At 49.9% G+C, this 284508-nt stretch overlaps 4 protein-coding genes, 1 long non-coding RNA gene and 1 other non-coding gene across 15 annotated transcripts; 5 read left to right on the forward strand and 1 right to left on the reverse strand.

The window, feature by feature from the left end:
• Positions 1-54387: 54387 nt before the first annotated feature.
• On the forward strand, positions 54388-60497 carry SRSF1 (serine and arginine rich splicing factor 1). Of its 4 annotated transcripts, XR_008794239.1 has the most exons (6): positions 54388-54898; positions 55339-55523; positions 55929-56101; positions 56310-56496; positions 56872-56990; positions 57920-60497. XR_008794239.1 is itself a non-coding variant. In XM_056127284.1 (5 exons), exons 1-5 carry the CDS (start codon positions 54705-54707, stop codon positions 56892-56894), a joined length of 762 nt encoding a protein of 253 aa, XP_055983259.1. In that variant the 5' UTR covers positions 54388-54704; the 3' UTR covers positions 56895-60497. The 4 variants fall into 4 exon arrangements, 2 of the variants coding, with proteins under 2 accessions (XP_055983259.1, XP_055983260.1); XM_056127284.1 differs by having other exon boundaries at positions 56872-60497; XR_008794240.1 differs by having other exon boundaries at positions 54397-54898; positions 56310-56990.
• A 9644-nt stretch (positions 60498-70141) lies between these two features.
• LOC130035531 (uncharacterized) lies at positions 70142-76841 on the forward strand. Its single transcript, XR_008794241.1, has 3 exons — positions 70142-71459; positions 71909-72086; positions 76577-76841. It is a non-coding gene; the product is annotated as an uncharacterized LOC130035531 (long non-coding RNA).
• A 338-nt stretch (positions 76842-77179) lies between these two features.
• On the forward strand, positions 77180-96520 carry VEZF1 (vascular endothelial zinc finger 1). 6 transcript variants are annotated; one of them, XM_056127282.1, is made up of 7 exons: positions 77656-77777; positions 80248-80446; positions 82491-83185; positions 83926-83989; positions 85882-86083; positions 87306-87446; positions 93198-96520. In XM_056127282.1, the coding sequence occupies exons 2-7, from the start codon at positions 80441-80443 to the stop codon at positions 93623-93625; spliced, it is 1536 nt and encodes a 511-aa protein (XP_055983257.1). In that variant the 5' UTR covers positions 77656-77777; positions 80248-80440; the 3' UTR covers positions 93626-96520. The 6 variants fall into 6 exon arrangements, with proteins under 6 accessions (XP_055983252.1, XP_055983253.1, XP_055983254.1 ...); XM_056127281.1 differs by having other exon boundaries at positions 77734-77777; positions 80244-80446; XM_056127277.1 differs by lacking the exon at positions 80248-80446 and having other exon boundaries at positions 77180-77777.
• MRPS23 (mitochondrial ribosomal protein S23) lies at positions 77651-222378 on the forward strand. Of its 2 annotated transcripts, none has more exons than XM_056127286.1 (6): positions 77651-77668; positions 213531-213578; positions 214304-214474; positions 219234-219311; positions 219717-219843; positions 221983-222378. In XM_056127286.1, exons 2-6 carry the CDS (start codon positions 213535-213537, stop codon positions 222127-222129), a joined length of 567 nt encoding a protein of 188 aa, XP_055983261.1. In that variant the 5' UTR covers positions 77651-77668; positions 213531-213534; the 3' UTR covers positions 222130-222378. The 2 variants fall into 2 exon arrangements, with proteins under 2 accessions (XP_055983261.1, XP_055983262.1); XM_056127287.1 differs by lacking the exon at positions 77651-77668 and adding an exon at positions 112569-112575.
• On the forward strand, positions 181940-203833 carry CUEDC1 (CUE domain containing 1). Its single transcript, XM_056127283.1, has 10 exons — positions 181940-182317; positions 188210-188337; positions 193473-193599; positions 194253-194427; positions 195356-195439; positions 197225-197296; positions 198059-198152; positions 199219-199277; positions 200107-200177; positions 202682-203833. Exons 1-9 carry the CDS (start codon positions 181955-181957, stop codon positions 200172-200174), a joined length of 1170 nt encoding a protein of 389 aa, XP_055983258.1. The 5' UTR covers positions 181940-181954; the 3' UTR covers positions 200175-200177; positions 202682-203833.
• A 42299-nt stretch (positions 222379-264677) lies between the features above and the next one.
• On the reverse strand, positions 264678-264784 carry LOC130036236 (U6 spliceosomal RNA). The gene has a single exon (XR_008794289.1). It is a non-coding gene; the product is annotated as a U6 spliceosomal RNA (small nuclear RNA).
• Between the last annotated feature and the right edge of the window lie 19724 nt (positions 264785-284508).

Genomic DNA, 284508 nt, shown 5'->3' on the forward strand with positions numbered 1-284508 from the left:
TATCAGAGAAATAGTCAAGGAGGAGGTATTCTGACACCTCTTGGGTATTCTGATGTCAGTATCCCTATGAGAGAATAGGGGGGTGGGGCCCCTATGGAAACAGAGGGAGGGGAATATGAGGAAAGGTTAGCCACTAGGCCCAAGGGCCTTGAGTTTCTAGCACCTTCTAACACCCAAAAGACAGGGACCAGAGCGAGTGAGTAGGACGTTTGCCTTGTATGCAACCCACTCTGGTTTGATTCCCGGCATCCCATATGGTTTGCCCTCCCCCCCCCCCCCAGCTAAATGCAGAGTAGGGAGTAACCCCTGAGCATTACTGGGTGTGGCACAAATATATATATATGTATATATATATATAAAACTTTCAGTATATAGGGTTTTAGGGTGTGTGTGAGTGAGAGCCAAGATTATCAGAGATACTTGGTAATGACAGTGGTGTATAGATGATAGTGTTCATGGAGACATCACTCTTCTAACTATGCAAATGTTATTACTGCATTTAATCCCAGGAACAAGCAGAGGGTATTACTATATCCCTGCACAGATGAGAAAACTACCTCTGAGGGATAACTTGCCCAAAACTCTCCTGCTTGTCAGTGGCAGATTCAACCCCAAGCTGCCTGTTCCCAGAGCCTCTGTGCCTGGCCATCCCACTGTCCAACTCCTGACAGAAAAGTGTAATCCAGGGTTTGGTTCTATCTAAATTATACTGGCACTTCCTGACTCCAAAGCTGCTTTTTTATCCAAACATTTACTAAACATCTCCAGGAACTACTATTCCACAGGACTCAGTTTGGGAAACTTGTGCTATACTAATTACTGCTATTTATGTAAAATGCTTACTGTTTAGGATAATTACTATGCAACATAGTAACTGTTATAATTAATATGTCAACTTAACTGGGTGGACGCTTTTCCTTGAAGCTGCTACACTGCTCATGATGGCCCAGTTCTCTGGTGCCAGGTTAGCAGTCACGACTTCAGACTTGAAAATCAGAGGTGACTTTGATATTTGTCTCACTGGATAAGAGGGTGGCCTCTTACCCTTTAACCAGCCCTTTTTGTTAACGTAATTGTTCCCTGGGGTATTCTAAACCGAAGTAGTCTTATTCACATTGATAGTTCAGCATGGTCTAAGCCTGATAGCACCCCTTAAAACCCAGACCTCTGTCATGTGTGGGTCCCACAGACTCTTTAGAATCTACATACACACACTTGCAGGTGCTCATTAAGAGCATTGGCCTGGAGCCAGTGTGCCTGGATTCGTATCTCTTTACCACTCTGCCAGCCATGCAGATCGAGCTAAACTATTTCATATCTCAAAGTTTAATTTTCCTTGGCTATAAATTGAAACTAGTAGTATCTACGTCACAGAATTATAAGAAAACAGAAGAGTCAAATGGGGTTGGAGAGAGAGAGAGAGAGAGATAGAGAGAGAGAGAGAGAGAGAGAGAGAACTCAATGGACCAGAGTGCATGCTTTGTATGTAGGAGGCGGCTCATGTTTGATCCTCAGCACCACGCGGTCCTCCAATATCTCCAGAAGTGACCCCCAAAGCACAAAAGCACAGAGCTTGGATTAGCCCCTTAGAATGGCTATGTGTGACTCCAAAACAAACAGTGCATGCCAACTCTTAGCACAATGTCTGACACATCTAACTGATTAATGTTAGCCATCACCAACATCTCCCAGGTTTGTTCCCTTTCCCTTTATTTTGTATCTCAGTACACAGTGCCCTTCATCCAATGTGTCAGAGACCTACAACACCCTATACTTGCCTCTGTCCCTCTCAAGTCTCCATCATTACCATCTGGCTCTTTCTACAGTCCATCCCTTATTTTATTATGAAATCGTCAATCTCATAATAAATGAGAATCAGGGGCTGGAGAGCGAGTATGACAGGTAAGGTTCTTGTCTTGCATGTGTTTGACTCAGTTTGATCCCTGGCACACCTGTGTGTTCCCCCGATCTCCTTCAGGAGTGATCCCTGAGCACAAGCCAGGTGTAAGCCCTGAGCACAACCAGGTGTTGCCCCCCTAAAAAATAAGAGAGAATCTCACACTCCTCATCTATTCCAATTAGTTCCCTGCCCTCATTTCTTAATTTTTTCCCCCATAAATCCATACTGCAGTATTCTTCATAGTGCATTGTCACTGCCACTGTCCTCCTGTTGTTCATCGATTTGCTCGAGCGGGCCCACGGTCCCGCATCTCTGCTCAGAAAAAAAACTGACTTCTCAGCCTTACTTCCCCACACTCCCCTTGCACTTTTCATGCTCTAGTAACACCATCAACTGCCTGGGGTTTTCCCTACACCCAGATTCCACACCTTTGCTCATGTGGTTCTCTGACGTGTGAGGTTTTAGCTTTCTTTCTTGCTGATTCTTGGATTTGAGTGTCCCTTTTGAAGTCTTCTCTGAGCCCATGGAAAGCATACTCCTTTTCCATACTTTGATAATATCCAGGACCCAATTCTATTAAAGCTACTACTAATCTTATGCTTGTCTATAGTTTTTGCAAACAAGTATCATCTCTTATGTGGGGGGTCCTGGACCTGGTATAGTTCCTATAGCTTGGAAAATACTAGGTATTGATTAAGCACAGAGTCTCCTGCCCCCGCACCTGGCTGTCCTAGCCGGGGCCTCTTGGAGGGGGGTGTGTTGAGTTTCCCTCCCCGCCCCGAGCAGAGCTCCGGCAGCCGAAGATCTCCAGAACCAGCCACAATCATGCTGAGACCACTCTCCACACGCATGAAGGTACCAGCAGAGGAACAAAGGCATGCGGGTCCCGGGGCTGAGATCTCCAAGCCTGCTTGGATCGGGGCTGAACATCTTCCACCCAGATCCTCCATCCTCCAGTAGGCAGGGGTCACACCTACCAACTGACCCCCAGCGCTGTGTAATCCCATCAACGGCCAAGACCCAGAGACTATAAAACCTAGCTCCCGGAAGCACGTGGCCGCATTTGCGACGGCACAACATCTTATCATCTCATTCTTACTTTGGACAACCTAGCAGGCTACCAAATGTAACCTGCCCACACGGCAGAGTCTGGCAAACTCCTCATGGTGTACCCAATATACCAAATTCCAGTAACAATGAAGGGTCTCATTCTACTAACCCTAAAGAGACTTGAATATGGCACTTTTTAAAATCTCAGGGCTAGGATGAAGGAGACGTTACTGGGGCCTGCTTGAGGCAATCGATGAACAACAGGATGATCATGATGGTGATTGATTAAGCTGATTGTGCCCATTAATGACAGCAAGATGTAGCTTGAAAGGATACACCATAGCTTCCTCTACTCAAAGGATTCTGTCAAACTTGCTCTTCTCTCTCTCTCTCTCTCTCTCTCTCTCTCTCTCTCTCTCTCTCTCTCTTTCTCCTCAGAAAAAGCAATACTTACTATTTACACTGGGTCCTTCCTATCCAGAGCAAGTTGCTATTTAAAATAAATAATTTCCAGTCCTTTGAGTCCCACAATTTTGATCTTCTTTTCCAAGATTCTTTGTCTAATCTGGAGTCCTTGTATTTGCATTTGACTTTCAGGATCAGTTTATCAATTTTCAGTTTTTTTGAAAAATCCATGAGTGAGAGAAATAATAGAGCAAGCTAAGACGCTTGCCTTACATGCGGCTGACCTGGGTTCAGGTGCAATTGCCAGCACTGCATATGGTCCCCCAAGCACTGCCAGGAATGGTTCCTTAGTACAGAGCCAAGGGTAAAACCTGAGCACACCCAGGTGTAGCCCAAAAGCAAACAAAAAAAGCCAGCTGGGATTTTAACAGGATTTATGTCGAATCATAGCTGAATTTTGGGGTTATATTGCTCTCATAGCAATATTAAGTTTTCTCACCTGTGATACCTGTAATTATTTGGGTGTTCTCTACTTTTAATAATATGCTGTAATTTGGGGCCAGAAAGATAGTATAGCAGATAGGATACTTGCCTTGTGTACGTCTGATCCAGATTTGCTAGCCAACACTCCATAAGATCCCCCTGAGCCTGCCAAAAGTAATTCTTCAGAGCCAGGAGTAAACTCTGAGCACTGCCAGATGTGTCCCAAAATCCTCTGTGTGTGTGTGTGTGTGTGTGTGTGTGTGCATGTGTGTGTGTAATATTTTTTTTCAGAATATGTGTCTTGAATTTCTTTTGGCAAATATGTTTTTAATGTTATTTTAAATTAAATTGTTTTGAGTTCAGAGAGATCTTCATATTTGGAAATACAAAAATTTCATTTCTTTCTTTCCAATCTTAGTCCTTTTTATTCCATTTTCTTGCCTTACTGTCTTCGCTAAAACCTTCATTAGCGTGTTGAGTAGAATTAGTGAGAGTACTCTACCATTGAGCTACATACTGGGAAGTGTCTTGTCCTCAACTTGTGATGCAAAATAATATTAGAGGTGAAGGAAAGGGGGAGGGGGGCTTGCAGGTACTCTTTATGAAGTTGTAGAAGTTCGTGTCTATTCCATTGGTTAGCGAGTTTAATGGTTAGAGAGTTTTTTCTTTTGTTTTAAGAAAAATAGTTGGTTATTAGGGTGAGGGATATTCTTAGACCACACTGGTATTCCCAAGGCTTACTTCTTACCCTGTGCTCAGGAATCACTCCTAGCAGTGCTCAGAAGAACATATGTTGTATCGGGGTTCAAACTGGGGTCAGATACATGCAAAGCCAGTGCCTTAATGAGGGGAGAGAAAGAGAACCCAAGAAAGTAAAATGAAGGAATTATATTACCCCAAGTTGGGATTCAGGCAACTCCCATAGAGGGCATACAGTAATAGAAAGGGAAAGGCTGGCACACACAGAGGAGAGAGGTGTGGGTAACTTCCAGGATGGGGGATTGGTTGGTTGGTTGGTTGGTTGGTTGGTTGGTTGGTTGGTTTTTATCATGAAAGAGTATTGACTTATTTTTCCAACTTTGGGAGGAGGGGCACATCCAGCAGTACTCAGGAGCTGTTCCTGACTTGGTCCTGGGAGTCAACCCTGATGATGCTAGTGAGATATGGGGTGGGAGGGACTATGTAATGCCTGAGATCAAACTCACCCAGGCCTCCTGTATGCAAAGCAGGCCCTCCAACCTATTGAGCTCTCTCTCCAACCTCTAGGATACTGAATTTTTTCAGATGCTCATTCTGCATCTATTGAGGTGGTCATGTGATTTTTATATACTCTATCAATATGAGGTATTACAATGATTTTGGGCTGGAGTGATAGCACAGCAGATAGGACATTTGCCTTGCACGTGGTTGACCCGGGTTCGATTCCTCTGTCTTTTTCGGAGAGTCTGGCAAGCTACCAAGAATATCCTGCCTGTCTCCTCTCTGGAAAGAAAGATGGCGGCCGCATGGGAGCCTTGTGGACAGCAGGTATGAGCCGGGGGTGTGGGGGCGACTAAAACCTCATGGGAAGGGGGGCGTTTCGGTCCGCCCTTCACGCCCTACCGAGGCCAACAGTTGCCCCCCACGAGCGGCTCTCCAGCACGGCCACGACTCCAGAACACAGAAACCAATTTCTTAACTATCTGACTTTCAGTAGAAATACTTCCAGGGTCAATAGGTAAAATAGCCTAAATCCAAAACCAACATTTAATTCTTGAACCCAGCTGTAGAAAGCAAATCACTTCACAATGCTTTTTCAGCATGTCTGATTTGGGGGGGGTAAACTCTAAATAATAGTGGTGAATCTTTTATTGAAACAATGAATCTAATCAAAGCAGATAGAGTGTTAACTAGAATTCATCTGCCTCACAGGGACTGGGAGGGGTGGGGGGTGGGGTTCTATTGGGGTTCTTCATGGTGAAAAATAAGTATTGGTAAAGGGAAATGTGTTTGATATTTGCATGACTGATACCTAAACCTGAGAGCTTTGTAACCTTTCCCACAGTGATTCAATAAATAAATAAATAAATTTTAAAAAAATAAATAAATAAAATAAAGTGCAAAAAAAAAAAAGAATATCCTGCCTGCATGGCAGAGCCTGGCAAGCTCCCCATTACGTATTCGATATGTGAAAAACAGTAACAACAAGTCTCACAATGGAGACGTTACTGGTGCCCACTCGAGCAAATTGATGAACAACAGAAGGATAGTGTTACAGTGCTATATTACATTGATTTACAAATATTGAATTAATTTTGCAATCCTGGTATAAATCCCATTTAGTGAGGACACATAACTCTTTTTATATATACCTGGTTTGTTTTGCTAGTATTTTGTTTAGGATTTTTACATCTATATTCATCTCTCGGAAGAGAGCAACATGAGCAACATGCTGCAGTCGATGCCTCTGGACCCCAAATTCACATCCAGTTAAAAAAAATTTAATTAACTTCAGCTGTATCACTGTATTTAAAATTTTAGAATTCCCGGAGCATTTGAGGTCACATGACATCTCATACTCTGCACACTGATGGACCAAGACAAGGACTTTATGGCTCCAAACGTGAAATACAATGATCTTCACACACTTATCTCTAAGGAAACCTTTTGGGTCATTTTTAGCAGATTATTTATAACAAACAGTACAAAATAAATTATTTATGTCCTGCTTTGGGGGTAAGCTTTGGGAAGTAGGATAGAAACATTTGAAATATAGCGGTGGGAAGGTGTAATGGTGGTGGAATTGGTATTGGAATATTGAATGTAATAAATTATTATAAACAAGTTTATTTCTGAGTCTCTGGATCATGGCCAGTTTGAGCTTCTGTGACACCAGAAGCAGTTTGTGGGCTTAACTGCCAGGCTACCAGAAGTACAGGGAAATGGGGAAAGGTCGCCCTCCATGTGAGCCTGGAGATTTTGGTCACAAGTCCCTCATACCTGGGGTTTTCTTCCCCTTTTTTTATTAACCTTACATAAAGTATCTATTTATCAATTTTATTTGGTTCATCAAAAAACCCACTTCTAAGTTTATTGTTTTTTCTATTTAGTAATGTGTTTCTTGAGCACTTCGATGATACAAGATGCTTGGGTTAGTGGAAATTCAGGCATTGGAACTATTTCCTTGAATAATAGGACTCAAACTCCATTCCTTATCTGTAGCACTGTAGCACTGTCCTTTGTTGTTCATCTATTTGCTCGAGCGGGCACCAGTAATGTCTCCATTGTGAAACTTGTTGTTACTGTTTTTGGCACATCGAATATGTCACAGGGAGCTTGCCAGGCTCTGCTGTGGGGATGGGATACTCTCAGTAGCTTGCCAAGCTCTCCGGAAGGGACAGAGGAATCGAACCCGGGTAAGCCACGTGCAAGGCAAACGCCCTACCCGCTGTGCTATCACTCCAGTCCATTCCTTATCTACTTCCCTCTAAATCAGGTTCTTAATTTTATCTCCCTCATTCCTCTACCCTTGGAGTGAGATGACAAAAAAAGACAGAAACTGAACTCTCATTTGGGGGTTCCACAAAATCTCAAACAATGTTTAAACATATATAAAGGAACAGGAATTAGTAGCTATACCCACAGCCTCACAATTCTCACACTCAAGCTTACAGTTCCGTTGAGGATACACACGTACACACAGGTGATGTGCTATGACTGAGAGTGAGCAAACTACTCTGACCACATGAGGCGAGGAGGCGACAATCTGGCAGAACAAGAGAAAAAAAGAGCATTTGAAGTAAGTCTTAAATTATAGGCAAGATTTTGGGGAGGAAGGGTGATAAAGAAGAGAGGGAGGGCAGGCTTATCAGTCGAAGAGGAGTACACAAGACTAGGCAGGGAAGGGAAGGAAGCTGGCCTGCGAGAGACCACACGAACTGGAGAGGCAACAGACAGAGAAGCCAATGCCAGACTTTGGCAGGATCTGAAGGACCTGCTAAGAGCTAGAACTTTATCCTGAATAAATTAGGAACTCTCAGGAGGTGGGGTGATAGTACAAAGGGTGAGGTGCTTGCCTTGCACACAGTTGACCGGCGTTTAATCCCTGTCACCAAGTATGATCCCTAGAGTCTGCCCACCAGGAATGATCCCTAAGTATAGAGCCAGGAGTAAGTCTGAGCGCTAGGGGTATGGTCGAAAAGAAAGTAAGAAAGAGCGAGAGAGAGAGAGAGAGAGAGAGAGAGAGAGAGAGAGAGAGAGAAAGAAAGAGAGACAGAGAGAGAAGGAAGGAAGGAAGGAAGGAGAAAGAAAGAAAGAAAGAAAGAAAGAAAGAAAGAAAGAAAGAAAGAAAGAAAGAAAGAAAGAAAGAAAGAAAGAAAAGAGAAAGAAAGGGAAAAATGGGAATTCTCTCTCATGGAGCAAGAGCGTGATGACCTGACTTTGTTGGAATTTGGGGCCACAGCAGACACCTAAGTGGTGCCATTTTCGCTCATGATAGCCAGAGAAGGCTGTTGTTACCACTGTAGAAGTCCCCTCCGCCCACTCTTCTCCTTACTTTCACTGGGTCAAACTTCCTTGATTTCTTTCTTACCCAGTGGCTTCCCCCTCTAGTCTCCTCAGCAGGCTTCTCTTTCTTTGTCCATCCTTAAATGTTGGTGTTCCTTGGATTATTATTCCTACTAGAACATTCTTCCTTAGTGATCTCATATGTTGCCATGGATTCAATAACCAACTATAGGTCAGAACTCCCAAGTGTATTTATGACTTTCTTAGACCTCTCTCCTTATTTGGATCCATCAGCTCTAACTGACCATGAGACATCTCCGTTTAGGTACTATTTTCATTAGAAATAAATCCAACTGTGGGTAGAAGGGGGCAGAATCCAGCAAAATAGTCCAGACTAAATAAAAGTTTATTTCTTTTTCAGATAAAAGAAGCTCAGAGATACTAAACCCAAACCTGGTATGACAACCTGGGAGTCATATCTGGAACACCATCCTCAAGCCAACATCACTGAAACCGCTTCACCATTCTTGCCCTTCTCAAATACTTTCCTTACATGGGCCCTGTCTAGCGTGGAAGACACTAAACTAGTGGCAAGTGAACACTCAAAAGGGTGCTAATGCAAATTAAGATGTGCTAAAAGTATAAAATGCAAATTGGATTTGAGGGGTTGATATAAAGATAATGTGAAATATAATAGTCCTTTACTGATAATATGTTAATTAAATTTTTTGCATTTAAAATGAACTCTTGTTTCTTCTGATTTTTTTTTCATGTGGCTACTAGGAAACTTTAAACATGACACTCTCTTATCAAATATCTATTAAATAGCACTACTTCACACAAAAGTGAAAAGGATCTTCCTAAAACAAACATCTGGACTTAAAAAAGTATACATCTTTAAAACTTTGATCATTTTGTCATTGTCCTTGGGACAAAGTTCATTGATCTCTGTATACTGTTCAGACCCTTCATAATTCAGCACCAGCCTTATTTTCTGTTTTGTTTTGGTTGGTTTTGTTTGGGAAACCATACCTGGCGATGTTCAGAGCTTAAGTCTAGCTCTCCACTCAGGAATCACTCTTGGTGGGCATGGTGAACGATATGGAATGCCTGAGATTGAACGTGGGTCAGCCAGGTGCAAGACAAATGCCCTACTTGCTGTATTATCTCTCCCAACCTCATTTCCTAGCATTTGCTCCCTCTGCCTTCCCACCTCATGTGACACTGGAGCCTGTGTACATCTCACAGTTCAGTGAATGTACTGTATGATCTCTAGCCTCTGGACCATCATGCATGCTAGTTCCCAGGCCCAGACACTCTCTCCTCTCTTGGCTACCTTAATTCTAATCTCAATTCTCTAACGTCAGCTGAGCTATGTCTCCTCCCTGAGAGACCTTCCCAGCTTCTTCCCTGAACTCTTCTGACCTCCCTATTCAGTCCTATTTCATTCTACCCCCAAATAACAGCATGTCAACAACGGTGTCCTTTTCTGATGAGAAACATGCTTATTGGGGTCAGAGCAATAATATGGCAGGTAGGGTGTTTGCCTTGCATGCAGCTGACCTGGGTTCAATCCCCAGTATCACATATGGTCCTCCAAGCACTGCCAGGAGTAATTCCTGAGTGCAGAGCCAGTAGAAATATCAGGTATGGCCCAAAAAGCCACAAAAGAAGAAAAGAAAAGAAACTTGCTCACTCTGCTATCTCCAGCATCTAGAGCAAAGAGGGGCATGTGGTCAGTTGTTAAGAAGTATTGGCTGACTAGACCAGGGATGACTCATCCCCAAGTCAGATAAGATAAATTGCAGATAAAAGATAGGACCAGATGAATGACTTCTGAGTCTCAAAGAAACAGCCACCCCAGTTTCCTGACCCACTGTCCCTCCCAGGAAGACCAAAAATCACTGACTCTCCTCCTAGGAAAGCTCCCCCTCACCCCCCATACACTCCAACAATGGCTGCAGGAGCTCTATTGAGGATTCTCACTTGAGGTGACCTTCTCTGGAATAAGGGGAGAATGAGAGAAGTCAGATGGATCCTGGGGTCCTAGTGACCACTAGGAACTGCTGTTGACCCAGAGCCGGAAGTGAGGATACGAACGTTCTAAAGCAGTTGGAGCCTCTCTCAGTGATTTCCTTTCAGGAGGTATGAAGGGAAGGAGAGGAAGGGATGGGGACCCAGAACCGAAGATAGGAAGGTTCTGAGAGTTAGAAGTCTGAGGGGAGTTTCTGGCATGCTATTGCCAACCTCTCTGTTACACAGGTCACAAAGTTTAGCTCAGCCTCAATTCCTCAAAAGAATCTGCTTCCTGCCCTCCGCTTTCTGGCTGTTTTAAGAGTAGAAGGAAATAATGGATGTACATGGCTTTGTAGTATAGGTATCAGAGTAGAAGGGCCATGTAAATATGAGGTTTTTAGAACATCTTGTTCAGGGGCTGGAGCAATAGCACAGCAGGTAGGGCGTTTGCCTTGCACGCGGCTGACCCGGGTTCGATTCCCAGCATCCCATATGGTCCCCTGAGCACCGCCAGGAGTAACTCCTGAGTGCAGAGCCAGGAGTAACCCCTGTGCATCGCCAGGTGTGACCCAAAAAGCAAAATAATAATAAGAAGAAGAAGAAGAAGAAGAAGTAGAACATCTTGTTCAGGCAGAAGGGGAACGTAGAGAGGGGAACAAAGGGTTGTGAGGACAAGATGGGGAAGTAACAAGTGGGAGCCCAACTTCTCTCAACCAAAGTGAGTTCACTTAAAGACAGAGCTTCCCGGCCAGGGCTTGTTCTGACCATTATAACTCGACCCAGGGAATGCTGAGTTCTTGAGCCAATCTTTGGCAAAAGTAGGCTCGCTCGGGAACCACAGTCCCCCGCTGGGGGCCCCTCGCTGCCTCTCACATCTCCATGAACCCCCCTTTGTAGATGCTGCTCACTTTCTGGGTTCTCTTTCTTCCCAGTGCTATAAATCTCAGCGTCGCCTGTCAGCCTTAGCTGGAATGGGTGCAGGTCCTTACCCATGTGGTAGACACGGTCCTTAAGCCAGCCAGAGTCCTCCCTGCTGGGGGCTGCTCCATGTACAGTGCCTGATCCCTAAAGAACTGAACGTAGAAAAAGCAGCTAGGTTCCCTCTGCCTTGGCCAAAGGGGTCCCCATGCTGAAAAGCTGTCAAGGCAGGCCCAGTAACTGGTGAAGCCACTGGCCAGAGGTTTTATTAGCCCCATCTTCTTTTTATCCCTTCACAGCCACGTCAGATCCACAAAGCCACCAGGAGTACCTGCAGTTCCCAGCCCAGAGAACTGAAAACATGCAACCCAGGATACTATCAGTAGCACCTTCACAGGAGACTCAGTAATTACCGACAGGCAGGAAATGTGGTCTATGCTCATTCATCTGTGGAACTCTTCCTCTCCCTTCCTTTCCCCTGGTGCCCTTAAAAAGGTACTGTGACACCAGGACCCTTCACAAGGCATGTTCCAAGTCCCTACCCCACTGGGGCAGGCAGTAGACCTTGCTACGATTCAGTTTATTCTGCTGTGTATTCATCCCTTTGTTCAAAACACACTTAATGAACCCCTGCCCTATGCCGGCACTGGGCCTGGTGCTGGAGTCACGCCAAATGTCACCTCCATCTCTACTTTTGAAGAGCTTACAGTCTAGTAAGGAAATCAAGCTACCGATAGCAGTAGCTACAATGAAAAAAATTCAAAAGTGTAGATAAAATACTAGGTAAGAAAAAAATTTTTTTTTTCTGGAAGGGCAATACACAGGCAAACCTTGTTTTATTGGGCACTTTAGATAGTGTATTTTTATAAATGGACATGTGTAGCAACCCTGCCTTGAACAAGTCTCTCATGCCTGTTTTCCCAACAGTATGTGCTCACTTTGCATCTGTGTCACCTCTAATTAAGATATGTACATTATTATTCAGATGATGTTACTGTGCAGTTAGCAGAGCTTTTCTATGTACTGGGAAACCAGGAATTCTTGCAACTCACTTTTTGTTGATATTTGCTGTGTGACAGTGTCCTAGAAGCAAACCACAATCCCTCTGAGGTGAACCTGGAGTGTAGTGGCTGCAAGTACAGACTCTGCAGGCCACATGTCTGGGTTCCAACTTCTCTTTGCCACTTTGGATGAGCTTCCGGAGAAATGGGAAGAATGCTGACGCGACTGTAAAGTCACAGCACCGTGTCGCTCAAATAGGAAACACTCAGCGAATGCAGCTGCTATATTCAGGGCAAGAGGCATGGAACGTGGATTTTCTGTTTGTGTGGAGTTGGACAGCAGGCCATTCTAGAACAGCAGGAGCACAGGATGGTGCGTGTATGGAATTCTCTTTGAATTCCCTGCAGCAAGGCCTGAGCACAGGCGCAAGAGGCAGCAAAGCCAGCAAGTGGGCTGGGATTTAACCTTAAAACACTGAATGAGTATCTGTGTTGCAGAACATAGTGCCCAGAAAAACAGAGAGAGAGAGAGAGAGAGAGAGAGAGAGAGAGAGAGAGAGAGAGAAGTACCTGCCATAGAGGAAGGCTGGTTCGGGGGGAGGGGTGAAGGAAAACTGGGCTCATTCGTGGGAAATGGTCACTGGTGGTGGGATGGGTGTTATAATAGCATTGTATGACTAAAACGTGATCATGACCAGCTTTGAAACTATGTATCTCATGGTGACTCAATTAAAAAAAATTAAAATTTGAAAAAAAAAACCTCACTGAATGGCAAAATAACTTGACAGTGACACCCAGCCCCAAGCAATGGTGCAATTCCGTATCCCATACTCAGCTGGGTCAATCTGCAGGGTCTCCAAAGATAGGGAGCCAGGCCATAGGAGGAGGGTACAGAGTGGTGTCTATCTTCTGCATTCAGCCTGTTGGGCAAGGCCAGTCCTTTCTCTCCAGCAGACCGAACCCCGGAACCAGAGTCAAGGGAGAAGAGGAAGAGTTGTCTTATTTCACCGGAAGAGCAGGCATCTCTGTCTCCCAGAAGGCTGGTGGAGGCTCAGGAAAGATGGTCCATGAGGAAGGAGTGCTAGGCAGCCAGGCTGGTCAGACTCAGAGCCACCATCGTGAGCCTTATTTTCTCAGGGGTGGACAGAGCTGTCTCACTCCTATTTTGGAGTGGGGCAGCCAAGAACAAAGAGTCCATCAATCCCAAAATAAACTGAGAGATTCTTCTGGGCAACTACAGGGAAAGTGGGGGGAAGGGCAGGAACCCCAGAGAGAAAGGGAGAGAGTGAAAGCTCAGGGTTATCCCCAGCCTGGACTCAGAGGAAAAGGAGGCACTAAGCAGACAGGGTTAAAACACTCAGAGGATCAAGCACACAGGGGTTTAAAGACACAGGATTCAAGCACGCCGGGGTTCAGGCATGCAGGGGTTCAAGGTTAGATTGGGCACAGTTCGGGCCGTCCTACCCTGGGGGAGTCAGGAGCTCCCGTCTTGCCTAGCTTGTGCCTCTCCTTTTGTACAGCGCTGGAGAAATCACTTATCCTTGGCCTTGGTCCCTTCTCAGTAGAACAGGAGGATTTTTCTGGAAGCATTTCAGAGGATTTTTAGAGCTCAGGGGAAAAAAAAAACTGCTCTCAGGGTGTTGGGTGCAGGAGTATATCCTAGAGATTGAGAGGAACCAGAACAGCTAGAACCTGAGAAAGGGAAACAGAGGACCAGGCAGAAGCCCCTAATCCTCGAGGGTGAGGGGTGGAAGAGGGTGGAGGTAGGAGGTACAAGAGGCCACTGAGCTAAGCCAGCCCCTGGCTGCCCAGGGCTAGAGCAGGTAAGTCCTCCTTGCCACTCCAGCTACTTCGGGAGCCTGTGGAGAAGCTGCATTATAATCGATAGCCTTATAAATAAATAAAGAGTCAACACATTCCATCTTTAGCGCAGACCTTCTTGGGGGAAATGGAACCTCGACCCACTTCTACTGGCCATTCTGGATTTCTGCAGAGGCCTGCAGATGAAAGGAATTCTTACAGGTCTTAGCATGAGAACATGCTTCCAGTTAGGCCTGCATGTCCTGCATTTGAGGAGGTCCAGAACTGGGCACATGCCCCCTTCTTGCCACCCCCACACCCCTGGGAATGTTGTCCCTCGGTCCCGTCTCCTGGGGCTCTTGCCAAAGCCGCTGGTGCCCACGCCTGTCAGCTCTTGCTCTCGCCCTCATGCTCTGAACCCTGGAACTTCCGCCTCCTTTCAGCTGGGGTCCTTGGCTTCTCCCCCTCCTGGTGCCTTTCTTCCGGCTGCTGCTAGGCAACCAGCAGTGTCAGCAGTGGAAGGAGGGAGCTGCTCCCCCTCCAGAGTCTCCCCTCTGTCCCCACCCTTTGGATTCCTCCTCATCCATCTTCACCGAGCCCCACAGGGCCTGACAGAGGAAATGCATTTCTGGAAGCTGTTAACAAAGACCTCGGTGACTAACCGCAGAGCCCCAGTGGCCAACCGGTGGACTGCGGGGCCAGCCTTCCACTCTGCTGAGAGGACACTTCTTGAACCTCTCTGGCAAAGAAAGTTCAATATTTGGGACCCCAAAGACCAAAAGGGTGGTCAGCCCTCTGGGGTGTAAGGCAACCACACTACAGATATCTAGAAACACCTCAGGACCTCTCCTCTGGTTTGGTGCTCCTCAGTCTCCCCACCATCTCGCTGGCCCAGGCAGAGAAGGTCCCCAGGGCCAAGGCTCCAGAGGGGTTTCCCAGGGTGTTTGCACAGACTGGAGCTATGGAGGCCAGACTGAGTTTGTCCCTGAGAACTGACCCCCTGCTCCTGCAGGTCCCTGCGGGCTGAGGATTCCTTTGAGATTTTTGACCAGAAGATGCCATTCTCTAAGTATAAAACTGAATATTTTTTTAAATTGCATTTAAAAAAAAAATGACAGCATTCCTTTTCCTTCTGCCTTCTGCAAGGGCAGTTTGAGCCTCAGCGTCCCAAGCCTCTTGGCTCCCTCCTCTCATCAGTCCTTGCCTGCAGGGAATTATTGGAGGGTAAATTTGAAGCGGGGAGGTCCACTATGCTTTCTGCATATATCCACTGACTGTCACTTTGAGGCCTCTACACTGGCCTCTACACTGGGCATCGGCACTGAATGTCCCAGGAGGAATCCAGGCCTGGGAGGCAGCCTGCAAGGGCTTCTGGGCCTAGCTGGACATCTCAGAGCTGAGAGGAGGTAGCAATGGTTTGGTCCCCTGGTTCCTTCTAAGAGGCAAGCATGGCCAGAAACAGCTGGGTGGGGTTGCAGAGCTGGTTACTGATTTGCGGAGCTTCTCTAACGAACCCACTCCCCAGGTCTGGCCCCTGAAACCGGGACTGAATGTCCTTTGCCTGGGATGAGAATGCGGATGCAGCTGGACCGACTGTCACTCACAGTCCTCACAGCTGTGAGCCGCCACTCCCCCGCCCATCTCCGCAGCCTCCAGCCTCGGTCTCCTTCATGCCCTGGAGGTCCAGGGCACTGGAGTCCCGCACTGGGCTCCGCGCTGGATCTGCAGTACAGGCTGGGGCTGGCGCTGAGCAAACAGGCTGGGACTGGCACGGAGAGGCACTGGCAGCAGACGCAGCAGACTATGTTTTCTTTGCAGGCTGAGGATAACTAGAGGAAGCTGAGAATTCCTCGGCTCTGCTGGCTCTGCCTGGCTCAGCCTGGAGGAGGGGACGGAGGAGGGCGGGAGCAGCTCGCTCCAGGGGAGGAAGAAGCCGCGCCGAGAGCACGAGCCAGGCAGTGAGACCCAAGCAGAAGGGAGGACAGACAAACAGAGGCCACGCAGAGCTCCCAGGGAGGACGTTAGGAGTCCCCTACCCCTCTCTGAAATGGCTCCAAGGGGTGTCACGGTGAGAGCTGGCATGCTTCGATACTTGCAATGTGTCAGGCACTGTGCTAAGACCTCAGTCACATGAGGAGGGCGGCATGTGAAAGGGCTGGGGACGTGGCCTTGGTGACACACAGCTGCATTCCAATCCAGTTTAGCTACTCACAAGCTCTGTGACCTCAGGCAAGTTACTTAACCTCTCTGAGCCTCGGTGACTGTTTTTATGTGGTGGGGGCAGGTTTTGGAATATGCCCACTGGAGGGATCACTCCTCATTGTCCTTGGGGATTATTCCTGGCACTGTTTAGGGGTGAGGGGGCTGGGACCATATGTGGTGCGGAGAATCAAACCAGGGCAGCTTCCTGCAAGGCAAGAAGGGCCTCCCCTCCCCCACCTCACCCCTGATTTTCCCACTTAATCTCTCTGGCCCCCTCAGTATAAAATGGTAATAATAGCAGTATCCAACTACTAACGTTTAAAGATCAAGCGCATTCACATACTTAAAGTTCCTAGGACAGGGTCCTGTGGTATGGGGATGATAAGTTTTGCTGCTGCCACAAGCTCTGACTAGATGTGATTCATCCCCGAGGCTCAAGACGTGGGGTCCTGGATCTGGGTCCTCTTTGGAAGGAGGCAGCCGCAGAACCCAGCAGTCCCTCCACCCCCCACCCCTCCCTGGCCTCCCTGCCCCCACCCCCACCTTTGCTGTTCCACACCAGCTGGAACACAGGTGCCTCTATGCTGCCTTTGAGGCCTAGAGTCCTCTCACCTTTCGCCTCTCGGGACCAGGCCAGCCGGTGGCTCTGAGCCCAGCCCCCGGGGCCCTCCCCGCTGTGGCAGCCCTGGGAGCCTCCCAGGTGCCTCACCCCCACTCTACCACCCTCGGACACCCCGGGGTGGGGGCTTTCTCTTTGTCCAGTTACCCCACCTCCTAAAAGATGCTTGCTACCAGGGCTGGAGGTTGGACCTCTGGGTCTTGGGATAAACAAACTGTGGCTCTGCCCTAGCCCTCCGCCACTGGCTTGCTGCTCCCAGCCCCCCTCGTTCCGCAGTGCACAGTCTCCCTGTTCTCCTGCCAACTTGGCAGCTCGTCTCTGCTGTTACTATCAACACCTCTGAGGGAAGAGAGAGGAGTCAGCGCTGGTCGCCTGGTGCTCCGAGCAGCAGATTTGTGTCAGAGCCAGCCCTGGAACGTCTCCTGAGTGCCCAGGGTCCTGGCGGGAAGGAGAAGGTGGGCCTGGGCTGAGATTCCTGGACCACTCACCAGCGTCCCAGCAGAGCTGTGCCCCCTCCAGGCTGCAGGAAGGCCCCGGGAAACAGGCACCCCCCTCGGGCAAGAGCTGCAGGGGGAGGCTTGTAGTCAGGCAGGCACAGAGAACAGGCCAGGGGGCCCGGCTCAGCCTAGCTTCTGCCACAGGCCAGGCTGGGTCCCGGCTTCGATTCCTGAGAGGCTTGGTCTGGTCTGGCAGTGGTCTGTGTCCAGTGCTGAAATGGGTCCTTCTCCTGGGTTCTGTGCCCCGAAGTGTACGGGCCGGGCCTTCTCTCTGCTCTTTCTCGGACCCCTCTTGTTCAGAGCACTCTCCCACCTTGCTGCACGGACTGGAGAGTTTCAGGGAACTGGCCGTGCTGCGCCAAATGGAAACTTCCCACAGACGGGGGAAAAAAAAAATGCTCCTTTTCCCTAACCCTCTCCCGCCAGCCTCCCCAGATGCCCTGTGAGCTTCATAACCAAGGGGCTTCTTGGGGGTCCTGTTGGGAAGGAGAGAGAGCCTAAATCTCCAGGGAACCATGACTAGCGCAGAGCCTTTCCCTTGATAGGGAAGGGCCTTTGGGCCCTGCTTGGGGACTTGGGGGGAGGGTCCTACACGTCTGAAAATAAGCTGGATGGAAGCTTCCCATCCCCACACTGCCCAGCCACCTCGCCCACCACGGATAAACTGTGGGCTGCTACTTCCTTCTCTAGAACAGAGACCTGACCTTTATGACTCACTGGGTCAGCCAACAGCAACAAAGATAAAGCTTAGATGCTTCTACGGTTCTGTGGACACCTGCGATCCCTTCCCTTCCTTTCTTCCTCCTTTCCACCTTTTCTCTGCTCCCTCCGGAGCTGTTCCCTAGAGTGAAATGGGCACCAACACCCCCTGCTCCTTGTCCAGAAGTCTGAAGACCACCACCAAAAGGACACAGCCCCCATCTGGGTAAGGACACGCCCCCACACACACACATCCCTTAAAGGCCACCTGCCTTGCTGGGGGTGGGGGACAGGAAACAAGAGAATTCGTTTGGGGGCATGGGGGGGCAGGGCAGCAGTGAGCCACCTGCAAGCCGTGCTGAAGCCCTGTCAGCGTTTCCATGACAAACACAGTTTCCAAAGCCTCCCTGCCAGCCTCTCTAGCTGCCTCATGGTGAGACCCAGCACGGAAAACGGGAGCACTGAAATCACTCTCCCTGGAAAACAAAGGCTGCAAGCTCTAAACAGGACCTGTGTGTCACATGTATCCATTCCACATGCTGAGCATGTTGTGGGCTTTATACGGAGGGGAACTGAGATGGGGGACCTAAGCTGGGGGAAGGGGCATGGGTAGAACTGTGGAGGCACAAATACAATCACACACAGTAATATTAGACTTCTCCCTCCCCGAAAAAGCCCCCACATCCAATTGCCTATCCTGAAGTCTGCAATTCAACTCTGAGACATTTACTACTTGGTTTTGGTTGGGTTGGATTCGGGTTTGGGGGCAACACCCAGTGGTGCTAGGGGCCACTCCTGGCTCTGTGCTAGGGGTTGCTCCCATGGTACTAGGGGACCATGCAGTACTAGAACTGGGTCTTCTCCTCAGCCTGCCATTGGTCCGCATTGAGGAAGTGTGTGTGTGTGTGTGTGTGTGTGTGTGTGTGTGTGTGTGTACGTACGTGCATTTGGGCACACCTAGCAATGTCAGGGATCACTCCTGGGGATGTTTGGGGGCATATATAGGATGCTAGGGATCAATCCCAGGTTGCTCATGTGCAAGGCAAGTGCCCTCCCCAGTGTTCTACTGCTCCAGTCCTCGCCCCTACTGAATACTTTTGAATCTGAAAAATTAATCCCTAAGAGTTCACAACACACCGAAGCTTCAGAGGGACTAAGCTACCATCTGCTGAGGGGTCAGAAAAACCATGGGATGTCAGGAAGGTAGAAGAACCCTAAGCGAAGCATAAGAGCATCTGAGATGTAGTAACTAGTCCACAGGTTTGTTGGGCCTGCCTGGAGGAAGTGACTTACCCACGTGTATATGCATATGCACTTGTGTGTACATACACACACACACACACACACACACACACACACTCCAAAAGTTGCTGCCCAGGCTTTAGACCAAAGACCAGGTACATTGGTCTTTGGGCTAAAAACTCTGGGGCCTTCTTGGAGTGGGTCAGGCAGCTTCCTACCATCTCCCATCTTGACAGAAGCCACAGTACCCATACCCACATGCCATAGCCTCTGACATTAAACAGACTAGCTTCACAGCTTCATGTCTAAGCTCAGAAGAGATGCCAAGCTGATAAAACTCACAGGTACACCTGTCTTGGGGTTGAAAACTCTGGGACCTCCTCGGGAGGGAAGTGGGTCAAGAATCATCCCACTTCTACAGATCCTGAAGCTGCGTAGCTCCAAATTTCACAATATTCACATCCCAGTAGGAGCACATCAAATTAGATGGGAAAGTAGCATAGAAGCCCACTAAGCTCAATAAGTGAAAATAATAATGCAGAAGGCTCAACTAGCAGCAAAAAGCTCAGAAAATCCTTGGTGACTTTAATAACACCATTGTGAGATATAACAATTTTCACAAATCTTCTACTAATCTATTTTTTGATAATTCTACTCACCATTTTTGTGTAACTAGCAATATAAAATAAATTATTTTGTGCCAACAACAACAAAAGACCTGGCTGGTGATCAGATTCACTTGGTATGCTTCTAAAACTCCAGATCCAAGGCCCTGCCCCAGCTCCATATAATCAGAGCTTCTGGGGCTGCAACTGAGCAGTTACAAGTACTTCCAGCCACTGCCATGGATCAGTCAGGGTTGGAGGAGAGGAAACAGCCTGGGTCACTTAGCCTCCCTTATTGAGGGGCCTTGAGCATCACTAATGTTCTAAACCCAGGGCAAATGAGAAACCTTCCCATGACACAAACAAGTCAATGTTATGAGATGCTCATAGAAAACCCACAGACAATAGAAATGGTACTTGCTGCCCCAGCTCACACATGGTGTGAAGCATCAAGGGGCACATGCTCCCATGTACCCACGTGTGTGGTTGCCCTGCAGAGTAGATCTGATCTCTGTCATTCTCCTGCACAGAAGCTCGTCTCTGTCTTCACTTCCGGGAGTCCTCTCTGTAGGACCTGCCACTGCTTGTTTCTCTGGGGAACTTAGTTCCTGAACTTTTTTTGGGGGGGAGGGGTCACACTGGGCGATGCACAGGAGTTACTCCTGACTCTGCACTCAGGAATTAATCCTGGTGGTGCTCGGGGGACTATATGGGATGCTGGGAATCGAACCTAGGTTGACCTCATGCAAGGTATATGCCTTACCCGCTATACTATCACTCCAGCCCGAGTCCCTAATCTTTTTTTTTTTTTTTTGCTTTTTTGGGTCACACCTAGCAATGCACAGGGGTTACTCCTGGTTCTGCACTCAGGAATCACCCCTTGCGGTGCTCAGGGGACCATATGGGATGCTGGGAATCGAACCTGGGTTGGCCGCATGCAAGGCAAACGCCCTACCTGCTGTGCTATTGCTCCAGCCCCCCCGCCCCCCCCTCAATCATTTTAAAGTGACTTTTCTCTTTATTGGATTTATTTGCCCTCTATGAGCTATCAGATGTCCATCTCTTCTGGGGAATAAAGGGGAAGAGGATTAATCACTCCTGTTTTGTGACAAGGGGAAACCAAGGCAGGTGGGGTAGGAGGATTTTACACCATTTAAACATAGAACAGTGGTTCTCTTTTTTGTTGTTGTTGTTATTGTTGTTTCTGGTCCACACCCAGGAGTGCTCAGGGACTACTCGTGACTCTGTGTTCAGGGATCACTCCTGGTGATATTCAGGGGATCTTGTGTAGCTCCGGAGATCAGAACTGAGCTGGCTGCATACAGAGCAAGCGCCTTGATCTCAGTGTTCTTTCCAGCTACATCATTCTCCCCTTTTGAAAACCTGCTGGAAATGCACATAAAACAGGATTCCTCACATAGTGGCAGAGTTTTATGACCTTGATGCTGTCTCTCCATGGGCCTTCCAGAAGTCAAGAACCAGAAACAAAGAGCCCCTGCACTGCTTGGGTTTAGCAGCCCGAGTCCCCAGCTGTCAGAGGGTCCTATTCAAGTTCAGGAGGGATATTTGTAGCTGGGAATATTTTTCAGTGCCAGGGATCTAATCCAGAGACTCACAGAGGGAAGGCAGACACTCTGTGTCAGACAGTCCTGGTCCCGCTGGATCTGGTCCAATGAGTGCCTTAGCCTCTTCCCTCCAAGCTGTGGGGTGAGATTGCTCAACCTTTCCTTCTTCCGAAAAAGGACCATTAAAATCCAGAATCCTGGTACCTGCACCAGGAAAGCTCCTTCTCAGACCTCACGTGCTGGTGTTTCTGAGCCTGCGGCACCCATCCTGAGCTCTCAGCTGTCAGAATGGATGTTTTTTGTTTTGTTTTGTTTTGTTTTGTTTTGTTTTGTTTGGGGACACACCCAGCAGTGCTCAGGGGTTCCTCCCAGCTTTGAACTCAGAAATTACTACTGGAAGGCTCGGGGGACAATATGAAATTCCTGGAATCAACTGTGTTGACCATGCGCAAGGCAATTGCCCTACCTGCTGTACCATCTCTCCAGCACCAGCATGTTTAATCTTAATCACAGGAACAGAAAACCAGGGGTCTGCAACAATCACGGGTCTGTGCCAATGAAAAGAGTTTGAGGTGGGTGGGCTTTTGACAAAGGCCATCTGCTTTCTGCTCTCTACCTCTTCCACAGTATCAAGCTCATCCTAAGACTCTCAACCTTCAAAGTTGCAGCGTGGGGACCTGAACATAGAGATAAGGCATTTGTCCTGCATATAGTCAACCCCAGTTCAATCCCAGCACCACATATGGAACATATGGTTTCCTGAGCACTGCCAAAGGTAGTCCTGTGCACAGAGCCAGAAACAACCCTTGAGTACCTGTAGGTGTACCCACACTCTGCACACTCCCTAATGACACCACACCCCTCTCCCCACCACCCTGGGGGGGGGGCGGGGTGTGGAAAAGTTGCAATGTGGTCACTTCACGGGCGGCAATCAAAGTTGGATGCACCTTCATTTTTTCCAGGGAGAGAGAACAAGCTGCTTTTTGGATAGTTCCCATGTAAGAAAGTGGAGGCTGTTTTCCAGAGCCTCTCAATCATTTCATTAGCACACATTGGGAATATCCCATGCATTTAATGGCACCAGGTGCTACTTAACTGGGAGATTCAGAGTCATGCCTCAGGGCTCAAAGGCCTAAACCCTTGGGTTTAACCTCTCCCACCAGTGCAATTTCAATTGCTTTCAAGGGTTTGGGGTTGGGGTGGTTCAGTGGCAGAGCTCATGACTTGCATATAATGAGCCTCTGGGTTTGATCCTCAGCCCAGCAAAATAAAAATGAAAAAGCATTTTCAAGAAAGTAATTTAGAACTCAAACTGATTTTTTTAAATGCTCAAGCTCCAGTCCTGTCCCACAGAAGCCCTGGGTAAAAGCAGAGCCTTGTGGGAACCAGAGAGCTAATAGGGCAGGTAAGGTGCTTGCCTTGCTGACTTGCGGTCGATCCTCAGCACCCCAGAAGGTCCCCTGAGCCTGCCAGGAGTGATCCCTGAGAACTGAGAGTAAGTCCAGAGCACTGCCGGGTGTGGCCCCCAAACAAGCCCCCTCCAAAGCAGAGCCTTTTCAGGAGGAAAGAGGGAGATGGATCATGCTCACTAGAGAGGGAGGAAAAAATGTACAAGCATGCGGGCCACCCTGTGCGTGGACACCTGGCCACACCTCCTTCCTGGCTCCTTTCTCCTCCTTCTTAGTGGGTAGGCAGTTGGGTCATCAGGAATGACTGGGTTTCCCCTCTGGCTTCTGGAGAAGTAACCTGGCCACTTTTCCCCTGGATCCTGTGATGGCTTCAAGGGCAGGAATGAAGCTGTCATCAGAAGGGGCCCTGCAGAGAGGGTGGAACTGTAAGGAGAGATTTCTTTTCAATATTTCCTTGCTAGAATCATTCAGAAACCTGGTGCGGTGTGATTCCCATAAAAGAAGTGGGAGTCGTCTATGGCCCCGATTCAACTGTGGGCTGTTAAGAAGAAAACACGATCCAGTAATCTAAGATTATTTCAAAAGGACTCCAATGATTTTGTTTTTTCCTTCGAAGATGTGGTAATATTAACTCCACAATATTTTTCTAAAGTTCCCTTTGCTCTTCCTCACTTCTTTTCCATTCAAAACCCTTTGATGTGTCAAAAGTTCCTGTACTCTCTTGGGTGTCCAAGTGTGTTCCCTTTTTCTGATGAGCTTTTTTTAATGGAGGATGATTTAGTCTCCTATACCACCTCCCTTCCCTGTTCCTCCAGTTCTTTTCCTCACTTATTCTCTTAATTCTATATCCCATAGACAAATATCACAGTAGCTTGGCCCTTAGATAAAATAAAAAGATTATGCTCTGAAAAGACTAACTTAGTGACTTTTTAACTAATATCTTCATTATGAAAACACTGGTCTAGGAACTCTTTATTGTTTTTCTTTTATTAGTGACCCTCAAGTATGAATAAATGGGCTATCAGGTGAAGAGTAAGAGAGAGAAGGGAAAATGCAGTCAAAAGGAGGAAGCTGATTTCCTTCCTTCTTTCTGGGCTCATGGATTAGATGGATAGATAGATAGATAGATAGATAGATAGATAGATAGATAGATAGATAGATTAGCCTTGTCTGAGTGGTTATTGAAAAGCTATGGGATTGGGCAAGACCATCAGGAGGAAGAAAAGAGAGAGGTTATCCAAGAACTAACCTTTGGCACATTCCAATCTAAGAGGCTTCCAATAGTGAAATCAGGGGGAAAAAAAGTGAAAAAAGAACAGCTGGTGGAGTAGGAGGAAGACTGGAAAACTCTGGTGTCTGGAAGCAACTCAAGAAAGGGAAGTGAGCAAACGACTTAAATTGCTAGGTTCAATGAACGGATACGTGAGTCTGAATTTGTCAGTATAGAAGTCACAGGAAGAATCTCCTGACCCCGCGCCAGGCTGTCTTCACTGGGGCACCCTGGAGAGGGGCAGGTTGAGTCTCCCTCCCCACCCCAAGCAGAACCCCAGCAACCAAAAACCTCCAGAACCCAAACGTCGCCATGCTCAAGGCCACTCTCCACATGCTCGAACGACCTCACCCAAGAGGGAACAAGCCTCACTCAAGACAGGATGAACCTCACTGGAGAGCGGGTCAGCCAGAAAAACCAGGTACATGGGAACATATGACTGAGATCTCTAAGCCTGCTTGGGTCAGGACTGGGCCTCCTCCTCCCAGCTCCCCAGTTTTCCAATAGTTTGGCAGTCACACCCACAAACCACCCTCCCTCCACTCCCCCCTCCACCCCACCATGTAATCTCCAACGGCCAAGACTCAGAGACTATAAACTAAAGCTCCCAGAAGAGTGTTGCAGAATTTCCAGAGCATGCAGCCGCAAATGCAGCTGCACGACCTCTTATACTCTACCTTACCTACTAATCAAAAGTATTACACATGTGTTTGGTTTCTAACATACTTGCTTGTATTCTCTTATATTCAGGCTTAAATAGCTCCAGAATGAAATACAACAACCCTCACACACTTACCTCTTATTGTTTTGGGATGGTGCTCGGTGGTGGGATTGGTATTTTAATATTATCTGTAATGAACTATTGTGAACTACCTTTATAAATATATATATATATATATATATATATATATAAGAAGTCACAGGAAACTTGGTCAAAGTTCCTTCGCAGTCATGGTAGGAACTGAAGCTCAATTGGAACATCTGTGACAGAGAATAGGAAGTGAGGAAATAGAACAGAAGAGAAAATTTTCAGTTTGGCTCTGGGTTCTTATTAAATGAATACTGTAGGGAAAGGTAAGGTCAAAAAAATTTTAAAACATGAGAGTTATATCCCATTAGTATGCAGCTGGGAATGGTCCACCAGACAGAGAAAATTGGATGATATGGATGAGAGAGAAGATAATTGCGGGAGAAATGTCTTTTAATAATCAAGAAGGGGATTAGGGAGATAGCTCAGTGGGCTGAGCACATGCTTTGCATGCTAGAGGCCCAGTTTCCATTGCCGGCAATACATGTTCCTCTGAGCACCTCTGAGAGTGAACCGTGACCACTGAGTCCTTCCTGGTGTGGCCCCCAAACTAATAATTATAGAAATAATACAGAAAGGACGTGATTCAGAGAAAAAGGGGAGGGCTAGTCTCGGTAGATCTAGAATGGACTGTTCAATTTAAGAGGAAGAGAGAGTCTCGATACTAGAGATTGATATTTTGGTAGTGAAAGGATAAGATTTTTTTTCTAACATTTCTTATTGTCTCATCTGGGAAAATAGTGTAATTGACTGAAAATGACAAGCAGAAAGCATTGTACAATGATCTGAGAATAGTATATACAGTTAGTATAAGGAGTAAGAGGGGCCAGAGAGATAGCACAGCTGTTAGCACACATGCCTCGCATGTAGCCAGCCCAGTTTATCCCCTGCACTGCAGATGATCCCCTGAACAAAAGTAGGAGTGACCCTTAAGCACAGACCCAGGAATCCTGAGCCACTGGGTATGGTCCCAAAACCAAAACAAATAAACAAAAACAAGAAGTAGGGGAATGATTTGCCCCAGGACAGCAAATGCAAGTGATATGTCTTACCAAGGCCATAAACGTAAAGCAAAATTATAGTTTCTCCCACTGCATTTATCAGCTAGAGTATAAGTAGCACTGTAGCACTGTCCTCCGTGGTTCATCGATTTGCTGGAGTGGGCACCAGTAACATCTCCATTGTGAGACTTGATACTGTGTTTAGCATATCGAATATGCTGTGGGGAGCTTGCCAGGCTCTGCTGTGCAGGTGGGATACTCTCGGTAGCTTGCTGGGTCTCCAAGAAGGATAAAGGACTCGAACCCGGGTTGGCCTCGTGTAAGGCAAACACCCTACCCTATCGTTCCAGCCCAGATTGTATAAATCAGAGTATAAGTATAGATGTGAAATAGGGACAAGGCTAGATTTGACTAGCTCTGGGTTTTGGCTAGGCCCACAGGCTGGGAAACAAGACAGTCAAGATGATCATATTCATTATTCCTTGCTGTTAAATCAGTTATTCGACATTTATTGGCCTAAAACAATGGCCATCATTTGCTTTGTTTTTTTCTTTTCTGAGATAGAATTTATCACTGGGGAGCAGCATGACTGGGAAGTTCTGGCTGAGGGGTCTGTCCTGAGACTACAGACAAGATGTGAGCTGGGAGACTGAGGAGATAGTACAATGTGTAAGGTGCTTGCCTCGCAGGTGGCCAACTTGGGTTCAATCCCCAGCCCCCCATATGGTCCCCTGAGTCCCATCAGTGAGCTCAGAGCCAGGAATAAGACCTGAGCACTGCTGGGTATGGCCCAAAGCAAACAAAGATGTGAATCGGTCATCTGCATTTGTCAGGAGCTGGAGGATCTGTTGCAAGAAGACTCAGAGATGGCTGTTGCCAGATAAGTAGGTTCCTGCCCAAGGGAACCCTCAGCAGGCTGCTGAAGTGGCATCACAGCATGATGCTGGTCCCACCAAGCTATCAATCCAGTGAGAGCTAAGCAAAAGCGACCCTTTCATGACCTAGACTCACCAAACTGCGTTCCAGTTGTCCAAATAACAACTGGATAAGTTTGTCCCACATGCAAGAGAGGGAGATTAACTCCATCTTTGGAAAGGAAAGGTATTGTTATGTTTGTGTCCACCCCAAATTTCTATGTTGAAGTATTTTTGTTTTTATTTATTTATTTGGCATATCGAAGAAGTCATGAGTAGCTGCCAAAAACAGTAACAAGTCTCACAATGGAGACACTACTGGTGCCCACTCAAGAAAATTATTGAACAATGGGAGGACAGTGCAGTGCTACTTCACTTGATCACTTGACTTCCCGTTAATCGTTGATTTGCTCGAGTGGGCGCCAGTAACATCTCCATTTGTCCCTGTCGCGTGCTAGTGTAGACCAATGGTGTCTGTTCATTCTAGGAACACGAAGAGCCTCAAACCGATCATTCATGATCTTGATGAAGAAGTCTGACCATCTGGTAGGTGGGCGGCCACGCGGTCTTTTGACATCCCGTGGAATCCAGTTGGTAATGGCTCCAGTCCAGCGGTCGTCTCTAAATCTCATTACATGACCAGCCCATCTGATTTTTGACACCTTGGCAAATGAGACAGCGTCCCTGATTCTCGGTCTTCGGACGGAGGTCGGAACTCCGGATTCTTTCTCTCATTTGAGTGAAACATGATACTCCAAGCATAGCTCTTTCAATTCCTCTTTGGGAGACCCGAATAGCGAATAGCGTTCTCATCCTGTTTGTGTAGGGCCCAGGTCTCTGAGGCATATGTTAATGCAGGAAGAACAGTGGAATCAAAGAGATGTGCCTGGAGCCGGAGGTTCTTCATCCTCTTAGCTATTTCTTCAATGCTCTTGAAGGCGTTCCAAGCCGCTCTCTTCCTCCTGCGCAGTTCGGGTGCCAGGTCATTTGTCACGTTGACTTCTCGACCTAGGTACACATAGCTGTTGCATTCGGAGCTGGTCGTTCCATTGAAAGTGAATGGAGCGTCAGGAACGAGACTATTTCTCATAAACATTGTCTTCGTGAGATTCAGCTGGAGTCCGACCTTTCCACACTCACGGTCGAAGTTGGCCAGCATTTGTGCCTCTTGGCTAATGTTTGGTGTTATTAAAACTAAAACAATGTCATCAGCAAAGCAGAGGTGGTATAGTTGCCAACCATCTATCTTCACTCCCATTCCTTCCCATTCTAGTCGTCGCATGATGTTCTCGAGGGTGGCACTGAAGAGTTTCGGTGAAATGGTATCAACCTGCCGAACCCCTCTCTTGACATTAGTGATTACTTCTTTGTAGAATGGTGAGATCCTGGTAGTGAATCCGTAATACAGCTCACGGAGGATCCTGATGTATTGAGTTTGAATGCCCCGATTGGCTCGGGCTTCAATGACTGCTTCCGTCTCAACAGAATCAAAGGCCTTCTTTAAATCAATGAACGTTAGACAGAGCGGCATCTTGAGCTCCCGAGAAACCTCAATGAGCTTGGTTATCGTGTGGATATGGTTGATGGTGCTGAATCCTTTGCGGAACCCGGCTTGCTCGCATGGTTGTCCTTCATCTAGTGTTCTGCCAATCCTATTCAGGATGACTCGAGTGAACAGCTTGTAGATGACAGACAATAGGCAGATCGGGCGATATGTATTCGATATGCCAAAGCCAGTAATTACAATGAGTCTCATTCCCCTGACCCTGAAGGCATCACCAATATGGCAGCGTTGAGAAGGATGAGAAAGGAGAGGCCGATAAAATCTCAAGACTGAACTAGGCTCCCACAACGAAGGAAGTGCAGTGCTACAGTGCTATTTATTTATGCTTTTTGGGTCACACCCAGCAGTGCTCAGGGATCCTCCTTGCTCTGCACTCAGGGTGCCATATGGGATGCTGGGTATCGAACCTGGGTCAGCCATGAGCAAGGAAAATGCCCTACCCACTGTGCTATAACTCCAGTCCATTGTTTGTTTTTGAGGGAGCCACAGCCAGCAGTACTCAAGAGTTACTCCTTGTTTTGCAATCAGGGATCACTCCTGGTGGGGCTCAGGGGATCATGTGGGTTACCAGAGACCAAACCCGAGTCGGCCATATGCAAGGCAATTGTACTACCCACTATACTGTCACTCTGTCCCCTATATGTTGAAATTCTAACCAACCTTTCAGAGTGGCTATCTACTGAGAAGGGACTTCTACAGAAATGACTCAGGTGAGGTAAGGAGGCCCTGATCCAGTAACATTCTTGTCTTCTTTATTGGGGGGCAAGGGGGCACACGGGCAATGCTCAAGAATTACTTCTAGCTCTGCACTCAAGAGTTATTCCTAGTGGTGCTCAGGAACCATATGGGATGCGGGGATCAAACCCAAGTTGGTCGCATGCAAGGCCAGTGCCCTACCCACTATGATATCTCTCCAGTCCCAAGATCTGGGACTTCTAAGAAGACACACAAAGACCATGCTTGCTTGTGTTGCCAGTGGTTTGGTAAAGGAGGGAACAAAGGAGGTTGACTGGAGAAAAGAGTGTATCCCCATCTCTGCTTGTCCCACCGTGGGCACCAGCGCTCAGGGAAATGCCTGGCCTATGTCAGGTCCGTCCCAACCACAGCACAGGTGCTGTGAGTTCGTCCCCTTTCCCTTACAGGAAAGAATTTCAGAAGGAGGTAAAATGGTGAAGCAGGAGAGTTTTAATTGAAACTTATTTAGAAATATATAAGGAGAGAGAGAGGTGGGGGGAGAAGTATGTGTTCAAGAAAGAACCCAGGCTCCTCCAGAGTAAATAAGAAAGTGAAGAAACAAACAAGTGAGGTACATGTTCAAGGGAGAACATGGACTTGAAGAGCAAGAAAAGTGAGCCCTGAATGATTTGGAGGGAGCTTTTATACAATTCTTGCAAATGTTTTTTGAATCACTGAAGCCAACTGCACAGAGATGAGGTCAGGGAGAGCTGCCTGAAATGGAGGGTTATGTGCCACAGCACAGCTGATGCTGGTGACAGGGTCTAGGATAAGATGACAGGAACACATGACTGGGGTGGCAGGGAGGGATAAGATCACTGATGGAGAGGAGGTTAATTAACAGGGGCCGAGTGTGAGAGCGCCACTGGAGAGACAGAGATGGAAAGAATCTGGTAAAGCGGGTAGACAGGGAAGCGGATAGGGGATTATCGCAGGGGCAGAGCCTGACAGCAGGTGGGGACCTTTTAGTCTGAGATTCTGGGAGGAGTTTGTGTGAGTGTTAGTACTAGAGTGATCACTGCACACTGCTAAGCAAGGAAAGAACAAAGGGTCTGAGAGTCAGTGACAGAGAAGAGAATGAGGAGAGGCAGACTCTGTGCTGCTCACACACACACACACACACACACACACACACACACACACACACACACATACCCCGAGCACAGAAGGTGATCCTTTGAATCCCATGCGGCTGTTCAAGGAACTTATGAGCAAAGTTAACTTCGTGCTGAGACTGTGCCTATAGGAGGTGTTTTCTCACATAGACCTGAACCTGGGCAGTCAGCTTTTAGTCCCAGCCAGACACTGCTTGCCTGGTGTCAGCTGTCTGCCAGTGAAAAGCACTCAGTCCCCCCTAACTGCACCCACTTGAGAGACCAGTCTCAAGTGGGGTGCCTATACTTACCCCCATCTCTACCCAGATTACTAGAAAATGGAGGTTTCTTGGACCAGATAGTACAGGGATTAAAGTGCTCACTTCACTTCGCAAGCAGCTGACCCCAGTTCAATTCCTTGCACTGCATGGAGTAACCTCTGAGCACAGAGACAGAAGTAGCCCTGAAGTACTGCTAGGTCTCTCTCTCTCTCTCTCTCTCTCTCTCTCTCTCTCTCTCTCTCTCTCTCTCTTTCACACACACACACACACACACACACACACACACACACAAATTTGATGCTTCCACAGCCCCCTAACTCAAGTTCAATAATTTGCTAGACTAATTCCCTGAACTCAAGAAAACACTTTCTTCCATTTATTGGTTTATTACGATGAATAGAATGAAAAGGGACTGGAGCAATAGCACAGCAGGTAGAGCGTTTGCCTTGTATGATGCCAACTCGGGTTCGATTCCTCCATCCCTCTTGGAGAGCCCGGCAAGCTACCGAAAGTATCCCGCCTGCACAGCAGAGTCTGGCAAGCTCCCCATGACGTATTTGAGATACCAAAAACAGTAACAACAAGTCTCAAAATGGAGACATTACTGGTGCCTTCTCGAGAAAATCAAAGAACAACAGGAAGACAGTGCTACAGTGCTACAAATGAAAAGAGGTTCAGGGGCTAGAGCAATAGCACAGCGGGTAGGGCATTTGCCTTGCACCTGGCTGACCCGGGTTCGATTCCCAGCATCCCATATGGTCCCCTGAGCACCGCCAGGAGTAATTCCTGAATGCATGAGCCAGGAGGAGTAACCCCTGTGCATCGCTGGGTGTAACCCAAAAAAGAAAAAAAAAGAAAAGAGGTTCATAGGTTAAGTCTGGAATGGTCTCAACATAGTAGCCTTTATCCCTCTGAAGTTGGGGGGGGTGCACCCTTTCTATATGTGGGTGTGGGTACATTTCACCAACCAGGAAGTTCCTCAGATGCCACTGTTTAAGACTTCTTTTTTGGGGGATATAGCTCAGAGGTAGATTGCATGCCTTGCATATATGAGTTCCTGGATTTCATCTCTCTAACCCTTCTGCCCCTGAAAAAAAAAATGAATTCTTATCTGAAAGACTCCTAGCCCTCTCCACTTCCTAGAAAAAGAAATCGGTCTTCCTTCTGACCAACCTTTACCTCTAGGTTATCAAGAGGCCCGGCCTGGAGCTGTTGCATTACCTAAACACGGCTAAGGACCAGGACACAAGAATGGCCCGACAAATAACAAGAGACAGTATCCCTGGGGAAATTCCACGGGTTTTGTTTCAGGAGCTCTTCTGCGCCAGAACCAGGGACAAAGACCAAACTGAGTTTTATTATACCGGTGTCTCCCACGCAGGAAGTGTTATATAAGGTATCAATAATACCCGATACACATGAAGCCACACGGCAGCAGGAAGTAACTCCCTCTGGGTACACAGCTGGGGTCAGAGTTCAGCATTCACACTCACAACTGTGATATGAGAGAGAGAGAGAGAGAGAGAGAGAGAGAGAGAGAGAGAGAGAGAGAGAGAGAAAGCAGGTTTCCGGGAGGCACCAGCCACCAGAACAGCCCCCGGCAGGCCTGGTGCCTCTGCGGGTATGTCCCCAGCTCCACTGCATGGACCAGGTGTTCTCAGGGAGACCTCAGGGATTCCAAGTGTCCCCAACACTCTTGGGGGCTTCCAAGGGGTAATGTTAACAGAATTTTCAACTAAGACCTGAAAGTGCCTGTCGAGAGTGATGAGGAACCACCCCCCACCCCACGGCACAGAAAGAAGGGGCCCTGGGTCCCCTGAAGAAAGGCCACAAAGCGGAGAAGGAGGTTGAGGCACAGGTTACCCAAGAACAGTTAACACTGTACGTTCCCCCCAGGCCAGAGGCAGAGGCTCCGCTGGCTATGACTGTCCTCCTACTCCCGAAGCCCTGAAGGAGCAGGGAGAGAAGCAGAGCCCCATAGCCTAGCGTAGCCCGCAGGCAGCAGGCAAGTTCTAATGAAAAGCCTGCCAGACCTCTAGCAAGAACTAAACTCAGCACCAAGCCGCCAGCGGGCTGTGATTGCTCATTGTTTGGTTATAATTAGCAGCAGTGGATTCTGCAACAGCAAAGCTGCAGGGAGCTGAAGCAGGGCAGGGGGAGGGAGGCCACCCTCAAAGCCACTGGCACCTGCCCCTCCTGGCCCTGAGCCCCAGGCCAGGGCTCCATCCCTCCCTGGCCTGCCTACCCTGTGCCCACAGACAGAGCCCAGGACTGAGCTACTTGGCCATGGCTACCTGACTAAAAGCAAACCCCGTTCTCAGGCCAAAGAACTGTTTGCTTGTGATTGCCCGAGAGCGGGCTGAAAAATCAGGGTGTGCGGCCACATTTTGTCTACCAGGTCCAAACTGGGTGACCTCGGCAAGCAGTTTAACCTTCTGAGTCTCAGTTTCCTCATCTGTATGATAGGAACACTACTCTGAAAGACTAGCTCATTTCCGGCAGAGTGCCTGGTGAGTTGTTGACACATGGAGGCCCTTGTGGCTGCTGCTGTGTAGGCGATGAGAAGTGGGGGGACTGCTACACAGAGGCTCTCCCCTACCCTTTGCTTTGTGCCCCTGGTCCAGTTCCTCCTCACCAGGCAGGAGAGCTGTCTGCTCTTCCCAATGCAGTCCTGGGTACGGGCCCTGCTTTAGCAATTGTCTCAGGATGAATAATAACTGTGCCATCCTGGAAGAGTGGCATCAAACCTGTTATCACTATTTTATATAGTGACCTGTAGGATAACATTGGTTTGTCCTTTCTGCCTTGCCACAGGGAGCTTAGGTTTATTGGGTTACTCCCATCACAGTGCTCCCATTCCTCTGTGTTTATTTGTAACTTCTTTCTTTATGCTCTGCTTTGCCAACCTGTCAATTACCTTTGCCTCCTGATCAGACTGTGTTGACTTATAAATAGTTTTTCTCCTCTCCTTAGTCCAATAACTTAATTAACATCTTAATTCTACTTCTTAATATTAGTTATTTTGTATTGGCACAGTAAGAGATACATTGAGCTTGTAGGGTGGCTCTCCTGGGGACATCTCGCTATAGACTTAGACTACAGTGCTCAGGCCAGATTAATCTTTCCTAACCCTAGCAGGGTCCAAATCTAGTTATTACCTTTTGGATCATGACAGAATTTGTCCATGACCATGCTCTTAACTTATACTTAAGTATTATGGCACTTTGGCCAGGCCCATTTCAATGCCAGGGTAGCACATAGCTCACTGATTGCCCTGGGTCTATCCATTCCCTCGTCAGGACCCTGCTTTTGTTTTTTTTTTTTTTGTTTTTTTTTTTCTTTTTGGGTTGCACCTGGTGAAGCTCAGGGGTTACTCCTGGCTTTGCACTCAGGAATCACTCCTGGCGGTGCTTGGGGGACCATATGGGTTGCTGGGAATTGAACCCAGGTCGGCTGCGTGCAAGGCAAACGCCCTACCTGCTGTGCTATTGCTCCAGCCCAGGACCCTGCTTTTGGGGTGCTAGGAAGTAAGGGCAACTGAGGCTTAAGTCAAGAGAACAGATGCCCCGGAAGTAAATATCATTCAGGCTCAATTAACTCCCAAGTTACAAAAGCATAGCATTAACTGTCTTCTTATGTCCATACAAAAAGGATATTGCTCGGGAATTAACAATGCAAAGGACTTAAGGAGAAGAGAAAAGCAATATTTACAAGTTAACAAAGCACAAAGAAAGAGGTTACAAGTAAACACAGAGGAATGGGAGCACTGTGATGGGAGTAACCCAATAAACCTAAACTCCAAAAAAAAAGGGGGGGGGGCCCGGAGCGATAGCACAGCGGGTAGGGCATTTGTCTTGCTTGCGGCCGACCTGGGTTCAATCCCCATCATCCCTTATGGTCCCCCAAGCACCACCAGGAGTAATTACTGAGTGCAGAGCCAGGAGTAACCCCTGAGCATTGCTGGGTGTGACCCAAAAAGAAAATAATAATAATAATAATAATAAACCTAAGCCCCCTGTGGCAAGGACAAACCAATGTTATCCTACAGTGATTGAAGACACCTATACCTAGATAGATAGATAGATAGATAGATAGATAGATAGATAGATAGATAGATAGAACAGAAACAAGGGCCAGAGCCATCTTACAGTGGGTAGGGTGCCTGCTTTGCACATTGCTGACTTAGGTTAGATCCCCAGCACCACATATGGTCCCCTGAGTTTCACCAGGAGTGATTCTTGAGCCCAGAGCTAGAAGTAAGCCCTGAGCACTGCCAGGTATGGCCCCCAAACAAAACAAAACAAAACAGAACAGAAGAACAAAACAAAACAAAACGGGGAGAGATTCATGAAACAAAACTTATTCAAATCAAATATGATGTATTCTCATCTGCTCTGTCTCATCCTTCTCTGTAAGGAGGAGGAGTGGAAAATATTTCTCCTTCCTAAGGTCCACTGGGCTATGAATACCATAATTTATGGCCATAGAAAATAGGCAGACAGGCCATAGGCAGCTTACAAGAAACATATCTGTCTATCCCATCATGTACCAGGGCCATACCACAGATTCCATGAGCCTTAGGCTTTGATGGACACTCCCCGCCTCTGATGTGGAGAAACAGGTGAGATATATTGCAGCCTGGAAAAGTAATACAGGGGTAAAAGTGCTTGTCCTGCATTATTCTAACCCTGGTTTGACTTTCTGGCACCGCGTGTGCTCCCAAGGCACAGTCAGAAATCATTCCTGATGAGCCAGAACCAGACCTAGCCCCTGAGCACTGTTGGGTGGGGTCCCAAGACACACACATACACAAAAAGAGATACATATGGATTGCCACTGAATTGACAAAACAGTGCATTAAGACCTCCAGTGTGCAAAAACAAACACTGCCCCAGAAGGCAGAGCCAGTTAACACTCATTACTCCTTACAGAATGGAGACTATTCAATTAAGGAGATATTTTTAGGGGCTAGATAGTACAGCTGGTAGGGCACTTGCCTTGTATATGTCTACTGGGTTCAATCCCCAGCATTCCTAAAGCTTCCAGGAGTGATTCCTGAGTGCTGAGCCAGGAGTAAGCCTTGAGCACCACCAGGTGTGACCCACAAACAAACAAACAAGCTAGAGTTTTCTTTTAAAAAAATTATTTTATTTAAAAAAAATTAACAGAGTTAGTAGAAGAGAGACTTCTGGAAAGCTGAAGCCACAAAACCACTTCTAAGGTTTAAAGGTAAAAATAAGTCTTAACTGCCAAAAACAAGGGTTAGCTTTGCTTACAATTTGGGGGGCTTTCAGAATCAAGTGGTCCAAACAGGAGACTACCTATCCTTGCTTCTGTACTAAACTGACAATGTAACTTTTCCTTAGGTGAATTTCAGCAAAGCTTCCAAATGTCACTGGGTCTGGATACTGGAGAAGGACAAGATTTAGAGACTCAGCTGGACAGGAAACGCTCTGAGCTAGGGCTGTCCTTAGTTTTTTTCCATAACAAAATCAGGGCATGTGGCCTCACAAGTACTTATGAGGCAATAAGATGAAATATTTAAAAGTGGAACTGTCCTGGAAAGCCCCCAGCTTGGGATGGCAAGGTTACCATGAGAAATGGAGACTCCAATGCCAAGGAAGTCAGGAGGAGAACTACTCTCTCCACGCACCCAGGTCTTGCCTTTTGATTTGGGGAAAGAAGACTTGCACTTCCAGAATCTTTTGCCAGAGGCAGTTTTTAAAAATTAGAAATGTCTCCTAAAACCCTGGGGGTATTCAGTCATTAAATACAGCTCAAGAAGGACAGGACCTAGACGAGAAGGAGAAACAGAGGGATGTTAAGTGGGAGGCCTTCAAAATGATTTCGTCATTTTTCTCACAGCTGCTCAGCTTAAAAGCTTCTTGCTCCCCCAGTTCTGCTCCAACCCAACCCTGACACCCTCCCTGGCCCTACAAGAACCTTCATCCAGCTCTGCTCACAACTGGCCTGACCTAAACTTTCCTCCTTGCTTCTTTTCTGGGGACATCAGTTCCACAGAGGACAAAGAGAATCCTCTCTAGTCATTTAGGGGAGGGGTTCAAATGCAGGGATGACTCTCCACTGCCACCAGGGTTTCCAGTGCTTGAGTAGGAAATCGGTCATGGTAGAGTTTAATGATACATGTTAAACCTTCTCTGCCTCACAATTTCCTCTATTTGCTTCTTGAATTACATACGCTAACCCCTAACTACAGCTGAATCTTATGAAGACAATGTTTATGAGAAACAGCCTCGTTCCTGATGCCCCATTCGCTCTCAATGGAACGACCATCTCCGAATGCAACAGCTATGTGTACCTAGGTCGAGAGGTCAACATGACAAATGACCTGGCACCCGAGCTGCTCAGGAGGAAGAGAGCGGCTTGGAACGCCTTCAAGAGCGTCGAAGAAATAGCTAAGAGGATGAAGAACCTCCGGCTCCGGGCACATCTCTTTGATTCCACTGTTCTTCCTGCATTAACATATGCCTCAGAGACCTGGGCCCTACACAAACAGGATGAGAACGCTATTCGCTATTCGGGTCTCCCAAAGAGGAATTGAAAGAGCTATGCTTGGAGTATCACGTTTCACTCAAATGAGAGAAAGAATCCGGAGTTCCGACCTCCGTCGACAATCAAGAATCACGGACACTGTCTCGTTTGCCAGGGCATCAAAAATCAGATGGGCTGGTCACATAATGAGATTTAAAGATGACCGCTGGACTAGAGCCGTTACCAACTGGATTCCACGGGATGTCAAAAGACCGCGTGGCCGCCCACCTACCAGATGGTCAGACTTCTTCATCAAGATCATGAACGATCGGTTTGAGCCTCTTCATGTTCCCAGAGCGAACAGATGCCATTGGGCTACACTAGCACGCGACAGGGACAAATGGAGACGTTACTGGCGCCTGCTTGAGCAAATCAACGATTAACGGGAAGTCAAATGATCAAGTGATCAAGTGAACCTTAACTCACTTGTTAGTAGGACACAATGGAAAGGTCTGCTCCAGTCCTTACCCTTCTCTGAGCTCCTCCAGAGTTCAGAAAGGATGGTGAAGCTTTTTTCTGGGCCCCAGGGAAGGAAGCCAGGTGAGACAGAGATGGGGGTGGGGGCCAGGGAGGGGAGGAAGAGTCCTTGTCTAAGAGCCTTCTCTGAGACTTTCCTGCCACTGAGTCCAAGGTCAAAAGGTGACAAGGGCTGTGTGGGCATCTTCAAAACTTCTATTAATATTTTTCTTATCAAGCCCAGACAAGACCAGCCCATGAGATCACTGTTGGGTAGACCCCAACCTCAGTGTCAGAAGAACTCCAAGCCCTTTTAATGGATGATCTTATCCCTTATTCCAAACTCACTCATCCTTGGTCCTGGCTCTTCTGGAAACAGTGCTTTTGACTACAACCCCTGACTGCTCCCGCTTTCTGCCATCTGCCTCCTTTGCCCACTTATTTCCTATGTCTGTGTTTCTGGGAGCTTAATTGTGATTAAATTACAGGGTAATACTAATAGGTGGGTGAGGATCCAACTAATGGCTCACTGTTGCACAGGCAACAATTGTAGTAATCACCAAGCTAATGGCTCCCATGCATTAGCTGGAGATTGCTGGGGTTTCCTCCACATCCTGATCTGAGTGAGGAAGAATACCGTTCATGGGGCATTTGAGAGAATAGGGAGAAAGCAAGAATAAGTTCCCGAGAATATGAATTTTGAGTCCTTGCTAAAGAAGAAGCAAATAAAATTGGATTTGATATGTAAAAAAAAAATCTGAAGATATTTTTCACTGAAGAGAATGAAATTAAATAATTCCACAACCTATCAGAGGGTTTGGGGCCTGGGATTTCCTGGACACTATGAAGGTAGGCCTGCACCTGCTCTCATCATATCTGCCCTGACGGAGAGTGTGTGTGAAATGAGCCCAAGGCCCCACAGAGCAAGTCCATATGCACAAACATTCCAGCACCACAAATCTAAGAATATAGGCTCAGAGATCGAGGAAAAGCTACATGTTGTGGTGCTGGATTTCAAGGTTGTCATTGTTCAAGAACGGAAAACTAATGGTTCTGACACTTGGGACCCACATCTCAAATTGGAAAGTATTCACAGGAGACTAGTTCTGGGGAACGTAGAGATTTTTACTCTCATCCAAAAGCATTGGCAGCAGAGGTTCGGACAAGAGTCACTGAATTCGGGGGTTGGAGCGATAGCACAGTGGGTAGGGTGTTTGCCTTGCACATGGCCAACTCTGCCTTGCACATGGCCAACTCAGGTTTGATTCCCAGCACCAACAGAAGTAATTCCTGAGTGAAGAGCCAGGAATAACCCCTGTGCATTGCTGGGTGTGATGCAAAAAGAAAAAAAAAAGAGTTCACTGAATTCCTTGGGATTCTTCTTTCTGGGAGTCCCCAATAATGTCTCAGTCTGCTCCTGCAGTAATGTTCTTTTGCCACTGCTCCACCACCATGCTCCACACCCTGGAAAGGCTAGAGAGCTGGGAGAGACAGCTTTTTCATGCTGGGGTGAGAGCACTATCCAGGGAGCTTGTTAGTTTCAAACAGTGTCTCTCTCTCTCTCTCTCTCTCTCAATCCCCCCACCCCCGCCATCCCTCTCTATACTTGAACCCCTTTCTCTCACTAGAATTCAGATTAGGATTAGGGTCAGACCTGGGATATATATCCAATATCCAACTGGTGGACAATATTTTATGCTTTATACTTGAAAAAATAAAAGCAAATGTCCAATGAGTACCTCAGGACTCAGATAATGAAAGTATTTTTAGTTCAAGGAGTATGCTGAAATTAAAAGTGATCAGAAATTAGGTTTTGTTGGATCAAAGTCAATACCAAATTCCAAAGTGAAATGCTAGACCAAGATTTACAAAGAGGCAAGGAGTGTTTAAGACATAAAAAATACACCAGAGCCAGAGTGATAATATAGTGGGTATGGCATCTTGCATGCAGCTGACAGATCTCCAGCATCCTATATGATACCCTGCGCATGGCAGGGAGTGATCCCTGAGCGCAGAGTTGGGAGAAAGCCCTGTGTACCACTGGGTGTGGCCCCAAAACAAAACAAAAGATAAAAAAAATTCAGCATAAGATTTTTAGATCAGAAATCTTTTAGAGGGGGATAAAGGGGGATAAAGAACCAACAGTGTCTTGAGCTTCTCTCAGAAGTGTCAAGCCCAAGAAACCAAAGGGTTATGCTTGGAAAGTGGTTAGACTCACAGAATTGCTGGGGCAATGGTGGAAGCCAGAGGGAGAGACAGACAGACAGAAAGACAGAGAGAGACAGAGAGAGAGAGAGAGAGAGAGAGAGAGAGAGAGAGAGAATTGGCTGGTGGGTAGTTAAAAGTTCATCCAAGGTCTGAACATGACTCAGTAGGGGTGCCCTTGCCTTGCTGTGTGGGGTCCCATATTTGAACCCTGACACAGCAAAAAAATATACCTAAGTGGGCAGCTTAGAAGTGGAAAGAGATCACATAACCAAGAGAAGATACAGTCTGGCCAGATTCCTCAGAATAGAGGCAAAGGTGAGTGATGAACCAAGAAAAAGGCAGCAGCCCAGGGGAACAACTGCACGTCAGAGGAAATCAGACATGGTGCTATGGGCGGAATATCGACATCTCTCAGAATGCAGCAGCTGAAGTCCGACCCCAACACCATGTGAAGTTATTAGAAGCAATCCTCAAGAGTGTGTGTGGCGCGGGGGGGAGAGGTGTCAATGTCTTATAAACCAAATTGCTCACTGACTCTACCATGTGAGAATCTGATGAGACTGATGGAAAGCCCGCAGTCCAGCAGAGGGCCTTCACCAGAGTGACCCATGTGAGCTTCCTGATCTCAGCTGCAGACACTCAACCTCCTGGACTACACGAAATACAATTAAAATTGCTTAGAAGGCACCCATTCTTGTGTGTGTGTGTGTGTGTGTGTGTGTGTTGTCATGGATGCCACTCAGGGCCACCGCAGCAAGGAGAGTATCTACCACTGAATCCCATCCCCAGGCCAGTGGTATTTCATTACGGCAGTGTGAACTGACTTAAGACAGGGATACGAAGTTTATTTATTTATTATTTTTTATTTGGGGGGCCACATCCAGCGGTGCTCAGGACTTACTCCTGGCTCTGCACTCAGGAATCACTTCTGGCGGTGCTCAGGGTACCATATGCAAGCTGGGAATCAAATCCTGGTTCGGGTTGGCCATGTGTGAGGCAAGCATCCTACTTACCTATTGTGCTATCACTCTGGCCCCAGGATATGAAGTTTAAAGTATTAGCTTCAATATTGGCCAAGACTTGAGAACACAAATGCAGATCAGACACCAGGATGGATCAACTGTTCGGCTTAAGCTGAAGGAGAGGTCTTCAGTTCCCTTCTGTGTATTTACTAAAGGGCAGCGGTGCTCTATCTCTCTCGCCGGCCGCCTGTGTTCAGTGGTCTCCACTTCCCCCACCCTGGGAAGGCCAATGGCAATGGGCAGGTGAAGGAAGAAATGAGGGCCAGAATGGTCGGTATCAATTGCGGTTTATTCCAATCTCATCTCCATTCTCCTCTGATTCTCCTTCTGCTTCTCTCTCTCTGGACCCCCCTCATTCTCCTTCTGGCTCCCCCAGCCCACGCTTACAGCCTAGTTTATATAGAAATCATGTAGGGTGGGAATATAAAGGTAGGGTGGGGATACAAAGGTAGGGTTGAACATTAACAAATCAACAAAGAGAGGTAGGGACACTCCTCCAGATTAACTCAAGGACAAAATCTCATCTAAAGAGATTACTCCAGATTACCAGGAGATCTGCTCAAGGGTGGGATCCAGGGTGTGTTGCTTTCTTTTTTCCTCAGCTAGCAATCCACTTAAATAGTTGTAGTAAATTTACTTTTTTTTTAAACTTTTTTATTTATTATTGAATCATCACTGTCACTGTCACTGTCACTGTCCTCCCGTTTTTCATCGATTTGCTCGAGCGGGCCCAGTAACATTGTGAGACTTGTTACTGTGTTCGGCATATGGAATACGTCATGGGTAGCTTGCCAGGCTTTGCTGTGCGGGCGAGATACTCAGTAGCTTGCCGGGCTCTCCAAGAGGGGCGGAGGAATCGAACTCGGTCAGCCATGTTGGCTGCATGCAAGGCAAACCCCCTACCCGCTGTGCTATTGCTCCAGCCCTAAATTTACTTCTAATATTTCTAGCAATGTCATTTTGTATGAGCACAGTAAGAGATATATCAAGCTTAAAGTTTGGTTCTTTCTGAGGACATCTCAATATATATTCCAGACCATAGTTCTCAGGCCAAATTAGTCTCCCTAACCCCAGCAGAGTCCTTATTCAGTTACCTATTTTGGGTCATGACAGAGTTTGTCTGCGACCATGCTCTTGACTTACAGCTGAATATTGTGGCGCTTTGACCTGGCCCATTTCGATGCCAGGGTAGCTCACAGCTTGCCCTGGGTCCATTCAGTCCCTTGTTGGGACTCTGCTTTTGGGGTGCTAGGCAATTAAGGGCAGCTGAGGCTTAAGTCGAGAAACCAGATGTCCAGGAGTGAATATTATTCACAGTCAATTAACTCCCAAGTTACAAAAGCATAATATTAACTGCCTTCCTGTGTTCATACAAAAAGAACATTGTTTTAAACTACGCAAAAGATGGGGAAAAGCAATATTTAACTTACAAGTTCAGTGTCCTTAGAAGGATTTGACTTTACAAGTTAACAGAATCTAATTAGGGGGAAAAGGTGACTAACTGGTTGGGGAGGAGAGCACAGAGAAGAGGTTACAGATAAACAGAGAGGAATGGGAGTGACTCAGGAGCACTGTGATGGGTATAATCCAACAAACCTAAGTTCCCTGTGGCAAGGAAGAAAGGACAAACCAATGTTATCCTACACCTTCATATATGGAATTCACTTTGTTCCTTTCTCTGGTTTATTTCACTTTGCATAATGTCCTATTTTATTCATATTGTTGCAAATGAGAGGGTTTTCTTATTTATGTGATGAGAACTATTCCACTGTGTCTGGGATTTGTGTTGAGGTGCTCACACACACTTGGATGTGCTGGGCTGGAGCTCACACACTCTGTGATGATGCCAGGGATTCCTAAATGGAAGTACATCTAGAACCAAACACGGCATGTGGGTACCAAGGATCAAACTTGTGGCACCATGAGTACATAGCAACTCTATCACAGTTATCCCAGGGCCCCAAGATGTAGGCGTTCTTTCTCCAAGCTGTTACAAGCAATGCTGCAGTGAATATGGACGTGAAGATACCTTTTTTTTTTTTTTTGCTTTTTTTGGGTGCCACTGTCCACTACAGTCCTCCGGTCCACCAGCTGAGCTATTGAAGGGGCTGGAGTGATAGCACAGCGGTAGGGCGTTTGCCTTGCACACAGCCAACATGGCCGACCCAAGTTTGATTCCTCCGCCCCTCTTGGAGAGCCCGGCAAGCTACCGAGAGTATCTTGCCCGCACGGTAGAGCCTGGCAAGCTCCCCGTGACGTATTCGATATGCCAAACACAGTAACAACAAAGTCTCCAATGGAGACGTTACTGGGCCCGCTCGAGCAAATCGATGATCAACGGGAGGGCCTTTACTTTACTTTTACTTTTTTTTTTGGGTCACACCTGGCAATGCACAGGGGTTACTTCTGGCTCTTCACTCAGGAATTACTCCTGGCGATGCTCAGGGGACCATATGGGATGCTGGGAATCGAACCCGGGTCGGCCGCGTGCAAGGCAAATGCCCTACCCACTGTGCTATTGCTCCAGCCCCCTGAAGATACCTTTCTAAGATTATTTTATTTCCTTTAGTTACATACCCAGAAGAGTGACTGTTGAGTAATATGGTCATTCCATTTTAATTTGAGGAACTTCCATACATAGGACTATGTTTTCCCTACAAGATTAACCCATCTGTCTGTTATTTTCCAAGAATTTACACTCTTGAGAGTATGAGCTCTTTATAAATGTGGACCCATGGATTAAACAGACATCCTCCACTGATAGGCCAATGAAACTATATGAAATATAGAGTTGGTTTCTTGTTATACGGGGATCTTTCCCTAGCAATCTATCCCACTATGTTCTTAGTGCATTTACATAAACATTTAAATCACTGAGCTGTGATAGCAGTCAGACTTAAGGTAACTTCAGACTAAGAAAGATAAAACAAATTATAGTACTTGCCTGAATTTTTATCCAGATACCCAAGGAGCTACACCAGTGTCAAGGCATTTATTTCATTAATTAGTTTTGGTTTGGGGGTCACAGCCAGCAGTGCACCGGGCTTACTTGTGGCTCTGTGTTCAGGGGTCACTTCTGGCAGGACTGGGGAGACAACACAGTAATGGGGATCCAACTTGGGTTGGATCACTCTGCCCTCCATCCCAGGAAATTTAAAAGGTTAGAGAGAAAACTTGAGTTTCTTTTCGGATCCCATGAACTGTGCTTGTTAATAAAACAGGTGTCCAAAGCAGACGCTGAGTTGTGAAAGTGTTCTTCCATGAGAGCTAGAAATGGTTACACCACTCATAGATTCCCCCTCCTCAAACTGGTGTGACACTCCAGAAGTAGCCACACAGAGAACAAAGGGCCTCCATGCTCACCTAAGGGCCTGCCAGAGGCATAAGTGCAGAGTAGGCCCTCAAGCTTACTGGGTGCTGTGGGGGAGGTAGCCAAGGTTCAGTCTGGTTTATCATTTGCTGCTTGCCGAACAGCGCCAGTCTCTTCAAAGGCAGCCCTGAGTTTCAGCACTCCATGGTCTCCATGGTCTCAGGGCTAGGACGAAGGAGACATTACTGGGGCCTGCTCGAGGCAATCGACGAACAACAGGATGGTCGTGATCGTGATCATGATGGTCTCCTTGCATGGGAGGTGGGGAAGCATAAGCTGACCCAGGGCCAGGGGGAGTCCTGAGACACAGCATCTGCTGCCTTGGTCCGAATGGGAGATGGACACACTGTACCATGGGAAGGAACGGGGGTGCTGAGCACCTGCTGCCCTTGCCACTTGGCTCCTTGTGTACCATCAACAGGATTGTAGAGATGTGTGCCTGGGCTAAAGCAGAGGTCACAGCAGCTGAGCTTTGAGGTAGGCCAGGGAGGATGAAAGCTGAAACATCTGGACATGACTTGAGGTAGTTTAGACAGAGGTCAAGCTTCAGGAAGGCAACCCAACTTGTGCAGGAGACATGTCTCAACAAAGTTTGAATTCTAGCTGAGTATACGCCAAAATCTCTATCACACACATACACGCGTACACACACACTCATGACTATACTTAGCCATGTGGAGTAAAATATAAACTTGCATATATCTTTTGAGCGTAACCCAGAACTGGCTGGCACCTTCCCCCCACAAATGTGTCCTACTGGCTTCCCTGTCTTTTCAGTTTTGGGTTTTGGGGGGATGAGGGGCACACCCCGTGTTGTGCAGGGATTACTCCTGGCTTTGTGTTCAGGAATAGCTCCTGGTGGTGCTGGGGAACCTCAGGGCTGGAGATCAAACCAGGGCTGGCTGCATGCAAGTGCTTTACCCCCTGTACTGTACCTCTGGCCTCTCAATAATTTGAAGATTTTTTTTTTTTAGCTCAAAAGTTTAGAGTTTGGGCCCAACGATATGGCTTTCTGATATACCTCCTGTGCATGAAGTTCCATTCCCAACTCAGGAGGAAAAACATTCTGTGATTCTCTCATTAATTCTGCTTTGAAGCAGACGTCACACTCGCGGCTCCCCAGATACTCCCTGGGCCTGAGAGACTGACACGCACAGCTCCTTTGTGTGCTTTATACAGATTTTTTCATTTGGCCCTAGACAAAAGTAGACCTGCTTTGCTTTTATGGATATCACTGCCAGCAAAGGAAGTTTGTCTTTTTAAACTGTTTTCCCCTTACTTTCTTTTCTGTCCCAGCATTGTTTGTTGTTGCTGTTGTTGTTGTTGTTGTTTTTATGGCAACCAGCTGACTTGAGCCACTGCATGCAATGGTTCAGTTATTCTCATAGTTCCGAGTTTGAACTAAACATAAAAAACTCTGGGTTCATTTGGGGCCACAAAACAGGATATTTTGGTTCTGAGGTTTTTTGTTTGTTTTTTTATTTTGGGCCATATATGACAATGCTAAGGAGTTATTTTTGTCTTTGCACTCAGAAATTATTCCAGGCAGTGCATGGGGGACCATATAGGATTCCAGGGATAGAACTAGGGTCAACCTCATGCAAGGCAAAAAACAGAAAAGGGTTTGTTGCAATTATGTTTACAAATCCTAAAACATACTGAAATGTTATCACTTGGGAAAGGCTGGAGATATCCACATTCCAAGAATCCCGCCAAGACATGCTCAGATTGCTGCTGGCTTTTCTGCTGCCAGATGATTTTTTTGTCCTACATTGGCTAGGTATCTAGGGACATAATGCTTACCCTCCTTCCCAATGAAAGCCATCTGCGACCACTCAGGTGGACAAGGAATTATTAAAATTAACATTCATTCTCAGCAATGCAAATACACAGTGTTGGAACCCAAGGCCAGGTGGTGTTAACTGATTTTTGGGGTGAATGGGGAGGGCTGTGCTCAGGGATTAGTTCTGGCACTACACTCAGGGACCACTCCGGGCAGGGCTCAAGGGACCGTATGGGATGACAGGGATTAAATCCAGGTTTGCCATGTACATAGCAAGCACCCTACCCACTGTACTATCTCTGACCACCAAATTTTTTTAAACCTGGATTTTACTGAGACTATGATACATTTAAAAGTTACTGTATCTCAACAATCTTCACACACTTTCTTCCAAAGATACCTTTTTTGATCATTTTCAGAGAATTATTAGGGCCTGCTCTTGGGGCAGAGTTGGGTGGTGGTTGGGAAATTTTGAAATAATGGTGGTGGGAAGGTGTAAAGGTGGTGGGATTGGTGTTGGAATATCGAATAAATTATTGTGAACAACTTTATAAAATTAAGTTAAATTAAAAATAAATAAAAGGTCATTGTATCTATCAAAGTGTCACTGTCCTCCCGTTGTTCATCGATTTTCTCAAGTGGTCCCAGTTAACGTCTCCATCATGAGACTTTGTTGTTACTGTGTTTGGCATATCGAATACGTCACGGGGAGCTTGCCATGCCATGTGGACGAGATCAGGAATCGAACTCTGGTCGGCCATGTTGGCTGCATGCAAGGCAAACGCCCTACTCGCTGTGCTATCACTCCAGTTCAACGTGAACAAAGAATAATCCTTTAGAATGTTTCCTTGTGTGAGGAGTGCTTTAGCTCCTTTAGATGAGTGTTGCTTTAAATTCGTACTACCAGGGTGGGAGTGATAGTGTACCAGTAAGGTGTTTGCCTTGCACACAGCTGACCTTGGTCCAATCCCCAGCATATCCCATATGGTCCCCCAAGCACAGCCAGGAGGAATTCTTGAGTGCAGAGTCAGGAGTAACCCCTGAGCACTGCTGAGTGTGATCCAAAAAATAAAATAAAATAAATTTGTACTATCATTCTGGTCTCCTCATATTTTATTTCTTAAAGATTAAGTATGTGGTCCAGAGATGTGGGTATGGAGTTTGCCTTACTTGAGAACAATTCACATTTGATCCCCTGACTCCATATGGTCTGCTGAGGCTACCAGGAGTGATCCCTGAGTGCAGAACCAGGAGTAAGCCCTTAGCTTCATCGGGTGTGGCACAACTCTCCCCTGACCCCCATATCCCAAGAAAAGAACCATTTGCTCCACTATGAAATGTACAATATGAAATGAGTTTTTGTTTTGTTTTATTTGAGGGCCACATCAGCGTTGCTCAGGGGTTACTCTTGACTCTGCACTCAGGAATTACTCCAGGCCATGTGCAGGGGACTATATGAGACACAGGGAGCAAAACTGGGTTGGCCACAAGGCAAGCACCTTAACCTGCTGTACTATCTCTAGAGTTCCCTAAAGTGTTTTAATTTTTAAGAAAAAGAACTGAGTGGGAAGAGGGAGTTATAATATTAATAGGAACACATGGTGAGGCTATATCTTTTCATAAGCAGATAACATTAAGAACTATTTCCTGGCAAATCAGATGCTATTGCCACAATTATGAGACAATAAAGATAGAAAGACAGCTAAAAACAAAACCAAAAAAAAATCAAAAGAACAAGGGCTGCCAGTTCTCAAAGATTAATAAAATTAAATTATTAGGTAATACTCGGGCTTGAAAAGTGGTCACCATTATTACACTGTGAAATGAAAAACAACCCTGTGTTCATTGTGTCCATCCACCAACAGCAATGTGATCAGGTTTCCATAGAAACAACACTCAGCTTGATCAACTATTCTGCCTTTTTCTTTTTCTTTTTTTAGATTTATTTTTTTGAGTGGGATTTTGGGCCACACCCAGTGGTGATCAGGGCTTACTATCTCTCCATCTGTCCTGCTTTTTGAAAAAGGAGCAGTCAGTAATCAATAATATTTGTTTCAATAATTTAGTGATAACAACGGTGTTAAAGAGTCATCACTAAGAAAGGTGAGCAAATTTAAAAGAAATAAAGTACACACTATTTCCTTCTTTTCCAGAGAGCATTTATCACTAAAACAAGAGGTACAAGGGAAAAGAGAATTAAGCGAATTTCTTCACTAACTTCAGTGTATAGTGAAATAAGAATACCTAACCTTGCAAATGCCACTTTATCTTGTAAAAATAAGTTATTCCCAAAGAACAGAGTAGGGACTGACAGAAGAATATTGAAAACAGGATAAATTACAATAGGGGCTGATGAGATAGTACAGTGGTTGCGGCACCTTCCTTGCATAAAGCTACATTTGATCGTAGCCAGAAGGCTGAGAAGTGATTCTTGCATACAGCTGACCCAATTCAATCTCTGGCACCACACATCGTTCCCTGAGCCAAGTAGGAGTAATCTGAGCCCAGAGCCAGGAATAAATGCTAAATACAGACAGCTGCTCCTCACCCCGCCATCATCCACCCCCCAAAAGAAACTATGCTATAAATACACAATGGAATAGTACTCACCACTATGCAACATTCCAAAGCCATACCCACCACTTCCCCCCTTATACAACATTCCAAAGCCATCCTGTCCACTTCCCCCCACCACAGTCTTCATCCTCCCAACCACTGGATGCCCCTCCCTACCTTGCACCTCACCATACCCGACCCTTAGTATGTTAATTTATAGATTAGCCACACTTGACAATGCTCAGGCTCTTCACTCAAGAATCACTTCTGGTGGTGCTCAGGGCACCGTATGGGATGCCTGGGATCCAACACTGGTCAGTCTCATGCAAGAGAAGTGTCTACTCACTGAACTATCTCTCCTGCCAGTTATGACTTAAGGTATTAAGCAAATCACTGGAAAACTGGGTCTTACACTTTTAAGCCATATAGTAATTAAATCTTAGTTTGTTTCTTTTTTTTCCCCTAAATGTTTTCAGGGGAGGGCTGGAGCGATAGCACAGCGGGTTAGGGTGTTTGCCTTGCAAGCGGCCAACATGGCCGACCCGAGTTCAATTCCTTCGCCCCTCTCAGAGAGCCCGGCAAGCTACCAAGAGTATCTCAGCTGCACGGCAAAGCCTGGCAAGCTCCCCGTGACATATTCGATGTGCCAAACACAGTAACAACAAGTCTCACAATGGAGACATTACTGGGCCCGCTCGAGCACATTGATGAACAATGGGAGGACAGTGACAGTGACAGTTTTCAGGGTATTGTGCTGACAGTGGTATATATTTACCAGATTGAGTCAAAATGATCTCAAAAAGTTTTTTTTGAAGAAGTAACTTTTCATAAAGTATTGAAGATAAGGCTACTTCTGAGCATTAGACATGCTAAATCAATATTCAAATTATTTGGTTGTGGGAGCAATCCATAAAACTGCTTGTGATCATGTAACTCCAGAGTTAAGAATTCTCTAACCCCCTAATCAAAAGAGTATGTAATCACTGGAGGCAAAACTGGAAGTGGTTAGACTTTGGTCGGTAAAAACCTAATCAATGATCTAGTACGAGGTTTAGAGAAAGTCTGCAGAAAGATTAGCCTGCACAAAGAGAACAACAATCTTTACTCAGCATGTCTAGGGAACAGAGACAGAAAGCCCAAGGAGGAGGAAATTCTCTGTCTTTGAAGAGTACACTTAGTTATTGGGCAAGAATAATTTGCCAGGTTTCACATTTCTGAACAAAATCTCTCTCAAAATGACTGACCTCATTTTGTTCTGAGTCACTGACTAATCAACTGGTTGATTTGCCTTCCAGAACTTTGAAGACAGTTATATTGGCATATCCAACTTGACATTTTGCTTAATTGTTTTTGGGCCACACCCAGCATTGTGTGGTAGAATCCTGACTTCAATTTCCTGCTCCGTTGTCTGGAGTCACTCTCAGTGGTGCTCAAGAACCACGTGGTGCAGGGGATTGAACTCTAGTCTCCCTACATGCAAAGCCTGCACTTAGCCCATTGGGTTATCTCTCTGGACCCTCAGTACATACAATTTGAGTCTGGTGGTTGTCAAAAATGAATTTGAACATTTTATTTGATTTCTTCTTTTTTTATTCTTCTGGGTTAAATGTTAATCAACTCTGGAACACTGAAAACAATAAGGTTACCTTAACTGTAATAATCAAGTTAATGCCATCCTGGGAGATCCTGATAAACAGATATCCAGACTTTCTTTCTATATCTTGATCTTATTATAATCCTCAGAACCTATAATTTTTTTTTCTTTCTGGGCCATACCTGGCAGTGCTCAGGGCTTATTACTGGCTCTGTCCTCAGGAATCAAGTGGGGTTTGGGGGGCCATATGGAGATATGGAGTGCTAGGAATCAAATCTGGGTCATCACATGCAAGACAAATACCCGGCCCACTATACTATCTCTCCAACCCCAGGAGCCTGTAATTTGGTTGCATTCACACACAAAAGATAAATAAATATAAAGTCAATAAGAATGTCCAATTTACTTATTAAACTCTCCCTTGAACTCCTCTGAGCTAAATTAGAAACTGCATTACATTGGACAGAAGAATAAATCAAATCAAATCAAATCCATAATTTCCTTATTTTTCTGGAATGAAAATGTCTTAAAATAAAAGCACCTGTGTTTAAAATACTTATGCTATCATTGACTTGACATCAGTCACAGAAGTTGAGTTTGAATAACTGTAAACTGATGAATAAAAAGTATAACAGAAAATGTGCTCAGAAAATATGGACCAAAGGAAAGAATCAGTACACAACAAGTATACAATGAAAAAACCGCGCTGGAGTGATAGCACAGCGGGTAAGGCGTTTGCCTTGCATGTGGCTAACCTGGGTTCGATTCCCAGCATCCCATATGGTTTACAAACAACGCCAGGAGTGATTCCTGAGTGCAGAGCCAGGAGTAACCCCTGAGCATTGCTGGGTGTGGCCAAAAAAGAAAACACAAAAACAAACAACAAAAAAACAAACCACTTATCTTTGGACCAGGGATGTGACTCAAGGGATAGACCAACTTTGCATATGTGAGGCTCTGATTTCAGTCCCTCGCACTACACTGCACCCCCGAGCATTGCTGGGAGCGGCCCAATAATTAATAGCAAAAAATATAGATCAATGAAGATTTTGGGGCTGGAGAGATAGCATAGTGGGTAAGGTACTTGTTTTGCATGCCACAGACTCAGGCTTGATCCCTGGGCATCCTGTGTGGTCTTCTGAGCTGGCCAGGAAAGATACCTGAGCACCACCAAGTTTGGCCCCCAAACTAACCCCTCCACCACCAAAACAGAGATATTTCGGTTGTGGGGAAGGTAGAGCAGCAGGAGAGCACTTGTATGTACAGGCCCTGGGTTTGATTCCTAGCACCACCAAAACAATATAAAGAAATGTTCTGTCCTTTCCTCTTTAATTTCCAGATCCTTTCCCCTTTGGCTATTTAAAGATATATCATCTTTAAGAATAAATCTAAAATTTTAAATACTCTGCAGAAGAACTACATGCACATAATTTTAGTAACCAGTAAAGTTCAAGAACTATGAATAATATACTAGAAATCTGTTGATTTATACTGTTTATACTTTGGAATCACAGACAAATCACAGTACAAACAACTTTAGAATTTCAGAAGAAAACCTGGTCTTAACTCAAAAAGGTTTTCTTTGCCTGTTTCAGTTTTTATTGAATGAAACTTACTTAGAAAGATGTGAGGAAATGGCTAGAGAGATAGTACAGCAGGAAGGGATCTTGCCTTTCATGCCGATCTGAGTTTATCCCCAGCATCCCATAGGATATCCAGAGGACCATCAGGAATAATTCTGGAGTGCATAGCCAGAAGTAAGCCCTGAGCATTGCCAGTGTGACCCAAAACAAATAAACAAAACAAATGTGAGGGGAGAGATAGGAAGGAACACATGTTCATGAGGTTTTGTTTTGCTTTTTTCTTTTTGGGTCACACCCAGTGATGCTCAGGGCTTAGTCCTGGCTCTGCACTCAGGAATTACTCTTGGCGGAACTGGGGGACCACATGGGATGCTGGGGATCAAACCTTGGTTGGTTCGATTGAACCAAGGCAAACGCCCTGCCCACTGTACTATCTCTCTGGCCCACACATGCTCATGAGGAAACATGAACTTCAAAGAGCAAGCAAGCAAGCATATTCAGGAGAGAATACTGGCTTGAAGAGCCCCGAAATTGTCTTTAATCTCAAAAAAGTCTTCAATTTAAAATATCCTTCTAAGGGGGCTGGAGAGATAGCACAGCAGGTAGGTCATTTGCCTTGCATGCAACCGACCCGGGTTCGATTCCCAGCATCCTATATGGTCCCCTGAGCACCGCCAGGAGTAACTCCTGAGTGCAGAGCCAGGAGTAACCCCTGTGTATCGCCAGGTGTGACCCAAAAAGGAAAAAAATAAATAAAATAAAATATCCTTCTGGGGTTGTTGTTGTTCTTATGATTCTGGCTCTGTGTGTGTGTTGGGGGGAGGGGGGGTTGGTGACACTCCCAACTATGTTCAAGGCTTACTCCTGGTTCTGTGCTCAGAGATCACTCCTGGTGGGCACCAGGACCATATGAGGAGCTAGGGATGGAACTCAGTAGACTACATGCAAGACAAGCACCCTACCTGATATAATTTCTCAGACTCTATTTTGTTTTTTTATGGGCCCCAGAATGATGCTCCTGGCACTATGCTCAGGGTTGTTAATGATGCTGGGCGAGTACTTAGTGTCAGGTTAGAGCCGGCCTCCAGGATGTGAAGCATATTCAGTCCTTTGAGTTATCTTCCCACCCCACTTTTGTCAGGTTTTTTTTCTTTGGTAAGATGAGTTGAGCACTGCATCCATCGATGCTCTGCAGTCACTCCTGGAAGTGCTCAGGAGACCACTTGCAGTGGGGATGTAACTGGTGTTTAAATGTGCAAGGTAAGCACTGTGCCTGGTTCTGTGCTCAGGAGACAATATGTGTTGGCACAGAATCATACCAGGGTTGGGGCAGTAGGCAGGTGCCTTAACCTTCATACTGTATCTTGGGTTCCCTTCAAGTATTTTTTGCTGGGTTTGTTTTTAGGGACACGTGCTCAGGGTTTACTCCTAGCTCTGTTCTCAGAAGTCACTCCTGGTAGGATGGGGGTGGGGGAAGCTTATGTGATGCCTGGGATTGAATTTAGGTTGGTCACATGTGGGACAAGCACCCTACCTGTTGTACTACCACTCTGCTCCCTTTACTTTTTTTTAAATTTAAATTAAAAATTTATTTATTTATATATTTTTTGGTCACACCAAGTGATGCTAAGGGGTTATTCCTGGCTCTACATTCAGGAGTTACTCCTGGCGGTGCTCAGGGGACCCTATGGGATGCCGGGGATTGAACCCAGGTCGGCAGCATGCAAGGCAAATGCCCTACCCGCTGTACTATCACTCTGGCCCCTACAAATATTTTTTAACCCCAGCATTTCATATACAAATCCCTAAAATGTGTGTGTGTGTTGCGGGGTGAGAGGTAGTTCAGAGCAATAATATATTTGCCTTGCACACGGCCGATCTGGATTTGATCCCAGCATTTTATATCTCTGAGCACCGCCAGGTGTGGCCCCCCAAAAAACAAACAAACAAAAAAACATATCTCTGGGGAAGAAAATAAAAAAGGCTCCTCCCTGGGCCACTATGCATGCAGAATCGGTTCTGGGCGGCAAGAGCGAAATTTTCTAACGGGTTCGATTCTCACACACTCTGTTTTTAACTCATTTGTATTTCCTAAGAGAAAGGGACAGGAAGTAAGCATCTCCTGTGGACAGAGCATCTCTCCCTCCAGCAGTGGTCTGGACACTGGTTGGCAGGTAGGTACCACCAGTGCTAGAGAAGGGCACAAACGGCCGCCACTAGGCACGGGAATGCTACGCTGCGCTGCAAGGAGTTCTGAACAGAAGGTGGAACGACAGAGAGTAGAAACGGCACGTGGAGTATTTAGAAAGGAATCTAAGCGGGGCTCCCCTAATTTAGACGCTTGTCTGAGCAGCCCACGGTCTGGTCGTAGAAGGGGCGGGAAGACAAAAAAAAAAAAACCCTACACTTGGGCTGTCAATCACCGGGCGAGCGGCTCCAGGACGCCCCCGTTTCCGCAGCAACCGCCCGGTCCCGCCTCCCCTGACCCCTCCCCCTGGAGCCTTTCCCGCCAAAGGCCGTTAGTGCCGTGGAGCATGCCGGGACAGGGCTTTCAGGCTAGGTTTCACCAACCCCTTTGCAGGCGCCGCGTTGCTTTAGGAGGCTCGGTCCCGGAGCCGTGAATTAGTCTTAAGCGAAGAGCAAGGGCCAATCATCTTTTGAATGAGGTGGTGGTGGTGGTCTGCATTTTAGTTTTTGGCCCGGGTCTCCACTGGCCGAGCACGCCGCCCCGCGGGCACGGGGGGGACTCTTTTCCCCTCCCGGCGGAGGGCGACGGCGCGCGACAGCGTGAGCGCACTCGCACGGCGCCCGTTACGCTGCTGCGCGTGCGCGCGGGGCCCGGCCGGCCGCTTCCTCCCGTCTGGCTTCCTCCCGCCCCGCCGTATCCGTGCGCCGAGCTGATAAAGGCGCCATTTTGGAGGGGCCGCGGGAGACGTGGTGTCGCTGCGGGCTCGCTCTGCCGTGCGCGAGGCTTGGTGGGAAGGCCTGCTCTCGAGTCCGCGCTTTTCGTCGCCGCCATGTCGGGAGGTGGTGTGATCCGTGGGCCGGCCGGGAACAACGACTGCCGCATCTACGTGGGGAACCTACCTCCAGACATCCGAACCAAGGACATCGAGGACGTGTTCTACAAGTACGGGGCCATCCGCGACATCGATCTCAAGAACCGCCGCGGAGGACCGCCCTTCGCCTTCGTTGAGTTCGAGGACCCGCGGTGAGGCGACCTATGGCTGGCGGCCTTGGAGGAAAATAGATCGGAGCGTCGGGGCGGGGGGGCGCCCTCCGAGAGAGAGGCGTGGGGTCGGGGGGTTACGGGCCGGGGGGCCGCCTAGGCTGGGGCAAGACGCTATCTCCCCTGCAGGAGTCGATTAAAGGAGCTGAGTCGGTGTGGCTGCTCTGGTGCTCTGGTGGCCGGGCCCACGGACGTCCCCAGAGCCGACTCGCAGGCTTGGAGCGGGAAACTGAGGCGCTGCGGGGCCGGCGTAGTGGTCTGGAGCCTGGCGTGCCGCCGGGTGGGGGAGGGGCCGGGCCTATTATGCGGCGCATGTGGGCTCGTCCGCGCGGGGTGCGCATGTGCGGGGCCGGCTCGCGCCCCGCGCCGCCGGCGGGCCGGGGCCGCCGGGCTGACCACGCCGCGGCTTTCTGTGATCGCAGAGACGCGGAGGACGCGGTGTACGGGCGCGACGGCTACGATTACGACGGATACCGCCTGCGAGTGGAGTTTCCTCGAAGTGGCCGCGGTACAGGCCGAGGCGGCGGCGGGGGTGGAGGGGGTGGAGCTCCCCGAGGCCGCTACGGCCCCCCGTCCCGGCGATCGGAAAACAGAGTGGTTGTCTCCGGTGAGTTGACCCTGCCCGCGTGCGTTGATCAGGAGGGAGCGAAGCCCCCCGCCCCTGCCCCCGCGCCCCGCCCCCGCCCCTCTTCCCCCTTTCGAAGTTTCTCCTAGCGTGACCGGCGCAAGTGGTTGTGTTAGGTCTTGTTTGCCCGGTGAGTTGAAGGCACGAGGATCTGCCGGGATGAAGATCGACCCCCTACTGGGTTGCCGTGCCTGGCCTGTGAAGAGCCTTACTTCACACGTAGTTTTGTGGACTCTGGATTCCAGAACCGTTTTAACGCGCTCTTGCCCTGGGACCTTAGACACACAGTCGTTGGTGGATGTTGAGATGACCTGCGTGTTGATGTGAGCTGTGCGCTTGCCTGTGAAATTTGGGATAATTGGTGTTGGGAAAAAATCGCTTTTTCAGGACTGCCTCCAAGTGGAAGCTGGCAGGATTTGAAGGATCACATGCGTGAAGCAGGTGATGTATGTTATGCTGATGTTTACCGAGATGGCACTGGTGTCGTGGAGTTTGTACGGAAAGAAGATATGACCTATGCAGTTCGAAAATTGGATAACACTAAGTTTAGATCCCACGAGGTAGGTTATACGCTTATTCTTTTCTTTGGCCAGAATTGGATACAGTGGTCTTAACAGTGGAATCTGAAGGTAAGATTCAGGCCAGGGTTGTCCGAGTAAGCCACGTAAAGGGCCAGATTCTGGTTTTAGTTGCTTTGTGTTCATTCAGCATGCCTGAAGACAGGTGAAAGCGTAGATCTTTCAATCGAAAGTTCTGTCTATTCAATAGGGAGAAACTGCCTACATCCGGGTTAAAGTTGATGGGCCCAGAAGTCCAAGTTATGGAAGATCTCGATCTCGAAGCCGTAGTCGTAGCAGAAGCCGTAGCAGAAGCAACAGCAGGAGTCGCAGTTACTCCCCAAGGAGAAGCAGAGGATCACCACGCTATTCTCCCCGTCATAGCAGATCACGCTCTCGTACATAAGATGATTGGTGACACTTTTTGTAGAACCCATGTTGTATACAGTTTTCCTTTACTCAGTACAATCTTTTCATTTTTTAATTCAAACTGTTTTGTTCAGAATGGGTTAAAGTGTTGAATTGCATTCTTGTGTAATATCCCCTTGCTCCTAACATCTACATTCCCCTCATGTCTGATAAATTGTATTTTAAGTGATGTCATAGACAGGATTGTTTAAATTTAGTTAACTCTCCATGCTCTTCAGACTGTGATTTTGTGTAAATGTCTATTCTGCTCTGGTTTGTGTGAAATGGGATGTTGGGGGTGTTTGTGATTATCTTACCTGGGGAAGTTCTTATGTTTATCTTGCTTTTCATGTGTCTTTCTGTAGACATATCTGAAGAGATGGATTAAGAATGCTTTGGATTAAGGATTGTGGAGCACATTTCAATCATTTTAGGATTGTCAAAAGGAGGATTGAGGAGGATCAGATCAATAATGGAGGCAATGGTATGACTCCAAGTGCTATTGTCACAGATGAAATTGGCAGTATTGACCTTATACTAAGAGTTAAGGGTTTTAAAAATGATATACATCTACCTTAAACACTTGCAAACATTTTTATGCAGTTTATCTTTAGCTACAATTGCTTTACTCTTTAAACCTTGGCAATTGTAGCAAAATTGCATTGCCCATTTTGTAACAATTTTATCTTTCTCCCTTACTGCACCCTTTTTGTTATAATAGGGACTAATGTGGGAAGAACTGGCTTAATTTGTCAATAGTGTTTAGTTACAACTGTTAATGTGTGACCTGCTGTTGGTGTACATGTGGGTACAGGGTGTGTTTAATTCCAACAAGATAGAGTATAATATCAATACTGCTAAATCTGCATGTCCTCTGTGTGACTGATATAGCGTTGCTATTTCATTTTTTTAAGACAAAATGAAAGCAAATTATAGAATTCCAACGTATTGGTGTAGATAATCTAGTTGGGAATACTTTTAAGTCTCACCTTCCCCTTTAAACTAATATTCATAATTGACTCATGTTTAAAACACTTTAATTTACAAATTAAATTGCAGATGGGAGCTTTAGATCTAGTTTAGTCTTAGGTGGGTAGCAATACCAGTAAACTTTTCAACTACATAACTTTTTGCAACCACAAAACCTGTAATAACGCTGTACAGTAACAAGTGTTGGCATTATCAGTTGAACTGTAAATATAAGATGCTTCTTCCAATTAGTCTCTATGATAAAGATTAAGTTTCTAAAATTTATCTGAACACCATTCAGAAACTTGTTTTGGGGAATTTGATAGTTATTGATGTACATCTGTTAAACTGATGACAGACATAACTCATCATTCCCCAGAAACCTTTTTTGATTACAGTATCTAACATTTTGCCTCCTCTTTTTTGGTTTTGCTGGTTATAAAGGTTTGGATTGGAGAGGGCTCACTGGATCCCAATCCTTGGAGCTGGATCATTGGATTCAAATCATAATGTGGATAGGATAGGGAGGATGAATTACAAGGATTCATGGAGCGGGATCAGATTACCAGGAACATAGGAGTGGATTCCTGCCCCAACCAAACCGCATTCGTGTGGATTTTTTTGTTTTTGTTTTTTGTTTTTTATTCAACTCAATTGGCTATTCCAAAGATCATTTTTTCCTATTTTTGACGATTGGAGCCCTTAAGATGCACGATGGAATTGTGTTTTGCGTTTTTTGGTAAAAGGAGCAAAGCGAGGACCTGGAGATAATACAATACGCTGGAGCAATCTCCTTGGAAGGATTCAGCACGAGTAGATGGTAAACATTTAAAGGGGAAAGGGGGGTTTGTTTAAAATAGTAAATCAGTAAGTCATTTCTCTAAATTTAAAGAAAAAAATTGGAGTTGAAGAATAAGTAGGTTTCCAATTGGCTGTTGCCATTTTTCTTTGAAAAAATAAACGTTTTTTAAAAAACTATGCATGGTTGTCCTTTTTCCTCTTCATGTAAGATTTTAATTGGGTGATAGTATATTAGTTAATATCTTAAATTGCTAAGATTCTGACATTTCATACATTTAGTAATCAAAGGTTTTTAAGAGGTTATCTTAGTAATCATATTAGTTCTCCTTGTGAACTGTTAGAAAAATTTTCGGGCAAGATAAAAGGTGAGAATAGATACTTTGAAATATGGTAAGTGGAGTGAGGGGGTTATGGTCTGAAAGACGAGCTTCACAATTAAAAAACAGGCATTCCCTATATTTGGTGATCATTAGAGATCCACACTTTGTCCCAATTGGGTGTGATGGTTAGTAAATTAATGTTGGAGCTAGTTCATGAAAGTCATCTCAAAAGTTGTATTTAAGTGTAAAATTCACAGGTTAGAACTTTCAGTGCATTATGTATTTTTATCAAATTATAATGCACTAGGTCAACTGCTGTCTGATGATCATTGCTAATAAACAGGCATTAGAATTTTGCCTTACAACCCCGTCTTAACCGTAAAGTTTATATTATATCTGAGATACCAAAATACATTGATTATATTTTGTAGTTAGTAGTAATCTCTTTGTGACATTCTTGGTGCTAAATTTTAAATGAGTTGGGGGCAGGGATTTTTACTTAGTTTTCTTTTGATTACTTGATAATCACAACCATCATGCCACTCTGCTGCACCCCAAATAAATCTTTGTTTCCCTTGGGTGCTATTCATACCTAGAAACTGAGCTTATTCAGATGATAATTATAAATAAACTAGCAATCCTGGTAGTGGAGGAAATGGGCTCCTAGAGAGCTGCATAGGTGCTCAGCCAGTACTTTTAAATGGGTCTTGAATATCAGGAAGATAAGGAATACTAAGTTCAAAATATTAAATTCTAAGAGTATTTAAGTAAAAGCACTTGCTATAGATTTTGTTGAGTCTAGTTTTTTCCATAAGAAAAAAGTTTTTTTAGGAACAGTTTTGTTTTAAGATGTGCAGAGTATTTTTTAGATACTATTTTTAAATGGCCTTCTGGACAAGTTGATGTGAGCTAGACTTAGATTGGGTTCATTTGTGTACATTGAAAGTTGAGAATATAGTCCCAGAATAAATTGTCTTAAACTCAAGGTTGTTGAAGCTCAGATTCGCCCTGTTAAGTTTTGGCAGTTGGGCTGAAGAGACTACAGTGGGTTGGGTGCTGCCTTGCAAGCAGCTGACCTGGGTTTGATTCCTGCATCCCATATGGTCCCCTGAGCACAGCCAGGAGTAATTCCTGAATGCAGAGCCAGGAGTAACCCCTGAGCACTGCTGGATATGGCCCCCCAAAAGTTCTAGTAGTTAACCTCAACTTTAGTGAGAATATGTCACATATAGAAATAAGTTTGTGTATAAACTTCCTTAAGCTCAAGGAGGCACAGATTTGGTAAAGACCAAGCAGTTTAAAGCTATGAAGGGTAATACAATGCAAACTGATTTTTAGTCTTAGGAAATGAACCTTACACGTTCATATTGGCAGTTACAAGAAACCCATACTCTGGAATTAGAAGTCTGGCTTATTCTTAATTCCCTCTTTCAGAGTATTGTAGGGAGCCAATAGTTTATTTCTAACCAAGCAAAAGCTTTAGTCTTTAAGAAGCAATTTTTCATAACATCAAATTGAATAACCCATCTTGCTGTTCAGCCCACATCATTCTGGAAATAAAAGGTAAGAAATTCATTTTGATATCCTAAATGTTTGGGATGTGATTCTTTCTAAAAGCTGAATATTTTTAAAAGAATGCTGTTGGAATATGAACAGATTATCCTCTTAAAATGTTTGTTTCCTATTTTTAGTTCATTTATCCACCCATTGTGCTTTAGTATGATAATTGAATTTTCTCACTGTCTTTGAAGCATTATCTTGCTTGTTTGGGCTGACGTTCCAAGTTTCTGTGATGATAGATTTCTTATGTACCTACCTTTTTGCTTTGTATATGAAGTTGTAATGATATAAGTTGTATGTATTTACCATAAATAGTATTAAAAGGAAATTATTAGACTGAAGTTTTGTTGTAAAATAACCCTTATTTGGTTTAATTTACCTTCATCACAGCTTGAAGAGTGAAAGGAGAATGCAGTCCACAATCTCTTATCCAAAAAACTCGTTATTTTATTGTTAACCTAATTGAATATAAAATCTGACTGGATTGGATGTCTTTATTTTGCACTTAACTGTATAACCAAACTACCTGGAGAAAAATTTATATGCATCATTAAATATGTCCACAAGTTTTGTTTGTGTGTTAGCATGATATACGAGTCCCAAATACATCTGTCCTCAAGAGTTTGGATAAGGGATTGTAGAACTAGACAGATACATAGGGCTAGAGTTTTCTTGTCATTTTGGACCTATGAGTGAACACATATCATGATGGACCCTTTATTATTCCTGAGATCTAAGTTCCTTTTTTAGACTGAAGCAGCCACAAGAAATAAAAGGTACAGTCCACATTTCTTTATACAGTTGAATAGTAAGTAGGCTCACTATATCGTACTTCACGTTGGGTCGGTGGGGGTTGGGGTCAAACAAGGGTAATCACCTTAACCCCTGTATAATCTCTGCTCCCAGCTATCTTTAGTATATCTAATAGAATATTCTATCCTTTGGGCATAGATATTTCCAGTATGTTAAAATAGGTTAGTCATAAAGGAAAAGCTGGGCTTGGTATGAAGTAATCAGCTATAAGAAGCGCGTCTATCCATTTTATCTATTGGAATAATAGCAAAAAAAAAAAAAAGGTTGAAAATAGTACTTAAATCAGTACTTTTGCAATCAAATTTTGGAGGTGCTTATTGCTAGACTCATAAGCAGACCCTGACATCTCTGAAGTTTGGGTTGATAGGACGAATTTTTTATTTAAGAAATCACTTGGTCAAGAGCATACATAGCTCAGAGCAGTAGTTACAGGAGTTAAGGCTTTTGTTTTGCAGGCGACCAACCCAGGTATAATTCCTGGCATCCTATATGATCCCGAATCCCTCCAGGAGTGCAGAACCAGGAGAAACCCCTGAGCATTGCAGGGTATGACCCAAGAAGCCAAAAAAAAAAAAGGAGAGATTGCAGATTGAGCCTCAATTTCAGTCTGGCACCACAAGGTCTTGAGTATCGCTAAAGTAAACCCAAAACAAATGCAAAAAATAACTGCAAACCCGGGTTATTTTTTTTAAAAATAACTAATTTACTTAGTAAAGCAGATAAGGCACATGCCTTGCTAGCAGCAAAGCCCGCCCACTCTCAGTCCCCGGCACCATTGATGGTTCTCTGACCACAGCCTGTATTGAAACCTGAAGGCAGAGCCAGGAGCACACCTGAGTGTGACCTAAATTCCAAAAAATGAGAATCTATAGCACTCTAAACTGAATTAGGAGTTAATTTAGGGGCCTGAGTAATAGTACAATAGTAAGGCATTTGCTTTTCACATGACTGACCTAGGTTCAATCTGTGGCACCCCATATTGTCCTTAAGCCTGCCAGTAGTGATCATTACACATTAACAGGTATGGACACTTCCACTCTCACAGAAGTGATCTCAAACTTAAGTAGGTCATACTGTCATCTGTAAATAAACAGGTAAGCATAGTAAGTAAATGGAAGAAATGTTTCAGATTTCACGAGTTTTCCCTTCAGGTGCCTAGGTTTATGGCCCTACATGTGCAATACATATTTTATATAATGTTGATTTTTTTTTTTAAGTGCCATGGCTTACAAAGTTATCCATTGCTGGTCTTTAGCCATACTGTGTTCAAGCACTAATCCACCATCAGGGTTCCCAGGTTCCCTTCCACTTCCCACCCACTATTCTAAGCCTACCCTTGACAGGCACATTTTTATTTGTTTTCAGTGTTGTCTCTGGATACTTAGCTATACCACTCCTTTACACGGTTAATTACTTGGGTTCCCATACTACTGTTGACCATTGCTTCCCATGCAACTCTCCATCTCCCACAACTACCTTTGATTTTCTTTCCTCTGTCCTCCCTGTGCACTGGGGCCAAAAATCTAGGTATTCTCGCTCTCAAACACTGCATTCCACTGTCCAATTACTCTCTAAAATGTCGACTTTTTTTTTTTTTTGGCTTTTTCGGGTGACAACCGGCAATGCTGGGGTTAATCCTGGCTTTGCACTCAGGAATCACTCCTGGCAGTGCTGGGGGACCTTATGGGATGCTGGGAATCGAACCCAGGTGGGCTGCCTGCAAGGCAAATGCCCTACCCGCTGTGTTATTGCTCCAGCCCCCTAAAATGTCATTTTTTAATAGAACTGTCAGTGAAAATAAGAGCTTCTACGATGCTGTGCTCAGCCAATAGAATTGTTTGGATGGGAAATTTTTTAACTTCCTCATAAGTGCTAGGGAAAACTCCTTAGCCACTAGAGGGAGCTAAGATACAAACTCAACTAGGAAATCCTACTAGCAGTCTACTAGAAACACATAGCTGACCAGTCTATTTTAGTCCTATGTCAGGTCCAAAGTTTAGTTTAAATCCTGTAACTTTACCTTTATAGTGCCATCTGTTGGGATATTTTTTTTTCCCTTTGCAGGTAGGTTTTGATTAGGACTTGGGTATGGAAATAAATCAGAAAATAATTCAGACCTTGGACTTATAAGAAAATGAAGATGTAAATTCTCCCTGCCATACACAGCTCCAGGTATGGGACAGTAAGGACAGGAGTCTAAGGATCTGGTATAGGAGTAGATGTGTAGCAATAATCTAGGTAGGAAATTAGTTTTGTACCAGAAAAAGTGTATATATGCTTTTCAGAAACCTAATTTATATTGTGTGAAACAGTTTGGGGGATGAAATCCAAACTTTCACACAATTTGGGGGATGACACCCAACTGTTTGAGATATCTTCAGCCTTGGGTTTGGGGGTGTGGAAGGTTGGGCTACACCAGCCATGTGCAGGGCTTATTCCCTGCTCTGCTTAGGGATCACTCCTTCAGGTGTTCAGGTGATTATCTGCTGCGCTAGGGACAATCCTGACAGAGTTAGCCATGTGCAAGCCTGAATTCCTGTCATACCTCTTTAGCCTTTGCATAGATTTCTCCTGATGTTTGTCTTAAAATAACCTTCTTACCAGGTTGTCATACTTTTAATTTTCTAGTCCTTAAGTTTCTTGTGATTAAAAAATTAGTACATAGACTTCGTTTGTCTTTTTGTTTTTAAGAAAATATTGGGGGCTAGAGCGGTAGTGGAGCAGGTAGGACATTTGCCTTGCATGCAGCCGACCCAGGTTCAATCCCCCAGCATCCCATGTGGTCCCCCAAGCACCACCAGGAGTGATTCCTGAGTGCAGAGCCAGAAGTAACCCCTGAGCATCACTGGGTGTGACCCAAAAAGCCAAAAAAAAAAAAAATTGGGAATTGACCATTAAGCATGACATTCCCACCATTCCTCTTCCCCCAACTTTCTATTACAAGAGTGTAATGACACAAATTTACTTCTTATTTAAATTGTAAGAATATTAAAAACTTAGGTCGTCTTGGTGGATTTAGTCATGGAAATGGGTGTAGAATGCCCAAGTTTTCACTGTAGAATGTACTCAGCTTGGGTCTAGAGTGAAAAGACAGGAGGAAGGGTGCTTGCCTTGCACATGGCCAACCTGGGTTCAATCCCTGGCACCCCATATGCTACCCCAAAACCTGTAAGGAGAAATTCCGGAGCACAGAGCCAGGAGTAAGCCCTGAGCACAGTCGTGTGGCAAAAAAAAACGAAAAACTGGACAGATAGGTAGTCTATGTTTTGGATATGACTATACAATACCATCTCCCCTATCACCGGTATAACTGGGGCCCTGATGGCTGTTCACCCATTACCTCCCATTCTCTTATTTCCCCCTTGATTTCTTTCCTTCTGTGTCCTCCTCTAAACACTGGGATCAAGGTGATCTACTAGACATACCCTCTTTAGTACAACACATTTCCTCATCCAATACTCTATACCACAGATAAATGAGGTCATCCTGTGTGGAGGTTTTGGGGTTTCTGGCTTTGGGTTTTTTTTGTTGGGCTTCATTGAGCCCAGGCTGTACCTTTACCATTGAGGCTGATCTTTCCTAAAATATGTTATTCCCATAATATGAATCAAAGAATGGGTTATAGTTTACCTTTTAAAATAATCTCAGGGGCTGGAGTGATAGCATAGCGGGTAGGGCATTTGCCTTGCACGCGGCCGACCCGGGTTCAATTCCCAGCATCCCATATGGTCCCCTGAGCACCGCCAGGAGTAATTCCTGAGTGTAGAGCCAGGAGGAACCCCTGTGCATCGTCAGGTGTGACCCAAAAAAGCAAAAAATAAGCAAAATAATATTCTCAAGCTCCTCTGGGAGGTGGGAAGGTTGACCTGGTAAATACTATGTGTTTGCTTATGCTTTCACTTTCCTACACTCCTACCTCCTCCAACAGTAACCTTGGTGCTTCAAATCCTAATCATCCACAAAAACAAAACTACATTTCTGGAAGACTGGAGCGATAGCACAGCGGGTAGGGCGTTTGCCTTGCATGTAGACAACATGGCTGACCCGAGTTCGATTTCTCTGCCCCTCTCAGAGACCCCGGCAAGCTACTGAGAGTATCTCGCTCGAATGGCAAAGCCTGGCACGCTACCCTTGACGTATTCGATATGCCAAACACAGTAACAAGTCTCACAATGGAGACGTTACTGGGCCCGCTCAAGCAAATCGATGAACAGCGGGAGGACAGTGACATTTCTGGAACTAAAAAGCAAATGCTAAATCCATATACTGTTTTGTATTTTTCATATTGTAAGATTTTTGTAACATTTGTATTCCCTAACTAATCTAATGAAATGTTGACAGTTTAATGCTGATTGATCAGAGAAGAGGAAAAAACTTTTATTTGTTTATTTTACTTTTATTTTTTAACTAAAAATAAAGTTAAGGAGCTGGAGCTATAGCACAGTGGGTAGGCGTTTGCCTTGCACGTGGCCGACCCGGGTTCGATTCCCAGCATCCCATATGGTCCCCTGAGCACTGCCAGGAATAATTCCTGAGTGCAAAGCCAGGAATAACCCCTGTGCATCGCCGGGTGTGACCCAAAAAGCAAAAAAAAATAAATAAAAGTTAAAAAGAAGTCACTTTCTCCCAGGGTGGGAGAAGCATGCTGAAAGTAGTCTATAGACCAAACATGATTACGACTCAATGCCTTTCTTGCAAAACACAGTACCCAAAAGAAGAGAGAGAACAAGGGGGAATGCCCTGCCACAGAGGCAGGGTGGGACAGGGAGGATGGGGGGTGGGAGGGATGCTGGGACCCGTGGTGGTGGAGGATGGGCACTGGTGGAGGGATAGGTACTTGATCATTGTATAACTGAAACCCAAGCACAAAAATTTATAAGTCTATAACTGTACCTCATGGTGTTTCACTTATAAAAAAAAATAAAGTTAAAAAGTCACTTTCACAAACTGTTAACTGTGAATGGATTGTTGGAGAGTACTTTTACTTTATATTTTTGCTTTTTGGATCACACCTGGTGATGCTCAGTGGTTACTCCTGGCTCTGCACTCAGGAATCACTCCTGGCAGTGCTCAGGGTCCATATGGGATGCTGGGAATCAAACCCGGGTCGGCCGCGTGCAAGGCAAACGCCCTACCTGTGTGCTATCACTCCAGCCCTCAGTACTTTTAATCCTAATGTCTCAAATAGTTCATCCACAGAGACACAAAGCTAGGAAATGTAAAATAAATGCTAACTTTGTTGAAGAAGCAAATGGTGCCCCCAAGTCAGTCTTAGAAAATCCAAAGCTTTCTTAAGTTGTGCATGCTTTCAATATAGATCATCGAAAGGTTTCCTATAAAAAGCTGTTCCCTCATGCTATTTTCTCCTACAACATTATTAGAAATTTTTTTTGAAAAAAAATTTTTTGAGATGACAGTAACAAGACTTTCAGGGGCTATAAGCATGATTCTTTTTGTCCTATATGTTTTTGGTTTGGGGGTCACATCAGGAGGTACTCAGGGTGCCTTGGTGCTTGGTGGTGGTTCCTGGTAATGGTCAGACTGAAGATTGAACCCAGACCTCCTCGATGCAAAACAGGTTCCAGCCAATTGGGCTATCTTTCAGGTTTCCTGAGCTTGAGTCTTTTAGGGGGCATACTTGGCTGTGCTCAGGGACTACTGCTTGCTTTGTGTTCAGTTTCACTCCTGGGAGTGCAGTGCTGGGGATCTGGAAGGCAAACACCACTCTAACCTCTAATCTATCTGGCCCCCTTGAGTTTGATACTTCATTTTCTTTTGTAATTCTTGCATACTTCTCATTGGTAGTGAATCTTTTTGGTTCTTTATGTTAGTATTTGTTCACAAAGGGATTTATCTGTAGATTTATATAGTCAAGAAACCAGATCGGGGGGCAGAGAGATCATACAGTAGGTATGATACTTGCCTTAGCACACAGCTAACCTGGCCATCCCCAGCACCCTGTATGGTCCCCTGAGCCCTGCCAGGAGTGATCCCTGAGTTCAGGGCCAGGAATAATTCCTGAACACCTCTGGTAGTGGCCCTTGTCCCCCCCCCCCAAAAAAAAAGCTCAGTATGTTTCCTCAAGGTGGTAGAGTCAACATTAACCCCAGGCCCCTGACCCCAGTCTTTAGGCAGATATAGGATCAACTAGTTTAAGCAATTCTCAATATCAATATCAGCTCATTTAATACGCAAACACCCAAGTCCTACAAGCATGCCCAGATCTACTGTTGGAAATTCTGCCCCTTCATGATCAGCTGAAAAATTTAAGCATTTTGGGACTGGAGAAAGAATGAAGCAGGTAGGGTGTCTGCTTTGCATGCCCCTGACCTGGGTTCAATCCCTAGCACCCCATATGATTCCTCAAGCATTTCCAGGAGTAATTCATGAATACATAGCCAGGAGTGACCCCCGAGCATTGCTGTGTGTGGTGCAAAAATGACAAAATTGAACATTTTTAGGTGAATTGCATGTTATTTGTGCTTTGCTCTTCAGCATGTTTATTGTGTCACATGATGCATGTGCTTATTGTTGCCTTTAAGCTCTTTTCTAATTTTATGTTCCTATGTTTCTCCCAACTACATGGTAGAACAGGAATGTTACTTTGTATTACTTCATGACATCAAGTACGCTGGTACACACCTTAAAGTTTATAAAAAGTTCACAAAACTAGCTTAGATCTGATATGCAGTGCGGTCCTCCCATTGGATTGTGTTTTTGGTGGCTTTGGTTTTGAGGCCACATCCCATAGTGCTTCAGGGGAGGGGGGATGGGGAGGGGCTATGGAGGTGATGGTTATCAGGGATCAAACCTTGAGTTTTGATATAAAGCATGTGCTCAGACATATGCACTATCTCTGTGACCCAGATTGGGTTTATCCGTAAAGTGTGACCTTAAGGCTTGAGTCATGCTCTTGCCTCTTTGTTTTCTTTTTGTTTTATATGTGTGTGTGGGGGGGGACACCTGGCAGTGCTCAAGATTTATTCCTCACTGTGTTCAGGGATTATTACTCTTGGTGGGGTTTGAGGGACCATATGTGGTGCTGAGGATCAAATCCAGATCAGCTGCTTGCACTGTACCATCTTTCTGGTGCCTTTTAAATGAAGAGATGAGAAAATGGAAAACTGTAGGATAATGTACAGCTGTGGGATGTTTTGTTTTGACATTAGATTTTTGTATCACACTTCGGCAGTGCTCAGGGGACCATGCAAGACTGATGTCCAGCCTAGAGCCTCCACATGTGAAGCATGTACTCCAGTCCTTTGAACTATCTCCCAACCCCTACCTTACTGCTAATGAACTACCTTTATAATGTACTTTGGTGTATTTTAATCCTGAAGTACTATTAGCCTTATCAGAGGAAGTATGCGCAAATAGGTAAAATGATTGGCCTAGAACTTGATTTCAGGTCTTCTAGTGACAAATTAATGTGTATTCTCCTACTTGCTGATTACTATTTTACTTTTTCATTTACCATTTTTATTTTTTTGATTTTGGGGTTTTTGGGTTTATTTGAGGTTTTTTGGAATTTTTTGTTTTTTAGCTTTTTTGGGTAACACCGATAATGCTCAGGGGTTATTCCTAGCTCTGCACTCAGCGAACCTGGTGGTATACCTGGTGGTACTCAAGGAACCATATGGGGTACAGGAGATTGAGCCCTGGTCTCCCACGTTTAAGCCAAAGCCCTCCCTACTGGCTGTACAATCGCTCTGGCCCCCTTTAACTTTTTTTTAAAACACCAGTATGCCTTTTCCAGTGGAGAGATTTTTAGTGGGAGTATTCAAATGAATATTACCTGTAATATCCACCTAATTCCACCAGGGTGTCCCATAAGGCTGTCTGATCCATGTTCTTACCCTAGCTGGGGACAATGACAAAGCTGGAATTAATCTCTTTACAATAGCCATGGCCCAAAGCCCAGGAGCAAGCAAGTGAGGTGCTTAAGAGTGCATAGCTAGCATCGGAGAAGCCCATGACTTCTTTTGACCCCTTTCTGTCCCATAGAAGGAGAGCAATGGATAGATAAACCTACAGACCTCTACATGTTTGGTAGCTAAGTACACGTGTACACTGATTTGTATCAGTGAGAGAGTCACATCACAAAATATCTAGGTAGATGCAGTTTTTTAAATGGGCGGGGGATTGGGACATACCCAGTAATGGTCAGGAGTTACTCCTTACTCTGCACTCAGGAATTACTCTGGATAGGGAAGGGGAGGGCTGGGGGGGGGGGGACAGGCGGGGGGCGAGAGCACAGCGAACCAGGAATTGAATCTGAATCAGCTGCGTGCAAGGCACCCTACCTCTTGTACTATCTTTTTGGCCCCGTAGATGCACTTTTTTCAAATCAATCTGTTGTGGCTTCCTAGTTTCCAGTTTGCACTGAACATCTACATGTTTCTTAGCTCTTAGCTTTTAGGTATCAGTTTTGATACTTGCAAATTTAGATTACAGTCGGCAGTGTCAATGCAACCTCTTCAAAGAAAACCGTGAAGGGAAATATTTTTAATACTAAAAACAGCAAACAGCTCCTTTTAAAATTGCTGCTTTTTGGGGTATGGAGCAATAGCACAGCGGGTAAGGCGTTTGCCTTGCATGCAACGAACCCACATTCGATTCCCAGTATCCCATATGGTCCCCCAAGCACCGCCAGGAGTAATTCCTGAGTGCAGAGCCAGGAGTAACCTCTGAGCATCGCCGGGTATGACCCAAAAAGAAAAAAAATATTGCTGCTTTTGGGGCTGGAGCGATAGCACAGCGGGTAGGGCATTTTGCCTTGCACGCGGCCAACCCGGGTTTGATTCCGAGCATCCCATATGGTCCCCTGAGCACTGCCAGGAGTAATTCCTGAGTGCAGAGCCAGGAGTAACCCAAAAAGAAAAAAAAATTGCTACTTTAAAAAACTTCTCTATTTCGTATTTATTTTCTCCTGGAGGACATCCTTAAAAGTATCCTGATTTGGGTCTGGAGCATTAGCACAGTGTGTAGGGTGTTTGCCTTGCATGCGACCAACCCGGGTTCGATTCCCAGCATCCCATCTGGTCTTCTGAATACCGCCAGGGTGATTCCCGAGCGCAGAGCCAGGAGTAACCCCTGTGCATCCATTGCTGGGTGTGACCCAAAAAGAAAGAAAAAAAAGTATCCTGATTTCACTAGATACTCTGAATATTTGCTTAACTAAAATAAGCAAAACCTTGATGATCGTTATGGGATAGTTTAACAATACAACATTGGAGTTTTCACATTAGCAAAGTTTTTGTTTTTATTTCCAAGCCAATGAAAATTCATTATAAGGAAATTTAGTTGCTGGATGCCCTGCCATACTAGGTTAGAATGAACACAGTCTGAATTTAGGGCTATATCTGAGCTGATTCTCCGTAGATGATCACCTATGCTCTGTCTTTAGAACCCGGTACTTCCAGGGCTCTTACAGCCACCAGGAGAGCCTTACTAAATTTAAGCATTACTCATTGGAGGTGTTGGACAGTGGTGTCCCTTTTTCTCTTACCTCTTCCTAGATGAGTTTCCATTCCCAATCACCTGTGTTTTTAAGATCCCAAATCTACCTCTAGTCGCCAGACTTATCTTTGAAAAATTACAGCTCTTTGTTGAGAGCGCTAAACACAGATGATAGTACTAATTGGGACACTTCTGAATGCTTTTCTTAAGTGATCTGAGAAACAGTTAAATAAACTTGTATGTAGAACATTCATGATTGTTTCCTCAGTCTTCAGCATGAGTTTTGCTAGATTATGTAGGATACTGGGCTAATTACTATATGATCAAAAGTTACCAGTTCCAATACAAACAAAATCTGCTTGTTCTGAAAAGTGTCATTAAGGATTTTTTTGGTTTTGGTTCTGTATCTTAGATATCTTTTGGATGTATATTGGTCTGAAACACCCTTCCATATGTGAGGAATGAATATATTATGCCTTTTCCATCTAGAGTGCAAACTACTAAAAGGCACAAATGTGTATCCTATCCGCTTGGAAGGTCTGTTAACTGGGGTTGCCTCATACCTGATGCTCAGGAAGCATTTTCACTGGCTTGGATAGACTACTTGCCATCTGTTCTACGAGCATTCACTGCTGAATGAAAGGGGAAAGTGAAAGGGGAGAGCAGGAGAGAGGAAGCTGAAAAAATAAGAGGAAACAGCTGGGAACTGAGGAGGGGGGAGTCTTATGTAAGGTCAGTGAAACAAAAAGCTAGCAGAGGACAGGGTCAGGCCTTGGGGCTAGAGGGCTAATTAACTTCTGTCAACTAGTTAAGTAAAGCCTTGTGTGCTTTGTTAAAGAAACTTAGTTCAAAGGAGGAAAAAATCTTGAGTGAATCTAACTAGTTCTTTTTGTGTACAGTAGTAAATAGTTCAAGTCAAAATCTATGCTGTCTTCTAAAGAATTCTGGTCGTCTTCCTTCAGACCTAATAGAGCTTTCTGCCACTGCTCAGCACCAAAGGGTGAAAAGCTTCAAGTAGTTATGGATAGCAGGTAAGCTTAAGGAGTAAGTGCTGAGTACCGCTGCTGTTCCGTTGTGCTAACCACAGCACTCCAGATCCCCATGCCTCCTTTTATGGCTGGGCCCCGTGTCTGTATAGGACTTTAGATAGCTTCTATCTCAGAGACTTTTCAGGGTCAGGAAGCATCCTTGTTGGAATTAAACCCCAGAGCTTTAGCTAGATCTCATGCTGTCCTAGCCTGAGTTGCCATCTTTCGCATTGCTTTCTAGACTGGAGTAGACTTCCTAAAGCTTATGCTAGCCTTGTGCTGTTGCACCCGTGTCTTATATTACCACTCTTCTTTTGCTCACTCCGTGAGCACACTGGCTAGGTTTCCTCAACATGCTTCATTCCCTGTTCCCTTCACTGCCAGGCATGGAGAGGCACTCAGTCAGAGATTAGATTGACCCAATAAGGCTTTTTCTTCTTCTTCCTATCTAGGCCAATGAAAGGGAGAAGGAGGAGTGCTGACTCAAAAAGAGAGAGCCATTAAAATCTGCATGTATTAATATTCTTACTTTTTGGAGACTTCTGAGGAAACTGAATTCTTCTGAACTCTGGACTAACCCCAAATACTTTATGAAGAAGAAATTGAAGAGATGTTTCTATAGGAGTTTGGGTAAACAGTATTCACTTGATATATCTGCTTTTGCTCTGCCCTTACCCTTCACATGAACATTTGAGAAGCCATTGACAAAATAGTAGGTTTTTTTTTCAAATTAGTTAATTTTTCTAGTAATGCAGAGGGGTAGCACAATGCTATTAGTGTCATTATATCCCCTTTAGCCAGTAGAACGTATTCAGGGTGGGTGATAAAATGAGTGAAAAGAGCTGTGCCTCTGAACCAGAATCACAGTAAATGGAAGAGTGTATGTTTTTGACTACTAACATGATGTAACTGAGCTAAGCTTTGTAGTTTGGTTCAGGACCATCAAATGTGTGTGACTGGTTAAGTGTCAGCGTTTTTGAAACTCAGCCATTACCCTGAGCTTGGGGCATCTGAGGGCAGAGAGGAACAGGTGTCTAAAGAAGAAGCGTTCATGAGATTATGTTTTGCAGTTATATTGAATTTCTGGGTGTATTTTTGACTTGTCTTTAGTTTCTTTCCTCCTTGTGGCCTCTGCTATTTTGCTTGCTATTTATTTGTTTGATTCCTTCTGTCAGCCATTCAGGAGTTGTAAATGGAAGTCAGTAATTCTACTCAAATGTACTGTGGATGGAGCTGATAGGCTTGCATTGATCCCTGGCATGTTTTCAAGTAGAGTTACGCTGATGAATGTGTTTCTGTGGGTCTGGACTTATTTTTGTCATCCTAGGTGTGTGACCCCAAGAAAAGAATAAGTTGTTTGAGAACACTCAACTACAAGTTGAACTAAATGCCTATTAGGAAAATGGGTAGATTTTCCCCTGCCTTTTGTTTTCTGTGACTATATTCAGCTGTTAAGGAACTTAAATAGGTATGGGGGGGGGGGGGAGTAAATTGTTTCCCCGTCCTTATCATGCCAGTTAAAACAGAAATGAGTGTTGACACTTTAGGTGGTAGCACTGAAACACAAACCCAACTTCTGACCACATGGGCCACAGGCAATTGGCTTAAGGCCTTAGCGTGGTTGTGGATGGTGTGGGTGGGTAGAGTGGAGCAAGGACAGGAAGATTACTTCTGCTTTCCTCCCAGAGAGGCTTGGGTTTTTTTGTTTGTGTTTGGGGGGAACCGGGGAACATTATTCCCTTTGGTCTAGAGAGAATGCTTCCTTTCCTTGACTGCATTAAGACTAGGAATGAAGGGTCACCTTGCTCTGGCAATTGTTTCTAGTTATTTCTAAACACTGCAATCCTGGTTTAATAGTTTGTCAGACCTCTTTACAAGAAGAGTTTAATTCATTAACTTGCCAGTTTGGAACCCCTGACTTAAATGAAAGTTTTGGGTTTGTTTTTTGTTTGTTTAGCAGTCTTACTCCGGATCAAGTAACTGGCAACATCAGAGTTGGTCTTTTTTGGAGGGGCCACTGCGTGCTATGCTTAGGGATCACTCTTGGTGGTGCTTTAGGAAACCATATGTGATGCTGGGGACTGAACCCAGGTCAGAACCATGCTATTTGTTTTGTCACCTGTCATTAGCCCTTTGGCCTTTTCCCTTAAGACTTTTTGTGGGTCTGGAGAGATAGTAGAACAGTAGAGTGGGTAGAATGCTTGCTTTGCACATGGCCAACCTGGATTCTGTCCCTAGCACCATATGTGGTCTCCTGATCACTGCAAAGAGTGATCTCTGAGCAAAGAGGCAGAAGTAAACCGTGAGCACTGCCAGGTACTCCCCTCCCCCAACCAAAAAAAAAAAAAAAGACTTTTGTTTGGGGAGCCCACATCTGGTGGTACTCAAGGGAAACTCCTGGCTCTGTGCTTAAAGATTGCTCTAGAGAACATTCTGTGCCACGGATTGCACAGGATTCCCTGTTTATACAAAGTAGATAGTCAATCTGTTGAGCTATCTCCCTGGCCCCTTGAAGAATCTTTGGAAGAGAGGGATAGGGCATGGGGAAAAACCTGTCACTAGGAGAGAAAATGCGAGGACTAATAACTGATTCAGAACTAGTGTGCAGAGTTCCCAGCCCCAAAGTTAATCTAGAACCAGCCAATAGTACCAATAAGAATATTTACTAATTACTCTGCTATTCCAGGAAATGTTTAAGCATTTTACATAAATTTATCATTTAATTCATAAGTCAGTTCCTGAAATATATAGGAAGTTATTTTGTCCTCATTTCTCAGATAAGGAAACTTGAGACCCTAAAACTTTAAGTGACTGGTTGTACAAGCTGTGGTAAGGGATGGGGAATCTGAATAAGGTGGAAAGAGATACAACTTTTACTTGGGTGGATGTAGGCACATCATATTTTTTGCTTAAACCACCAGACATTTCCATTTTTCGTCATCTCTGTAATTATTTGGGTTATCATATGACATTTTAGACATTTGTCATACATTGGTTACTGAAAGTTGTTTACTATAATCAAGACAAATTTACTGTCTTTAAATATCTAGTCTATTTTTGGGGAGAAGGAGGTGCCACACCTAGTTGTACTCAGGGGTTACTCCTGGCTCTGCATTCAGGAATTACTCCTGGAAGTACTAGAGGGACTATATGGGATGCTGAGGATTGAACACAGACTGTTTATATGCAGTGCAAGCACCCTATCCATTGTACTGTTGCTCCAGCCCGATATCTGCAGTCTTTTGATTGAACCCTTGTTCAATGGTCTGTGGCAGCTCACTTGAAGGTAGACTCAATCTGTGACAAGAGTATTGTCTCCTAAGAGTAGAAATGCCCCTGAGGGGATGGAGTCTTTGATCTCACTGGTTTCATTATTCCTTAAAACAGTTGGAGTTGTTTTTGAGTATTTCTTCCAAACTTGGTTATTTTCCAAACTTAAAGATTAAAATTTTTCTTCTGGGTTTTAAAAAGTTTTTAATTTTAAGGAAGAATTTGAGAAGCAATCATGAAGTCTGATTTTTGCCTGTTGATAGAGATAAAATTAGCTGTCTTCATTAAGGAAAGTGAATTGTGACCCTTTAGTAATGAGAACTGGACTGTTTTTTACTTGACCTCTACTTCCTGTTAGTGGGGGAACCCCTTTACCAGAGGTACTGTGAAAAAGATTGCTGGAAAAGGGTTCCTAGAACTTCAGATAAGAAGTTCAAGAGAGTCTGGCAATATTGTCTTCAGACTAGAGTGGTCTTCCTTGGCCGGGGATATGGGTCAGTGAAAAAAGCTCATGTTTCACATATGTGAGGGCCTTACTGTGTTCTCTCTCTAACCCCAGAAAATTTTTGTTTTATTTTGGGTTTTTTGTAGCAGGGGTTTTTGTTTATTTGGGGGCCATATCCAGTGGTTCTCAGGACTCACTCTGACTTGGCTCAGGGATCATTTCTGTCTGTGCTCAGGGTACTATATGGTATGCTGGTGATTGAACCTGGATCAGCCATGTGCAAGACAAGTGCTTCATTTGCTGTACTATCTCTCTAGCTCCTGAAAAAAAAATTTTTTTTTAAATGCTGGTCTGGTGGGTTGGAGAGATAGTACAGCAGGTAAGGTGGTTTGCCTTGCATATGTGGCCAACCTGAGTTTGATCTCAGCACCCTATGTGATTTCCCAAGCCCCGCCAAAGGTGATACTTGAGCTCAGAGCCAGGGTAAACTCTGAGCATAACTGGGTATGACCCCTTTCCATTCCCTCTCCCACAAAAAATAGTAATCTGTTACATACTGATATTTATAATCCCAAAGCTTTGCCTGAAAAGGCAGTGAAGTAGGAGAGTCTGTATGAGAGGAAGAAAACTAAGATGAACTGAGATATGACTATTCATGTATGTATTTAGTCAAGAAAGCAGCAGATATATTCAATCAATGAAAACAAAAGACTGTGTAGTATCTAAAAGTCAGCTCTAAAAGGTATTGTGGTATACCTAGTTAATACCCTTTCATCAAGGTTTTCATCTTGATTCCTAATCTTGCCTGTGTCTATAAACTTAGTTTTCCTGAACCATTTTCCTTTTCTTTCTAAAAGATTAATGGACAACAATAGGCAACATAGAGAAGTCACTATGGCAGTTTATCAGGGAAATGTATTGGAAAGTGTTAATCACTTTCTGCCCTCTCCTGTCTTAGGCTGACCTGGTGTGTGGCCAGCTTCTGCTAGTGATCCAAACTGCAGAATATTCCCAAGGCCTCCCAGAAATATCCCAAATGGAACCAGGCCATCATTTTCCGGTCTCTCACTCTGGTGGCTGTGATGGGAAGGAAAGAGTGGGTGGGAGTGTACACATGTAGTGGATGGATAGGAGGAAACAGCCAAATCACTCTACCTCTTAGGTCCCCGTTACCAATAGAATTCTACAACAGTATTTTTACTGTGTATGCATGGGGGGAAGTTGGAGATGGCACTCTTGATTAGCATGCATCTGAAGAGGAATTAAACGGAGGGGGTGAGATAAGAAACAGTTGGTTATGAAAGCTGTTGAAGTCTTGAAATAATGTAACCATCTGAGGAATGCTTTAAACCAGAGTTTATAAAAATATCGCTGATACCACCTGCCCCCTCACTTCCTGCCACAGGAGACTTCTTGGACTGGAGACACTCGTTTAATAATAGCTTGTCTGATACTCCAGTAGCTGCCGTAGATGAGGAAAGGCAGAAAACCTTCCTGCCACCACCCCGCGAAGTGCCAGTAGCGGCGACGCCTACACACACGAAGACTTGGAACTGCCGCTGAGGCAGGGGTCACCTCTGTGACATCTGACGCTGTCCAACCAGAAGTTTAATTTTTGTTTTCCTTTGGGAGGTGGTGGGGGGGGGACGGGACGCTGCTTGTACTAAAGGACTAAAATCATTTGTACTCTCCCTGGTTTCTCTTTTTTTGGCGGGAGAGGGCTGAATCTGACGTCGGAGGACTGGACGGGCGGCGGGGGAGGACGGGGAAGCTCAGCCCTTCACCCAGGAATGACCCAGTAATGACATCTCGGCGCGTGGGAAGTGTTTCCCGCGGCGGGGCGCCGGGAGGCTGCAAAGCCGCACCCCGGCGGGGCTCCTGCCGCACGGGGAAGGCCACCCCGAAGCAGGCGCGGCGGGGGCGGGGTGGGGGCGCGGGGCGCGGGCGGGACGGGCGGCCGAACGCCCAAGGGGCTTCCCCGGCTTCCCGCGAGCGCGGCGGCGCAGACGGGGGAGTCGGGCGCGGGGGCCGCAGCGGCCCGGGCCTTCCGTTCCGGGCGCGGCGGGCAGGGCGCGGCGGCGCGGGGCAGCGCCGCGCCGTGCCCGGCCAGCCAGCGCCAGACCCCGGCGTCCTCCATCTTCTCTCCTGAGCTCCCCCTGCTCCAGCTGCCGGCGCCGCGGACCGCAGCACCACACACCCCCGCGGGGGGGGACGCCGCGCCCCATCCCCGCCCCCGGCCCCACCCCAGCCCCCCCGCGGGGGCCCTGACCCCACAGCCGCCGGGCACTGGCTGAGCTCCGAGGCGGAGAGCCGGCAGCCCGGACGCGCAGGAGGGGTCGGGAGCACGGGGGGCGGCGGCCGGCGGCTCGGGGCTCCCCCCCCGCCCGCGCTCGCCGCCGCGGTGGTGCGTCCCGGAGGTTACCGGAAGTGGCCGCGCTAGGCGCTGCCATGTTGAGGAGCCGCCGCTGCCGCTGCCGCCGCCGCCGCCGCCGCCGCTTTGTTGTCGCCTCCTCCGGCTGAGGAGGCTCCCCGAGCGGGGGGAGTGGGGAGGAGGGGGGTCGGCCGCCGCCGTCATGGAGGCCAACTGGACCGCGTTCCTGTTCCAGGTACTCGGGGCCCCCCCGGGGGGGACACGGGGGGGGGACAGGGGGGCCGGGCCCCGGGCTGGCGGGCGGGCGCTCCTCCCTCCCGGCCCCGCTCTCCGGCCCGGCCTTAATCCCCCTTTGTTTTTCCGCCCGCCCGCCCCGGCGGAGCGGGGCCGCCGAGGTGAGAGGAGGCGGCCTCACGGGGTGCGGGGGAGCGCGCAGGCCTCGGGGTGAACCCCGGCCCCCCCCCGAGTCCACACACGCACACACCCTTCGCGCCCGCCCCGGAGGGGAAGGGAGGAGGCCGGCGGCTGTCAGCACCCGCGGCCCGGGGCGCGCCGGGCGCGAGCGGCGGGGCGCGCCGGGGGGCGGCCGGGGGTCCCCGCGCGGCCCGCGTCCCTCTCGGGCCGCGCCGCCGCGCTCTCTTTTTGTGTGTGCGCGCGTGTGTGTGCGTGCGTGTGCGTGTGTTGACTTTCTGACACCCCCATCTCTGCGAATAGCGGGTATCCCCGGGTTCCCCGCCACTCCCCCTTCCCGCCCCCCCTCCCCAGCGCGCGCCGTGTTTACCCCGCCGGGGCGGGCGGGCGGGCGGGTGTCGGGAGTGCGTGTCCCCTCCCCGAACTTTTCCCCGGGATCCCGACGCGACGGTCGCGCCGCGGGGCCGCTGACACCCGGGCCGGGCCCTCGCGCCGCCCCGCCGGGGAATCCCCCTGCCGCCCGCCGCTCCCGCCGCCCGTTTCCTCCGGCCGGCCCCGTGCGGGAGACGGAAAGCGGAGAGCGCAAACAAAGTCCGCCGACAAAGCCCCCGCGTGAGTCACCCGCGGGGGTGTGGGCCTGCACTTTCTGCGAGAAACTTGCGAGGGACTCCGGCCCGGCCGCCGCCGGCCGCTCCTGCCCACCCCTTTTTTGGGGAGGGGGGGCGGGATGGGGGGGCCGCTTCGCGAGTACCCGGGCGCAGCGCTGTGCTTTGCTGCCGGGCGCCTATTTGCGGACGGGGCACTTAGTGGGCAGGAGTGATGAGCTCACGAGGAAACTTAGGGACGGAGGGGGGGTGGGAGGGAGGTTAGGGCGCTCGTCACTTGGAAGTGCGTTCTTCCCGCCTCGCCGAGTGATTTTTTTTTTTTCCTTCGTCGAATAACTTTTCTCGAAATCCAAACGCATAGCTGGGGCGCTTGAGACCTTTTTGGAACCAACCAGGATCGAATGCGGAATTTTCAAAATAGCCTCCCCAAACCGTTGGACTCATCCCAGTGGAGTTTATAGGGAGAATTGGAGAATTCAACCATTTCCTATTGTGTAGAGCCGGTTTATTGTTGTAAGACTGTATTTTTTTTTTTCAATATGTGAGTAATCTGGTTTTCAAGTGGTGGTTGAAATGTATTTGGGGCTTCTTAAAATTGAAAATACTAAAAATTATGGTACTGGCCTACTTCGACCTTTTCTTATTTTCACCTAATATCATTTTATTGTGCTTTGATGAGCATAATAGTGTAATAAGCCAATTTTAAAATGCATTGGAAAGGAAATTATGGCCTCCAGGTTGGTGTAAGGTAGTGCAGATGCCTTTTCTAGATAAAACTTTCAAATGCTCATTTTAAAATAAGAGATTAATAGGCCACAGAAGTGATTTTCACGTGATTTCGATTTGCCTAAACTTGTTCTCTTCAAAATTAATGGAAATTAATAGGGAAAAAAAGTAAAGAAAACAAAACCTTTAACTTTTAAAAACTGCTTGAAAAAATTTTGGGGATGCTCTGATACTTTCTCCGGATAAAGTAAATGCCAAACATTTACTAATAAACAGTTTATTAGATTTTATATATATATACATTTTACTTATCACAAATTGTTTTTCACCTTATGGAAAAAGTGTAAAAGCTAATATTTTTGGTCTTGGCAGTGTGTGCTGTGAAAATTATTGGAAAGTTTATGATTTAGAGCCAAGGACAGCTTGACTGGATAATGAGACTATATCACACTTTTCTATGGAATTGTCTGAACAGTCTTAATCAGTTCCAATTTTAAGTAATTTTCACCGGGGAAATGAAGAATTAAACACTTGTTTGTTTCTAGGGACAGACTATTGAATTTACATTTAAAAACAGTTTAATACCTGCTTACTTTCTAGATAACCTGGTGCAAAGTGAAAGCCAAAGCTGTTAAAATATTTGATGGATGATTCTCCTAACAGGACATTCAAGATATGACTCACTGATGCTAATTTGTTTCAGTACAAAATCTTTTACCCTCTGGCACTGGAGATTTCATGGTGCCATATCCTACCACCTTGGGTGATGAAATAACATTTGTTTTGTTTTTTGCCAGCCTTGGAAAAAAGGGAAAGTTTAGAAGGGGCTGGAAATGGGGCTTTTACAGTTGAAAGAGATGGGAGATATATTTTGAAACTTGGGTTTGATGATGCAAGTCAAATGAAAGTCTTTTCAGAAGTTTTAGCCCTTTTTTTTTTTTTTAATCACTTAATTGAAGGCAGGCTGAACAAGTTGGGAACCCAGATCCTTCTTAGAAGTGTGGGGATCCTAGGAATCCTTAGAGAGTGATTCTCCGTCGTGGTCTACAGCGTTTTACCCATGAAGCAGGGACCCGGTGTGACCCTCTTGTGAGAGTGAGCTTCAGCAGTGCTGTTAAAAATACTTTATGTTGCCACAGACTTCTGAATTGGTAAAATGGCAGTAAGTGCTTTTAGTACTCCATCCAACTAATGGTTGTTGAGAATTGAAAAATGCCTCTAAATGCTATAAGTCTGAACTTTGTCCAGAAGATTTGCATTCTCTATTATCTGATCTTTGAAATTGTATATCTTGAGCTATCTTCAGCTATTAACTGTTTGTGTACTATATGGAAACTTGGGTATGTTATGGCCATGTTGGAAAGGGGGTAAGATTAGAGTTGAAGTTCTGTAAAGTTTCTACTTATCTCACCTGGACAGTTTATAGCAGGTCTATAAAGTGAATCAAAAGTAGACTGTAATTCAGTATTAGCACCAAGTCTAGAAAGATACTCATAAATAATCACAATTTCTGTGTGTGCCTCCACTATTAAATTGAAACTGGTAGCTCTGGTCACCACACCTTTTAGTTGTTTGGTGGAGGGGATGGGGGGAGAATTAGCTCCAGGTTTAGCTGTTGTGCTGCTAGCAAGTAATATGCAATGAAGGGATAGATTTCTTTTCCATTGAGGAGGAACTGTGTGAGTGGAGGTGTCTTTTTTCGTTTTGTTTCTTTCTCTTTAACTGTAGAATTTAGGATTGTAGTGTCAGAAGGGTAGGGTAAGTCGGGGCTGAAGCTCTAGTACAGTAGGTAAGGTACTTGCCTTACATGCACCTGACCTGGATTTGATCCCCAGCATTCCATATAGTCATTCCCCTCTCCTGCCTCCAAGCACTGTCAGGAGTAATTCCTGAGTGCAGAGCCATGAGCTTCACCCCTGAGCATCACCAAGTATAACCCAAACACTTAGAAAAGGTGGGGAGGCTGGTAAATAAATGTCTAGTGTCTAAAATGAAGAGATATGTTCCTTTTAGAACATTAGAACATTGTATGTATTAAATATTTGGACTCTCACCTCTCTCTCCGTGTATCTTTGGAGGATCACAAAACCCAAGATAGGGGCTTGGGCTTGCTGTCAAGTTTCCAAAAGACAGCATATTAGGAAGAACTATTTCAGGAATTCTGTCTCTCATTTTTCAAATGTTTATCAGTATGGAGGTATGGAGAATTTGAAAGAATCAAAAATCAAGAGAATTCTCACGAATACCAAGAACGTGATCCACAATGAAATTTTAATTTTGATGCAGCTAAAGAAAATTACCAGAATATCCCATTCCATGCCTCCCACTTTGGAGAGGAGAAACTCCTTTTAACAGCAAATACCTAGTACTTTAATGAAACCTACAACAACCGGATGAAGATGAAAATGAAAGGAATTTTATTTTTGGTTTGTTTACTCTTATTAGTCTGTCCTTAAGAATTTAGAGTTTGAATAACCAGTGTTGCTCAAGGATGCAGACATCTAGATAAGGCTAAATGAGCTGAGGAACAACTGACTGGTGTTTTGCTATGGGCTACCTTCGCAGATGCCTTCCTGTTTGATTAATAGCAGATTTCATTTCAACCAGATCTTTGTTATTTAAAAACTTTAAAAGTAAACTTAACAACTAGCATGTGTACTCAGAGAACTAGATTTCCTTTATTGCTTACCAACAGTCTCCTTCCTCAATACTTGAGAGTTTTCTGCTGGAAAGAGACAGTGTCTTTTCCTAGGTAATAGACAAATAGATTATTACTAATGTATGTGTGTGCGTGGTTTGTGTGTTACTGCAGTTAAGATTCTGTTAGATACTTAAGTCTAGAGTGGACTTTTTTGGACAGGTTATTTAAACTTGGTTTCAGCATAACAGGCCAATAAAGCAAGCCGATTTCTTCAGCCAGTATATGATATCCCTTATGTACCAGGGTGGTGTGTAGTTTAGTCATCTGTTTGAAAACAAGGTCACTGTCAGCAACTTAGTTGCAGTTTACCGTCTGCACAGTGATTTTAAATACTCTGTAGTGGGAACTCGGAGAACTAGTGGTGGTTGCTGGGTCTCTGCTGCAGTGAGTGGTTTACAGGCTTTTTAACGGTTTCTTCTAGAAGATCTCTGTTGTCTGGACCGTGTTGAATTTTGAAGGTCATTGTGAGAGGCTGAGTTTCTGAAGTGTAAATGTTTGGTTTTAGGCCCATGAAGCCTCCCATCACCAACAGCAGGCAGCACAGAACAGCTTGCTGCCCCTCCTGAGCTCTGCTGTGGAGCCCCCCGATCAGAAACCATTGCTTCCAATACCAATAACTCAGAAACCTCAGGCTGCTCCAGAAACATTAAAGGATGCCATTGGGATTAAAAAAGAGAAACCCAAAACTTCATTTGTGTGCACTTATTGCAGTAAAGCTTTCAGGGACAGCTATCACTTGAGGCGCCACGAGTCCTGCCACACAGGGATCAAGTTGGTGTCCCGGTCAAAGAAAACCCCCACAACAGTGGTTCCCCTTATCTCCACCATCGCTGGGGACAGCAGCCGAACTTCGTTGGTCTCAACCATTGCAGGCATCTTGTCAACAGTCACTACATCTTCCTCGGGCACCAACCCCAGTAGTAGTGCCAGCACCACAGCTATGCCTGTGACCCAGTCTGTCAAGAAACCCAGTAAGCCTGTCAAGAAGAATCATGCTTGTGAGATGTGTGGGAAGGCCTTCCGAGATGTATACCACCTGAATCGGCACAAGCTCTCCCATTCGGACGAAAAGCCCTTCGAGTGTCATATTTGTAATCAGCGCTTCAAGAGAAAGGACCGGATGACTTACCATGTGAGGTCTCATGAAGGAGGCATCACCAAACCCTATACTTGCAGTGTTTGTGGGAAAGGCTTCTCGAGGTACTGCATTTTGCTTTGCTTTTTTCATTATGGTATCCATGAACTTCAGTGTTGCATCTGTAACCTAGAAGGCACTTGTGAGAATAGATATGGGCAGGCTTGTGTTATTAAAGGAGCTTGATGCAAGATAAAGTAGTGCAAGTGCAGATCTAATTCTGGTTAGATGTGGTTGACCAGTGGTGACATAGTGATTAATTGTTTCATTTAAGGAGTGCCTTTGTGGACTTAGATCTTCATTTGGCCCAATGATACCACTGCAGAACCACCAGCTTTCTAGTTCAGTTGGGTAATTAGATATCAAGCTGTGCAAATCAAAGAAACTTAAGTCCTGGAAGTCAGGATGACCTTGGATACTCCTAATAAAACTTTATTAAGAGAATGTTTTCCATTTTTCTGTGGTTACTAACATTTTACTGATTTTTATTTTTAGAGGCTTTTAAAGTTAATATAGTAATAACTGTTTCTGGCAAGTGTTAGCAGAGTAAAACTGTATCTTGTAATTATAAAGAGTCAAGACCTAATATGATTTGATGTTGACTAGGAAAGAAAATTAACAGGTTAAAAAAAAGAACTAAGACTTTATGGTAAGAGAGGTAAGGAGTCTTACACTGGAGGGAGGGGGAGTTCTGCTAGCATTTTTTAAAATCTCTCACCCAAATCTGCCAGGCATGTAAACATCACAGTAAAATAGTGTTTCTCTATGTGTATTCCATTACCTCTGTTGAAACTCTCTTTCACAGGCCTGACCACTTAAGCTGTCACGTAAAACATGTCCATTCAACAGAAAGACCCTTCAAATGCCAAGTAAGAGTTAAAATGACTTATCTTCAGTGTAGCACTTAATGCACATTATCCAGAAGGTTTTGAGCCAGTCATCTCTCACCATTCTTGAATAATCTTAAGATTTCTGTGTAAATGTGATCCTCAAATTGAGTTCTCAGTTGGTTTTCTATTTGTTTTTTTCTTTTTGTTTTGCTTTTTGGGCCACACCTGTGGCACTCGGGGCTTACTCCTTTTCTCCTGGTTCTGTGCTCAGCGATCACTTTTGATGGATCTCAGAGGTCTATTTGTGATGCCAGGGATCAAACCTGGGTCTGCCACATGCAAGGCATATAGCCTACCTGCTATAGTATGGCTCTGGCTCCTGAATTCTAGTTTTATAAAATATAAATTGGGACCAGAGCGATATTACAGCAGGTAGGGCTCTTACCATGCATGCAACTGACCTGAGTTTGGTCCCTTGGGCCACATATGATGCCAGTTGGGATTCCTGAATATCAATGGGTGTGGCCCCAAATACAAAAAATTAAAAATTACAAAATATATGTTTATATGAATGGCAGCTTTGTTTTCTGTGAGGCCAGATCATTTCAAAGTGTGTATGTGTCAGAGTTTGTTAAGATATATTTCTCTTTCCTTAGATAGCAGTATTGTTTTATGTATATATATGAAGATGTTTATAATCTTCCAAAGAACATGTGTTGGGAATTAATGAAGTGTTTAAATTGATTTTTAGATTTATGGTTGACACTGTAATTATAGAAGAAGAAAATGGGAATGGGAATTTTCTCCCAGATGTTTTCCCTAACTAAATTTTGTTTTTCTTTTTCTTTTTTTTTGTATGTGATTGTTTTTATTTGGGTGGGGGAACGACTCATACCTAGCACTTTTCAGGGGTTACTTCCATCTCTGTGCTTGAGATAACTCCAAGTGTTGCTTGAGGGACCATGCAGTGCCAGGACAAACTCCTTAGTTCTTAGGCATCTTTCCTGCCCCCACTTTCTGGATTTTCATCTGCTATTGCTAAATTAGAATGATTTACTAAGTCCTTTGGAAGTCTATATCAATAATTTAGGGGAGGGTATTGTAATGATGAAAAAGGTCCAAGAGCTAGGTAAATCAGGGTACCAAGGGACTAGTTCAAATGACTGAGTATTGCATGCTTTAAATATGGGAAACTGAATTCAATCCCCGGCACCACATGGTTCCCTGAGCACAGTGGGAGCAATTCCTGAGTAACATGTTAATAGTAGTTCCCAAGCACTACCAGGTAGGTCACCCCCAGTCAAAAAAAAAAAAAAAAGAATCTTCTAAGTCAAATAACTATCTTAGGCATCAGTGATTTTGATTTGTTTTTAGAAGTCTTTCTGTGTTCCTTTCAATTAAATTTGTTAATGACTGATTTTATTAATTAAATGATTCGAATTATAAGAAAAATCTAGTTGAAGGAAGAAAACTAATCTTATTGAGTGCTTGCTATTTTTCAAGACTGGTCTGTTTCTTAATCCACGAGTTATTTTGGGCTGGAAAGATAGAACAGTGGGTAGGGCACTTGTCTTGCATGTAGCCAGCAAGGTTCAATCCTCAGCATACCATCTGGTCCCCAGAGCACCGCCAGGAGTAATTCCTGAGTGCACAGCCAGGAGTAGCCCCTGAGCTCTGCTGGGTATTTCCCCAAAACAAAAAGAACTAGAAAACATAGTAATTTTGTGAGGTAGGTATTACTTTAATTTTACAGATGGAGAAATGTTACACTGTTTAGATTTAGTGCCTTTATTTATTTATTATGTTTATGAATCTGGGAAACACATGCAATTAAATTCAACAAACTCAGCTTGATGACATGGGTAGAGTAATGCCTAGAATATAACATACTTTAAAATGTGTAGAACAGGATAGTCTATATTTAAAAAAAGTTTTCCTCCCTCATGCAGACGTGCACTGCTGCCTTTGCCACCAAAGACAGACTACGGACACACATGGTGCGCCACGAAGGCAAGGTATCATGTAACATCTGTGGGAAGCTCCTGAGTGCAGCCTACATCACCAGCCACTTAAAGACACATGGGCAGAGCCAAAGTATCAACTGTAATACATGTAAACAAGGCATTAGTAAAAGTAGGTAAAGCTTTAAACTATTTCTTTTGCATGCAAGAGTACTGAAACCTCTGTCTTTTTTGTAGTATGTCAAGGATATTTTTCTCTGTTCATCTTGCATGTTTCCTCCTATCACTAAATGTCACAAACAGGCCTCAGTGGAGAGTACATAATAGTGTTGAAAAATATATACTTCACATGCATGTACACAAATAGGACTGATATACTAATTTTGCTTTAAACTCTGTGCCTCTTTGCTAATAATGCTGTTGTAAGAGAAACAATTTTCCCATAGATAGTTTTCAATATGTCTGTGCTTTGGGGTTTGGTGATGTAAGCTGTAATATGTTAGAACTGAGACAACAGAGTTCACTCTTAAGAAATTGTTTCTTATGCCAGATAGTTTTAATTGTTGTTTAATCTGAGGAAGATTCTCAAGTATCAGTGTCCTAACTCCTGACTGTATTAGTATGTCCTCAATAACCTTAGAGGTGAAAGCAAAGTTAATAGTTTTCTTTTCAAACCCAAATATGTAGAGGAATGGAATACCCATTTGAAGATTTAAGAGCTTTGCTTACTTTAAATTCATAGTTGAATACCATTTGTTACATGAATTTGTAGATTAAATTCAGTATTTATTTGCATCTATCCAGGATTTTTTTTTTATAAACATTAATGTTTTTCCCACTAGGAAAAAAAATAGTTTCCTAATTCTGTATTCTATCATCATTTGTACTTTTTGCAGAGAAAACACAAAACCCAAAGAGTAGAGGACTAGGGTTGGGGTTTCCTTTGCATGTGACACACACACACACACACACACACACACACACACACACACATATTTCAATCTCATCCTTTTTTTTAATAAAATACATTGGCATAGCATATTGTACTTCATTAACCTCATAAAAATTTACCTTCACACCGTCATGTTCAGGTAACCATGTATATAAGATATTTTAGGTAAGGGTAATCCATGCCAGTATTACCCAGCCTTCATTCTAAAAGATGTTTTCTTTAGACTCTTTTATTTTCATTTTTCCTAGTCTTAATTTTATTCATTTATTTTGATCATTATAGATACAATGAACAAAAAAGGTACAGTACTGTGGAAAAAAAGTGTCAAGAGAAACGATAGATCATAGAGGCTAGAGGAGTTATAGCATATACATTTTTGCATTTTGAAAAAGTGGCTGTACTTTTCTAAGGTAAATATCGCATTTCTGGTTTGCCTTTGGAGTAGCATGCATGAGTGAAGAGACCAGCAACCAGAAGCAGCAGCAACAGCAGCAGCAGCAGCAGCAGCATGTGACAAGCTGGCCAGGGAAGCAGGTAGAGACACTGAGACTGTGGGAAGAAGCTGTCAAAGCAAGAAAGAAAGGTAAGATGAGGCTGCCAGTGCTCAAAGTATAGCCAGAGGGCCAAGAGAGCTCAGGGGCTGGAGCACAGGCTTAGCATGTACGAGGCCCAGTTTCTGTCCCTGACAGAGCATGGTTCTCCATGCACCAAGCTGGGAGTAGCCCCTCAGTACCACTGGGTCCGGCCCAACAACAAAATAAAAAAATATTAACAACCTTCCTCCAAAAATACAGCTAGAGAAATAGTTTAGTTTGACAGATGATTAAAGCTATAGCTTAGAGCTTCTAGTTTTATGAAAAAACTGTGCTGGAAAATGGTAGGGGCTGGAGCGATAGCACAGGGTAGGGCATTTGCCTTGCATGCGGCCAACCCGGGTTCAATTCCCAGTATCCCATATGGTCCTTCGAGCACCGCCAGGAGTAATTCCTGTTTGCACGAGCCAGGAGTAACCCCTGTGCATCGCCGGGTGTGAACCAAAAAGCAGAAAAAAAAAGTGTTTGGGGAAGTTGTTGCTGGCACCATTTCCCAGGTTCAGATAAGGTTGGTTTGTTATAGAAGAAGGTATGGTGGTGGTCTTGCCTAGTGGGGTTGCCCTACAGTGCTCAGGAGCTAACAGGGCTATACCTCGTGAGCTGGGATCAAGCTTGAGGCCTCAATGTGGAGGCATGCCCTTGAGTTGTCTCCCTCTGGCTCATGTTGTTTTGTTTGTAAACCAGAAAATGGAAGTCTTCCGTACTTTTTGGCATGTCCCTTTTTTCTTTTTGTTTTGTGGTGCTAGGAATCGAACCCAGGATCTCACAAAGCAAGTATTCTGCTGCCTAGCTACCTCCCAACCCCTTCCTCCCAACCCCTTCCAGTGTTCTAGGGCCACACTTTGTGGTACTCAGAGGCTACTCCAGATGAGGTGTTCAGAAGACCATGTACTGGGAATAGAACCCAGACTTTACACATACAAAGGAGCTCAGCCTTTTGAGCCATCTTACTGGCCCATCAGTATTCTTTCTTTTTTTTTTCTTTATCTTTTGTTACAAATTTGGAACCAACTATAGTTGTTTGCTTGTGTGCTCATGGTTTTGTTTCATTTGCTTTTGGGGCTATACCTGGTGGTGCTTAGGGCTTACGCCTGGCTCTGTGTTCAGGGATCACTCCTGGCAGTGCTCAAGGAAGGTCAGCCATGTGCAAGAAAAGCACCCTACCCTTTGTACTATTGCTCCAGCCCAGGTGTTCCATTTTTATGTCAACCTCCATGCAGTATAGGCTCTTTCATTTATTTTTTTCTTAAATTGCCCACGTTCTAGAGGTGAATGAACAATTTTTGGAGAAGGTGGTACATAGTTTATTTTCTTGTGTTATTTTCAGCTCATTGTTTTTTCTGCATTGTATATAGTACATGTTTCAGTCTACAGTAATTCTCATTTTGCATTGTTGATGGATTCTTTAAAAAACTGTGACTTTAGGGGAAACAATGTAAAATGAAAATAGGTTTTTGAATAATGTCATTTCATTCGATGAAAATTTATTACAACTGAGGGGGGGGGGAAATCCTGCTTGACATTGGCCAAACATTTTTATTTATTTTTTTATTTTAGTTTTTGAGAGCCACTCAGGACTCAGATGCTCAGGGATCACGGGTAGGACTCTTGCTGGCTACCCTAAAAGGTGCTGGAGACAGAACCTGGGTCAGTCACTTCCAAGGCAAATAAACACCCTATCTGCTGTGCTATCTTGCCAGCCCCCCAGCCAGACATTTTTAAATCACATTTGAGAACCTGCTGTGTTAATGATGATGTCATTTCTCTTGATCTCACCTTTAACTAGTCTTTGGAGTAGTTAGTATTAGCTAGAAATGTATGTATTTCAGCTGTTAAATATTTTACTGTAAGTTTTACTAAAATGAAAAATGATGGAGGCTAGCAAAATAGTTTAGTGGGCAGAGTGCTTGTGTTGCGTTGCACATGTGTGGTCCACCAAGCATGACCAGGAGTGATCTCTGAGCACAGAGTCAGGAGTAACCCCTGAGCACAGCCGGGGGTGGCCCAAAAACTACCCCCGCCCCAAAATAAATAATTTCATAATTTCATCAGTGTACTATCAACCACAAGAAAGATTTCCTAAATTATTTTTTTCACTCTCCTCTCTGCTATATCTTACGGTTTTCCTTTATAAGGATTCTTGGGCTGGAGAGATAGGACAGCAGGTAAAGTGCTTGCTTTGTTTGTGGCTGACCTGGGCTCTATCCCTGATCTCCTTATGGTCTTACAAGCTTGCCAGGAATGATCTCTGAGCACAGAACCAGAAGTAAGCCCTAAGTACCACTGATGTGGCTCAAGAACCAGAAGGAAAAATAAGAAATACATGTGTGTGTGTGTGTGGGGGGGGGGTTGTAGGGGTCTTGGGTGGAAGGATTGAACCCAGGACCTCATATGCAAGGCATGTGTGAGGTACATCCCTGTCCTGCAGTCTTTTTCATATATAAGCTGGCATTGGAGGAAAAGAATGCAGCAGTCCAGTTAGACTTTCATCCTTTCTCAAGTGCAGCTTAATTTCTGTCTTCCAAATGAAGAGTTTTTATTATTTTGTTGTTCTGCGGTATGAAGCAAAGTGGGGAAATTGGGGGGGGGGGTAAGAGTAGGAAAAGTATAACATCTGTTTGCTATGATAATTGAGTAATGAGCTGAAAGCATATTTATATTACAGAGGATGTCTCATTTATTTTGGGGCCACGATACTCAGGACTTGGTTCTTGGTCTTGGTTCTGTGCACAGGGATCAGTCCTTGCAGGGCTTGGGGTATCATGCGATGCCAGAGATTGAACTCAGGTCTGCTGCATGAAAGCACCCTCACTACTGTCTCTGGCCCAGGATGTTTTATTTAAAGGAGTAGTGAAAGTGTTTAAATTACAGTAAAAGGACACTACCAGTTGAGAATAAAGTACAGAGGCTAAAGAGAATAGCACAAGGGTTAAAGCACTTGTTGGGAGTGCTCCCTACGCCACTGCTTGGAAGTCGAAAAATAAAAGTGAGTTGAGTTTTCTCTCCCATTCTTTCTTTTTGTGTTCTTCTATTTGGTATTGTATTTCAGTTTGTTTGCTCAATATGACTCAATTGTTAAGCTCATCTTCTACCCTCCATGAAACAAAATGCTATTGTATTATCATTAATCATATGTCTCTCTAGAAATTTCAGTGTAGGTGTTAGTAAATGTCACATTTTTTTAAATTTTATTTTACTTATGGGGGGGGCTTTTTGGGTCACACCCAGCGATGCTCAGGGGTTACTCCTGGCATTGCACTCAGGAATTACTCCTGGCCGTGCTCAGGGGACCATATGGGATGCAGGGAATCAAACCCGGCTTGGCTGTGTGCAAGGCAAACGTCCTAACCACTGTGCTATCACACCAGCCCCAAATGTCACATTGTAGGGTAGATAAGACCCCTTACCTGAAAACCTCAACTTGAATAATAGCATCCTTTTAGTATATTAAGTAAATAAGGGGCTGGAGAGATAATACAGTGGGTAAGGCACTTCTTTTGTATGCAGCTAACTTGGTATCAGTCCCCAGCACCCCATATGGTTTCCTGAGCCTTGCCTTCAGGAGTGATCCTAGAACATAGAACCAGGAGTAAGCACGGAACACTGCCAAAAACTAGAAAAATAAAGTATTAAAGAAAGCCTAAAGTAATATAAGTTTCCAAACCTGGATATCTAAATCTCAGTATCGGAGGCCAGGGAGATAACTCAGGATACTGAAGAACACGGACTTTGCATGTGGGAAACCCTGGTTCAGTTCTTGGCATCATGGTCCTCTGAGCACTGCCAAGTGTGACCCAAAGAAATCATATTATTGAATTTTCTGGGAATGTTGTCGTGTTATTAAAAGTCGTTAGATTGCTGTAGATAGTTTTGTTTTTTAGCCAGGTTCGGGAATCCTTTGTGTGGAATAAGCCAACATTTCATCATATTGATCAAGGAAGAACAGACTGCTTAGTTACTCAGGGACCTACCTGAGGTGATTTGACCCGTGTGTGACATGCTTTATCTTTAGTCTCAATTACATTTCTCCATTTTCACAGCTAAGTCAAAGCCCATCCTCGATCTTCTTACTGCTGACACACCAGTAGGCGGTGCTGAATTTTGATAAGGGGTGAGTTAGGGAGGGTCTCACTTATGAGAAAATTTTCTTGAAGACCAGAGAGATAGTACAGTGGGGTAGAGGGTTTTTGCCTAGTATGTGACCTAGTATCCCCAGCGTTGCATATGGTCCCCTGAGTCCTGATTGAAGAAGTGGTCCCTGAACATAGTACCAGGAGCAAGCCCTGAGCACAGCGAGGTGTGGTACTTAAAAAAAATAAATAAAATAGTTGAAGTTTTGCTGAATGACCAGGAAGAAGCTATCCCAACTCACTGTAGTTATCCATATTGTGTGTATTGTGTTAGTGACTTGTGAAGTATTTGCAGTTATAAATAATTCTAGAAAGATGGGGATGGATCTGTAGGGTGTTTTGATTTGTACGTGGCCTACCCGGGTTCGATCCCCAGCATCCCATATGGTCTCCTGGGCACTGCCAGGAGTAATTCCTGAGTGCAGAGCCAGGAGTAACCCCTGTGCATCTCTGAGTGTGACCCAAAAAGCAAAGGTAAAGGTAAAGGTAAAGGCCCTCCTGTTGATCATCGATTTGCTCGAGCGGGCCCAGTAACGTCTCCATTGGAGACTTTGTTGTTACTGTGTCTGGCATATCGAATACTCTTGGTAGCTTGCCGGGCTCTCCGAGAGGGGCGGAGGAATCGAACTCGGGTCGGCCATGTTGGCCGGGTGCAAGGCAAACGCCCTACCCGCTGTGCTATCGCTCCAGCCCTTTATAAACTGAATAAATGGAAGGGGGATAAGAACATAGACCTTAAGGGTTCTCTCCCTTCTCCATTTCTTCCCTCCCTGTCTCCTCCCCCTTTCAGCCCCTCTTTCCCACCTCTCTCCTCGTCTCCCTTCTCTCCTTTGTCCTTTCTGTGCCAGGCATGAAACCCAGGGTTTCACACATGCAAGGCAGGTGCTCTACATCCTGGCTCTATTTTTCCTTTAACACAGTTAACAAACAACCAGATTATTTAACTATAATTTTACTGATACTGGAAAAAAAGGATGATATTAAATGATATTAAAATAGCTTGTTTACCATTCCCTACTAACAGACTTTAAAAGCTTTAACAATATGGTTTCACTTCAGAGTAGACTTTAGAGTTCATAGGATTGAGTATACACATTTCTCTCTCTGCTAGTTACAGTTGATTTATGAAATTTTTCTGATTATCTGTCATTATATAACCATCGGCCCAGCTCTTTATAAACAAACTCTTTTCACCTGGCCTGCCTGTGGTTGGCTCTTCCCAGGAAAGTCTTTAGAACTCAGAGGAACTGCATGAAGTGGTAGTGAGAATACTTAGCCCTGCTTGATATATCTGCCCCCCAGAGTGCCTTGCAGAAATTAACTGATCTTCCCAGCATCACTGTGAGGTAGGTAAGTAAACCTAAACCTGAAACCAAAAGTGACAAGGCTAAACAAATTACCTAAGTCCTTGTGGGAGGTATAGCATCAGAAAAGAAATTTGCACCCCCAGTCCTGTGCTCAGAAGGATCCTTCCTTCCTGTTGACCACTTGGAAGAAAACTGTAATTTAATTTATTAAATGTCTTTTTACATTTAAGATAAGTTGATTCGGAAAATTAATTTTGTTCACTTTTTGGAAGTCTAAAGACCCTTTTGTCTTCTTTTTTTTTAGAAGCTGCTACTCTGTGCCAAACTTCCACGGCTGCTACGACACCTGTGACTCTCACTACTCCATTCAATATAACATCCTCTGTGTCATCTGGGACTTTGTCAAACCCAGTCACAGTGGCAGCTGCAATGAGCATGAGAAGTCCAGTAAATGTTTCAAGTGCAGTTAACATAACCAGTCCAATGAACATAGGACACCCAGTAACTATAACCAGTCCATTATCCATGACCTCTCCTTTAACACTCACTACCCCAGTCAACCTCCCTACCCCTGTCACTGCCCCAGTGAATATAGCACATCCTGTCACGATCACGTCTCCAATGAACCTGCCCACACCTATGACGTTAGCTGCCCCTCTCAATATAGCAATGAGACCTGTAGAAAGCATGCCTTTCTTACCCCAGGCTTTGCCTACATCACCACCTTGGTAAACAGTATTATAAAATCAAAATAGAGGTTAAAGTAAATATTTACCAGCAACTTACTTTTAGTTTATTAAAGCAAAAAGTAAACCATGAAATTGGGAGATTTTATTACATTAGTTAATAGTGTAGCAGCATTTTCTCCAATTTGGCTGGGATTATTTAAAATAGGGTGTGTATGTAATTTATCACTGGACCACTTTAGTTTAATCATAAATTCCTTTTAGCTGACAGCATTGCTTAAACAGGATAGTAGTTGGATGAAGTGTCAGAATTAAAGCCAGTCATAAAAAAGCAAAACCCATTTCAAAAGTTTTTTTTAAAAAAATAGATTACTGTTTCTAATCCCAGAAATCATTTTAAACACTAGCAGAATTTTCCCTATACAAGTTGGATGGCTGATTTTAACCTGAAGTTCTAAATTCATGAATTAAAGGCTAGTGTAGAATTGTCTGTTTATTGTTTTTATGAATGAATACATGCATTGTCATTATAAAATGCATTTCAGAGAATATGCATTTTACCTTTGGGAATATGTTAATTTCAGGCAGCATTCCCTATGGGAAAGGTGATACCAGCTCTGATATGCAAAGCATATGATAATTTATCATTCTAACTTCAACATATAATAGGGATTGTGACCTGATATTTGGAGATGTAAATATTACTCAGCATATTAATCCTGATGGAATATAGCATTGTAGTTGTCTTTTCTAAAAAATTAAAAAAAAATATACAAATTGTGTTTTGGTAAGAAAAGACCGCAACTGACAGGAGAAGTCAAGAATGCGGACAGGCAGACTCCTAACAAAGGGAGGCTAATGGACTCCTATTCGGGAGCCAAGGAAAACTTTGGAACAGTTTAAATATATTGCTTTAAATTGGAAGACGCTGGAGGCACTGGGATGTGATATGCCCCTCTCCCAATCAGAGCCTGTTGAATGTTACAACAGGGACAGATGTGTTAGTTGCTCACTAGAGTTTATGTCTTATATTAAATTGTATACAGTTTTTATTCTAACCACTAACTAGGTAGTATACCCCTTCAGAACAGCAGAGTGTTCCTTTTTAATTTTTCCTTCCGTTTCTTAATCAAGTATTGTGCAGATTTGTTCATCTTTGTAAATATGGCCATCACTCTTTTTTTTTTTTCTTTGAGAAAACACTTGTATCAGCTTTGTGGTGTTTTCAGGGAGACAACTGTTCACACTCCCTATAGAAACCCAGCAATGATTGTGCACGTTAAGACATGTGCTTTATTTCTTAGCAGGATATTTTATCTTTGTACATAAAGTAGAAACCAAAAGCTAGGGAAACAGATACTCTTTGCACCATCATGCCACACATTAATGTTTTTAAAGCATTGTTTTTTTAAATGTTACTAAAACCAGGACTCAGATTTTTTTTTAAGTTGCAATATTTTTTTTTTTTAATCTTGCAGTTCAGACAAAATTTGTTGTGTTAACCTTGCAGAATGTTTGCAGGACTGACTATCAAACTGGATGACTTCCGTTTATACCCCACTATGTCAGTTCAAGCATCAAAATACCTTGCATCTGAGGCAGACTTCCTACATCAGGGACAGGTATCTGTGTGTCATTATACAAAACAGTTCTAGGGGGTTGAACTACATAGTAAAAAATAAAATAAATAGTACTTAGTGTAAAATAATTTTATAAATGATCTTTTGTACTTTAGGACATTAAATTGTACAACTTTTGTATATATAAAAGCTTAGGATCTTTCTGTTTAGCAGGAAGGCAACACATTCCTACACTTTTAATGTATATGTTTGTTATAATGTCCATGTAAACATGCCCTATGTTTGTGCCTTTTAATTAGTTTGTCTCAATAAACAAAATGTAGAGAAAATATGTAGCTATGACTTTGTTACAATTGTTCTTATCCACAGTACAAAGATGGTTTGTTTTTAATATGTAGAGCATTATGTGTGGACTACTGGAAGGACGCATGTAAGGAAGGCCCATGCATGGCCCTGTTGCGGCCTGGATCAGGCGAGTAGTGACCACATTTGGAGGAAGCCTATGTTTCCTTACAGGCAGACCCAGGACCAGGTTCTGGCTCTGCCTGCTGGAACCTGTCATCTCTTCTGGCTGGTGATCATGATCTTCCATGAGTCAGACAACCCGGCTTCCTCCACAGTGGCTCAAAGAGCAGTCAGTCCTTAGTTGGGGTTCGGGTAGACCCTACCCCCAGGCTAGAGTGTGGTCATCAGAACCCTGAAAGTATTAGTTCTTTAAAAAAAAAAAGAAGAAAGTAAATGATATATACTTAAATGATTGTTTTATCAACTCATTGTATAATAAACAGGAGTGAGACTTCATTGTATGACTTCAGTTAAAATAATATTTTGTATGCATTCTTTATTCACCTAAGAAGCTTGTCTGCAATAATAAAGCCACGTCGTGTCTTTGGGGAGGGAGAGAATTAATAGAATGGGGGTGGCAGACGGCAACTGAAAGGGGGGCCAAGTAGGTTATGAGGTGAAATTCTCCTGTAACTTGGAACTGGAATTAAGTTTTGATGCTGATGAACTGATTCAACTAAGAGTTGAAGGCACGACGGCCACCACTACGAAAAAGAGAGTATGTTTCCCCTTCTGGTTGTAACAAGTTGAAAGCTTCCCCTTTATCAGATTGGCAGCTAAACAGTTGTATTAGATAATCCTTAAATCTGACATCCAGCCTGTTATGCTCTAGGGCTCACTGCTTGGCCTGCATTTGCCTTTTACTGTGTATCCATTTCCCTCCTAAGGTGTGCTCCTAAATGAAGGTTTCTATGTAAGCAGATGATTTTTCCTGTCAATACCAGCACTGTATTACTAACATGCAAAATACTGCAGATTTATTTTGACAAATTAAAGTTAACCAGTCACAAATGTTATTGATGGATTGCTTACTACCTCAAAAGATTCACCAATTCATTGTGATGGAGAAAAATTTTGAAATGTTGCTTCTGTATGTGTACACAGTTCAGTATCAGAGTGGAGAGGGAGGGACCACCAGGATGGCTGGTATTAAGGTACCAGAGAGAAGGGAGGGTGGAAGAGCAATTGACTGCAGGAGGGGACAAAACTTCTGCTAGTCATTTTGAGTGCAGCACAGGAAGCCAGATTTTGGGGCTGTTGCCACAAGACTTAAGCTCTGTCTGTTTTATGGGGTACCGGGAATCAAATCTGGGTCAGCGTGTTCAAGGCAAGTGCCCTACCTGCTATCACTCCAGTCCCAAGCCCCTCTCTTAAGTAAAAGAAACGATGAATTTAGAGTTTCTTCTCATGCTTCAAAGTTAGGATTTAGTTTCTTGAGAGGGGCTTTAAGCAGGTACCCTATCCATTTTTTGTTCAGTTAGATCTTTTAATGACTTGTCTATTGAGTACTAATTGTATTCCAGACACTGTTGGACACTGCTAGGCATGGGAAGGCAGTTAAGACAGTGACTAACTCCAAGGGAGCATCAGAAGAGAGATAAGTACCCACGTGACTGTCACCAGCACATCAAGATAAATCTGACAAAATATTTTGGGTGCCTTTATATAGAATTGATTTTTCAATTCTTCAATTATTGATTCTGTGAAAAAGCAGAGGAAAAGTTTCTTGTGCTGTTGCTTTTGTCTCAGAACAAGAAGTGTTAGTTTAGTTGTTAATTTTTCTAATCCTGGGTGTGTAGGTTTCTTGGCCCTTCCCAAAAAAAACCTCTGCAGTCGGTCCTCCCTGGGGGCGATTTGGGTCCAGGATGTCAAAGGTATTGTGGAGAGATTCCTTGTAGTATCCTCAAGATCAGTGAACTAAAAGACAGTCTGGTGTGTTCACATAAGTTGACATCCCAGTTCCCATTCCACCCCTTCAAAGGAGGCATACATATAGCTGCCCATCATGCAGTGGGGGAAATCACATCATGGGGCTTTCTGAAAGTGAGACCCACCTCCATTAGGCTACATCAGGCCTCAATCTGAGTACCACTTTTTTTGTTTGTTTTTCTTAACACATTATAAAAAGCTTGGACCAAGAACTGCTAAGCTAAAGATGGATATTGGAGGACAGTGTTCTGTTCTGCCAGTGAGTGATTCCTTTGGCATAGCAGCCAGAGATAAGGAGACAGAGGAGACTAGAAAAGACTTGCCGTTTTGGTGACTGGGCCAGAGGCTCCATCTGGCAGGCAATGTTCTGGTCTCATGTGCCCATGGAGAGGGGAACTAGCTTGGAAACTGGACAGGAAGCTTTTGTCAGTCTTAGGGATAATTGGGCCACCAAAACTATGGTCCCTAGAGCCCATTTAAATCCACTTACAGATTTGATTTAAGGATCTGAGATTCCTAAGATCCTCTCATGAACAACAACAAAAAAAATGCCTACTAGCTTTGTTAATGGTGGAAACAGCCAGAGAGAAATCAGCCTTGCATTTATGTGGCAGGGTTGGGTCTTGACAGTTTAAAGCCTGAGGAAAGGGACAGAGATTTCGGGAGAAATTTTCCATGTGCATTTTGGGGTTTAATTTCCACCTTGATGCTGCCTCTCCACATATATGCTCTGGCCTGGCTGGACATGATTTCTCAGAACACTAAGACAGGCTAGCCCAAACCAGTTGTGATCATCTCAGCTTGGGTCCAATGAGCAGGAAAGATGTGGTCTTAGCAAGAAAAAAGGGGTGGGGGCTGGGGGCTGGAGTGACAGTACAGTGAATAGGGCATCTGCCTTGTGCACAACCAACCCGAATTCGATTCCCAGTATCCCATATGATCCCCTGAGCACCACCAGGAGTAATTAGTGCAGAGCCAGGAGTAACCCCTGAGCATTGATGGGTGTGCCCCAAAAAGAAAAAAAAGGCAGGGGAGGGTGTTTTATAAAATCAGTACCTAAAAAAAAAAACAGGTAATACTCAAGTGATTAAAATTAATTGATTGTGGGATACCAAAGTTTTATCCCAAGACCCTGACTGCAGGGTAATCTTGACCAACACAAGGGAAGTTCTGTTACTGTGTAAACACCAGAAGCTCTGTGACTATCAAGGATCTCTGAAGGAGAACAGAGAAGTGGAGCTGGGAAATGAGAAAAAGGAGAATATTTGTAATATGCTGTCCCCTTGGCCTAAAATATCTTCCCAGCAAACAACCCTCCAACACATTTTCCCCATGCTGAACCTCTAAGGTATCCTCGAGTTACTTCCAGACCAGAGAGATACCTCTGGGTTGAGTGCATGCCTCACATCCATTCAGGGGGCCCTGTTCAATCCCTGGTACCACAGGGTCTTCCCACTGTAGACTTCAAAACAAAACAAAAAAGGTTTCAGGTTCCTCTGAAACCTTCCATATAACTTCAAATATGACAGGAATTGGAAAATAATCCAAACAAAGTAGAGACGGGATGGAGAGATAGTAAGTGCAAGTAAGTCTCTTGTCAAACCAGGTTCAAAATCCTTGCCACCATATCTGGCCCCCTAAGTACTGCCAGAAGTGACCCTTGAGAACCACTGTGTATGGCCCAACTCCCCTCACACCCCCAATTTTGTTTTGTTTTTGGACCACACTGATGATAAGGGCTTATTGGCTTACTCCTGGTGCTGCACTCAGGAATCACTGCTGCCAGTCCTCAGGGGACCATATGGAGTGACAAGGATCAAACCTGGGTAGGCTGTGTACAAGGCAAGGGACCCATCCACTGTACTATTGCTACAACCCTAATTAAAAAAAAAATAGTCTAGTGCCCCATAGAAGGGAGACTAAATACTTAAATTGACTGTAGTTTCCAAATGTTCTGCCACTTTCCTTAAACCTTTGGTTCCAAATTAGTGGGGTCATGACAGTAGGTGGGATTTTTACTGTCTTTGTATTGATGAGTCTCAATGGTCTGGAAGCTTGAAATAAGAAACTAAGTACCAAGACCAAAAATAGCAACAACAGATAAGTGAGGCTGAGGCCTCCAGGGGGAAATCTGGCAGAAGGTACAGTGGGAGGTTCTGTAATACCAGGTTGCTATTGAGAAGAGCCTTGGAATCAGATAGGCTTGGCTATCAATCTAGACCATGCCGCTTGGAGTGGTGTGACCTTGAGCAAGGTATGTAATCACTCAAGATGATATAAAATAAGGATGATACAGTCCCAAGCTAATAAACCTGTTTATAGGAGCTAAGCCCCTGGTGACCAGGGAGGAGGTGGCCGTGAAGAAAGTGCAGTACAGGGATGAAACCTAGGAGCTTGCCTGAGAGTATGTTCTCTACCATTTGAGCTATCTCCAACCTCTGGTCCATTTTCTTTTTTCTCCCCCCACCTTTTCTTTCCTTTTTTTTTTTTTTTTTTGCTTTTGGGGTCACACTTGGTGATGCTCAGAGGTTGCTCCTGGTTCTGCTCAGGAATTACTCCTGTGAGGTGTTCCTGGAAACATATGGGGTTTCTGGGATCCGACCTGGTCAGCTGCGTACAAGGCAAATGCTCTCCCTGCTGTACGACCGCTCCGGCCCCATTCTTCTTTATGGCAGTGCTAGGCCCTCACATATTCAATGAAAATGCTCTGCCCCTGAACCCGGTCCATCCGGGGACTTTGTCCTTCTCTCTGTGTCTCTTTTCCTTCCTTCCTTCCTTCCTTCCTTCCTTCCTTCCTTCCTTCCTTCCTTCCTTCCTTCTTTTGGTGATCTTTTTTTGAAGCAAGATAGTTTTTACTGAAACTTATTTAAAAAGATGTGAGGGGAGGGAAGAACGTGTTCCCGAGAGAGAGAAATAGGCAAGCAAAGAAACATTGAGACAAACAAGCGAGGTATGTTTTCAAGAGAGAACACGGGCTTGAAGAACAAGCCCCTAGTCCCTAGCTCTAGTCTCAGTGACGTCATATCAGTTCACTTCGGGGCACCAATTGCATTCTCTGGAAGCCCTGCAAAGGAGTCTCCGGGAGGGTTCGGGTTAGAGCCGAGAAGAGTGGCCAGTCTGGGAAACCCGGGAGAGGAGCGGTGCGCTGCGCAGACCTGGGGCAGAGTCTGTCCATCTCCGCCCTCTGCAGTCTCGCCCCCCTGGCACTCCTCAAGGCTCCCTGCAAGGCTGACACAGGCTGCAAGCTCCCCTCGCGAGAGGAGAGGCGGCGCCACCTCCTACTCAGGTGCGGGAGAGGAGCCCGACCCTCTGGGGCTTGCTCGCTCCTGGAACGCCCTCCTCGCCTCTGCTGCCCACGAAGCATCCTGGACTCACGCGCTGGGAAAGAGGACCAAGTGCGGGTTGTGCCAGGGCTGCGTCAGTCCACCAAGCGTGGTGACCAGAGTGCCGCACCGTCCGTCTTTAGCCTAATCTCCGCGGACCGCCCCTCTGGGGTCCGCCGTGGGGAGCTCCGGGAGCTCGGGAGCCCGGTCGAGCCAGCGCTGGGGCCGGCGCCCCGCCCCCGAGAGCGCCGCCGGGTCCGGATTGGTCGCAATCTGCCGAGCTCTGATTGGCCGGACGAGCGCGCTCATTCACACAGCGGCTCCGCGCCCTCCCGCCCCCGCCCACCCCCTCCCCCAGAGCCCGGCCTTTTCGCGCTCTGGGGAAACGGATAAAATTCGGTCTTGTGACTTCCACAGACAGCATGCTGCCCATCGCAAGACAACGACAACCTCCCGCTCATGGGACAGCAACGACTGGGCTAGCTTTTCAAAAAGACCTCTTTTTTTTTTTTGTCCTTTTGGGTCACACCAGGTGATGCCCAGCGGATCGAACCCGGGTCGGCCACGTGCAAAGCAAACACGTTTCCCGCTGAACGATCGCTCCGGCCTTCTTAAAAGACCCATTTTTGCAACACCGTCCTTCCTACCAGCCACACGCACACGTTGCACGTTTCCTTGCTTTCGGTCGGCTATTCCTTATGCTAGGAGTGTTTCCTTCTACGCCTACCCTACTCTTTTTTAACGTGGCGTCATACTTCTCACTACAATCTTTGGAAAAAAGGTTAACTGCAGGACTTGAGTATGGAAAATCAATGTGAGACTGAAACTTTTTTGGTCTGTTTTATTGTAGGGCCAACTCTTGCTTGGTCGATCCTGTAGGTCCTGGAAGTCACTCCCAGAGATGCTGGACTCCCACGGGTAAAGCGTGCTCTCCATGGATAAAGCATGTTCTCCACGGGTAAAGCATGTTCTCCACGGGTAAAGCATGTTCTCCACGGGTGAAGTATGTTCTCCAGGGGTAAAGCATGCCCTTCAACCCTTTGACCATCTTTCTGGCCTGAAGCCCTTTTCACAACACCTCCCCTCTCCCCGGAATGGGGGACACGGTTCAAAGGTTCTCAAGACTTCTCCTGGTCTGTACTCAGGGATCACTCCCAGCAGGTTTGTGGGACCATATGGCGAGCCAAGGATCGAACCCATGTCAGCTGCATTCAAGGCAAGAGCCCTACCTACTATACTATCTCTCCCACTCCAAACCGAAATATTTTTTAATTTTTTCCCCCTGTCCCCTTTTAGGCTTTTGGACCATACCTGGATGTGCTAAGGACTTACTCCTGGCTCTGTGCTCAGGAATCACTCCTGGCATGGTTCAGGGGACCATATGTAGATGGAACCTGGGTCAGCCACAGCAAGGCAAGCACTATTTCTCCAAATCTAACCTCCATTTTTTTGTTTGTTTTTGTTTTATTTTTGGGCTCTATCCTGCGATGCTCAGGATTGACTCCTGGCTCTGCACTCAGAAATCACTCCTGGTGATGCTTAGGGAACCATAAGGGGTGCTGGAGATTGAGCCTGGATCAGCCACATGCAGGTCGAATGCCCTACTCACTGTACTATCACTCCAGCTCTGACCCCTATTTCTAAAAGTTTTGGAGGTGTTATACTGTAGGCCTTTAGCCCAGAATCATTTATTAACAGTTTGCCCTTTCCTTAATTATATATAAATATATCATCTTTCTAACTCCTTGGAGTTTTATTTTGGTTTTTGGTTTCTAGACCACACTTGGTGGTGCTCAGGGCTTACTCTTGGTTCTGTGCTCAGGGATCACTGCTGGTGGGGCTCAGGTACCATTATTGGTGCCAGGATCAAACCCAGTAAGCTGTATGCAAAGCAAGCACCCTACTTGTTGTACTATCACTCTATTCCTTCTCTGTTTCGATTTTTTTTCTGAATTATTCTAATTTTCATACATTATAACCCTTACCCCTTAGGCTTAGGATTTTGTGTGTGAGGTGTTGAACTCAGGGTCTCACACATGTAAAACAAGTACTCTACCATTATATCCTCTACTAGCTACATTCCTGGGCCACACAGTCCAGTTCTGAACTTTTATTGTTTATATTTAGTGCTCGTGTATGTACAATGCCAGGAATTGAACCTAGGACCTCAGACATCCAAGACATGTGCTTCAACACTGAGCCACATCCCCAGATCTATATTTAGTACTTCTATTCAATCTACATCCATATTTCAATATTGTCTATTGATCTAATTATGTCCTTGATAGCTTTTATTTCCTTTAATAGGAGATAGAGTCTGGAGTCAGAGAATATATTTACTTGTGCCTCTTTAGTCCACTTCAGTATGGAACATTTACATGGCTGGCTTTGTTTGTTTTGTTTTGTTTTTTCTTTAATTATAGACCCAGTCTTACCTCTGAGCACTCTTATTTTGTGTTTGATGTTTCCCCATGATTAAGCAGAGATTATACTTTCTCAGCTGGAATCCTGCTGAGGCAATGTATCCTCAAGATATCCTCTTTGGGACTGGAGCCATTGTACAGTGGGTAAGGCGCTTACCTTGCACATGGCCAGCCCAGGTTCAATCCCCGGCATCCCATATGTCTGTCAGGAGTATGGCCCCAAAACAAACACACAAGCAAAATCCTATTTTTTTTTGAAAGTGCATTTTTTTTTTATTAGTGAAGCACCATGAGGTACAGTTGTAGATTTACAAATCTTTGTGCTTGGGTTTCGGTCATACAATGATCAAATACCCATCCCTCCACCAGTGCCCATTTTCCACCACCATGGATAATATCCCCCCCCACCCCCCCTTCCACCCTGCCTCTGTGGCAGGGCATTCCCCTTTGTTCTCTCTCTCCTTTTGGGTGTTGTGGTCTGCAAAAGAGGCATTGAGTGGCAAACATGTTCAGTCCATAGTCTACTTTCAACATGCATTTCCCCTCCTGGGAGGATCCTCCAAACACCCTTTATTTGGTGCTCCCTTCTCTATCTGAACTGCCCTTACCCCTAGAATACCCGGCTGGCCTCTAAGCTATGGAGTAATCCTCCTGGTGTTGATCTCAGCTATTCTTAGGTATTAATCTCATATTTTGTTGCTTTATATCCCTCAGATGAATGCAATCTTTCTATGTCTATCCCTCTCTTTCTGACTCATTTCGCTTAGCATGATACTTTCCATATTGTACCACTTGTATGTAAATTTCATGACTTCATCTTTTCTAAGAGCTACATAGTACTCCATTGTGTAGATGTACCAAAGTTTCTTTAACCAGTCATCTGTTCTTGGGCACTCAGGTTTCTTCCAGTTTCTGGCTATTGTAAAGAGTGCTGCAATGAACAAACAAGTGCGGATGTCACTTCGACTACACATTGCAAAATCCTATTTGGAGTCACATGATATCCTTCTCATTCTCATAGATGACATTAACTTGGATCACCCAGTCAAGATATGGCCCGTATCTCCATTTACTCTCTGCTCCTACAACTAATAAACCATCTTCAGACAGTTCAAGGGGCTCAAGATATAGTACAGAGGTTAAGGCACTTGCCTTGCATTCGGCTCACTTCCATTCAATCCCTGGCACCACATATGGTTCGCCAGCACTGCCAAGATCCTAGCCAGAGTCAGGAGTAAGTCTGATTTGAGCCTCAGTATGACTCAAATCCCTTCCACATCCTATATGCAGTGAAACGCTGATAGGAACATATTAAAATGGGGATATATCAAAATAACATGAGTCCGTGAATAGCCAAATCCAGAATAATCTAAACACCAAAATAAATAATGATAAAACATCTTATAAATCGTTGATGGAAACTAAGAATACCATGAATTCATGGCGCACGTGTGGCTACATCCTCATGCTCCTCTAGATCTCTGTTCACGGGATCAGAGACATAGTATGGAGGGCACAATACGGTCAGCCTGGATTCAATTTCCAGTATCCCATATGGTCCCCGGAGCCCACTAGGAGTGATTCTTGAGTGTAGATCCTGGAGTCATCCAGGTGTGGTCCCCCCCCAAAAATGAAAAAATAAAATAATCTCTGTTCAACTCTTTGGTGAGCCAGTGCTGGCATGGAGGTTGTGCCTTCTACACTCCTGTACCTGCTCTGCAATCCCTCTGACCAGTCACCATCATAAATGTGTCTCTGACTAGGGACCAGAGTTGCGGTGAGCCATGGGTGTCACCTATCCTCCTCCAAGGCAGTAGGCCCTACAGGTTCAAGGTGAGACTGGCTGACTTAGTGCCTCAGTAACTCAAAACTTCTTGCTGGAGAAGTTCAACTCTGCCTGCAGAAGGAGACCTTTTTTGTCTTAAAGAGGTCTGGGGTGGGGCTGGGGACATGCTCAAGTGTTAGAGCACAGGTCTAGAACATATGAGTCCTGATTCTGATCCCTGGCACCATGATCTCCGAGGACTATCAGGTGGAGTAACACACACACACACACACACACACACACACACACACACACACCTGAGTAGCACTGCATTGTAGCCCAGTGAATCAAAGAACCAGGTCCAAGCCACCATACCTCTGCTCTATCCTTACCAGGAATAGCCCAAGCCCCAAGTTCCACAGGATGTGACCCCCTATAATAATCAGATTAAACTTTCAGAGCCAGGAACCAAAGAGATCAGTTAAGGTGCTAGTCTTAACCAGATTTGATCTCCAGAACTCCCCTGAGTCCTGCCAAGAATGATTTCTGAGTGAAGAGCCAGGACTAAACCCCAAGCACCACTGGGTGTGTGGCCCTGAAACCAAAAGTAAAGTAAAAGTTTCAATAAAGAGACTGAAGAAATAAGACAGACATTCCTGTGTCTTAGTTTCCAAATCTGTATGGTTAGGGACCAGGGAAATGGCTCAGTGAACTGAACTGAGTACATGTTTGGCATGTGGGAGTTTGGTTCGAGCCACGGATCCTCTGACCACCTAAACACTGAGCCAGGAGTGGGCCCTGAGCAGCACCAGCTATGTCCCCACATAAAAATAAGACAAAACAAATCATAACAATGACTTTTGCGAATAGTTTTTCTGAATATTAAATGATAAAGATGTAAAAAAATGATGAATGCAGGGTCAGGCATATTAAAAACACTCTGGGAAAGTTATTATTTACTCCTACAATGTCTTGGTTTTAGGGGTGATGTTGGGCCACATCTGGCTGTGCTCAGGGCTTTCTCCTGGCTCCGTGCTCAGGAATCACTCCTGGTAGTTCTGGGAACCATATGCAGTGCCAGGAATCCCGCTGGGGTTGGCTAGGTGCAAGGCGAGTGCCTTAACCCTTAATCCAATATCTCTGGCCTGGTAGGTGATATTCGGATCATCTTAGAGATGAGGAAATGAAGACTCAGATTAACTAATAAATCCAAGGTCATTCAGTTAGTGAGCCATGCAGTAGCGATTTATTTATCCCCTAGTCTGGTGACAGTGTGTCTAAGGAGCTTAGTTACTACTTTATACTTAGAGAGAGGGTTAGATGAACAAGGGAGGAAGAAGGAATCCGTTTCTCCAAGCAAGTACTGAACCTCTGTGAATAAATCATAGCAAATATGCAGCTCAAGACTTGGAACCCAAGGCTAGATTTCCCTGGCAGGTGTAGATCTGGGGGCTATCACTGTCTCAACTTTTTTTTTTTTTCACCACACATGGTGGTGCTCAGAGCTTACTTCTAGCTCTGCTTTCAGAAATCATTCCTGCAGGACCCAGGACCATCTGGGCTGCTGGGGATCGAACCCAGGTTGGCCATGTGCAAGGCAAACACCTCACCCTCTGTACTCTCTCTCTCTGACCCCTCAACTCGATGTCGAGAAAATCAAAGTAATCTTAATTTTCTATTTTGAAATCCTGGCCTAAGGAGCTGGAGAGATAGTATAGTGGGTAGGGTGCTTGCCTTGTATGTAGCCAACCTAGGTTGAACCTCTGGCACCCTGAAGCCAGGAGTGATCCCTGAGCACCATAGGGTAAAAGGTAAAAGGCCCTCCCGTTGTTCGTCGATTTGCTCGAGCGGGCCCAGTAACGTCTCCATTGGAGACTTTGTTGTTACTGTGTTTGGCATATCGAATACGTCACGGGGAGCTTGCCAGGCTTGTAAGGCAGCACAGCGGTAGTGTGTTTGCCTTGCATGCAGCCAGCCTGGCCGAGCCAGGTTCGAGCACCATAGGGTGTGACCCCAAAATAACATCACCCCCCACAAAAAAATTGAGGAAGAAGAAATTCAGATGAGGCCATAACTCACTTCTCAACCAGCCCTTCCCACCCACTGCACATGCTGCGTTTGGCTTCCGGGTCACTGGCTGTCCACCTTTCCAGCCTCCTTTTGCCATTAACTTGCCACCAGCTTGCAGTTTGTGGCATCCACCCTTCGCTGTAGCCACTCACCCTCACCCAAATATGTCTCAACATTCCCAGCCCCCTGCCTAGGCTTATGCTGATCTCCAGATGGCATGTCCTTATCCCAGTTATAATCATTTTCATCTCTCAAGGCACAGCTCCAAAGCCAGCTCATCTCAGGGACTTTCCTGGGCCTTTTCCTCTAACAGAAGGAACCACTTCCACTCTGCGCAGCCGTGGAACGCTCCAGTGCACCTTGACGCCAATGCCACACTGCTGTGGACTGTCACACTTTGCGATGACACTCACAGCTGCCCCACACCTACCTCTGACTGAGACGTTGAGTGGCGGGGGAACTCATGGTTTCTCTTTGGGGGTCTCAGATTCCAAGCATGGGAAATAAACAATGGTCATGTTGCTGAAGCGAAATAAGCCTAAGCTAAACATAATTATTGAGGAGAGTTAATGACGTTTAACTTTCCTCCTTTCAAGATCATAATAATCTGGATGGCTAAATATAGGCAGGAGTGTCTCTAGCTAGCGATCATGTAGATAATTATAGAGGAATGTATGTTAAATGTAGAAAAATTGGAAGACCATTAACAACAAAATCAATCTGTGAAACCCTCATCCAACAACTGTCAACATGTCATATTTTCTTCCAGTCTTTCCTTCTGTATTTAAAACAAACTAAATAGAAAGAAATAGATGGGTTCATATTGCCTATACTGCTTTGGAAATCCATTTCCCATGACATATTGCTTGTCTCTGAGTCACAGTCAGCAATGCTCAAGGGTTACTCCTGGCTCGGCATTCAGGAATTATGCCTGATGGTGTTTGGAGGATTGCATAGGATGTCAGGGATTGAACCTGAGTTGATGGCATGCAGGACAAGCACCCTACTTGTTGTACAAGCTCTGGTTCTTATTGTGAATATTTTAATAGGCATCAAGTGTTTTTTTTTTTTTTGCTTTTTTGTGGGGGTCACACCCAGTGATGCACAGGGGTTACTCCTGGCTCATGCACTCAGGAATTACTCCTGGCAGTGCTCAGGGGACCATATGGGATGCTGGGAATCAGATCTGTGTCAGCCGCGTGCAAGGCAAACGCCCTACCCACTGGGCTATTGCTCCAGCCCTATCAAGTGTTTTTTAAAACTTGCTTTGGAAGGTTGAGGAGATAACTCAGTGGGCTGAGCACACCCTGATACTGCCTGCTCCCAGGGGCAGAAAGGGTCTAACTCCTGAGCATGGCTGTGTGGCCCCAAATCCCAACCAAACCATGTTAGGGGCTGGGATGTGGCTCAAACAGCAAAACACACACTTACATGTGTGATACCCCAGCACCACTTGGGGTGGCCCCCACCACTATAATTTTTTTTAAATTTTATTGAATCACTGTGAGATAGTTACAAGCTTTCATGTTTGGGTTACAATGATCAAACACTATAATTTTTTTTAAAGACACACAAATACCTATTTTATTTATGTGTTTATTTATTTATTTGGTTTTAGGGCCATACCTGGCTGTGCTCAGGTTTTACTCCTGGCTTATGTGCAGGGATCAATTCTGGAGGTGCTCCAGGGACCATGTGGGGTGCAGCAAGAATTAAATCAGGGTGGGCCATGTGCAAGGTAAGTGCCTTGTACAATCTCTCTGCCCCGCCCCTGAAATATAGATTGCAAGAGATTCCATGATCTAAACCTTGCCTGTACCCCACGGTAGGGAACAATCCGGTAGCCTCTTTGCAGGAGAAGGAGCTGATCCCAATGAAGACCAGTGGCTGGTGTGAGGTGAGGTCAGCCACCGGAATCCAATCCTCTGGCAAATATTTGTTCCTTCCTAGGGCCAGCCAGGCCTTGGTCTGGGGGATGAGGACACTGCTGGAGGCGCCACAAAGACAAATCCAGCACTTCATGCTCTGTCTGGGCAGTAGGGCAGGGTGGAGAAAGTGACAGGAATGACGGTGCTGGCCACTGGTGAGGGGGATGGGTGTCCAGGAATCCTCACAGATGGGAGTCGAACTGACACCCCACAGACTCCCTTTACTTCTTACACAGAAGCTACTTGTCAACTCATCTTTGGGGGAAGGTGTTCAGGGTCAACTCTAGGACATTCCCCGTGATACTGGAGACACGCAGTGCTGGGGACCCAACCAGGGCCTCCTGCATGCAGAGCACATGCTCCAGTCCTTTGAGCCATCTCCCCGCTTTCATCCACTCACTTCTGTGGGCACCGTTTCTATGTGTCACCCACCTGTTCTTTTCAAAACCACAAGTGATATTATCGGATATTTTGTGGGGTTTGTCACTCTCAGCAATGCTCAGGGGGTTACTCCTGGTTCTACACTCAGGAATTACTCCTGGCGGTGCTCAGGGGAACATATAGGATCACATAGATCGAACCCAGGTCAGCCGCATGCAAGGCAAATGCCCTACCCCCTGAGAGGTAGGATCACCACAATAGCAGACTTCCCTTACTTTCTTTCCTACCATGGGCCTTGTTAAGCTGTCTTGGAGGAGGAGTAGAGGGGCTCCTGGAGGCTGGGCCACGCTGGGTCACAGCCACAGCCACAGCCTCCTTCACCATGCCAGCCTGAGGCCTGGGGCCAGCAAAATCCCTAGAGAGAAATCTCTATTTTCTGGTTGGAATTCACTCTCTTCAGACCTGGGCCTAGCAGTCTCCACCAGCCTTGTTTTCACTGCAAGGGAGACCCAGCCAGGGGCACGTTTCTGTGTTGCGTAAGCCAGAGCCTTTGCAGGAAACTCCTTTCTGGCCTGCTTACTCGGAATCACTAGTGGGTGGGATGGGGATAGGTGAGGGCAGGCAGCGGCTGGCTGGCAGGGCCTCCAGAAGCAAGCACATTCCTCCTCCTGAGCAAGGGAAATTACCCTGTGTGCCCCACAGGGAGGAGATGTCAAAACAGCGTCTGTAAAGTAACTGGCAGCGTGGAGAAAAGGCTGGTGGAAGGAGGAGTCCGGGCCGCACCAGGGCTGACATGTAGGAGTGGAGAGGAGGCAGATTCCAGACACTTGCAGGAGGTAACCCTGCCTTCATGGCCAGGTTTGAATGTGGGGGAGGAGGAAAGCGGCTCTCACCGCTTTCTCCAAATGTTCTCCAGGACGGAAAGTTCTGGCAAAGGCAGATGTAATGAGGAGGGGGTCCAGGCTTGCCATGCTGAAGGTGAAAAGGGACAGCCTATCCAATGATAGCTGACCAGACAGAAGCTGGGAGGGGTCCCCCTGACAGCAGAAGCAGCCACCCTCTCAATGATATAGCAGGCACTGCACACTCAGTGTCACTGGCACTACCCATGGAGGCTGAATCTCACCACCATCTTCTTTTTCCTCCTTTTTTTTTTGGGGGGGGGGGGCGGTTGAGTCTCACCTAGTGGTGTTTAGGGCTCTTCCTGGCTCTGTGTTTGGCGTTTACCATAGGGTGCCAGGGATCAAACTGGGGATGGCCACTGTGCAAGGCAAGTCCCTTAACCTCGGTATTATCTCATCAGTCCTCATTCTTCCCTTAAATAGGGGCCACTCCCATTTGGTGCACAGGGGTCCCAGGGCCACTCCTGGGGATGTCTGACCTGATCTCTTGGTGCTGGGGCCACCAGGGTCTCTCCTGGAGAGGAAAGGCTGATGGGAGTGGAGAGGGCATATGGTGTCTCAAGCCTGCTTGGCATGTTCTCTGACTTGCCCCATCTTCCCAGCCTGCTAACCCCAATCTTCTGAGGTAGGCATTACTGTGAGCCCCAAATATGGAAACTGTGGAAGAGAGTTGAAGCAGCATGGAAGTGGAACTCTGGGGTTGGCACCCACGCCTTCTCTCCGGAAGAACACTTCTAATGACTGTATTAATAATATATTAAAGGTTTGAGTGCTCAGAGGGGAGTGCAAATAGGGAGACAAACTCCAAGGCTGCAGACGCACTTTCCAGGTCGCCAAATGCCAGGATCTACAGAGGGATGTGTCAGCTCAGCAGGGACTGGACTAGGAGCACTGCACTCCGTCAACTGTAAGGGCATGTGAGAAATACCCCCAAGGGACAAACCCTGAGCAATCTGTGACAAGTGCAGGAAGGGAGCAGGGGTTCCCCCTAAAGATCTAAAACCCGTGGGAGGGCTTGAGGGCCCCTGAAATCGACTGTGTCGCCGCTGGGTGAAGGAGGGGAGAAGCGGGAAGCTGAGGTAGGATCCTGGGCAGGGTCGTGGGAAGCTAGTCCCGGGCCAGGAACGTACTTCCTCGAAGTGCTAATCGGTGTGGGGCCACCCCCAGGAGGGTGCGGTTCTGAGGTTTCTCCCCCTCTTAAACTCCCAACTCGCTGCAGAAAAAAACTCACCCGACATGCAAATAATGGCAACACCTCGGTGTCTGGGCGCGCTGGTTTGTGGTTTCCACCCTCAGAGGTCTCTGCGGCTGAGCGCTTTGATTAGTCTCAGCCCGCCCGGGGTGCTGGCGCGCGCTGGGCGCAGCAGGCGGCCCGGGGAGAGAACTCGGCGCCCGGTCCCCGCTCCGGCCCGCCAGCGGCTTCTCCGCAAGCGGTCTGGGGGTCCGGTTGGGGCTGCACCCTGCCCCCCTCCTCAGATCCCGGGGTCCTCCCTTTCAAAGCAGGGCGCCGGGAGCTGGTCCACCTGCTCCACCCCAGGCGTGGGAAACCAAAGCACGTGGCCAGGGAAGCAAAGTTGACTTCCCGTTCGCCGAGCAAGGGCTTTTGTGGAAAAACTCAGATTTCCCTCCTGCAGTGCTCGGGGCGAGGGGGTGGGCTGCTGGAGAGGAGGCGGGGGCGGGGGTCTCGCTGACTTCCAGAGCGCTGGGTCCTGCGTCTCTAACCTGAGCATTGCACGTGGTTTCCCCTCCGTGAGGGAGCCTCCGTGCACCCCCCAGCCCACCCCCCCCGGCGTTTCTCGAGCCCACCCGCGAGCTCACTTTCGCATCCTCGGTGGGGGGCTCCCGGCCAGCGCGGGGCTTCGGGCCCGGCCGACCCCCTTCCCGTGGCGCCCCGCCCCCCCCCCGCCCCGCTCCGCTCGGTGGTCCAGAAGCCGGGGTTGGGGGGTGGGGGTGCTCCCGCCCTCCCGCCCGTGTCCGGGATCCTCCCCGGCGGCCGCATCCCCTTCCGCTTCCCGCTGGCTGGCCGGCGGCGCGCGGCGGGCGCGGGTCTGGGGGCGCCCCCGCCCCGCTGCCGGGCGCGCGGCCCCCCGGCGGCCCCCCTGGCGGCCCGGCGCGCACGGCCGCTGCATTTCCCGCCGCCCGCCGCTAGGAACCCGGCGGCTCGGCGCTTTCTCCGCCCCCCGCGCCCCGGCCGCGCCGCCGCCGCCCGATCGCCGCCCCTCCCCCAGCCCCCGGCCCACCGGCCCGCGGGGCGCGGACGCGCGTGGCGGCTGCTCGGTAAGACCCTCCCTCGGGCCGGCGCCGCCCCACCGGCCCGGGCGCCCTTCGCCAGGGCCGCGCCGCCGCCGCTCGGGCGCCCCGGCGGGTCCCCACCCTCGCTGCCGCCCGCCCCCCACGCGTGCCCGGCGCGGGGCGAGGGCGATGGGGGATCCGGGCGCTGGGAGCGGGAGGCTGCGGGGGCACCGGGGTGGTCGCGGGCCGGCGGTGCCTGGACGGGCGCGAGGGAGGCCGGGGCGGCCGGCCTGAGCCCCAGCTCCCGCGGCCGCTCCCCCTTTTGTGTGGGCGCCTCTCCCCGGGCTTGGGGGCGCGCTGGGGGCGGGGAAGGCCGCTTGGGGACCGCAGGGGGGAGCGGCGGGAGCCGGGGGGGGGGGGCGCCGGCTGGGGACCCGGCTCCGTGGAGGAGGAAGGGAGGTTCGCTTCCTGCCCCGCCGATGTCACCGCTCGTCTCCGGCTTTCCCGGTCCCACCCGGTCCCCTGGGAGCTGCATCTCGCGGCCGCGGGGCGCAGTCGTGCACGCGCTGTCCCCGCCCCTGCTCCCCCGCCCCGCTCCGGGGGGCCGCCGCGCCTCTGCCCTGCATCCCCCTCGCCGGCCCGGTGGCCTTCCCCGAGCGCCGGCTGGCCCTCCTCTTTCCTCCTTAAAATAAGTTTCAGCTCCCAGACATGTATGCTGAACTGAAATTCCTGGGGAGGAACTTGTTTGGGGAGAGAAGGGAGGAGGGAGAGTTTTCAATCTCTGTCTCTCTCTGTCTCTGTCTCTCTCTGGGAAATAAGTGACTGGGATTAGAAATAAGATGTGGGCTCAGAGGGCTGGAGCGGACGCTTTGCATGCGGGAGATCCTTCTGGACCTCAGGCACATAGCCCCCCAGCACTATCAGGATGAATCCCCCAGCAGCATGAAAAGAAACAAGCTGTTCTAGAACTTCTCATGTGCTGCATATGGGGCAGGGGTAGGGGGAGGCGGCTGGAGACCCCACCATGTTCCTCCTCCCCTTCTGGCTGTGCCTTGCCCAGCTTCGTGGATGCTGAGTAGGTGGCAGAGCCTCAGGCAATGAGGGGGCACTTTCTCTCTAAGGGGCAGCACCTCTCCTGAAGGGGAGCTGTAGTGTCTGCTGGGGCCCATTGTGAAGTGAGGGTGATTTCCCAGGGCTGGGGACAGAGGCATGCCCAGCACACCGGCCACCCCACTGCCCAGTTTCCACAGCTAGAAGGGTCAGGCAGGGGAACAGGAGAAGATTTAGGATAGTTGGGAATGGAACTGGAATGACATGGGGTGCGATAGGATGGATTGGAGTGGGATTGGAGTAGAATGCAGTGGGGTGGGACCGGATGGGGTGGGCTGTGATGGGATGGAATTGGATGGGGTGTGATGGGATGGAATGGGAAGGGGTGTGATGGGATGGAATGGGAAGGGGTGTGATGGGATGGGGTGAGGTGCAATGTTGAGGCAACTCAGGGCCAGAGGGTGAGATTACACCCTCTGAGAGTGGTGCAAACTCTGAGCTCCTGCTTCCCCAAACACACAGGTGTGCAGTGTCAGGGCTCACACACCTCTTGGATCTGTGCCCCCTGAGACTGATGATGTGAGTCTGTTGTTCAGTCTAGGGCCTGCAGGACAGTTCCCTTCTTTGTGTGTGTGTGTGTGTGTGTGTGTGTGTGTGTGTGTGTGGTGTGGGGGTGGGGCGCTCCCCAAGCCCCAGCTTTCCCTGCAGCAGTGGTTCAGTTTATGAACCCAAAGGTGTGGTGCTGCTTTGGCCATGCGGTGCTAGGGGTCACCTGGGCCACCCTAGTGGCACTGCATCTGAGATGCTAAGGGGACCATGTGGTGCCAGGGATTGAGCCCACAGTCAGGTGTGCTTGCTGTTCTTAGCCGAGAGTTCCCTTTGCGAGCAGTTGGAGAATCATCCTGGGGTGTGAGGAGTCGGCCTTTATTATTTTGAGTACCCAAATTTTGAGTACCTGGGGGTTAGGGGCACCCCAAGCAGTGTTAGGAGGATGATGCAGTGCTCAGGATTAAACCTCCAGCCCTTGGCGCACTCTCCGTGCCTGAGTAGATCTCACAGGGGGTCTTTTCTTATGCCCCTCTCATGCAACCTTGCACTCTGATTGGGAGATCTGGGAACTCTGGGGCAGCTTCCAGCTGCTTCCGCCGGCCATGGGGGTGCAGACAATTCATGTGTGAAGGGACCTTCTGCAGGGGCTTGCTGTCTCCGCTCTACAGTCTGTGTGCGGGGGAAGGCTTTGGGCACTCATCTGGGCATCGGCACTCCTGAACTAGAGGTAAGAGGATGGATTCCAGTGAGGGCTGGTGTGCTGGTGTTTCCGCTGACGGTGGGTCATGGCCGGTGAAGAGCCCCACTGGGAGATCCCTGGGGTTGAGGTGGGAGAAGGTGCTTCACTGGAGAGCATATATGTCAAAGATTCGTTTTTTGTTTGTTTTTTGTATGGGGGCCACACTGGCGGTGCACAGGACTTACTCCTGGGTCTGTGCTCAGAGATCCCACCTGGCCACATGCGATACCGAGGATCAAACCTGGGTCAGGCCATGTTCAAGGCAAGTGCCTTACCCGCTGCACTCCAGCCCTAAAAGATTCCTTTTTTCATCAGGTCTTGGGAAGAAGTTTCCCAGACCAAGATTCTAGATACAGTAGATGCTGTGAGTTTGCTTGAACAATAATGAATGGAATATTTATTGGCTTTTTTGATTCACACCTGGCGTTGCTCAGGGGTTACTGCTGGCTCTCCCTCAGGATTTACTCCTGGTGGTGCTCAAGGGACTATATGGGATGCTGGGGATTGAACCCAGGTTGACTCTGTGCAAGGCAAATGCCCTACCCGCTGTACTATATATCTCCAGCCCCTCCTTTCTTTCTTCGTGGTCCAGGTAACTCATGGAGCCTGAGACTGGTGCCAGGGCTTTGTGGCATCAACCCTCTGGGAACTGGGTGATCCTTTGGCAGGTCCTGCCATTGGCAATGTCTCCATCTTGGGAGGGATCCTCTGCAGGCGCAGGGTCCCTGCTAAAGCACCTTCTGGGGATTCTCTTTGTTTGACGGGCAGGCCTGGTGTCTGGGGTGCAGGAGCCCACACACGCTGCTACTTTCCTCCTGGCGTTTATGCCTTGATGGGTTTCCCACCCTAGCTTTAAGCAGTCCAGGCACCTGGGGGATAGAAGGTGGGAGCCAGACAGGACCACCACTGACTACATAGAAGGTGACACCTGCTTTTCACTGGTTCTTTTTTTTTTTTTTAAATTGTCTGGAACTACTCCTGGTGAGGTGTTTAGGGGCCTGGGGCCCACCAGGACCACACCTGGAGCTGGGGGAATGTGTGGTGTTACCCCAGGGCTTCATACACACTGGAGTTGTGTATGAAGATCCCGTTTTGCTTTCCCTTATTCCAGGCACTCAGAGCCATGAAGGGCCTCGGAGACACTGTCCGCTGTCCTTGGCCCTGACTCGAGACTTGGATGTTGTCGTGGTTGGATGGAAGGGCAGTAACTAAAGTGGCCGGGACTCGTCTGTGCTGTCCTGGGGATGAGTGATTTTGTCACCTCACATAATGCTTCTTGGATCCCCCTCTGCTTCCAGCCCCTTAATACAGAGGCACCTCTGGGGTCAGAGCAGTGCGGCGCCTCCTGATAATGCAGCTGCTGCACATCAGCGTGGCAGTTCATAAGGGAAAATGACCATAACGGTGCTTTAAACACCAGCTCTCTCTTCCCTTTTTTTTTTTTGTATTTTTAATTTTTTTTTCTTTTTGGGTCACACCCAGCAATGCTCAGTGGTTACTCCTGGCTCTGCACTCAGGAATCACTCCTGGCAGTGCTCGGGGGACCATGTGGGATGCCGGGGATCGAACCCCGGTTGGCTGCATGCAAGGCAAACACCCTACCCGCTGTACTATTGCTCTGGCCCCTGTATTTTTAATTTTTTTTAAATAAATTCAAATTTATTTATTTATTTTTGCTTTTTGGGTCACACCTGGCAATGCTCAGGGGTCACTCCTGGCCCTGCACTCAGGAATCACTCCTGGCCGTGCTCGGGGGACCATATGGGATGCTGGGAATCGAATCCGGGTTGGCCAAGTGCAAGGCAAACACCCTACCCGCTGTGCTATTGCTCCAGCCCTGTATTTTTAAATTTTTAAGAAATTTTATTTTATTTTTATAAAGTAAAAGGTAAAGGTAAAGGCCCTCCCGTTGATCGTCGATTTGCTCGAGCGGGCCCAGTAACGTCTCCATTGGAGACTTTGTTGTTACTGTGTCTGGCATATCGAATACTCTCGGTAGCTTGCCGGGCTCTCCGAGAGGGGCGGAGGAATCGAACTCGGGTCGGCCATGTTGGCCGCGTGTAAGGCGAACGCCCTACCCGCTGTGCTATCGCTCCAGCCCAAAGTAGTTCACAATATTTTATTACATTTGATATTCCAACACCAATTCCACAATCATTACACCTCCCCACCACCGTATTTCAAATGTTTCCACCCTGACTCCCAAAGCCAGCCCCCAGAGCAGGACCTAAATAATTTACTTTGTATTGCTGTTATGAATAATCTGCTAAAAATTATCCAAAAATGTTTTCTTAGAGGAAAGTGTGTGAAGATTGTTGTATTTCACCCTGGAGCCATTTGGCCCTTGTCTTGGTACATTAGTGATATAGAGTATGAGATGTCGCTCCAGGGATTCTAAAATTTTAAATGTGGTGATACAACTGCACTGTACTATACTGTACTGCACTGTACTGCACTGTACTGTTCTGTTGTTCATCGATTTGCTTGAGTGGGCACCAGTAATGTCTCCATTGTGAAACTTGTTGTTACTGTTTTTGGCATATAGAATACGTCATGGGTAGGTTGCCGGCTCTGCCATGTGGGCGGGTTACTCTCAGTGGCTGGCCAGGCACTTCGAGAGGGGCAGAGGAATTGAATCTGGATCGGCTGTGTGCAAAACAAAGACCCTACCCGCTGTGCTATCGCTCCAGCCCGGTGATACAACTGAGGTTTATTTATTTATTTTTTAACTGGATGGTGACTCAGGGGTCTGAAGACATCTCTGAGGTGTGTTGCTCTGTGTTGCTCTCTTCTGAGAGATTTATTTGTGAGTCTCTGGATCATGGCCGTTAATGCGCTTATATGGCACCAGAGGCAGTTTGTGGGTGTGACTGCCAGGCTGCCAGAGCACAGGGAGGTGGGGGAGGTTGCCCATTCCTGACTCCATGCGAGCCTGGAGATTTCAGTCATAAATCCTGGATACCTGGGTTTTTTAGCAGATTCACTCACGAATGGAAAATTGTGGAAATTGGCCGTGAGCATGGGGGCAATTGAGTTCAGGAGGTTTTTGGCTGCTGCAGCTCTGTTGGGGCAGGTGGGGGGACTCATCGACCCCCCCTCCAGGTTGCCCCTGATGTGAGCTTCCTCTTTTTTTTTTTTTTTTTTTGCTTTTTGGGTGACACCCAGCGATGCACAGGGGTTATTCATTCCTGGCTCTGCCCTCAGGAATTTACCCCTGGCGGTGCTCAGGGGACCATGTGGGATGCTGGGAATCGAACCCGGGTCGGCCACGTGCAAGGCAAACACCCTACCCGCTGTGCTATTGCTCCAGCCCCAGTTTCCTCTTCTTAAAGTGTGATCACTTCACTTTCCTTGAAGTAATAGCATGTATGTTTGAGGATTGATTCTGTTACTGCAGTTGTTGAATAACCATTTATTGATTGAATAACCAATTAAAAAAATCATCCTGTGGCCAGAGAGATAACCCAAGAGGCCGAGCACCTGCTTTGCATGTAGAATGGTCAGATTCAATCCTTAGCACCTAAGCACTGCCAGAAGTCACCCTGAGCACAAAACGAGGAGTAGCCTCTGAATACCACCTAGTGTGGTATAACCAAAGTTCCAACCTCCCCCTCATGCCCCCACTTCCTGTCCAGAGAAATCTGGCCACTGTGAGTCCATTATTGTTATAGCTGAGTGATTTAGTGTGGAATCAGAGGTTACATCTCCCAGTTAGAACACCAGGTTTGGAGAGTGAGATAGTACAGTGGTTAAGGTGCTTACCTTGCATGTGTTGACTCAGGTTCAATCCCTTAAGGGACCAGATGGCCCCCTAAGCCCAGCCAGGAATCTTCTCTGAGCACAACCAAGTGTGGTCCAAATCAGCCCCTCCAAAATAAAAGAGCCCCCATCCCTCCTGTCTGCAAGTTCCTCAGCTTCTCAGCAGAAGCAACTAACCTGTAACAAGCAGCATCATTATTATTGTTGTTATTATTTCTGCACGTGGGTGCTAGTGTTTGAAGTTCCATATTGTTAGGAAAGTCTTTGATGAAAACCAAGACTGGCTGGTAGAGAGGTAAGATGGAGCGTGGAAGGCTTGGGGGAGAAGACAGAGGAGTCAGGGGTGCCAGCAGAGAAGCATAGTGGGGTGCAGCATTCCTCGGCATGGCTCTGCTGTGGATCAGCTCTTCTTCCTTCTCTCTGGAGAATCTGCCCTATAAGCAAGGGGTTGGGTGGGAGGACCATAACCAAGGACGCATGTTGACTGGCTTTTTTTGTGACTGTGTAGCAGGTTTCCAAGCAGTGCCAAGGGTCTGGGGGCCACTCCTGGCACTGCTCAATCAGCGGGGCCAGTGAGCCAATGTGTGATCCGAGACTACAGAGCTGTTTGAGATCACCGGGTCGCCTCTGCTGGTTATAGGGGCCTCCAGGCCTACACCCCTGGTGCTTAGATTGTGAATCCGCATATTAGGGACGCCAGTGACTCCCATGACTGCTGGATGAGGTATCTCCCCAACCCCCAGAGTTGAGCGATTTTTAAATTTTTACTTAATTTAGTTTTAAAAAAATTGAATCACTGTGAGATACACACTTGTTTACGATTATTGGGTTTCAATCATAGAATATTCCAATACCCATCTCTTCACCAGCGTACATTTCCCACCACCAGTATTGGCCCCAGTTTCCCTCCTGCCACCCTCGCCACCTGCCACTGCCCCTCGGCCCCAGCCTGCTTCTAGGACAGGGACTTTTCCTCTCTCTCTCTCTCTCTCTCTCTCTCTCTCTCTCTCTCTCTCTCTCCCTGCTTTGTTCTGGAGGAAAAGAGTGTAGTGTGTGGGGCAGGCTCAACAAGTAGGAAAGAGATAAGCTGGTGGGGGCAGAGGGGCGTCCTGTGTGGGAAGAAGAGACTTGGGGAACCGCAATTCCTGCGTCCTTGTTATGGGTCAGAGCCGAGATGCTTCCCCTGGGCCAGCTTAGCCGCCCTCACAAGAGTCCAGAGTGTGATTTGATTGTTCAGTGGAGAAGCAGAGTGGTGGGAAGGGTTGAGGGACTTGCCTGAGATCACAGAGGTGAGGCGGGAGCAGAATCTGAACCCAGGGAACCTGGCACAGACTTGTTCCTTAGAAACATTCTCAGAGACACCCCCAGACCCTGTCCCTTGTCCACCCCCCCCCCCCACACACACAGCCTTAACTAGGGAGTAGGCTAGGGTGAAACCGTGGGCTAGGATGGGTAGATGCGGGGTAGATGTAGTAGTTGGGGGTGGGATGGTTTTGGGCTCTTCTAGAAGGACTGTATCTGAGTATCACTGAAACCTGCTTAGGGTTCCGCCTGGTCTGTCCACTGAGAACTACTGTCCAGGGGCCAATTATAATGCTGGGGCCAGATGCAAAGTGCAAAGGTCACCGCCTCCCAGTCACAGTCTGCAAGTTGTCTGTGGTCTAGAAGAGGAGGAAAGAAAACCAGGACCCCAGGGCCACAACCACAGCAAGTGCTGGCATGAGATGTGGTGCTAAAGAAATGGGCTCGCTCTGGTGGCCTGGAGAGGTGTTGGGGCAGGGAAGGAAGGTTTCCTGGAAGAGGGGGCTTGTGGTCGTGGAGAACATCTCTTTCCCTCTCTGTGAACTCTGAGTCGAAGCAAGGGTCAGATTTTTCTGGCTCCCACAGCAGCAGCACAACGGACCAGGGTGAGGCAGGAACTGGGAAGTGCGATTGGCTTCCGTGAAACCTCGGTGGTTTGCAGTAGTCGCTGTCAGCCTGCCGTGAGCGTGCTGAAGAAGAAACGAAAAGCCAAGAATTACGGCTCAGAACCCCGGCAAGCAGATCCGGGGGGCCAAGGCCTGTCACCTGTGGAAGGAGGGACGGGCGTGAGGTAGGAGGCAGCGTTTCCCGAGAGGACGGGAAAGGGGGACTCCTGGGAGCTGCGGAGAATGAAAGGCTCTAGCAAGGGGCACCTGTTGCATTGGTCTGTGTGCTTTAAGAGGTTTCATCTGGAGACAGGAAGATGAAACAGAGGCCCGCTGATGGCCGTGGCAGTGCTGTGGATGGCGGGGGAGGCGGGGGCAGGCTGGGATGAGGACCTCAAATTTCTGAGCTGGAAGCTTGCTTGAACCCGGCCCAACCCCAGAGGCTCATCCCTGCCTCCCCCCACCTCTCCCCACGCTGGGACTTGTGTCCCTCGCAGCCCCTGGCCCCAGTCCTGCTGGATTGGGTGTGTGTTTAGGAGTGTCCCACAGCCTTGCAGGGTGGAGTCAGAGTTGGGAAGAGGCCGTTATTGAGAGCTGGAAGCAGTTGACCTTTCATCTGGAACTCCTGCTCAGAAAGTGTTTCTGAGGGTGGCGGGCCCAGTGGGGCCCTTCTTCACACTGTGGTCAGTGCCGAGAAGGGCTTCACGCGCGTCCAGCTGGCCCTCAGTGACCTTGGTGGAGTGAAGAGTAAATAGCAGCAAATACAAAAAGCCGGTGCTCTCTGGCGACCTGGCCACAGCCTGAAGCCCACGGGAATGTCTTGAAATAGATGCCCAACCCCTGAGAAAGAGAGTGGGCAGGGGCATGGAGAGAAGGAGATTGGAATCTTTTTCCCCAAATGTGTGACCTGTGTCACAGGACCGCTGTTGTAGTCATTTTGAGGGTTTTTTGTTTATTTATTTATTTATCTATTTATTTTGGCCTCATCTGGCTTTGTGCAGAGGTTACTCCTGGTCCAGAACTCAGGGATCACTCCTGGGGGGCTTGGAGACCATATAGGATGCCAGGGATCAAACGGACCCCACCTGCTGTACTATTGCTCTAGTCCTTGTGATAAGCATTTTGAATTGTGACTTTTTTTCGTCTTGCTTTTTGGGCCACACCTGGCGATGCACAGGGACAGGGGTCATTCCTGGCTCATGCACTTAGGAATCACTCCTGGCAGTGCTCGGGGGACCATATGGGATGCTGGAAATCAAACCCGGGTCAGCTGCGTGCAAGGCAAGCGCCCTACCCGCTATAACTATCGCTCCAGCCCAACTGTGGCTTCTTTTGTTTGCTTGTTTTACTTGTTGCTCTTAGCAATAAAGTCAAGACTATATTTTTCAAATTTAGGAGAGGCATATTAGAATAGCAGTTTAAACTATACCCAGCAAGAACACCGCCAAGATTTGTAAGGAGAGTGAAGTTTGCTTTCAGAAGAGAATCTGATTAAGGCGGAATCGGGGGGGGGGGGGGTGTTGAGAAATAGTTCAGTGAACTGAGCACATGCTTTGCATTCCTCAGGAGTTTGATCTGAGGCACCACACAACTGCTGGGAGCAACTCCTGGGCACTGCTGACTGTGGCAACCCACTCCCCCCAGATAAAATAAATTAAAAAGAATGAATCAAGGGTCAGGAGATGGCTCAGAGGACTGGAGGGCAAGCTTTGCATGCAGGAACCCTGTGTTTGATCCCCAGCACCTCATGCTCCCCCAAGAACCACCAAGAACAATCCCTAAGTACTGAGCCAGGGAGTAGCCCCGAACTCTGCCAAGTATGACCCCAAAGCAAAAAAAGAATGAATCAAAGATGAACCAGTGCTTGAAAATGAGTTTAACATACAGGGTGGTGAACTTTAGTTCTCGGAGTGAGTGTAAATTGACTTGTGCAAATTATATAGACACAGTAGCAGGAAACTGCAGGGCATTAGCCCTTGCGTGCTCCTCTAACCCCGCTGCTCTCCCTTGGCTGCAAGAAGGCCTGGGCTTCTTGGAAGGAGCTGTGGAGCTCCATCTTCCCCAGCGACCAGCGGGCTGGAGCCTTGTCGAGGGCACATTCTCTCTGTGGTCTTGGAGGGTGATCACGCGGAGGAAGTGATTTCACTGTATTCGGTTCTGAGATTAGTTTCGGTTTCAGGCCGTACCAGGAGCTGAAAGGATGAGAGAGAAACAGAGAGAGAGAGAGAGAGAAGAGAGGGGGGGAGAGAGACAGGGAGGGAGGGATGAGGGAGAGTGAGCCCTGGGGTGCGCTGCCAGGAGAGTCTCCCCGTTGGCTATGTTGGTTGGGGGCAAGGTGGGTGGGTAGGAAGCTGCTGTGAGCAGAGAGATGATTCAGAGACAGCCGGAAAGGCAGCCACAGAGTATTTGTGCCTGGTGGGGGATGGAGTGGGTGATGAGGGACAGAGGTCCAGGACTCTCCCCTCCCCCTGCCATTCCAGGACTCAGAGCCCAGGCTTCAGCGTGTAGAGGCGCCCCGAAGCCCGGCCATCTGGTGCAGTACATCTTGCCTGCGCAGGCTGCAGAGGAAAGCAGGAACTAGAAATAAAGACTTGAGTATTGCAGCCCCGGTTTGCTGGGTAACTGGCCCCTAAACGAGGAGGAGGGTGGTGATGGTAATAGTATGACAGCGGCAGCAGTTAATGTTGACTGAGAACTTACAGTGTGCCAAGCATGAGATCCGTCTTGGACCCCTGTGAGCAGCCATCTCACACTGCCACTTCTTTTTTTGGGGGGGAGGGGGTGTCACACCCAGCAGTGATCAGGGACTACTCCTGGCTCTGCACTCAGGAATTACTCCTGGTGGTGTTCAGGGGACCATATGGAATGGAATGCTGGGGATCGAACCCAAGTTAGCCACATGCGAGGCAAACGCCCTACCCGTTGTACTATCGTTCTGAACATATTGGCACTTCTCACTAGTCCTTAGAGCACTGAATTTTTTTTTTTTTTTTGCTTTTTGGGTCACACCCGGCGTTGCACAGGGGTTACTCGTGGCTCATGCACTCAGGAATTACTCCTGATGGTGTTCGGGGAACCATTTGGGATGCTGGGAATTGAACCCAGGTTGACTGCGTGCAAGGCCCTACCCGCTGTGCTATCGCTCCAGCCTGAGCACCGAATGTTCTTGCATTTGACTCCTCACTTTTTTTTTTTTAAAGTCAAATTAAAGTTTGGCAGCTGCTAGTTGTGAACTTGCAGACCTTTGCATGTTGGTGTCCCCTCCCCCCTCAACAGCCCCCAAAACTTCAGGCCCTCATTGTTTCCTAGGCCGGTCTGGGCCAGCGGCTGCGCAGGGGCGTCATTATCCTCCAGGATGAGCCGTCTCCTCTGCCCTGCGCAGACGTTCATTCACGTTAGCAGGGCTTGCGCATCCTGGCATTTCATTTCCCTGAGTCATAAATTCGTTTTATCGCTGAAAGAATCGTTGACTCTTGAAGCCAGAAAGGATTTCGAAGATCACTGTGCTCTGCTCCTGGAGGAGTTTGTGGTCCCGGGTGAAGCACCTCGAGAAGTTGCATGGTATGTGGTGAAGGCCGAGCAGGCCTCTGTGAGTCACTTCTGTGTTTCCTGGGGCATGTTCTTCCAGCTCTCGTGTCAGAGCTTCCGGATCCATACCGTGGGAGGAATGATATTTCCGAACAACTGCTTGCTCACAGGGGTCAGATACTGATCCTATGTTTGGCATATTGCAAGTTCTCAATAAATACTAATTGCTGCTGCTGTAATACTATTACCATCACCATCCTCCTTGACGGACTAGTTACCAAAACAGCCGGGGTTGCGACACTCAAATCTTTATTTCTAGTTCTTTCCGGCACGGCCATCAGCTTGAGGTACCTGAAGAGTTTATGAAACTGCTATATAGCAAAATTGGAATGACTGTTCAGGTCAGAGCTAGGAGAAGTGAGTTTGATCCCTTTATTGGTGATTGTGTTAGGTGGGCGGGTATGTGTGTATTAAATAATTTGTTTCAGCACATTGTGTTGATGAGTGTTTAGAGGTCTTCCCAAATGCCAGACTGGTTACTTATGTCGGAAAGGAGTTTCGTTTTGTTTTATATTTTGTTTTGCTCTACCAGGGATCAAACCCAGTGCCTCATATATACATGCCACTGAACCCCAGCCCCAGCCACACACCTCCTTTTTTTTTAATAGAAAACCACCAAAAGCGTTTGTTTTTATTTACTTATTTTTGATTGGAATGTTGTTAGATATTATTGGAGTATGTGTGGGGGAATTCCCTGTCAAACTGTTAACATTTCTTTCTTTTCTTTCTTTTTTTAAATGTTGGAGCACTGCAATTTTGTTACCATCTATTTCAATGAATGATGGCAAGCAGGGTTTAGGGTATAATGGAAATTTTCCTGTCATCTGGCCATTTATCAAGGGTGAAGACAGTGCATGTTTTTAAGAAAAATATGGGCTTGGCAGAAGTCCATGTGTTTTAGGCCAGGCCTGCACAAATGTGCTCCCTGATGATTCACACTGACCTTTCTGGCAAATCGCTGACAGTCGAGGGGTCTCCTGAGAGAGCCCCTTCTGGAGTTGAAGATCCTGCAGCTTGGGGGGCTCTCATGGCACCTTGGCTGGCTGGCACCCGCTCCGGGGCAGCGCTGGGATGTTTTCTTGGAACATGAAAACAAGTGGAAATGAATTTTGTTTGGCAAATCCGGCTGGATTCCCCTGAGAGCCTGTTGCTCGGCGGAGGTTACAGAACTGAAAACTGTTGTTGACGCCGATCCACGGGGCTGTCGCATTTCCGGGTCTGATGGAGGGAGTGTGTTGGCGTGTAAAACTGGTGCATTCGATTCAAAGTCTGGAGATCCAGTCTCAGGCGCATACCGGGCCAGCCCCCTTTATTGCTTCACTTTATTTCTTCATTTCTAACTCACTTCTTTGTGGTTTAATTTGTACTTGGTTCATTTTTGTTGTTTTCCGGAATCAGTGAGTGGTGCCTGGGGGCTCCCCACCCCCCAGCTCTGTGCTCAGGGGTCACTTGTGGTGTGCTTAGGGGACTAAGCAGTGTGCAGTGCTGGTGATTAAACCCAGGACCTCAGCTGACCTGGATTCGAGCCCCAGCCCCCACATGGTCCCTGCATCCTGCCAGGAGTGATCCTTGGGTCCAGAACCAGGCAGGAGTGCGCCCTGAGCATCACCAGATTTGCCTCCCCCACCCCATCCCCACCCAAAAATCTTTCTCTCTGCCTGTTATCTCTTTAGCCTGTATGATTCTTTTTTTGTTTTGTTTTGGGGCCACACCTGATAGTGCTCAGGGGTTACTTCTGACTCTGCATGCAGGAATATACACCTGGTGGTGCTCAGGGGACCATATGGGGTGTTGAGGATTGACCCCAAGTGAGCTGCGTGCAAGGCAAGTGTCTGATCACTGTGCTATCTCTCTGGCCCCTCGTTTCTTAATTGACTCGTGTATACCCCACAATGACAAAGGAACAGTTTTGTAAGAGCAGTCCCCACTGCCCAGCTCTCTCTCATCCGTGGAACCGGTTCCCACTGCTGTCCCCTGCCTCAAGCGCATTGGAGAGGAATTTCCCTCATGCAGCCTGTGTGAGTTCAGAGTTATCCGCACCCCACCCTGGAGGATGCTGGGGCCCAGAAGCTTAGATCAGTTTGCCCAGGGTCACACAGCTAGTCGGTGGAGAAGCTGGCATCCACACAGAATGCTGGCTGCTGCCTGTGGTGTTTACCAGAAGGCTCTAGAATGCCGTGTCGTGGGGGCCGCTGCCTGGGCTGTGGCTCCTAGGTGACACGCTGGGGCCTGGCGGTAGATTAAGTGTACAGATCACAGAGCTGGAAAGAATGAGGGACCAGAGCATATGAGAGCTGTTTTGGGACTCAGAGGGAAGCAGCTGTTTCTAAGTTTGGGACAGAGCCGCAGAGAGCCAGGGGATCAGGGAGGACACATCCTGATCTGGGTGCTTTGTCAGTCTCTGCCAAGAGGAATGGCACCATCTGTGGGCTTCAGAGCCGTGTGTCTCTGCCCCCTGCAATCTCATTGTATTTGGAAACCTGCCTTGAAGGCCTCACTCAGCCCTCAGCTGGACGAGCTTTCGAAGCATAGGAAACTGCCAAGGGGAGTGAATATTTTTTGTTTTGTTTTGTTTTGTGTTGTTTGTGGCCACACCCCGGTGGTGCTCAGGGCTTATTCCTGGCTCTGTGCTCAGGGACCACTCCTGGCAGTGCTTGGGGGATCCTACGGGGTGCCAGGGATGAAACCGGGTCAGACTCATGCAAGACAAGTGCCCTGCCTTAGGATACTTAATTCTTGCCCGGGGGAGGAGGAGAAGACAAGGTGCAGGGTGGGCTTTGGGCCCAGGTTGCTCTCAGGAGTGTTTCCCTGGCTGGTGTTCAGCAGAACAGGCTGGAAACTGGGTGTTTTCTCTCTTCCTCCTGAGTTGACTTAATAAGATAATGAATGGTGCTACTAGCTTTCATCCTGGGCAGAGAAAGGGAAAGGGAGAAGGTGGTGGGAGAATAATGGCCTTTGACGGAAAACAGGTCTTCTGGACTGGTGGCCCAAGGCTGAGGCCTGGCTCCCACACACACAGGGCCTGGGTGATGCGCCCTGGGGTGAGGTGCCCTCGGGCTGCTGGCTTCCTGTCCCTGCTACCCTCAGCCCTGCTGCATGCTTGTGAGACTGGGGGAATGGATAGGATCTGGAGGGAAGTGGCTGGGGGTGTGTCTTTCCCTAAGCAGCAAACTGCTGGTGGAATTTACACCCTGCGATGCTAATTCTGAAGACTGGACTATTCAAAAATAGCTTCTGACCTTCAAGGCTGTGAGTAGCTAGTGTGCTGTTCTCTGTGCTAATACCTGAGCTCTTGGGACACCCCAGGGGACCACGTGTTCTCTTGGAAGACTCCAGAGAGGAGCCTTCAGGGGTGGGCACCTCTTGTGTGCCCAGCACCCCCACTGGCCTTGCTGCCGGTGTCTAAGTTTGACAGGCAGCTGGGGCAGGGCGGGGTGGGGTCATCCTTCTCTGAGCTATTTCTGGGGACATGCAGGCTGCCTTAGTGGAGGGGTTCCAAGAAACCTAGGCCAGGCCTTTGAACATCCCATTCTACTTATTCTTCTTTCCTTCCCTCCCTCTTTCCCTCCCTCCCTCCCTCCCTCCTCCCTCCCTCCCTCCCTCCCTCCTTCCCTCCTTCCTTCCTTCCTTCCTTCCTTCCTTCCTTCCTTCCTTCCTTCCTTCCTTCTTCCTATATTCCTTTTTTTCCCCTTTTGCTGGAATTAGAGTTCGAACCCAGGACCTCACACATGCAAGGCACATGTTCTACTGCTGAGTCCCATCCCTGACCTCTTGGGCGCCCCCTTCTGGGGGTCACTGAGTTTGATGACTGTCCCCCGCCATCGGCCAAACCCTTACTCTTCCCTCTAGTGTCCCTCGCCCCTCTCTTTTGCTTCATTTCCCTTCCTGCCTCCCTGCCACAGCAGCTCCTGTTACTAGCGCTCATTGTAAGAGGACTTACTTTGTGTCAAGCATATTACTTTGATAATCTAATTTTGCCCTTATCCCAACCCTGTTATCTCTCACTAGCTGTGAGTCAGGGAACATGGTCTTTTTTAATTTATTATTTATTTATTTGCTTTTTGGGTCACACCCGGCGATGCTCAGGGTTTACTCCTGGCTTTGCACTCAGGAATTACTCCTGGCAATGCTCAGGAGAACATATGGAATGCTGGGACTCGAACCCTGGTCGGCCGCTTGCAAGGCAAACCCTACCCGCAGTGCTATCACTCCAGCCCCAGGATATTGTCTTTTTTAAATGTGGGAAATGGGAGCTAGAGAGATAGTGCCGCGGGGAGGGCACTTGCCTTGCATTTGGCCACCCTCGATTCAGTCCCCAGAACCACATATATATGATCTCCTAAAGTACCTCCAGGAGTGCTCCTTGAGCACAGAGCCAGGAGTAAGCCTCGTGCACCTTTGTTTATGGCCCCTAAAATGAAGTCAATAAATGTGGGAATTGAGTTTAGGGCTATAGGAAAAAGTTTAATCTGTACAAGTAATCCGGACACTTCTGGACAAGGGTGGGGTGCTGGCTTCTGTTTTAACTGTTTACTGTGAAAAAAAATTATTTTTTTTAACTTGGATCACATTTAATATTTTGACACCAGACCCACCATTATTATCTGGGATTTTACCGCAACACTCAGATCTTCCGAAAAGGCCACCATAGACAATTTGTTTTCTATTGCTGATTATGAATAACATATAATGTCGCGTGGCCACAATAGTAGCTGTGCGATTTTGGAATTCCTAAATTTTAACAAATCTGGAGGGATTTCTGCCAAAATGAGATTCGTTCCTGAGTCTCTGGGATCATGGCCGTTAAGCAGCCCGATCAGGCGCCAGGGAGGCTGTTCTGTTCGTAGGCGGCGACCCGGGGTCTTGTTGTGGTGGGGAGGATCCAACCCATCCCGTGAGGCCCCATGTGTCTTGTCACTGCAGGCCCAAACCTGACTGTCCAATGGCCTCTGGAGGATGGCGGCCACCGAGCCGCCAGGGGGAGCAGGCCAAGGCATGAAACCTATTTCCCCCTGGGGTGGCCCGGCACCAGTAACCTACTGTGGGGACCAGACACATTTCTGCCAAAAGCTTCTGGGTTCCGAGATTTGTTTCTGAGTCTCTTGGATCCTGGCTGTTAAGCAGCTTGATCGGGAGCCAGAGCGGCATTCGTGGGTGGCGACTCAGGGTCTTGTTGGGACAGGGAGGAAAGGGCCGGTTCCACCCCCATCCCGTGAGGCTCTGTGTGTCTCATCACTGTGGGCCCAAACCTAACTGTGCAATGGCCTCTGGAGGATGGCAGCCACCGAGCCGCCAGGGGGAGCAGGCAGAGGGACAGCACTCTTCCCCCCCTAGGGTGGCCTGGCACCGGTTACCTACTGCGAGGACTGGATGCATTTCTGCCAAAAGCCTCTGGGTTCTGAGATTTGTTTCTGGGTCTCTGGGATCATGGCCGTTTAGCAGTTTGATCAGGAACCAGAGAGACCTTGCCTCCAATTTTGTAGCTGAGCCAGAGGTGGTTTGTGGGTGTGTCTCCCACGTACCTAACTTTTGGCCGTTTACTTTCTTGGTAAACTTTGCCCCAAGTTTTTGGGGTCTGGCCAAAGGCACAGCAGCAATTTTGGGGTATCTAGAAATCTGAAGGCACCATCAGGCTGCTGGTGTACTCACCTCACAGGTACAGATTGACCTGCTGGCAGCACCATACCCCCTACTGTGAAAATTTTTAAGTATGCTCAGAAGTGGAGAGACTGGCAGAGAGTAAATGCCCGTCATCAAGGGCCTTATGGAGAAGATCGTGCTCCAGAGCTGGCAAACCGCACGCCCCCTCCTGTGAATCAGGAGGAGCCTGGCATCCCAGCGCATAGCTCGGCCCAAAGAGTGCAGGCTGGACGCCAATCCAGTAGCCTCTTTAGGACGGGCACTTTGTGCAGTGAGCAGCCTGCACAACTGTACCCGGTGGCTCTGCCTGCTGAACCTCCCACCTGGCTTTTCACAGATGGAAATGAAGACAGCAGCCAGACGCCAGTTCCCGGCAGAGTTAGAACTTTCAGGGGTGAGCAGGTCTTTGGCTTCATACAGGGGCCAGGTCTGTGCAGAGCAGGAGGAGGAGCATGGTGGGGGACTTTCCGGTTTGAATCCGTTACGCAGCTCTTGCGTCCCAGAGGCGATGTGCCCGCTACAAAGGAGGGTGCAGATGAGCTGTGTCTCTGGCTGCCACCTACTCGCTCGTGACGCAAGCTCCTGCTCATGTCCTCTCCCCCCGGTCTCTGTCCAGGTCGGGGAAGTACAGCGAGGGTGTGACAGCCTGTCTTGCTCTGGCTCCCGCCCCGCTGGGGTCCCTGGGCTAAGGGGCCTCTGCCTCCCAGCTGTTCCCCGTGTCTCAGCCTCTCAAGGGCTGGGAGGGAGTCTCACCCCCGCGGGACTGTTTCTTTCTGTCCCAGGTGGGATGGAGCTTCCTGAGGGCAGGCACTGGGTCTCCTTCATGACCATACTCTTGGCTGTGCCCCCTCTAGCATCTGATTCCATAAATATGTTAAGTTAACATAGACAGATCCTGCAGACCAGAGGAACATACTGAAGGGCTCAGTGTGACAGATGTTTGTGTTGGGGGCTCAGCATGCCTTGCACATAGGAGACCAGGGTTAAATCCCTTGGCATGGGGCTGGAGCGATAGCACAGCGGATAGGGCATTTGCCATACATGTGGCTGACCCAGGTTCGATTCCCAGAATCCCATATGGTCCCCCGAGCACCGCCAGGAGTGATTCCTGACTGCATGAGCCAGGAGTAACCCCGGAGCATCACCCAAGTGTGACCCCAAAAACAAAAACAAACAAACAAACAAAAAAAACCCCTTGGCACTGGAGGGAAAAAAAGGAATGGTAAAGATTATCAAATAGGCTGGGACCCGTGGTGGTGGAAAATGGGCACTGGTGGAGGGATGGGTATTCGATTATTGTATAACTGAAACCCAAGCACAAAAATTTGTAAGTCTACAACTGTACCTCGTGGTGTTTCACTACTAAAAATTAAAAAAAATAGATTATCAAATAGGACTAGAGAGGTAGTGTGGGGGTTAAGGCACTGGATTATCTTAACAGGATTTGAGTGAGAGTATGGTGGGGGTTAAGGCACTTGCTTTACATGCAGCTGACCCCAGTTGGATATTCAGTACCACAGATGGTCCCCCTGTGCAGCACCAGGACTAAGCCCTGAGCACAAACTAGATGTGCACTCTCCCCTCCAAGAAAACAAAAGCATAATCAAATGCTGACTCCCTGGGGACTTGACCTAATCTAGGTTTGATTTGGGTGTGATTCGGGTTACACAGTCCTTGTCCATCTGTGGCCTTCCTGTCCACTTACCATGGGAAGGGGACAAAGAGAGGCAGCCCCTGGCTGTCGAGTGCCTTGTCAAGGAGCTGCCCCCATTACTTGCATTCACTTCTCCTGGTCTAGAACCAGTCACGTGGCTTCGGCTTCCTGCAAGGGAGGCTGGAAGATGTTTTGAGGCAGAGGGCTGTCTTCATGGTTACCAGGAGAGGATTCTGTGTTTCTTGTCCAAGGCTTTAGTCCATCAGAACGTCTCTGATTCTGATCACATGGCCTCAGTTATTTGTTTTTCACACGGGCAGGAAGTGAAGGGAACACCCATCACTTCTCTTACTCCCAGGAGGGAGACCATATCGAAAGAGAATCACGGGGTAGAGTGATAGTACAGCGGGGAAGGCACTTGTCCTGCATGCAACTGATCGGGTTTGATCCCCAGCACCACGTATGGTCCCCTGAGCCCATCTGGAGTGATCCTTGCAGAGTCAGGAGTAAGTTTTGAGCAACGCTGGATGTGACCCCAAAACAAACAAGCAAACAAAAAAACAAAAAACAAAGGAACGAGAAACACAAAGCATTTTGTGATTTTTCTGGATTGACTTGGGCGGTCCAAGCTGTGCTCAGGGGACCCACAGACCACTCTGGGTGAGTCTCGGCCAACAGGGCCTGTAGTTCAGGGTCAGGACCCTTGGTGCTGAGTATCATGGGGCTCTCCCAGCTTGCCTGGGGCAGGAAGCCTGTGTGCTGGGGATTGAACCCCTGTACCAGCTCCCCCAACCCCTCACCCAGAGAAGGGACTTTAACCTGTTTGTTTTAGGCCCACACCCAGCTGTGCTCAGGGACTGTTCCTGACTTGGTGTTTAGGGGTCTCACCTGGCATTGCTTGGGGAACCATATGGGATGCCAGGGTTAGCCACGTGTAAGACCCTACCTGCTGTCTCTCCAGCCCCACCTAACCTCTTTATGTGTCGTTGGTCCTGTGAGGCTCATCTCACCATTTTACCTCTGAGGGCCCCCTTTTCTCCTCCCTTCGGAAAAGGAGAATCACATAATCCAGACCATCTCTTGAGTCAGACACTGCTGGTTGCAAGGAACAGAAACCAGGGCGAGCTGTTTGCAGTCACAGGGGAAAGGCGGAATCAAAGACCAGAACAAAGCCTGGTCTACTCAGTGCCCGAAACGGCTTTTGTGGACGTGTGCCAGATGCCTCAGCTCCCGGCTCTACCTGTCTTTGTTCCAGTGACCCACAGAAAAAACTGCTTCAGACCCTCCAATCAAAGAGAGTATCTGATTGGTCTGTTTGTGTCAGCTGACTCTCAGGACACTCAGCTGGAGCTAAAAATTGTGTGGGAGGTTTGAGGTTGTGTGTGTGTGTGTGTGTGTGTGTGTGTGTGTGGTATTTAGTGTCCCCTTCACTTCTCTCCTGGGTTGTATTATACCTCTAATGTTTAGGGCCTTCCTCTATGAAAGGGGGGTGATGGAGGCAGTCCTCCAAAAGTGTCCACAGGCCAGAGAGATCATGAGCTGGGAGGGTGCTTGCCTTCTGCTTAGCCGACAGGGGTATGATCCCTGGCACCCTGTATGGTCCCCCAAGCACCACCAGGAGAATCCCTGAGCACCACTGAGTGTGGCCCAAAAACTAAAACAAAAACATGTGTCCTTGCTCACTGCTTGTTGAGTTGGTCAGCTCACGCCTGTGAACCAGCCCTGAGAACCGTCGGGTGCCGAGCTGGTATCAGCTAACCTGATATCAAGGGATTTCTCTTCGGCGTCTTGGAGGTTGTACTGGCCTCATCAGAAAGCATGGCGATTGCAGTGCCGGAGGGTGATGGGACAGGTGATAGCACTGTGAGAAGGGCCTGAAAAGACTGGCGAGCTGCCTGTTGTGAGGTCACAGAGCGGATACTGGGACAGTGGAAGGACGGGGCCATTGCCAGAGGTCAAGCTTGATGGACAGGCCTTAGCATTGTAAGAGGACTGTGCATTCTTGCCCCTGTAAAACTGTGTGTTTCTGTAATTGAGACTGGGCGGTGTGGGGAGGATGTTAGCTCAGATGACTGGCCTGGCCCCCGTGTGGCTCCCAGCAAGTCACTCAGCTTCTGTGCTTCTGTTCTTGAAGATCATGCGTGGCATATTTGTGTCTCCATATTACATGTTTGGCATGAAGAGTGCCGTTCAGGCCTGGTGCCTGGGATTAGCTGCCTTTGAGTCCTTGTTCTTCCCTTGCTTCCTATGTGTGTTTGGGAAAATTTCTTAAACTCTGCAAATCTTGGTCTCCTCAAAGGTGAAATGAAATTATTTTATGTACTGATGCTACTTCATGCGGATTTTGTGAAGAAAACAATGAAATGAGCGTGCCACAAAGTAGCACTGTAGCACTGTCCTCCCATTGTTCATCAATTTGCTCGAGCAGCCCAGTAACGTCTCCATTGTGAGACTTGTTGTTACTGTGTTTGGCATATTGAATATGTCAAGGGTAGCTTGACAGGCTTTGCTGTGCGGGCGGGATACTCTCGGTAGCTTGCCGGGTTCTCCGAGAGGGGCGGGGGGAATCGAACCCGGGCCGGCCGCCTGCAAACGCCCTACCTGCTGTGCTATTGCTCCAGCCTCAACTAATATGAATAGAAATCAGCGTTGACCAGTGTCAGGGGCCCATGACCCATATGTGTTAGAATGAGCATGCAGGGCGGTATGAGGGGGTCTGGGGCTGCTGCAGGGAGGAGTCCGAGGGCGGACCAGAGGCTGGAGAGGAGGGAGACTGCTCGGGGAGCTGGCTGGTCCCCAGGCTGCCCTGCAAGTCTTTGCGTTCATTCCGTCCTTCCAGCATGGAGGTGCCCCAGGCGCACTCAGCACCTGCTGGTCTTTCTCCCATGCCTGCCCCTTCTGCTTCCCCTCCGCAGTAGCCCAGCTCCTCTGCCGGTTGAGTTGGGGGAACTCAGGATCTTCAGAGACTGCAGTAGCCGGACTCCTCTGTTGGTTGACTTGCGGGGGGTAGGGCGGGGGGCTGAGGGACTTCTGAAGAACCCAGGATCTGCAGCGGTTCCCGCTTCATTCTGGGCTCGGAGGTGGAAGCGGGTCCAGACTGCAGAGGAAAGCACTTCCTCCTGTGAAGCAGTCTCCCGGAGACTTTAAAAAAAAAAAAAAACAAGTGCAAGTGCAGAGGAAGCCAGAGTGATAGCACAGAGGACCGGGAACTTGTTTGGCTCGAAGCCTACTTGGGAGTTCAGTCCCCTGGCACCCCCTATGGTCCCCTGAGTCCCACCAGGAGGGATCCCGAAGAAGTGCAGAGCCAGGAAGAAGCCCTGAGCACCGCTGGGTGTGGCCCAAACACCAATAAACAAATAAATGAGAAAAATAGGGGCAGGATTTGTCTGATCACAGAGCAGTTTGAGGGCTGAATTATTTCCTTTCTGCTCCCTCTGGCTTCTCCTGTGAAAGTTCCCAGGCCTGGCATTGGCAGGAGGGGGGTGGGGAGCGGGGATGGGGTGGGGGTTCCCTGGGCCCTGCTGGGTCAGCCCCCCCTTTGTTCTGGGGCAGCAGTGGTGGCTTCCTGCAGACTGGTGCGGGCAGGTTCAGGCTGAGGCCTGGAGAGGGCCGCTCCGCCCTGCTTGGCTCTGGGGACTCTCGATAATGAATTACATAAATAAGTCATCCCCATTAGCAGGGCTTGGCGGCCCAAAGCAGGGCCTTGCCTGGGAGGCAGTAGGCGGGTGTGGCTGGCCCAGCTGCCTCCCTCTGGCCAGCCCGGCCCAGCGGTCTGTGGTCTTTTCTCCTGGGAGCCGCGGGGCCAGCGAGAGCCTTCAGCCTCTGTTTTGTTCCCTTCAGGATTCTGTTTTCAGCCTGTGACGTGAGGAAAACCCATGCTTTCAGCCACTGAGAGCTGGGGTGAAGGGTGTTAGAAGGGAGGGGACTCAGGAGAGGGGTGGGGAGGCAGTCAGGTCCCCCAGAAGGGGATCAGGGCCAGTGTCCAGGCGCTGAGGCCTGCTCAGGCCGCCTGTGTGGACTGTGGCCATAGCAACCCCTGGGCTGAGCTGCGGTAAACACAGGCTTTCAAAGGGGCCTTGTTCCTGGTGGCAGCCATTGCCGCTTGCTGCACCCTTTCAGACCTGGAGAGGAAGGGGAGGGCCGCTGGAGGGGGAGGGCTGTTGGTGCCGAAATGTCACTCCTGCCTGCTTCCCTCTCTCCCCCCAGCCCCTCACCCCCATGTTTCCTAGAGGCCCCCCTTCCCCCTCACTCCTGCTCCCCTGCGTTTCCAGAGCTTCTGCTTCTGGAGAATGAAAAGACACGCAAGCATCAGGAATGTGTTTTGTCCCCCCAGCAACCGTGTGTGTGTGTGTGTGTGTGTGTGTGTGTGTGTGTGTGTGTGTGTGTGTGTGTCACAGAGGGGAAGGAAGGAAGCTTGGAAAAAAAGAAACTCCCTCTCAGGCAGCTGCCTGGCTGCCCTATACTGTTTCAGTGAGCTAGCCAGGGCACCCCCTCCCGCCCCAGCTAGCCAGGGCAAACCTCCCCCGCCCCCAGCACCTCTTGAAGGCTTGCTAATCCTTTTGGCAATGAATGTTGAATAAGTATAATCTCAGAGGAAACACTGAATCATTCATGAAACACAGCGTATCCACACTGGCAATTTGCATTCTCCAGTCTTAGTGAATTTTATTGAGAAACCTGATCTTGGGGGCTTAATAAGCTTTTGCTGCCTTTGGGGGAACTTAGTCCCTGGATTTCCCTCTCATCATTTTGTCTTGAAGCAAACCCAAGTGAAAAAATCAGGAAGGGCAGGATATCTGTTGTCTAAAAATTTTATAAGATGTTCTTCTCCAGAATCGGGGTGATGGTTCAGAGGGCCAGGAGCTCAGACTTTGCATGCATGAATTTGATCCCCTGAACACCACGGGAGTGATCCTTGCCTTGGGCAGGGTATAGGTCCCACCTACCCATTGAATGTAGCCCCTAAATCAAGGGGGGGAAAGGTACTCTCTTTATATTTGCAATGAATCATTTCCATTTTCTTTGTTTTCATTTCAAATTTTTGGATCTTGAGCCTGGACAGACAGTATAGTAGCTACGGCATTTGTCTTGCATGCAGCTGACCCGAGTTTGATCCTGGGCACTCCATGTAGTCCTCAGAGTCTGCCAGGAGTGATCCCTGAGTGCAGATAAGAAGTAACCCCTGGGCTGGAGCCATAGTACAGCAGGTAGGGCGTTTGCCTTGCACATGGCGGACCCAGTTTCGATCCCCAGCATCCCATATGGTCCCCCCAGCACTGCCAAGGACTAATTCCTGAGTGCAGAGTTAGGAGTAACCCCTGAATATCGCTGGGTGTGACCCAAAAAGAAAGAAGTAAGCCCTGGGCACTGCCAGTATGGCCCCAAAACTAAATAATAAATTAAGAAACTTTTGTTTTGTCCTTTATTATTATTGCTTGTGACAGTCAGTGTGCTGGAGGGTCACATGCTTGGTTGTGGTGCTCACTGGGTGTCATATGCTTTGGTGGTGGGGCTCCCACACGCCTGGCTCTGGTACACTGGAGGTAATACCCTCTGAGCTGTGGGGACCTTGCTCAGCACAGAGGGGTGGCACCAGGGGCCAAACTCGGAGCCTCATGCTCGAGAGGCAGGTGTTTTTGCCATGGAGACATCCTCTCGGGCCCACATTTCAACTTCTTAGAGGAAAATCATCCTTGCACTGTGCTCCTCTATGACCTTGTCTGATGAGGCAGCTGGGGGCAGGGGGAGGCCCAGGTGTGGGGAGGAGGGGAGCCAGCCACCTGACTGGTCCATGGACGTGGTCAGGCCTCTCTGCCAGCTCTCTGGATCCTCCTGGGGGTCCTGGAGGAGGAAGAGGGGGAGATGCCCGCCTTTCAGGGTCAGGAGGGAGGGGGGAGGATTAAATTTGGCTTGTGCTCAGGAGGAAGGGAGGTTTTCGGCCCGACACCCCCTCCGAGGTTGTTGCTGGTCCTCTCGGGAGACATTTAACATCTAGAGGCCAGTGCCCTCCAAAGGCGGAACTGAGGGGGGCTGTTATTTGTTTTGAGGGAAGGCACATCTGGTGGTGCTCAGGGACTTCCCTGGGCTTCGTGTGCACAGGGTGAGGGGCTTTGTGACCCTGGGACTTGAACCTGGGGAACCTGGGCCTCCTGAATGCTCCATCCGTGGAGCTACCTCTCTGGACCCCAGAGGGAAATCTGGTAGCTTGGTTCCACGGACTTCTGCCCCTGTCTCTGATGTCAGGAAAGTAGCACTTTCTCCTTATTCTGCTGCTGAATTGTGGGAGATGCTTCTGTTTGAAGTGGCTTTTTCAACTGAAAAGAGAAGGTGGGTGGTTTATTAAGGTTCTACTTTGGGGTGGGGGTGGGCAACACCCAGCAGTGCTCAGGGCTTACTCCTGGTTCTGTACTCAGGGATCACTCCTAGTGAGCTCTGGGGACTACATAGGGTACCGGGAAATGAACCCGGGTCACCCGTGTACAAGACAAGTGCCCTCCCACTGTACTATTGCTCCAGCCCCAGGTTCTACATTTTTCTGAGCAGCTTGAAGTAGGAACTGCACAGAGCGCTGTGTGGAGCTTTGCAGAGAGAGGATGAAAAAAGACAATTCATGCTTATGGAGGGATTAGGGTTAATGGCAGAACGAAGGATTTTTTTTTTTTTTGTTTTCAGGCCATCCGCTGGAGTGATAGCACAGTGGTAGGGCGTTTGCCTTGTACGTGGCTGACCCGAGTTCGATTCCTTCGCCCCTCTTGGAGAGCCCGGCAAGCTACCGAGAGTATTCCGCCCCCATGGCAAAGCCTGTCAAGCTACCCATGTCATATTCGATATGCCAAAAACAGTAAAACAAGTCTCACAATAGAGACGTTACTGGGCCCGCTCGAGCAAATAGATGAACAACGGGAGGACAGTGCTCCTCAGGCTATACCCAGAGCTGTTAAGGGCTTATTCTGGTTCTGGAGGTGCTGGGAGGACCATAATGGAATGCTGGGGATTGAACCCTAGTTGGCTACATGCAAGGCAAGTGCCCTATGCACTGTACTATCACTCCAGCCCTGAGGGATTAAAAAAAAAAAAAACCACTGAAAGAAGATCAAGTAGGCCAGAGAGATAGTATAACGCATAGGGCAGTTGCCTTGCACATGGACAACCCAGGTTCAATTCTGGGCACTGCATATGGTTCCTCAAGCCCCAGCAAGATTGAACCCTGAGCATGAAGACAGGAGTTAGCCATGAGCACTACTGGGTGTAACCAAAAAACTGAAGAAGGAAACAAAGAGAAGAAAACAAAGTGTTCAGAAAATGATTGATATTTGGGTTTACTTATAGATTCTTAGAGCAGAGCCCAAATGGAGTAGGGGTGGGGTGCTTTGGTTCAGTTCCTTAGGGCTATGATGTCCTCTGTGTATGTATGTGTGTGTTTGTGTGTGTGTGTGTCTTTTTGTTGCCTGGCGAGTCAAGAGAAGGAGCCCCTGTTAGACCCCTTGGCACCAGGTACAGGGGTCTCCTGGCTGGTTCTCCCCGTCCATACTCTAATGGAAGCTGCTTCAGGAGCCGGGGTTAGGGGAGACTGCCCTTAACAATGAATGACCTCATTCCCCATCTTATTGAAGACAGAGGTTCCTCGTCTCAGACTATGCTCTGTGCCCCTGACTGACCTGCACCCACTCCCCCATGCTGCCTGGCATGTGGCACTTTCGCCTCTCCTAGACGGTTCCAAGTGGAGCCGCCGAATGAATGGGAGGCTTGAGCCTCACCCCCTGAATTGTTCCCTTAATAATTGCACCACCCTTCTGTTCCTGTGTCAGAAAGTGAATTTGGGGAGACTGAGCTGGGTGGAGAATGGGCTGTGCTGTCAAGAATTCCCAGAGAGCCAGACAGGTAACAGGGAAGTGGGGACCCCTCTGCCCCCTAGGAGTTCAGCCCTTTCTGGCAGCAGTTGTTGTCTCTGAGAGGCCATTTCTGCCCTCCCGGGAATGACCCACATCACTATCTTTCCTCTGGGGCTTCCAACTCCGAAATAGATTTAGTGTTTACAGCACACATGATTGTCCTTTTCTGGGGCCTCCCAAGCATTGCGCCTGACAATTTGGTGCTTGGTCAGCCACGTTGTGCTTCGCACGTCCAGCAGTGCTGGGGACTATTAACACTATTCCCTGTGGTGTTTAGGGGTCCATGCCTTGCTAATAGCTGAGCTTGGGACCAGGTGCATGCCAGGCATATGCTCCAGCTCATTGAAGCATCTCTCCAGCCTATCACTGCCCGTTATTAAAAAGTGAAAGAGAGTAGGGCATTTGCCTTGCACAAGGCAGGCTTGGGTTCAAACTCTGGCACCCCACATAATTCCCCGAGCCCCACTGGGAGTGATCCCTGAGCAGTGCCGGGTGTGCTGACCTAAAAAAATATATATGAAAAGTGCACTGGCCCGAGACACAGTTCAATGGGCAGGAGCGCATGCTTTGCCTCTGTGAGTCCTGGAATTGAGGGACCCACAGCACTGAGCTGGGGGTAGCCCCTGAGCACTGCCGAGTATGTCCTCAAATCAAAACAAAACAAAAAAGTGCTTTTTGAACACACGTCTGGTAACCTTCCCTGCATCATTCCAAGGTTCTACCAGTCGGCCATGAGCAGAGCCAGGCAGGAAGCATGTTTACTCAGAAATTCTCCTCTTCCACATGACGTGAGGTCGAATTCCTCTGAATGTTTGCAAAGGCTCCTGAGCTGCTTCTCGCTACCTCTGTCAAGCTCTTGGGGACAGAAGGGTTTCTGTGTCTGCAGCCAGAGGTAAAGGGCCCCTCGGTGCTCGGCCGCAGGCTGGGAGGTGTGTCCCAGGGGCTGCTGGAAGCCAAGCCCACCCACACACACTGCCTCCTGTCCTCTTAAGGGCCAGGCACAGTGGGGAGCTTGTTCCTGGGCCCCTGGCTGGGCTCTGACTGACCGGGAGGTGTGGCTTGGGTCGGGCCTCACCTGCCTGTGCTGTTGAGAGCTTTCCTTGTTTAAACCTGGTCCCCTGACAGCAGCACCCAGAGACCCTGAGCTGTGCCCCGGCCCCAGAAACCTCCATGAAGCCTCGTATATGCTCTTGGCTTTACAGAGTCCTTAAGAACAGAATTTCTCGGGGCTGGAGCGATAGCACAGCGGGTAGGGCGTTTGCCTTGCACACAGCCAAGATCGCCGATACAGGTTCGATTCCCAGCATCCCATATGGTCCCCCGATCACCACCAGGAGTGATTCCTGAGTGCATGAGCCAGGAGTAACCCCTGAGCATTGCTGGGTGTGACCCAGAAAGCAAAAAGAAAAAAAGAACAGGATTTTTCAAGTGGAGTTTGGTGACAACTCATTATCCTCCTCCTCCTCCTCCTCCTCCTCCTCCTCCTCTTTTCATCTTCCCCTCCTCCAGCACCTCCCCCTCCTCCTTTTCTTCTCCTCTCCTCCTTTTCTCTTTACCTCTTCCTTCTCCTCTTTCTTCTCCTCCTGTTCCTCTTCCTTGGTCCACACTTGGCTGTACTCAGGCTTACTCCTCACTTTGTGCTCAGGGGACCATATACAGAGCCAGGGCTTCATCCCAGTTGGCCTTGTGCAAGGCTTGCTGTATTATCTTTCTGGCCCTGGAGGAGGGGACACATTTTCATGTGAGCATGACCAGTTTGCACAGCCTGACATCCCCTGGATCTTTCTCTGCATGCCCCAATCACAGGTCACGTTGGATACTGTGGCAGTGTCACACAGCTGGAAAAGTCTCTTTTCTCCCATTTACTTTGTTTTCCTGGACTCATCTTACCGAGGAACCATTAACTAACAGACTGTGGATGTTGTCACCTCCATTTAGTGGCCCTGGTCTAGAATCTAGAGCTCCATCTTTAGATGGACCCGAGTTTGCTTTTTTTTTGGGGGGGGCACACCCGGCGATGCACAGGGGTTACTCTTGGCTCTGCACTTAGTTACTCCTGGTGGTGCTCAGGGGACCATATTGGATGCTGTGAATCAAACCTGGGTCGGTCGCATGCAAGGCAAATGCCCTACCCGCTGTGCTATCTCTCCAGCCCCAGATGGACCCGAGTTTGAATCCTGGCTCCGCCACTTACTTCCTGTGTGTTCTTGTGCAACCTTTTTTTTTTTAACCTCTCTGAGCTTTTATTTTACCATCTGATTTTGCTTTGTTTGATCATTTCCAAACCATTTCCAGTGAAGTTTAGAGCGTCATCCTGGCTCTGTGTTCAGGAGTAACCCGTGGTGCTATTCAAGGTACCATTTGTAGCGCTGAGGGTTGGCCGAGGACTTGCTGCTTTCTTATCCACTGTCCTGTTTCTCTGGCCCCATTTTGGGATCTGGAAGGCAGATGTAGCAATGCCCCTACCTCCCAGGGTTAGCATGAAGATTGCACAGGATAAGTGTAGGTCCAACTGAGACTCCAGAATGTGTGCTTGATAATATCGTGGTCAGGTGTGGACAGTGGCGCTGCTGTGACTATTTGGTGTTTGGGGACGATCTAAAAATGAAGACACTTACTTTAGTTAAGGGATAAACCCTTGTTTATATTTTTGGTGACGCAGGGAAGGAATTTAACCCAGGATCGTTGGGCTATATTACTGGCCCTAAAAACACCCTTGTTTTTAGACAGTGGTCCTTCAGACTGTAGGAGATTAGTTTGGGATGGAAGCTGTGTTTTCTCCTCGTTCATTTATTGGTCGTTGGGGCTGACAGAAGCTGTCCAGTTTGCTGTGTGGGGCTTCCCTTCCATTCCTCGCCACCTTGGTGGTTATCCTTTGCCTCTCCTCCCTGGCCTCAGAGTGCGGGCCCCTCTCTCAAGGAAGTGGGCTCAATTTTCAATGCCAGCTTGCTGAATTCTCCTCTGCAGCACAGCTGTTCTGCTGACGGACTGCAGGCTGCCCTCCTTCTGTTCCTTCAGAGCAAGGAAGTGAAGTTAAAAAAAAGTGGAGAACTCAAGTCAGAAGATCTGAGTTTAGGGGTCAGAGCGATAGCACAGCGGGAATGGTGCTTGCCTTGCACGTGGCCAATCTGAGTTCAATACCGAGCATCCCATATGGTCCCTATGCACCTCCAGGAGTGATCCCTGAGTGCAGAGCCAGGAGGAATCTCTGAACATCACCAGGTGTGGCCCCAAATAAAAAATAAATAAATAAATAAATAAAACAAGCAAACAAAAAAGAGGAGATGATCTGAGTTCTAGGGGCCAGAGAGATAGTACAGTGGGTAGGGCGTTTGCTTTGCCTGTGGTCAACCTGGGTTAAAGTCCCTGAGCCTCATAGGAGTGACCCGTGAGCACAGAACCAGGAATAAACCCTGAGCACTGCCAGGTGTTGCCCAAAAACAGAATAGAAGAAGAGGAAGAGGAAGAGGGAAGAGGAGGAAGAGGAAGAAGAAGAGGAAGCCCTTCCAAAAGCATGAGCATGGACTAGAGAAGTAGTACAGGGCTAAGACACTTGCCTTCCAGGAGACTGACTCCAGTTCTGGCCCTGCATGTGGTCCGCCAGGCACCGTCAGGTGTAGGGTCTGAGCACTGCTGGGTCTGAGGCCCAATCCCAGCCCTCATGCATGAACACACAAGCACAATAAATTGTGCATTTAATTTCAGGTTGTGGGAAGTCACGGACCTCAGCATAACCTCGGCCAAGGGCCAAGTGCAAACCCTGAGTACAGTGCACTTGGGTTACATCTCCACCATCGTAAAATCAAAACCTTGGCTAAAAACGTTACTGGTTGTAAGCACTACTAGGCCTATTTCTAGTGTTTTAGAATGTCCAAGTGCTCCCCAGCAGGGTGGGGGGACTGAATGCTTTGTCCTCCTTTCCCTTCTGTAAAGTGGGAATAAGGATATTACCTTCTGGGCAGTTGTGCGATTTGAAGAGGTAGCCTGAGCCAAATGCTTCCATCACATTATTATTCTCCTGCCCCCAGAATGTCTCCTCGCTCTCTGGAGGCGTTGGCGGCTAGAGTTTGCCCTATTCCCATTGGATTGAGACTGAGAACAGAGCCTTTCCTGTGGGCCAGTGGAGGACAGACCCCGAACAGACCTGGGGAGATATGGAGGGTCCCATAGAGCCCTGCTCAGAAACTGTAGGCTGCTGTTGATTTGGGCTCCAGGTGCTGAATTTCCCTGCCGAGGGAGCTTCCCTTAACCCAGACACCACCCCCCTCCCCGGGGAGGTTCAGGAGCTTTGGAGGAAGGCTCCCAGCCTAGACCGTTTTCCTGCCTTCATGACCTCTGGCTCCTGCGCCCCTCAACCTTAAGCCCTGAAAGGCTGCACACCCCGGCAATTAGGAGGAGTGTTAACTGGGGTCAGGGCAGCGACTGGGCTGGGGGGAGTTCCTGGAGGTAGGGCTGCAGAGGGAGGAGGGGTGGAGGAGGGAGAGGAGGCGGCTCTCAACCCACACTGAGGCTTGGCCTCCCGCTGCCTTGCCCCACGCTGCCCTCTGACAGCCCTGGGCAGTGGTGAGGAGTTAAAGGATTGCAAACATTGGCCCCCGGGTCCTTAATGACATTATGCACAAAGCCGCAAAGCCAGGCCTGCCGAGGGCCAGGAGGGGAACAATCAGAGGTTTGTTCTCACAGCCTGCTCCCTGCACCCGCCCCCCAGCTGCTCCTCCCTTTCAGCGCGTCCTCTTTCCCAGCTCCTGGGGCTCATTCCCAGAGGGGCTTACAACCTTTCCCCCTCTTCCCCTGCTGGGTCTGGGGCCCCATGTATACCTTCCCCAGGCAGACCCTCCAACCTTGTTTTAAGGTGTCTGTTTTGGCTTCTATTTTCACCTTGAAAAGGGAAGCAAGGTGCCCCCACGTGATAATGACACCCACTAATCTCACACCTTCCTTTTGCTGGGATTTGGCTTGTGTTTAAAAGATCTGCTCATGCATTTCTCATGAAGTCTGTAAAGGTTTGAGTGCAGTAGTTTGGACACAGACCTTCTTCCACCTGATTCAGGGAGCAAAGGGGCCAGTTCTAACCCCCTTCCCAGGGAGAAAGTGACCTGTGGGACAAGACCCAGGGGACTGCCTCCTGGCCTCCTTGTCCTTACCTGTTCCTCTTCACCTCTTTCATACCCCTCTGGGTTTTTTGTCTTGCCTTTCTCCTCTTTCTGTGTCTTCCACAGTTTCCAGGGATGAGGACATTGCTTTCTTCCATTTCTGTGTGGAGCTTTCCTATGTATTATTATTACTATTATTATTATTATTATTATAATTACTACTACTACTACTATTACTTTTTTTTTTTTTTGCCAGATGTGGGAACCAGTGCTCAGGACTTACTCAGAGCCCCAGCAGAGCTCAGGGCTTATTTCTGACAGTGCTCAGAGGACCATGTGGAGTCCCGGGGATCGAACCAGGAGAGGTGGAGTTTTTCTAGATGCTTCAGTCTGAAATCTCCAAAGAAGAAAATTGCCTGGTTCCCCCTGCACGCTCAGGCTCTCCCAGGCCTGGAGCTCACCCCGTACAGACCACATGCTGTGAACTTCGCAGCAAACAGGCCCTGGCGAGGCTGCCCTCTGTCTGGCTCTCCATTCCCATCCACTGTGGAGGTGGTGCTGCTGGCCCGGCCAGCTGCCCGCTGTCCTCTTCTTCTGGACCAGCCAAGGAGGAGGTGGAGTGGCTGTGAGCCCCTCCTCCAGCAGGGCCTCGCTTGGCCTGGATCAGGCGGCACAGCCCCTGTAATTACTGCTCTCTCAGACAGCTGGTGCAGTTCCTTCTCTTTAAACCCCCTTCCTTCTTTTCATTTGCACATGGCTTAGGGCCCCAGTGGCTTCTCCCAGGCGGGGCAATCCCAGGAGATTCCTAAGCCCCATCTGCTGAGGCTGTCTCTTTCATATCCTTGGTGTATGTATGTGTGTGTGTGTGTGTGTGTGTGTGTGTGTGTGTGTGTGTGTGTAGGGTGGGGGGGGGGTGCTGGGAGGCCATAGGCTGGAATCCCTGGGTGCCTATGAGCATCAGTGCCACAGCCACAGTTGTCTTGCGTCTAAGCAGGCACCTCACCACACTGTTTCTGGTGGGCAACTTAGAGCAGAGCCCCTAAGAGCACATCAGGGCCCCCCCCTGGGAGACGTGCCCCCAGCCTTGCTTGCTCAGGTGTGAGCACAGGCTCCAGCTGTGAGAGAGGAGGAGAGAGAGGCTTCTGCTCCCCCCCACCCCCAGTCACAGAGTTTGTGGGATGTGCTCCTGGGTCCCACACGCTCATAGGAAGTGCTGGGGTGTGGCTCAGCTGGGGAGCAGCTGCCTCCTGAGTGTGAGGCCTGGGGTTCTATTCCTGGTGGGACCAGAAACAAAAGCTGTTTAATTTCTAGCTCTAGCGTGTGAAAGGATCATTGTGACTCATCCTGACACCCTAATGCTGCCCCGCTGATTACACTTGGTTGTAGCTCCCTCTGCTTTGCCTTTTTCATTTTTGTTTTTTTTTTTTAGTTTTGGGGTTTTTTTTTGCTTTTTTTTTTGGGTCACACCCGGCGATGCACAGGGCTTACTCCTGGTTCTGCACTCAGGAGTTACTCCTGGTGGTGCTCAGGGGACCATATGGGATGCTGGGAATCGAACACGGGTCAGCTGCATGCAAGGCAAATGCCCTACCCGCAATGCTGTTGCTCCAGCCCCACCCTTTTTTTTTTGGTTTTGGGGCCATACCCAACAATGCTCGGGGATTACTCCTGGCTCTGTGCTCAGGAAATATTCCTGGCAGGCTCAGGGGACCATGTGGGGTGCCACGGATCAAACTTGTGTTGGCTGTGTGGTGCAAGGTAAATGTCCTGCTTGCTGTACTATCTCTCCAGGCCTGCTCTCTGCTTTGTTTTTTATTTTGGGGGCCACACCTGGTGGTGCTTTAGCAGGGGATTGCCCCTGTTTGGGTGTTCTGGGGTTCTTCCCAGCAGTGTTCAGAGATGAAAAAGAAAAAGTTGTGGGGCTGGAGCGATAGCACAGCGCGTAGGGTGTTTGCCTTGCATGCGGCCGACCCAGGTTGGATTCCCAGCATCCCATATGGTTCCCCGAGCACCACCAGGAGTGATTCCTGAGTGCATGAGCCAGGAGTAACCCCTGTGCATCGCCAGGTGTGACCAAAAAAAGCAAAAAAAAAAACAGTTGTGAACTTACTGATTTTTGTATGTATATTTTTTGGATGTAGCTTGTGAGTATGTGGGGGTTGATTCTCAAGCAGTTCCCATGGGTTCCAGAGGCCAGGGCTACAGCTGGTGGGACACAGGCGCCCAGGCAGTTCACGGGATTGAGCTCAGGACCCTCTGCATGCCAGGATATGCCCCAGCCCTTTGAGCTGTCTCCTGGGCCCCATGTGCAGCTCTTCCACATGTTTTTAATGAAATGGTGTTGTTTTAACACATTAAATCATTATGTTAGAACCACAGAGATAAAAGGGTAAAGAATTTACTTTTTAGAAATAACAAGCAACCTGGGTTGAATCCCTGGCATTTCATGTTATCTCAAGTACTATCTATCAAAAATGATCTCTGAGCACAGAGCCAAAAGTCAGCCTGAGCACAGCTGGAAGTGGCCCCATGAAAACAAAAACAAAAACAAAACCCAAAACGAAAATTGAGCAAAAACCAAAAACAAATGACTATGTAATATTTCATCCGGTGATGAATCACTGCTTCCTTGCCTAGTCCCTGGTTGTTTTTCCACTTCTTTTTAGGCAGGGGGTTTGGGCCATACCTAGCAGTTTTCAGGGATCACTCCTGGCTTGGTGCTGAGGGGATCACCCCTGACACTGCTCGGGAGATCCTGTGTGGAGCCGAGGATTGAACCATGATGCCCAACACATGCAAGGCAGTTGCCTTAACCGATGAGCTATCTATCTGTCCTGCCCACTGTTAATGACCCCTCACAAACTCGTCCTCATGGACCCTCACAGCTCTCTGATGTTTGACCGCATGGAGCAATTGCTCATGTTGTGTCGGGTCATAGGAATTCAGGCTTGGGGCTTATGCCGAGGTCCCTTCTTGCTGTGGAAGGAGGGTTCTGGCTACCGGGGAGTCTGGGGCCCTGGCCGGGTCTTCGCACTTTGCCTCTCTGACCCTCAGCTCCAGTGTCCTTGAGATGTGGCACTACTGAGTGGCTTTTAGCTGGTTGAGGAAGGTCTTTTGTAACTTGCAGGAGTGAGGTGATGGGACACAGGTCAAGTCCACCCACAGGGGCAGCTGGCTCGCAACACTTCCAGGGGTTTGAGAGATAGGCTGCTTGCCTTGCATGCATTTGACCTGGGTTCGATCCCCAGCATCCCATATGATCCCCTGAGCACCAGGAATAATTTCTGAGTGCAGAACCAGGAGGAATCCCTGAGCATTGCCAGATGTGGCCCGCAAACCAAAACAACAACAGCAACAAAGCCCTCGTTGAGTTTCAATGCGTCCAGTGAGTCTCAGTTTCAGCCCTGCACCTGCCCAGGTCAGTCTTCTTCCTTAAGCCGTTGGGTGTGTGTGGTGCCAGGGGTGGAACCCAGGGCCTCACACATACCAGGCAGGTGCTCTGATGCTGAGTTCCCTCCCCACATAAATTTTGGGGGTGTTTGTCTTTTGTTATACCTTTCCCCCAAGGATTCAGGGCTGCGGGCATTCACCAGGTGCCATGCCCCTTTTCCAGAGGGAAGGAGCCAGTCTAGTGGATGGAAACTTTTTGGGATCAGTGTCTTACCTCCCACCCTCAGAGTCAGCACTGACCCCCTGGACCTCTCCCAGTGCCTCTGTCTTTCTCTCTGGACAGTGATAATGGCAAATGGTAATCTTAAGGAGAGTAAGTGTGGTTGGGCTCGGAACATGGTGTGGTGCTAGGTTACTTGCATCGTTTGCATGAGATCCTGGGGTTGAGTCTTAGCAAAAAAAAGTAAGTAAGTAAGTAAATAAATAAATAAATAAATAAAATATTTAAAAAGTGAGGGTCTGGAGAGATAGCACAGCGGGCAGGATGTTTGCCTTGCACGTGGCCGACCAGGGTTCGATTCCCAGCATCCCATATGGTCCCCTGAGCACCGCCAGGAGTAATTCCTGAGTGCATGAGCCAGGAGTAACCCCTGTGCATCGCTGGGTGTAATCCAAAAGGAAAAAAGAAAAAAAAAGTGAAAGGGGGCAGCTTTTCTTTTGTTCTTGGGGATCCAGAGTCACTTTCAGTTTTGTTGATTTTTACCCCCTTGACTTTCTGCCCCGCCATTGAAAGGATAAATCAGAAGGCATTGGGAAGGGGGGAGCTTGAGCAGCACGTAAGGGAGGAGGGAAGGCCGGACAGGCACCAGAGCCTGTCCTGGGTCCCGTGACCTCTTCTCTGAGGCTGAGTTGCAGAGTTGAGGTGAGGACCAAGGGTGTGCATTTTCGGTAAGATTCCCAGCACAGAGTAGGAGCCCAGTCCGGGCTGTTGTTCCAGGTCACCAAAGGCACCAACCTCAAAGCAGAAGGGACTTGCCAGGCCGCCTGCTCACAGTTCCCCAGCGTCCCTCACCGCCCCATGCTTGGGCAGGAAGCTTTCCTGCTTGGCTGATCAGAGGAGGCTGGCCCGCCAGCGCCAGCCAGGGCACAGCTGCTATTGTTTCCAGTTCTCTGGGCCTGGAAGTCCTGCCAAGGGGGGGGGGCAGGGGAGGAAGGCTCTCCTTCACCCTGCTCCCCACTCCCCAAGTGAAAGGAATTCTGCCTTGCCCCTAGCTAGTCTTGAGTATTCAGTGTGCGGCATTGTGACTAACACACACAGCGTCACTCCGGCCACACTCTGCCTGTAGGCTTTTAAGTCAGAGCCATCTAGCTCAGGCTCTAGTGCCCCCAGTGTGAGATCCTATAGCCAACTGCTTCCGGAGGGCAGTGGCCTCTAGCTTGGATAGACATTGAATCTGTCCAGAGAAGAATCTGGGGGTGCTACTCCTTCAGAGCTGCAGGCGTCACCTGGGAGCCTGTTGAAAGCTGTTTCATCTCAACTCTCCCACCAACCCTCCTGAGCTGGAAACTTGCATTTGGCGAGATTGTTTCTCTAGGGGCTGGAGTGATAGTACAGTGGGTAGGGCGTTTGCTTTGCACGCAGCCAACCCAGGTTCGATCCTTGGCATCCTATTTGGTCCCCTGAGCACCGCCAGAGGTAGTAACTGAGTGTAAAGCTGGGAGTAAGGGGTGACCCAAGGAAAAAAAATTGTTTCTCTAACCAGTTGACCGTCCTGCTCTTGTGCTGTGGACCTCATGAACATAGTCTACAACTTTGGCCCCTTAGAACATCCAAATGGCCACTGGTTGAGAAAGACTGGTCTGGATCAGGGTTCTTAGTCACCGGTGCAGTTACAGTTATCTGGAGAGCTATATAAAAAAAAGAAATCAAGTGTGGATTGCCTCAGTCCCGCCCCAGACTAGTGAGTCAGAATCCCTGAGGATAAGATCCGGGCACTGGCATTAGAAACAGAGGCTGCTTTTCCAGGAGGTTCTTGGTGTGGTGAGAGAAGCGATTTAGACCCTGACTTTAGCATGGATGATCCCAGGATGGAGGGTGAAGGCAATAGTGATGACTTACTGAGCTCCTGTTCTGTTGGCAGGCCACAGCTGGAGTCTCGGTGCAAACCAGAAAGGGCCAGTCCCATACGGGAGAGAGCAAGGGCTCAGCAAGGTGAAGCCTCTTGCTCCAGCCCACGCAGACAGCGTCCAACTCTCGCCTGGAGGCCCCTTTTTTTGCTGTCACTTTACTGTAACTGAAGCTCTTGATGGTTCAGACGGCCGGGTTCTCTGTGGAAATTTTGACAGGGGATTCTTTCCCGGCACAGTTTCAGTGATACTTTCCGACTGTGGTTTTTAGGATTGTTTGATTTAAGGAGAAGCAGCGGCTTTCAGATTTCAAGCTTGTGTGTCTCCTCGAATGAGGAGCAAGGTCAGTGACAGGCGACCTGCAAATGAATGGGAGAGAAATCTGAAGGAAAGGAGGCATTTCTCAAGGGCAAGAGGGATGGTCTGCTGCAGCTCTATTTATGTTTTTTTTTTTGGGGGGGGGCACATCCAGTTCTGCTCAGGGCTTACTCTTGGATCTGTGCTCAGGCATCACACTTGGCGGGACATGGGGGACCCTGTGTGGTGCTGGGTTAAGGTCTTATATGGCAAGTACCCTGACCTGTATTAATCTCTGGCTCCTAGCTCCGTTCCTTTAAAGCTAGCTGTGTGCATTTGAGCAAATCCCCGTATTTCTCTGAACCCGAATTCCCCATCCCTACAAGAGTGAGGGGGCTGCTGCTTGCTGCTTTTCCAGTTTTGCACATCTGAGTCCTCAGATAAAAGCTGGGAAAACTGAGGGCCAGGGAGATAGCTCAAAGGGCTGCAATGTATGATTTATCTTCGGGAGCCCAAGGTTTGAGCCCCAGCATCAAGTGGTTCCCTGGAACACAGCCGGGATGGCCCCCAAACCAAAAATGCTGGGACATGAAAAAGCATTGGGCAGTAGTAAAACCAGACCGAGACTCTTTTGCTCAGAAGAGTTCTTGGGAGGCGGTGCTGGGCGAGGGGAACTGCAGGAGGCAGAGAGAGTAAAGCAGAACACGGCCACCGCATGAAACTCTGGTGCGGACCCTCCCTGGGGGTGGCCGGCCTGCAGAGAATCCAGGGGAGAAGAGCAAGGAAAACGGTCCAGAACTTGAGCAAGAGCCCTTTCTTTTCATGGTTTGAACCACGTCCAAATCTGCCTTCTACGTTCGAATAAGGATTTGAAAATGCGCCCCAGGCTCCCACGGAATCTAAATCCAGGTTACTCTGTCTATCTTCCTTATAAAGTCATGGACTAGCTGTGTGTAGGGAATGGAATGAGTGAGGGGGAATGTTTCCAGGCCCTTTTCCTTCACCCCCCCCCCACCCTTGGCTTTTCATCTTCAGAAAACACCGCCTGGAGCCGCAGAGTGCCGTGTGGTCCACAGGGGCCTTGGTGCTGCTCCGACGTTGGACCCCCACACCGGCACACCGGGGCTGGTGAGGGGGGGGGGAGCCTCCCCACTTTTCAATTGGGGAGGAAACATGCCCACAGGTGCTAGTGGAGTCTTGGGGCTCCAAGTCCAGCTGGGAGCAGAGCCAGGGCTCGAAGCCGGGCCTGCACAAGGCAGTGCTGCTTTTTCTCCCGCCTACTATTCCGTTTCCTCCCTATCTTGGCTTTTAAGGCTCTGGCGCTGGGAAGCCATCCACAGCCTTGAACTGATGCAGTTCATAACATAACAATTTCCGGCGATCAGTCCTTGAGATTTGCTTAGATTAGTTTTGGTTTAGGAACCACTCCCTATGGTAGATGTTCAAGAGGCCATGGGGTGCCTGGGATCGAACCTGGGCCTCTGACATGCAACGCGGGTATTCCAACCTCTCTGAGCTCTTACCCAGCCCATGTCCTTATGTTTTAAAATATGCTTTCCTGGGACCAGAGAGATAGTACCGTGCGTAAGGCACGTACCTTGCACATAGCTGACCCAGGTTCAATCTCCCACATCCCATATGGTCCCCTAAACCCTCTTGGAGTGATTTCTGAGCGCAGAGCCGGGAGTTGTTCCTGAGCATCACTGGGTGTAGCCCAAAACCACACACAAACATTCATAAATAAAATTAAATATGCTTTTCTTTAAAAGTACATAGCCCTTGGGGCTTGAGGGATAGTACAGCAGGTAGGGTGCGTGCCTTTGCACGTGGCCAACTTGGGTGTCATCCCTGGCATCCCTTATGGTCCCCTGAGTCTGCCAGAGGTGATTCCTGAGTGTAGAGCCAGGAGTAACCTCGGAACATCAACATACGTGGCCACCGAACCAAAAATAAAATAAATAATAAAATTACATAACCCAGGGGCTGATAGTTACAGGGGTTAAAATTGGACCCCACAGCAGCGCACCGATGGCATTGCCTTACCTGCCACTGACACCCCTCCACCCCCACTAGATACCTGTTACCACATGGTCCCTGAGTACCACAAGGGGCAACCACCAACACCATTGGGTGTCATCTAATCCCCAACCCCTAAATAAAATACATAATCCAAATATAACAGCATTTGTTTTATTAAAAATTCTAAATAACACAAATAGCCCCTTGGTTCATCCTTCTCTCCATCCTCCTCTGAGGTAACCATTGATGGTAGCTTTCCATTTCTCCCTCCGAACTTTCTTTAAAAAATGCCTTTTGCGTGTGTATTATTATAATTCCTAGCCTTTTTGCTCTCTTTAATTGCCAGCTGTGTGTATGCAAAGAGAAAGCAAACATTCTATTATTACCTTCAGTAAGACAAAACCGGGCCGCCACGTCAGCTGAGCTGCTGCTGTCAAGCAGAGAGAGTCTCCACGTTGACTGTGCCTGCGTCCTCCAGAGGTACTGCTCCACCACGGATTCTCATCTGGCATTTGGAGTAGGCCCTGGGATTCAGGGGTGCTGCTTTTCTGAGTGCTCCCAGCTTTAATGGTTTCAGGCCATTCTTCTGTGTGAGAAGGTTCTAACAATGGCTTTCAGCCTTTTTACACCAGGAATCAGCTGTTGCCTGAGACCTTTCTGCAGACTGGCAGTTAATAACCACTGTTGGGGGTCGGACGATATGCACAGTGGGAAGGGTGTTTGCCTTGCACGCAGCTGACCCGGGTTCAATCCCCAGCATCCCATATGGTCCCCCAAACACTGCCAGGAGTAATTCCTGAGTTCAGAGCCAGGAGTAACCCCTGAGCATTGCTGGGTATGATCCAAAAAGAAAAAAAAGTTAACCACTGTGGGAGACAAATGGGTTTCAACTTTTTCACTCCCCTGTGCTGGTCCGTGGACTGGTGACTGGAAACCACTGGTCCCAGCCAGGGCTGCTTCTTTGTTTGCGTTTTGGTTTTGGGTCACAGACAGCAGTGCTCAGGGTGTACCCTATGCTTTGTGCTCAGGAGTCACTTTAACAGGACTTGGGGGACCCAATGGAGTGTGAGACATCGAGCTCAGGTCAGGTTTGTGCGAGGCAAGTACCCCCCCACCCCGCCTGCTGTACCCATATCTCTGACCCCAACCAGGGCTTCTTAAACTTTTTTCGTATCCCCCAAATTTACATGACCCCAGGTGTATGAAATCGTACCACTCGACCACTGTCCTCTCGTTTATCGATTTGCTCGAGCAGGCCCATTAATGTCTCTGTTGTGAGACTTGTTACCGTGTTTGGCATATCGAATACGTCACAGGGAGCTTGCCAGGTTTTACTGTGCGGGTGGGATACTCTCAGTAGCTTGCCGGGCTCTTCAAGAGGGACGGAGTATGAAGTCAGTAGACAAATCATTTACTGGTAATCCATTATTAAGAAATTTATTTAAAAATTTTTTTAAGTGATACAACTTTTACAGGGTTGTTTAAGAGGTTCGGGTTTGGGGTGTAGACTCTGGAATCAAACAGGCCCACGGTCCTTAATTGCCAGCAGCAGAGCCAGGGTGATGACTCAGAGGGCTGAAGTGCATGTGGGAACCCCATGTTCAGCCTTTGGCATTGCCCCCCTCCCAAATTACTTGGAGCTTGAACAGGGCAAGTACATAAGCTTTCTGTGCCTTTAAGTTTTGTGCCAGGTTCAGTAGTGATCGGTTATTAATTTCATCAAGAGACAAAAACTATTAATGTTCTCCAAGCCAAATAGAAAAGAAAATGCCTCTTGATTGGCTCCTGCAGAGGACTTTTTACGCTGATATACTTTCTGTTCTTTAGATAATGTTATCATCATCTGTTATCATCATCTGAATTTCACTGTGACTTGTATAATATTCATACCAGTTTACTTCTGGGGAAACTGAGGCTCAGTGAATTGGCCAGATCCACACAGCCAAGAAGTAGCAGAAATAGGCATGTACGCAAGTTCAGGCCTCGTGCTTGCCATGTGCCCTGCAGCTGCCTTCTCCTGAGAACTAATTATGTGCATGGCTTGGTGGGTCCTTTGCAGACCCAGCCATGCTTGGGGGCTGTTTCCAGCGTGGTGCTTGGAAAACCCTGTGGTGCTGAAGCCAAGCCCAGGGCCTAACATGCAAACATGCAAGGCAGATAGATGCTCTGTTACCAAGTTGCCTCTCTGGCACCATCTGTCATTTTTTTTGACCCTCAGTTTAGGTGGTACATATTTCCAGGATTATTGTTAGTCAGATGCTTGCTTGAACCATACTTTTGTGAGAACCTTAGCCTAGCAAACCCAGCCCGAGCAGTTTTGACTGAGATTGGCCACAATTTTCCAGTCGGCAAAACTGGACCTCATGGCTGGGCCAGCCAGCCAGCTCATGCTTTGCGTCAGAGAGTCTTGATTGCTTTTCGGTTCCAGTAAGTGTGCCAGGTAGGCCTCCTGGGCCAGCTTCCTTGCTTCCTCATTTGAGTCCTTCAGCAGGCCAATGGGTGGAGCGCCTCAGCAGGATAGTGGCAGAGCCCTGGGCACTGTAGCTCACAAAGGCCCTCCTTAGGATGCCGTGTCCTGCACCTGCCTCTTTGTTGAGTGGCTTTGACAGCCCAGGGCCCAGCACTAGGGCATGAGGAGGCGGGGGCTGGGGAACAGGCCTCTCCCTGGTAGGTGTGTATTTAGGGGGCTATGGTGGAGAGAGCCTGGGCACCAGCACATTCCCAGAACTCGTTTCACGGCTGACAGTGTGTGAAGCTGGAGCTTCTGAAGCCCGAGTCCCCGCAGGACAACTGTGTCCAGGCTCTCCTGGGAAGTTGTCTGGGCTCCCCTTGCTGTGTCCCCAGAGTGACCACTGAACTAGCTGCCCAGGGCTGCGGCCAGCCCGACTTTCTCTCTGCAGATGCTCCACGTTTACTTCCAGTTCCTGGGATCTGTGTGTCTGGGAGGGTCGCCCTGCCCACAGGCTCCCGGCTGACAACCTGCCTGCTGGCCCTTGTTTCCTGGGGTCCCATCAGAGAGGTGGCAAGGGTGCACCCTTCCCATGATGCTTCCTCGTCGTAAGGAGCAAGGGAAGGCTCAGAACAGGAGAATGAAATGGAAAATAAATGAATAAATCATTTTTAAAAGAATAGAAAAAGAACAGGAGAAAGGCTTCTTTATGGCCGTGGAGCAGTCCCTGTACTACTACCTTCCCTACCAAGGAGAAGCTCTTTACTTTTTCACACTTTATTGTAAGCAATATGATTTAGGCGTGAGAATCTTAAGACCAAGAAACCCTTGAGTGCACTGGGAGAACTTGTCTTCAGCGCCCATCCTCTGCCTCAAGGTGCCGGTGTGATAATACAGTGGGTAGGACCTTCCATTGGGCCAACCTGGATTTGATTCCGGGTACCCCCAGGAGTGATCTCTGGGGCACAGAGCTGGAGGGAAGCCCAGATTACGGCAGGGGATGACCCCCAAATGAAAACCATCCTCTTCCTCAGCACATCATTAGCCTCTGTGCTCCTCTAGCTGTCTGTGATGGTTCCTCTGTGCTCAGCTCTCAGCCCGGTGCCCACAGGCTTTGTGGACCTGTATGGATCCCTTGCTTTGTCACATACCAGCTGGGCAACTAGCTCTTTTCCTTTCCATGCCATCTCCCTCTGGGTGAGAGCAGTAAAAAGTCTATCCCCTGTAGGAATAGACTTTCCCTCACAGGGCAACGGAGAGGGAGGGATAGTGCAGATTGACGTCTGGTCCTCACAGCGTGCTCGGATCTGTCTGCTGTGGGATTAGTAGGGTAAGGCCTGGTCGAGGGAGGCTCCTCCAAGGGCACTGCCGGGGCCTGGCCTCGTCCCACCCAGGATGGCGACCTTCATGTGTGTCACCTGTTCCATGAGCCTCCTCCCCAGGGGGACCTTCTGGACTGGCATGTGGGTTCAAATGCCCTCGGCTGCAAGCAGGCCACGCACTCCGCTTCTGCCTGTTTGAAAGCACAAAAGAGCACCCCCTCCTGAGGAATGTTTCCTGAAAGGATTTTTTGAAGGGGGTGTTTTGGGACCATAGCTGGGGGTGCTCAGGGCTCATTCCTGGCTCTGTGCTGAGGGCTCACTTTCAGCAGGGCTCAGGATCAAAGTGGGATGGGTCACATGCATGGCAAACACCGAAACACCCCCGGACTATTTCCTTGGGCCTTCTTCTGTCTTGCCGCACCCCTGCAGGCCTCTCCAGGAGGAATTCCGTCCTCACGCAGGTTTCAGCTGAAAGCTTCTCTTTTCCTGTGCTGCCCCTCAGCTTCAGAGAAGTAAATGAACAGAACAGATGCTCCACTTCCCCACGGGCCCCCTTCCAGTCCCACCCCACCCCTGTCGAGTCTGTTGGTCCAAGGAATCCTTTTGTCCCGCAGAGAATCCTTTAGGCAAGCCAACCCTGGCTCCGTTTGTATTTCTCCCTGGATCCTGTTTCCTTGTGCTCAGGATCTTTTTCCAGAGCGAAGGGTGGACACACCAAACACACACACACGCACACACACACACACACACACACACACACACACACACACACACTGCCACCCTCTGCTCTCTACCAGCCGGAGCTTGGAGCTCTCTTCTGATTTCCTTTCATCCTTCCGCTGTCTTTCTGTCGCCAGCTCCGGCCCACATCCATCACGCAGGCCCGGAAGGTGCTGACGGGTTTGTGTTTCTTGGTTTTGTTCCTTTGCTTCACCCATCCCGTCTCCATGGAAACAGGTGCAGCCTTTGTGTTGCCTTTGCTGCGGGCAAATCACTTGCGTTGAGGGGAGGTTTTCTTTGCTCTGTGCTCGCCTCCCTGCTGGGGATCAAAGAAGGAAATGGGGGCTCAGAGGCCTCCCAGGCCTGGATGGGGGGAATTAGGGTCAGCTTCCCCCCTGCTAGGTCATGCCTCCAGCAGACATCCTGAGCCCCTCAGCTAGGCACTGTCCCCCCCACCCCCACCCCAGGCAGCTGCTGCCACGTGGGCCAGGACAGTTCTCAAGCAGCCTTTTTTATGGGGGACACCTGGAAGGCAAGACCTTTAACCTTCTGAGGGGTCAGACGGGTTCTGAACCTCTTCGGTAACATGACCCGTTTGACCTTCGGGAAACCCCACCTCTGGGCAGAGCTGCAGTTACAGTTGTGGCAGCTGAGGGAGGGTGGGGGGTGTGAACAGTCAGTCCTGGGAGGCCTGTGGAAACAAACCCTGTGAGACTGACTGCCCAGGAAGGCAGAGGAGGCAGCCCCCCCCGCCCCCTGCTTTCCCAGGGCTCCAGGGCCAACCTTCTGTTACAGTCCAGCACATAAGAGCTGCCCTGACTTACAGATGTGCTGTGTCCTCGCGGTCCCCTCCTGGAAGCACCGAGTATGGGGAGGGCGACCCAGGAAGTGTGTTCCGCTGAGCTGCATGCTCACGCCCCCGTTCCCCCCCACCCCTCCCCATCCCCAGTGGTCACTGCAAGGGAAGCCAGAGGAAATTCACTCATTGGTGAATCTGCTAGATGCAGACTTCACTTTATTTAATTTTACTTTGAGGTGTGTTTTTGTGCCACAGTTGGAGATGCTCAGGGCCTAATCCTGGCTCTGCAATCAGGGATCACTCCTCGTCGGGCTGTGGGACCCTGTGGGATGTCGGAGATTGAACCCCTGTTAGCCAGGTGCAAGGCAAGTGCACTGCCCACTGTGCTATCTCTCTGGCCCCCACACTTCCACTGTAGAATCAGAACTCTCTGCCCATGTGTGGGTTACCTGTAGCAGAGGGTGTGTTTCCCCTCAGATTGGCATTGTCCAGGAGCCCCCTCCTCCCCCAAGACTAAAGCTAGAGCCCACTTGCCAGAGGACACCTCTGAGGTGGGAGGGGGTGCTTTGAGGCTGGTCGGGGTCAAGTGGGCCAGGCTGCTGCCAGCCAGATGGGCACTTAGGGAGCTGCAGCTTTTAGGGCTCTTTCGTGAGACTCCAACTCTAATCGCTGTATGCCTTGTGTGGGGGAGGCCCTGGGTTTGATCCCTGGGCACCACACACACACACACACACACACACACACACACACACACACACACAGAGTTAGAGTTTCTATTGGAATCTCATCTAAAGCCTTTTCCGTTTTCATCTGGTGATCTTAATGCTCATCCAGAAACCCTCTCAACTCCCCTCAGCCTGGGCCAGACACACCCCATCACGAGGGCAGCCCCCCTCGCTCCCTCTCCTCCTGATAGAAGGTGCAGGAGTTTCCTGTTGGTGAAACAAGAAGAGCCTTGCTGGGTTGGTGGGAAAATTAAATAAAGAGGGGGTGGGGTAGGGGGATGCGTCCTGCCAAGTGCCTGGCATGTGGTTCATTCTCAGCTGCTCTCCGTGATTATAAATACAGTCTGACCCTGCTTGCTTTGGTGCCCTTTGGGGTTCCTGCTCTTTAACAGCCTCTCCTCAGGAAACTCCCCTGAACTCTGGGTCCTCATCTCCTCCTCTCTGACTCATCAAGGTCAAGTGGTCCTGGCTGCTGCCAACCAGATGGGCATGTAGGGAGCTGCGGCTTTTAGGAATCTGTTCCGAGATGCAGACTTGAATAGCTGCATGTCTTGTATGTGTGGGGCCCTGGGTTTGATCCTGGGCACCCAGAACCCCTCTGCTGCTCCCCTGTTAGCAGACACGAGACAGGTACGGGGAAGAAAAGCCTTTCCACACCAAGACCCAGGCTGGTGCATTCTCTTTCCTGGCATTAGTGTGGCATCCCGGGGCTGGAAGTTGTGCCCACACGGGCAGCAGTGCCCTGACCACCTCATCCAGACAGGCGTCAGCACCTTCCCACTGTACTATCTCTCAGGCCGGTTTTCTTCCTTTCCTTTCTGTTTTATTATTTATTTTCATTATTTTGGTATTTGGGCCACACCTATTGGTGCTCAAGACAGACTTACCTGGCTCTGTACTCAGGAATCACTCCCAGCAGGACTCGGGAACATACAGAGTATCGGGGATCAAACCCAGCTCAGCTGCAGGCAAGGCAAGCACTTTACTCGCTGTACAATCTCTGCAGCCCTTCTTATTTGGCTGTGGTGCCCCCCCCCTGCCCCCGAGGTGCTTGGGATGGGATAGGGGACATGAACTGCTAGGGATGGATAGAGCCCAGGGCTTCCCCACGTGCAAAACGAGTGTTGCTTTGCCTCTGGAGTTACAATCCTGGGCCCCTGGGGGGTGTGTGTGTGGTTGTGCTTAAGTCTCTGGCTTCTCGCTGTGGGCTTTTGTACTCTCAAGGAGGAGGTTTTGAGAGCAAGAGATCAGGGTCCCGAGAAGGAGTCCCTGTCTGAGGTCACAGAGGGCAGCCTCTGTCCTAGCAGGATCCAGCCTGCTTGCCAGACCTGGCTGTGCAGAGGTGCTGTGGCATGTGTGTGTGTGTGTGTGTGTGTGTGTGTGTGTGTGTGTTTGTGTCTATCTCCAGCGGTCTAAGAAATGAGATGGGGGGCTGGAGCTATAGCACAGTGGGTAGGGCATTTGCCTTGCACACGGCCGACCTGGGTTCAATTCCCAGCATCCCATATGGTCCCCTGAGCACTGCCAGGGGTAATTCCTGAGTGCAGAGCCAGGAGTAACCCCTGTGCATTGCTGGGTGTGACCCAAAAAGCAAAAAAAAAAAAAAAAAAGAAAGAAATGGGGTCTGCTCTCTGGCCTCCCAGTACCTTCTGAGGAGGAGGTAGAATCTCCCTGCCTCCCTGGGGGGCAGTCCAGGCCTGCACAATCATACCCTTTGTTCCCACTTGCTCTGCCCGTTTGCCCGGACATCTGTTCTCATGACAATATCTGCCCATAAATCCTGTCCCCGAGTACGGGCTGGCTTAGCTGGGGAACAACAGAGCCTGGACGGGCAGCCAAGCCCTCTCCATGGCTACACGAGGGTGTGGCTGCGCTGTGTGTGCTCAATGCTGGCCCGGCACCTGCAGCTCAGGCCAGGGCTGTGCATGGAGCCGTCTCCGGGCCCCGGTGGGTGGAATTTGTCTGCAGCCAGAAAAATCCCCCCCCTCCCAGTGCTCTTTCTGGAGGCTTCTGTTCTAACTCATGCTATTGGACTCTGAGTTTCCATGCAGAGGAGATGTTGTTTTGGGTGGTTTTTTGTTTGGGTTTTCTTTTGGGAGGTCACACCCGGCGATGCTCAGGGGTTACTCCTGGCTCTGCACTCAGGAATTACTCCTGATGGTGCTCAGGGATCCATATAGAGTGCTGGGGATCGGGACCCAGGTCGGCTGTGTGCAAGGCAAAAGCTCTTTCCATTGTTCTATCGCTCTGGCCCTTGTTGTTTTGTTTTAAGGTCACAGGCTACTCCATGCTCTTTGCATGGGGGTCACTTCCAGCTGTGCCCAGGAGACCATGTGGTGCCAGAGACTGAACCCCAACCTCCTGTATGTAGAACATTTGCTTAGACCATTAAACTCTCTCTCCTGCACACACAAAAAAAGAGATTAAAAATAAATTAGTGGCCTCCAATAGCAGAGCTGGGGGCAGGGGATCAGAGCCATCCGGGCTGTACCCAGTGGTGCTCAGGGACCCAAGAGCACCTGGCATATGCTCTGGGTCATGAACCATCTCCCTGTCCCTAGAAAAGACTTTTATCTTGTAGCTCTAGACGGTGGCAGGTGCTCACTAGGTGCTATGTCACCAACAGTGAGTGAAGGAGTGAGGAATGAGGGTTCTGTGCTAATGTCACTGATTGGGAAATGGATTTGGTTCACACGGGACATGCAGAATTCCTCCTGGGGTCCCTGAAGAAGTGACTGTCCCAGTGGTGGGGGGACACTGACACTCTGGGGGTCATTGTGGTGGTGGAACACGGTGTGCCTGAAAACTTTCTTTTAATAGATATAAAATGCATACATATATATGTGTGTGTATATATGTATGTAGCACTGCACTGTCCTCCCGTTGTTTATTGATTTGCTCGAGCGGGCCCAGTAATGTCTCCATTGTGAGACTTATTGTTACTGTGTTTGGCATATCGAATATGTCACGGGTAGCTTGCCAGTCTTTGCCGTGCGGGCACGATACTCTTGGTAGCTTGCCGGGCTCTCCATGAGGGGGCAGAGGAATCGAACCAGGCTCAGCCAGGTCATCTGCATGCAAAGCAAATGCCCATAAGTGCTATCGCTCCAGCCCATAAGTTAGGGCTCCATAGCTCAGGGGTTAGAGCACTGGTCTTGTATATATATGTATGTATATATAAAATTATTCCTACATGTCCTGGTATCTGTCCTTAAGAGCTGATTTGATGGAGGGGACAGATGATGAAGTGCTGGATTGCTCATCATGGTAGCCCACATGCCTCTTGCCCTTCTCCCTCTTCCAGACCGCCAGTTTAAGTACTGGAGGTGGCCGGGTGAGGGGAGAAAGAACAACACTGGCTGAAGCCTCCAGTGCTTTCGGGAAAGGTCTGAAGGCTGCACAGGGCCTGTGCGGAAACCAGAGGACAGACACAAATTGACATCCTGAAGCGAGGCCTGGACAGTGAGTTCTGCATCTCTTGAGTGTCATTTGTGTTTGCAGCTTCTTGGGCCTGACCCCACCAGACCTAAGGAACCAGGAGGGGCTGGCGGGGGCGGGTGTCGGAGGCGGGCATGAGCAATGTGTAGCTCGCATAGCTTTGTTGGTGACCCCAGTGCTTATGAAATGTGGGGACCATAGGTACCAGGGAAGGATGGGGAGAGTGAGGTGACTTGGCTTGGTTTTCTGTTGTTGGCTGGTGCAGTGGAGACAAAATGGACTCGGGGGGCTGGGGCATAGAGGAAGGACCAAGGAAGCAGGTTTGAGGTATTGAGGGTTGTTGGGACTGGAGCTGGCCATGGGAGCAGAGAGCCAGGCCAAGTGCCCCGTGAAAGGACAGCACACAAACCTGATGACACACTTAGTCTCTTATCAAGTTTCATCATGTTATTGAGGGGGTGGGCCACACCCAGATATGCTCAGGGGCTACTCCTGTCTCTGTGCTCAGGGACACGCTCGATGCTACTTGGGGGACTATGTGAAGTAGGATTGGCCACATGCAAGGCAGATGTCTTGACCCCCATACTCTCTCTCTCTGTCCTTTTATTTTATTTATTTATTTATTAGCATTGAGGGTTGGGCTATACCCAGCTGTGCTCAGGGCTTACTTCTGGCTCTGTGCTCAAGGATCATTTTTAGTGGTGATCAGGGGACCATATGCAGTTCTGGGGATCAAACCCATGTTGGCTGTATGCAAGGCAAGTATTCTACCTGATATACTATCTTTCTGGCCCATAGAATGAAACCCTTTTTATGGGGAGGGGGCACTTCATGGCATGTCCTAGCTCGGAGCCTAGGGGGTCACTCCTGGCAGTGCCCTGGAGACCATGTAGTGCCAGGGATTGAACCAAGGTTGACTGCATGCAAGGCAAGTGCCCTACCCACTGTATTAACTCTCTGGCGCTTTGTGTGGTGCCAGGGAGGAAACCCAGGACTTCATGCATGCTTGGCAAGTGCTGAGCCACACCCCCAGCCCACATCCTGTATTCTTTGTTAAGAAAAGCTGATGAACATTTCCCACTGTGCTTGCAGACTTTCTATTGTCACAGGAGCCTCCTAAATTGAGCTGGGTGGTGCTCAAAAGAAAAAAAAAACAAGAAAAGTTTTCTTTTCCAATGAGAAAAGGAAATGTTTCATAAACTTTAGACAGCAGGGAATTCTACCAGCAGGCTGCAATTGTTAGATTCCTAAGTTTAAGGGAAAGAAAGAGACACATGGAATTGTGAGGATTAGACAAAACCAAAAGACAAGTGACAGGTAAGACCAGGGAAAGAACATTAGACTGAGGAACAAAGGCAAGGAAGTATTATTTGATACACAAGTTGGCTTGGCGCACCCGGAGAAGTTTCAGGCTGGCCAAACTGTTTCTGGGGGGTGGGGGTGGGCTTAAGGCCACACGTGGCGGCGCTCAGGAGCTGTTCTTGGTTCTGTGTCCAGGGAACTATATAGGGGGACAAGGATTAAGCCAGGGCCAGCCATATGCAAGGCAAGTGCCTTAGCCACTGAGCTGTCTCTCCCGCCCAGCCATGGCTCTATTTAATAGTCGCCTCCTGTAAGCGCCTTGAGCAAAATCTCTGCTGATGCCTCTGGGAGACCTTCTCTCCCTCCCCTCTGCAGTATCACAAGCCCCCTCTCTCCTGCACCCTCCCCTGCGATGCTGGGCTCTTGCATGAAGCTCAGATCCAGCATTTGAACCTTTGCGGCTGCTGTTTGCTGCTGGACAGGACAGAAAGTCTCCCTGCACTGCCCTCTCCCGCTCTGTGGAATGTGTGACCGCAGACCACGTGGACAGTCCCCATCAACAGGGCTGCCATTGTCGCCCTGGCCTCTCCGTGCAGATGGGAACAGGGCTCCTCTGTGCAGTCCAGGATTTCCTGTGATCCAGATGCTTTCTCTCCCGTCTCTGACACCCAGTGAGTCACCATCTCTTCTACACCCAGAGCCCTGCCTCTCTTCGTATCCGTTTTCGTTGTGATCGAACATATACAAGATGGAATTGATGAACTCTTTTCAGTGGCAACCCAGGGGCATTACATAGGTTCCCCATGGTGGGTCATCGTCCTCTCCATCCATTTTCAGAACTTCTTCTTCATCACCAGCAGAAAGAGAGCCCATTAAACAACAGCCCCCTCCGCCCGAGCCCCGGAGTCCTTGGCAGCCTCAGTGCCAAATTTCTGCCTCGAGGAATTTGCCTGCTTTGGGTACCAGGAGAAGCAGAATTAGCCAGAACTTGTCCTTTTTCATCCTTGTTGTAGCTTGTATGAGAGTTTCATTCCTTCTGATGGCTGGAGAATATTCCATTGTTCCCCAGGCAGTATTATACTATGTTGATTCATCTGTTGATGGACACTTAGGTCATTTCTACTTCTGGGCTGTTGTGAGTGACATTACCCTGAACACTGGTGTACAAATACCTATTTGAATATTTGCTTAGGTCTTTGGGATTTACAGGTGGGAGTAGAATTCCTAGATCATCCAGTAATTCCGTGCTTGAATTTTTGTTTGTTTGGTTGGGGGCCACACCCCCACGCTGCTCAGGGCTTATTCCTGGCTCTCTGCTCAGGGATCACTCCTGTAGGTACTTAGGGACTGAACCTGGGTTAGCCACGTGCAATCCCCTACCCACTGTAGTATTGCTGCAGCCCCAGTTGTTTAAGTAAACTCCAGTGTCTCCCGAGGCCATGAATGTTGGGACTTGCACTTGGGGCCTTGTGCGTGCCAGGTGTGTGCTCCCGCCCTCTGAGCTAGCTCTTCAACCCTATTTAAAAATTCTATGTATTTCTGTTCCGGGCCACACTACTGATGCTCCACTACTTTTCCTGGCGGTACTTGGAGAACCACGCTATCCTGGGAATTGAAACGAGGCCTTCAGTATGTAAACCTTGCACTCTAGCCCTGTGAGCGATCTCTCCAGCCTTTAACCCTTTATTTTATTTTATTTTAATTTTATTGGGAGGGGGTGCGTGCCTGGCGGTGCTCAGGGGTTACTCCTGGATCTGCACTCAGGGATCACTGCTGGCAGTGCTTCAGGGAGTGAGGTGCCCGGGATAGAACCCAGGTTGGCCACATCAAGGCAAATGCCCTGCCCCCTGTGCTGTTTCTTCTGTCCCTAATCCTTCATTTTAAACTACAGAACTAATGCATGTTTCTTGTAAAAATGCCCAAGGAGGCAGAGGAGCATGAAGTGACCAGCAAAAATTTCCCTCTTATGCAACTGACTTCCTAGCTCACTGCTGCTTAGTATTTGGTGCAGATCTGCTTAGGCATTGTCTCCTGCACATCTGCACATCTGTGGAAATACTCAGAACTTGAACTAAAGTTACAGGTTAAGGGGGCTCTGAGATAGTGCAGGAGATAGGACCTTGCCCACCGCCTAAGCAGATCTGATGGCTGGAACAACCCCCCAGGGTCCCCCCAGCCACTGCTAGAAGTAATATCTGAGCACAAAGTCAAGAGTGATCCCTGAACACTTCTGGGTGTGGTGAAAAAAAAATCTGTGTATACAAGGTGCCCGACTTGGTTTCTCTCGTGTCCCTGCATGCTGTGGCTAGGTTGTGTCTTTTGCATACTGTGGTTGTCCCCCAAGTTGTTTGGTGACAGAGCTTCCCCTCATCTGTTTTCATGAGCCGCTTTGCACGGGCACCTTTGCCCACCACCGGGGTGACCCTCTCACCAGCTGGCAGTCTGTTTGGGGAATACCTGCGGCGCGTGGCAAGAGGACAGACCACCCAGCTGAGAACCACCTCCTCGTCTCCCAGGTTGCTCTCCCTGGAAGGGAGCAGAACCTACAGAACCCTGAGGAGCTGGTGATTGGGGCCACCCACTGGGCCTTGGCTGGCAGGAAGCTGAGGCTGGGCACGCCTGCACCTCTGGGAATATTGCAGGAGTCTCCTCAGAAGCAAGAGAGGGGTAGAGAGGGATAGAGAGAGAGAGAGAGAGAGAGAGAGAGAGAGAGAGAGAGAGAGAGAGAGAGAGAGAGAGAGAGAGAGGAGAGGGAGAGAGAAAAGAGAAGAAAGGGAGAGAGAGGAGAGGGAGGGAGGAAAGAAGAAGGCAGGAGAGAGGGAGGAGAGAGACGGAGGGAGGGAGGAGAGAGGTGAGAGAGAGAAAAGTAAGAAAGTAAGAAAGGGGAGGGGGAGAGGAGACAGAGAGAGGTTTCTCTTAGACCCTTGACCCCTGGGAAGGTGCTGATGGGGCCACCCAGGCTTGCAGTCCCGCCTGCCCTCCCGAAGACCCAGCGTAGCCTGGCACGGGGCCACCTCCAGGCCAGAAGTTGGCTGGCTTACTCCAGCTCCTCCTTCTACTGGGGCCCCGGGCAGTTGGTGGGGAGCACGGGAGAGGCCTGGCAACCCCAGACGCCGCATAATCAGCCCCTGCCTCTTGGCCGCTTGACTCTGTTGATTGCTTCCTGTCCCCGAAAGCCCTCTGCAAACAGAGCGCCTTTGAGGGGGGTGAGTGGGACCTGGTGGGTGGCCTGTCCCTGCCAGATGTCAAAGCCACACCGTGGGGGTGGAACAGGCCAACAGGCCCGTGTCCCCAGCTAGAGATGGGGGAAGCAGGGAGAGGGGCTGCCTGAAAGTGTGAAGGACCCCCTCCTCACGGGCCCCCCAGGGAGCATGGGTCCCAGAGAGCTGTTGAAGGGAAAGGGATCCCTGTCTGCCAAAGTTCTTGTGGGGGCTGGAGGTTCCTCTGGGAAGAGGGACAGGAAGGGGCTGGGAAGTCCCCCAACCTCCAGCCTCTGATCCTTGCCAGGTGTGGGGGGTGGAGAGAGTCCTGCCTCCAAGGCCCCAGGGTCTTGTTTAGAGTTTAAGAACACGCTTTTCCCTGCCAGCTAGCTTCTCATTCGCCTTCTTACCACGCTCGCAGAGGGGAATCTAGTAGAAGTGTCCCTCAACACAGACTAGGTGTTTTGTTGGTTGGTTGGTTGGTTGGCTGGGTTTTTTGTTTTGTTTGGGGTGGTGGTGGTGCTGTCTTTTATGCTTACCAAGCACCCAGGTTGGAGGGGGGTGTGTTCCTGTGATACTTGCATTACTGCTGAGGTCACTCAGGTGTCTTCTTTTGGGAAGGGGTGCAGGAAGGCAGGCTGCCACACTGGGGCCCCTTCTGGCTGGATGTGGGGTCTGGGGCTCCCTCAGACGGGATGATGGGGTGACCTGACTTCCCACCCTCCCTCAAGGCCCGTCTGCTTCCTCCCCTGCTTGGTTTCCCTCTCAGGAAAGGCCGCACAGCCCCCGAGTATCTCCTTGGAAGCTTCTCCGATTTTCAGAGCCCTGGGAAGGGATGTGGGTTCCGCTCCGTGAGGTCCTGCAGCCTGGCAGGGGCTGTGGGCTTGGGGGGGGGCTTTTCTGCAAGGCGCCTGTCCAGGGCCTCCGGTGTGTGTCTGTGAGTCTGTGTGTGTCTCTGTGTGTCTGTGTGTCTGAGCCTGTGCTCCCCGCTGTGCCCCGCCCTCTCGGCTCCTTCCCGAAAGTGAAATTTTGTTCCCAGCCCTGCTAAGGAACAAAAGCCCCACGCTAGGCCCTGAATGGTAATGATTTTCAAGTGTGACCACTTCCTCCTGCCTGACTCACTCGGTTACTGTCCTGTGTGGTCAGGGTGGGAACACAATTTGACCAGAGCCTAAATACGGACAAGGAGTAGGATTTGTGACACCACCCCCCACCCTCCCCCCACCCCCCGCAACCGATCTCTCCCCGCCTGAGATTGGCCAGCCCCGTCCGGTTAGCTCACAACTGCAGCATATCCACTTCTTGCCCATCTCCCTGGTCCATGGCCTACACACCCCAGCTGCTTTGTTACTACAGGATGCCTGGCGGGGGGGGGGGGGGTGGCACAGGGGGCGGTAGGAGCGCAGACCCAGGCTCCAGACTCACAATCTGCCTCTTGGCTGACGCAGATATGCAGAGGGTCCCTGTTATCGATGGGGTGACGGAGTGGTGTGGGGTGGGGGCTCTCGTGAGAACACCTCGACTGGCCACTTTGTGGCGGTGAGGCCTCGGGCATGTCAGGTTAGTCCTCTGTGCCTCAGTTTCCTCATGGGCAAAATGAACCTTCCTCGCGGGAAGCACTGTTTGGAGGCCTCTGCAGGGTTGAAGTTGAAGTTGAGTGCAGGGCAGAGTCGATGCTGAAGGGACACGCCCCGCCCTCAGCGCCTGGCTCCTTGGAAAGAGATGGTGGAGGCTGTTTCAGCAGGGCTGGGCTTTAAGAGCCGTGCACATGCACTGTGGCCTCCGGGGGCCGGGAGGGGGGGCGGGGGGACGGACGGTCTGCACACCCAGAGTCCAGAACCCTCTGCTTGGGGGTTCCTCCATGCTCAGCACTGACCCCTGTTCAGGCTGGCTGCCAGTGGGAAAGTTGGCAAGGGGATCTCATCCTTGCCTGACCCACTCCACCTTCCGCTTTCGGCTTTTGCTCATGACACACAGGTCTCTCCTTGGCAAAGGTTATTTGAGTTCACCCTGTGTCTCTGGTCGATGGATCTGAGAACCCCCACAGCGCTACAACCCTCTTCTCAGGGACTCCTAGGTCTTGAAGGACAGGTGTCAATCATGTGTTTGCCTCTAGCAAGCAATGTCTGAATTCACGAACTGAAATCATCCTGTTTTCTCTCTTCCGGTTGGATGGTGCCGGGAATCTGGTGCTCTCGCCCCAAGCCATGTCCCTGGCCCCACACATTCTTTTATGTGATCAAAGAGCCAAGGATAGGAGTGTCGAGCTGCTTTTGGAAGGTTCCAGAAAGTTCTGGAGCTCCCCGTCTGGTGGCCTCACACACAGCCCTCATTTCTGGATAATCCTGCAGCCCACTTGCAGGCTGGGGCCAACCCAGCTCCACCTCTGTCGGATCCACCCCATGGCGGATGCGGGGTGAGCTGCTCGGCGAGGTGGGGTGGGTGCGAGTCGAGACTTGTGGGGTGTTTGGCAGGGCCTTTGTTTGAAGCTGTTGACCGAGCCCAGGTGTGCAGACTGGAGTGTTTACCGAATGCCTCTCCGCTCAGGTGGGGATGAACGAAATGCAAGTTCAGAGGAGCGGGAAGTGCTGTGGATAATCCAAAAGCCATTTGTTCAGGGCCTGGATCCAGGGAGGAGTTATTTTCGCAGACTTCCCCTAAGTCGAGCAGAGAGGCACACGTGCTTCCAGGGAATATTGGCTGCCCCGGGGGACTCAGTGGTCCATGAACCTCGGTTCACAACCTGGGGACCATGGTGGTTGGTGGGAACTCTGGCGTTTACCCAGGAAGAAAGGACTCTTGGGGGCATCGTGAGTCCTTTGCTGCCCATTTTCCAGATGGGACCCTGGCAGCCAGGGACTTCAGGGGCTTAGCTGAGTCTCTTGGCGAGTGGGTGCGGGGCCTGCAACCTTCCACCCTGCCAGGTGGTGGTCCTCACTCTTCCTTAGACATCACTGTGGCTTGCTGTGCCTGAGGCTTGGTGGACCCCTGCTCTCCGCTCCTTTTGGAAGGCTGCTGTGCTCCCGTAGTGCTGTGTGGTTTGATGGGGGTCATACCGGACAGCCGGTCCTGGTGGGTGCTGGTGACTGGGTGTCCCACCTGTGCAGGTGTTCTGATAACGGTGGGAAGACTCTTAGGACTCGGCGATCCCCAAGATCAGGTGACTTGCTCTCCAGCCCCGGGAAAGGCAGGCTCCCTGGTGATGCAGCTTTCCTGGGGCCCAGCAGCATGGGAAGATTCTGCTGACAGTCTGTCTAGCATAGAGGCTGGGGGGCCCTTGTCTAAGGATGGGCATGCTGGTTCCGCAGCGGGAGGAGAGGTGCCTGTCCTTCTGGCCCCAGGAACCCGGTCCAGGACTGGAGCAGAGGCAGCCTCATACTTGGTCCTAGCATAGACGTGTCTCTTCAACCTGCTCCATCCCTGGGCCCTGCACCTCCCGGGGGGATATCAGTGGCACAAGTGGTCACACCAAATAGGACCTATTTCTCCATTCTCTCTCTCTCTCTCTCTCTCTCTCTCTCTCTCTCTCTCTCTCTCTCTCTCTCTCCCTCTCTCTCTCTCTCTCCCTCCTTCTTTCTCTCTCTCCCCCTCTCAATTTCTCTCTCCCTTTTTTTCTCTCTCAATCTCTCTCTCTCTCTCTCTCTTCTCTTTCTTTTTTTCTCTTTCTCTTTATTTCTGTTTGTTTGTATTTGGGCCACACCTGGCAGTTCTCAGGGATTACTCCTGGCCCTGCACCCAGGAATCACTTCTGGTGGTGTTTGGGAGACCATATGTGGATCGAACCTGAGTTAGTCGCCTGCAGGGCAAGTGCCAGACCGGCTGTACTATCTCTCCAGCCCTGCCTGCCCATTTTCTTTCATTCATTCTTTCTTTCTATTTATTTATTTATTTATTTATTTATGCACTTTGGGTCACACTCGGGGATGCTCAGGGGTTCCTCCTGACTCTGTACTCAGGAATTACTCCTGCCGGTGTTCAGCCTCCTGGTTTTCTTGAAGTGGAGAGTGAGTCCAGACCCCGGCCACGAGAGCCACTCATCGCCCAGCCCCTGACCCAGTCCCCTGCGTGTCCCACTTGGGGGCCCAAGACCCTTTTCCGCCGTTCCTCCCTGGAGCTGGTGCGCCCAGCCACTCCAGGGCGCTCCCTTCCTGCTCCTGGCGCCTCCGCAGTGAGGCAGGTCAGGCTAACCTCCTTGGCGCGGCCCCAGCTGCTGTTCTGGGCACAGATGGGGGAGCAGGGAAGGGATGGGGCCCGTCTGGCCCTGCCAGCAGCCCAGGGGAGGGAGCGGCCGCGTGCGGGCAGAGCTGTGGGAGGGCAAATTGCCCAGTGCCCGCGGCTGTGATTCCCCAAAGCTGAGTGAGGGTTGGGGAAAGAGAGGAGTGGATGGAGTGGGTGGGGGCGGAGGGCGGTGACCACAGGGGCTGTTCAGGTTTTCCTTTAGAGGAGCAGGTGTGGGCAGAGCCCCAGGCCTCTGTGTGTGTGTGTGTGTGTGTGTGTGTGTGTGTGTGTGTGTCTGCGTGTGTGTAGTGGGTGGCAGGCGCGGGCTCTGTGCTAGCTCCATGCCAACGGATGTGGGTTCAGATTCCAGGTCTGCAGCCCCTGCACCCCATGACCCACGGTGACACGTGCCAAATGTGGGTGTGTTTTCCGGCCTTCCTAACTCCCGAGAGCGTCTGGAGCGGGGTGGGGTGTGGGCGAGGGGAGGTGGAGGCTTGAAGGGACTGGGACACCTGAGAAGGGCTAAGTGGAGGCCGGGAGCAGCTGTGGTTGGGGGATGTAGCAGGCCTGCTAAGTGGCTCTAAATAATCCCGACTGCCTGCCCGTGTCTGCCCGGGTCCTTCTCTCCGAAGTGGAATTTGCTGGAATTTCGCAGGCAGCCTTTTGAAGCTCTCAGCGGGGCAGCCAGCCCTCCCCAGCTCCAGGCGGCCCTGTGCCTGCATTCCTCAGCAGCCAGCTGGGGCACTTAGGAGCCCGCTGACAGCCAAGGCTCCACCCCAGGGCAGGGCTCTGTGGAGCCACCCCTACTTCCCTGCACCCCAGAAGCTGGAGGCCAGGGCTGTCAAGGCCCAGACAGCCTTCACCTCAGGGGTGAGCTTGACTGAAGGCAGGTGTGGCAGGATGGAGCTGTGAGCCCAGCTCTCTTCTCCACTCTGGGGTCTCAGAGTCCCCCAGCTTGAATCCTCGAGGCCCCAGTGGGGAGACTGTCGCTCGCTCCAGGGGAGGAGTTGAGGTCCTGGTCATCCCTGGCTTACCTGCTGGGCTCCAGACCCACCCCCAGTACCACGCGGCCTTCCAGAGCCTAGCCCAGGTCTCAGGGGCCTACTACTGGCCCCAACCCCGTCCCACTGTGTATGCCCATGCCATGAAGCCCCTGAGGACCCCAGCCCTGAACAGAGTGGGGGAGGAGAGGGGCCTGGGTCTCCAGAAAAGGGGGCTTGCTCAGCACTGCAGCATACCTGGCGTGAGTGGCCCAGAAAATGCAGGATCGGGGTGTACGTCAAGGTGGGTGCAGATGAAGCCCCAGACTCAGCACCTCCAAAAGCCGACACGTGGTTTCCCCAACCCTAGGTGCTTCCTGGGTACCGCCCCCCCATGCTAGAACCCCCCGAAAGTCTTGCCCCAGTCGGCCTTTTGGGATAACTGTGGTCACATCAGAGGTTCCCTGATAGCCCCACTGGAGGGGTGTCCCTTGATTGATTGCTGTTCTTGGCTTGTTGGTTTGGTTTGGGGACCACACAGGGCGGTGCTTAGGGCTTACTCCTGATTCTGTGCCCAGGGATCACTTCCAGTGGTGCCCAGGGGTGCTGTCGGGGGTGCCAGGGATCGAACTTGGGCACATGCAAAGCACGTACCTGTCCACTGTACTATCTGTATGGCCCCCATTTTATTATTTTTATAATGAATGAACATGAATAAACATTAAAAAGATGTAGAAGGGCTTACAGGGAAACATTTTGCTGGTCTCTCTCTTTCGACCCAGTTCTCCCCAGAGGAAATGTCCAGGGTTTCTGTGAGCCCTTCAGGGCATACTCGGCCCTTCCACACAGCTCAGGCCCCAAGGGGTACAGTGCAGGGTCTGTGCTCGCCCGCCCACCTCCGCCTTGCCTTGCCTTACTCCCCTGAGCATTAGGTGTTAGCCCTATAAACGCACAGAGATGTTTCACAGTTGTAGTGTGTGTGTGTGTGTGTGTGTGTGTGTGTAAACCGATAACATACTCTGATATGTTGGTTTCGGTGCTGGGGTTTGAACCCAGAGCCTCTCCCGTGTGAAGAATGTCATCCACCCCTGAGCCACACCCCTGACCAGCCTACCTCAGGCCGCCATCCTTCTATTAGTGGACAGCTAGAGTGTGCCTAATCCTTTGCTGTTATGTTATGGGAAGGAAGAGAGGGTGCCCCCTTGGGGAAGGTGTGCAAACATGGGTATAGCTACGCTCCATAGAGGTACAGTTTCTGGAGGAGTGGGGCGGGTGCCAAGTACCCGTTCCTGTAGGGGAAGAGAGGGCAGGAGCTGGGCCCTCTCTTCCTAGGACCTTGCTCTGTTCACCATGAGTCCCGCTTACTGGTCTTCACTTCCTCGGCCTGATTGTCGGGGCATGTTCAGAATACTACAAACTCATGCTCTTGTCCCTGACTTTCTGTGGGTCCCAGGAGCCCCGAGGTATTTCCTGTTGCTGTCCAGATCTCAAGACTCTGCCTCCGGTACAAGGACCCAAAGGAGAGTGCCCGAGAGGGCTGTGACTGGCCCCTTTTCCCCAAACAGCTGGACCTGAGCCAGCGTCAGGGCTGCTGGAGGCCCTTCAGTCGCCAGTGTCCCTTCTTTCCTGTCTGGGCCATTTGGTCCCCTGTCTGCGCATGTTCCTGCTGGTCCAGCAGAGCTCCTGGAGCTGGTGGGACAGGGGAGCAGCACCCCCATAACCCTCTGAGGTTTGAGCTTCCCAGGCCCCCTCAGCTAAGTCTTTTATTTATTTATTTATTTATTTATTTGGTGGAAGGCGTACTCAGCTATGCTCAGCGCTTACTCCTGACTCTGAGATCTGGACTCACTCCTGCTGGGCTTTGGGGAACCCTCTGGTTGTACCGGGGCTAGAGCCCAGGCCTGCCAGATGCAGGGCAAGCACCTCCCCTGCTGTACTGTCTCTCTAGCCCCTTTGCTTTTGTTTGGGGGCCCTACTCAGCAGTGCTTGGCCTTACGCCTGGCTCTGTGCTCAGGGATCACTCTTGGCAAGGCTTGAGGCTAGAACCTGGGCCACCTGTATGTGAGACAGCTACCCGCTGAGTCTTGGCTGAGCTCCTGTGTTTGTTGGTGCAGTGCTGATTGTTGTGGAAACAGACGGACGGATGCTGGGGCAGATGAGGTCCAGGGAATGGTTGCCGGGGCAACCATGACGCAGGAAGGGTGTTAGGGGCCAGGGAGGTGTGACAAGGGTCTTGGAAGTCCTGTGATATGGTTCTGTCTTTCCTTCCCTCCCTCGCTCTGCCTCTTGCTGTGTGCTCTGAGCTCCTGTCCGGCCAGAGAGCAGAGGGAGGGATCGGGTGGTGAAATGGACCAAGGGAGTTAAAGTCAGCACCCTTTTCAGTGCGGCCCCTCAGCTGTGTGACCATGAACCAAATCACTCATCTTCTCCCTCTCCCTAGAGAGACCAGAGACTGTGGCGTGGAGGCAGGCACAGACCGGGGTCTGTCGTCTGAGCATCAGGCAGAGGGTGGGCCTGGCCTAATGATCGTGAACCTCCCCGGGTGAGCAGGCCTGAGCACTTTCCTCCTGAACTGGCTTCGTGGTGGTGCCTTTTCTGCTTGGAGTTTGGGCCCAGGAGCAGCGATGGGCCGCAGAGTCCTGAGCCTGAGGCTCGGGCGGCTGCCAGAGAGGAGGGGCCCTGTGCCCTCCAGGTGCTGGAGAGCACTAGTGACTGGGCACAGGCTCTCTGAAATGCAGGAGGTTCAGGTTCTGTCCTCCGCACACATGGTCCCCTGAGTACCGGAAGTGACCCCCAAGCACAGAGCCCGGTATAGTCCCTGAGCATCACCTGGTTTGACCCTAAAAACAAACAGAACAAAACAAAAGGCCAGAGCAGTAGTACAGCAGGTAAGGCATTTCCCTTACAGGTGGCTGACCTGGGTTCAATCCCTGGCACCCCATATGGGTCCCCCAAACCCCGCCAGGAGTGACCTGAGTCAAAAGTAAGAGCCAAAAGTGAGCCCTGAATACCACCAGGTATGGTCAGTAGCAAGAACTGACTTTTCATATTTTTCTTGTCTCTCCTTTTATGTGTGTGTGTGTGTGTGTGTGTGTCCCCTCAGCTGTGTGACCATGAACCAAACCATACACACACACACACACACACATATATAATCTTTAGTGTTGGGGATCAATTCCTATGTGTGGCATGTCCCCTGCTGACCAGTTACGTCCCCTGATTGGGGTCGGGTGGTGCCAAAGAGAAAGGACACCCCTAGATCAGTCTGACGGCCAGGGAGGTCAGTGGCCAGCCCGCATCACAGAACAGGGCCCCACAGAGCCCAGTGGGTCTGCCCCTGCGTTCCTCCTCCAGTTCCTCTCCTTCTTTGCCCCAGCACCCTGACCAAGGGGCCTCTCTGCCCTCGCTGGCTGCCCGCAGTGGGTAGAGGAGCCTCTGCAGAGGGCCCGACGTGGGGTGGGGGAGGGAGACGAGTTGTTTCCATGAAGCTGTTTCCGCGCCTCGGGCAGGAGATCAGCATTTAAAGGTCACTGGGCTTTTGAAGCCACAGCGAGGACATGAATAGCTGGGGAAGAAAACACGGGCTGCGCGGGCGCGGGAGGACAAGGCGCCTCTGTCAGGCGTCCCGGCACACCCACGCGGACACGCCGTCCCGGGAATCCGTCTCCTGTCCTTTCTCTTCATGCCCCCCTGTTTTTTGGGGCGGGGCCTCCCTAGCTGCCAAGCCAAGGCCCTTCGCGTCCTCCGAGGTGACAATTGGACAAGGGTGCAGCTGTCCCGGCCGGGCGGCCTTTCCATGAATGCTGCCGTCACCCACTTGAGGCCTCACTGGCCTTCTCCACGGTGACACAGTGTCCCAGGAGTCACAGGATCCACTGCAACCCGCTGCCCAGACCCAACAGGGACGGGCGGGCACACAGGTTGCATCTCGCTAGCCAGTCCTGATCGCTTCGCGGCCACATGCCCAGGTGGCCGTGAGGGCTCCATGAGGCCCAAAGGCGTAGTCCTGCCTGCCAAAGACCAGGGAGAGAAGCTGGGCCCCGTGTGCCTGGAATTTCCCACTCCAGGAATGTGTTGCTTTGAAACCGCTGCAAGTCCCAGAGTCTGAGAAGCCCGGGGCAGTTGGGCACTTCCTCTGCCTCTTAGTTCATCCAAGGGTGGGTGTGGGGCACATTCCTGGGCTGTGGGAGAGCAGCGGCTGTTTGTCATTTTCCTGGGAGAGGCCAGGCCATGGCCTGGGCCCGGGGACGCCACCTAGTGGTGTGATGTGGTGGTGCCCCCGGGTGGGGCTGGATCTTCCTTCAGCTGGGAGGAACAGCTCGTCCCCCAGGAAGCTTAGGACTTGCATAATCAGATGATCCCAAGGTCCTGGCTGTCCCTCATCCCTCGTCCCTCGGGGATTTTCAGGCGTGTACAGAGACAGAGCTGGCCCTCTGGGGGCAGGCAGGAAATCGATGACTTCTCCAGAGACCTCCTGTTCTCATGTCCACCTGTCAGGTTTGGGCCTGGGTCCTGCTGGGGCCTCCCTGACCAGAGGAAGGACACGTCACTGGAGAGGGTTAGCTCCTGTCACCTGGGACTGATGCTGGCTAGGAAAGGGAATCTGCCTGCCATCAGCCTGTCATGCCCGGGAGGGGGCCTGAGCAGACCACAGAAGGCCCAGGAACATCGAGCCTGTCATGGACTGCCTGCCTTGTGCTCAGCCCCTGCTACCAAGAGCCCCAGAGAAATAAGAGCTCTGTTGGGAAGACTAAAGAGGCTGTCGAGGGGCCAGAACAAAAGTACAGCGGGCAGGGCACTTGCCTGGCATGCAACAGACCCGGTTTGATCCCCGACAGCCCACCAGGATTTAGAGCCAGGTGTGAGTCCTGAGGACTGGGGCTGGATAGAGAGTACAGGGAGTGGGGATTGTCTTGCACTTGGCTGACCCAGTTTCAATCCCCAGCACCCCATACGACCCCTCGGACCCTGCCAGGAGTAACCCCTGACACAGAGTCAGAAATAAGCCCTGAAGGCAAACTGGTGTGCTCCCCCGCAAATAAAGTAATAAAGAGATTCTAGAGGAAAATAGAAAGCTTGCCCCTGGTGTGAGCTCAGGAAGACATCTACTGTGCTCACACCTCTTTCCTTGCCTTGGTCAAGCGTTCACCAAGATGGGGCTGGAGTGATAGCACAGCGGGCAGGGCATTTGCCTTGCACATGGCCCACTGGGGTTCGATTCCCAGCATCCCTTATGATCCCCTGAGCACCGCCAGGAGTAATTCCTGAGTGCATGAGCCAGGAGTAACCCCTGTGCAACGCTGGGTGTGACCAAAACAGTAATTAATAAATAAAGAAAAGAATCCACCAAGAACTAGACATTAGGAGCCCCGTGCGCCATTTTGGGCGGCCCTTGGCTAACTCAGGGAATAAAGCAAAGTGGTACCTCAGAATGCTGATGTTCTGGAGGGAAAGCTGGTCGGTGGCGCTTCATAGGAAACGCTCCACAGCTGGTTCCATCAAGGAAACAGTGAGGCAAAGGGCTACAGTAGGTGGTCTCTAATCAGGAACTGCTTGTTTGGGAACAGAAGAGGGGGTGGTGAGGGGGGGCAGAGGATGCCGTGTAGGAATTTGGGAGAATGAAGCGGGTGGTGGGAAGAGTTCGAAGACCTCTGGGTGGGAACAGGCATGGCTTGGTTGTGGACTAGTCAGGATTAAGGGAAACCAGAGGGAGTGAGGAAAGGGACAGAGGATGGGGGCGGGGGGGAGTGAGGGAAGCAGCCGGGGTGGGGGGGAGACACACGTGCCTGAGGTTTGACCAAGAAATCAGAGAGGTGTCATAAGTAGGACCAAGGGGGACTCTGGGTTGTGATTTGTGGGCTTGGGAAACCACTGAGAGTTTGGGACAGAGCAATGACTTGACCACCATGGAGATTGGCAAGTAGGGAGACAGTGGAGTAGGGGACGGGGCAGGGTGGGGACAGTGGAGAGGGCCAAGAGTGCCCAGCACTGGAATCATCTGGAAGCTAGGGAAGGCTGTGGGGGGGGGGGGGTGGAAGGGGAACATACGCCAGGACGACAACCAGCTTATGGCCTAAGCCACATGGAATTGCCGTTAACAGAGAAGGGCCGAGGAGGTGCGGGATGGGGAGGGTGGGGTCTCCACATCAGGCCACAGGGAGGCAGCAGGCCTGGCTGTTAGCACCGAGTTCAGCGGCACAGGGCCAGGAGACCTCAGGGCGAGAGGACTGCGTGCAGTCTGTGTAGAGAGGGCAGCTAAGGCCACGGCAGCAGATAAGATCTCTGGGGGAGTGAGTGGGGCCAGAAGGAGGGCCAGGGCATGTGCCAGGCACCACCCGTCTCAGTGGGTGGCTTACAGTGCTCAGACACCTGCTTAAATTCTCCCCTAACACCCTTTCCAGAAGGCATTACCTTTTTTTTTCTTTCTTTCTCTCTCTCTCTCTTTCTCTTTGGTTTTGGGCCACGCCTAGTGATGCTGGGGTTATTCCTGGCTCTGCACTTAGGAGTTACTCCTGGCGGTGCTCAGGGGACCATATAGGATGCCAGGGATCAAACTAGGTCTGCTGTATGCCGGACAAGCACCCACCCGCTGTACTATCTCTCCTGCCCGCCCCCCCATACCCTATTGTCCTTTTTTTTTTTCCTTCCCTAAGCGAGGTTCAGGAAATTGAAAGGATTGCTAAGTTCCACAGCCTGGCTAGGGGATGTGAGGCCTCAGGCTGCCCCTGTGCTCTTGCTTCTGCTCCAGCCCTTCTGGGCCCTGCTGCACACTGGCTGGGATGACCTTGGGCAAGGTCAGGAGAACAACGGGGCACCCAGCCCAGAGTGACTCAGGCTTTGGCTGTAATTTGCACTTGGAGCTGAGGCTGGCAGTGTGCCATCCTCTCCTGACTGGGGTTCCTTTCCAGCCAGGGAGGTGGGAAGCTTGACTCCCTGGGACCTGGGAAGGACAGGTGTGGGGTGTCTGCCCACCAACCCCCAGATGCCCAGAACCTTGGAATTGGCCACCAAGATGGCCCCCGAGCTCCACTGCTCAATGTCCACTTCCTCTTGCCGAAGTTAAGGGTTAGTGCCCTGATTCCTTGCCAGGACCCAGCAGCTGGGGTTCAGAGAGACTGAGTGGTTTCCCTAAGGTCACAGAGCTAGCACTGGGGCCCAGCCAACAGACAGGATCCCCCGCCCGACGCCGTCCAGTACCGTCTGGGTCACCTCGCCTCTGCTGAATTGTCGGCCAGGCTCGGCCGGTCTCCCGAGCCCACGGCACAGAGGACTGCATTTCTGAGGCCCCTTGGCTCCGAGCCCTGCCAGCCTGACTTGGCAGTCTTGGGTGTTAGGGAGCAGGGTTTCTCCTTCTGGCCTCTCTAGGCCCCAGCTGTGTGGCTTTGCACAAGTTGCCTGACTTCTCTGAACTGGTTTCCACAGCTCCACAACAGAGATGATTGCATCTGCCTCTGCCGTTGTCATGAAGATTAAATGTGAAAGTCCCTGGCACAGGCTCAAAAACCCAGGCTGCACCTTCCCATCTTTCATGTGCTTTCAGAGTTGCAAACGAACAGTCCTGGGGGCAACTACCTTGAGCCCCCAGGAGGGTCCTGCCCTGGCTCGCACTGTGCCAGGCAGACATCAGCCACTGACTGTGCCCCGGAGCGTGCCAATGTCAGCCACTGTGCCCTTGAGCTTATCTCCAGATTGGATCGGGGTGCTGGTGGGCGCACTGGGAAGGGGGCCCTTTGCACTGCTTGCTAATTAGAGGGACCTGTGAGACCCTGCCAGGGCCTGTGCAGATGTTTCTGTGCATGGAACCGTTTTCTGCCTTTCCCCTGACTGCTTTGTGGCCACTCCATCCTCATCCCCGATCTGCCTTTGGACAGAACAGCCTGTGTCCATGGGCCTGTGTCCATGAGCCCGTGCCCCCCAGTGGCTCCCTGCATCAGGGACTGGCTGGCTGAGAGCGGCCCCTGTTTGCACGTGGTCCTGGCGCACACCCAGACTACAAGGCTTTGCACCTGGGGGAAGTGGACGCCCACACCGGCCAGGCCCCCCCTCCCAGAGCTGGGGCACTGGGACCTTCTCCCAGACCGCTGAGGGAATTCCAGCGGCTGACATCCAGATGCTGGGGCTAGAGGCCCGAGAATGTCCCCCGACTCTTTGCCAGCCTTCTGGGGGCAGTGGCAACGGCCAACATGGGCTGACCACTGTCCCTGCCACAGCTGAGCAGCTCCTGTTTCACTCGTGGCTGAGCTCCCGGTGCAGGAATGGGCGCGGCCCCCACTGAGAGGGCAGGGGAGAACCCGGCACTTAGCCTAAACAGGCTGAGAATATGGGAGGCGGAGGGTGGGGAGATAGCACTCGGAGAGGCCCCGGGGCCCCAGGGGGCAGTCGGGGGGCTGTTAATGGGGGATATGTGGCCTCCCTCATCACCTTCCGCCGTCCTCTGTCAGAGACGGATTCAGAAAAGCTCCTAAGAGGACAGTTAGGGCTGCATCTTCTCCACTCTGTCCCTGGGGTGACGTGGGGAGGTGACTGCTTGTTTGCAGAGGGTTCTCAGCATAAGGCACTGACCCCTGTGTGTGACCACTGCCAAGGACATCCGTGGGCACCGGCTCCTGAGACTTTCCCCGCCCCCAGCTCCTTGGGAGAGGCCCAAGGGCCGGTCTCCAGAACTCAGAATGATGGCAGCTGCCGAAGGCCTCAGGGGGCATCTTCCACCTTCCGATGGGAAAGTGGGACTGGGGGACGTCTAAAGCCAGCTGTGGGAGGCCACGTCATGCTTGGCCCTCTGCCCGTGTTCATTCTCATAACAGCATTCTTGGCCCGATCATTTGAGGTCACCCCTCTGTGTCTTCCTTGCGAAATGGTTCTGGCCTCTGAGCTGTGACTGGCTCATCGGGAGGAAGGATGGGGTGGGGGTGGGGGGGGTGGCGGGTAATCAGTCACACTTCAGCCAGTCAACAGAATACCGCACGGGCATAGAAACCGCCAGAGGAGACCTCTGTGCTCTGACGTGGCACGAAAGGGAAGTTGAGGGATGGTCTGATCGCGTGTCATTGAGGCAGTCTGCACATGTGTGCATCTCGTGTCCCATCTGATCGGAGAGACACCGGAGTACTAGCAGGTTTTTCTCGGGTCTCGGGAGAGGGTTCTTCTGTGACACAGTGACCAGGGACACCTATGGCTGTGGCCTGCTGTTGCCTGGCTTTGCGCACAGCCCACCTCCCTGGGGACTAGGCAGACACCCACACGCCATGGCCGAGCCTTGCAGTCTCTGTATTCTTCTGAGGAGGCGTAGGTCTGAAGGGGGGTTGAGTTGCATGCAACCTGGTGGCCCTGAGGGACAGGTGAGGTCATCTCAAGGAAGAAAGAATCAGAGGTGCCAGTAGGTCTTTTGCCCATGGGTGAGGAGGCCTCTCCACTGTACCTCTCCCCCCACCCCCCCCCACACACACACATCTCTCTCCCTTGCATCATCAGTATTTCCAAAGGCCTCTACCAGTGCTGGGCAGGGGATAGGGGCCCACCCCCAACATTACTCAGCTGGTGATGTGGGCCTATTGGTTTCCGTGTGTGGGCATGGCAGTTGGGAGGGGCTCAGACTGCTTAAACCAGGGTTGCTGGGGGTGCTAGGGCCCCACCTGACTGTGCTGGGGGCTGGGCTTGCAGTGCAGGAATAACACTGGGGCCTCAGCCACATGGGCCCTGTACTCCAAAGGCTCTTAAGCTCACTCCCTGGCCTGCATCATCTATTACTTGGGATCCCAGGGCGAGGAAGCACATCACTTGGATAAGCTCCCACCCATGAACTGATCCAGCTGTTCTGATGATGGCCTCAAGCCCTAGAACAGGGGAGGGAGATTTGCACCTCGTTCCTCAAACTTGATATCCTTGAGTGAAACGGCCCTTTACAATAAAGCTGCCACTTTCTCTCAGCTCTAGAGTTCCTTAAATTCGGTACTAACTATGAACAAGTTGGAACTTGATGTTTCCACTTCTGCTCGCAGTGGACACGCCCACGTATCCACTCGCGGTGGGGGCTCTCCATCAGCCACAGCGTGCTGGACCCGTTTCCTGCCTGACACATTCAGTGGAGCGTTGCACAAACTTTATGCCAGGGTGCTGTGACCCTGAGGCGGAAGATGGGGTGAGCAGATAGATGCCCACTCCTAGGGGGCCAGACCTCACTTAGCACCCCAGAGACTCCTGGAAAGGGATTTTGTGGAGGGGACCCCCAATTCTGGGTTCACACGAGGGCACCTCAACTTCAGAGTTCTTCGTGTTCTCCCATTCACCAAACGGGGATACTTATTACCCCCAGAGCGTCCCTGAACTGGCTACCCCCTCCCCATTCATATTCCCGCCTCCTCCCCGTCCACTCCCGCCTTGCCGAGGGCAGTGCGGGTCCTGACCGTGTCCCCCTCTGTTCGCAGGTGGGACACTCGCTGGAGCCGGCCCCAGCATGCTCGCAGAGTGTGGATGAGCCGCGGCCCAGGCCCGGATGCCGCCGGCCCGCGAGGCCCGCACGGCGCGCTAGCCCGCTGACCCGGGGAGCGGAGAGGACGCGCGGGAGGGCGGCCACGGCGCAGGGGCCCGGGGGCCGGGGCTCGGCGCGGCCCGGGGCCACCCTCACGCGGCGCCTGGGCAGGATGACCAGCCTGTTCCGCCGGAGCGGCGGCGGGGGCGGTGGCGGCGGCGGCGGCGGGGGCGCGGCGGGGGCGCGCGGGGGCGCGGCGGGACCCGGACCCCCGGCCGCCGCCGCCGCCGCCGCCGCCGCGCAGGAGCTCAACAACAGCCGGCCCGCGCGCCAGGTCCGCCGCCTGGAGTTCAACCAGGCCATGGACGACTTCAAGACCATGTTCCCCAACCTGGACTACGACATCATCGAGTGCGTGCTGCGCGCCAACAGCGGCGCCGTGGACGCCACCATCGACCAGCTGCTGCAGATGAACCTGGAGGGCGGCGGCGTGTACGAGGACAGCTCCGACTCCGAGGACAGCATCCCCGTGGAGGTAGGCGCAGTTGACCCCGGGCCGGGCCTTGGGGGTCCGGGTGGCGGGGAGGGGGGGCGATGGGTGGCGTGCAGGCGTGCGAGCCCCGATTCAGAGATGATGCTGGTCACAGTTGCAGGCCTGCATCCGCGGGCACCAGCATCACGGCCCGCGTTAAACAGATGTGCGGGCGCGCGCGCGCGAGAGAGGATGAGAATACAGGGGGTTAGGCGCTTGCTTTGTATGGGACCTACTTTGGTTCCATCCCCCACACATGGACCCCGGAGCACTGCCAAGAGTGACTCCTAGAGCACAGAGAAAGGCGTATGCCCTGAGCACCACCAGGTGTGGCCCCCCAAACGGAAGCAACAAAAAGTGTACCCCTGGGACACACACAGGGAGGTGGGGGGAGAGAGAGAGAGAGAGAATAGAGATAAGGCCCCTGCTTTGCCCATGGCAGACCTTGATTCCATCCTATGGCCTCTGAGCACCAGAGGGGTCAGTCCTGAGCTCAGATCCAGAAATAGCTCTAGAGAATCTAGTAGTCCACTTCAACCTCAAAAGAAAAATTGGGGGGGGGGGTGAAGAGTGGCCCCTAGGGCCAGGGATGAGGCTGCATGGGGGAGTAGGCATCTCACATGGCCATAGACAGGTGGGGGGGAGGGCTGAGCAGAGTCCCCCACCCCCGTACACCCAGTGCCAAAAAACGTAGATATCTGGGCCCTCCCCAGTATAGTCCACTGAACCCCAGTTCCAGGCTGACACTTCTGGGTGTCCAGAGGCGGCGACGGTCCTCCCAGACTGGCTCTCAGCCCACGAGTCAGGCAGAGTCATCCAGGAGCAGAAGGTGCCAGAGGGGGGCTTCGTAGGGCAGGGGCAGGGGCGGCTGACGAGGGAAGCGAGGCCGAGTGGGCAGGGCGTGAGCTCGTGCAAAGGCGCAGTGTGCACCAGTCTGCGCCCATCCTCAGAGACCTGGACACCTGCATGGAGCTCCACAGACACCTGTTCTGAGAAGAGTGGGCGGCGTCCCCGGGGCTCGGGGAGCACAACCGAGTGACCTCTGATGGGGCTAAATCCCCTCCCGAGGTGTGCTGGAGGCGGTGAGCAGTCCCCGAGCTGTGCTCTGGGTGCAGGATGAAGGCTGGGGGAGGAGCACCCACCTTCTGGCCCTTACCTACCGTAGTTAAGTACCCCGGGGGGATCCCCTCCCCAGTCTCTGCAGCGGGCACAGCGCACACAGCTTCCCTCTCTCCTGTGGGCTCTCTGGGCCATGCCCCCAGGGACGAGACGGAGCCAGCTCAGGACCCTGAGCTCCACGGCCATGGCACCGGGCACCCTCATTCGAGGTTCAGCTGGACTGTGAGGTGGCACGTGGTCATCCTGACTCCCTTCTTTAGAGGGAGGAAACCTAGACCAAGACCTCCAGAAGCTCTCCACACCACCCTGCCTGCCGCTGTCTACCCCTATCTGTGCTCCAGCCTCTTCCTCCCCTCATGGGGCAGCCTGGGGCTTCTCTCCAGACACTGGGGCAGCTCCAGGGGGCAGAAACATCTGGCTCCATGACATGTCCCCTGAGGCCCTCCCGAGAGAGTCCTAGCACACAGCAGAGGCAGTGAGTGTGTGTGGATTGAATCCATGCTGCTAAAGTCTCAGCACGGATTTTTCTTTTCTTTTTTTTTTTTTTCTTGGTGGGGGAGCCACACCAGGTGATCTCAGTAATTACTCCTGGCGGTGCTCTGGGGACCATGTGGGATGCCAGGGATCAAATCTGGGTCAGCTGTGTGCAAGGCAAGTGCCTTCCTTACCTATTGTCCTAGAGCCCTAGCGTGGATTTCTTTCGTTTCCTCTCCCCGGACCTGGCCCACTCCTTCCGTCTGCCAGGATTAGCTAGAGGAGGGAGTCTTGGGATTCCCCAGTTCTGGAGGGTGTGCTTGAGAGGGGGTGGGAGGGGATACATCCTTTAGGTGTGATACGAAAGGAAGGTTCTCTGTGAACTTTGGCCCCTGCCACGGGCATTTTTGCGTGCTCTGCAGTGGGGGGTCCTGTCTCCTGCTTTGTCTGTGCCCTTGGCAGACCTGGGAGCCTCCTGGGCTGCCCCACCCCCGACGCGGGCCTGTGCTGTGTGTGCTTCTGCTTTTCTAAGAATCCTGCATTCCAGAAGGAGCCCCTTCATGGAAACCCCCGCCCCCCTCCTTGGCTGTTTCCCCGGCCTCCCACCTTTGGAGTGCTGCCTGGGCCCCTTGGCAGACAGTGCCTGAGCCAGCGAAAGTGCAGTGGGAAATTGATGGGCAGCACTCTGGAATGGCGAGAGCTGCTGACTGGGAGAAGCCTCGCTCAGGGGGCTGCGGGTGGGGGTGCCGTCATCCCCAGCCCAGTCCCGGGCCCCCCGGCACCTGGCAGGCATCCATCACCACATGGAGTTAAGCCAGGAGGCGCAGAGCTGAGCCCTGCAGCACCTAAAAAGCCACAAGAAATGGCCCCATTGAAGCCGGGGTGGCGGAGCCCCAAAACATAGCCGGGGTGGCCCTCCCTGGAGACCAGGGCAGACTTCCCGGAGCGTGCCTGGCTTGCCGCCCGCCCCGGCCTTTCCTCATTCTGCTCCCAAAGCTTTGCTGCCTTTGATTCCCTACCCCGGGGGGCTGCGGCGGGGGTGTGGGGTTGAGCCAGAGTAGCTCCCAGGGGGGCAGGGTGGGGGGGGTGTTACGAGGGCAGGCCACCATCAGATTCGGGACAGCTTCCTTCCAAGAGCGATTCCTGCTCAGCTCTCCCCTCCTTGCCCGTCTCGCTGAGGTCAGCCTTGGGGGGTCGCTGCGAGGGAGGAGAGGGCCTCAAGCCCAGCCTGGCCCCCGTCCCTCAGAACAGGCGCTCCGGGGAGCAGAGCCCACAGTGGGGGCGCGAGCAGGAGCATAACCCACGGAGCTCCCTCGCGCTCCTTTCCCGCTGCCGGTGGAAATCTGGGCTAAGCAGAGCCGTGGCCTGCAGCATTCTTCTTCTGCAAGAGCGTCTGTTAAATGCTTCTACCTCAAAGGAAAGAATGTCAGCGCATTCCGGGACAGGGGGCCTCACTGGGTCAGGCTGCTGTTTGTGTGGGAGAGAGAGAGAGAAAGAGAAAGAGAGAGAAAGAGAGAATGTGTGTCTGAGTATGTGTGTGTATGTGTGTGAGTGTGTGTGTATGTTGTGAGTATGTGTGTGAATGTGTGTGAGTGTGTGTGAGTATGCGTGTATAAGTGTGTGTGTGAGTGTGCGTGTGTGTGAGTGTGTGTGAATGTGTGTGTGTGAGTGTATGTGTGTGTGTGTGTGCGTGCGCATGTGTGGGCATCTGTGCACTGACGATGATCACTGAGCCCAACCCACCCCAAGCCCTGAGCCCAGGCTCAGGCTCAGGCTCAGGTCAGAGAGTGCCAGCCTAGCCCAGGCTTGCAGGAGGCAGCTTAGTGGCCTCAGCAGACTCACTTGGGGTTGAAATGTGGGGCTGATTAAGAGCCTCTGAGCCCTGGCCTTGTTCTTTGGTCATAGGGAGGAGGGGAGCAAGGGGAAGGAGAGGCAAGCAGGCTGTGTTTGGCTTGGAGTCTCCTGTCTGATGGCTGCCTCCTGCCCCATCTGTGGACCTTTGGGGAAGGGCCCAGGTCAGTCCAGGTAGCAGGAAGCCAGGTCAGCAGAGGAGGAGGAACCCTTGTGGAGAACAGGTCTAAGTAGACGACTCGGTTCTAGAAACAGTGTGTAGGGCAGAAGAAATAACTCTGGGGCGCGACGCTCGCCTTGTCTCCACCAGCCCCAGTTCAAACCCCTGACACTGCTCCTGGTTCCCTGAGCACCACTAGGGGAGACGCCTGAGCACAGAAACAGGAGTAAGCCCTGGGCACTGCCGGGTGTGGCACACGCCCACCTACTGCAACTGAATGTGTGGTGTCATTCAAGAAGCCTTGTCAGCCTGGCCTCATCTGTAAAATGGGAACCATCCTTTGCTGCCTGCCAGGCTGGATGAGATGAAGTGAGATCACGTGTGTGGAAAAACTCTTAAGAGACAACATGAATGATGCTCAGGTTGTTGTTTTTAACCAAAAGTAACACATGGGCCCGGGGAGAGGGCTTGAAGTGCTGTGCATGTGCTGTGTATTAAAGAGTCCTGGGTTTGGGGGGCAGAGGAATAGTGCAGGGGGTAAGACACCTGCGTTGGATATAGCTGATCCCAGTTCATACCCCAGCACAGGATCCCCGAAACACCACCAGAGTGATCCCTGAGCATAGACCCAGGAGTAAAACCCGAAGCACCACGGGGTGGCCAGAAAACCAAACAACAATAGGGGCTCTGGTCTGATGCCTATTGCCACCTGGTCTACTGAGCACTACTAGTGCTAGCAGCAGCCCCTGAGCACTGAAGAATAAAGGAGAGAGGGAGGGAGGGAAGAAGGAAGGTAGGAGTCCAGATGTGCAGTTTCACCAGTCCCCAGGTCAAAAAGCATCAGCAGAGGCTGGACCAATAGTACAGCAAGCAGGGCACTTGCCTTGCACATAGCTGACTCAAGTTCGAGCCCCAGCATCCTGTATGGTCCTCTGAGCACCACCAGGAGTAATTCCTGAGTGCAGAGACAGGAGTAACCCCTGAGCATCGCCAGCTGTGACCCAAAGCCAATAATAAAAAAAACTCATCAACAGAGCCTGCAGTTCCCCACCCCCTCCCCACCCACCTCTCCAACCGCTTTTCTAAGTAGCTCAGACTTAAGTCACTCGGATTCTTGTCCCCTCACCCCCCCATTTTTTCATCTTTGAGCCACACCAGTGGTGCTCTGGGGATGCTCCTGCTTGGTGCTCAGGGACTGGGCAACGTGGGGGACTGAGGCAGGGCTCAGGCTGCAGTCTCTGGAGCATCTCTCTGGCCTGGTTTCCCTTACTTTGGAGTTTAGGGTGGCTAGTCCTGCTCTGAATATGCCTTGGGCGACTCGCACTCTCCTGTGTGTTAAGTAGCTTGGTTTTTTTTTTTTTTGGTGTTTTTTTTTTAATTTTTTTTTTTTTATGGTTTTTGGGTCATACCTGGTGATGCTCAGGGGTTGCTCCTGGCTTTGCACTCAGGAATTTCTCCTGGAAGTGCTCAGGGCACCATTTGAGATGTTGGGAATCGAACCAGGGTCAGCTGTGTGCAAGGCAAACGCAGTACCCGCGGTGCTATCGCTCTGGCCCCGTGTTAAGTAGCTTGGATGGACAGAGCGGCCGTAAAGGTAGCCATGCCTTTTGCTTCAGTATGTGAAGCCACAACAAGAGTGCAGAGTGGGACTTGCGTGACCTCACATGCCCCCAGCGAGGTGGGAGGGATCTCTGGCTCCACATCCTTGCCCCTACCCTTGCTTTTGTCTGGCTTAGTTCAATTCCAGGCTGTCTTAGTTCAATCCAAATGTTTTGTTTTGTGGCCACACCTATTGATGCTCAGGGGTTACCCCTGGTTCTGCACTCAAGAATAACTCCTGGCGGTGCTCAGGGGACCATATGGGATGCTGGGGGTTGTGGAAGGCAAACACTCTTTCTGCTGTACTATGGTTCCGGCCCAAAGGCAGGCAATGTTAACATTTCTCTCTCGCTCTTTTTTTTTTCCTTTTTGGGTCACACCCGGTGATGCACAGGGGTTACTCCTGACTTTGCACTCAGGAATGATTCCTGGCGGTGCTCGGGGGACCATATGGGATGCCGGAAATCAAATCCGGGTCGGCCGCATGCAAGGCAAACACCCTACCCTCTGTGCTATTGCTCTCTCTTTAATCATTTGTTTTTGGGTCATATCCCGCGGTACTCAGGGCTCAGGGGACAATATGGGGTGCCGGGGATCAAACCTGGGTTAGCTGTGTGCAAGGCAGGTTCCCTACCTGCTGCTGTATTCTCGGTCAGGCCCCACCATTTCTCTCTCTGTTGTCTCTGATACAGATCTTGGAGAGGACTTTGGAGCCCGACAGCTCGGATGAGGAGCCCCCGCCCGTGTACTCCCCGCCAGCCTACCACATGCACATGTTCGACAGGCCCTACCCACTGGCTCCCCCCACGCCACCTCCACGGTGAGGGCCCACCTGTCTCAGTAGGCGGGGGGTGGGACGGGGAGGGCTGGGGGCGAGTAGAAACAGCAGGAAACTAGGCTGGACCCCTCTGTGTGTTACTATACCAAAAGTGGGTTTCTGGTGCTACCAGAGATGGTCTCTCCAGCTTTCCAGAACCTTCCAGGGCACAGTGGTAGACACGCCTCATTCACGTGAGGTCTTCTGATTATGCCTGGGAACAGCAGCAAAAGTGGTGGAGGAGGGATTGTGAGAACAAACATCCAGGCAGTCGCTACTTTATGGAGATGCCATGTGAAATTTGGTAAGAGTCAGGGAAGTGAGGCTCAGCGTCTCCTGGCCAGGGGCCTGTGGGATGTGAAAGAGAAGCAGTCCGTGGAGGGTGGCCCACACGGTGTGTTCTCCCCACCTCGCACTCCCCTGGTCCCCAGGACTGAAGGAAGGCAATCCTGTTTCCCATTCCTGCCCCAGGCGGTTCGGAAGCAGGGGGAGCCCGCAGTCTCTTTGCTCCGGGATGGTTTGCAACGCATTCCTAGAGGTGTGTTCCGAGTCAAGCACGTTATAATTTGGGGGTTTATAATAAACCCAGGGAGTAAGGTGCTTGCCTTGCATACAACCAACCCCAGTTAGTTTGTTTTTTTTTTTTGCTTTGGGATTACACCCAGCGATGCTCAGGCCTTACTCCTGGCTCTGGACTCAGGAATTACTTCTGGCAGTGCACAGGGGACCATATGGGATGCCGGGAATTGAACCTGGGTCGGTCTCGTGTAAGGCAAGCGCCCTCCCCACTGTTCTATCTCTCAAGCTCCATCCAACCCATTAGATCTCTGATACCACAGTATTCCCCAAGCACTGCCAGGGGTGACTCCTGAGCACAGAACTCGGAATAGTCCCTGAGCACCACCAGGTGTGGCCCAGCCCAGCTGGCCCTGGGGCCCTGGCTCAGAGATGCTGTCTTCTCCTGGTTCCTCACTAGATGTGGTTGAGTGGGCTGGGGCGGCTTCCTCTTGGCCAGAACACTGTTTCTCAAAGTGGGCAAGTCCCCTGGGGGTGTGGGATCAGCCGCTGGTACTCAGAGAAGTGAGGAATCGTTTTCTCTTTACATACAGAAGGTAGATTGGGGGCTTGGAGGGGCTGCTTGTGTTTCTTTTTCTGAGAATAGGGCGACAGGCCCAATAAGTTCGGAAATCTCTGTCCCAGGGGAAGAAGAGGTCAGGGGGCCAGAGAGATGGTGCAGTGGACAAGCCCCTGCTTTGCTTGTGGCTGACTCTTGTTTGAATTCTCAGCATTGCATATGGTCCCCCGCCCACACACACCACCAGGAGTGACCCAAGTGCAGAAATAAGCCCTGAGCACACCCAGATGTGGGCCCCAAGCCCCGCCCCCGCCCCTCAAATAAATAAAAGGGGGGTCAGGGGACTGGTTCCAGTAGGTTATTCCTTCTGGGCATCCTGGGGGTACCCCAAGGCCGCAGTGGGGAGCCTGCTGCCATTCAGGTCCGTGTCACTGAGTGCTCTGCCAGCCATGGGGGCCCAGCCCCAACATGTCCCATTGTTGGACTCGCCAGGATACAGACACGGTGGCCCCTTCCCTCCTCACTTGGAGAGGCTGGGCAGCGGCCCCGGGGTTTCCCACCACCCTGCCTCGGTGTCCTGTGGGGACACCGAGAGCAGCTCCAGAGCCAGTGCCCCCCCCCCCCGCCCCCAGCCTGGGCAGGGGCAGGGGCAGAGCGTGGATTGCAGGGGACAGTCCTTGATGAGGTGGGGAGGGAGGCGGGGAGTTGCGTGCAGAGTGAAGGCTCTGGGAAGGAAGGGTCACAGCCCTGTGAGTCAAGCGTCTTCTCTTTTTAGTATTTCTGGGCACTCCTTGGTGTGAGGCAGAGCGGTGCTGTCTACTTCTCAGAGGCAGCGCTGCACTGAGGCTGTAAGCAAGCGAGCATGCTGGAATCCACGTCGCGCCCACCCCCTCTCGCCCTTACTCAGCTTAGCTGCTCAGCTGCTGTGAGGTGAAGGAAGGGCTGGGCCTCATCCGGACGGGCACCCCAGTTGGGCAGAAGTGACCTCCGCACTTGGTCAAGGCTTGGGAGGTCTCGTTCGGACCCTGTGACTTCAGGCAAGGGAAGGTCCTTGCCTGAGCTCCCGGGCCCGAACCGGGAAAAGAGAACTTGAGTGGTGCGGCCCAGCAGAGGCGGAGTGCGTTCCCTTTCCCGCCTTCCTTCAGCTGCCTAACTTCTGATTCTTTAGGTGCCTCTGCTGTCTGGCCTCGGGCTCACTACTTAACCTCTCTGAGCTTCGCTTGCCTCATCTGTGAAATGGGAATACTAATGCCCGCCTCTGCACTGTTGTGAGGATTGAATGAGATGTTGTGTGTGGAGCCCTTAGCACAGTGCCAGGTATGGACCAGAACTCAGTCGGTGCTTTGCTGCGCCTTCCTATCCCGCGCTGCCTGCTGAGGTCAGCGTTTACTTGGGCTAGGGTGACACTTGCAACCAGGGCCAGTGTTAAGAGCCGGGCCTGCCCTGAGTGGCGCCCCTCCCCTCCAAGAGGGACCTTCAAGACCCAGACCCCCTCCCTCGGCCATGTCCAGGGCCTCCCTCAGTCTCTGCATCCCACGTTTACTGAGTCACCTGCGGTTGTGCGGGTGTGGAGCTGCGGGTGCGATGTGGAGGGATTCAGCCCTGCCTTGATCAGAGATCAGAGGCGGAGGGAAGACCCGGGGCAGGGTGCCAGGAAGGCTGCCTGGAGGTACTGGTGGGCACACTGGGCTGTGAGGCCATGGGCAGGCAGATGGCAAGACACACAGTAGCACATGTAAGGCCTGGAGGACCCCAGGGTGGGGCTGGACCTGGGGATAGCGAGGACAGAACTTGGGGAGCTCCAGGAAGAATCCGTCATACTGAGTACGTCTTCTGAGGAGCCTGACCTCGCCCCGGGGGCTGAGGGTGGACAGTGCTGTGAGCAGGGCCGTGTTCCGGAACATTGCAGAAGTTTCCCTCTGACTGTGGGGTTTGGGGAGGAATGGGCCTTGGACTCTGCAGTTCTGGGAGCCTGTGAGACATGGAACAGGGACCAGAGGTGAGATGCAGTGGGGGATGGTTACTGGACCTGCTGGCCCTCAGTGGCCACGTCTTCCACCTGAAATCGTGCCTGGCAGGTTTTTTCTCTGAAATCCTTCTAGGGATGTGAGGGGATAATGAGGTTTGGGGAGTGCAGGGCTGGAGGCTCTGGGCTGGGATGGCCCGAGAGGCTCTACTGAAGGTCAGAGGGACGCTCGGTGCTGCCCCCTGCTGTCTCCCCCCCTCCCCCCTTGAAACCACAATCCTGGAAGGTTTTGCTGGCCCCTCATTGCAGACATTCCTCAGTGACCACAGCCATGCAGCCTGGGCTCAGGCCTCCCACCCCCGCCCGGGCGCGGGCAGCTGTGGGCTGACCTCATGTGGCCGCTTCGCCAGCACCAGAGAACCCTCGCGTGCGCCGCGGAGACCCAGACTTGGGCTCTTCCGAACAAATGGGTGCAGGGGTTCAGGGTGTGTCTGGTGGTGCGGGGGAGGGGTGCCCAAAGGAGGACTTTGACCAGGATGCCTCCAGGCTGGGGTCCATCAAAGGTGGGCCTCAAGCCCCCTAGCCCACCTGGTCTCAGACCAGGGAGGGTGGCGGGAAGAGAGAAAGAGAGCAAAAATGAGGCCTCGGAGCTTTCCAGAACCCTCTTCCCTGGCGCGGGCCAGCTCAGAACGTGCGTCTGCATCTCTGCACGCGGCCCGGCCCGGCCTGGGCTTCCCTGGGCGCCCGGAGGCCGGCACTTAGCAGCTTGTTCCACCGGCTGCTGCCGCCCTCAGCCGCTCCCCCTCGCCCCCGCCAGGCCACCCGCCCAAAATAGAAAAGGAAAGGAAGTTATTTCTATAGTCGGCAGCCCGGAAAAGCTCCCTCCCGCGAGGGGGCGGCGGGATTCCTGAAGCACGAGCCCGAATCAAAGCCTGGTCTGCGCCCCCGCCCCACGGCCGCTGTGCGCGGGCGTGTCCTTCCCCCAGGCAGCCGCGCACGTGGCCTGCGGTTGCCACGCAGAGGGGCTGCCCAGCCCAGTGCAATGGGGGGGAAGCTGCTGCCCTGCGCCCAGGGGGGTCAGGAAGGGTGCGTGCTGCCCTTCCCCCTCCCCAGCCACAACACACAACACTCCCCACCCCCTGCACCTGCACACCTCCCCAGGGCGCACCTCCGGGGGACCTGGCCACCAGGGAACCCAACTTTCCTCTGCAGCCCCCAAGTGCGGATCGAAGCCCTGAATCACAACCGGGTTCCTCACCCGGCCTCACCTGGGGCTCCTGGCGGCTTGGCCAGGAGGCTGCAATTTCTTTTTCTTTTTTTTTTGCTTTTTGTTTTTTTGGTCACACCCAGCAATGCTCAGGGGTTACTCCTGGCTCTGCACTCAGGAATTACTCCTGGCAGTGCTTGGGGGACCCTATGGGATGCCCGGGATCAAACCCAGGTAGGCCGTATGCAAGGCAAATGCCCTACCAGCTGTATTATCGCTCCGGCCCCGAGGCTGCAGTTTCTCCGTGTGGAAATGGAGCCCACTCCCCTGGAGAATGCCTGAATCTGGGCTGCCCACTCTAGCCCTGACAGACCCACATTCAGGGCGATTGCTCCCTGGGCTCACACCTGTCCCCCAGCTGCCATGGGTGTTGGGGACACCGTAGAGAGGCATGCAGCTCCCCCTGTCTGGAGAGGAGCCTCATAAACATCCCTGTCTAACTCCACTCAGGGCCCAGACATGGCACAGCGGTTTATACTGCCTACCCTGCACATGGCCCACCTTGGTTTAATTCCCAGCCTCTGGCACCTCTGGGTGTGGCCCAAACGGGCTCCCAGGCTCAAATAAAGAAACCCACTGGGCCCAGCCAGAGCGAGCACCAGGACAGCACTTACTGGGGTCAGAACCAGCAGAGCCGTGTGCTCCTGGCTGCAGGGGTGAGACCTGGGTGAAACCTGGGTGAGGGATGTGAGGGAGCTCTTGATTCATTGGATGCAGGCCCTGGGATCCAGGGGGGCGGGCAGGATCAGGGTCCTACGTGGGATGCTGGCATGGGGGGCTGGGACCCCCGGGTCTTAATTTCCAACTCACGGTCGCCTCTCTCTCTCCAGCATCGACCTGCAGAGCTGCGGACCCCCTTCCAGCCAGAGGCGCTACAGGAACTGGAATCCCCCCCTGTTGGGTAGCCTCCCCGAGGACTTCCTGCGGATCCTCCCTCAGCAGCTGGACAGTGTCCAGGTAATGGGGGGAGGGGAGGGCTGCCCCCCAGCAGCTCGGTTGGTTGTGCGGTCAGTCAGTCAGAGCCAACCAGTTCGGCTTCCCTGGTGTCAGGGGAGGCTGAATGACTTCCCTGGCCTCATTCAAAGTGAAAGATAGGCGGATGCAGAGCTGCAGTTCCTGCCTGCGCCTGGCGGCTTCCTCTTCCAGCGAGGAAGGTGACAGCTCTGAGAGGCTCTCTGGCTGCCACTGTCACCCCAGGCTGGCAGGCAGCGGGGGTGGGGATCCCTCTCCGCCTGCCCGCCTGCCCGTGACTGGCTGCCACATCCCAGTTCCCTCCCTCGCATGGACCAGGGTTTCCCTGAGGTGGCTGGTGCAGGAGAGATCTAGGAACCAGCCGCAGCTCTGAGCAGTTTGTGGTCCTTGTTGGGATGCGGGGGTGAAGGGGGCTGCAGGTGGAGGCGGGCGGAGAGTGGTTGGATGCCTTTTGCTGCCCACTGGCCGAGGGGTTCTAGCAGATCAGGGTGGGTTTGGGCTGACCACTAGCTCCCTGGGCCAGGTGCAGGCCCCAGGGTGCCCCTGGAGGACCCTCGGAAAGGTGTGCCTGCCTGTGGTGGGGCCATGCCCTTACAAATAGGCCCGAAACATGCTTGTCCCCCCCCCCCCCACTCCAGGGCAGCGCTGGGGGCTCCAAGCCCAGGAGTGGAGAGGGAGGCCCAGGGCCCCGCGACCAGGACAGCCGCTGGAAGCAGTACCTGGAGGACGAGAGGATCGCGCTGTTCCTGCAGAATGAGGAGTTCATGAAGGAGCTGCAGCGGAATCGCGACTTCCTCCTGGCCCTGGAGCGAGGTGGGGCAGGAGCACAGGAGCGCCGGGGGCAGGAGGCTCTGTCCTGCTAAGACAGGCCCACCAGGCTGTCCTCAGGGAGCCCCAGAGTTTGGAGGGTCAGAGGATCTGAGAGTCACCGCTCTCCTCTCCTTCCTGCTCTGCCCCAGGCTCTGGCCTTGGAGTAACAAAAACAACGGGGGGGCCCCCCGGGGTGCCTCCCTGGGTGGGGGTGTGAGAGCAGGGGCTTGAGGTCTGGGGGCCTGGACTCTCTCCCCAGCTTGCCTGCCCTTCCTCTCCTTCAGGATGAGGGTATGTTGGGTGGGGTAGAGTGAGAGGGCTGAGAAGCCTCACACGTGAGGGAGGGCATGTGAGTGTGTGTCTGTGTCAGTGTAAGGGTTGGTGACATGAGTGTTGCATGTGAGTGTGTATGAGAGTACAAGAGGGCAGGTGTGAGTGTGAATGTTATGTTTCTGTGTGTCTGCTGTACGCTGGGAGTCTGTTAGTGTGTCCCTCTGGTGTGTGTTTGTGGGTGTGCCTCTTGTACTGTGTGAGTGCATCTCTGTTGTGTGTATCTGTTGTGTGTGTGACTATTGTGTGTATCTGTGTTGTACTATGTTCAGTGTGTCTGTTGTATGTTTGTGTGGAAGAGAGAGAGAGAGAAAGAGAGAGAGCACGCAAACACGCTGAGGTCACGGCCACAAGTCAGCCTGGGCAGCAAAGGGCCTTTTCCCTGGTACAGGAGGTGGACTGCCCATCTCTCATGTCCAGGCAGTTGTCAGGGTGGGTGTTGAGCTCCACACAGTGAGTCCTCTGAGAGTGGTGGACATAGTGAACTCTCACTTTGTGGGTCCCCGGGGGCTGTGGCCTTGGCCACCTCCTGCTTCTCAGCTCGGCCGGCCATTGAGCGTCCAGGCGCTGATCTCCCTGACCAGGATGTTGCACTTTCCAGATCGATTGAAATACGAGTCCCAGAAATCCAGGTCCAGCAGTGTGGCTGTGGGAAGTGACTTTGGCTTGGCCTCTGCTGTCCCAGGTAATGGCGCCTTCGTGGTGGAGAGGTCTGGGGGGGACAGGGGCACCACCCTGACTGTGCTTGGCGTATGTGGAGAGCAGGGGAGGGTGGGAAGCTTAGGCCCCACCCACCCCCACCAGATCACCGCGGTGAGGTGACCCTCCATGCAGCAGCCCTGGCTTCTTACCAGCCCACGCTGCCTGGAGCCCCCTGTGCCCAGTGTCCCTGGGAGGAGGGTGTAGGAAGTATTCTGTCCTCAGGAAGCTTCCCGTCTGGGGCAAGGGCGGAGATATGGCCGACAAAGTAAAACAGATCTATAGATGTGAGGCGCAGATGTGTATTAAACAAATGTGTGATGAGAAGGATAGGACTCATCTGGGAAGGGCCCATTTGCCCCTGGGGTCATTCATTCGCTAGCGAATGTCTCCTCTGGGACAGGCCCTGCCCGAATATTGGAGAATTTTGAATAAGGTACAAGAAGCAAGAATTGCCTCCGAAGCAGGCCAGTTCTGGCTCAGAACCCTCCTTGGCTGAAGAGGATGGGGGGGGGGGGGGGGGGGAACAGCAGCTATTTGGGGGTGGGGCTTGAATGGGGTGGAGCTAAAGCTGGGAAGAGGGGCAGAGGCCAGGAGACTCATCCATGGACCCAGCTTTTGTGCACCAGTGTGTACCACAGACGTTATCAGCCTGCACCACCCCCGCACACACCCTCTGTCCCCCCCGCCACTAGCCAGACCTCAGAGGAAGTACCAGATGCTTATGTGCCCAAGAGAGCTTCTCGGAACTGGCATGGGGTTGTGGACACAGCGACTGGGCATTGGGCCCATCGCCATCCCGAGAGAGAAGCTTCCAGGGAGGGGATTCGTACTTGACAGGCGGGGCGCCGCGAGGCATGACCTCCTGTCCTTGATCCTGGAGGAGGGCGTGACACCAGGGCTGCCCAGATGGATCAGAATAGCCGGCAGGGAGTGACTTGGCAGGCAGGGACTGGCTGCTTTGCAGGATGCACAGCAGGGGCTTTGGGAGGCCACTGGGGGGCTCCAGGGGGTGCTGAGTGAGCGGGAGACCGTGGCGCCCCTCTGGGACGGGCCCTGCCTTCACACCCACCGGTGCCTTGTCTCACAAGTCTGAAACTCCTTAGCACTGAGTCTGTCTGGCGAGGTTCAGTGCTTGCCCCTTTGCCCGCAGCAGCTGTCTCAGTCACCTCTCACTGTGGGGGTGAGTGGCAGGTGCCAGGCTGGTGACTTTTTTTTTTTTTTTGCTTTTTGCTTTCTGGGACACACCTGGCGATGCACAGGGGTTACTCCTGGCTTTGCACTCAGGAATTACCCCCTGGTAGTGCTCAGGGGACCATATGGGATGCTGGGAATCGAACCCAGGTCAGCCGCGTTCAAGGCAAATGCCCTACCCACTGTGCTATCGCTCCAGCCCCTGGGCTGGTGACTGTTGAACAGTCCCTTTCGGGATCCCAGGGGCGGCCCCGTGCAGGGCCTGGCAATTGATTCATGAGGTGTCAGTATTCCCATGGTGGCTGATTCCGAGACAGCTCAGGGAACTGTGAAGGGTTCGGGAGTTCTCCCAGGGAACCGGCTGTGCACAGATGCAGTGGGGCTCCCTCCCTTCCTGGGGGTCCTCCTCGCTTGGAAGGAAGCGCCCTCCTGCTTAGGAACCGTCCTGCTCCTTCCCAAGTGGAAGGCAGGGGCTGAACCCAGCCGCCAGGGGGCCGCCCCTTCCCCCCACCCCCTCCTGCTCACCCGACCCCCCTTCCTGGGGCCTCAGCACCCACCATTCTCCCTCTGCTTCCAGGAGCCAGCGACGCCAACCCCAGCGCGTCTGAAGATGCCTTGTTCAGAGACAAGTTGAAACACATGGGGAAATGTGAGTCGGGCCCGCTGCTTGGCCCACTCTTGGTGAACCCAAGAGCCGTTTTCATCCCAGCCCGACCCCCCTCAGCCCTCCCGCCCGGCTTTACTCCCCACAGCTGAGTCTGAGACAAATTAAGTTTTAAATCCTCTCGGGCCAGCTGGCTGCAGAACGATCACGTGCTCGCCGCCGCAGTTTTACTGTTGACAGACCGTGTCCTGCTGGGGCAAGTGCAGGGACCCCCCTGCCCCTCCCCCCCCCCCCCCCCCCCCCCCCGTGTGCTTGGCCTGCTCTGCTCGCCTGATGCGGGGCAGGCCTGAGGCCGCGGCTCAGTGACCTTTTCCACCGAGTCCCACTTGCCTCCCGGCAGACACGCAGCCCCGGGGGCACCAGACGATCTCTCCCGGCTCCATTTCAGGGAAAATCTCGGATTAGTCATGGAAATCCCAGAACGGGCTCTGGAGGGGGGCCTGGGGGGGGAGATGTGGGGTACACAGCCAGCCGACAGGAAAGCCAAGATGCCTGTTACGGGCGGGGGCAGCCGGGGTACCCGGATCTTGGGCAGCCGGCAGCCCGGCCTGGGCCCTGCTCCAGGTGGCCTGTGCTGCCCCTACAGGCTGACTCAGGATTGCAGCCTGCCGACCTGGCCAGACTTACGCTGCTCTTCTCTAGGACCGCTCCCCCACCCCCCCACCTTCCCACCCAACACCCCCCACCCCCCACCCCGGCTTCCTGGGCTAGCATCTCTCTGGTGCTCACGAGTGTCTCTTCCCCCAGCCACCCGGAAGAAGCTGTTTGAACTAGCCAGGGCCTTCTCGGAGAAAACCAAGATGAGGAAGTCCAAAAGGAAACACTTGTTGAAGCATCAGCCGTATCCTTTCTGGCGTGGGGACTCTGGAGCCCACTTTCCAGCACGTGGGTGGCCTTGTCTCTCGGACATAGTGGAGGTGGGGGTGGGGGTCGCCGCACCTCAGGATTCCTCCTCAGGGTGCTGGAGTTGGCCTCGAGCTCTTTGATTGCCTCTGGGAGGGGGGAGGGATGCTCAGCCCTCTTGGCAGAAGACCTGGATCAACCCTGGAGAGTTTTCTCATTTCTCTAGTGCAGTTTCCCTCCCCCAGGGGTAGGCCCCCAAGGTACTGACAGGTGACATGGGGGAGAGGGAGTGACACAGTGGGAGCCTCAGGGACAAGGGGCCAGGGACCACTGAAGGACACAAGGTCAGAGGGGGTGCACTTGGCAGAGGAGTCATGCTCCTGCTGGACAGTTGTCTGCGTCGTGCCTCCTCGGTCCCAGTGCCTTGGCCCCACCTTTCGTGTTCAGAAGTGAAAAATAAGATTTCCACTCCTCGGTTTTCGGACCACCGTTAGCAGTGTGCGGGGGATGAGTGGGTGCCGGGGGTTGGACCCAGGCCTCCCACAAGCTCTGTTACGTGCTCATCAGCCCACTCAGGTGCCTTCACCCTCATGGTCCGTGTTTTAGTTTTATTCATTTTTTGGGTTTCTGGGCCACACCCAGAGGTGCTCGGGGTTGCTCCTGGCCCTGCACTCAGGAATCACTCCTGGTGGTGCATGGGGGACCCCATGGGATGTCAGGATGTCGGTCGGCCACGCACAAGGCAAGCACTCTCCCGCTGTGCTGTCTCTCCAGCCCCCGTGTTCCCTGTTTCCACTCAGCCCATCCACACAGTTCTGACAGTGCCCAGGACACACAAAACTGAGCAGGGGGAAGGCCACTTCACTGTCCCCAGGTTACGGGGGGTTGAGAGTCGGGTCCTGACTGTTGAGCTGACCCCAGGAAACGGCTGGGGCGGGGTGAGGGGTGGCAGAGCCTGTGAGCCCCAGGGTGGGGAGCGGGGAGGCAGGGGCAGGAGGCCGGGACAGCGCGGAGACAGCCGGTTCCCACCCATGCCCGGGACTCTCTTCCTGAACAGCCCACAGATTGGGAGCTGCAGCGTCAACAGCCAATCTCCTGGACGACGTGGAGGGCCACCCCTGTGGTGAGGGGACATCCTGGGTGGGCCCATGCGGTCATGGTGGGGACCCCTGATGGACAGAGAAAAGGGGCCTCCCATCTGGCCCCCAGTATTCCTTACTCCCCTTTGAAAGGTGCCCTGGTGGGCCATCCACTCTGGCCTCTCACAGCGCTGCAGAGCCAGGTCCAGTTCCAGGCTGGGAGGCGGTAGATAGGCCTCCACGCAGGGAGGGGGACAGCTGGAGAAGCAAGGACTGGGCAGGTCCCATCCGGGTCTGCAGCTGTGAGCTCGCCTCCTTTCCTGGGGGCCCCCCGAGCCTCCTGCCACACAGAGGGTTCTGTGGTGGCCAGGCTGCGCCCGGAAACAAGGGCTCAGAAGAGCGTCGTGGGGGTGGATTGATAGTACAGCGGGTAGGGCATTTGCCTTGCACGCAGCCGACCCGGGTTCAATTCCCAGCATCCCATATGGTCCCCCGAGCACCGCCAGGAGTAATTCCTGAGTACAGAGCCTGGAGTAACCCCTGAGCATTGCCAGATGTGAGCCAAAAACCAAAAAAAAAAAAAAAAATAAGAAGAGCGTCGTGCGTGGCTGTCCCGTGGACACTCTGCTTCTCTGCCCCCCTCCAGAGATGCAGGGAGATGCTTCCGGGTGCCTGCGGAAGGATGGAGCTGCCCGACACCTCGGCGTCCTCCTCCTGCTCCGGGCCTCCTGCATCTCCTCCAGGCACAGGCGTGCACCCCCTGTCCCCTCCCCCCCAGCAGAGCGGGGCACAGGGAGTTGGCACCAGGTCAGGTCGGGACAGGCCCGAGCTGGCCGCAGGCTGCAGCTGAATCTACTTCCCTCTGCTTTTCAGATGAGGACTCCCGGAGCAGGCGACAGGAGGGCCCCAAGGCGGAGGACAGCCTCAGAGAAGGGCAGTAGGAGGTAAGGCCTGGCTTCCCGCTACCAGGGGCCTGAGACACTGGGCTCAGGCAGCTGGATGGCACAAGGTGTGGCGTTCTCCCCTGGGGGCTCTGACCAAGGACATTAGGATTCTTATACTTGTGTTTTTCTTTCTTTTTATTTTTTTTTTTTGTTTTTTGGGGCGATGCTCACATGGGCTTACTCCTGGCTCTGCACTCAGGAATTACTCCTGGTGGTGTTCAGGGGACCATATGGGATCCCGGGGATTGAACCCGGGCCCACTGCGTACAAGGCAAGCGCCTACCCACTATACTATCACACTGACCCTATTTGGTTTTTTGTTTGTTTGTTTGTTTTTTAATGGGAGACCTCTCAAATGGTGTTCAGGAGGCCCAGCCTTCACCTGCAACTATTAGCCAACTAGCTGACAGTTTACAGGGTGCCAGGGAACTGCGTGGTGCCGGGGATCAAACCAGGCTGACCGTATGCCAGGCCAGTACCCAAGTCCCAGACTACTTCTCTGGTACCTCTGTTACTTGCTGCTTTACTCATTTGACAAAAGATCATCAGACTTGCACATGCCAGGTACTGGAAGGGTTGGTGAGGGAGGCGGGAATTAGCTTTTGACCTTGAATAGTTAATCAGTTGGGAAGGCAGTCAGGGACACATCCAACAATCCTACAGGGAGTATTAAAGAAATCCCGAGGAAGGGGCTGGAGCGATAGCACAGCGCACAGCGGGTAGGGCATTTGCCTTGCATGTGGCCGACCTGGGTTCAATTCCCAGCATCCCATATGGTCCCCCGAGCACCGCCAGGAGTAATTCCTGAGTGCATAAGCCAGGAGTAACCCTGTGCATTGCTGGGTATGACCCAAAAAGCAAAAAAAAAAAAAAAACCCCAAAAAACAAACCTGAGGAAGGGGCTCCTGGAGGAGTTGGACAGGAGGAAAAGCTAGCCCCTGAGTACCCAAACACCCTCCTGCTCCCCAAACAAAGAAAATTCCCAGGGTCACAGGATGCTCAGCACATGTTCTGCCTGCAGGAACCCTGGGTTTGATGACTGGTCCCCTCTAAACTTGGCTGGGAGCAGCCTGGAACCACCCACAAAGGAAGGCTCATCCCACAATGCTCACGTAGCCTTTGTCCCATGCCTGCTGGGGGAGGGAGGGTAGGACCAGCCGAGGCCATCCTGGTCTCCCCCACTGTGCTGTCTGCTGCTGTCCACTGCACTGTCTGCTGCTGTCCATCCCAGGGTCAGCGCGGGCTGTGAGGCTTCCTGGAACTGCCCATGGGACCCAGACGGCTCCCTGGCAGACTTCAGAGATGCTTGCCACCCCCAGGCAGTTTCAGGGAGCCAGAGCACCCAGATTGGGGCCAGGCACAGTAAAAGCACCCTTGTTGCCCCAGCCTGGGAGGCTGGTCTTGAGGAGCTGCCCTCACACTCACAGGGGCCCCTCACCAGCTCCACCCCTTCCACTCCTCCCAGGGAGGAGCCCCCCTGCGCCCCTAGACCCGCCCTCCGCTGCCACCCTGCTCTGCCCTGTCCAGCCCCTTCCTCACAGCCTCTACTTCCTCCTCCCCATCTACAAAACCACCCTCAGCTTCTCCTTTCATGCCGACTGTCGGGACCACCCCCAGGCTGAGTCGGTCTCCTGCCATGTGCACAGACACCCCGCTGTCGGGGTCTTGGGATCCTGGGCCTCCTCTGTTCCTCGTCCCTCAGGCACTGGCCACTCTCCCTTTCGGCCCCCCTGAATTCCCTCTCCAGAAGCCTCCTTCTGTTCCCCTCTCAGCATCCGTCTCCCAGCATCAACACCCTTACTCTGTGCCCGGTGCAGTCCCCTTGAGCCTCAGTCTCTCATACATACTCAGTCTCCAGACCCTGCCCCTGGGCTCCAAGTGGTCTCTCCCAGCTTGGGGGGCACTGGGAAGACTGTGTCCTCCCCCACTCCCCGCTGCCACCCTCTGTCCTTCCTCTCTTCACCCAGCCCCAGAAATCAGGGTTTCTATCATTCCTTTGCTTTGGGGATTTTTGATGGTTGGTTTGGGCGTCCCACCTGGCAGTGCTCAGGGCTAACTCCTAGCTCTGTGCTCAGGGACCTAGGAACCATATGGGGTGTCAGGGATGGAATGGGGTTGACCACATGCAGACCACACCCCCTAGCCCCTGTGTGCTCTGTCTGGCCCTCTTTTGCTTCCTCAAGTCCTCAGCTGGTGTGTGGGGCCCACCAGGTCTTTGTCCCAATTTATTTTCCATCCAGCGGGCCTGCTGGGTCCAGCCCCTGTGAGCTGCTACAGGCAGCCCGTCCTCCACGGGTGCAGTTCAGGCCCAGCTGCTACAGCCCTGCTGTTCTAGGAGCTTGGGGGTGGGAGGGTGATCCCCGGAGGAGGAACGCTGACAGAGTCTCCAGAGAAGGAGCCGTATTCACCCCTAACAGCATCTGCTCTAGGTCACCTCCCTGAGAATCAGGGGGAGGGCCCCTGGGCTCTGTGGAAGAGACTTTTCCACACCATTCCCCCACCAGGTCAGCACCTCCTCTTCTCCGGAGACATCTGAGCTGCCGCCGGACAGATGGTGCTCGAGTACCAAGGCCCAGCGACTTCTCCGGCCTGCCCAGCCCAGACACTGCCACTCCGCACGGGGCTCAAGCTGCCGAGAGGACGGCTGCCAGGCACGGACCCCTGAGACCAGGTTGTTCTGGGGCAGTGAGTGGAAATGCAGGAACCACCCCCCTAAAACATCCCCAGGACTGGCCAAGGATGGAGCCCCATGAAGCCCCGCTCGAGGCTCTGCGCAGAACTGGAGCCCCCAACTCCCTGCCCCTCGGCTCCTGCTGGACCCTGGACACTGCCCGCTGCCCTCCCACTCACCCAGCTCCTGCGGGGCACCCGCCCTGTGCACTCAGCCTTGCCCAGGGCGCCTGGCATGGGGCTGAAGGCAGGGCCTGGGACTGCCTCCCTGGGATGCACTGGGGAACTGAGGGGCCAGCTAGAGAGCCGTCGGCTGGGTGTTCTGGTCGGGGCTGGCCTGGACCCCAGCAGGGATGGGGTGGCCCCCGGAGCTGGAGGGCCAGGGGATGCGGGGCTGGTCGTTTTAGCAGAAGCCGAGAGCCACTTCTGCAGGGACCGGAGGGAGGGCGGGCCACAGCCACTTCTGAAGGACCCTGGGCCAACTCGCTGGGGGTCCCCTGCCAAGGGCTAGGAGGTGGACTTGGGTTCTAGACCCTCACCTGTCACACCACTGCCAGCAAGAAGGAAGCAGCGGCAGGCTCCCTGCCCCAGAGCCGGGGCAGTAGGCGGTGAAAAGCAGCGGGTGGGGACCAGCAAGGCCCTGGGGAGGCTGAGGGCGTGACTCTGCACCCCCAAGAGACCCGTGGCTGTGGCTGGAGTGACGGAACTTGGAAGTGCACATGGGCAAGCCTGAGGCCGCTGCCCCTGCCCCCTGCTAGGTGCCCGGGGTCACCCTCACCCCCAGGGAGCCGGAGTTGGGGTTCAGCTGGATGGGGGAGGGGCCTCTGCACGAGAGAACCCCACCCTCACAGCTGCCTGTGTTGCTTTGTTAGTTGTCGGGTGGTTTTATTTTTATTGTTTCCTCTTCTATGTGTGGGTTTTTTTTTTCTTCCCTTGGAGCCATTTATAGGAATTTCTGTAATAAAGACTTGGTGTTCTCGTAGTGATCCAGTTTGGCAGAGCTGCAGTGACTGTCCCTGTCCTCCTGCTCCTCCTGCTGCTGCTCCTCCTCGTGCTCCTTCTCTTGGTGCTCCTCCTCCTCCTGTGCTCCTCCATCTGCTCCTCCTGTTCCTGTGCTCCTCCACCTGCTCCTCCTCCACCTGCTTCTGCTCCTTTTCCTCCACCTGCTCCTCCTCCCCCACCTGCTCCTCCACCTGCTCCTCCTCCTCCTCCTCCACCTGCTCCTCCTCCTCCACCTGCTCCTGCACCTGCTCCTCTACCTGCTCCTCCTGCTCTTCCTCCCCGTCCTCCCCCACCTGCTCTTCCACCTACTCCTCCTCCTCCACCTGCTCCTCCTCCTCCACCTGCTCCTCCTGCTGTTTCTCCTCTTCCTCCTCCTGCTCCTCCTGCTGTTGCTCCTCCTCGTGCTCCTTCTCTTGGTGCTCCTCCTCCTCCTGTGCTCCTCCACCTGCTCCTCCTGTTCCTGTGCTCCTCCACCTGCTCCTCCTCCACCTGCTTCTGCTCCTTGTCCTCCACCTGCTCCTCCTCCCCCACCTGCTTCTCCACCTGCTCCTCCTCCTCCTCCTCCACCTGCTCCTCCTCCCCGTCCTCCCCCACCTGCTCTTCCACCTGCTCCTCCTCCTCCACCTGCTCCTCCAGCTGTTCCTCCTCCTGCTCCTCCTGCTCCTCCTGTTCCTCCCCCTTCTCCTCTCCCTGGAGCCCTGGATTCCTGCTGGGACCCCCTGTCTCAAGCCTCTTCCTGTGCTCCATTCCCCACCTTGTAAATGCAGTGGCCACCAAACACCTGGGGGCTCACCCTCCACCCTCCCCTCCATGCCTGTGGGAGCTGACACCTGCCGCCCTGCTGGTGACCTCCTGACCTGAGGGCTTTGCTCCCCATGTCCCCTTCCTGATTACCTGGAGAAGTCAGCCGCTCCGCTGATAGACTAAGGCCACACCAGCTGGACAACCACAGCCAGTGGTTAGGACAGCCCCAGCGGTCACCTCCCTAAATAAACAGCTTCTGGAATAACGGGCATGGGTGGGTGGAGGCCTTGCAGATGAGCTCTCAGGCTGGGATCTTCCTGTTCAGGTAGCTCAGCTTCCCCTCCCACCCTCCCCGGCCAGCTCAGCAACTCCCCTCCGGCGCCAGGGAACTCACCCAGCGAGCCAGCAAGCCACTGCCATTGGCCCGGGGGCAGCTCTCCAGGTGAAAGTTCTCCTGCAACCTGCTTCATCGCCAGGAACCTCCAGGTGTTCCCGCCCACACCGTGTCTGGGCTCACTCAGGGCAACAGTCAGAGCCTCTGCTCTGCCCACGTCCATCTTCCAGCCCAGCGACCTGACTGCCCTGGACAGCATCTCCCCTCCTCCAGCCCAACTGAGAGAGGGTCCCCTGCTGGGCTCTGACCACCCCAGCCACACCTCGGTGCCTGTGAAACTGCTTACCTGACAACTGCAACTGATGAGACATGGGACAGCAGCTCAAACAGGCCACCGAGCCACCGTGCTGTCCTCTGACCAGGCGCCTCACCTGTGCTGGCCCAGTACCGTCCCTGGGGTGCAGCCCAGCTCTGGGGAGCCTTAATAATACCAGGCCGCTGCCCCTCCCCATACTCGAGTCAGACACAGCCAGGCTCACGCAGACACACCCTGCAGTTTCTAAAGGCCAGGAACAGGGTACCCATCAGCCTCCAGCCCTCACACTCAAAAGCATGTCTTGAGGGCAAGAGCAATAGTACAGCCGGTAGGGCGCTTGCCTTGCACGTGGCCAACCTGGGTTGGATTGCCAGCATCCCACGTGGTCCCCTGAGCCTGCCAGGAGTGATTCTTGAGTACAGAACCAGGAGTAACCCCTGAGCACTGCCAAGTGTAGCCCAAAATATACACCCCGAAAAATGTCTTGAGTAGCTGAAAAAAAAAAAAAGGACTGATGATCCACTAATCCCCCTATCCCCAACCTCCCCCTCAACACTCCCCCTTCCCCCTGCCCCCCTCCCCCACTAACAAGTCTGTCCTGGAAAAGCTACTCAAGTCATCTGAGTTCACAATGCAGTATTAGGACAGTGTGTGGTGGTGCGGGTTTCACATTAGTCCGACTATCCTCAAATCTGGACATGTAATGAGATTTAGAGATGACCGCTGGACTAGAGCCATTACCGACTGGATTCCACGGGACGTCAAAAGATCGCGCGGCCGCCCACCGACGAGATGGTCAGACTTCTTCGTCGAGACCCTGAACGATTGGTTTGAGGCTCTTCGTGTTCCTAGAACAAGCAGATGTCATTGGGCTACACTAGCACGTGACAGGCACGAATGGAGACGTTACTTGTGCCCGCTCGAGCAAATTGAGGAGTAACAGGATGTCAAGTGATCAAGTGATTCTCAAATCTGAATTCGCCTGGGATCCAGAACCTCGGCCTTGAGCCATGTAGTAAGAGACGGCAGAAGCCCCGCACCCATGCTCACCCGTGACAGCCACACCTCCACAGCCACACACTCAGGGTCTGCACTGTGGGCCTGTGGTACCGGGACCCTCAGGGAGCTTGTTAGAAACGCAGAACCTGAGGCCTGAGAGATGGTGCAGGGTTCAAGGCACTGGCTTGCCTTGCATGTGGCTGACCCCGTTTGATCCTCTGCACTGCATGTGGTCCTCTGAGGACCACCAGGAGCAATGTCCAAGCACTGCTGGACATGATCCAAAAAACAAAGGGGCTGGAGAGAGGGTACAGCGGCTAAGGGGCTTGCCTTGCATGCAGCTGACCTGGCTTTGATCCCTAGTACTTTGTAGAGTCCCCCAAGCTCTGCCAGGAGGGATCTTGGAGCACAGAGCCAGGAGTAAGCCCTGAGCACCACTGGATGTGAACCCCCCCCCACCCCAAACAAAAGCTAAAACAACAAGTGAATGAATGCTAAAATGTAGAACCTCTGGCTCAGAATTTCCGATCTGAGGATCCCTGAGGTACAGGTCAAACTTGGGGTGACATGGATGCACATTCAGGCTTGAACACCTGCCTCCGCTGGCTCTCACGTTTGCTGGACTCCGGGCTCCTTCCTGGTGCCCTGGTCCTCTTCCCGGACATGCTGGTTAATGGGGGCTCAGTTTGAGCCTAGAGTCAGAGACAAAAGCTCCTCAGGGCTTTTGCAGGCAGCAGAGTCCTGCAGAAGGGCCTGTCTGTGGAGGCGGGGCTGAAGCACCCACTGGGAAGAGAAGGTAGAGAATTACCAGACCCATGGGAACCAGGAGACGCAGCCCAGTTAGCCCCATCTCATTATCCCATAGACAGGTTGTGGAGGACCCTGGGTGAGGGGGTAGGGACTGTGCACCTCAGCCGTCTCCCCTCATGCTCCATGCCCACCTGTAGGGCTGGCTCCTGGGCTTTCCGGAGTGGGGTTCAGCCACTGTCTCCCACTGTGTTTGCTTTGGCAATCTCCTGGGCTCAGCCGTGACTTGAGAAGCAAAGAAGCAAAAGAGCTGGCCTGGTTGTTACTGTTCTGGGGTCAGTTGGTTGCAGCCCACTCCATGAAGCACCTGTAGGGGGCTGAGGCCAGGAGGGATGCCTGAGGGAGAATTGGGAGAAGGCGGCAGGCAGGCAGCTTGGGGCCAGGATGGCCTCGCTGCTTACGGAGTGTCTGCCTGGCACTTGTCAGCGCTTGTTCTGCATTGCTGGACACAAATCCCTCAACTCTGACAGAAGTTATGTTTTTTTTTTTTTTATTCTTTTTGGGTCACACCCAGTGATACACAGGGGTTCCTCCTGGCTCATGCACTCAGGAATCACTCCTGGGATGCCGGGAATCGAACCCGGGTCGACCGCGTGCAAGGCAAACGCCCTACCCGCTGTGCTATCGCTCCAGCCCCATCTGACAGAAGTTATGACTCCCCATATCAGGGAACGGAGGCACAGAGATGTCAAGCTTCTTAGTCTAAAAGACCCTAGGTAGTGTAAATTTGAACCCAGGTAGCCAAATTTGAACCCAGGTAGCCAAACTGTAGAGCAGGAGCCTCTACACTAAGACAGACGTGGAGTATAGGCACTAACACCTAGAATCCAGCCTAGATGCAATTTGTGGAGCACAGAAAGGCCCCTTGTCCCCACGTAAAAACAGCTCCGTGGTGGTGCTGGGGTCTGCATGGCCCAGAACTCACCTATTAGCAGGACCTGCTTTTAAAAACAACCCCTTGGCATTTGCGTTACTGCCAAAATTGCTTTTCAGAGAGAAACACATGACTCCTTTGCCCATTATCACAGCATAGATTAATTTGTTGGATTAGCTGCCTGGGCCAGCTGGAGGATGATTTGGAAATTTCTGGAGATGGGAGGGGTTGGGAAGGAGGGCTGAAGGGGCTGTGTAGATCTACTGCCACCTGGTGGTCATGCTGCGGAAGTGGCAGTCACTGGCCACTGAGATGTCAAACACCCATTTTCCCAGGGTGATATTTTGTAAGATTTGCAAAACAAAGAAATTTTTTTAGACTCCACAAAACCAGCATCATCATTTTGTCTAGAGTTGAGTGAGAATTCCTTATCAGAAGAAGAGACTTGTTTCAGGACCTCTGACCAAGAACTGAAGCTTGGTACAAGTTCAGCAGAAGCCTTCCCTGTCTCGACCTTCCCACAGCCTATCTGAGAGGTGGGAGCCACCCACCCAGCTTCCCCAGAGCTGGATATGGAACTTCCTCAAGTAGAAACTTTTCACACAAAAACAGGCAGCCTGTCCAAACTCAGGCCCCTCCGCAGATATACAGCACTGCTGTTAACCTGCAGGCTGACAAAAATGCAGTGAGGCCAGGGCTGGGGGCAGACCTCACGGGAGAACACGTGCCAGGCATGATTGAGGCCTGGCACCCCCCCCCCACGTGTCCCCTGTTGAATAAACAAAACAAACAGCTCCAAGCCTCCCCCAAGACTGATGAGTTGGAATCTGCATTTTCCAAGATTCTCCAATTCACTGTCACTATCACTGTCCTCCCGTTGTTCATCAATTTGCTTGAGCGGGCCCAGTAACGTCTCCATTGGAGACTTTGTTGTTACTGTGTCTGGCATATCGAATACATCACGGGGAGCTTGCCAGGCTCTGCTGTGCGGGCGAGATACTCTCGGTAGCTTGCCGGGCTCTCCGAGAGGGGCGGAGGAATCGAACTCGGGTCGGCCATGTTGGCTGCGTGCAAAGCAGATGCCCTACCCGCTGTGCTATGGCTCCAGCCCATGTAATTCAGGTTCACATTTAAGGATCCAGGGGCTCTGCCTTTCCCCAAAGAGGGACCCACACTGCCTCTGAAATCTCTGCTTTAATAGGGGTCTCTATAGGAGCCAAAGCGATAGTGCAGTAGGTAGGGTGCTTGCCTTGCATGCGGCTGACTGGGGTTCAATCCTTGGCATTCCATATATGGTCCTCCCAAGCCCTGTCAGGAGCGCAGAGCCAAGAATAAGCCCTGAGCACCACCAGGTGTGGCAAAAAAAAAAAAAAAATAGATGCTTGCTTCTGCCAGGGCCTTTGCCCAGTGATTCCAATTGGCCTGTAATTTCATAAGAAAAGGCTCAGCCTGGTCTGGTTTCCTTGGAGACAAATGCAGCCACAGGGAGACAGACCTCCAGGGCAGGTGCAAACACAACAGGCTTTACTTTTCTCTGCCCCAACTGAATTCTCCTTGGGGCAAGGCTGTCAATTGCCAAGGAAATGAATGGGCAACCCTAGGAAACTGCCTTGCAAATTGTTAGGTTTGATTAAATTGTAGGACATTAGTTATCTGCATCACTCGTATTTATTGAGCAGTTACCAGGCACCAGGCCCTGGTTTTTAAGCCCCCCCAGGTGCTAACTCTTCATCTCCTTGCAGGGGTATTCGGTGACTGCTACGTCATTTGTCCACTTTGCAGATGACTAAACCGAGGCCCGAGGCCCAGCTGTGAGCGAGAGACAGGGCATCCATAACAGGAAACCCCTGAGTGATGGAAGAGGGAGAAGGACCTTCTCCCCCACCTGCAGCTTCCTTTCTCTTGGCATGTCTGGGAAAGCTGGGTGTGTGCACAGCTGGCCGAGGTGGGCTCTGATCTATCACTGCGGCTTCACTTTATTTTTCTTGCTCTGATTCCCTCAAAAAAATGCTAAGGGCCAGCTGGGGACCAAACACCAGGCTTGGTGTGGGGAGGCAGAGATAAGTCTCAGTTCCTGCCCTCAAAGAAGCCAGGTCAGGCCACTCAGACAAGGAAACAGAGTCATAAAGCCGGGTGAGATAAGAAGAGGAGGGAGCGGCTGGCTTCATGTGCTGAGAGTGTGCAGGGCTGAGGCAGCACAGGGCGGGCCTGGGGAGTGGCTGGTTGGGCCTCTTTGAGCTTCTCCTTGTTCCTCACCCTCCTGGCCCTTTGTGCCGCATCCAGTGTTGTTTTCCGCCTGTCTCTTGTGGTGGTGTGGAAAGTCCTCCTGGCAGTGCCGTGCGGTGCCAGGGACTGAACCCTCGTCTCTTGCGTGGAAGGCGTGTGCTCCAGCCATGCGAGTCATCTCGCAGGCCCTGCTTTCTGCTTTACACTGTCTGTTTGGTTTTGGACCTCACCCAGCTGTGCTCAGGGCTTACTCCTGGCTCTGTGACTCAGGGATCATTTTTTTGCTGTGCTTGGGGGACCATCTGTGATGTCGAGGATCAAACTGGAGTCAGCTGCATGCAAGGGGAGCGCCTTCATCCCTGTAATATCTCTCTGGCCCCCTGCTTTCTTCTTAAAAAAAAAAAGTCAGAATGATAGTGCAGTGGGTAAGGTGTTTGCCTTACACACAGGGAACCCGGGTTTGATCTTCTGCATTATATTATGGTCCCCTGAGCACAGAGACAGATGTCCCGAGCGCCACTGGGTGTGGCCCCCAAACCACACCAATGGAAAGTGAGTTGCTCCCTGACGCTGACCCTCTGCCACAGTCCTGGCAGCGACTGTTCCATGGGCTGCAGTGGTTCTCACGCCCCAAAACTGCTCCACCGTGGAGCTATTCTTCATTTTGCCCGATGAAGCCTCAAGCACACGTGGAAGCTGGACCCTGTTTGCAAAGTCGCAGGTAAAGTATGGGGAAGCCATGAGGGGTGGCCTGGACCCCACGGCTAGTCACACAGGGGCCCAGTTTGCTGTTCCTGGACCTGAGCAGACTAAGGTGGGTGGTTAGGGAGGGGGACCTGTGACACGAGGAAGAGGACAGCTGCCCCATGCCACTGACACTTGTTTCTCTCTCCTCTCCTTGGCCAGAGAACCCCCGGGGCTGTGGATTCCCAAGGGTCAATGGAAACTTTCCAGCCCTGACACTTACTAGTCAGACTGGCTGGATGGTATCCCACCCAAAGGCATGGGCTGAAGCCCTAACCCCCAGTAACTGGCCGTATGGTTTGGGAATAGTCTGTCAAGAGGTCAATCCGGGAGGAGCAGGCCAGCAGGCTGGGTCTGAGAGGAATCTGACTTGTGTCTTCAGCAAAGGGAAGCCCAAAGGGAGTCCTCCCACCCCACGCTTTGTGAGAGGGAGAGGGGGGAGTTTAGGCATTGCTTGAGGTGACATGAGTGTCAGTGCCTTATGGACCGTGCAGGGGGACAAAGGCCGGGCCGGGTCTGGAATGGAAAACGTGGTCTCTACAGTCCCTCAGCTCCATCTCCTGCTCTGTGGGACTGTGTCATCTGGGGTGTCATCAGCCATCAGGGGACTAAACATTCCCGTGCTCCCGTGGGCAAGCACCGCCCCAAAGCTTGTCTGGTATGCCCACGCCTGCTCCAGCAGCTTCTGTTCCCGACCCCACTGACCGCAGTCTCAGAGGGTGGTCTGCTCAGTCTTGCTGCCCTACTCTTGGTCGCTGTCACATTAAATACATTGAAAAGGAAAACTCAAGACTCAGAGGAGACAAGCAAGCACTACAGAGACACTGCTTGCCTGGCCACTCCTGCCTGGTGGGGCGTTTGGGGTCCTGGCTCTGGGGGGGGGGGGGTTTGGGGACAAGCCCTTCTTTAAAAGCTGCTGATGGGAGGGGGGGCTTGGGAGACAGGCTGGAGTGGGAGTGAGGAAGTGCTCTGTGGTCTGGGCTGGCAGCAGTTCTGACTTGGACAGAATTAGAAACTTGTTAGTAGGCCTGGGAAGGCGATATTTAACTTGGGGAAGGGGGTTTGTTTGCTCTCTTCATAGGTTTGCTACAATAGCGTGGGGAGACACCACTATACCTAGTCTAGCCTGAGCTCCCCTTGCATTTCTTTTTCTTTTTTGGGGGTGGGGTGGGGACACGCTGCTTTGGGGTTACCCCTGGAATTACTCCTGGCAGGGCTCCAGATGGGACTCTGGGGATCAAATCCCAGCCAGCTGCGAGCAAAACAAACTCCCTACTGGCCTGACCTCTCTGACCCTGCATTCCCCTTTCTTTCCTGTCCCAGAGTGTCGAGGAGGCAGAGGTACAGCAGCCCTGGACCTCCAAAGTCCGCCTTGTCCTCCTTGCACCAGCTTTAGGCAAGGTAAGGAGGCTGGGCTGGAAGCTGGCCGGCCCCAGGCTTATCAGAGAAGTTAGTTAACTCCCGGAGGCGGCGGCGGCTTCACTTTCTCTTACACAAAAGGAGGATAATCGGCACTTTGTGAGAGGTGTGTGGATTCAGGAGATAACCATTCCTGCTCACCTGCACGCACCTTCCTCCTCCCCAGCTCCTTAGAGCCCCCTCAGGGGAAAGGGCTGCTGGCTGCTGGGAACCAAGTTTGCAGGTGATTCTCCTGGACGTGTAAGTTCAAGCACGGACACAAACTCCTTACAAGTTTACTCTCTAGGTAAGCAATGCATTTCTGATCCATTGCAAACACTTGGATAGGATTCCATGGACCCTGTTAACGCACGTTCCCAGCATTCGGTCCCGCAGCGGAGTAATTCCTCCCCCTCCCGTTGCTGCAACCACGACCCTCGCCAGCCTCCTCCTGAAAGGGAGTTTGCTGCCGAGACGGGCAAGGGGCGATGCGGGAATTCAACGGCCCGGGCAATTGGTCCCCAGGTCCGGGGATGCGCCTGGCTCGCCTGCAGGGAGGCTGGGCCCCGCCATCCCCGCCTGCAACCAAACGAAACGCGGCAAGACAAAAGGCGGCTCAGGGCTTACTTCCCCCGGGTGTGGGTTTTGGGAGGGTTTTTCCCTCCTTTGCCCGGCGCGCGTTTGTTGGTCCCGGACACTTTCACTTGGGAAGCTGTAAGGGAGGCGGGGCCGGGCCGGGCAAACCACCTAGGCGCACGTGCAGCAGCCGGGAAGGCTGGGGGGCGACCCTGTCCCCGAGTCCGCGACTCCCCCCGGCCGCGCCTCCTCCCTCCCTACTACCCCCCAGTCCCGCGCTGCAGCCCGGCTCACACGCAGCGAGGCGCAGAGGCTCGAACCCGGGGCCGGCACGTGTGCACTGCAAACGCTTTTCCCCACCGGGCTAGCTCTCGAGCCCCGGAGTCGGCTTTGTCCGACCAGGAAAAGATGAAAAGCACAAAACCAAACCAAGCCACCCAAATGCTTTCCTCCCCCAAGCTCGGCCATTCACTGCCGCTGCCGCTCCCGGCCTCCTTCCCGCCCTTTCGGCTCCGCGATCGATTGCTCCCGCCTGCGCCGCAGTGCCCGTTCGGCCCATCCTCTGCTTCTGTCTGACCGTGCGGGCGCCGCGCGAGCGGGGCCACTTCCGCTTCCGGTCGCCGCCGCCGCCGCCGCCGCCGCCGCTGCCGCCGCCGCGCCGCCCGCCATGGCCGGGAGCCGGCTGGAAACGGTGGGCAGCATCTTCTCGCGGTACGTCCTCCGGTGCCTACCCCCGGCTGGGCGCGGACTGCGGCTCCGGCGCCGCGCCGGGGGGGACCTCGCCGGGCGAGGCCTTCCCGCGAGGGGGCGGGAATCAGGGGTCAGGGGTCAGGCCCTGAAGCGCTGGGGTCCGTGCATTTGCGTGTCATGCTCGGGACGGGCTAGTTTGCGCCTCGTTGCCCCCCAGTGCGGGGGGGGGGGGTACCTAGGGGGCGGAGAGGCGGTGGGCCTGCCTGCAGTGACCTTGATGGGAGGGGTTGCCTGGCAGGGGACGGCCCTGCAGCGCGCGAGGTGGTTTGCAGGTTTGCAACTGGAACCCCTTCACCTCGACCAGGGGGTGGAGACCACCGCAGCCCGCTCTCCTTCCAGCTCCCAGTTGGCATGCTCCACGTTCCCACCCGCGCCTAGCCTGGGTCTGCGCCTGGTTTCGTCTTTTTTTTAATCATATTATTGTTTTTTTAGCTTTTTTGGTCACAGCCGGCGATGTTCAGGGATTCCTCCAGGCTCTGCACTCAGGAATTACACCTGGCGTGGCTGGGTGGGGGAGGGGGGGTCTTATATGGGATGCCGGGGATCGAACCCGGGTCGGATGCATGGCAAGGCAAACGCCTACCCGCTGGACTCAGGGCGTGGGCCCTGATTTCGCGGTTTAGACTTATTGCCATAACTGACCCCTAACCCGTCTCGTTCTCCCCCCACCCCTCCCCTTCCTTCAGGACGCGGGACCTGATTCGCGCGGGCGTCTTGAAGGAGAAGCCCCTTTGGTTTGACATATACGAAGCCTTCCCCCCGCTGAGAGAGCCCGTCTTTCGCAGGCCCGCCCTGCGGTATGGCAAAGCCAAAGCTCAGGTTCCAGAAATCTTCTACCAGGAGGATCGGATCCGAGCGTGAGTGCCGGGCCCGGGAGTGTGCTGGGCAGGATAGAGACGGGTGGCAGCCCCGACCTTGCTCTCCAACGCTGATCATTTCCCTAGGGTGCATTCCTCCCTCACCCCCCTTTATAAGCGATTTATCATTGGCTTACAAATACTATGCAATGTCAGGGTTAATAGTTTAATAGCCCCTCTTTAGCCGCCAAGTCCCAGTGCCCTCCCACCATGCGGCAGATTTCTGGGTTGTTGTTTTGGGATTATTACATTGGGCTATGGTCAGGGCTTACTGCTGGTTCTGTACTCAGGGATCGAGGCCTGGTGGGTCTCTGGGGACCATATGAGATGCCAGAGGTCGAACCCTGGTTGACCACCTGCAAGGCAAATGGCCTATCTGCTGTAGTATTGCTCCAGCCCCCTGCAGCAGATTTCTGGAGTGAACCCAGCTGAGTGTCCAGTCACTGCCCAGGGCAGATTAGGAGTTGTCCAGGGAGAGATCACCCGGCTCTTACTCTTGGGTATTTGGGGGTTGGCCACATCCAGTGGTGCTTGAGGGCTACTCGCAGCCCTTTGAGCTATCTCTCTTCTCACAATGCCAATTTTTGTTTTGTTTCATTTTGATTTGGGGCCACAGCCTGGCAGTCCTCAGGGTTTACTCCTGGCTCTGCACTCAAGACCATGCTTGGAGACCAAATGGGGATGGAGATTGAACCTGGGTGGTACCAGGTGGTATGCGATCAAGACAAGCACCTTACCTGCTGTACTACCTTTCCAGCCCCCAAATACAACTTTTTTGATCTTCCTTTACTCTTCTTTTCCTCCCCCAAACATAAGAAGGTACTTTTGGGGGGTTTTATTTTGGGCCGCATATGGCTGTGTCAGGACTTAACTCCTGGCTCTGTGCTCAGGGATCACTTCTGACGGGGCTTGGGGAACCATGTATGGTGCTGGGGCCTGAACCTAGGTGGATTGCATGCAAGGCAAGTGCCCTAACTGCTGTCCAGCCCTAAGAAGGTTCTTTATTGGTTTCTCAGGTACATACTTTAAAATTTTCTACAAATCCCATTTGAAAAATTGGCATCAGGTAACAGCACCCCCTTTTTAAATTGAGTCATCAGTTACAAAGTTGTTCATGATTGGATTTCACCCATCTATTCAACCCTTCAGTGTACATTCCCACCACCACTGACCTGTTTCCCTCCCACCTCCTCTCCCCCTGCCCCCCCCCCCCCACTTCTCTCTCTCTTGCTCTCTCGCTCGCTTACTCTCTCTCTCACTCATGCCTTTTTTTTTTTTTTTGGCTTTTGCTTTTTGGGTCACACCCGGCAATGCACAGGGTTACTCCTGGCTCTGCACTCAGGAATTACTCCTGGCAGTGCTCAGGGGACCATATGGGATGCTGGGAATCAAACCCGGGTCAGCCACATGCAAGGCAGACACACTGTGCTATTGTTCTAGCCCCTCGCTTTTTCCCTTTGACAAACCTTTTCTTGACCACATTCTTAATTCTCTGATGGCAAAACAGAGAAACTGCTGAGTTGTATTGTTCTCCTCCCTCCACTCCATGTTGTGCCCTGTGCTTAGGAATCTATTCATTGCTGGGGATCAAACCCAGGGGGCTCCCTAATGCCTAGCACGTGCATTTTGGGGATCTTTTTGATCACTCGGGTTAGTGTCTCCCCCTCTTGGTACCCCTACTATTCTTGGTGCCCTTCTCAGGGCCTTAGCTAGCAGTTAATAGCCTCAAACGCCTGGACTTTAGTAATAAAACAATTTTTTGGTGGCCACAGGACCACTGTGTCTAAGGTCAGGTGGAGCTTTGGCAGACCATATATGGTGCCCAGGATTTGAGCCAGGATTGGGCTGCTTGCAAGGCAAGTGCCTTAACCCCTGTACTGTCTCTCTGGCCCATCAATAAGAAACGTTTTGGGGGGACCATACCCTAATGAGTACTCAGGGACTGTGCCCAGGATGATTATCAGGGCATGCTCCCAGCAGCGGGTGTTCAGGTGACCATGGGGTGCCAGGAATGGATTCTGGGGTCTCTGCAGGCAGAGTATGCACTGCCAGCTCTTTGAGCTGCCTTCTTGCTAACAGACTTTTCAAAACAGTCTTGATCGTTGCAGTGCCATAAGATGGGGGGGAGAGCAGCTTCATGGGACTGTGCAGTGCGCTGGGTCTCCGGGAACCCTCTTCCTCATAGTTCTCACAGTGACTTTGTGTATGAGTGAAACCCTCTGGCCATTGTGTTGCTCTCCCTAACAACTTCACTACCTGTAATCATCTCTGGTTTCATCCTTTCTGTTGCAGAAGGCACAGTTGTGCTTTTCAATACTGACTGAATAGATTCCTGCTACTTTGCCAATTGATCGGTCAGTAGCTGATGGGCGTGGGGCTGAGGCCCTGTTTCGGGTGCTGTGAAGACTGTGGCTATAAATGCGGGTGCAGCGAATCTTCCTAGGGAATGTGCCCATTACTGTCACAACAACACCGAGGAGGGGACTGACAGGTCACGGGTGTGTGTGTGTTTGAGAGAAACAGAGAGAGACCTGGCGTTGGCTCACACTCCACTCCCACCTTGATTGTCTAAGTCATCTTCATACCGTTTTTTCCTAGCCGCTGCCCTACTTTGCATTCCCACCAACAGTGTGTGAGTTCCCTTTGCTTCATGCCCTTGTTCTCTTTGCATTGTTTTGATCTGGGCCCTTTTGGTAGGTGTGAGATGTGCTTTATCTTGCATTTCTCTAAGACTCAGATCATTTTTTTCAAATATCTGTGAGGCAGTCTGTAGGTGGTCTTTGGAGAGGTGTCTGTTTAATTTTTTGCCCATTCCTCGATCTTATTGATGTTGGGTTGGGTGAGTTCTCTATGTATTTTGGATATCAACCCCTTGTCAGATGTAAGGTATACAAATAATATCTTTCCAGTGCATAGGTGATTTTTTTTGTATTTTTGAGCTAGTTTCTTTTGCTGTGTAAGGGCCTTTTAATTCAGTGGAGTTCCCTATTTTCACTCCTTGTCGTTTGAGAATAGCAAACTTTTTGTCTCTATGGTGGGTGTAGCACTGTCATTTCATCCTTGTGACCTTAGGAATGAGGCCAGTCAGTGACTTGCAAGCTGCCCATGGTCTCTTAATTTGTGTGTGTGTGTGTGTGTGTGTGTGTGTGTGTGTGTGTTTGGTGTCTGTGTGTGGGGGGTGGATGTCTGGGCCACACTGGGCAGTGCTCAGGGCTTACTCCTGTCTCTTTGCTAGGAATCACTCCTGACAGGACTCGGGGGGCCTTATGGGTGTTGGGGATTAAACCTTTGTTGATTGCTTGCGAGGCAAGCTGTACTATTTCACCAGCCCTGAATTTTTTTTTTTTTTTTTTTTTTTTTTTTTTTTTTTTTTTGCGATACACAGGGGTTACTCCTGGCTCACGCGCTCAGGGGACCATATGGGATGCTGGGAATCGAACCTGAATTGAACCTGGGTTGGCCACATGCAAGGCAAACGCCCTACCCTCCGTGCTATCGCTCCAGCCCCTTAATTTGGGTTTTTGTGTGTGTGTGTGTTGGTTTGGTTTGGTTTTAGGGCTACATTTAGCTGTTCTCAGGGCTTACTCCTGACTCTGCTCAGGGATCACTCCTGGGTGGGGCTTGGGAGTTGAAACTAGGTGGGCCACAGGTGAGGTAGGCACCTGCCTGCTGTATTACATCTTTCCCGCCCCATAGGCATCGTTCTTTTTTTTTTTTTAATTATCATTGATTAATCGTGAATTACAAAGTTAGGTAAATATTCATGATTGAATTTTAGTTGTACAGTATTCCAACACTAATGCCTTTACCGGTATCCACTGCCCCTCCTGCCCCCTATGTTGTTCTTTCACCATTGATAAAGTATCGCTTCCTCCAATCCCCCACCCCCAGCCCTGTCCAAGCTTCCTGCTGAAGACGAGTTCTCATGCTCTGTTTCTCCTGCCTTTGGGCCTTTGATATTCCCCACGAAGTCTCTTTATCCCACATCTGAGAGATCATTTTGAGTCTGTCCCTCTCCTTCTGACTGATTTCACTCAGCGTGATACTCTCCAGATTCATCTGCAGAGCAGCAAATTGCAGGACTTCTTACGGCTGAGTTGCATTTCATTGTGTACAGATACCATATAGCTGTCATCTGTCATTCTTCATTATTCTTTTTTTTGGGGGGGTGGAAGGATTGGGCCATACCTGGCGGTGCTCAGGCCTCACTCAGGGCCCTGCTCTCAGGAGATACTCCTGGTGGGCTCAGGGACCATTTTTTTTTCCCTTAAATTTTTATTAAACACCATGAGGTACAGTTGTAGACTTACAAATTTTTGTGCTTGGGTTTCAGTTATACAATAATCAAATACCCATCCCTCCACAAGTGCCCATTCTTCACCACCAATGATCCCAGTAGCCCTCCAACCCCCCATCCCCCCCATCCCACCCTACCTCTGTGGCAGGGCATTCCCTTTTGTTATCTCTCTCCTTTTGAGTGCTGTGGTTTGCAAAAGAGGCATTGAGTAGCAATCATGTTCTGTCTATAGTCTACTCTCATCACACATCTCCCATCCTGAGAGGAACCTCCCAACACTCAGGGACCATTTTGGGTGCCGGGGATTGAACCCGGGTAGGCTATGTGCAAGGCAAATGTGCAAGAGCCCTGCTATACTATTGCTCTGCCCCCCCCCCCCCCCCCATACCTCATTATTCTTTACTTCATTCTTAGCCATGAACAGTAAGTAGTGACTGATACTATGGTGGTTGTATTTTCTAGGAAATTTTACTCAACCTATGGATCTGGTCAAAAAGCTCTTGATATGTTTAATCCAAATTTCAAGTCTTTGTGCCAACGGTAAGCAATTTTGCAAGTCCTAAGTTAATTAAAAAAAATTTTTTTTCCCCTTAGGTATTTAATCATCAGTTTCAGATTTCATTGAATTCCATTTGAGTAGAGAGATGTTTTTGCAGAAAGATTGTGGGGGGGTGGGGGTTGGAGTGGGGGGTTTGAACCACACCCAGCAGTGCTCAGGGGCTGCTCCTGCCTGCTCAAGGATCACTCCCGGCAGCAGTGGTGGGAACATATGCAGTGCCTGGTACTGGACCAGCGTCGGTCACATGGAAGGCAGATGCCTTAGCCCCTGTCCTGTGTCTGGCCCTCTGTAGGAAGATTTGTTAAGGAATTGTTTAGAGCTAAGCAGCAGGAGGTCTGGCTAACCCTGGATATACACACCTAAGATGTGACTGCTTGGAATTCCAGGTTTGTAGAGAAGTACACTGAGCTGCAGAAACTTGGAGAAACAGACGAGGAGCAGTTGTTTGTGGAAACAGGGAAAGCTTTGCTGGCAGAAGGTGTCATTTTGAGACGAGTCGGAGAAGCAAGGCTGGTGAGTATTTTGTTATTAAAGTGGTTGTTGGATGAATTGTTTGTCAGAAGTTAGAGAAAGGCTTGCTTCCCCCTCCTTGGTGCATGTTCCTGAACTTCAGGCTGATACTCTGAGATATGCTGGATTTTATAGCAATGACTGCTACTCAGAACAAGGAAGCTACCATTTGGGCTTTTGAAATTATGTTTCTGAGCCTCTCTACAGTTCAGTAGTAGGGCATTTTTGAATATGGCCAACCTGGGTTTGATCCCCGGCATCCTACATTGTTCCCTCAAGGATTACCAGGAATAATTCCTGAGTGCAGAACTAGGAGTAACCCCTGAGTATCACTGGGTGTGACCCCAAAACAAAACCAAAGAAACTAAAAATTGTGGTTCTTCTATAGAGATTTTAGTCTTTTTTTTTTTTTTTATCTAGATAGGGCATTTGTCTTGCACACAGAATTTTTTTTCTCAATCATAAAATCAAAAGTTTTATTACGTTGGGGCCGGAGTGTTTGCCTTGCATGCAGCCAACCCAGGTTTGATCCTTGGCATACCATACAATCCTCCAAGCACTGCCAGAAGTGATTCCTGAGTGCAGAGCCAGGAGTAACTCCCATGTGTGGCCCAAAAGCCTCCCCTAAGAAAAGTTTTTTAAGTTTATTTTTTCATTTTATTTAAATACTGTGGTTTACAAAGTTGTTTATAAAGGTAAAGGTAAAGGCCCTCCCGTTGATCGTCGATTTGCTCGAGCGGGCCCAGTAACGTCTCCATTGGAGACTTTGTTGTTACTGTGTTTGGCATATCGAATACTCTCGGTAGCTTGCCGGGCTCTCCGAGAGGGTCGGAGGAATTGAACCTGGGTCGGCCATGTTGGCCGCTTGTAAGGCGAACGCCCTACCGCTGTGCTATCGCTCCAGCACAAAGTTGTTTATAACACAGGTTTTTCTGTTCTTTGTTCTTTGGGCCATACCTGGCAGTGCTCAGGGGGTACTTATGATTGTGTGCTCAAGGATCACTCCTGCTGGGCATGTTGTCCAAATCGGCTACATGCAAGGCAAACGCCCTACCCACTGTACTATCACTCTGGCCCCATAATACAGCTGTTATGGGCATTTAGTGTTCTAACATAAATCCCACCACCAGTGTTCCAACACAATTCCCTCCACCATTGTCCAGCCCACTCACCTTAGCAGACACAAAATAGTTTCGCAACTAAATAGCTAATGGAATTATTAAAAAATAGTTTTTTTTTTCTTGATGGGTCACACCTGCAAAGCACAGGGGTTTACTCCTGGCTCTGCACTCAGGAATTACTCCTGGCAGTGCTTGGGGGACCATATAGGATGCTGGGAATCAAACCCGGGTCAGTTGCGTGCAAGGCAAACGCCCTACCCACTGTGCTATCGCTCGAGCCCCTAAAAAATATTTCAGTGAAAGAAAATTTGTGAAAACTTACATCTCACCACGAGGTCATTGAATCCTTATCTGAGGGTCACTCAGCTGTTGCTAGCTGAGCCTTCTGTGTTACTGTTTCTGTTTACTGAGCTCAGTGGGCTTCTGTGCTCCTTTCCCATCTGATTTTCTGTGCTCCTATGGGGCTGTCAGTAATGTGGAGTTGGGAGGCTCCAGGAACTCCAGGATCTTCAGACCTGGGCTGATGAGTTTACATGGTGGTGGTTGTGGGATGTGGATGTCAGGAAGCTTCCTGCCCCCTACTCGAGAAGACCCCAGAGGTCTCAGCCTGAAAACTGGTATATTGGAGTTTTTGTCAGTTTGGTGACTGCAGAAATTTGTTGAGAAGCAGCGGAGTTGGACCATTGGCCTGGTGGCAGCCGGGAAGTCGTGAGGAGCGGGGCTTCCACACAGCTGGGAATCAGCCTGCCCCCTCCTGAGTGTTCAGCCCGGAGACTGATGTACCTGTGAATTTTGGCGGCTTGGCTTACATCTTTTCAGAGATTTTGTCATGAATCTTGTCAAGCTGAGCCCTTGGATGAGTTTACATGGTGGCTGCTCTCAATCATAAAATATCTGAGTGATTAATACTACATTTTTGATGGTACTGGAATGTGTCTTGTCTTACTGGTTTTGGCCAGTAAATTGAGTGAAAACCCCGATATTTGCATGACGGATTTTTCTCTGATCTTCTATATTACAGGGAGGTGGTCGTGATTCCCGGAAGCAGGAACAGATAAGCGTTAAACCCCAGTCGGTGTCAGAACCAAACCAGCCTCTGACAGAAGAGCCACAGAAGCAGCAGCAACAGGCACCAGGAGAAGAGTCGAAAGGTTCTTCAGCTCCCTGAGGGACGCGGATACTGTGTATACCGATGTCCAAACTGTATTCGCTATGTGAATGTCGGACTATTTTTAACAGTTGGACTGTGTAAATGTTTCTTGCTCTCCAAGGCATTATGTTTGCCTTCTTGTAGTTCCTGTTTCTGGGGTGTCATAAAGCTCAGTATCATGGTGGAAAAGAAGCAGTTGTGTGAACTTTTATATTAGGATGGTATTAAATAAAGAATTCCCTAACTGCTAGAAAAGTAAATTTACTTTCATTTGGTAAATAACATGAGCAGACCTTACAGGGATTGTTTGAATGGGACTCATTCTAAGTAGGTTTGCTTCTCTGGTATGTTTCTCTCCTTCGGAACCGTTCGACTTTTCCTTGGACAAGCAGTGTATTTCCTTGCCAGGCGATTTTGCTTGCAAATCAACTTTGTTCTTTTTGCTACAAAATTCTGGATGTTCAACTTGAGAGACGCAGCTGATCCGTGCTTTGTGATAAGAATGCAGATCTAGGCTAGAGCGATAGTACAGATGTATGCGGCTGACCTGGATTCCATCCCCAGCATCTCGTAAAGTCCAACGAACGCACCAGAAATGCGTTCATTTTGTCATTTTGTCATTTTTTTCCTGAGTGTAGAGCCAGGAGTAACCCCTGAGCACCACTGGGTGTGACCCCAAAACCAAAAAAAAAGGAAAAGCAAAGCAAACTCATCAACTCATCTGTCGTTGACAGAAGCCAAAATGTTATTTACATATTTATTTTTGTGGAGCCGGGAATGGAACCCAGGGTGTCACAGACACACACAAACCAAGTGTACTTCGACTAAGCCACGTCCCCCCCTCCCTAAAATGTAATTTTAATCTCACAGATTCGAGTATGCTGGAGACAGTTAACAGCACGCACACATAGCAGGCTGTTGAGTAAAGATTTATTGAAGGAACAGTTCTATGCTGCTAACGACTGAATTAGGACGGCGTCTCCAGGTCGCTGGTTTTGTCAGTGGGGAGCCACTTCATTTCAAGGACGTCGCCACCAGCCTCCTGCCTTTCCGGTGGCAGGTGTGCTGACTTGTTATGCTTTCCTCATTTGCCTGCTTTTTACTGAAGAAAGGAAATAGTCCCCGGAGAATGAAGCCTTTGTGATCCAGCCAGTGGTTTTCAGCTACCAGTCATAAACAGCTTCAGAGATTGCTTACTTATTTGATTGGTTTTGGTTTTGGATTTGGGGGCCACATCCGGTAGTGCTTGGGGGTTACTTCACGCTCTGTGTGAGGGGTTGCATGTTGGTGCTGGTGAGATTGTGCAGTGCCTGGGATTGAACTGAGCTTGGCTGTGCAGGGGCCAGTGCCTTGGCTCCCATACAAGCCCCAGCCTGAGTTTCATCATTTTATCTTATTTTGGTTTGGGGGACACACCAGCTGTGCTCAGGGCTTATTCCTGGCTCTGTGCTGAGGGATCACTCCTGGAGGGCTTGGAGGACCATATGGGATGCTAGGAATCAAACCTGGGTTGACCCACATACTATCTAGCCAGATGCCCTACTGTGATATCGCGCCAGCCTCTAAATTCCTTATTCTATTTATTTTTTGCCTTTTGAGTCACACCCAGCAACCCAGAGGGGTTACTCCTGGCTTTGCATTCAGGACTTACTCCTGGTGGTACTCAGGGAACCGTATGGGATGCTGGGAATCGAACCCAGGTTAGCCGCGTGCAAGGTAAATGCCCTACCTGCTGTACTATTGCTCCAGAGTCTGAATTCTTTATTTTATTTTAAGTAAAAGTAGAAATGAATTTTTATTTTTTTTTATATTTATTTATTGAATCACTGGGAAGTTACAAAGCTTTCAGGTTTAAGTCTTCAGTTATGCAATGATCAAATACATTTCCCTTAAACAGTACTTATTTTTCATCACCAAGAACCCCAATATACCCCTCTGCCACCTTTCCCAATGCCTGTGAGGCAGATGAATTCTACCTAACACTCTATCTACTTTGATTACATTCATTATTTCGACAAAAGATGCGCCATTATTGTTTACAGTTTACACCCAACAATCAGAACAGCTGAAAAGGCATTGTGGAATAATTTGTTTTCTACAGTCAGTTATGAGAACCATATGAAGTCATGTGGCTGCAATTGCCGAATTTGGATTTCTGATATTTTACTTATTAAGCCTGGAGGTATTTCTGTCATGAGCCAGATAATTACGAGAATGGTATCTGTGGCTCTGGAGCCATAGCTGTGCTGGAGAGCCACTTGTGGGGGGCAACTCGTGACCTTGGTAGGGCGTGAAGGACGAGCCGGGAATGCCCCCTTCCCATGAGGTTTCAGTTGCCCCGTCACCGCCTGCTCATACCTGGCTTTCCAAAAAGCTCCGAGGAGGCCACCATCTTGCTGTCCAGGGGGAAAAAGGTGGAAGGGAACAACACCCTTTCCCTCCCGGGCAGGCATGGTAGCGTGGATTAACGCAAGTCCATTCACTTTTCTGCCTCAAGCTGCCGGGCTCTGCATTAAGTCCTTGTGCTTCTGGAGCCATGGCTGTGCCGGAGATCTGCTCGTGGGGGGCAACTTGTGACCTCGGTTGGGCGTGAAGCTGAATTCTTTATTTTAAAACCTGTGTAGGGACTGACACGTAGCTCTAGCTAAAGCATTTGCAGGCATGAGTTTGATCTTGAGTGTTTGCGTGCACGAGTATGGCTGTGGCACCTCCTTTGGGCCCAGCAGTTCTGTTATGTGAGATCCCTGTGCTGTGACTTGCTTCTATACATGCCACAGCCAGGTGAGTGCGAGCACCACAGCAAAGATGGGGCCTGGATGTTCAGTCAGGGTTCAGGATTGTGGCCCCTGGCAGAGACGTGAGCACCACAGTGAGCCATCGAGTGCTACTGGCACATGCCTGGCACTGTGATTAAAGGTCTGAGAGCCCTTGTGCAGGCATGACAGCCTGCTTTTTATTTGGGGGGGGGGTCACACCCGGCGATGCACAGGGGTTACTCCTGGCTCTGCACTCAGGAGTTACCCCTGGCAGTGCTCAGGGGACCATATGGGATTCTGGGAATCAAACCCGGGTCGGCCATGTGCAAAGCAAACGCCCTACCCGCTGTGCCATTTCTCCAGCCCTGGCAGCCTGCTATTTAACCCCAGTTGGCACAGCTGCATTGCGAGCACCACGGCCAACTGTGTGCCGCCCCCAAATCTGCAGGCAACATCGACAGGGAAGAGGAAGGAAGGAAAAAAATAATTGAGCTCATTCTGTTTTCGTGGGGCAGAGATCTTGGGGCCACATCTCACAGTGCTCAGGGCTTACTCATGGTTCTGTGCTCAGGGATCACTGCTGATGGCGCCTGGGGCGGACCCTGTGCAGGTCGGAATTGAGCCAGGGTTAGCCAGGTACAAGGCAAATGCTTTAACGCCTGTATTATCTCTCCACACTTAGCTCATTCTTTTTTGTTGGTTTTTGGGTGGCATCTGGCAGTGCTCAGGGCTTACTCCTGGTTTTGTGCTCAGGAATTACTGCTGGCAGGATCTGGAGACCCTGTCGAGTTCTGGGAATTGAACCTGGGTTGGCCATGATGAAGACAAACGCCCTAACTGCTGTACTAACTCTCTGGCCCCACCCTGTGCTCATTCCATATCTTTTCCCATTAAACTCAGAGTTACTCTAAGAGAAAATAATAGGTTTCTCTGTCCTGCACTTGTGTGACAGTCCCTTCTCTCTCCTGGTTGTTTGAGGCAGGGCCCGCCTGAGCCTAGGTACCTCCCTGGCACACCACGAGGCCACATGAGGCCAAAGTAGTTCTCAGCCGCTTCCCCCTCCTCATTCCTGATTTTCTATCCCTCTTGTTTGGGAATGTTGTATTTCTAGGCGGAAAAGTTCTTTTCATACATCAACAAGTGTCAGGCCAACATTAGGTGCCAAATACTGGCAGATCTTGGGAGGAGACCTAGGGCAGCTGGAAGAGAGATTTTGCCTCAGAGGAACATTGGGGGTCCATCTATATAAAGCTTAGACTTCCGGGATTTAAAAATGGCAGTTTCTGGGACTGGAGTGAGTACAGTGGCTAGGGTACTTGCCTTCATGTGGCCAACCTGGATTTGAATCCCAGCAACCCAGATGGTCCCCTGGGCATAGATGAGGAGTAAGCCTTGAGCACTGAAGGTGTAACCCAGAAAACCAAAACTAAAGGCGGTTTGTGGGTACAGCAGACAAGACTTGCCTTCCACATGGCCATTTCACTCAACCCTGGTTCGTTCTCCGGCACCACCAGGAGTCAAACCTGAGTTCAGAGCCAGGAACTACTGTGTGCCGCCATGTATGATATAAGCCCTCCCACTCCCCCATAAAAATAGTTTCTTTTCTATACTGATGAAATTTTTTTCTTTTGTTTTGGGGCCACACCTGTGGTGCTTGGGGTTTACTCCTAACTTTGCTCAGGAATTACTCCTGGTGGATGTGGGGGACCATATCGGGTGCCAGGGGAATCAAACCAGGGTGGCTGTGTACCAGGCAAATGCCATACCCATTGTATTATTACTCCAGCTCAATACTGATGAATTTTTTTGTTGTTTTTGGGCCACATATGTGATGCTCATAGGTTACTTCTGACTCTGTACTTGGGAGTCACTCCTGGCAGGGACCATAAGGGATGCCAGGGATGGAACCTGGGTTGACCTCGTGCAAAGCAAATGCCCTACCCACTGTACTATCGCTCTGGCTCAATACTGATAAAATTTTTCTAAAAAGTTGATTTGTGTGGCCGGAGATAGTATGGGGTTAACAGGTGCTTGTCTTGCATGCAGCTGACACAGACTTAATCCCTAGCACCACATCATCTCCCAAGCATTGTGAAGGCCAGCCACGGGGGCACCTGAGCACCACCATACGTGGCCTAGGTGATCCTCAGCACCAAATCTCAGGCCCTCACACTGAACCCAGGAATCGGGGGTCTGGGACTTGCCAATTCCTCTCCTAGGCCTCTTGAGCACCTTTTGGTAGGACACTGCCGCACCTCCCCCAAGGAAAAAAAAACAACAACAAAAAATAACTTTGACTTATTCTATAATTACAAATTAGGGGCTGGAGGGATAGAACAGTGGCTAGGGCTCTTGCCTCGCCGGCGGTTGACCCAGGTTCGATCCTGTGTCCCAGATGACCCCTGAGCCGTGCCAGGAGTGATCCATGAGCAGTGAGCTCGGAGTAAGCCCTGGGGAATCACCGGGTTTCAAACCAAAAAAAGGACTCAAGGGGTGGGGTGGGGGTTGGAGTGTGGGTGATATTTATCACGTCAAGCTCCCCCTGCTGTCACGGCTTTTGAAATCACACACCTCGGCCCTTCCGAAATAGTATCGCTGCTCAAAACTCATGTTCAGTTCGAGTCTTCAGTTCTCACTCCCCTTCCAGGCTGCGCTCCCCCCACTTCCGGCACCCAGCACCCCTGCAGACTTCCCTTCTCTTCCCTCCCCGGCACGGAGCCTCCCCACGTGTGAACAAGGACAAAGTTCTTACTTGAATGAGGAGGTCTGAGCAGAGCCACGCAGGAGTGAGACCTCCCCCGGTTTTGCTGAGCTGACGCTGTCTTTCATGGCTGTGACCTTGTGTCTGTCCTGCCCTCAGACTGCAGGAGAGGACGGTGCCTCTCAGTTGCCGCCACGACTCGGAGAATGAATGGAGTCACGGCCACAAGGCTTTCATTTCTCTGGGAACAGAGAAAAATTGTTTCATTTATTTTCATTTTTTGTGTTTTTTTTTTTTTCTTTCAGATGGTGCTCAGGGCTTATTCCTGGCTTTTCACTTAGGGATCACATCTGGCGAGGTTCTGGGGAATATAGGAGATGCCAGGGATCAAATCTGGGTCAGCCACTTGCGTAAGCTTTGCTCTCTCCCGCCAGGAAAACAGGCTTGAACAGAGAAGGTGGCTTAGCTCACGGCCTCCCCGGTGCATAGTACAGGTGAGCCCAAGGACTCAGCCTCGCGAGCAGGGCCAGGTGGAAGGAAGGTCTTGCACACGTGAGACCAGAAGGGGACTGTGAGTGGGCAGGGGCAGAGGGATGACGAGATGTGCTGAGTCTAGCCAACAATTCCAGCGGGAGACAGAGATCTCGAGATTCCACAGCCAAGTGATGGGAGGCATGGTGCCTCCTCAAACTGCAGGCGGTGGGAGAAGCTTCGAGCCCCAGCAATGATGCTGAAGGTGGTACAGCTCCTCAATAATAGTGCTAGGGTCGTATCCAGTGGCACTCAGGGGCTTCTCTCACTTCGGGGTCTCTCTGGGGAGTGCGCAGGGGCCCATGCAGTGCTGGGGATTGAACTTGGCCTTCCCGTATGCCAAGCCTGCACTCAGCCCATTGAACAATATTTTCCTGCCCCAAAAGATGTTTTTTTAAATTTTATTTGGGCTCACTCCTGACTCTACACTCAGGGACCCCTCCTGGCTGTGCTTGAGGCCAGCTGTGTACAAGGCAAGCACCTTAACCCTTGTTCTATCTTTTCACCAGAATTATTTCTTCTTCTTCTTCTTCTTCTTCTTCTTCTTCTTCTTCTTCTTCTTCTTCTTCTTCTTCTTCTTCTTCTTCTTCTTCTTCTTCTTCTTCTTCTTTTTCTTCTTCTTCTTCTTCTCCTCCTCCTCCTCCTCCTCCTTCTTCTTCCTCTTCTTCTTCTTCTTCTTCTTCTTCTTCTTCTTCTTCTTCTTCTTCTTCTTCTTCTTCTTCTTCTTCTTCTTCTTCTTCTTCTTTTTCTTCGTCTTCCCCTCCTCCTCCTCCTCCTCCTCCTCCTCCTCCTCCTCCTCCTCCTCCTCCTCCTCTTCTTCTTTAAATAAACTCAAGGGGCTGGAATGATAGCACAGTGGGTAGGGCATTTGCCTTGCACGTGACCGACCCGAGTTCGATTCTTAGCATCTCGTATGGTCCCCGGAGCACCGCCAGGGGTAATTCCTGAGTGCAGAGCCAGGGGTAACCCCTGTGCATCGCCGGATGTGACCCCCCCCCCAAAAAAAAAGATAAACTCATTTAAAGGGAATGGTGGAACTTTTCTTGGAGCCCTGCTCTGGTGCCTGCCCTTGCCCCTGGGGATACAGACGAGCCAGGCTGGTGCTGTCAGGCCTCAGGCATCCTTTTGGTTCTCCACTCTGATCGTTACATGGAACTCAGGACCGAGCCGGGGCCTTCCTGACTCCTGAGAGCCAGCACCTGTGCCAGCAGGTGGCTCTGAGCATGCAAGCAAGCTGGCACCGCCTCTGCTGGAGGACAAGGAAAGGGGAGTCGGCAAAGGCAGGCCAAGGTTATTGTTCCGCTCCTGGCCTCCCGTGCTCCCGAGCTTCCGAGTCTACAACAGCCTGAAGCGGCAGGGCTGGCTGGGTCCTGTCACACACGCGGAGAGATAGAGGCAGGGGCAGCCAGCCCCTTGGAGGAGGTCACCTTGGCTGATGGAGGAAGGGCACCTGCCCTCCAGTGGGAAAGACAGGAAATGGCTTTCCTGTCACTCCTAGGGTAGTGCTCCATGTGGCAAGCCGGGCTCTGATTGGACGGAGCCCGCCCGGAGCAGTTTCTGTGGAGATGCAGAACCAGACAAGTGGTTTTTGCTGCAGTGGGCAAATGAGGAGGTGGCTAGGGGGAAGGCGAAGGAGGCAGGAAGTCAAGTATTATGTCCCTTACCAAATGTCGCCTTCCCTGCCCCCTCCTCCCGCGTCGATGACAGAGAGGACACTCGTGTTGCGTGCTGGTTGACAGCAGAACTGCATTTGGCTGTAGTTTCACCCTCGGAGGACGCGTTTCCTGGACTGCAACTTAAATGTCAGTCACCTGACCTTCTGGTCTCTCAGTTCTTTTAATTAAAAGGTGGTCCTAAGCAACACTCAGTAGGGGCCTATTTATTATTTATCAAGCATTTCCCTCCAGCCGTTAGTGAAAGGTCAGTGGCTTCTGCGGATGCTTTGTTTCTGATGAGCAGAGATCAGATGAAAAAGATGCAAGATCAATCCCAACTCCTCCTGTTTGCTGTGGGCAGGACTCTGTTTAATAGTCATTGTGGCATTTAGGATCGCGGGCCTCTGAAACATGCAGGCAAGTACTATGCCTCCCTCGCTGCCAAACATTTCCCCAAAAGTAAACATCAGGTTGTGATTATGGTTAATAATGAGATATTGATTGTTTGAAAATGTCACCGCCTGAGACCACTGGCCCGCCAGCACCACTAGATGGCGCTGCGCTCTCGTTGCTGTTCAACTCCAATACTTCGCTTTTCTCGCCTCGGGGGGACCTTACCTTTCAAGGTTGGCGAGTGTCCTTGTAAAATAATGTTCTGGCTGAGATTTAGGAAGCGGAGGTCCTGAAATGCTATGGGGAAGGAGTAGGAGATGGCAGCAGTAAAGCTACTGGACGAATAACAAAGGCCTGGGGGCTGGGGGGACACTGGGCGTAGTCTGCAGGGCTTCCTAGCCGCTGCCAGTCCCCCTGACACCACCCATCTCTGAGTCAGCTGTGGAGGACAAAGAGAAGCCGAGGCCCTGCAGGCTGGGAGGCTGTGCCGGAGAGGTGGAAAATCCCAGAGCTGGAGAGACAAACCTGGCGTTGAAAACCCGATCCCTGGCATTGTCTTATGACACTAGGGTGGGGGTGGGGTGGGTGGCCGTGTGCGAGTCACTTGAGTCTCAGTTCCCTTATCTGAGACTATCTGGAATACCAGCACCTACCTAGTGGGCTTGTTCAGAGCATGAAATGAAAGCCCTTGGCAGCGAGAGTCTGTGCCGGCTCTCACCGCTTCCAAGTCTCTCGGCAACTGTTGATTCCTGCCGGCTGGAGATCGGTGTATGTGAGACTCAAATGGAGAAGCAAAACTAAATGAAAAATGGTGCTTTTCACCAGCTGCTTGCTCAGTCACTTATCTTTTCTCAACCCTTCGCCCCTACTGTTCCTATCTCCTCGATCTCCTTCCAACCTTCTAGTATCAAATAAACGAATCAATCTGAAGGAGAAAGAGAAAAAGACAAAGGAGAAAACCGAAGAACCTTCTGGAACTTGCCTGGTGCTGGCAGGCTCCCCGGACAGACAGGTCGGCTCCTGGCTGACCACGCCTGTGAGTTGTACACAGACCCCAAGTCCTTCGGCCTCATCTTCCCTACTTCAGCCTTGCTCCTCCCCCGTCCCCAGATCTCCTTGTGAAAAGCCTTGCTCCTGGCTTTTTCATCCCCCACCCCCAAGCCTGGCACCTTGGTCTGTGGAGGGGAGCCTGAGTCCGGCTTTGGAGCAGCATGTGTTTCTGTGTTCCTGGCCTAGGAGGGGCTGGGAGACGCTGAGGTGGGGCTGAAGAGATGAGCAGGACCTGGAGGGCCACACAAGTCCCTTCATGGTATTCCGTGGGCCCTCTCCTCTCCTTGCTGGACTCTGGCAGGTCTGCAGGTGGCCCTCTCGGCTGGGAGGCCGGAGGTGCCCAGGAGATCAGGTGCTCAGTGATCAGGAGATCCGGTATTCGCAGGGACGCTGAAAGACAAGCCGAGCCTCTTCCCTCTCTCATCTCATCTCCTAGCCGAGTCCAGTTTCTGTGGGACCCCCTGGTCTCAAGCAAGTCACTGGGCTCTTCTGAGCCCCAGGGAACCCCAACATAGATCCTGTGCCCTGATGGATCCTTGAAGGTTTGTTGTTGTTGTTGTTGTTGTGGGTGTGGGGCGTGAATCTCTCCAGAGGTGCTCAGGAGGGAGGGGCTCCCACTTGCAGGGTCCAAGTAGGCAGATGGAATGCAAGGGGCAGGGATGCATTGCTGCTCAGCCCCTGCAGTGTTGGGGAAGACTCCAGCCACGGGGATGCTGGGGGCCTCCAGGGCTGCCCCCTCCCTGCCATGCTGGGGGACCATGAGGTGCCAGAATTGAATGGAGGTCAGGGCATGCGCCCCTCCTCTGAGCCCTACAAATACCCTGCCCTGAAAGGGTACTTGGTGTTTTGTTTTGGGGCCACACCCAGCGGTGCTCAGGGTTTACTCGTGGCTCTGCTCTCAGGGATCATTTCTGGCAGGCTGGGGAGGCCATCTGGGGTGCTAGGGATGGAAGCAGAGTTGGCCACGTGCAAGGCAAGTGTCCTACCCGCTGTACTATTGCTCCAGCCCTAGAAAAGGTATTTGTTGAGTGTGCAAGTAGACAAATGTAGGCTGCCCTTCACCCCCACCCTGCGGCTGCAGGGGTTGGGGTGTGGTGGGGGAAATAAATATTACCTAACCAAGTACATAACGGGGTGTAGAATCCAGACAAGACACTGGCTATGGCAGAATCTGTCCACTCTCCCGCCTCCTAAGTAACCCAAAATAAAGATCCGAGGAGAAGGAAATTGCCCAGTTACAGCCGGCAGGATGTCCCTGGAAGCCCCAGGAGCTGCTGGTGGTGGTGGTGTGTGTGTGTGTGTGTGTGTGTGTTTGTGTGTGTGTGTGGGGGGGGGGTGTCTGTGGGCTGGATGACTGGCCCAGCTCTGCCTGCTAAGAGCTGCAGGAAATGCCCGATTGTTCTTCCTCCCTCTCCGGGGGGCTCCGTTCAAACCCTGAACGTGCTCAGGATTATCGCTGGAATATGAAATGTGGAGATAGGAGGATACTGAGCTTTATCGCCAGCTTTCCCCGGCTTGTGCCGAGTGAGGTGAGCGGGCCCAGTAATGTCTCCATTGGAGACTTTGTTGTTACTGTGTTTGGCATATCGAATACTCTCGGTAGCTTGCCGGGCTCTCCGAGAGGGGCGGAGGAATCGAACTCCGTTCCATCTGGGCAGCTGAGCTCAGGGCTTCCTGCAGGGAACCAGCCTCTGCCCAGCCCCCTCCCTGTGTCTGTCGCTTGGGCTCTGGAGGGTTCTCAGGCACCAGTGTCAAGGACAGTGAGCTGTGTGACCTCTGCTGCTTTCAGCTAACTCAGCGCGGGGACCAGAGGGGGCTCCGCACCCCTACAAAGTCTCACTCACCCACCCGCCACCTGCAGGGCTGCAGATTGGGGGTTCAAGGCTTATGAGATCAGGACAAGACTCAGCAGGGCTTTGTTCGAGAAAAAAACAAACAAACATCTGTTTAAGGGGCTGAAGAGATAGTACAGCAGATAGGACACTTGCCTTTCACGTGACTGATCTGAGTTCAGTCCCTGGAACCCCTTTTGGTCCCTCAAGTCCAGCCAGAAATAAACCTTGAGCACTTCTGGGTGTGGCCCAAAAAGCTCAAAACAAAAAATACATGAAAAATATGCTTAGGAGAGGAAATGATAATACACTTGCCTTGCACACAGCTGAGCCGGGTTCAGTCCCTGGCAGCCCATACGGTCCCCCCCCCCCCCCCCCGCTTCCCCAAGCATCACTAGGAGAGTGCAGAACTAGGAGGCACCCCTGAGCACCATCAGGTGTGGTCCAAAAAACAAAAGCAACAACAGCAAAATAATCTGCTTCAATGACTAGAGCGATAGCACAGCGGTAGGGTGTTCGCCTTACAAGCGGCCAACATGGCCGACCCGAGTTCGATTCCTCCGCCCCTCTCGGAGAGCCCGGCAAGCTACCGAGAGTATTCGATATGCCAAACACAGTAACAACAAAGTCTCCAATGGAGACATTACTGGGCCCGCTCGAGCAAATCGAGCAATGTTAAAAAGGCAGAGTTTCGGGGCTGGAGCAATAGCACAGCAGGTAGGGCATTTGCCTTGCACGCGGCTGACCTGGATTCAATTCCCAGCATCCCATATGATCCCCTGAGCACTGCCAGGGGTAATTCCTGACTGCAGAGCCAGGAGTAACCCCTGTGCATCACTGGGTGTGACCCCCCCCAAAAAAGCCAAAAAATAAAAAGGCAGAGCTTCTCTTGGGCAGCTTGCCTCTCTGGTCCCTAAATGTTCCCACTTGGAGCCTTGGGAGTAGATAAAGGGGCTGGGAAAGGGCACGGCTACCAGGGAGTGGCAGGTGAAGGGCACCAGAATGTTCCCAGTGATTCCTGAGCCCAGGTCTCTGCTGAACTGGGGCAGCCCACCCCCATGCTGGTATCCCGGGGCTGGATCTGTCCCTTCCTGCCCTCATGGTGACTGAAGTGTCCGTAAGACTCCTGAGCAGAGCCACTTGGAATACCTGTAAAGCCAAGAAGGTCACATTTAGGAAAATCTCATCGGTAGGATTTAGCCCCCCTGAGCCGTGGGCCCCTTATAATTAATATTAATGAAGGAGAGACGACAGATGCTTCCAGCTCAACAGCACACGCACTGGCGGCCCCCAGAGGGGCTCCTTGAACATCTAAAGGACTCGAGTGTACTTTACTGTCGTGTGGAAGAGAATAAGTTTCAGGGTATAATCAAGATTTCTTATGTATGAGAACTCAATGACCCATGGGCAGCGACTGCCTTAAAATAAATAAAAGAGTCACTGTGTTCCCATTGCTTACTGACGTTGAAAATGCCTCACTGGGCCTGAGAGATAGCACAGGGATTAAGGTTCCTGCTTTTTGTGCAGCCGCTCAATTCCTCCCCAGCTCTACACTGTTCCAGCATACCTCCAGGGGCACCCCTAGCACTGCTGGGTGTAGCCCCCAATCCTCTATATAAATATATATGTGTGTTTTTTTTTGCTTTTTTGAGTCACTCCCAGTGATGCTCAGTGGTTCCTCCTGGCTCTGCACTCAGGAATGACTCCTGGTGGTGCTTGGGGGACCATAAGGGATGCCGGGTATTGAATTCGGGTCCACTGCATGCAAGGCAAATGCCCTGCCTGCTGTACTATCACTCCTGCCCCTAAAAATATTTTTAAAAAATCGCTCTCTTAGGGCAAAAGATGTGGCTCAAAAGGAAAGAGAAAGAGAAAGAGAGAGAGAGAGAGAGAGAGAGAGAGAGAGAGAGAGAGAGAGAGAGAGAAGAGGGAGAGAGAAGAAAAGGGCTTGTCATAGTGGCAGGTGGTGGGACAGGGCCGGGTGGGGGACTGGAGGGAAACTGGGAGCATTGGTGGTGGGAAAAGTACACTGGGGAAGGGATGGGTATTGGAATTTTTTTTGTGTGTTTTCTTTTTTTTTTCTTTTTGGGTCATACCCGGCGATGCTCAGAGGTTGCTCCTGGCTCTCTACTCAGGAATTACTCCTGGCGGTGCTCAGGGGACCATCTGGAGTGCCAGGGAGGCCAGGTTGACTACTTGCAAGGCAAACGCCCTACCCACTGTTCTATCACTCTGGCCCTTATTTTTGTGTTTCTTTTTCTTGCTGTACCAGGGATCACAGGCAACAGAGCTGCCAGGATTACACTTGGTGCATGTGGGACACTGGGGACTCAAACTCTTGGCCATATGCTCACCAGAAAGATAATTTAAGTCAAGCATTATTCCTCCAGGTTCTTGTATATGTTTTCTGAAATATTTAATTTAATTTAATTTATTTATTTTTCATGTTGGGTCGCACCCAGTGATGCTCAGGGGTTAGTTCTGGCTCTGCACTTAGGAATTACTCCTGGCGGTGCTTGGGGTACAATACAGGATGCTGGGGATTGAACCTGGGTTAACCACGTGAAAGGCAAATGCACTACCCTCTGTACTATTGCTCCGGCCCCTGAAATATTTTTTTTTAATTTTTTTTTTGGGTCATACCCAACGATGCACAGGGGTTACTCCTGGTTCATGCACTCAGGAATTACTCCTGGCCGTGCTTGGGGGACCATATGGGATGCTGGGAATCGAACCCGGGTCGGGCCGCATGCAAGGCAAATGCCCTACCCGCTGTGCTATCACTCCAGCCCCTGAAATATTTTAAAGCCAATACAGACATGACCTCTTTTCCTTCAAGGCGTTGTCACACCTTTCTGAAGAAAGTACAACTTCCCCTTTCATCAAAGCAATGTACTTTTCAAAATGGCGACCAACAGTGAGTCAGTCTTCAGGGTCACCTAATACTCTGTCCATACTCAAAGTTCCCCCCAGCTCTCTTAACAGACACCCTCCCCTAGGCCTGTCCCTGAGGCTGACATCATTAACCATTTTTCTTTGTAGTGCTTCCAATGATAATCTTCTTGCAAACAATCAATTTATACCACCAATTTTTGTCTTGCCAAGCTATAGTCATAGTTGCTAGGCTTTCCACTCTGCTTAGCTAACTGACATTTGTCTCTGGCATATTATCACTCAGTACAATAAATGTGTTAAAGTTCTAGCTGGGGTTGAACTCTTTCACCCTGAAAGGTATGTTCAATTCCAAATTTCTGGTGCCTGTGAATGTAAATTTGTCGAGACGGTCTTAGTATCTGTAATCAAGATGAGGTCACACTAGATTAGAACGGGTCCTGAATCCAAGAACTTTATAGAGGGACACAGATTTGGAAACACACACACACACACACACACACACACACACACACACACAGAGAGCAAAGCTGGAGCTAGAGTGGATGAACCCCTACCAACCAAGTCACCAAGGATTGCTGGCCTGTCCCCCAAACTAGAAGAGGCAAGGGAGGACTCCACAGGCTTTCAGAGGAACTGTGGATGGACTCACACTTGATTTCAGACTCTGGCTTCCAGAACTGTAAAGAATACATTTCTGTGGCTATAAGTCACTCAATTGGTGACAATCTGGTAGGGCAGCTGTAGGAAACTAATGTGGTTCTTTCGGTTTGGGAGCAGGGCATAAAATGCACACACCTCTATTTTGGGCCCATTAACCAGTCCTCCACACCCTCTATTATAGACTAAAGGTGGAAACACCCCAGCTAGTGGATGGACATGGGGTCTGAGGAGTCAGCATGACTGTTTGGCAGAGCAAGGATGCCCTCTGACTCCAGCTCAGAGCTCCTTGTCTTCTAAGCCTGTAGTTTTATTTTCCCCCCTCCCTTCCAGTTTTCTTTTGTTATTACTGTAATTCCAGGTCTCACGTGTGCCTGGTTGTGATACTTATGGGTTTTTGAATTCTTTAATTTGGTGCTCATACACACTTGGCTTGGTAACCCCAGAGATCACGTACTTCCTTATGGCACCGGGATCCCAGACAGCACTGTGGCTGGGGTGGCACTTGGCACAGATGGGGTGGTTACAGGGGTGAACTCATGGTCTTACACTTGCAGTATGAGTGCTTCGCCACCGAGCTTCCCCCCACCCCCCTACATGTCTCTTACTAAATAGATGTTAAGCATTTAAAATATGGGGACTGAAGAGATGGTATAGGGGCTAAGATGTTTGCCTTGCCTGCAGAAGATCCAGTTCTGTCTCCAGCACCACATATGGTCTCCAGAGTAACACTAGAAGTGACCTGTGAGCACAGAACTAGGAGAAAGCTGAAAGCTCTGAGTACCACTGAGTGTGCCCCCATGTTTTATATGTATCTATAGACAGATATATTATGCCTGGAGGGTTGAGAGATGGCTCAACCAGCTGGAGCATGTGCTTTGCATGTAGGAGGCCCAGGGTCAATCTCTGACACCCAGTGGTCCCATTAAGTGCCAACAGGAATGACCGCTGAGCACTGAGCCAGGAATATTCCCCAACACTGATAGGCATGACCCCAAAATATAAAATATATATACCTATCATTGAAGAGGGGCTATCATTGAAGAGCCCCTCATTATTAGATAGTTACTTTCTTGATGGTGGGCACTGAAGTTGTTTCTGTTTTTTTTTTTTTTTTTGTAATATCCCGCGTGTGGCAGTGAACATTGTTCTCCTGTTCCTATGCTGACACATGCAGGATGGAGCTCCCAGAGCAGGATGCTCCGAGGCTGGGCTGGCCGGCGCAGGGAGGTGGTTTCCCTTGCTGGCTGTTCCCATGGAGGTTGTCGCTCTGAATGGGCCCATTGTTCCTTTCTGGCCGTTCCTGGCAATTCCTACACTAGTTATGCTTAACCTATGTGCAAACGTTCTTTAATTCTGCCTAATATCCCCTTCTATTTCTTTGTAATCTTTGTATCCATTTCTGGAAGCATTCTTTTATCCATTCTCCCCACCTTTTGATTGAGACCCAGATAAAGATTAGATGAGGTCCCACAGAATAAATCCCACAATCCACATGGGTTTTCTGCTATCCCCGGACCCAGTGAGGTTGACAGGGGCTGCTTTCTCCTTTGTGGTGGGTGCTCTATCTGGTTCCCGGTCGCACACACCCGAGAGCTGGGCTTGTGATGCCCAAATCCTGGATTTAATGAAGAGGGCTTATGCCAGAGCCTTTGCTATTTCTACTGGGGCTGGGGGCACACTGGGTGGTATCCAGGGCTCATTTCTGTCTCTGTACACAGGGATGACTCCTGGTATTCCTTAAAGGATTATATTTAGTGCTGGAGATCAAACCAAGCTCAACTGCTGCAAGGCAAGTACCTTACCTGCTGTATTATCTCTTGGGCCCACTCTATTTAGTTCTTTTGTCCATCTCTTGATGCCTTTTATTGTTGTGTTGAGTTGGGTGAGTTCTCTATATATTTACATAACAACCTCATCGGATGTTAGACATGCAAAGACATTTTCCCAATGCATAGGTAACTTTTTGTTTTATTTTTGAGCTAATTTCTCTTGCTGTGTAAAAAATTCGTTTTTTGTTTTTGAGTGAAACCCAGATGTCCTTAGGGCTTACTCCTGGATCTATGATCAGGGATCACTCCTAGAGGGACTTGGGGGGCCGTATGGGTTCACTCCAAACTGAGCCCAGTTTGGCCATCTGCAAGCTCCTATGTTAAAGCTTTGGTCCCTGTGTAAAAGCTTTCATTTTTTAAAAATTATTTTAAAAAGCTTATTATTTTGCTCCATATTTGTTTGTGCTCAGGTCTTACTTCTGACTTTGTGCTCAGGGATCACTCTAGGCGGGGCTTGGCAGAACATATGGGGTGCTGGGGATCAAACTGGGTTGGCCATGTGCAATTCAAGTGCCCTAGCTGCTGTCTTCAGTTGAGCTTTTGGATTCAGTGTAGTACCCTATGTTTATTCTGGCACTGTCCCCCGGACCCCGGTGACTAGTCCATGCTCTAGGCCTCCCAAAGAGTTATTGTGCCACAGTAGAAGTGACATCTGCACTTGAATGTTTTTTGCAGCACTATTTACAATAGTCAGAATCTGGAAAAAACCCGAGTGCCCGAGAACAGATGACTGGTTAAAGAAACTGTGTTACATCTACACAGTGGAATACTAAGCAGCTGTTAGAAAAGATGAAACCATGAAATTTGCATATAAGTGGATCAACATGGAGAGTATCATGCTAAGTGAAATGAGTCAGAAAAAGCTGGACAGACACAGACACAGAATGACTGCACCCATTTGTGGAATATAAAGTACCATAATAGGAGAATAACAACTAAGGATAGTGGCTCCATGGCTTGGAAACCAATCTCATGTGCTGCGGGAAAAGGCAGGTGGGATGGAGAAGAGACCACTAAGTAGATGATGATTGGAGGGATCACTTGGGATGGTAGATGCGTTCTGAAAGTAGACTATGGACCAAACATGATGGCGGCTTAGTGCCTATATTGCAAATCATAACACCCAAAAGGAGATATAGAGAGTAAGAGGGAATGTGTCTGCCACAGAGGCAGGGGGTGGGAAAACGTGGGGGTGGTGGGCGGGACAATGGGAACATTGGTGGTGGAGAATGGGCACTGGTAGAGAGATGGGTACTCAAACATTGTTTGATTGAAACATAATCACAAAAATTTGTAAGTCTGTAATTGTATCTCACAATGATTCATTAAAAGAAAAAAAAAAAGAAAAAATGTTATTGTGCTAGATTGGGCTGCCCGGCACAAGAGTCTAGGGGTGCAGTTTTCACAGCCCACAGTCTGAACAGTGTCCCCTGCACATGGGCAGTGCAGTGGCCCTGACCTCCCACCAGCCAGAGCTTGAAGAAAAATGCTCTTGACTATTTGACAGGCTCGGAAGGGCAGCGCCCAGCCCCGAAGGAGGTCTTCTGCTCGGGATTTATAGGGCCTCTCTGGGCCTGCTTCTTCATGTTTCAAAGGCCTATTGGCAGGCGAGCCCTCCCACCTGTACAAACATTTGTTTAGGAGGGGGGCGCCCAGCATGGGGACTACTCGCTGACACCAGCCATGTCAGGGCACCGACTCGCCGCTGTTTGTGGTTCTCCCCTTGGCCACTGCAGACTTATTGAGCAATATATTAGGAGTGTGCCTCGCTCCGATGATGTGTTATGGATAAATCATTAAGGAGGCAGCGCACCGCGGTGATGTATTGGTGTAATAGATCATCAGAGTGAAGCCTTCTGCCGACGTTCGGGGCTGGCTCAAAGGGTGGTGTCATTCAGGGAAGAATTAGCCCAGCAGCCGTGCGGGCTTAATTACAGGATAAAAGGTTTGTGAATGATAGGCTCCAGCCTGCAGCACCAGCATTCTGATTCCTGATGTAAAAATATAATTGGGCTTCCTGAGAGAATTTTTGATTATTTTTAAACAGCCTCGGCTTTATCACACGAGCACAACTCGCCACGGGGCGACCGGGGTAGCTTTTATCTGGGAAGGGGGTCTCCAGCCCCTTTCCAGGGCTGAGTTATTATCATCCTCCCCATTCAGAGGGCACAGAATGAGTTAAGGGACATCAGACCCAGGAGGCCTGCCTCGAGGCAGTGTCCTTAGTAACCCGGCCCCTGGAACCTGGAACGGATTGCCAGTCACAGCGTCACCCATGTGCAGGCTGGGTCTGCACGTGCGACAGGAAGAGGCCCCCCGCCCCCCCCCCCCCACATGTGCATTGGAGGACACCCATGTTTGGGGGATGATAAGCATCAGAAACTTAACATTGTGCTGACGGCTTTGCATGTATTACTTAATCTCATTTAATCCATATGACAACACTGGGACAGGCATATTATTCTTCTCATTTTCCAGATGAGAACATCCACCAGCAACTGATTGACTGGTGAAGGTCGCACAGCAGCCCAGTGACAGCGTCATAAGCCAGATGGTGTAGGAGACTTTTCCAGGGGCTAGAGCCACAGTACAGTGGGTACAGCACTTGCCTTGCATGTGGCTGACCTAGGTTCAATTCCGGACACCTCATAACCTCAGGAGTAATCCCTGAGCACAGAGCTAGGATCAAGTCCTGAGCATGCCTGAGTATGGTCCAAGATTCCACTTCCCTACCATTTTTTTTTCTTTTCCAGAGGCCAGAGAGCTAGGGATTGAACTAGTCATTGTCAGCACTGGAATGCTGTTTCAGAAAAAGTTTAAGAGTCAGAGAGATTGTCTATAATTAAGGCGGTTGCCTTTGCATGCAGAAAATCCCAGTTTGATTTCCAGGCCACCTGGTACCCTGAGCACTGCCAGGAGTAACTCCGTAGCACAGAGCTGGAAGTAGGCCCCAAGCACAGTGGGTGTGACCCCAAAGATTCACCTAAAGGTGTTTTTTTTTCTTTTTTTCTTTTTTTTTTAAAAACTAGCAGAGAGATAGCACAGGACTTAAGACACTTGCCTTGCCTGTGGTAACAAGGTTTGAATCCCTGGCATCACTATGGTCCCCATCACTCCAGGGGTCACCCCTGAGCACAGACCCAGGAATAGTCCTGGAGCATCACTGGTGTGGCTTAAAAACCAAACCAAACTAACCAAACAAATTCAGCAAAGGAAAAATTTCCCCTCCCAGGCTCAGTGCATGGCTCAGGGCCAAAATGTGCCTGGCTTGCCAGCATGGTGGGTGAGTTCCGTCTCCAGTTCTCCTCACACAGGGCGAGTTTTGATGTCCGGGTCTCCCAGACTCACAGCAAGGAGTCCACAGCGGGTGTGCTCTGCGAGCATCTCAGCTACGGTGTATATGCAACCCTCACCCTGTGGTTCTGTTGCTGGGTCATTCCTTTAGACGTTTATAGGAGGCCTCTAACAGCTGTGGTGGTCCTTTGGGCCAGCTTTGTCATTGGACACAGTTAAGAAATCTGCAGACTTTTCTCTTTTTGTGCTGGGATGCCCAGGGTCAAGCTTGCAGTCTAGTACTCAATTATATCCTTGGAACTGCAAAAAAAATTTTTAAAAATTTCTTTTTCCTTGTTATTTTTGTGCTACGTCTGTCTCACCTGAGTAAACTCAGGGTTTATGACTGGCTCTGTGCTCTGGTGAGCATGTGCAGTGCTGGGGATCAAATCCATGTTGACCTGATGCAAGGCAAGCACTTTAAGCCCTGTCCTTTCTCTCCAGTTTCAAAATCTCCTTTTCTTGGGCTTGTGGAGTCACACCCCGTGGTGCATGGGGCCTATTTTCAGCTCTGTGCTGGGGAGTTACTCCTGGCAGTGCTCTGTGCTCACATACGACACTGGGGATTAGGCTGGGATTAACGGCACTTAAAGGCAAGCGCTATCTCTCTGTACTATCTCTCTGCCCTCTAAACATTTCTTTCTGAAAGAGTTTCACAGTGCTGACAATGACCAGTTCAACTGAAGAGACTGAATGATCTCAGAGGCCAATTTTCCTTGAGAGCTGTTGACTCTGCCTGGCCTGCAGTCCCCGGGAGTCTAGGGGCAGAATAGACAGCAGGGGTCAGCCTAGGGGAAGGACACCTTCCCCTCAGACAACAGGGTCCCTGGGGCTACACTCCCAAGGAGAGTCCACCCGGAAGTGGCACAGCCTCCTAGCAGGGCTAGGATCCAGCTTTTTTTTTTTAATTGAATCACTGTGAGCTACAGTTACAAAATTTAAATGTTTGAGTTTCAGTCATATACTGTTGAACACCCGTCCCTCCACCAGTATACATTTTCCACCACCAATGTGCCCAGTATCCCTCCCCCCTACCCTATCCCACCCCTCCCCATGCCTCTATGGCAGACAATTTTCCTCTTTCTCTCTACTTATGGGTATTATGATTTGCAATACACATAACAAGCGGCCAACATGTTTTAGGATCCAGGTTTTAATTCCTCAGTTGTCCAGGCCCAGCAAATCTCAGGTCTTGGACTGGTTTGAAAGTTAGACCCCACCACGGTACAGAAATGATACTCTGGGTTTGGTAGTCAGTATTTTTGCTTGATTACTCATATTACTTTTATATATATTTAAAATAAACCAAACTATGGAGCCGGAGAGTTCGATGGACTACGGCACACCCCAGCTTTGATCCTGGCACGTGTGTTCCTTCAAGCACTTTTGGGAGTGACCTCTGATCACAGAGCCAGGAATAGCCTCCAACATCTTCAGAAGTGGCTTTCTAACAAACAAACAAAAAATGGACTATACTCAGAAAGAAAACTGGCAAGAATGATATAAGAACCAGCAAAAAGAGACAGATCTTATAATGACTTTAGATACTGTGACCACCAGACTATAGACAAAAATTAATTTTCTTCCTTGTTATGTTTAAATAAATAGAAGATAAATTTGAAGATATCTTAAGAAAACGGAAGTTTGTTTTTCAAGTAGTTACAGGACAGGGAGAGATAGTTTGGAGATCTGGAGCACATGTAGGGGGGCCCAGGTTTGGTTCCTGACACCACATGGTCCCCCATGAGTGATTCCCAGCCCTGAGTGGGAGCAGCCCTGAGCGTCACTGGGTGTGGCCCGCAAAGCACCTCCCCAACATGAAATATTATCCTTGAAATGTAAGCGTCTTTGGGGCTGTAAAGATAATACGGCAGGTTGGGTTCAAACCCAGACTCAAACCCCAGCACCCCAGATAGTCCACTGAGCACTGGCTGAAGTGATCTCTGAGTGCAAAGCCAGGGGTAAGCTCTGACTGTCCCTGAAAGTAGCCCCTAAGCCCAAACCCAAACAAACAAACAAACAAAAGATGTGTAAGTCACTCTGAGATTCAATGTAAATATGAAATAGCTGAAAATCCTTTGTCTATTGAAAGATAAAATCGAGGGCTGGAGCCATAGTATAGCGGGTAGGGCATTTGCCTTACATGTGGCCTACCTGGGTTAGATCCCTAGCATCCCAAGCATCCCATATGGTTCTCCAAGCACTTCCAGGAGTAATTCCTGAGTGCAGAGCGGGGAGTAACCCTTGAGCATCGGCAGGTGAGACCAAAAAAAAAAAAAAGTAAAAAGAAAGAAAGAAAACAAAAGTAAGAAAGAAAGGAGGGAAGAAAGGAGGAAAGAAAGGAAGGAAGGATGGAAGGAAGGAAGGAAGGATCGGAAGAAAGAAAGGAAGGATGGAAGGAAGGAAAGGAAGGAAGGAAGGAAAGAAGAAAGAAAGAAAGAAAGAAAGAAAGAAAGAAAGAAAGAAAGAAAGAATTGTAGGCTTGCCCTTAGGCAGACTGGCATTCAGTTCTGATGCAGTTTGTTAAAATCACGGGCAAGTTCCTTAATGTTTCTGCATTCACTGTGCTCACGGATACAGTGGGGATCCTGCTTCAATGGGCTGTCGGAGCGGAAAGCGATGGGGCTAGACAGGCTTTGCCGGCTGCTGATGCATGAACCTCGCCTTTGTTGACTCGAGCTTCTTGGAACAGCATCGCAGCATCTGTGAGAGGCCGGTGTTTGCATGGCTTGCCTTTTTATCCAGGAAGGCTTTCTGTTAAAGAGACTGATCCCCTACGTGGAACGAGTCAGAAAAATTCTCTTGTCGTGAAAAGAGGCTGATCTCTGGCAGGGGGTGCTGCTCAGGACTGGCCCCCTCACACCGGCTCGCGGAATCCAGAAGTCATTTCTTCTGGCCTCTATAATCGAGGCTGTCTCCTTGGGAAGGGTAGAAATCCCGCTGAGATAAGATTGATAATCCTGCAAGGCAGAATTTATTAAAGATGTCCAGATTAAAAAATGGGGCTGTCTGTCAATCAATCAGCCTGTTTGCAACATTTTTTTTTTTTTTTGCTGTCATTTACTAAAAATACTCCTGACTAGCACAGAAACACCTAGCAGACACGGTCAGTGCCAGTGTTCTCGCCTTCCCCTTGGCAGGAACCCTGGGCCGTGTTTCCCAGCACACATCCCTGGCTTGCTGATTTTAGTTTGCTGAAGGCTTTAGGAAGATGATTTGACAATTTTCCAGCTTCTGTGATTTCAAGTGAGGAAGAAGCACCCCCTTTCTCGCCCCACCATAAGACATGGCGTGGTGTCTGCATTTTCCTTTCTTTGAACCCTGCCGAGACCGGACAGGAGGGAATTACCAACCAGAAGTCAGTCTGAGGCTTCTCCGCTAATCTACAGAGGACACACTGGGGTTGACTCTCCCTGTGTCATGGAGCGAGTCCCTGTCTCTGGGGGTCTCCCAATGCCTGGGCCTAGGCCTAGGGGCTGTCTGAGGCAGGGTCCCTGGGAACAATCCCAGCTGCTGCCTGTAGAACTTTAGTGAGGGGCATTCTTAGGTGATGCCAGTTAGGGAGCAAGGAAGGCACAGGGAGGAACTGTCCCTCAAAGTGGTTGCCATGGAGACCACAACTCACTGTCCATGGAACTCTGACTTGGTCTGTCCTGTGCCACTGTCCCAAGTTCGGGGTTGGGGTTCCACTCCCTCCCCTCCACCCCAGCTCTTGCCCCAGTCACTGACCAGGACCCTCCCTCAGAGGGGCTGTATCAAGGATAAAGCCATGTCCAATGAGGGTGAAGTTCTGGGGCACCTGCAGCCCATGACCTTGGCAGTGGGGGCTTGGGGAAGTGATTGTGAGGAAGGGAACCTTGTGACACCCGTACAGACCAGTCTGGGGGCTGCTCACATTCACGGTTTCTCCCAGGAAGTTCGACATGGAAGATCCAGTGGGCAGACCTAAGGATTCAGGGGTGGGGGCCACATCCAGACTCACTAGCACAGAAGAGCAGGTGACAGGGGCTTGGAACCATAGTACAGTGGACAGAGCATGTGCCATGCGCCCAGCCCAGTTCCATCCCTGGCACCACATATGGACCCCTGAGCCCACCAGGAGTTAGCCCCGAGTACCACCAGGAGTGGCCTAAAGACAAAAACCAAAGAGAAGAACTGATTACAGAGAGACTCCAAGAAAAAGACAGCGACCCTGCAGGAGGCTGGGAGCGTGGGAACTGCTGGGAAACGCGGAGTCCATGGAACAGTGGGGTTTTCAGCCCGACGGAGCGGGCTAAGGGGACAGTCACGGGCTGGGGTGGGAACATTCCAGGACTGACTCTCGTTCAGCTGGATTCTGGTTATGGCACCTGGGGAGTGTGTGGGCCTCTACAGAGCTTGCCTTTCTTCCACTCGGACCAGCGAGTTCTCCTTCCCAGTTTCATGGTTTCATGTATGCGCATTGTCAATCTGAGTCCAATTCTATTGTAATTTTTAAATTTTTTAATTGAACGGTGCGATAATAAAATTGACCTGGAAGGAAAAAAATCCATAAAATAGCTCATAAAAAATTTGGAGTGTCAGAATGTAGTCTCTATTATCCATCAAATGTATGATAAAAACAAGAATTAAAACAGCACAATGCAATTATTGGAATAACGAATTAGACCACAGGAGCACAAGCAGAGAGTCTAGGGGAAAAAAAGCCCTGTATTACACATGGGTGTTAAATTTATGACAAAGAAAGCATTTCACATTGAGGGGTGGGGGTGAGGATGGGCTGTTAAAGTGTTGGAACTAGGTTGTGAACTTGGGGAAAATTTAAATTTCATTTTCGATGTGGCACCACACCCCAAATAAATCCCAGGTGTGAATTGAAGATCTAAAAATAGGGCTGGAGGGAGGGGACTGGAGAGATAATACCGTGGGTTGGGTGCTTGCCTTGCACATGGCCCACCCGGGTTCAAGCCCCGCCAGGAGTAATTTCTGAGTTCAGAGGCAGGAGTCAGCCCTGAGCATCACTGGGTATGGCCCCAACACGAATAAAAATAAAAACAGGGCTGGAAAAATAGCTCAAAGGTTAAGGCACTTGCCTCGAACGTGGCTGCAGCTGCCACCCTGGTCTGAATGCGTCTGCTGCATAAGTCCCCAGGGCACCCTCCAAATGTGGTCCCGGAGCAGAGCCAGGTGGGATCCCTAAGCACTGCCAGGTGTGACCTAGCCCCCCACCAAAATAGCAAACTGAAGAATCACCGTCATGGTCTTCCTGTTGTTCATCGATTTGCTCGAGCGGGCCCAGTAACGTCTCCATTGGAGACTTTGTTGTTACTGTGTCTGGCATATCGAATACGTCGCGGGGAGCTTGCCAGTCTCTGCCGTGCAGGCGAGATACTCTCGGTAGCTTGCCAGGCTCTTTGAGAGGGGCAGAGGAATCGAACTCGGGTCGGCCATGTTGGCTGTGTTCAAGGCAAACGCCCTACCCACTGTGCTATCGCTCCAGCCCAAATTGAAGAATATTGTATGCATTATTTATTTATGTTTTCGTGGGGCGGCACACACACACCCAGTAGAGCTCAGGGGTCGCTCCATAACTCTGTGCTCAGCAATCACTTCTGACAGTGCTCAGGGGACCCTGTATGGTGCCAGGGATTCAAAACAGGTTTGCGACCCCAGCTGCATGCACGGCAAAGTGCCTTAACCTTTGTCTACTAGCTCTCCAGCCCCAGGAGTCCCTTTTTATCCCTTTTTAAAAAACAGTTCCGAGAAGATGAAACTAAAATGTTAGCTATTAAAAGTGTTAGAAATTTCAAGCACATGGAGAGTGTAATGAACTCCGTCACTTTATGGCATCAGGGTTCGATTCTTAGCTTTGCTTTTTTTTTATATCCCATTCACTTTCTCCTCCCACCCCTGGGCTATGTAAAGCAAATCCCAAACCTCCTATTACCGTGTCCATAGCTACAGCCCGTCCACGAGTATTGGAAGGGTGGTGTGGGCCAGGAAGAAATGCACACGGAGTTGATTTCAGGGGTCATCACTGGGCAGTGGGATCGAGGGCTGGAATTTTGAACCTTTGAAATGATTATTTGTTTTTACATCACAGTTTTTAAAAAGTGCAGTGGTTTAGGAATACCTGAACTCAAAGGAGGGAGTCGAGGAAACCCCCCGTTTGTAACCAGTTGGTTAGAAGTGCTGGCCTGGGAGGGATGTTTTGGAGACTGAGGCCAGAACCTGTGGACTCTGATGCTATTTGGGTGGAGATTGTCAGAACTGAGTTGAATTCTCAAACCTTCTGCTGGTGTCAGACAACTGCTTACAGATGTGGGTAGGAAAGCCTCTCCACACTGCCCACGTGCCTCGGGACCCCACAATGCATTCTCTTTCAAAATCTGTACACAGGGGTTTGTAAGATGATGGCTTGATAGACTTGGCTGGCAAGCGTAAGGTCATGAGTTGAAAACTGGGTGCTCACTGTCAGGGATCCCCAGGGAGAAAGGGCCCAGAAGATTTGGCCCCTGAAGATGGGATCACAAGCTTCACCCTCCCTCTGGGCTGCATCTGTGCCACGGCAATCCTGCCCCACTCTTGGGTGGGGGTGTCCTGCAGGGGAGGAGAAAAACAACAGTGTTTTTTGTTTTGTTCTTTTGAGAGGTACACCAGTGATTCTCAGGGGTTCCTCCTGGCTCTGTACTCAGCAATCACTGCTGGCGGTGCTTAAGGGACCATATGGGATGCCAGGGACTGAATCAGGTCAGCCATGTGCAAGGCAAATGCCCTAACTGCTGTACTGTCACTCCAGTCCCTAACAACTGTGTTTTTTGGTTGTTTTTTGTTTTGTTTTGTTGTCTTTTTTTTTTTTAATTGAATGACTGTGAGATAGAGCATTTACAAAGCTGTTTGTGGTAGGGTTTCAGTCATACAATGTTCCAACATCTATCCCTCTACCAGTGTACATTTCCCAGCACCAATGTCCCCAGTTTCCCTCCCACCACCCCCAACTCCCTCCACTCCAGCTTGCCTCTATGGAAGGTACCTCTATGCCACACTCTACTGCCCACCCCCTTATTTTGGACATTACATGCAACTGTGTATATGTGGTTTCTTTTTTTTTTTTTTGGCTTTTTGGGTGACACCTAGTGATGCTCAGAGGTTACTCCTGGCTTTGCACTCAGAAATTACTTCTGGTGGTGCTTGGGTAACCACATGATATGCTGGGAATCGAACCTGGGTTGGCCGTGTGCAAGGCAAAAACCCTACCTGCTGCGCTGTCACTCCAGCCTCCCAACTGTGTTTTAAGCTTTGCTTTGATTTTTTTTTTAGGTCATTCCTGTTGGTACTCAGGGCCCCATGCTCAGCAGTGACCCCTGCCTGTGCTTGGGGGACCATATGTGGTGCCGGGGACTCAAACTGGAGTGTGGGATGCAAGGCAAGTGCTTATCCCCTTTATTCATATATTTACACTTATTTATTTCCCTTCCCTTATCTTTGTGGTGGTTGAGGTCATGATAAGGGCGGGGGGGGGGGCACACACGCTTGACTGCAGTACTCACTTCCTCGATTGTGGTGCCCCCTGGGTCACACACTTCAATTGCAGTGCTCATGCACTCTGTATTACCTCTCGGGTTCCTTAATCACCCTTAACAAAAAAAATTCTGTTTTTTGACCACACTTGGGAGTACTGGGGGATATTCTTGCTCAGGGGGTGAGGGGTCAAACCCAGGCCTCTGGCCTGCAAGGCATTGTGCTCTGCCCATTGAGTTATCTCTCTGGCCTTCAGCCATCTTTTTTTTATCTGTATAGGACCCCCTTCTAAACTTTCAAAAGAAAATAAAATAATTATCATTTAATTGATTTTTATCCCCATAAAATCACCTCAAATCTTTTAATGGATGGTTTGGGGCTTATATATGAATAAATATATTAAGACTTGAATGCACAGTCCATACTATCAGAGTGTTCAGTGTAGGTCAGTCCCATTATACTATACATGCCCTTATTAAACTGATGTTGCTATGGACTGGTGGTTTGTCTCCTCCTGTTCATCTGTTGAAACTAACCAGCAATGTTTTTGTGTTTCCTTATTTCTTGGGCCACAACCAGCAGTGTTCGAGGGCTATTCCTGGTGCAGTGCTTGGAGATTGCTCAGGGGATCATTACAGGGGACCGGATGGTGCCAAGGAATGGACTGGGGCCTCCTGCATGCAATGTACTTAATCCAGGAACCATCTCTCAGCCCCTAATCACCATTCTGATGGAGTTTGAATATGGGGTCTCTGGAGGGGCATGAGGGTGTTATGAATGTGGTTAGTGCCCTTGTCAAAGAGACTCCAGGAGCCCAGCGGACCCCTGCTCTGTGAGGACAACAGGAGAAGGTGGCAAGCCATGAAGCAAGGGGAAGGCCCATCAGTACTGAGCCTGTCCACACCCTAGTTGTGACCTTCCCAGGAGGAAGAGAGACGCTGCTGCTCATAAACCCCGTTGTACGGTGCTGTGTCAGGCTGACCTAGACTCAGACACTTAGGATTATTTCACAGCATTGATGTTGCTCAGTTGTCAGGTACCTAGAGGAAAAATTCAGCTGATCCCTGTTGGGTCAAGCTGTCCACTCCAGGCACCCACTCTGGGTACCAGCAGCTGGGAGCAGGGAAGGTGGCACCACCTGGGGCAGAAACCGAGGCCTGGACAAAAGCGTCACCACCACGAAGCGTCCCTGCTGTTTCCTTGTTTGGAGTTGATTGGCATCACTGCTATAGCTGGCCAGCCTGGGGGTGCCAGGAAGGTCATGGGGGGACCCAGAAGGGGAGCTGGGTCTGGGAGTGGTGGTGGAAATTCTGCACGGGGCCCAGCTTGCCAAAGCTGCCTCCTGACTGTAGGGACGGACGGATGAAGAAACACCCTCTGGATGAGGAGAGGAACAAAGTGGGCCTCCAAGCCCCCTTCCTCAGGAACTTGCCTCTGGCTGTGCCCTGGAACATTCAGGTGTTGGAGCCTTGGAGGTGGCCCAGCACCGGCCCTGTTCCTGCAGAGCCATGAGCAAAGACCCCCACCCCGCCAACGGGCCTCTTGGTAGGCTGACAGGACTGGGCGCAGCCTCCACCTGCCCGATCAGCCTGGTTTGCTCAACTCAGGGTGCCTCAGCTCTTCCCTCAGACCTGAGTGTGGAGCCTCCCTGGGCCTAGCTCACAGACCTCGCCTGCCCACTCAGGCCCATCTCCCCTCACCCCAGGCCTCTCCACAAACCCACTCAGATAGGCACTAATGCCATTATCTTCCCGAAATTAAAATCAAGCCTCAACCTATAATGTTTCACGAAGAGGGAATTGGGGTTATATATTCCTGCGTCGAGCAGTATTCTATTTCAGTCATAGCATTTAATTATGATTGGTATGTTAGTGCCCACCGGAGCATAACAAATTGTCATTATGTTATTCTGCTGAGTCTAATTTAATTGGCAAGTTGTCACAAAAGCAATTATCCATCATTTATTTTGTTGCCATAACCACATCGAGAAGAGCACCTGCTGTCTGCGAGGAGAAGCGCGCCGCAGCCTCTCAGCCCTGGGTGCAGGCCACTTATCTGACACAAAAGACATTGCTTCCCCTTCTGATTTAAAAATATGTTCCTCATTTCCTGCTGTGGTCTCATGAATCCTCCTGGGAGAGCTTCAAAGTGCCAAAGGAAATTCATGGGCTGGGAAGTCACGGCGGGGTAGGGGGGGCCACCTGGAGCCGGGAGGTCTCCTCTGCTTGGTCAGTCAGGGCCAGGCCCAGTGGGAGGGAACAGGGGTGCAGGCGGGCCCCTCTGAGAGGCTGGGACCTGGTGGGTCGGGCCTTGCGTGGTCAGCTGCTTCAGTGACCCTCTCCGTGATGCATTTATATTTGTGGTTCTTTTCTCCCAAGACATGGGCTGGGGCCCTGGGAAGTGGGGATGTTGGATCGTTTCCCAGAGAGGGAGCCCAGCCCTGAGAGCTTGATGGTCCAGAGTCTGCGGGGGGAGTTAGGACCTCCCTTCCAGAGAAAACCTCAGGGCCCAAGGGCTCTCCTAATGTTTTGTATTAATGTGTGTAGGCAGAACCACAGCAGTTGTGGGCCTGCCAGAGCATGGGCTGTTCCAGGGGGAAGGGGCCATCCTCTCCCCTCCTCCAAGGGCCTTTTTCACATGGACACACCAAGAGAGAGGCCTGGTAGTGTGGGGGGGGGGAGAGGAGGAGCAATTGGTCAGGGGAGCTGAGAGAGAGGAAAGGGAAGGGCCGCCTGACCTCCTGCCCATGTGAGTCTAAAGCAGAAACTGCTGCTTGCCCAGGAATCTGAGTCCTAAATTTCCAGGTATCTCAGTTAGCCCCCTCTGCCCCCCCCCCCCCCCGTCCCCCAAACACACAGTGCCCACTGCCCCCTGAGGCTTGGGAGGGAGGACACATGGGGCTGAGTTTGGACCACATGATGATGTTCCTTCCTGGATGCAGGAAGAGAGGGTTCCTGAGGGAAGATGCAGCCTGCAGGCCTCTCTCTGGAGGCCAAATGGCTGATCTTGTTTCTGCTCCCACAATGCTCTTATTAGCATGGTGAAAGGGAAACTTGTTAGAGCAAAACCCCAACAATGACTGCTCTGGTGCAAAGGGGAAAACAGCTCCTTTAGTGGCTCTCCCCTCTGGGTCAGTCAGATACAATTCACAGATGCCCTGTGAGGAGACGTAGGAAAATTACCAGGTCCTTGGACAGAGAGACACCATTTCTTACATTAAAAAAAAAAGGAACAAAACAAAACACAATCCAACAAAACAAATTTCTTGTTGGGAGTGCTGGCTGAAAATCAGCTGGCGTCCTCATGAGTGTCCCATATGGTCACGGAGAAGTCTCTCTTGTGCTGGGAAGGCGACCATAGCCAAATTCCCGGCAGCCCTGCTTACTATAGGAGACCCCCATCGTTTCCAGGGCCAGGACGCCCGCAGATGATAGCAGAGGAGGAAAAAGTGTAGTGTGCAGGGAAGGGGCTGGCATGAGACCCCTGTTGGGCCCAGTGCAGGGAGACAACGGTGCTTAATTATAAGTGGGAGAATAAATTAGCTCAAACTCTCTGGAAAGCAAGTTAGCAAAATGGGTCAAGCGCCCTAAGAAATATCCATCATTGTTGACCCAGGAATCTGCTTCGGATAAGCAACTTGCTTCAAAAACAGAAGAAAGATGTTTGCTCTGGTGTTATTTATAAGAGCAAAAACAAAATCTGTGCTGAGTTGCAAACTATTTTGGAGTCGGTGGCTTGCAGCCCACGGATGTTGCTAGATTCTGCTTCGTGTTTTCTCAGAGGGATGTCGAGTCCCGGGAAATTCTCACGGCAGTTTCGTGAAGCAAGCAGCATGAAGTGGAGCCAAGTTGGGTGTGTGGATGTGGGCCTGGAGGAGCAAGAATCTTTCCTGCAGACGCACCCCCCCCCCCCACCATGGTTCTAACAAACAGCTCCAACTTAATGGCTACAATAACACAGATTTAGGAGTTCACAGTCCTGGAAGTCTGGAAGAGTTCTCACTGGAAGAAAATCACCATGATTGCACATCTGTGTTCCCCTGTGATTAGCTTACCTCCTCCAGAGCCTAGACAAGTTCCCTGGGTCCTTGGCTCCACCATCCTCAAAACTAGCCATGGTCACTGAGTTTCTTATGCTGCGTCACTTTGACCTCTCCCCAGAGCGGTCTCCCAGTCTCTTCTGCCTCCCTCCTTCTCGGGATGACAGAAACTTTCTGGTCCCCAGGATAATCAGGATAATTGCCCTGTTTCAACAGCAACCTCTTTTCCCATCTGTAGCTTTACTCCCCTTTGTCGTGTGGTACGGCATGTTTGGAGGTTCCTGGGATTAGGATACGGATGTCCTTGAGCGGGAGGGCCGTGGTCCTGCAAACTGCACTCCAGGCCAGGAGCTTATAGTCGAGGGTGAGAGACATGCGAGTGTATCTGAGAGAAATAAATGATGGAGTGTCACAATCAGGCAGCAGGATCTGGGGCGGCAGCATGCATTATTCATCATGATCCAGAAATTCCTTGTGGGAGCTAGAGGCGGTTACATCTAGGGTCTTCTCCTCCTCCTCCTCCCACCACTGACTCTGCTCTGCAGCAGGGGATGTGGAGAGCTGGAGAGCTCCTGCCTTGCATATGTGAAGTCCTGGTTTGGCTCCCAGCACCACAAAGATAAACAAATGGGTCTCTGCTTAGAATCTCGGCCCACCCGCCACTGGTTAATCACCAGGAGTTACTCCCAGGCCCACTTCTTGGCCTACGACTGCTGACCCTACCTGACTACTTTTATTTTTTCTCATTTCCTACCCAATCCCACTCATCCATCAAAATCACCTCCTCTATGCTCTACCCTGTCCCCGCCCCTAGAATATTTAGGTTCTCAACTACATAATCACTGTCACTGTCCTCCCATTGTTCATCGATTTGCTCGAGCGGACCCTGTAACATTGTGAGACTTGTTACAGTGTTTGGCATATCGAATACGTTATGGGTAGCTTGCATAATATTCCACTAAATTACAGGTGCTCTTCTGTTTTCTAGTGTGTGTTCTTTTTTCCTCAGGATTATATTTTGGGAGATATTCTTCCAAATAATGCTCAGAGAGCCTAGGTTGATTGATACTTGGCCAACCAGCTCTGACCCAGAGGTCTCCACTTGGTCTATCCCAGCAGTACTTAGTGGCCACCAGGGCAATATCTGGTGGTGCCGGGAGTTGAACTCGGGATCTTGAACATGCAAGATATAGGCTCCAGCCCTTTGAGTTATCTCCCCAACTCCTCCTAGATTTTAATCACTCTGATTTCAGGGATGGCATGTTCTGAAGCTCTTGGCACAGTGGGGCTGAGGAAAGGTGGCTGAACTGGCTCAAATCATCAGATAGCCCCAGTGTCCTGCTCTTAAGGAGCACCTAGTCTAGAGAGGGAAGCTGAGGAGAAAACCAGTGGGTGTGACATGAGCTAGAATCAGTCACTCATAGGGTGGGCAGTGCAGTCAGCCTGTGGGTAAATCGAGGAAAACTTCCCAGTGGAGGTGCTATTGTAGCTGAGTTTTGAAGGACACGCAGGAGTGAGCAAGATGAAGGGGTTTGGGAGAAGGACACTGTTCCAAGGGCAGGAGGGGTACTGGAAGTAGAACAAAGAGCATCAGGGAGAGAACTCAAAGGACTGCACCCCGGGTTTGATCCCTGGCACTGCACAGTCCCCTGAACACTGCTAGGAACAGCCCAAGCACCACCAGGAGTGGCTCCAAATCAAACAGAAAAACAGAACAAAGGCAGACTATTCTGGAAAATGACTCATCTCTTATCATCAGGTGTGGGCATTCTAGAGGCCAGTGCTGTCCAACCTCCACCGCAACTTGCAACTCCGGTCATCTGTACCTCTGCTCTGTCTTCCAGGCAGGACTTGCTTCCTCCTAGCCCACATCTTTGCCCATGAACTTGGGGAGAAGTCCTGAAAACTGACAGGGAAGGGACAAAAATCTATCTAGTCCCACTAAGCCAGAGATTAGTGGTAATACCTATGCTAGAGAATACAGAATATCCTTAATATGTAACCTGATAAGGAAAAGCCACAATTTAAAAAAGAAATAGACCAAGGACATGAGTGTTTACCCAGGAGAGAATATATACCACTGAAAGGAATATGAGAGAGAGAGATAAAGAGAGAGAGAGAGACAGACAGAGACACAGAGAGACAGAGACAGAGAGAGAAAGAGAGAGAGAGAGAGAGAGAGAGAGAGAGCGCAAGTGAGCAGGAGGGTCGCCATTTGCCCTTCATGTGGTAACAGTGGTTTGGAGCCTACTTCAAATTCCTGGCACCACAGAGAGTCCCCTGAGTATTGCTAGGGGTCATTCCTGAGCACAGAGTCAGGAATAGCTGCCAAGCACTGCTGGGTGTGACCCTCAAACAAACAAACAAACAAACAAAATCCCCCAAAGCCAAAAGACATAGCTTCTATGAGAATTGAGAGAGAGTACAGTGGGTAAATCACTTGCCTTGTATGTGACTGATCTGGGTTAGGTCCCTGAGTATGGCCAGGAGTCGGCCCTTCTGGGGGTGGCCCCAATTCTCCCCTCTCAAAACGAAAAAGACACTTCTTGTAAGTCTGGGAAGTGCAAAGTAAAATGTTAATACCATTTTACTCATTGGGTTGGAAAAATTAAAGGCTGAAAACATCCGGTATTATCAAGTGTTTGTGTAAACATGGACTTTCAAATGGCTGATCGGTGTGTGTTAAATCCTTGTGTGTGTGTGTGTGTGTGTGTGTATGTGTGTGTGTGTTTGTGTTAAATCCTTTTGGGAAGGCCATCTCAAGGTGAATATTAGAAGTAAAAGTGAGCACATTGTGGGGGCTGGAGTGATAGTACAGTGGGTAAGGTGCTTGCTTGTACATGGTTGACCTGGGTTCAATCTCCAGCATTCCCTATGTTACTCTTAAGCACCACCAGGAGTAATTCCTGAGAGCAGAGCAAGGAGTAACCCCTGAGCATTGCCCTGTCCCAAAACAAAAGCAACAATTGTGAGCATTTTCTTTGATTCCAATTTAGAGGATGCATCCTATAGGAATAACAATATGAGTAAACAGTTATAGATACAATGTTTACATAAATGTATAGACTAAGATATGTGAAATATATAGAATAAGATATACAAGATACACACACATACATACATACACACATGACCCTATTTGTAGCAGCCAAAGCTGGATGGAATCAAAATTATCCACCATTAGGAAAATGTTGAATAACTCGTAGTATTACAGACCATTAGAGCATAGTGTGGAGGAGTTGAAGAGTAGATTAGATCCATAAATGTTGACCGGATGAATTCCCCTGATGCCCGCCATGTCATCCGAGGTAGCAATATTATAGCATGTGACATTAAACATGCATAACCAGTCCCTGTGGGGAGGGGACTCTGCCCTGGGGAACGGCTGTTGAAGTGACGCCAAAGATAGTATTGAAGGTTGGAGACTGGAGGTCAATGTGATTGGATATTATTTGACTTGTTACACTGAGCACAAGTTATTCTGTAATTGTAAATACTGATAACTTTGTTGTTGTTGTTGTTACTTGCTTTGGGACCACGGCAAATGATGCTCAGGGTTTACTCCTAGCTTTGCGTTTAGGGATCACTCCTGGCAGGACTTGGCCATGGCCGTAGCAGTTGGGGAACCATATGGAGTGAAAGGAATCAAATTCAGGTCAGCCGCTTGCAAGGCAGACCCCTTGCCCACTGTACTATGTCTCCAGCCTCCAATAACGTGTTTGTATCGTCCAGAGAAAGAGTTCATCAGGGTCTCAGTATTCAAGGGGTGAGAAGATTTTGGAGGAGGCAAGTTCTCAAGTCCAGGAAGGGTTTGTTGGTCCCTCCTTGGTTTCTCTTCTATCCAAATGAGCTTATTAAGCAAACGTGAGCGAGCTCTCCTTTCCCTGGTTATGTGTGTGTGGATCCTGGGATAAATACAGCATCATTTACATATGCAGTGACCTTCTCTTTCTAGTTGTGAACTCCAATAATAAATTAATTAGAGTTATTCAGTCCCAACCCGGCCCCCTGAGCATGGCCTTTCTGGGGGGTGCCCGCATCTGCGGGAAGGGCTCTGCTCCAGCTGCATTGTTAGCAGCATGTGTTGTGTGTGTGTGTGTGTGTGTGTGTGGGGAGAGAGAGAGAGAGAGAGAGAGAGAGAGAGCAGGATTGGGCTGTAGGATGTGTCAGCTCATGCTCTTAAAGTTTTGGGGGAATTTTCTCAGGCCTCCAAGTCTTAACCAGTTTAAAAGTTGCCCTTTGACCAACGAGAGAGTACAGGAAGTGAGGCATTTGCTTTGCAAGCATCTGTGTGAGCTGTGACCCTGGTTCAAACCCCTGGTACTCGCCATCCTGAGCACAGAAGGTCCATGCTCGGGATGGGGGATGAGGGACTGGGTTGAGATTGAATGACTCTGATTAATTTATTATTGACATTCACAGGGAAGAAAGAGAAGCCACTGCACATGTAAATGACGCTGCATTTATCCCAGCATCCAAACATGCAGATAGTCCCCTGAGTATACCAGGGTCACTCCTGACACAGCATCCAGATAGCTCCTGGAATAGCCCCTCAGCACTGTGAGGTATGGTCTCAAAACAAAACAAAACAAAACAAAACAAAACAAAACAAAACAAAGCAAAACAAAACAAAGAGCTCCCTATTGCCCAGGATAAGCTTTTTGCCTCTCAGCCAATCTCCAGAGACCCTTCTCTTCCCAGGGGAGCGCAGCCCTCCCATACCCTACTGGCCCATGGTCTCCATGGTAACTCCCTTCAAGGTTTGATTGAGGGGGCTGGAGGAAAGAGCAGGGGGTCCCAGCAGAGAGCCATTCTGCAGAGGGATCTCAGAGTCCCAACCATGGGCATGGGGGCGCTGCTTCATGTAGGATGTGTTTGTTATTTCTGAAAAGGTTGCTCTGTGTCCATTATTTGGGGGTAAATTTCCTGCATGTAGTTCCCTACCTTGAGCTCTGTTGTGCATTTTAGGAAGTTGTGCTTTTAGTGCAAGCACAGGTGCGCAGATGCCAGATGCTTTCAAGCTGGCACATTGGTCTTGGAGGCATTCGGAAGGGGCTGGTAGAGCGAAAGTACTAAGGAATTTTTTTTTTAGATTTAAGAATAATTTTTTTCTTTTTCTTTTTTTTTTTGCTTTTTGGGTCACACCCGGCAATGCACAGGGGATACTCCTGGCTCTGCACTCAGGAATTACCCCTGGCGGTGCTCAGGGGACCATATGGGACGCTGGGAATCAAACCCGGGTCTGCCGCGTGCAAGGCAAACGCCCTACCCACTGTGCTATTGCTCCAGCCCCAGAATAATTTTTTTAATTAAAATTTTTTTATTATTATCGTTTTTATGGCTGGAGCGATAGCACAGCAGGTAGGGCATTTGCCTTGCACACGGCTGACCCAGGTTTGATTCCTCCATCCTTGGAGAGCTTGGCAAGCTACTGAGAGTATTCCACCTGCACGGCAGAGCCTGGCAAGCTCCCCGTGGCAAATTCAATATGCCAAACACAGTAACAACAAGTCTCACATGAAGACGTTACTGGTGCCCGCTCGAGCAAATTGATGAACAACGGGAGGACAGTGCTTGCTACAGTGCTATTGTTTTTTATTGAATCACTGTGAGCAACACTTACAAAGCTTTCATGTTTGAGTTTCAGTCATACAATGATTGGAACACCCATCCCTCCATCAGTGCACATTTTCCACCATCAATGTCCCCAGTATCCACACACCCCCTTTATTCTATTTCTCCCCCGCCTCTATGGCAGACAATTTCCCCCACATTCCCTCTCTACTTTTGGACATTAGGGTTTGCAATATAGATACTGAGAGGCTATCACGTTTGATCCTTTATCTACTTTCAGCACACATCTCCCATCCTGAACAATTCCTCCAACCAACATTGACTTAGTGATCCCTTCTCCATTCCAGCCACCTTCTCCCCAGCTCATGAGGCAGGCTTCCAGAGGAATCTGTTTTGAATGACCCTTTGGATGGTATTTGGATGCTGTATTAAAGTTAGGCTCTTAAGGGGGCCTGGGTCAGGGATGTGGAAGTGAGCTCTTGGGAAAGGAACAAAAGTCTTCTCAGAGCCTTCAGCCAGCCATGGTAAGGGAAGCAGGAGAAAGAGGCAACTAAGCGAAAGTGAGGTCTCAGCTCTCAGGCTCAGCCTGATTCCAGAGAAGCACTGGACAGAAATGACACCTGGGAGCTCTCCACCTGGAGTCAGAGGAGCTGGGCTTTATGCTCTCAAATTAGTCAGCTATTGGCTTGAGGCATCCCAGGGGAAAGTGTAAAATTCCCAGAATAAAGCAGGGTCCAAGATCAATCCTCTGCCAGTCATTAGAGCAAGCTGTTAGCAGCAGAGCCCAGAGTCTTTGCCGGTCCTGCTTGTCTGGTGTGGGGGTCCAGGAGGGACTGGGGGAGTTTCTGAGGAGTCTACCAGAGACGCCACATACGGTATGCACATAGGCACATACACAAACACACACAGACAGACACAGACATACAGGCACATACATAGATACAGTCACACACACAGACACACAGACATAGACAGAGACACACACAGACACTCAGACACACACAGACACACACATGGACACAGACACACAGACATAGTCATGCACATACACAAATACACACAGACACATAGGCACATACATAGACACAGTCACACACAGACACACACAGACATAACAGAGACACACACATACACTCAGACATACACAGACATAGTCATACACATATACAAACACACACAGACACAGACACACAGGCACATACATAGACACAGTCATACACACAGACATAAGACAGAGACACAGACACACAAATACATACAGACACCCACAGACACATCCATGGACACAGACACACACACAGAGTCTCTCTCTCTCTCTCACACACACACACACACACAGCTCTTCAAAGGCTCTGCCTTTGGTCAGTGAAATAATTTTGCCTCCCACACCCAGTACCCAGAATGATGCTGGTTGGGAAAGCTGAGAGCGCTCCCCAAGGTGGAGCATCAGGAACAATCCTTTGTGAAGAGTATGGGGCAAGTGGCTGTGGGATGGAGGAGGAACTCCGAGCCACGAGCACCTGGCCTGGCCCGTGAAACTCTCCTACCCTGGTCCTGGCTGCAGGACTGAATGTTCATCCAGGTCAATCTGGGGGTGATTCCAGGTGATGAAACAAAGTAGTCCCTCTGCAGTCCCCCGTGAGCACTCTAGCCAGAGTGTGAATGAGCACCACACTAGAGAGTACGAGTCTTGGTGAGCGTGTGTGCAAACACGACAGCTAAAGGAAGGATGCCCTCTGTGAGCACTGTGGGCGAGTAAATGAGCACTGAAGCCAGAGAGCCGACATTCTGGGAATATAACCACTAAGAGCATGTATGTGTCCCTAAAGAGGTGTGAGTACACAGCCACGCCACAAGGAGGGATGGCAGACGGTAAAAAGCAAATGGAGAAAAAGAAGAACTCATACTTTCAGAAGCTGGAAAAATGGTCTGGAGAGAATGCTCAACAGGCTGAGTGCAGGATTTGCATGTTGGAGGCCTGGGTTCACTACCCTGCACCACACAGTCTCCTGAGCACCACTGGGAGCAACCCAGGGCAAGGAAGAGGCCCCAGCCAGCAGCTGGCCCTAAAGCAAGCAAAGAAAAAAGATAGAAAAGGAAGAGTAGGTGCTGGAGCGATAGCACAGTGGGTAGCGTGTTTGCCTTGCATGTGGCCGGCCCAGGTTCAGTTACCAGCATCCCATATGGTCCCCTGAGCAATGCCAGGAGTAATTTCTGAGTGCAGAGCCAGGAGTAACCCCTGCGCATCACTGGGTGTGACCCAAAAGGAAAAAATAAAACAAAAGAGTGATCCCTGAGGATCACCGGGTGTGGCCCCTGAAGAAAAAAAAAGGAAGAGTAAATAAAAATTCAAATTAAATAGAAGGAAGAAAATGCAAGATTGAATTCAGACAGAGATGTAACAGAAAACATACAGCAGAGAAAATAAATTAAAACACAGGGTATTTAAAAAATAATCCAGGGCTTGAGCGATAGCACAGTGGATAGGGCATTTGCCTTGTACGTGGCCAAACCAGGTGCGATTCCCAGCATCCCATTCGGTCCCCTGAGCACCGCCAGGAGTAATTCCTGAATGCATGAGCCAAAATTAACCCCTGTGCATCGCCGGATGTGACCCAAAAAGCAAAAAAGAAAAAAAAACCCTCTGACTTAAAAAATTAATCCATACAAGTGACAAAGCTATGAGTGGTGAGGGAAAAAATAGAGAGGATACAAATGACCACACCAAGAATGAAAGGACATCACAATACCTGCTTACACACAAAGAGATAATAAGGAAACGATGTAACTAACTTTACGTCAGTAAATTCAACAACTTATGATTCACAAAGTTCTCCAGATGCAAATGTATAAATATCTACTCAAGAAGAAATAGAGTGCTTATTTCTGTTTTGTTTTGGTTTGGGGTCTATGGACCTGGCGTTGCTCAGGACTTACTCCTGGCTCTTATTCCTGGTGGTGCTGGGGTGTTGGGAATTGAACTCAGAGAGGCCACATGCAAGGCAAGCCCACTGTACTGTTGCTCTAGCCCCTAGAAACTTAATTTCTATCAAAAAAGTTAAAATTAGGTCAGAGAAGGACTGGAGAGATAGTACACTAGGCAGGGCGCTTGCCCTGTATTTGGCCAACCTGAATTCCAGGAGGCCATATGCCACCTCCAAATTCCACAATACTTATAGCCTAGTAGGAGCACAGCAAATTAGATGGGAAAGTAGCGTAAACACCAATTAGGGCCAATAAAGAAAAATAATAACACAGAAGGTTCAACTAGCTACAAACAGCTCAGTAAACCCTCAGACAAGGACTTTAATAACTCTATGGTGAGATATAACAATTTTCACAATATTTATTTTACTGAAGCATTTTTCAATAACTTTATTTACTATTTTATTGTAACAAGCAATATAAAATAAATTATATTGTGTCTGCTAAGGGGGCAGGCATGGGGGGGGTAGAACTAAGGACAATGGTGGAGGGAAGGTCACACTGGTGGTGGGATTTGTGTTGGAACAGTGAATGCCTAAAACAGCTGTACTATGAATAATTTTGTAAACTACAATGTTTAAATAAAGTTAAAAAAGAAAATCAATTACTCTAACCTTATTAACAGGTTAAAGAAGTCGCAAAAAAGACATAAAAATGTTTTTGACAACATTTTCTCATTGATGATACTCTCAAGGAACTGAAAAGAAGGGAACCTGAGCAAGCTGATAAAAGGCACCCAAGAAAAATTCACAGCCACCATCATACTTAATGGTAAAACACTTGACACTTTCCCGTATGATGCAATAATTTTAAAGAGACTGATAGTCTGTTCACTGACCACAATGGAATTAAATTAGATTTCAATAACAGGGGGCTACCTAAAATGTCTCCATGTGGACATGGAGAGTGCTGAGTGAAAAAAAAAATATATATTGAACTCCCAAGGAAACTCAATGAGTTTGGTTACCATGTGGATATGGTCGATTGTGCTGAATCCTTTTTGGAACCTGGCTTGCCCACATGGTTGTCCTTCATCTAGTGTTCTGCCAATCCTATTCAGGATGACTCGAGTGAACAGTTTGTAGACGACAGACAACAGGCAGATCAGGCGATAGTTGCCAATGTCGTGGATGTCTCCCTTCTTGTATAGTGGAACAGTCCTGCTGGTTTTCCATTGGGATGGAACCTTGCATTCAGACAGGTAGCATGTGAAGAGCCGAGCCAGTGTATTGATGAGTACTGACAGCAGATTCGTCAGGTGTTCAAGTCTGACCTTGTCTGGGCCGGGTGCTCTTCGCTTCTTTACTGACGAAATGGCGTGTCAGATTTTGGAAGGGAGAACTTTGGGAATGACATATCCATCCTGTAGAATTTGGCATGTGGGCAGGTGGAGGTGGCTATCGAAGAGATCCGAGTAGAAGTCATGGATAATCTTCTCCATTGCCCTTCTGGCAGATGTGATAGATCCACCAGGATGTCAGAGGGCAATCATCTTGGTCTTGTAGTTGGCGAAGGACAGGTGGGTGTTGCGAATGCTTTTCCCGGCTTCTGCCGCATAGGCCAGTACTGCTGCTCTTTTTCTTTGTGGTCTTCCTTTATCACTTCTCTGCACTGCTTTGCGAGCATGGAGGTTCGCTTGTGGTTGCCCAAGGCCCGCGCCAAGCCACGTTGGCAAATGAGCTCAAGAGTCTTCAAAGACAGGCATCTTTTTCGTGGCTTTCTCTCTCTCGGCAGTTCTCACACAATCATGGAGGTGCTGAGCCAGTTGATCGTATTCTTTGTCAATGTTGTCAACAACGGCATCTTCCCATGTTGCCGCAATAGTGCCAAAGAGCTCCTAGTTGGTGGTCATTCTGGGAGTTCTCTTCTTAAACTTTGTAGACCTTTCCCCCCCACTCTGTGAAGTAGAATTTTGCATGAAGGAGACGGTGGTCTGATCCCATTTGAAATTTTGGGACAACAGCAACATCGGTCAGGCAAAACCATCGACTGAATATGATGCAGTCAATTTCATTGTGGAACTGTCCACTGGGAAACTCCAATGTCCAATGTTTAGATTCAGCCTTCTGGAACTACCAGAAGTTACCATGGATGGTCTTGGGTGACATGATGAATTCAGGCAGTTTCTCACCTTGTTCGTTCCATTCTAGACCCTGGGTCCCAATGTAGAGTTCTTCGGTGGATCTTCTAGGTCCTATCTTGGCATTAAAATCACTGAAAATGATCTTGTAGAAGGTGTGGTCTTCTTTATAGAATTTCTCCAGCTCCATGTAGAACTTCTCAATTTCTTCTTCATCGTAACTGAATGTTGGTGCGTAGACAACAAAGATAGAAACTTCCGGCAGTGAGCCACATCTATTCAAGTGTAATTGTATGATTCAGGTTGTTAGGCATTCAAATGAATCAATGCTCATGGCCAAGTTCATGTTGACAAGGACACTGACACCACCGATGCCTCTTTCGTTGCATGTTCTGAGGAACAGTTCTTCTCCGGTGTCAAAAATGGCGTGATGTGGTTGATGCCTTCTCGTCTCAGTCAGACCAATGATGTCGTATTTGATCTTTCACGCTTGCACCATCAGGTCCTTGATGGATGCATCTGATGCCAGCATATGTGAATTGAAAGTACAGTCATTTTTTTCAACACCATTTATTAAAAATTCTTTTTTCCACTAGGAAAAAAAGAAAGTACAGTCATTTTAGTCCTTCTTCACTTTGGCAGCCTAGTTCAGCCCTGAGATTTTATCAGCTTCTCCTTCCTCATCCTTCTTTTTTTTTTTTTAAATTTTTATTAGTGAAACACCATGAGGTACAGTTGTAGATTTACAAATTTAAAAATATGGAATGCTTCACGAATTTGCATGTCATCCTTGCACAGGGGCTATGCTAATCTTCTCTGTATTGTTCTAATTTTAGTATATGTGCTGCCGAAGCGAGCACCCTTATCCTTCTTACCGCTGCCATATTGGGGGCTCTTTCAGGGTCAGGGGAATGAGACCCATTGTATTTACTTTTTTTGGCATATCAAATACACCACAGATAGCTTGCCAGGCTCTGCCATGTGGGCGGGATACTCTCGGTAGCTTGCTGGGCTCTCCGAGAGGGATAGAGGCTTTTAGGGAGGACTCTAATCACCCTTTCAGGTGACCATATCCACATGGTAACCAAGCTCATTGAGGTTTCTCAGGAGTTCAAGATGCCACTCGGTCTAACGTTCATTGATTTCAAGAAGGCCTTTGATTCTGTGAGACTGAAGGGTCATCGAAGCCCTGGCCAAACAGGACATTCAAACTCAGTACATCAGGATCCTCCATGAGCTGTATTACAGATTCACTCCCAGGATCTCACCATTCTACAAGGAAGTTATCATTCATGTCAAGAGAGGGGTTCAGCAGGGTGATACCATTTCACTGAAACTCTTCAGTGCCACCCTCGAGAATGTCATGTGATGACTGGAATGGGAAGGAATGGGAGTGAAGATAGACGGTCGGCAACTACACCACCTCCACTTCGCTGATGACATTATTCTAATAACACCAAACATTAGCCAAGTGGCACAAATGCTGGCTGACTTCGACCATGAGTGTGGAAAGGTCAGACTACAGCTGAATCTCATGAAGACAATGTTTATGAGAAACGGTCTTGTTCCTGACGTTCCATTCGCTCTCAACAGAACGAACATCTCCGAATGCAACAGTTATGTGTACCTAGGTCGAGAAGTCAACATGATGAATGACCTGGCACATGAGTTGCACAGGAGAAAGAGCGACTTGAAATGCCTTCAAGAATGTCGAAGAAATAGCTAAGAGGACGAAGAACCTCTGGCTCCGGGCACATCTCTTCGACTCCACTGTTCTTCCTGCATTAACATACGCCTCAGAGATCTGAGCCCTACAAAAACAGGATGAGAATGCTATTCGGGTCTCCCAAAGAGGAATCGAAAGAGCTATGCTTGGAGTATCACTCTTCACTCAAGTGATAGAAAGAATCCGGAGTTCCGACCTCCATCGACAATTGAAGATCAGGGATGCTGTCTCGTTTGCCAAGGTTTCGAAAATCAAATGGGCTGGAAATTTAGAGATGACTGCTGGACTAGAGCCGTTACCGACTGGATTCCACAGGACATCAAAAGATCGCATGGCCGCCAACCTACGAGATGGTCAGACTTCTTCGTCAAGACCCTGAATGATTGGTTTGAGGTTCTTCATGTTTCTGGAGCGAGCAGATGCTATTGGGCTACACTAGCACGTGACAGGGACAGATGAAGACGTTACTGGCTCTGGCACAAGCAAATCGATGAGTAACAAGATGTCAAGTGATCAAGATATATATAAAGGTAAAGGTAAAGGCCCTCCTGTTGTTCATCGATTTGCTCGAGCGGGCCCAGTAACGTCTCCATTGGAGACTTTGTTGTTACTGTGTCTGGCATATCGAATACGTCACGGGAGCTTGCTAGGCTCCGCTGTGCTATATATGTGTGTATGTGTGTGTGTGTGTCTGTGTATGTATATATATATATAAAATAAAATGTACTGGTGCTGGAAAATGTATGCTGGTGGAAGGATGGGTGTTGGAACACTGTATGACTGAAACCTCATAATAAATAGCTTTGAAAGAGTCTGTCTAACAATGATTCACTGTCACTGTCACTGTCCTCCCATTGTTCATTGATTTGCTTGAGCGGGCCCAGTAACATCTCCATTGTGACAATTGTTACTGTGTTTGGCATATCAAATACGTCAAGGGCTGCTTGCCAGGCTTTGCTGTGCAGGCGAGATACTCTCGGTAGCTTGCCGGGCTCTACGAGAGGGGCAAAGGAATTGAACTCAGGTCGGCCATATTGGCTGTGTGCAAGGCAAACACCCTACCCGCTGTGCTATCGCTCCAGCCCAACAATGATTCAATAAAAAAAATTTAAAAATTAAAAATAAGATGTCCTCATAATATTTGGTGATTAAGCAATGATTTTCTTGCTTTATTATTTTTGTCTTATATTCAACAATTCCAATTCCATAAAAATATGTTAAGATTTTTGAAAATAGGGGCCTGTCAGTACTTGGGGAAGCTGCTGCCCAGGATTGAACTCAAGCTTAAGTGTGTGCAATCTCATTTGAAAATATCTCACTGCCAACCATTGGAGACATTTTATAGAACCTGACAAAGTACTTCTTACATTTGTATAAAAACTCATAGGATCTAGAATAGATAAATCAGAGATGAAAAAGAACAAGGTGCCACCTGATTTCAAGGCCTTATTTCACAGCCAGAGTAATCAGGATGGTGTGGTACTGGTATAAAGACAGCCCTATAAACCCATGGAACATCATGGAAAGCCCAGATTTAGACCATTATGACAAAGTGATTCTTGATAAAGCTATAAATTGATGTTAAGATGAAAAAATTTTTTCAACAATATCATAATCAAGACTTGTTGTTACTGTGTTTGGCATATCAAATATGTCATGAGTAGCTTGCCAGGCTCTGCTGTGCGGGCGATCTCTCTCGGAGAGGGGCGGAGGAATCGAACTCGACAGTAACAACAAGTCTCATGATGGAGACGTTACTGGGCCCACTCGAGCAAATCAATGAACAACGGGAGGACAGTGACAGTGATCATAATCAAGAGTGTGAATAGAATCCAGACTGAATTGTGTCAATAATAGAAGAGAAACTTGATGCAAAGAATCATTTTATATAGGGTTCTGGGGATATGGCTCAAAAGGTCAGAGTGCATGCTTTTCAGGGGGAAGCCCCACCACCAGATTACCCCAAGCATGGCGGGGAGTAAGCCCTGAGCACCCAGCCAGGAGTAGCTGCCCCTACTCCTTCACACCCCTAACAATGCTTGAGTGTGACCCCAAATTAAACCATTACTAACAAAAAAGAAAACATAATATAAAGAAAAAAAAAAGGTGCTCCTCTGTTTAAAAAAAAGAAAGTAATTGGAACTATGTGTATGAAAAACCATTATTAATAGTATTGTAGGAACTGGAACGATAGTACAGTGGGTAGAGTGTTTGCCTTGTACATGGCCAACCATGGTTCGATCCCTGGCATCCCATATGGTCCCCCAGCACCGTCAGGAGTGATTCCTGAGTGCAGAGCCAGGAATAACCCCTGAGCATCACTGGGTGTAATCCAAAAAAGAAAAAAAAAACAACCAACCCAAAAAAGCCCCAAACACCCAAAACCAAATAGTATTGTAAACCGCAGAATATCCGTTATTTAAAAATAAAAAAGAAAAGTGTGCTAAAGTATAGTAAAGAGGGTGTTTGCTTCTCCACGATGCGTGTTTAACTAGGGCAGGACTGGAGCGAGGGGAGGGAGGTTAATGCAGCCCCTGTGCAGCCACACAGAGCCTTCAGGACAGCAGAAGGCAGGAAGTGCTTCTTCTCTTCCAGTCCCTCAGTGAGCCTCCAGCGTCTTCCACCTCCAGAGCAGATCAGCCAGCCAGCTGGCAAAGAAAGTCATCCTTGGAGTCCAGTTTTAGACTCACGAAGCAAAGCAAAGAGAGGGAGTAAATTTACAACGGGAACAAAAGTGAAAAGGCAAACTGCAGGGAATGGAAGAAAATATTTGCCGTATGTATGCAGCTGTCCAAGTACTCTGATACTGAATATATAAGAAACATGGTTAAGTCAATAAAGCAAAAAAAAATGGGAAGACAGCCCAATAAAAACACTCCAAAAGCCTTGTAACAAAGGCACAGAAGGAAATTTCCAAATAGTCAGTAAATGTATTAGAATGTCATCCTAGAAAAGCAAATCAAAAGTTACATTGTGTGGGACAGAGAGATAATATAGCAGGTAGGGTACTTGCCTTGCCTGGGTACCTGGGTTTGATCCCAGGTATTCCATTGAGTTCCACTGAGTCCCTCTAGGAGTAATCCCTGAGTATAGAGAGCCAGAAGTAAGCCCCGAGTACCAGCAGATATGACTCTCAATCCAATAAAGGGATAAATAAAAAAATTAAATAGAAACAACTGCAACGTGAAACCACAATATGCCCGTAAGAATGGAAAAGCTTGAACATATTACTTGATGAAGACATGGAGTAATGTTGCCAGGGTGAGATTTTATCTACTGGTATCTTGGGAAACTGGTGGGGCAGAATATAATAAGTGTTTATCTTCTGACTCAGAAATCCTACTCCACAAATGAGTGCAGTCACTCTATGTCTGTCCCTCTCTTTCTGAATCACTTTACTTAGCATGATACTCTCCATGACCATCCACTTATAAGCAAATTTCGTGACTTCATCTTTCCTAACAGCTGCACAGTATTCCATTGTGGAGATATACCAAAGTTTCTTTAACCAGTTGTTTGTTCTCGGGCACTCAGAGAAAGCAGCTGGAAAGGAGAAGGGATCTCTAAGTCTATGATGTTTAGAGGGATTGTTTTGGATGGGAGATATTTGCTGAAAGTAGATAAAGTACCAAACGTGACAGCCTCTCAGTATTCATATTACAAACCTTAATGCCCAAAAGTAGAGAGAGAATGGAGGAAACTGTCTGCCATAGAGGCAGGAGGAGGGTTGGGCTGGGGTGGGAGATACTTGGGGACATTGTTGGTGAAAAATGTGCTGGTGGAGGGATGGGTGTTCAACCATTGTATGACTGAAACTCGAACATGAAAGCTTTGTAACTGTATCTCATGATGATTCAATTAAAAAATAAATAAATAAAAACCCCAGCCAAAACAAAACATAAAAAAAGAAATTCTACTCCTAGAGGGGCCGAAGTGATAGTACAGCAGGGTAGGTGTCTACCTTGCATGCGGCTGACCTGGATTTGATTCTGGCTAGTGCTTAGGTATCTGTGCTAAGGGATCACTTCTGGACATACTTTGGGGACCAGGGATATATTGGTGCCAGGGATTGTAAGCCAGGTCAGTTGTGTGTAAGGAGAGTGCTTTACCCACTGCACTATCTCTCTAGCCCTTGTAAATAATTTTGAAGTCAATGGCTTTGATAAATTACTAATTCTAATAGTTTTTCTCTACATCCTCTTGTATACAATTGTATACATAGGATACACTTCCTATGTAGCACTGCACTGTAGCACCGTCCTCCTGCTGTCCATCAATTTGCTCCAGCGGGCACCAGTACCATCTTCATTGTGAGACTTATTGTTACTGTTTTTGGCATATCAAATATGCCACAGGGAGCTTTCCAGGCTTTGCTATGCGGGCGGGATACTCTCGGTAGCTTGCCTTGAGAGGGACCAAGGAATCGAACCTGGTTCAGCTGCATGTAAGTCAAACACCCTACCTGCTGTGCTATCCTACAGAATACAAGTATAAAATATAAATATCAAGTCATTTTACCATACCCCTGAAACTAATACAATGCTTATATTAATTTCATTTAAAAAAACTTAATACAAGAACACCCATTTAGAAATATAAAATAATCTTCTTTTTACCAGTATTATCTTCCCATGGCCAATGTTTATTGCAGTTTCTGTCACTGTCACTGTCCTCCTGTTGTTCATCAATTTGCTCGAGTGAGTCCAGTAATGTCTTCATTGTGAGACTTCTTGTTACTGTGTTTGGCATATCGAATACGTCACGGGTAGCTTGTCATGCTTTGCCATGCGTATCTCTTGGTAGCTTGCCGGGCTCTCCGAGAGGGGTGGAAGAATCGAACCCGGGTTGGCCCAGTTGGCCGTGTGCAAGGCAAATGCCCTACCCACTGTGCAATCGCTCCAGCCCATATCAGTTTACTTAATTTTTTTTTCATTTTTCATTCATTCATTCATTCATTCATTCATCATCCTATTATTCGTCGATTGCCTCGAGCAGGCCCCAGTAACGTCTCTTTCATCCTAGCCCTGAGATTATATTCAAGGCTCTTTAGAGAATGAGACCCATCATTGTTACTGGTATTTGGCATATTTGGTACGCCATGGGGAGTTTGCCAGACTCTGCCCTGTGGGCAGGCTACATTCGATAGCCTGCAAGTTTGTCCAAAGTAGGAATGAGATAATAAGATGTCATAAAAAGATGTCCTGATAAGATGTCAATTCGTGGCCGCGTGGTTCCGGGAGCTGGATTTTATAGTCTCTGAGTCTTGGCCGCTGATGGGATTACACGGCGCCAGGGGGCCAGGTGGTGGGTGTGACCTCCGCCTACTGGAACTTGGAGGATCTGGGTGGAGGATGCTCAACTCCAATCCGAGTAGGCTTGGAGATCTTGGCCCCGGAACCCGCGTGGCTTTGTCCCTCTGCCAGTACCTTCATGTGTGCGGAGAGTGGTCTCGGCATGGTGGTGGATGGTCCTGGAGGTCTTCCGCTGCCGGAGCCCTGGTCGGGGCGGGGAGGAAAGCTCAACCCACTCTCCTCCAAGGGACCCCGGCGAGGAACAGCCAGGCACAGGGGCAGGTGACTCTTCAATTTTAATAATTTTATTTATTGAATCACCGTGAGAGCAGTTACAAAGCTTTCGGTTTTAAGTCTCAGTCATACAATGAAACACCTGTACCCATTCTCCACCACCAAAAACCCCAGTATACCCCCATCCCACAACCTCCCTCTACCTGTGGGGAAGATGATTTCCACATTACTCTCTCTCTCTCTACTTCGATTACATTCAATATTTTGACACCAGACCCACCGTTATTTTTTGGGATTTTACCCCAACACTCAGATCTGCCAAAAGGCAACAGTAAACAATTTATTTTCTACTGGTTATGAATAACATATGATGTTGCGTGGCTGCAGTAGTGGCTGCGCTATTTTAAAATTCCGAAATTTTAACAATTAAATCTGGAAGGATTTCTGCCAAAACCTGCTGGGTTCTGAGATTTGTTCCTGAGTCTCTTGAATCATGGCTGTTAAGCAGCTTGATCAGGAGCCAGAGAGGCCGTTTGTGGGCGGTGACTTGGGGGTCTTGTTGGGATGGGGAGGAAAGGGCTGGCTCCACCCCCATCCCATGAGGCTCCACATGTCTTGTCACTTAGGGCCCAAACCTGACTGTCCAATGGCCTCTGGAGGATGGCGGCCACCGAGCCGCCAAAGCAGAGCAGGTGGAGGGACAGTACCCTTTCCCCCCTGGAGTGGCCCCGGTACAGTAACCTACTGCGGGGTCCAGACGCATTTCTGCCAAAAGCCGCTGGGTTTTGTGATTTGTTTCTGAGTCTCTGGGATCATGGCCATTAAGCAGCTTGATCAGTAGCCAGAGAGGCTGTTCGTGGACAGTGACTCGGTGTCTTGTTGGGGCAGGGAGGAAAGGGCCATCCCGTGAGGCCCTGCGTGTCTCGTCACTGCAGGCCCGAACCTGACTGTCCAGTGGCCTCTGGAGGATGGTGGCCACCGGGCTGCCAGGGGAAACAGGCCAAGGCATGAAACCTCTTCTCACCTGGGGTGACCTGGCGCCGGTAACCTACTACAGGGACCAGATGCATTTCTGCCAAAAGCCGCTGGGTTTCAAGATTTGTTTCTGAGTCTCTGGGATCATGGCCATTAAGTGGCTTGATTAGAAGCCAGAGACCATTCGTGGGAGGCGACTTGGGGTCTCGTTGGGGTGGGGAGGAAAGAGCCGGCTCTACCCCCATCCCGTGAGGCTCTGCGTGTCTCATCACTGAGGGCCCAATCCTGACTGTCCAATAGCCTCTGGAAGATGGTGGCCACCAAGCCGCCAAGGGGGAGCAGGCGGAGGGACAGCACCCTTTCTCCCCTGGAGTGGTCTGGTGCTGGTAACCCATTGCGAGGACCAGACACACATCTCTGCCAAAAGCCGTTGGGTTTTGAGGTTTGTTTCTGAGTCTCTGGGATCATGGCTATTGAGCAGTTCAATCAGGAACCAGAGAGGTCTTGCCTCCAATTATATAGCTGAGCTGGAGGTGGTCTGTAGGTGTGTCTCTCACATACCTAACTTTTGGCCGGTAAACTTTGCCCCAAATTTTTGGGGTCTGACCAAAGTCACGGCAGCAATTTTGGGGTATCTGGAAATCTGAAGGCGTCACCAGGCTACTGATGCACTACCTCACAGGTACAGATTGACCTACTGGCAGCACCATACCCCCATATTGCAGTTTATTTTTAAAAAGAAAACCACATGGCAAACATGAATTTTTGTAGTCATTGTAGCAGATTTGCTCTAATAGGCCCAGCAACATTGTGAGACTTGTTGTTACTGTGTTTGGCATATTGAATACGTCATGGGTAGCTTGCCAGGCTTTGCCGTGCGGGTGAGATACTCTCAGTAGCTTGCCGGGCTCTCTCCAAGAGGGGCGGAGGAATCAAACTCAGGCTGGAGTGATAGCACAGCGGTAGGGCATTTTCCTTGTACACAGCCAGCCTGGCTGAGCTGGGTTCGATTCCTCCGCCCCTCTCAGAGAGCCCGGCAAGCTACCGAGTATCTCGCCCGCATGGCAAAGCCTGGCAAGCTACCCATGACATATTCGATATGCCAAACACATTAACAGCAAGTCTCAAAAAAATGGAGATGTTACTGGGCCCACTCGAGCAAATAGATGAACAATGGGAGGACAGTGTTTGTTTGTTTGTAGCAGAGATGGAGGGGGTCACAACTCATCTGGTTGCAGGGCCGTTTATGCTAATTTATGGTGTCAGGAATATATTTGGACAGAGCATGGACAAAGGTAGACTTGGAATAGCACCATCCAATATGGTAGCCACTAGTTCCACGGGCTACTTAAATTTAAATAATTGAAATTAATAAAACTCAAAATTTAATCCTTCAGTGGTATTAGTCAAGCATCAAGTGTTCATCAACCAACTACAGTTGTGTCTTTCCAAATGGGACAGCAAAGGCAGCATCGGAGTACAGCTGCCTCTAAGCTCCACTATGACTAACTTCTGCCCCGTGCAAATACTTGCTCATTTTCCCCGGGCACTGTAGTTTTGCCACAATCAGCTTTTTTAAATACATAGAAGTGGTTGGTCCCTAATTCCCAACATTTTAAAGCACAAAGTGAGAGCTGTGAAAAAAGAATCAAATGAATCTTGGGGGGCCTGTTTACTATGACTTTTGCAGAGGGTCATAGCACATTCAGACAAGCAAACCGTCCACCTGAGGATAATCATAGGGGAGTGAGCACACACTCCCATGAGCAAACATTCCTGTGAGCACACACTCCTGTTTCTTCTACCGTCCCATCCTATTCATCACAAAAGTCAGAGCCATTTTAAATTCAGGCGAGGGGCCGGAGTGATAGTGTAGTGGGTAGTACTCTTTCCTTGTTCACTGTTGACTGGGGTTTGATCCCACACACCCCATATAGTATGATTCCCAAGCACAGAGCCAAGAGTAAGCCCTGAGCACTGCTGGATGTGGCCCTAGGAGATTGGAGGTGAGGGGGACCAGCAGCAACTTTCTCACAGCTGATAAGATCATAGATCCAGACTCATTCCAAGTCTGGCTCATCCTGTTCTCCTTCCTGCTCTCAGTACTCAGGCACATTAGCTTTGCTGCTAGTACCTCAGCTGTCACTTCTCTTGGTCACTTGACTTCCCGTTAATTGTTGATTTGCTCGAGTGGGTGCCAGTAACGTCTCCATTTGTCCCTGTCCCGTGCTAGTGTAGCCCAATGGCGTCTGTTCGATGAGTGTGCTCAGTGCACCAGCTCCCTGGAAAGAAGCAAAGCTTTCAGACACCACAGAGATGAGTGCGCAGGTGTGGTGTGGCAGAAGTTTTGTCTGTTTGTTTGGGGACCACATGCAGCAATGCTCAGGAGTTACCCTGGCTCTGCACTCAATCCTTGGTAGTGCTCAGGGGACCATATAGGATGTTGGGGATGGAACCTGGGTGGGCCATGTGCAAGGCAAACCCCTCTACTCATTGTACCATTGCTCCACCCACGTGGCAGAATTTTTACATGGGGCCGAAGAACTGGGCTGCCATGTAAAACTTCTCAGCCATTAAAACAACAACTCTCATGGATTTCTACGTGAGTTATACATGGCTCTCTATTCTCCATGTAAAATCGATTTTCTAAGAAAATGGAAAAACAACAACAAAAAACAAACATGAGGAAAAAACTATAGCCATGGCTCATCCCAAGCACAAATACACTTTGTGTATTTTTTTCTACTTTGTGTTTTTATTTATTTTATTTATTTTTGGTTTGGGGGCTACCTCAGGCAATGCTCAGGTCTTACTCCTGGCTCTGCACTCAGGAACTAGTCCTGGTGGTGCTCAGAGCTCATTTCTACAGAGCTGTCATTGCCAGCCTTGTACCAGGGGCCCCTGGGCTGCCAGCTGGAGCCCAGGTGACACCCCTGACCCTGGTTCTTTGTCTTCAGTAAACAGGCAGCCAGGTTGTTTCCAGGTTTGCTGTTTGCTTTTGCAATCATGCATAACACTGTAGCCAACACCTTCCTCTGCATTTGGACTCATTTCCCAAGGACCCAATCCCAGAAAGATGGAATCACTGAGTGGAAGCTGATAGGTTATTTATTTTTTTATTTATTTTGCTCTTTGGACCACACCCAGAGATGCTCAGTGGTTACTCTTGGCTCTGCATTCAGTAATTACTCCTGACGGTGCTTAGGGGACCATATGGGATGCCGGGGATTGAACACGGGTCGACTGCGTGCAAGACAAACACCCTACCTGCTGTACTATCACTCCGGCCCTGCTGATGAATCTTTTTCTGGATCCTGATCTGTTTTTCCAAGTCACTCCCATGGGAGTCCGGATAGAAAGCCTTAAATTTGAATGACAGCATTGCATGTATCACATCTTCTAGAGAAAACGTCCTCCTCCTTGAATAAAAACTGTGAACAGATCTGACACCCCTGCCGAGGGCAAATCCTCTGGCTCTTTCCGGAAGTTGCTGGAAAGCTGTTCCCCACGACACCAGGTTTTACCTCTGTCCTTGGGTCACTCCCATTCTCGCCCTCAACCACCAGAGTGGCTTCCATCTCTGGAGTTCCTCCAGCCACACAGAGCTCAGCCACCCGTGCGGGTCTCTGCCCCACCCCTGTCTCCACGCCAGGCTGTGATCAGGTTTGGAGACTTCCTGCTCTGAGCATGTGGCGTGCTGGGATTAGCACGGAGCGGGGCCTTGGGTACTCAGGCGAGTCTTCTGGTCAGCAGATCCACCAAGCTGCTCTCTGGAGGGTCGCAAATGAAGTTGTTTTCGGATCTTGCTAACTCCAACTCCACCTGGGAGAAAAAAAAATCTCACCACTCCCTGCCTTTGAGACCAGGAGACAAAGAAGAGGAGAGATTAAAATATTTACAAGTATCTGACCCCCCCACCCCCCTTTCCGGAAGGCACATGAAAGAGGGAAGTAGACAGACATCTGGGAGTGTTTCAAGTGGAGAAAGAAAACAAGCGTTTTTCAAAGGGCCATCAGGTGGTGGGTGCCCCCAGGTCTGGCATGGAGCCTGTCCTGCCAGATTGTTCCCTGGGCCCTGGGGGAGAGCGGGGGAGAGTAGGGGAGAGCAGTGAGAGCAGTGGCAAGATTCAGAGGCAGGAAGGGCTGTAGAGCTTTGATTGGGACTTGGATTATTTTGTGAGTGAGAATCCTGGAGGTCCTTTGGCGGCAGAAACGGGGGTGTCTTGGAGACCCCAGGGAAAGATGCTTTAGAAGATGGTAGTGCGTGTGGAGGTCTCAAGAAGATGAGAGCAGAGCGCTGACTCCTCAAGAGGGGGCTGGAGGGTTCAGGTGTGGAGCCGGGAAATGACTCCATGGTGGCAATCGGCACAATGCAGGAGTGACTATGATGAGCACTAGGACCAGGCTGTCCCCGGAGCTCGTCATGTCCCTGGCACCATTCAAACATGTCATGAGGACTCACTACTGACTCCTGCGGGCAAACTTATGTGGCAAACTAATGACTTTTATCTGAGGGTTGGGGAGGGGGGCAGTGTGGACACCCTTGGTGCTGAGGAGGAAACTGGAGGCTCCCTCAAGCCCAAGAGGCACGACAGCCCTGCATGCCTGGGAATGCCCGTGTTTGCCCGATTTGTGGATGAAGAAACTGAGACACAGAGGTGACTTGGCTGAGAATGGTGGGTCTGGGCTGTGGACAAACTGGGAACTAGAGTTGGGAACTGGAGTGGTAGAGGAAGGCAGAAGGGACTCTCTGGGGGTGAGTCACAAGCCCTCCCCTCGGGGGGCTTCCTGCACGTCTGCCTCCTCCTGCTCCTGTTTTGTTCCCTGCAGGCCCATCTGCTCTGCCCACTGCTCCGCTGAGCCGATGAGCCACCTTTGACCGCTGCACTATTTCAGGGCCCTCTCATAGAAGCCTGCCTCTGGGTCCCTGAGGAACCTGGTAAATGTCTGCATTTGGTCTGTCACTGGGGGGAACAGACACCTGGGGAACATTTCCCTGAGCCTCAAGGAAAGTCAGAGAGGACCCAGGAAGTTGGTACACATGGGCAGCTTGGGCTGGAGCCTGAGGCCCCTCCGTATTTTTTTAGACATGGGAGCTGGTTCTTCTCTGCTGTTTTATAATCATTTTCCCACATGGAGGGTCCCTCCGCTCAAGGTCATGGTCCCGTGTTTCACGTACAATGATGATTGTGAGCTTGTATCGTTGCTTTTCCGGTCACAGGTTGGTTGAATGAAAGAATAAGGTCACACATGTTCGCCACTCAATGCCTCTTTGGCTGATCACAGCGCCCAGGAGGAGAGAGAGAACAGGGGGGAATGCCCTGCCACAGTGGCAGGGGGGGATGGGGGGATGGGAGGATGGGGGGGAGGGATATTATCCTGGTGGTGGAAAATGGGCACTGGTGGAGGGATGGGTATCTGATCGGGGTATGACCGAGATCCAAGCACAAAAATTTGTAATTCTACAACTGTACCTCATGTCGTTTCACTAATAAAAATAAATAAATAAATAAATAAAATAAAATTAAGAAATTTAGACACTTTGATAAAAAAAAAAAGAATAAGGTCACAGACAAGGAGAAGAACTTGCATTCAGAGCTAGCAAGAGGAAACCTGGGGAGCACTGGAGGAAAGGACTTGACCTTCCTGGGATCCTTAGTGAGCCACTAAGAAGAGGTCAAAGGCCGGAGTCATAGTCCAGTAGGTAAGGCACTGGCCTTGCATGTGGCCGACCTGGGTTCAATCCTGGACATCCCATATGGTCCACCAAACACCGCCAGGAAGTGATCCTGAGGGTGTGGCCAAAGAAAAAAAAACAAACAATAAGAAATAGATTAAGTCTCTGCTTGGAAAAGGCATTTAGAGAGAGACCAGGGACAGAACCATGGAGACGGAGGGCTCCAGGGAGGTGTCGTGTTTTGCACATATGCTAATAGAGGTGAATTCTGTAAGACACTATTTTGATGAGTGAAACAGTCCATTAAACATTTGAAAGTTATTCCTTCCCCCTCCCCCGACCTTATGCTTTGGTTGGGACCCGGGAACTCACACCTGTGAAATACATGGGCTCTGTAAACTGCTGGCCCAGAAACAGGGTCTTTTTGCGGGTTGGCACCCGCAGTACCCTGCACTAATAGGATGGGAAACCCAAGAAACAGTGCACGAGTGGATTTGTCCCCCTTTCCCAAGGGCGCCCCCTGCTCTCTAAGGTAGGGGAGAGGGGTGGACTCAGGCAGTCTGGTGAGGGAACAGCTTGTGGAAGGGGTGTTTCAAAGCTGCTCTCCCTCCATTGGGTGTGTCTTAGGGCTCTCTCGCAGGTCATAAGAACTCATGTCGATCTTTAGCTGAAACAAAAATGGTGACTTTAATTTAGAAGCATCAACTCCTTTTCTCCCAAAGCTTCTACAAGGTCAGACGTGTCTTAGTTTATAACTGTGCTGGTGTGTGATGAGACGCGGCCAAGACCATCCCCGGCCCAGCTGGCACTCCGCTCAATCTTCATCTCTTTGAATGTGTCATCTGAACAATGAATGACAGAGACCAATGACAAGATGGAGCAGAGAGAAAATCTGGGTGGTCATTTCACACGTTTATCTCTGTCCTTAGGCTGCAAAAAAGAAATCGGCACACCTAGAAGTGGAAGAGTTTCTATTATCTCAGAACCTTCTAGACTTGCACAATCAATATTTGGGAGATGGAGATGATGGAGGTCTCAGTACTCCTGCTGCTCTAGAGACAGGTCTGGTTATTGGTTCCGGGCCAAGCACGGAGCCATGCCTTAATCTCAGAAATCAACACGCAGGGTCACCTTGGGGAGCAGTCCCAGCGATGTGGAGGGTGGACGGTGGGGACTGACTTATTCCCTCAGACTCATTTACTCGGGCTGGCGGCGTGGTCCAAGGTATCCGACTCCTCCCCAAGAAGCAGGAGGTCATGAGGTGGCCCCTTTATGTTGTGCTGCATGTCTGAGTATGATTCAGGGGTGCTCTGCTGTTTGGGATCCCCGGCGCTACCACAGAATATGTGAGTACACCACCACCGAAGTGTACATTCCCCCAGGAGCAGCTCAGCTAAGTGTGTGAGTGTTGGAGCTGAGTGTGTGTGACACCCAGTTAGTGCAACAGCAATTAATAACAGAGCAGAGGGTAGAGAAACAAACAAGCGAGCACATTGGCTGAGCAGTATGTGCCCCATACTGGGTTTCAGGGACCTAACAGTGAACAGAACAAAATCCTTCTCATGGAGCACAGGAGCTAGCTGGAGGAGATAAAGAGCTATTAAGTTTATGTTACAAGTGGTGAGACATGCTGCAAACAACACACGTACACACACAAAAGAGAGGAAGAAGTACTCGGAGTAACGATACTTGGAGTAACATGTGTGTGGGTTCTATGAGTGGTCAGGAAAAACCTCTCTGTTAAGATGAACAGAGACTGAATGGGGCTAGGGAGGTGCTCTCTAGGGGCCTTGGACCAGAGCATGCTAGCAAGGGACAAGAGTAAGTGCAAAGGCCGTTGGGCGGAAGAATAACTGTTTCTTACAGCAACAGCAAGGGGGTTGAGCGGCTAGAGCAAAGGAGCTTGGAAAGAGGAAAGGAAGTTGGACAAGGAGTCAGGGCAAGACAGTGCCAAACTCTGTAGACTTGGACATTGTTTTTAGCAAGGAGGGAAAACATGCAAGATTTTTCAAAGAGTGACCTAGTTTGGCTTTTGTTACAGAGGAGTCCATCATTTCTTTTGTGGCAGTATCTGCAGGAGGAGGTGGATAGAAACTGGAAGACTAGGCAGAGATCATCATGGTCTAGACAGGGAGGACCAAGATGTGGTCAGATTCTGGATAGATCTCGAAAGATGTGCAGATGGGAAGGTGTGGAAGAAAGCGACCATCTGGATGGTCATGTTGGCTTCATTGCCTTGTTTTCTTGGTGCCTTGAGAAAAAACTCTGGGCCTTATCTGTGGAAGTACGTGTGAAACGAGGGTGGAAGACTGTAGCACTGTCCTCCCATTGTTCATTGATTTGCTCGAGCGGGCAACAGTATAACATCTCCATTGTGAGACTTGTTGTTACTGTTTTTGGCATACTGAATACGCCATGGGTAGCTTTCCAGGCTCTGCCATGTGGGTGGGATACACTCGGTAGCTTGCTGGGCTCTTCAAGAGGGACGGAGGAATCGAACCCGGTTCAGCTGCGTGCAAGACAAATGCCCTACCTGCTGTGCTATCGCTCCAGCTCAAGGGTGGAGAGGACTGGACAATTCCATGTGGACCCGTCCTTTATGATTTCTGTAAGACCTCCCTGGGGCGGGGGGGGGGGAGAAACCTGTGGATGCCTGTCTTGAGTTCTGGGAGCGGTGGAGCTGGGCACGTGAGCACTGTGGGAAAGCCCGGGGGTGGGGGGCATCCCCTAGCTGGTAAGTGCACAGAGTTCTGAGCACCCTGACATGGAGACTGAGATGAACATCCACCAGCAGGGACTGAGGGCTGGCTGGAGGCGTGGGAAGAGACAGGGGTGAGTGGAGGGAAGGGTTCCTGCGGGGTGAGAGTGCGCCATCAACCACGTCCAAAGTTGCCGAGGGTGGGGTGATGAGGCCAGAGAATGGACCATTGGGTCAGCTGAGTGGAGTCTCAGGACATGAGCTCCTGTCTGTCAGGAACTCACAGATGTTAAATAAAGGAAGAGGGGTTGCTGAGCATATTTCATCAAATTTGAAGGAAAGAAAAGAATTCGGGGTAGAGGACAAGCTGGAGATGGATGTGTTTCTTCTTGTCTGTTTTTGAAGGGTTGAGTCACATCCAGTGATGCTCGGAATAAGATGTGGTGTTGGGGGTTGAATTCTGGGCCGGGCATGCACTGTGGTACCACGTTGAGCCCTCTGCCTGTCTCAGGTTTGTTTTTATTTTACTTTTGGTTTGGGGGCCACACCTGGCAGTGCTCAGAGCTTATTCCTGGCTCTGTGTTAGGCATCACCCCTAGTGGGGCTTGGGGGACTGTCGGGGATGATGGGATTGAACCCAGGTTGGCAGCATACAAGGCAAGTGCTTACCTGCTATACTATATCTCTGGCCCCAACTTTGCTGATTTTTAAAGAAAGATGTTTCAGCATGTTGTCGTCAATGAATATAACCCAGCCAAGTGGGAAACAGTGATACTGTGGAGAGAATCTCCCCAAACCTAACTATTCTCCTCTCTCTTTTCTTTATCCTGCAGCTCAGAGCGCTGATCAATGTATTTAATAATTGTTTGTGGTTGATGTTTCTGTGAATGTCTCTGGCATTTACTTCCCCTTTAGGCAAAATTGTTTCCCTCAAATGTGCCCACAGAATGAGATCAAATCAACGGAACGAGGAAAATGCTTTGCCAAAAGAAATCCCCTGACTTTTTGTTCATGGACTCCTATCAGTTATTCTTATCCCCTAGCTGAGAGTTGTCCACTGAAAATCCATAATAATAGGATTATTGAAAACTTATTATTATTGAAAGCTTTACATGAATTATCGCCTTATGGCATCTCTGTGATATGCCTACTGTTGAGAATCTCAGTTTAATGATGAAGAAACTGAAGCTTCAGAGACGAAGCCAGACATCCAGGGATTGGAACCATGTTCTGTTTTACATGTAATTACACACACGGCATATTCTGAACTGTCTGATGTTTTACATGTAATCGCACACACATCATATTCTGAACTGTCTCATGTTTTACATGTAATCACACACATGTCATATTCTGAACTGTCTCATGTTTCACATGCAATTACATACACACATGTCATACAGTTGCACAACTGCTTGCAGGGATCGGGGTACCCCAAGACTATCCCTAGACAGTGCCCAGGGTTGCGCTCAGCAGGTGAGGCCGTGCCCTACACGGCCTAACAGAGGACCTATCCTCGGGCTCCAAGTCACCCTGTCGACCACCCACCCAAGGGCTCTTCCTCCCAGAGAGGCTGCTCAGGGCTTCCTCTCTGCCAGGTGCTGCCAGCTGCAGGCACGGTGTTGGCGGGGCTGGGATGCCCAGTGGGGACAAAGCACTGTGCGCTCTGGCTGACAGTGGGCTGTGCGGACAGCAGGGGGAGTTCTCCTGTTGTGAGAGCTCCTGAAAGGCCGCCCCAGCTCCAGACTGCCAGGCGTGGAGGACCAAGACCGTGTCCTTCCACACCCCGGGCCCATCCGTGCTTGTTGCTGCTGCTGCTGCTGTTTTAACAAAGTGACTTCAGAGCTGAGGAAACGCCTCTCTAGGGAGCTGGTGACTCACCGCCTTGGGTTAGAGGGTCTGGGCTGGGAGGGACCAGCCCTGGGCTGCAGAGTGTTGATATTAAAGGGTAGGGACGAGAGCAGGGGTCCAGCACCTAATGCTGGCTGGCACCCCACCAAATATCAGCTCTTTGCGAGCACCACCTCTCAGCCAGCTGAAAGATGAAGTCCCAGTTGGGCAGAGCCCTGCACGGGTCGGGTTGGGATGTGACAAAGAAAGGCATATGCCTGTCCTGTGACTTTGAAGTGAATGTCACACAGGAAGGAGGAAAGGGAGCAGATGCGGTTAGCTGTTAACCCTTCCCCACCCTGCTCCTCCCCGTCTCCAGGACCCCACTGGCCGTTTGCTGTTCTGCCGGGGCGGGGGTGGGGTGAGGGGCGAGCAGCCAGCCCGGGGGAGGGCCAGAATCAAAGAGAAAGCCATGTGGTGGGCGCAGGGCTGGGGCGGACCGCAGCTGTCAGCTGTGAGCTGAGCCGGGTCTGGCCCTGACCAGAGGCGCCCCAGGCGGTGAGGTGGGGGCCTGCGGCTGCAGCTGCTCCTGCGGGGTGCAGGCAGGGCTGAGAGCCAAGATGAGGAGGGGGAGGAGCCGGATACTCCCCTTTCTGAGTGACTCCAGGCCTGCCGGGGCTTCCAGATTAGGTCTAGTTGTTGGGCCACCACTTAATGGGACTCCCAAAATGCGCCATGGGTGGCAGGAAGCAACCAGTGTCCTGGCATCGGCTCAGACACAAATCTGACCCTGGATTTGGCACTACTGACTCCTACTCCTCTATACATGGACACATACACACTCACACACACACTCACATTCACATACTCGCACACACATACACACACTAACACATTCACATGCTTACACACACATTAACACATACACTAACTCACACATACTCATGCATTCACACGCATACACACTGGCACTTTCACACCCTCACACACACATTCACGCACACACTACCCCATACATACTCATGCATACACATTCATATACTTACACTCACACATAAACACGTATTCACACATACACATACACTCACACCAACACACATTCACACACTCACATACTCACAAACACTAACACACATAAACTCACACGTTAACACACATTCACACACATTCACACACACTAACTCACACATATGTACTCAGATACTCACATACAGACACACACACAGTCACACACAGACGTATAGACACTCTCACACACACTCACGCACACACCGTGGGGTCTGGGAACCCCACCTTGCTGCAGGCCCTTTGCCATTTTCCATTAGCAGGAGCCCAGCCCTGACGTGTTTAGAGAGGAAGGCAGATATTCTGCCCAGATCACACTTGGGGAGCTGGACCTGCTGTGGGCTAAGCCAAAGAAACACAACAATCTGAGGTACAAGTTAAGTATCAATGGCTACTATAGATGGAGATAGAACCAGGGCGAGAAGCCACATCTCACCCTCCAGGGCTGTTGAAGAGACGAGCCCCAGATGGGGCGGGCTGTGGGCACAAGCCACAGGGTCAGCTGCAGTTTCCACAGCAGGGGAAGAGATGGCACGGGTCTCCTGTGATGCACTGCCAAGTGAATGGTTCCAGTAGTAATCACTTTTTCTGGTCCAGGGCTGAGAGAGGAGCGTTCGACCTGTGTGGTCAGGAGGGGCTGTGCTGGCAGGCAGGAAGGGGAGGGGGACCTGGGCTCCAGCTGCTTCTAGAAGGCCAAGCACATCAGTTATTAGTAAAAGATGTCATGACTCCTTTTTTGTCTTGGACAAGAAAGAGCCAAGGCTAGCCATCCTTCTAGATGAGCGCTGATTCCTGATCGCATGATACCCAGAGAGCATTGACCTTCTATGATCACGGACTATGCATGGAACACATGGGAAAACTTGGTTTTCAAAACCCTCCAGTCCTCTGTGGAAGAGCACCACAGCCAGAGGACCTCAGAGAGAGAAGCTATCTTGCAGCTAAGGGGGAATAAGGCTGTATTGGTGTCCGGGTCTCCCTGAAGCCAAGGGCCTGGGGTCTGCAGAAGGGCCCTGCCTGGAACCATTTTCTGAGGGGGGGGTTCCTTCAGTGTTTGACTTTCTACTGTCATAAACAGCCTGGTCTCAG

This window comes from Sorex fumeus, unplaced genomic scaffold (genome assembly GCF_029834395.1).
Source record: "Sorex fumeus unplaced genomic scaffold, SorFum_2.1 ptg000063l, whole genome shotgun sequence".
Classification (NCBI taxonomy): domain Eukaryota; kingdom Metazoa; phylum Chordata; class Mammalia; order Eulipotyphla; family Soricidae; genus Sorex; species Sorex fumeus.

Excerpts from the sequence above, each read along its gene's own strand:
- MRPS23 (XM_056127286.1), top strand. The coding sequence starts at position 213,535 with ATGGCCGGGAGCCGGCTGGAAACGGTGGGCAGCATCTTCTCGCG. Across the intron at positions 219,312-219,716 it reads TTCAAGTCTTTGTGCCAACG|GTTTGTAGAGAAGTACACTG; the intron begins GTAAGCAATTTT and ends TTGGAATTCCAG. Across the intron at positions 219,844-221,982 it reads GAGTCGGAGAAGCAAGGCTG|GGAGGTGGTCGTGATTCCCG; the intron begins GTGAGTATTTTG and ends TCTATATTACAG.
- CUEDC1 (XM_056127283.1), top strand. The coding sequence starts at position 181,955 with ATGACCAGCCTGTTCCGCCGGAGCGGCGGCGGGGGCGGTGGCGGCGGC. Across the intron at positions 193,600-194,252 it reads AGCAGCTGGACAGTGTCCAG|GGCAGCGCTGGGGGCTCCAA; the intron begins GTAATGGGGGGA and ends CCCCCACTCCAG. Across the intron at positions 197,297-198,058 it reads GTTGAAACACATGGGGAAAT|CCACCCGGAAGAAGCTGTTT; the intron begins GTGAGTCGGGCC and ends CTCTTCCCCCAG.
- VEZF1 (XM_056127277.1), top strand. The coding sequence starts at position 77,745 with ATGGAGGCCAACTGGACCGCGTTCCTGTTCCAG. Across the intron at positions 83,186-83,925 it reads TGTGGGAAAGGCTTCTCGAG|GCCTGACCACTTAAGCTGTC; the intron begins GTACTGCATTTT and ends TCTCTTTCACAG. Across the intron at positions 87,447-93,197 it reads TGTCAAAGCAAGAAAGAAAG|AAGCTGCTACTCTGTGCCAA; the intron begins GTAAGATGAGGC and ends CTTTTTTTTTAG.
- SRSF1 (XM_056127284.1), top strand. The coding sequence starts at position 54,705 with ATGTCGGGAGGTGGTGTGATCCGTGGGCCGGCCGGGAACAACGACTGC. Across the intron at positions 55,524-55,928 it reads AAACAGAGTGGTTGTCTCCG|GACTGCCTCCAAGTGGAAGC; the intron begins GTGAGTTGACCC and ends TCGCTTTTTCAG. Across the intron at positions 56,102-56,309 it reads CTAAGTTTAGATCCCACGAG|GGAGAAACTGCCTACATCCG; the intron begins GTAGGTTATACG and ends TCTATTCAATAG.